The sequence below is a fragment of the Eschrichtius robustus genome, chromosome 3, assembly GCF_028021215.1.
Source record: "Eschrichtius robustus isolate mEscRob2 chromosome 3, mEscRob2.pri, whole genome shotgun sequence".
In the NCBI taxonomy this organism is placed as follows: Eukaryota; Metazoa; Chordata; class Mammalia; order Artiodactyla; family Eschrichtiidae; genus Eschrichtius; species Eschrichtius robustus.
In genome coordinates, this window is record NC_090826.1 from 67,207,123 (window position 1) to 67,430,728 (window position 223,606).

General features: G+C 40.0%; 1 protein-coding gene and 1 pseudogene across 2 annotated transcripts; one reads left to right on the plus strand and one right to left on the minus strand.

The window, feature by feature from the left end:
- The first annotated feature begins 6,686 nt into the window (after positions 1-6,686).
- On the plus strand, positions 6,687-186,871 carry ST6GALNAC5 (ST6 N-acetylgalactosaminide alpha-2,6-sialyltransferase 5). Of its 2 annotated transcripts, XM_068538030.1 has the most exons (5): positions 6,687-6,701; positions 7,495-7,692; positions 167,357-167,766; positions 174,616-174,723; positions 186,640-186,871. In XM_068538030.1, the coding sequence occupies exons 1-5, from the start codon at positions 6,687-6,689 to the stop codon at positions 186,869-186,871; spliced, it is 963 nt and encodes a 320-aa protein (XP_068394131.1). The 2 variants fall into 2 exon arrangements, with proteins under 2 accessions (XP_068394131.1, XP_068394133.1); XM_068538032.1 differs by lacking the exons at positions 167,357-167,766; positions 186,640-186,871 and having other exon boundaries at positions 174,616-174,681.
- LOC137761707 (transcription initiation factor TFIID subunit 9-like) lies at positions 95,769-98,402 on the minus strand (annotated as a pseudogene).
- Positions 186,872-223,606: the final 36,735 nt, after the last annotated feature.

The window sequence follows — 223,606 nt, forward strand, 5'->3', positions numbered from 1 at the left end:
GAACAGTTTTTATGGCTAATTCAGAAGGTTCCTGTGTAGAGATGAGATTCAAAGGGAGTGGTGGATGCCTAGTTGGGAAGGACCTGGGATGCTAAGCAAGGATTTCTAACTTTATCTGGAAAACTGTACAAAAGCCAAGAGACATTTAAAAGACTGACCACACCACGTGCTGACAGGGTGTGGAACAACTGAAGCCTCATTTGTTGCTGGTGGGAATAAAAAATGGTCCAACCACTTTGGAAAACAGTTTAACAATTTCTTTTAAAGTTAACCTGACACCTATCACGTGACCCAACCATTCCACTCCTAGGTATTCATGCAAGAAAAATGAAGCCATGCATCTACCAAAAGACAAGTACGTCCTCAATAACTTTATCCCTCAGAGCCCCAAACTGCAAACAACCCAAACGTTCATCAACAGGAGAATGGATAAAAACAACTGTGTCATTTTCACACAATAGAATAGTACTCAGCAATAAAAAGGAACAAACTCTTAAAACACCCGAGATGGATAAACCTCAAAATAGTGTGCTAAGAGAAAGAAGTCAGACTGAAAGGCATATGCTGTATGTTTTCATCTATATTAAGTTCTAGAACAGGCAAGGCTGATCTATAGTGATAAAAATCAGGACAATCTTTGCTGTTTGCCTATTGGGTGAGAGTTCGTCTGACTGGGAGGGAGCATGAGGATATTCTCTGGGATGATGGAAATGATCTATATCTTGACGGTGGTGGTGGTGAACAGGTGTATAATCTTGTCAAAACTCATCAAACTGTACCCCTAATTTTATGTATATTACTGTCTGTAAAATATATCCTGAAGAAATAAAAGTAGCAAAAAAGTACATCACAAAACAAGGCACTGCCTTGTTTATATTTGTTATATATAAACAAGGTTATATTATCTAAAGATTGGGTGTAAACTGTATTCTTATAAATCAGACCAATTTGGAGTTTAGTAGAAGAACGTGGTTACGGGAACTCCTACAAAGCGTCTATCCATTCATTCTTTAACAAATATTGATTTGTCTTAACTAATATTGATTTAGCCTAATGCTACCACTTGCCAAAGTCTGGGTGGCTTTGGACAAACGACTCTCAGTTCCTCAGTTCATTCATTTGTGAAATGGGGAAAATAATAGTACCTACCTCGTGGGGTTGTTGTAGGGACTAAAGGTGTGAATACATGTAAAACTCTTAGACTATTGCTGGCACATAGTAAGGAGCTGGATAAATGTTAGTGAGTAATATTATTACCCTCACTTATATGCTGGGCTTATGGGTTTATGTAGGATATAAACAGTAAGAGGACATAGTTCCAGTTCTAGAAAATGTATGATCTAGAAGGAAGGATGAAAAATAAATATATAAATGAATATGCTTGATACAATAACAGAACTTGAAAAGTGCTTTGAGGGCATAAATGACTCACTGTCTTGGAATGGAAAATCCATTCAAAATGAAAATAATCAGACATCTAAATCAAATCAAGTTCAGAGAGTCATTCACTGTTTTTTCAGTATTATCATGACTGTAATAATGCCTCCTATTCTTGGCATCTGGAATTTGGAGCTCCCAGGGCTCAGGCCGGTGACTTCTTTTTTTCTGTGTCCTGGCTTATCCCTAGGTGACTTCATCCTTTCATGAACTGTGGTGCTTTGTCCATGTCTCTAAGCCCAGCATTACGCCTGAATTCCAACCGCTTGTGACATTTCATACTGAGCACCTCTAAGTGCAGATTCTCCATTCACAGCCCCTCACACCTGCTTTTCCTACGGCATGCCCCATCTTGGAACTAGCAGCCTCGTTCCCCAAGCCACCCACTCCTAAAGCCTCGCGCTTGCACGCCTCCTCTCTTTTGCTTGTGTTTCATACCCAGTATCAGCACACCCTGAAACCAGTCACTTGTCCTAAAAGCACCACCTCCTCCTTCACCTAGACCACCGCAAGAGCTTCCTAAGTGGTCTCCCCCCTTCTGCTCCCCCAAAAGCTTTTCTCAGCACAGCAGCCGGGTGATCTTTCCAAAACACTAACGATCCAAGGCCTTCCTCTGCTCTAAACCCTCGAGTGGGTTTCCTTCGCACTGTCCTCTTCATGGTCTGTGAGGCACTAGACAACCTGGCCCTGGACTACGTCTCTGCCCTCCGCCCCCCCCACCAGTCTCCCTCTCACCCCCTCCACTCCAGCCACACGACCTCCTTGCTGTCTCTTCAACATGCCAGCCAAGCTCTTACCTCATGGCCTTTGCACATGCTGTTTCCTTTGCCTGAAATGCCCTTCCTCCAGATAGCCTCATGGCTCCCTCCCTCCCTTTATTCAAATCTCTCCTCAAATATCACTATCCTAGCGAAAACAGTGCTACACCCCACCCCAATCTCTAGCTGTTTTACCCTGCTTTTTTCCCTAGTGCCTGCTATTCTATTATATTAGTTTATTGCCCTCGCTTGACTATAAGCCTCATGGGCTTGCTTGTCTTTGTCACATCCTCATGGCCTAGAACAGTGCCTGGCACATAGTAGATGCTCACTTGATATTTGTTGGATGAATGAATGAATATTAGCTCATGCAGAGCTTCATCATTTACAAAGCAGTCACGTCTACAACGTCTTTTTTTTTTTTAAATTAATTTATTTATTTTTGGCTGTGTTGGGTCTTCGTTTCTGTGCGAGGGCTTTCTCCAGTTGTGGCGAGTGAGGGCCACTCTTCATCGTGGTGCGCAGGCCTCTCACTATCGCGGCCCCTCCTATTGTGGAGCACAGGCTCCAGACGCGCAGGCTCAGTAATTGTGGCTCACGGACCCAGTTGCTCGGCGGCACGTGGGATCTTCCCAGACCAGGGCTCGAACCCGTGTCCTCTGCATTGGCAGGCAGATTCTCAACCACTGCGCCACCAGGGAAGCCCTACAACATCTTAATGAGCCCTCTAACAAAGCGGGGGCTAGGCTTTGTTTAGTCATTTTACAGGTCAGTCAAGAGTCTGCTTAATATTTTTCAGTCCTTGGCTCGTCATGCAGCTCTTGGTCACACAGGTCAAACCCTGGTCTTTCACCTTCAAACCCAGTTTATTCATCATAATCGTAAAATATTATTAGTCATGGTTAACAATCTGTCAGTACTCCTCTTGACACTTCACTTGCGGTATCTCACTTAACTTTAACAACAAAGCCTTGAGTTAGGTGCTCACGGTTGCTATTCTACAGGTAAGGAAAATTAAGGCACAGCTAAATAACTTACCTAAGGTCACAGAGCTGGGAAGTGGTAAAGTCAGAATCTGGGTCCTGGCAGCCTGACTCCTCGGACTTGTTCTCAGCCAGCCAGCCCATTAGGCACAGCTTGTGAAGTAAAGAGAGTTAAGGAAACTAAGGAACAAGTATCCACTTTGTTCTAGGGCTTTCTGCCATTGCGAAGCTTTTTGCTCTTGCAGCATTTAGCAGAACCTTTTTTCTTTAAGGTCATGAGGTGGAAATCAGTTGCAACTCAAATGCAGTTTACTTTATGTTGTCTTCCGCTTTTCATACATCTTTAGAATGTTTGCAACATTTGTTTCTGATTTGAGGGGTCATTTAGGAGTCATGGGCAGGGCTCACTAGTTTCCAGCAGTCTGTTTTCTGCCTCCCTCAGAGCTTTGTGGTACCACTGTGGCCCTGCGCGCTGGCAGGCGCTCCCTCCAGCTCCAGGTCCCACCTCCCCACTCCTCCTCGCCCCATGACCTGCCTTGTTTCATAAATCATCGCCTTCAGCCTATCACATAACCTACATTGTGGAACATTCAATTTCTTTTCCTTTCCTTACCTTTCTTTTCTTTTTTTTTTTCAAAAGTAAAAATCTATTTGATTGGATGTGATGGCACCAGAGGCAGAAATATGGAGAAATTTCAAACGGTGAGAAATCCATTTCAGCTACCTGGATTTTGAGAAGCAAATTGTGATTCCCCAACTTATTGAACTGGACAAGTTAGATGAACTAAAAAAGCTTTACTGACTTGTCTACTTGTCTCCAAGTCAATCAAGTGTCTGTGAATGTTGCCTATTTTCTGCTCTTTCTGGCTCTTCAAATTATTAACTTAGAAGTGTGCAAAAAGTTACATAGAGGTAGCTATCCTTATGATATCAAACCCCTCAGGTAATAATAAGCAAGCACTCAGAATTTGAAATACCATTCAAGTATTTTGACGGTTTCCTCATTTTTTGTAATATGAAGATTCATGGCAGTTATTTGGGAATAGTAGGCTGTGAGTTCCTTCAGGGCAGCATGTGATCTATTTATCCAGGTATCCCAATGCCTGCCATGTAGCAGGTGCTCACCAGAGGAGGTGCTTAACATGGTAGGCACTTCAAATATATGTTGAATCTCTAGTACTCAGTCTTTTATTGCCAACTTGAAGACTTGTCTCACACACACACACACACACACACACAGACACACATACCCCCTAGGTTGTGAGCTCTTAGATGAGAAGATCTGTGCCTTATTCCTCTCTGCATTCCCTAATATAAAACCACCCGATAGCAGGTGATCATTAAATGATCACTGAATTAAACAGCACAAGGATTTTAACTTGTCACTTGTTTTACCTGCCCTTCTCCACTCCCCCTTGTTCATTTGGCTCTCAGGCCAGAGTGCCTAAAACCATTGCATCAATCTAATCAAATATTTGAAGGCCAGAGACCTTGACATTATTCAAATCAACTTCAGAATTACATTTTTCAAATTTACCCTGGTCATTTCATAAGTAGATCTAGCTACTCACTAACTGCTATCCCAGGAGGTAAAAAAAAAGCATAAGCTTAATGAATTTGGTCAGACATACTGTGTAACAGATGTCCAACATGCTGCCATGAGTTTAAATCATAAATATGATGGCTCTGTTTGGCATGGCAAAACATATTAGAAGTGTTTTATTGGTCACTGGGCAACTTACTAGATAGAAGGGGAATGATTCTGAAAACTGCAGAAGCTACCACTAGTAGCATCTCAAAAGGAGCCCTGGAGAAACACAGATAACCTGCTTGCAATGATTCATCAAGTTGGTCCTTTGTTTCCCTAATTTGAGTGTCAAGTGCAACCATCCAATAAAGAATTGCCAAGACCCAGTAAGATTCTCTTCTGGCTGCTGCTTTTTCTGCCCTAACTGGTACTATTCATGCCTAAAGCACAAATTGAATAAATAGCTTCAAGGCTGGCAATGTTGGGCAGTGTTTGGATTTTTTTGTTTTTCCTTGAAAGGCTGAATCCCATATGTTTCTCACTTTCCCCCAAATGCATTGCATTGATAGTCATTGTTGCACCCATTAATTTTAACTTTCTTAATACTGGGTATAGAAGGATGCCTCATAAGTTAAAAATAGTTCCTGTTTTATCATCAGTCCAGCAATGGATTAGTGAAGATTAAAAAAGGATTGTAATGCCTTTTTCGGCCTTGAGAAAGCTCTTATTGTGCCTATGGTTCAGTTGGCCTGCTGATCATTTCCATCTTAATGTAATTTTTAACATTACGCTGCTACAGGTGAGGTGTTAAGTAATCCATTAAGACAACTATTTTCGCTGGCTGAGCAATTTCACAAGAAATATGTTTTTAACTAAATTAGACATTTAACAAATGCCATTTGTAATTCAACGCGGGGCAGGAGGAGGGAGAGTATCCTTAAAACAAGCTATGGATGTGAATTTCCCAAGAAAAAACAAATGATTTTTTAAAAATTTTAATTGAAGTTCTGAATGTGAAATTATGTACTGTCAGTGCAGTAGACCAATACAGGAGAGCACCAAAGGCCTTAGGATTCTTACAAAATAAGCAGTAAGCAGTTTTAGCTCTAGCAGCCAGAAATCTTTCATTTAAATTAGGCAGAATCTGCAGGTCCAGTTAATCCTGTGGATATCATGTGCTGAATGTTCTTAACACTTTTATATCATTTAGATGAACACTAGGAACCTCAAGGTTTTGATAGAAAAATAAACTATAATATTTAAAACAAGTAATGAATGAAATAATTTCGATGAAAATGAGGATATAAAGATTGCATGAGAATAACTCGATTTAAAAAGTAAAATTAAGGGGAAGAGAATATCAGAAAGCTTACAATTGGAAAACTGAAACAATAATTTCTTTGAAAAAATTATTTCGTGACAGATTCCTCCACGCTATGAACATAAACGCTAAATGCTATAAATAGAGCTATTGACATTTGGGCTGTTGACTTGTTTTTATCAAAATCACAGAACAGAAATCGTAGTTTGCAAATTTTCAAATGGCTATCATGTTCAGAATCCAATAGGGTTTTCCTTCCCTTTTACTTGATGACTTCATAAAAGATAAATAAGCCGTCGGACCAAGAGGTGGGTATACGGGCACGGTTAACTCTCTCGCCCCAGAAATTCTACTCGGCTGAAAAGATTATTATTTGGGGGCGGGAAGGGGGGAATGCAGAGGGCTTTAGGACCCGGCAGGCGGCAGTTGTGTAGATCGCTGAGAGACTACGAGGGTCCGGTTCAGCTTCAATTCTGTCTCTAATCTCTGCAACAGCGGCTCTTCCTGGGTCCCGCGGCTCTCCTGCTCACTCAGCTGCGGCAGGAGGCCCGGCGAAAATCAGAGCCGCTTCCGCCCCATCACCCACGATGGAAACCCTCCAAGAAAAAGTAGCCCCGGACGCGTGTGCCTGAGGATTCCGCACAAAAGAGGTGCCCAAAATGAAGACCCTGGTGGTGAGTCATTTGTTATAACTCCTCTGGGCAGAGGTGGGACCCCCGGGCGCAGCGTCCCCGGGGCGCACGGGAGAGCTCCAGGGTGCCTGACCCTGCGCTGCGAGGTCGCCCGTTCCAAAGGAACAACTTTCCACCTGCTCCGCGTCCACTCCCGATTCCTCGCTTCAGCCTGGCTCGGAATCCCAGAGCCCGAATGGGAACTCGGGTTGCTGGGCTCCTGGATCTCCGGCGGGAGTTCCGAGCGGCCAGCGGAGAGCTAGAGAAGCCTTGGAGTGGTGGGCGCCTTGCTCGGGGATGGGGGTGCCCTAACGAAACAGCCTGGCAAAAAACTAAGAGGGGCGGGAAGGGGGCACCTTTGCAGACTTTCTTGGTTTCCTTGTCGGATTTCAAACTTGCAAGGATCGCTAAGGTAGAGCCCTACGGGTCCAGAAGGGAGAAGCTAGACATTCCAAAGCCGAGCTGGGGCAGAGGGCCCCCTCCCAAAGTGTGAGCCCACCCCTGCCCTCGCCGCCGGCGCGCTCTTCTTCACGTAGCCGGGCGCCACGCACCACCTGTCCTCTGCCGAGGGATGTGGGAGGCGGCGGCGGCCCAGAGCAGCGACGCGCGGGGAGCATCCCCTGCCGTACGCGGGGAGACGGTGCCTCCTCTGCCGGGCTGCGTGCTGCCAAGGTGGGACCCGGGCTACCCCCGCTGCCCCCGCCCGTCTGACCGTCGCGCCGGAGTCCCCGCCGGGCGCGCTCCTCCCGGGTCGGCGCTCAGCGACTCTCCTGTGCTCTCTCCCGCTCTCCCGCAGCGCCATGGTCTGGCAGTGTGTTTAGCGCTCACCACCATGTGCACCAGCTTGTTGCTCGTGTACAGCAGCCTAGGCGGCCAGAAGGAGCGGCCCGCGCAGCAGCAGCAGGCAGCGGCGACCGGCAGCCCCCCGCCGCACCCCGAGGCCCCCGCGGGACCGCGGCCACTGGACGGATACCTTGGCGTGGCGGACCACAAGGTGACAGCTTGCTCGCCAGCCTTCCCGCCACCCAGCCTGGGGATCCCGCACACCTGAGCTTGCCCCCTTCCCCGGGGTTGGGAGGCGCCGTGAGTAGGTGCCATTCAGAGGCTGGAAGTGCGAGTGGACCCGCTGGGGTGAGACAGGATAGTTCCTACTTGGTGTGAATTTCTATTTGGAGAAGGAAGCAAAGTTTTTCAGGGAATAGGGATGAGATGGGTGCACCCCAAAGCCTAATTTCCTAACAGGAACTGTCCCTGGAATTAGAACCGCCTCATCCCCAGAATTGCAGCTATCGCTGGGTGCAGGGTTCCCGAAGCCTCGGGTTTGGCAGCGAAGTCGCGCCCTAGTGGGAGGAGACCCGGGAATGGCGCGGGTACCAGCCCGAGCTTACCTCCGACAGGGAACCGGAGGCTGAGTAGCAGCCAGTCCGGGGCCGCAGCTCAGGCTCGCAGACTCCTATCTGATCTCTGCTTCGGATGCTCTGGGCTAAATTACTACAGCGCTGGGAAGCGGTGCCCAGGCAAACGCGGAAGGCTTGAGGCACAAACTCAGCTTCCATTGGCTTGAAACTCATCGTTGAGGGCCTATTTTCCTCTGCCTTCCGGGAAGCCGCTGCATGGCTTGGCTAATAATTAATAAGGTGAATTTTTAAGAAATTGAGCCTTCTTTCCCTGGAATAATAAATCTCTCGTTTCAGTGTGTGAAGCCTCTGGGAGAATCCTAATCAAGTTTCCTGGTTCTGAAAAGATATTTTAATGCACTTTAAATGTATTCCCCATCATTTGAAGCTGCTAATATATTTTTATTAAAACACAGTTCCATTCTGTATATGCCCTATAAAGCTAGAGGATTTCTTGAAACCACCCAGCTATTGTGCTTTTTGTATTACTAGGTTGTATGGCTGTGAACCAAAGTAATATTTAGCAGGTGCTCCTTTTGTGTGAAAAGATGGTTCTAACCATGCATGAAAAAGTCAAACTTTTTTTAAGTGGCAATCAAAATACTTCTACTCACTTGTGCAATGGATAATGCTAAGGATTTTGGAGGATACAAAAGAATTTAAGGCAGGACGCAGCCTTTAGGGATCTTTGAATGCCTGTGGGAAAACAAACAACATACGGTGAAATGTGGATGGATGGATAGATGACAGAGAGACAGAGAGATAGACAGTAGATATAAATGTCTAGGAAATACTGGATATAAACAGTTACTACTGTTGGAGTACAGAGATGAGAAAGATCTCTGCCCCGGTAGGATCAAGGAAAGTTTCTTTGAAAAAGTGGAACTTGCACTGGGAAGAATTCAGGGAAGCAGAAAAGAGGGAGAGATTTCATTAGGAAGTGATTTACTGGGGAGAGTGCTGGTGGTAGATCTTAAATCAAAAGTAGATAGGGCCATCAGTTTCACAATTTCTGTTTTCACAAGCTTCTGTTTTCTCTTTAAGTTGTTGATTGATTACATACTTTGTATCTGCATGTGCAAGCAACCCATAAGGGCTGGAGTTCTAGAAAAGTTTGTGCATTGACTTCTGACTGTGGAGGGATGTGGTGTTTATGTGTTTATAATGAATATATTGAACATGGTGGATTTTCATGGCTATTGTTCCGTGGAAATGGCTATCTAGCACTTGTGAAGCTTTGGTTGATAGGGGTGTCAAAAGGTAAATTTGCTGTAAGCTTTGATCTGCCTTTAGGAAGATATTGCTAATACTTTCCTTCCTGTGCTCTCCTGCTGGACAGACACCAGCTAAGAATATTGATAGCCTAAGGCAAAATATGATGCCCTCATGTTCTTCTTCAAAACAGTGTTTATTCACACAAATATGTTGGATTCCATTTTCAATGTATCAGAGCCTTATTTCATTAAAATGAAGAACAGCCCTGTTGGAGAAGGAATGTGGGAACTCTGTATGAGAAATTGAGATAATCTGTAGTGAAGGGTTTTGTAAACTATGAAGTGTTACGCGAATGATACGTATGTGTGGAAGACCTTGGAATTCTTAGCAGAGAATTAAAAATGTGACCAGGAAGGTCTTAGCAGATAATACCAATGAAATTCTTTCATAGAAAACCAACCTCTCACAAAATTCCATACCCAAAGGGTTCAACAAAGTTTACCCTACCTCAAGCAAAGGAACAAATGCAAATATTAAAATCTATGCCTTCTCTTTAGGCATTATTCCAATTGTCCCACTGAAGGAAATGTAAACTTCTGCTCAGAGTGTAGTCACTTTACTGCTACTATCTAACTGGCCGGAAGTTCGGCAGTTTCATTTCCAATGGCTGTCTGAAGGTGCACGTGTAAAATGTTTATGTCTTCTCCCAAAATTGCTGTTTAGGTTTACTTGGGATCTTCCTATAGTCTTGCTTAAGCAGAGGTAGAAATCATTTGTTAGACTGTTACTAGGATGTTTTCTTTCAGTTAACACAGGGGATGATAAATGAAAGCTTTTCTATTCTTCTTATGTTGCCAGATGATACTCTGATTGCTTTTTTGCCCCACTCTGACATCAAGCTTTAGAAAAATTATAGGATATGTTGAAATGATGACCACCAAGCCATATGCTGCTGCATATTGAATCAGAATTCCAACAGACTTTCAATTGGCCATTGATTTACTGAATCTGGAGAGAGTTACAGATACCATTTAGGAAAACGTTCACATCTCCATGGCTAGAGGTCCCAAAGTCTGATAAATATGTAGTGTTTTTGTTCAGTTACATGATGGCATTAACATTATAACTCCAAGATTAAATTCAACAGGTGGTCCTGATCCCCAGCACCTGAATTTCACAAATTACCGCCTGTCTGCAATGATAGTCTTGTCCCATATGCTGCAGACTGAATTACTGTTGAGATTAAATCACTATGTGCTTTTGTTGAAAGACATGCTGCAAGTCAAGCCAGTGATGAGCAATATGTGTTGAAGCTTAAAATATCACTTTCCATGGTCGTATTCCCTACTTCCTCTTTCACAAACGATGCTAGCGGAAATTGTAATTCCAGTATGACTAAGTAAGTGAAGGCTACTTGGAGTTTCTTGTGATAATGAAACCATTTCATTTTCTCTTAGATAGATTTTTTTCTCTTCATTCCCAACCCTTCCCCTGACCTTTTCCCACACATGTTCCACCAGCTCATTTCCATCTTGTTACATGTCTGTCACTGCAGCTACTGTATCTGCATCCTGCCATTTCCTGGTCCCCGATTTTGGAAGGCATTGATTTCTAATCAGATCTTCCAGATCTAAGCAAAGAAGTCAATCTTCATGGCTTGGAGAAACTTCTGCCTTTAGAAGTGCAGCATAATGTATAATCAAACTAAAACACACATGCACACACACACACACACACACACACACACACACACACTCTCACTAAATCAAGCAACCCTCAGAGGAAAGCTCCAAGTCTCCCAGCAGAGTGGAAGGGGGCATGAAGCATATTATGTGTTCAGTCTGGGTTGGGTCCGGGTAGATAAAGTCATTTGCCATCTGGTGGACCCTGTGAAATGAAACTGTGAGCCGATTCCCATTTCCAGTGGACCGGAGCCCTTATCACAGAAGGCCCACTTGTCACCTGGGTTGCCCTCTTCTTAGGTGGCTTATGAAAGAGCAGTGATCATGGGGCCTGAAGCTGAGATGCTATCTCCTCGCTTCGGTAGTAGTTCCCAAGAATGGATTTTACACGTACCGGTGACATGCTTGCCCTTGGTTCTTTCTTTCCTTAAGCACTCAGTTATTCAGACAAAACCAAACTGCTTAGAGGTTATAGTACTATCACTATTAATTGGTAGATGTCCAGTTGGAATGATAAGACAAGTCAATGCAAGAGTTGAAAAGTAATTCAAAACCGGAAAAAAAGGTATATGCCATATAACTTACGTTGAAATTATGGCGTAAGAATTCTTCCTTTAGAGAGGTATATACATTCTCAAATACAAGTTTACACCATTTATTAGACCCTGTTGTATAATATTTGAGGCATCCAATGAATGATAAATAATTTGGATCTCAAAGAAATTTAAAGTGAGCTTATTTTCAGTGCTCAAGTATTACAAAATGTAATCTGCCAATGATGACAAAACTGTGTTATCACAAAGCATCAACCAAATGGGATCATGAAATGAACTGTTTTTTATGGGAGAAGAGTTCCAATAATGTGGGTGTTTCTACTGGAGAAGTTAAACTATTTTAACATTTACTGAATAGTTAACCTTCCTTAATTCTGAAACCAGAAGTATTTCTCCACCTTCCCACAGGAGTAATCCCAAGATACTTCTATGCCAAAGCCCAGATTGTACCTAGCAGATGGTCTGACCTGACTCCCTCTCAAGTTTCAGGCATTCTGGCCTCCCTGCTGATCCTTGGACACTCATTCTGCCTCAGGACCTTTGCACTTGCTGTTTCATCTCCCCAGAAAGCTCTCACTCAAGATCTTTTGCATGGTTGATTCCTTATGGTCATTTAGTCCTCAGATCACATATCATCTTCTTGTGTACCACACTCTTTAAATAGCCCCCTTCTCACGAGTCATTCTCTATCATACCAGCCTGTTTTATTTTCCTTATAATACTTAACAATATCTGAAATAATCTTAAAGTTTACTTGTCTCTTTTCTGCCGTCCCCCCAAGTAGAATCTAAGTGCTCTGATATCAAAGCATCTGATACATCTTGTTGACCAGTTTAAATCCAGGCCCTAATACTTGGCCATTGGTGGGCACACAATAAGTATTTATGGAAGGAAAGAAGAACGCAGGGCGTATTGCGGGTGGGATATCCCTGGAGAAGGACAGAGCTGCCTTTCCTTATGTCAAGTCCTTTCTCTGCAAGACACATCGGTGCAGTCCCAGGCCCAGATATGTCTCATCTTTCCTAAATTTGATTTCCTCCTCCTCCACCTCTTAATAATGATAATAGGAAATGATTTGAAACATAAGAGTCTTTGGGAATAAGATTTGGGAATCTACCATTTTAATAGGCTTCCCTTATGGTTCTTGTGCACGTTAAAGTTTGAGAGTCATCATTTGAAACGTTTTTAATCATCATAGTGTGTAGTTCTGTAGCTAATTTGTTTCTGGGTTTTTGAACTAGTCATAACCCTTAGTAAATATTCATTGAAGGCCTAATAGTTGCAAAATTCCAGGGTATCCTGGAAGAAGAACACAGTCCCTGCCCTCAAAGAACCTTTGATCTAATTGGAAAGAAAAGACAAAGAAGCAAGAAAGGTTAAATAATAAAGCAAGTGCTGAATAATAATATGAAACCAAGAAACAGTACATCAAGGCACGGACACTAAAAAGGAGCAATTTCTGTGATCTTTCTCATCTATAAAGTAAGTTAGATACTGTTGTTACCTTAGAAGCTATAAAACTTTCAAACTAAAATTCTATTATTCATTAGCCCTTTTAAATATATGTGTGTATGTTTCTGTATACATATTACATAAATGACTGTCAGTGAATAATTAGTAAACAACTTAAATATTAAATCAACTTCAAAGTGGATTTTATTTATTTATTATTTATTTATTTATTTTATTTTATTTTTGGAACCATTTTATTTCACTCCTCATATCACCCTTGTGAGAGTAAAAGGTTTTCTGGCTTTCTTTCTCTCATTGGTTGTGAAAAGGAGTTATTAGAAAAAGAGCTATTTCAAGTCAAAGAGCTATTAATGTCAAGCCCAAGCATTCCCACTTAGAGATGTTTTGGAAAAGTCAGATTCAGTGACAAACGTGTGTATAGTCACAGTGGAAAGTTCTGTCTGCAGTTAGACTGACTTTGCCAAGAACAGATTAGGATGATTTGATCTGTTTTCTACTCATTAGCAGGGTGATGTTGTTTGACTGTTTACAGAGGATGTGTCCTAACATAAAATATGTGTCCTAAAGGAAAACCTGTAATTGCTGGGATATTGAGCTTTCTTTCTTTTCTTTTTAAACATCTTTATTGGAGTATAATTGCTTTACAATGTGTGTTAGTTTCTGCTGTATGACAAAGTGAATCAGCTATACATAAACATATATCCCCATATCTCCTCCCTCTTGCGTCTCCCTCCCACCCTCCCTATCCCACTCCTCTAGGTGGTCACAAAGCAATAAGCTGATCTCCCTGTGCTATGCGGCTGCTTCCCACTAGCTATCTGTTTTACATTTGGTAGTTTATATATGTCCATGCCACTCTCTCACTTCATCCCAGCTTCCCCTTACCCCTCGCCATGTCCTCAAGTTCATTCTCTACATCTGTCCTGCCCCTACGTTCTTCAGAACCTTTTTTTTTTTAGATTCCATATATATGTGTTAGCATACAGTATTTGTTTTTCTCTTTCTGACTTACTTCACTCTGTATGACAGTCTCTAGGTCCATCCACCTACCTCACTATAAATAACTCAAGTTCATTTCTTTTTATGGCTGAGTAATATTCCATTGTATATATGTGCCACATCTTCTTTATCCATTCATCTGTCGATGGACACTTAGGTTGCTTCCATGTTCTGGCTATTGTAAATAGAACTGCAGTGAACATTGTGGTACATGACTCTTTTTGAATTATGGTATTACTCGTATGGTAGTTTTATTTTTAGTTTTTTAAGGAACCTCCATACTGTTCTCCATAGTGGCTGTATCAATTTACATTCCCACCAACAGTACAGAGGGTTCCCTTTTCTCCACACCCTCTCCAGCATTTATTGTTTGTAGATTTTTGATGATGGCCATTCTGACTGGTGTGAGGTGATACCTCATTGTAGTTTTGATTTGCATTTCTCTAATGATTAGTGATGTTGAGCATCCTTTCATGTGTTTCTTGGCAATCTGTATATCTTCTTTGGAGAAATGTCTATTTAGGTCTTCTGCCCATTTTTGGATTGGGTTTGTTTGTTTGATATTGAGCTGTATAAGCTGCCTGTATATTTTGGAGATTAATCCTTTGTCAGTTGCTTCATTTGCAAATATTTTCTCCCCTTCTGAGGGTTGTCTTTTCTTCTTGTTTATGGTTTCCTTTGCTGTGCAAAAGCTTTTAAGTTTCGTTAGGTCCCATTTGTTTATTTTTGTTTTTATTTCCATTTCTCTAGGAGGTGGGTCAAAAAGGATCTTGCTGTGCTGTATGTCACAGAGTGTTCTGCCCAGGTTTTCCTCTAAGAGTTTTCCAGTGTCTGGCCTTACATTTAGGTCTTCAATCCGTTTTGAGTTTATTTTTGTGTATGGTGTTAGGGAGTGTTCTGATTTTGTTCTTTTATATGTAGCTGTCCAGTTTTCCCAGCACCACTTATTGAAGAGGCTGTCTTTTCTCCATTGTATATTCTTGCCTCCTTTATCAAAGATAAGGTGACCACATGTGTGTGGGTTTATCTCTGGGCTTTCTATTCTGTTCCATTAATCTATATTTCTGTTTTTGTGCCAGTACCATACTGTCTTGATTACTGTAGCTTTGTAGTCTAGTCTGAAGTCTGGGAACCTGATTCCTCTAGCTCCGTTTTTCTTTCTCAAGATTGCTTTGGCTATGTGCTTGCATACAAATTGTGAAATTTTTTGTTCTAGTTCTGTGAAAAATGCCATTGGTAGTTTGATAGGGATTGCATTGAATCTGTAGATTGCTTTGGGTAGTATAGTCATTTTCACAATGTTGATTCTTCCAATCCAAGAACATGGTATATCTCTCCATCTGTAGGTATCATCTTTAATTTCTTTCATCAGTGTCTTATAATTTTCTGCATACAGGTCTTTTGTCTCCCTAGGTAGGTTTATTCCTAGATATTTTATTCCTTTTGTTGCAATGGTAAGTGGGAGTGTTTCCTTAATTTCTGTTTCAGATTTTTCATCATTCGAGTATACGAATGCAGGAGATTTCTGTGCATTAATTTTATAACCTGCTCCTTTACCAAATTCATTGATTAGCTCTAGTAGTTTTCTGGTAGTATCTTTGGGATTCTCTATGAATAGTATCATGTCATCTGCAAACAGTGGCAGCTTTACTTCTTCTTTTCTGATTTGAATTCCTTTTATTTCTTTGCTGTGTCTGATTGCTGTGGCTAAAACTTCCAAAACTGTGTTGAATAATAGTGGTGAGAGTGGGCAACGTTGTCTTCTTCTGGATCTTAGTGGAAATGGTTTCAGTTTTTCACCATTGAAAACGATGTTGGCTGTGGGTTTGTCATATATGGCCTTTATTATGTTGAGGTAAGTTCCCTCTATGCCTAGTTTCTGGAGAGTTTTTATCATAAATGGGTGTTGAATTTTGTCAAAAGCTTTTTCTGCATCTATTGAGATGATCATATGGTTTTTCTCCTTCAATTTGTTAATATGGTGTATCACATTGATTGATTTGCATTTATTGAAGAATCTTGCATTCCTGGGATAAACCCTACTTGATCATAGTGTATGATCCTTTTAATGTGCTGTTGGATTCTGTTTGCTAGTATTTTGTTGAGGATTTTGGCATCTATATTCATCAGTGATATTGGTCTGTAGTTTTCCCTTTTTTGCATGACATCTTTGTCTGGTTCTGGTATCAGGGTGATGGTGACCTCATAGAATGAGTTTGGGAGTGTTCCTCTCTCTGCTATATTTTGGAAGAGTTTGAGAAGGATAGGTGTTAGCTCTTCTCTAAATGTTTGATAGAATTCGCCTGTGAAGCCATCTGGTCCTGGGCTTTTGTTTGTTGGAAGATTTTTAATCACAGTTTCAATTTCAGTGCTTGTGATTGGTCTGTTTATATTTTCTATTTCTTCTTGGTTCAGTCTTGGGAGGTTGTGCTTTTCTAAGAATTTGTCCATTTCTTCCAGGTTGTCCATTTTATTGGCATATAGTTGCTTGTAGTAATCTCTCATGATCCTTTGTATTTCTGCACTGTCAGTTGTTACTTCTCCTTTTTCATTTCTAATTCTATTGATTTGAATCTTCTTCCTTATTTTCTTGATGAGTCTGGCTAATGGTTTATCAATTTGGTTTATCTTCTCAAAGAACCAGCTTTTAGTTTTATTTATTTCTGATCTGATCTTTATGATTTCTTTCCTTCTCCTGACTTTGGGGTTTTTTTTGTTCTTCCTTCTCTAATTGCTTTAGGTGTAAGGTTAGGTTGTTTATTTGAGATGTTTCTTGTTTCTTGAGGTAGGATTGTATTGCTATAAACTTCCCTCTTAGAATTGCTTTTGCTGCATCCCATAGGTTTTGGGCCGTCGTGTTTTCATTGTCATTTGGTTATAGGTATTTTTAAATTTTCTCTTTAATTTCTTCAGTGATCTGTTGGTTATTTAGTAGTGTATTGCTTAGCCTCCATGTGTTTGTATTTTTTACAGATTTTTTCCTGTAATTGATATCTAGTCTCATAGCGTTGTGGTCAGAAAAGATATTTGATACGATTTCAATTTTCTTAAATTTACCAAGGCTTGATTTGTGACCCAAGATATTATGTATCCTGGAGAATGTTCCATGAGCACTTGAGAAGAAATTGTATTCTGTTGTTTTTGGATGGAATGTCCTTTAATTTTCAATTAAGTCCATCTTGTTTCACGTGTCATTTAAAGCTTGTGTTTCCTTATTTATTTTCATTTTGGATGATCTGTCCATTGGTGAAATTGGGGTGTTAAAGTCCCCTACTATGATTGTGGCCGTTAGCATTTGCCTTATGTATTCAGGTGCTCCTATGTTGGGTACATAAATATTTACAATTGTTATATCTTCTTCTTGGATTGAGCCCTTTATCATTATGTGGTGTCCTTCTTTGTCTCTTGTAGTAGTCTATATTTTAAAGTCTATTTTGTCTGATATGAGAATTGCTACTCCAGCTTTCTTTTGATTTCCATTTGCATGGAATATCTTTTTCCATCCCCTCACTTTCAGTCTGTATGTGTCCCTAGGTCTGAAGTGGGTCTCTTGTAGACAACATATATACGGGACTTGTTTTTGTATCCATTCAGCCAGTCTATGTCTTTTGGTTGTAGCATTTAATCCATTTACATTTAAGGTAGTTATCTATATGTGTGTTCCTATTACCATTTTCTTAATTGTTTTGGGTTTGTTATTGTAGGTCTTTTCCTTCTCTTGCGTTTCATTCCTAGAGAAGTTTCTTTAGGATTTGTTGTAAAGCTGGTTTGGTGGTGCTGAATTCTCTTAGCTTTTGCTTGTCTGTAAAGTTTTAATTTCTCCGTCGAATCTGAATGAGATCCTTGCTGGGTAGAGTAATCTTGGTTGTAGGTTTTTCTCTTTTACCACTTTAAATATGGCCTGCCACTCCCTTCTGGCTTGCAGAGTTTCTGCTGAAAGATCAGCTGTTAACCTTATGGGGATTCCCTTGTATGTTATTTGTTGCTTTTCCCTTGCTGCTTTTAATATTTTTTCTTTGTACTTAATTTTTGATAGTTTGATTAATATGTGTCTTGGTGTGTTTCTGCTTGGGTTTATCCTATATGGGACTCTCTGCACTTCCTGGAGTTGATTGACTACTTCCTTTCCCATATTAGGGAAGTTTTCAACTACAATCTCTTCAAATATTTTCTCAGTCCCTTTCTTTTTCTCTTCTTCTTCTGGGACCCCTATAATTCGAATGTTGGTGCGTTTAATGTTGTCCCAGAGTTCTCTGAGACTGTCCTCAATTCTTTTCATTATTTTTTCTTTATTCTGCTCTGCAGTAGTTATTTCCACTATTTTATCTTCCAGGTCACTTATCCGTTCTTCTGCCTCAGTTATTCTGCTATTGATTCCTCCTAGAGAATTTTTAATTTCATTTATTGTGTTGTTCATCATTGTTTGTTTGCTCTCTAGTTTTTCTAGGTCCTTGTTAAACGTTTCTTGTATTTTCTCCATTCTATTTCCAAGACTTTGGATCATCTTTACTATCTTAATTCTGAACTCTTTTTCAGGTAGACTGCCTATTTCCTCTTCATTTGTTTGGTCTGGTGGGTTTTTACCTTGCTACTTCATCTGCTGTGTATTTCTTTGTCTTCTCATTTTGCTTAACTTACTGTGTTTGGGGTCTCCTTTCTGCAGCCTGCAGGTTCGTAGTTCCCGTTGTTTTTGCTGTCTACCCCCAGTGGGTAAGGTTGGTTCAGTGGGTTATGTAGGCTTCCTGGTGGAGGAGACTGGTGCCTGTGTTCTGGTGGATGAGGTTGGATCTTGTCTTTCTGGTAGGCAGGACCGCATCAAGTGGTGTGTTTTGGTGTGTCTGTGAACTTATTATGATTTTAGGCAGCCTCTCTGCTAATGGGTCGGGTTGTGTTCCTGTCTTGCTAGTTGTTTGGCATAGGGTGTCCAGCACTGTAGCTTGCTGGTTGTTGAGTGGAGCTGGGTCTTAGCGTTGAGATGGAGACCTCTGAGAGGCTTTTGCCATTTGATATTACGTCGGGCCAGGCGGTCTCTGGTGAACGAATGTCCTGAACTCGGCTCTCCCACCTCAGAGGCTCAGGCCTGACACTTGGCTGGAGCACCAAGACTCTGTCAGCCACATGGCTCAGAAGAAAAGGGAAAATAAAAAAGAAAGAAATAATAAAAGTAAAATAAATAAAATAAAATGAAGTTATTAAATTTAAAAATAAAAAATATTAAAAATAAAAATAATTAAAAAGTAATGAAAAGAAAGAAAAGAATGAGAGTGCAACCGAACCAAAAACAAATCCAGCAATGATAAGAAGTGCTAAAAACTATACAAAAAAAAAAAACCAGACAGACAGAACCCTAGGACAAATGGTAAAAGCAAAGCTATACAGACAAAATCACACAAAGAAGCATACACATACACAGTCACAAAAGGAGAAAAACAAAGGAAGAGAGCAACCAAATCAATAAACAAATCTACCAATGATAGTAAGCTCTAAATACTAAACTAAGATAAACATAAAACCAAAAAAAATTAGATGCAGAAAGCAAACCCGAAGTCTACAGTTGCTCCCAAAGTCCACCGCCTCAATTTTGGGATGATTCGTTGTCTATTCAGGAATTCCACAGATGAAGGGTACATCAATTTGATTGTGGAGATTTAATCTGCTGCTCCTGAGGCTGCTTGGGGAGATTTCCCTTTCTCTTCTTTGTTTGCACAGCTCCTGGGGTTCAGCTTTAGATTTGTCCCCGCCTCTGCATGTAGGTCGCCTGAGGGCATCTGCTCCCCACCCAGATAGGACGGGGTTAAAGTAGCAGCTGATTAGGGGGTTCTGGCTCACTCAGGCCACGGGGAGGGAGGGGTACAGAATGTGGGGCGAGCCTGCGGCAGCAGAGGCCAGTGTGTCATTGCAACAGCCTGAGGCACGATGTGTGTTCTCATGGGGAAGTTGTCCCTGGATCACGGGACCCTGGCAGTGGCGGGCTGCACAGGCTCCTGGGAGGGGAGGTGTGGATAGTGACCTGTGCTTGCACACAGGCTTCTTGGTGGCTGCAGCAGCAGCCTTAGCATTTCATGCCCATCTCTGGGGTCCATGCTGATAGCCGCAGCTCGTGCCCATCTCTGGAGCTCGTTTAGGCGGTGCTCTGAATCCCCTCTCCTCATGCACCCCGAAACAATGGTCTCTTGCCTCTTAGGTAGGTTCAGACTTTTTCCTGGACTCCCTCCCGGCTAGCTGTGGCACACTAGCCCCCTTCAGGCTGTGTTCACGCAGGCAACCCCAGTCCTCTCTCTGGGGTCTGACCTCCAAAGCTCGAGCCTCAGCTCCCAGCCCCCGCCCGCCCCGGCGGTTGAGCAGACAAGCCTCTCGGGCTGGTGAGTGCTGGTCGCCACTGATCCTCTATGCAGGAATCTCTCCGCTTTGCCCTCTGCACCCCTGTTGCTGTGCTCTCCTCCGTGGCTCCGAAACTTCCCCCCACTGCCACCCCCCATCTCCGCCAGTGAAGGGGCTTCCTAGTGTGTGGAAGCTTTTCCTCCTTCACAGCTCTCTCCCAGGTGCAGGTCCCATCCCTATTCTTTTGTCTCTGTTTTTTCTTCTTTCTTCTGCCCTACCCAGGTACGTGGGGAGTTTCTTGCCTTTTGGGAAGCCTGAGGTCTTCTGCCAGCATTCAGTAGGTGTTCTGTAGTAGCTGTTCCACATGTAGATGTAGATGTATTTTTGATGTATCTGTGGGGAGGAAGGTGATCTCCACGTCTTATTCCTCTGCCATCTTGAAGCTCTGCTGGCATGAATTAATTTTAAATTCAAAATATTTAATCTCTTTATGATTCTCCTTTGGCATGGCATAGGATCTCCTGGACGCTTGAAGGGAATGAACCCTCTTACCCTGTTCACTTGTGTCTGTAACATATGGTGACTACATTTCAAAACCAAATCTCATAACTCAAGGTATGATGAATTTGAACATAATTGTGTTGGCCACAAGACAGAATATTTGCATTCAGATCCATCCTGGAGACATGACATCTGTTATAGAGGGGACTTTCCATACCTCTGAAGTCAGACAGCAGCTCAGTATAATTCCTGTCCTGCAAATATTGGGATAAAGAGAGATTAAAGATGAGAAAAGACTGAAACATTAAAACCCATCATCAATCAGTAAATCATTCTGGAAACCTTCTATACACCTATTAAATAGCCTTTGATCAGCTGTGAAGGATCTTAGATAATAGAAAGACAAGGAATGATTATTTCTTAAATAATAATATTATTACCCATACCTTGTGATTCAAGAGAAGAATCCCCTTGTGAGTCAGTAGATTTATGATCAAATGATCAATAAAAACTTGGGGGTGGGGGCATTTATGAGATGTACTCAGATTCCTCTTCATGAGCTCTTTTAGTGTTAAACTCTTAGTGTGGGCCTGGGACAAATAAATATTTTCATTGCATGCTCTATTCAATATGGTTTCCCAAATAAAAGCCACAGGCATGAATAGTCTCAGTTTAGACAGTATATCGGCAGGGAAGCCTTTCCGGACTTGTAACCCAGGATAGATCTGAGCTGTGTGCTTTGTCGTCATAGCCAGCATTGCATGATAATACTTATTCTGGTTGATTGTCATTTCTTGTCTAAAACTGTCTGCTTTCTCAGCTTGACTCTTGGAGACTGGGGATTTGTTCTCTTTTTCTGTCATTGAATTCCCAGCCTGGCATACAATGGGTCTTCAATAAATATTTGTTGAATAAATAAGTGTATCTATATAAAGATTTTATATTTCTTCTAAAATAAGACTGTTTCTGACTGCTTGGAGTTACTGACAAGGAATAGCTACACATCATAAATGTCAGTTTCTCCAGCGACAATTTGTAGTTCTGTAACTATTTCATTTCTACTTTCTTGTACTAATCAGAGCTCTTAAAACATACTCAAAATTTTAGAGCTAGAATGAAAACTTCAAAATTATCAAAAGGAATTCACGAGTGGTCATGCGATTTGCCCAAAGTCGCGGGTTAGTGGCAGAGCTAGGGCTAAAATGTGGGTCTCTAATGTGAATATCATTACCATAAGGGAAATTCAGTGCCAGTATATTCTAAGCCGTGACTCAACATTATTTGAACAGAATTTATTAAAATGAAGAGCCTAGGCCTATCCAGTTATTGGAAAGAGATAAATATTTAAACATCTTATTATTCTGAAATGAATTTGAGAATATGCCTCTGGGTAGTTAAAAAGAGCTCCCACCAACCACTGACTTAGCAACGGGTACTCTAAAGGCTGCACAAAATGCATGACACTGATGTAATTGGAACAATTTGCAAATCAGAGTGGATTTTGCCTTTAAAAAGTAAACCAAGCCAAAAGAAGTGTCGTGTTTAATTATTTGCAGAAAATGTCATGACTAGACCACTTATTTATCTGAATTACCTTCTCCATAGTGGGGAAGGAAACACCATTGGGAGACTCAGTTCACCAAGTATCTGGACTGCCATTCTGCAAGTAACCATTGACTCCTCCTAAATTCTGAGATGTGACTCTTACTCTGAGATAGAATTACTTTAGGCAAATAAGAAACCATTTTACCCATGGTAGGGAAAATTAACCTTGATAGTTGTTGTAGCTCAGAATGAAAAGGAAACTTTCTTTATTATATTCTCTTTTAATAGCTAAGGAGGGTCTTTATTGTTCCTGGGAACCTCACAGAGTCTGAGGATACCCTGGCAGACTGAAATGCAGAGTTAAACCATTTTTTAATAAGAAAGCATATTCTGGAAATTAATTGCACATATGGGACCTCTCCACTGACTGAACTGCATTACTGTGTTTCTCATTTACAGATTTGCTTGTGTTCCTTGCATGCCTCCAATGGCTTCCCACTGCCTGGAGGATCAAGTTCAGACTCCATAGGAAGGCTCACAAGGCCCGACAGGGTCTGCATGGCCCACTTCTCCAACCTCACCTCCCACAGCAGCCCGCAGCCCAGGCTGCACACACCCTGGGAACACAGCTTGCTGTTTCACACTTACCTGCTCTTCCTCCCTCTCACATTTTATCCACCAGGTAGGGGACGAATCATCCAGTAAAATCCAGTGCAAGCATCTCCTTCCTAAAGTTTTCCCAGATACGACCTCTATGCAGAGTAAGCCCCGCATTGTCTTATGCCAGCAGTGTATCAGTTAGTCAATCACATATTGGCTGAGTGCCTACTATGTGCTAGACTCAGAGGAGGAAACGAGAGGAAGGACCTAGTTCCTACCCACAGGAAAATCACTGTGGAGGAAGTACATATGACAATGACTGTATCTTTGTAAGTGCTAAAATATTCTCTGTATCCTGTGCAGGCCTCTAATCACAAAGTATTGTGATTATTTGTCTGCATGCTTGTCTCCTTGACTAGGCTGTACCTTCTTGAGACCGGGAACATAACTTATCCATTCTGGTATTTCCAGAACCTAAATCTGTACCTCATACATGTGGAAACGCAACAAATCTTTGTTGAACGTTAGGTGGACAGAATCCTGTTGTAATTATATGTAATAGGAAGAGATTTGAACAAGTCTGGCTAATAGACTTAACATAAGAATGACAGAAATGGTAAGTAGGGGCAGAAGGACTTCACATTTGTGGCAGACACATCTTTAGTTTCTGGTTCCCCTTTAAATGCAGAGCAGCATTTGCTGATCTTTCCAGAGTGGTTGCCCAGGTGTTGAGAGATGGGAATGCCTGTATTTGAGGACAGTATGGTATCCTGGGAGGCAGGGAGGCACGCCCAAGCTTTTTACTTGTTATGAGCACTTTGGAAAGTCATGTAACTTTTAGGCTAGTCTGTAGAAGGGGCAGTTAAGCTAGATTCATTCGTTCTCTCATTTATCAAATAATATTGTGTTCGGGACCCAGAAGGCAATGATGCACAAGGTGGGATCCCTGACTCTATGAAACTTACATCTAGAAGAGAGGTATGTAAACAGACATAAAATTACAGCACAGATTTGGAAAGAAAGATTTACATGTTATGGAGATTAGCTTTCTTTCCTGAAAGCTTTGAGGAAGTCTTTAAAGGGTGAATTAGAGGAGTGACTTCATCAGGTGTGTGTTTCAACAGATCACTGTGGCTTTGGCATGGCACAGGTCAGAGCGGTCCTAGATTACAGGAAGAGGGACCAGTTAGCGGAGTGTGGATGTGATCTGAGTGAGTGAGAGGAAAAGAGACCTAAGGTTTCTGCCTGCCTTAAGTTTCTGTGATCACCCACCCCACTGTGTCGGTGCAGACAGGCTGAGTGCATCTTCTCGAGCAGCAGAAGGTTTGTGGTTCAAGATTGCCTCTCAGTATTTAGTGAAAAGAGTTTGAGGATGATCCCAGATGGCACTCCAACTTTGTCTAATTTTGAACCTCACTGTGCATCTTAATACCGCATACTGACTTGAGTAAAACAATGGTGTGATGGTTAAGGCTGAAGCAAGCTGTTCGTGGAGACTCCCTGATGCACACTGGCAACGAATGACAGGAATTAAACCCTCCACCTGCAGCAGAGCCAGTGGGGTATGGAATAAATGTGATGGAGACACTTTATTAGGTAACAGTTCTACTGGGAGAGAATTTATTCTAGAATAACCTTATCAAGGGAGACTTTGTTGCATAATAAATCTCACCAGGTATAGATCTGTTGGAAGTATGGGGTGGAAGGTGGTTTCCTCTCCTTTCATTCCCATAGTTAGAGAGAGAGCAATTAGTGTTCTTTTAAATCACTTGAGTCTGTTCACAGCTTCTAAGAAAAGTAAAGTTTCTGTTTGCCTTGCACCAGAAGGAAAAATTTGTCAAGGGGGTGTCTGGTTCCTAATTCATTCAAAAGCATTTGGTTGGGAGCAAAAAATATATACATCCGAATGAACTCTGGTTTTATGGGGCTCCTATTTGGAGTTACTTGGCAATGTTGCATCTGCCAGGCTGCCATCAGGGATTTCCAAGTTGTCTCCCATTACCTTAGTAGTATGTGCTTCCATTCTGTAGTGCAAATCATAAAGCTGGATCATTTCATTTTTATTCCACTTGTTGCAAGTTTTGAACAAAGTGGTGGAAGCGATCACATGCTGCTGGTTTTCTGGAACATGGGAAAGGGAGAGGGGATTATAAGAATCTGTGTGTGTTCCCCACTACCAAAGAAAAAGAAGCTTTACCCTGATGCTCTAGCCATCATGAATCCCCTGAATTATGCCCATCACTCTTACTAACAATTGTGTGTGGTTTTTGGCTCCATTTGAAATGTGATGGAGTTTTAATACAGAAGTTCAGAAATAAAAGTCAGAGAAAGCTGTCATGAGAGAACAGGGTATCCGGACTGGATGGGCCTGCACTAGTGAAGTATAAAGATGAAATAACTGGACCCAGAACCAAGAATAAGGACCAGAGTGAAAAAATAAGACCAGTTGCTTCTTCCCTGTTAACCAAGGGGCTCTCTTTCTGTCTGTACAGACATGAAATACTGATTGGGTTCTAGAAAGGCAATAAGGGTGGCTTGTCACGGGCTCTGCAGTGGAGTAACAGTTGTTTGACATTATTACGTTTGAATGTGATTTGTTGTGCTGTGTGACAGCAGAACAGAACATCAATGGACAAGGAATCCATCGAAAGTGAGTTCCTCTGAGTAGGAATCACAGTGTTGTTTGTTTTATTTTTTCTGAAATGAGCACCATCGTGGCCCTCTAAAAAGAACAGGCTCAGGTCCTCAAGGGAGTTATTAATCTCTGCCAAGTGAAGGGTCATTCGTAATGGGTCCACAGAGCATCTTGATGGTGTCTCACCCTTTAGAAGGTCTGAAGGATGGAAAGGAGGCAGACCTGTATCTTCCAGGGTATTCTGCCTGTGAACACCAAAACTCAGTACTGTTTCATGAAAACTATGCCTGTAGACCGTATTTGAGAGCGTGGAATGCCTTCTACCTGAGAAAATCTTCTTCTGCATCATCCCCGCAATAGCATGTTGAAAAAGAAATGAGAGAAGAGACATAGAAGACTAGTTTTGAAAAGCAAACTTTACCCCCACCCAGTTGCATATATTCTCCATTGTCTTCTCAAAATGGCAAATGGTAAAAAAAGAAAATAACAGTTATTCATAAACTTACCACCCAGACATAATTACTGTTGATAATTTAATGTATTTCCTTACAGATTTTTTTCATACATATCAAATGTATGTATCCGTTACACTTTAATGTACTTCTATCCTGCTTTTAATTCATATATGTTAGGTATTTGGGGTCTATATGTATATAGTGTTACCATATCACGTGATTGGTAGTATAGCGGGGGGCATGAGCTATACAGTTAGATCCTAAAGACTTTTTTTTTTTTTTTTTTGGCTGCATTGGGCCTTTGTTGCGGTGCGCAGGCTTCTCATTGCAGTGGCTTCTCTTGTTGCAGAGCACGGGCTCTAGGCACGCAGGCTTCAGTAGTTGTGGCATGTGGGCTCAGAAGTTGTGGCTCGCCAGCTCTAGAACACAGGCTCAGTAGTTGTGATGCACAGGCCCAGTTGCTCCGCAGCATGTGGTATCTTCCTGGACCAGGGCTCAAACCTGTGTCCCCTGCGTTGGCAGGTGGATTCTTAACCACTGCACCACCAGGGAAATCCCCAAATGACATCTTTTTTTAATAGCTTAAAACCCAAATATATTCCAGTTAGAGTTGGGATAATTAGTAAATATGTCTTGATATTGGTACTAAGTTCTCCACTTATTAATCCTGAAGATGTGTACATCCCTTATTAGCATAAACACTTTTTTTTTTTCCTTTGGCGGTGGTGTGCGGTTTGTGGGATCTTAGTTCCCTGACTCCCTGACCAGGGATTCGAACCCGCACCCTCAGCAGTGAAAGTTCGGAGTCCTAATCACTGGACCACCAGGGAATTCCCTAAACACTCTTCTCTTTCCTCGTTGTTTACAACTCTCCAGCACTTTTTAGTGGTGGCGATGCTTCCATCCCTACCTTTCATCCTCTGCCTGTTTGCTTAGTTACAGAAAGTGTTCCAGGATTTTTCAGTTTTAAGAATCAGTCGCAACAGTCCCTTAATCCTTCTGATCACTTTTCTCTAAATTCCCTCCAACCCATCAGTAGCTATTTTGGGAACGTAGCTGGTGGCAAACTCATACGGGCTTCCGGGACTCAGAGATGATCGACATCTTCCTGGTCAGTGGGTGGTCCGTTTCCAGATGTATGCCTCATGTTAGCCTTTATTTTCTGGGCTTCCACTTACGATTTAATTCCCTGTCCATATGTATTACAGATCTAATTGCTTGTCCGTATACAATACAGGTTTACTTTGATATAACTGTCTTTCCTAAAAAGAAATTTTGCAGCACGAATAATTGTATCACCTTCTTAATCAGCAAACTTTTCTGTATTTCTTTTTTATCTTCTAGTTTTCTAAAATATTTCAATTCCTTTATCTTATTTTAACCCAAATTGTTGAATCTGTGACTGTTCTTCTTGACTTTTTTTTTTTGGTACTCAATGATGTCTCTGAGCTACTCTTTTTTTACATTTTTCAAATGTGCGCTAAGTGTTATTTCTCGACTTTGGCAGAATTTCAGAGCTGCTCATTATTCTTCCAGTCCATGGGTAGAAGAATTCTGTCATTAAAGACATCAGGGCCTGCTTCTCCCATGACAGCCAACTGGCAGGGGGTGTATTTTATACATCTTGGTTTGGTGGCTTCCAAGAAAAGGGATGAATCGGAGAACAGGAGATCTTTGCCAATAAGCTCTTGATGAAATCAGTCTTTTGTTTTGGTGCCTGAACTCCCTCCTTTATCCTCTAGATTGAAGCATCACTGAATCCTTCTGATCCACTTTTGTTGCTGTTGTTGTTGTCTACAAGAAACCCACTTTATTTTTTTTTAATTAAAAAAAATTTTTTTTTTCAATTTATTTATTTATGGCTGTGTTGGGTCTTCGTTTCTGTGCGAGGGCTTTCTCCAGTTGCGGCAAGCGGGGGCCACTCTTCATCACGGTGCGCGGACCTCTCACTATCGCGGCCTCTCTTGTTGCGGAGCACAGGCTCCAGACGCGCAGGCTCAGTAGTTGTGGCTCACGGGCCTAGTTGCTCCGAGGCATGTGGGATCTTCCCAGACCAGGGCTTGAACCCGTGTCCCCTGCATTGGCGGGCAGACTCTCAACCGCTGTGCCACCAGGGAAGCCCCCACTTTATTTTTTTAATTGAAGTATAGCTGTTGTACAATATTATATGTTGCAGGTGTACACTATAGTGATTCGCAATTTTTGAAGGTTATACTCAATTTATAGATATTTTAAAATGTTAGCTATATTCTCCATGTTGTACAATATATCCTTGTAGCTTACTTTATACCTAATAGTTTGTATCTCTTACTCCCTACCTCTTTATTGCCCTGTCCCTCCCCCGCTTCCCGCTTCCCACTGGTAACCACTAGTTTGTTCTCTATATCTGTCTGATCCACCCTTATAAATGTTTTTATTGTGGTGATGCATGTGTAACATAAAATTTGACATTTTAACCAGTTTAAGTGTACAATTCAGTGGCATTTTAATTACATTTTAATTAATTCCCTGTGTTGTCAATCATCACCACTATTTCCAAAAATTTTTCATCACCCCAAACAGAGACTCAGTAACCATTAAGTAATAACTCCCTATTCTCCTCTCCCTCCAGCCCCTGGTAATCTCCATTCTACTTTCTTTCTGTCTCTATGAATTTGCTTGTTTTACGCATTTCATAAAGTGGAGTCATTCAGTATTTGTCATTTTATGTCTGACATTTCACTTAGCGTAATCTTTTCATCCATGTTGTAGCATGTATCAGAACTTTGTTCCTTTACACAGCTGACTAATATTCCATTTTATGGATAAGCCATATTTTGTTTATCCACTCATCTTTTGATTGACACTTGGGTTGTTTCCACTTTTGGCCATTGGGAATAATGCAGCAATGAACATTGGTGTTCTTCTTGATTTTTTGAAGTACCTCCTTCCTTTTTCCCTCCTCTCCCATCCCCATGACAGCACCTGAGTCTCTAACTCCTATCACCTCACACCTGGAAGGCCACTCTACCCCTAGCTGTTTCCCACCTCCATGCAAAAAAATAAAAATAAAAGTAAAAAAATAAAGACAAGAAGAAGCCATTAATTGCACTAGTTACATTTGTCTAAAGATCATGTAAACATCTTGAAAAATAGAAAGGGGAAATGTTCCCATAATCCTACCACTTTAGTGTAAGTAACGGTATAAATTTGGTTTATTTCTGACAATCTTCTGCATTGCAGTCTTCATTTTTTAAACTTAAATGTGAACATGTTATGTGTTTTTTCAAAAATTGTGTATGATTTAAAGTCTGTTTTGTTTCCATTTTGCTGATAGCCATTAAGATTTCTTTTGGTTAATGTTTGCCTTTTATATCTTTTTGCCTTTTATATCCATCCTATCACTTTTAGTCTTTTGTATGCTTATGTTTTATATATGGCCAGACCTGTCGCTAATATTTGCAGGGCCTGAGGCAAGAGTACAAATGGAGGCCCACATACATCCTAATTGCTTTAATCAGTAATTATGTTTTCATTTAGGAAAGATTTTCAAGTTTCAGAGATTTCATGTGACCTACCACAGTTACGGACTTGATCAGAATAATTATCTTGTACATTTTATTTTTTGATCAATAATTAAATCTTCATTAAGGGAAAAGGTTGTAATATCATACTTGATAATTTTATGTGGGTAATGCTTGACAAAAGTCAGTCTACTTGCATCATCTCCAATTTCTTATAATGTAAGTAGACTACTTCTTTGAAGATTTTATTTTTTCAGTTTTTTCCCCCTGAGGCTCTTTTTCATATGTTCTATTTTATCTCAATCTAAAATTCTTCTCATTCTACCCCCTTCCCCTTACACACACTGAAGCAGTGACAAGCTCCACCCTAGCAACAGTACAATCCATAAATCTTCATAGCATTTGAACACAGTGGCCTTTTGTTTCAAGGGCAGAGGGCAAGAAATATGGAGAAGCACTTTTTCTGGGGCCTGAGTGGTGTTCGATATGAGTGGTTGTTTACGATTATGGATAATACTGTAACAATGAGAGAGGTGCCCGTGTGGTCTTTGATATAATTGTGCACTGTTTATGATTTTCTGTGCCCTTTAAGCCGTGCTTCTCAAACATAAATGTGTGTATGAATCACCTGAGGATCTTATTAAAATGCAGAATTTTTTTTTTAATTATTTATTTATTTATTTATTTATTTATTTATGGCTGTGTTGGGTCTTCGTTTCTGTGCGAGGGCTTTCTCTAGTTGCGGCGAGCGGGGGCCACTCTTCATCGCGGTGCGTGGGCCTCTCGCTATCGCGGCCTCTCGTTGCGGAGCACAGGCTCCAGACGCGCAGGCTCAGTAGTTGTGGCTCACGGGCCTAGTTGCTCCGCGGCATGTGGGATCTTCCCAGACCAGGGCTCGAACCCGTGTCCCCTGCATTACCAGGCAGATTCCCAACCACTGTGCCACCAGGGAAGCCCTAAAATGCAGAATTTGAATCTTTAGGTCTGAGTCAGGGCCTGAGAATCTGAATTTCTAACAAGCACTCCATGCAGCTACTGGTCCAAGAACCACATTTTGAGTAGCATAGGGCCCAGATCAGAGGTCCTTCTCATCTCATTTTAAGGGTAATACTGTGTCTATCCTGTATGAATAGCATAAAGCAGGAATTAATTTTTAATCTAAATTTATAATCATTGTCTTTTAAGAGTTTAGTTCATTTACATTTATTGTGATTTTTACTATACATTATTGATATATTGAAAGGTTTTTAAAAATCTCATTTAAACATTGGCTTTGTATTTATCTCTTTTTCTATGCTTTTTTTTTTTTCTTCTCTTTTTCCCTCTTCCCTGGGTTGGTGGAGTTTTGTGTGTGGGAGGGAAAGGAGATTGTCATTCTTATTCCATTTTTTAACCTACACTGGCTTGGAAGTTATACTCTTGATTTCTATTCTTTTATTAATGTTATTCTTGAAATTTTAGCATGCATACTTACCAAAGTCATAAGATAATTAATATCTTTATCCTCCTTCCAGAAAATTCAAGGACCTTAGAACACTAACTCTGGTCAACCCAAACAGTAATTTTACATGCTGCTATTGTATTGAAGTATTTTATTTCTCTTTTTTTAAGCCTAACAAATTGGATATTAGCATTATTATTGTCATTATTTCAGATAGTCAATGTTTATTTAGATTTACCTGCATATTACCAATTATTTTACTCATCATTTCTTCTTTCAACTTAGATTTCCATTATCCTTCTTCCTGAAATAAATTTTTTAGAAGTTCTGCTGATGAAGTTCTATTGGTAGTAAACACAGTTTTAGTTTTTCTGAAAATATCTTTGTTCACATTCTGGAAAGAGAATACAATTCAAAATCACTAGTTATTTTCTCTCTCAGTATTTTGAAAGGCTAATTCCTGTGTTTTCTCCCTCTCATTGTTGATATTGAGCTGTTTGCCATCAGGCTAGCTGTCATTACTTTTTAGGTAATCTAAACCATTATCTCTTTAAATATAGTGTCTCTCCTTCACTCTATCTCTTTGTAATGTTTTGTTTATTTGTCTATACTGCATTATGGGTGATTTTTTTCTGATTTTTCAGTTTGTTAGTTTTCTATTCAGCTATGTCTAATCTGTTATTTAACTCATTCACCAAGTGTTTTCTCCCCAAGTATTTCATTTAAATCATCATTTCTAGATTTTTTTTCCCCACATTGTCCTGGTCTTTTTTCATAGTGTCCTCTTACTTACATACATGTTATTTCCACATCTGATAACTCCAATATTTTAAATCTTTGGAAGTCTAAATATGTTTTTTGGTTTTGTGCTGATTTTATTCAAGGAAACATTTATTTATGTGTTTTGTCTGTGCTTGTGTGGATGTGTATATTTATTGTGACTCCATGTTCATCTGGATTATATCTGTGGAAATTCTTAGTGACCTGTGTTGAAAGTGCATTCCTCCAAAGAAAGTTTTCATTTGCTTCTGTCAAGCTCCTGGGGGCCATAACAACTACGAAATGCCACTTTCAAATAAGCCTGACCTTCTGCACGCATGCCAGTGGTGTGAATGTAAACTGCAAATCTATGTGCTTTTTATGAATTCTCAAGGAAGATTGTTTACCCCCTTTACCCAGATTCAAGGACAGAACAGGCAGGTTTTCTTATACTTTCCCTGTGCTGGGTATATTTTCTTTTTCTAGTTCACTCTTTCTTTGAAGGTTATGGAATGACAGAGTTCCCCTTCCTTGCTCAAGCTCAAGGCTCTGCCTCCTGTCCCTCCACGTGGCTGCTGAAATTTAAGGCTCTAAGTGAAAGGATCAGCAGTTACCCTTAGAGCAGCAGCTGTCTTCAGTGCCCACTCCTCAGGCTTGATTTGTACTCTGGCTTCATTGTCAAACTCTGGGCACGTCCTTACTTGCTTGTTAACTTAATAAAAAAGATTTTAAAACATTTTATTCAGCTTTTTCAGGAATTTTATTATCTGAGTGCTTGTATCAGGGGCAAATTTTTAAATATTATTTTTTAAAATAAATATATGGTTATTATGGTTAATTTAGAAATACAGAAAAGTAGAAGAATAAAATAAAAATCTCCAGGGATTTTTTAAACTAGAGATGGCATTACCATTAAAAAATTTTGGAATGTTTTCTTAAGGTCTTTTTTCTATGTACATTATTTTTACATAGATGAGTTGACACCATATGTATCAATTTAAGCATAATTAAAAGATATTCACAAGTGGGAAAGTGGAGGATTATATAGCAAGGTTGGCAGCAAACAATATCAAGTCTTTCCAGTAAAATTCTCTATTATGCAGACTTCTATTTGTAGAAGGTGGAAATATTTTTTGTTTAATCATTCTTTTAGCACAGCGTCCCAACCATATAAAAAAAAATTTTAGAAGTGTTGAAATAGAACAGTATCAATATTTAATTTAGATGGTCATCAAACATGGCAAGAGATTTCACCTAAGGCATAGACTTAAAAATAATAATAAAAGGTCTAGTCCTGTGACTGGGATAAAAATCTTAAGTGGAATAACTGAGGAAGCCCCCAAACCAAAGAACCCATGAGAAAACATAATCCATAATTGGATTTCTAACTTTCAATTTAAAGCAGATAAGGGAAGACTCCCCTGTCATTTTTGCCCCAACTTTCTTCTTATTGTATTGATTTGTCTTTATCTCATTTGGTTGGAATATACATATAAATCACTTTTTCAATTATAATAGGTGAATCGAATTCCTGATTCCTTGCCTAGCTGACATTCTTAGATGCTTTCAATTTGACTGATAAAAGATTCTTGGGTGACAAAATTTTTATTTCTAATCTCTCAGCTAGGTGCATTAGGGGATGCAATAGAACTCTAATTTGGAGCTCCCAATATATTTAGAAAAAAACAGACAATAAAGCAACTATTCAATAAATGTTTCTCAATCTGATTTGATTTTTAATAACAGCTTTATTCATATATAATCCATCCTTTTAAAGTCTGCAATGCATTGGTTTTTAGCATATTTACACGCTTGTGCCATCATCACCATGATCTAATTTTAGAACATTTTCATCACCCCTAAAAGAAACCCCATACTCATTAGCAGTTACTTCTCATTCTCCTCTGTCCCCATTCTCTAGTTAAAACTAATCTACTTTCTATTTCTGTGGGCTACCTATTCTGGACATTTCATATATTTCATATAAATGAAATCATTCAACACTTGGCCCTTTGTGACTGGCTTCTTTTTTTTTTACTTTTTTACTTATTTATTTATTTTATACAGCAGGCTCTTATTAGTTATCCATTTTAGACATACTAGTGTATATATGTCAATCCCAATCTCCCAATTCATCCCACCACCATCACCCCCGCCACTTTCCCCCCTTGGTGTCCATACGTTTGTTCTCTACATCTGTGTCTCAATTTCTGCCCTGCAAACTGGTTCATCTGTACCATTTTTCTAGGTTCCACATATATGCATTAATATACAATATTTGTTTTTCTCTTTCTGACTTACTTCACTCTGTATGAAAGTCTCTAGATCCATCTATGTGACTACAAATGACCCAATTTCGTTCCTTTTTATGGCTGAGTAATATTCCATTGTATATATGTACCACATCTTCTTTATCCATTTGTCTGTCAATGGGCATTTAGGTTGCTTCCATGACCTGGCTATTGTAAATAGTGCTGCAATGAACATTGGGGTGCATGTGTCTTTCTGAATTATGGTTTTCTCTGGGTATATGCCCAGTAGTGGGATTGCTGGGTCATATGGTAATTCTATTTTTAGTGTTTTTTTTGTTTTTTGTTTTTTTATAAGTTTGATGATGAGTTCTTTTATTTATTTATTTATTTATTTTTATGGCTGTGTTGGGTCTTCGTTTCTGTGCAAGGGCTTTCTCTAGTTGTGGCAAGTGGGGGCCACTCTTCATCGTGGTGCATGGGCCTCTCACTATCGTGGCCTCTCTTGTTGTGGAGCACAGGCTCCAGACACGCAGACTCAGTAATTGTGGCTCACGGGCCCAGCTGCTCCGCGGCACGTGGGATCTTCCCAGACCAGGGCTCGAACCCGTGTCTCCTGCATTGGCAGGCAGACTCTCAACCATTGTGCCACCAGGGAAGCCCCTATTTTTAGTTTTTTAAGGAACCTCCATACTGTTCTGCATGGTGGCTGTATCAATTTACATTCCCACCAACAGTGCAAGAGGGTCCCCTTTTCTTCACACCCTCTCCAGCATTTGTTGTTTATAGATTTTCTGATGATGCCCATTCTGACTGGTGTGAGGTGATACCTTATTGTTTTGATTTGCATTTCTCTAATAATTAGTGATGTTGAGCAGCTTTTCATGTGCTTCTTGGCCATCTGTATGTCTTCTTTGGAGAAATGTCTATTTAAGTCTTCTGCCTATTTTTTGGTTGGGTTGTTTGTTTTTTTAATATTGAGCTGCATGAGCTGTTTATATATTTTGGAGATTAATCCTTTGTCTGTTGCTTTGTTTGCAAATATTTTCTCCCATTCTGAGGGTTGTCATTTCGTCTTGTTTGTCATTTCCTTTGCTTTGCAAAAGCTTTGAAGTTTCATTAAGTTCCATTTGTTTATTTTTGTTTTTATTTCCATTACTCTAGGGGGTGGATCAAAAAAGACCTTGCTGTGATGTATGTCAAAGAGTGTTCTTCCTATATTTTCCTCTAAGAGTTTTATAGTGTCCGGTCTTGCATTTAGGTCTGTAATCCATTTTGAGTTTATTTTTATGTATGGTGTTAGGGAGTGTTCTAATTTCATTCTTTTACATGTAGCTGTCCAGTTTTCCCAGCACCACTTATTGAAGAGACTGTCTTTTCTCCATTGTATATCCTTGCCTGCTTTGTCATAGATTAGTTGACCATAGGTGTGTGGGTTTATCTCTGGGCTTTCTATCCTGTTCCATTGATCTATATTTCTGTTTTTGTGCCAGTACCATTCTCATACTGTCTTGATTACTGTAGCTTTGTAGTATAGTCTGAAGTCAGGGAACCTGATTCCTCCAGCTCCGTTTTCTTCCCTCAAGACTGCCTTGGCTATTCGGGGTCTTCTGTGTCTCCATACAAATTTTAAGATTTTTTGTTCTAGTTCTATAAAAAATGTGACTGGCTTCTTTCACTTAGCATAATTTTAAAAATTTCATTCATGTATCAGACCTTCTTTCTTCTTTATTGTTGAATAATATTCCCTTTTATGGATAGACCACATTTTATTTATCCATTCACAAGTTGATTGACAGTTGGGTTTTTCCACCATTTGGCTGTTAAAGATAATGAACATTCAAATACAAGTTTTTTGTGAACACATGTTTCATCTTTCCTGGGTATAAACCTAGGAGTGGAATTGCTGGATCATATGGTAATCCAGGGTTTAACCTTTTAAGGAACTGCCAAATGGTTTTCAAAAGAGGCTGCACCATTTTACCATCCCACCAGCAATGTATGAGGGTTCTAAATTTGTCCACATCCTTGTCAGCACTTGTTATCATCTGTGTTTGTCTATTCTAGCCTTCCTAGTGGGTATGAAGAATTTTTTTTTTCTTTTTGGCCACGCTGCACAGCTTGTGGGATCTTAGTTCCCTGACCAGGGATTGAACCCATGCCCTTGGCAGTGAAAGTGCAGAGTCCTAACCACTGGGCTCCCAGGGAGTTCCCTCACTGTGGTTTTTATTCACATTAGCCTAATGAATCATAGTTTTTAATTTTTATGATGTTAACTTAACCTTTGCTTTCTTCTATCATTTGTGTTTTTGGTGTCATATTTTTAAAAAATCATCACTTATTCCAAAATCATGAAGATTTACTCCTGTTTTCTTCTAAGAATTTTATAGTGTTAGCTCTTATGTTTATTACCCAATTTGAATTAATTGTGTACATTATGTGACATAGGGATCCAACTTCATCTTTGCATCTTACACGTGGACATACAGTTGTCTGAGCACTATTTGTTGCAAAGGATTATTCTTTCCCCATTCAATTGCCAAGGGACCCTTATCAAAAATAAATCATTCATAAATTTAAGGGTTTATTTGTGAATTCTCAATTCTATTCTATCAATTATTTTATATGAATAGTCACTAGCCATACCAGGCATCACATGTTCCTACATGCTTAAGACTGGCAAGGGCGATGATTATCAATAGTCATGGAAAAGAATCATGGTCCGTTATTTCCAAAGATCCTGCAGAGATGCCTGTGCAGCTGAGAGTTTGTTTGGTTTATATAGACTAAGAATAGGTCTGCTTTGTACACTATTAAGTAGTTAAAAGATTGTAAAATTTCTAAAGTCTCTCAGAGCTCACACTTGATTTCATAACTTGTACATGACAGTCTCACATAAAAGTATTCCCATGAGAGTGTTACTAGGGACAGAAAAAAAGACTCTGCCTCTTTTATTGTTGCTATTGTTATTTAGGGCCCCTTTGATTTTTTGTTGTTTCAAAAGATTGCATTTTGCAATAAGCAAAACCATAGATAGATCCCGAATAGAAAGAGCCATGTTTAGGATTTTTGTTTTCTTTAGTCACAGCGATTTTTCCATTTACCTTGAAAGACAGTCACCATTACTTGTAAGCAGTGAAGATAAATAGGGTTTCTTTCTTTCTGGCTGTGTTGGGTCTTCATTGCTGTGCATGGGCCTTCTCTAGTTGCAGTGAGCAGGGGCTACTCTTTGTTGGGGTGCACTGGCTTCTCATTGTGATGGCTTCTCTTGTTGTGGATCATGGGCTTTAGGCACACGGACTTCAGTAGTTGTGGCATGCGGGCTCAGTAGTTGTGGCACACGGGCTTAGTTGCTCCACAGCATGTGGGATCTTCCTGGACCAGGGCTCGAACCCGTGTCCCCTGCATTGGCAGGCAGACTCTTAACAACTGCACCACCATGGAAGTCCTAAATAGGGTTTCTGATACTCATCTTTATGAATAGTCGATATGTGTATGAACAGAGCAAAAGCAGTACCTCAAACTTTTCCTTCAACTCTAGAAACATGTGAATATATTTTAAGTATTCTACCCAAACTAATCTCACTCCTAAATAATGAGATTATTGTTGAATGTCTAAGGTGGAAAAACAGAAGACCTTTAAGCAACACCACATAATCACATATTTTTAAAGAAGGAGGGTCACTTGTAGCTGGCAACAGAGGAACTAAGGAAAAAAAATCAACTTTCTTATATCTGGAGTACTTTTAAGCAACAAACAAATGAACCAACATAAAACACAAATGGTACCCTCAGAACACATAATTAAACCTCTCATTTTAAGTTTTTGCACCTCAATCTGCCCAGTTGTGCAAAGAAAGGGAAGAGGACAATGGAATAGTGGGTGCCTCTAGCTGCTTTCTAGGCTGTTCCTCAAATGAATCAACACTTGTCAGTCATTCATCATAACTTGTTTATTCTCAGCAGCAGTTGCTAGAAAGTCCAGATTCTTTGCTGTAGCCCCAAGCACGTGAGGTTCCTACAGAGCACGATTTTGCTCTAAATATCATTCATGTATTCACTCTTTAATTTACACCTGTAGTCTTGGTAAGCATAGGGAATATCACAATAGAAAATGTAGATCCTGCCCTTAGGGATTGTGGGAGCTTTGGAGACCCAGCGCTCAGAAAATAGCTTTAGTAAAACTTTGTTAATAAGGAAGGAAAGGAGGGAGGGAGGAAGGGATGGATAGACAGAAGGATGGATGGGCAGACTTGGATTCCATCCCTCATAACAGAGAAAGATGGAATCACATGATGGCATATTGAGACATAAAGTGCTGTAAAAGGTGAGAAGAGGTGAGCAAAAGGAAGGCAGAGGCATTAGAAAAGGAGAATTATAACATAATGCTTGAGGGCACTGTCTTTGGAGACAGATCAGATTTCCAATCTTAGATCTGCCATTAATTGACTGTGATTTGGGAAAATTCACTTTATTTTTGAGCCTCAGTTCCCTCTATAATATGTAAGGAGTAGCAGTATCTACCTCACTGGATTATTGGGAGGATTTAATAAGATGATAATAACATAATAAATGTTTTTCCTTTAGTATGATACCCAGCACATAGGAAGCACTCAGGAAATATCAGTCATTAATAGAAGATGCTAATTATACTCAGGTTTTCTTTAACCCTGAAATGTGGCCTTAGCATACAAATGTAAACATTTTCAAATCAGTCATGAGTGGTATAGGCTTTTAGATTTTTTTTTCCTTACCTTTGAAATAAGTTCAAGACAATGCTGTCATGGAAAGCCTCTCTATAAGAAACTGTCATTTTTTGTACCATTTGCCTTTCTAAAATCCGTCAAATCCCCAAAGTTTCCCCCTTGACCTTCTTGGAAGCTGAAACAAAAACTGAATTATCATAAAACTTTTTGAGGTTTGCTTTGAATCTACTTTGGAGCTACATGTATGAGGTCTCTTGGTAACTGACCTTCTGTTAACCTGAAAGGGGCCCGTTACAAGACAGAGTATACACCCCCCGCCTGGCCACCACCCCTGTGGCAGCAGTGTTCTAGATCCTAAGGAGTTTCATGTGCAGGGTTATGACAAAGATCAGCCAAGTGTAGTTAACCATATCAGGTGACATGGCAGTTTGGAGCACAGAAGAGGCAGGGGGGAACTTTAAGCAAGGAATCTTTGCATCCAGCTGTGCCCAATAGACCTTCCGTATGGAATTTATAGGCACCTCATTGTCACTTGTCATTTGGTGATTGAGACCATACTCAAAAGGAAAAAAAATCCTTACCTTTCACAATGTTATCTCAGCAGTGCAACTTCATGAGAAAAATGGTGATGTTCCAATAGGTAATGCAAAGTCTTTAAAATGTTGGAACTAATCAACAAATTCAGTAAAGTTGCAAGATGTGAAATCAGCATACGGAAAGCAGTTGTATTTCTATATACTAACAACAAAATATCTGAAAAAGAAATAAAGAAAACAATCTCATTCAAAATAGTATCCAAAACAATAAAATACTTAAGAATAACTTAACCAAGGAAGTAAAAACCCATACAATGAAAAGCACAAGAGTTTGATGAAGTAAATTGAAGAAGACATAAACAAATGGAAAGATATCCTGTGTTCATGGATCAGAAAAATTAATATTGTTAAAATGTACATATTACCAAAGCCATTTATAGATTCAATGCAATCTTCAATGGCATTTTTTTTGGAATAGAATTCTTTATTTTATTTTTAACATCTTTATTGGAGTATAATTGCTTTACAATGGTGTGTTAGTTTCTGCTTTGTAACAAAGTGAATCAGTTATACGTATACATATGTTCCCATATGTCTTCCCTCTTGTGTCTCCCTCGCTCCCACCCTCCCTATCCCACCCCTCTAGGTGGTCACAAAGCACTGAGCTGATCTCCCTATGCTATGCGGCTGCTTCCCACTAGCTATCTATTTTACATTTGGTAGTATATATATGTCCATGCCACTCTCTCACTTTGCCACAGCTTACCCTTCCCCCTCCCCATATCCTCAAGTCCATTCTCTAGTAGGTCTGTGTCTTTATTCCTGTCTTGCCCCTAGGTTCCTCATGACCTTTTTTTTTTTCCCTTAGATTCCATATATATGTGTTAGCATACAGTATTTGTTTTTCTCTTTCTGACTTACTTCACTCTGTATGACAGACTCTAACTCCATCCACCTCACTACAAATAACTCAATTTCGTTTCTTTTTATGGCTGAGTAATATTCCATTGTATATATGTGCCACATCTTCTTTATCCATTCATCTGTTGATGGACACTTAGGTTGCTTCCATGTCCTGGCTATTGTAAATAGAGCTGCAATGAACATTTTGGTACATGACTCTTTTTGAATGATGGTCTTCTCAGGGTATATGCCCAGTAGTGGGATTGCTGGGTCATATGGTAGTTCTATTTTTAGTTTTTTAAGGAACCTCCATACTGTTCTCCATAGTGGCTGTATCAATTTACATTCCCACCAACAGTGCAAGAGTGTTCCCTTTTCTCCACACCCTCTCCAGCATTTATTGTTTCTAGATTTTTTGATGATGGCCATTCTGACCGGTGTGAGATGATATCTCGTTGTAGTTTTGATTTGCATTTCTCTAATGATTAATGATGTTGAGCATTCTTTCATGTGTTTGTTGGCAATCTGTATATCTTCTTTGGAGAAATGTCTATTTAGGTCTTCTGCCCATGTTTGGATTGGGTTGTTTGTTTTTTTGATATTGAGCTGCATGAGCTGCTTGTAAATCTTGGAGATTAATCCTTTGTCAGTTGCTTCATCTGCAAATATTCTCTCCCATTCTGAGGGTTGTCTTTTGGTCTTGTTTATGGTTTCCTTTGCTGTGCAAAAGCTTTTAAGTTTCACTCCAATGGCATTTTTCACAAAAATAGAAAAACTCTAAAACGTGTATGGAGCTACAAGACCCAGAATAGCCATCATAATCCTGAAAGAACAAAACTGGAAGCATCACACTTCCTGATTTCAAATTTTATTACAAAGCTGTAGTAATCAAAACAGTATGACAGTGGTATAAATATAGATACATAGACCAGTGGACCAGAAGAGAGCCCAGAAATAAACCCCCACATATACAGTCAACTAACACCTGACAAGGGGTCAAAAATACTCAAAGGGGAAAGAATAGTCTCTTTGGGAAAACTGGATAACCCCATGTAGAAAAATGAAATTGGATTCTTAATCTTACACCGCTCACAAAAATGAACTCAAAATGGATTAAAGACTTAAACATAAGGCTTGAAACCATAAAACTCCTAGAAGAAAACATAGGGGGAAAGCTCCTTGATGTTGGTCTTGGCAACAAATTTTTGGATATGACACCAAAAGGACAAACAACAAAATCAAAAATCAACAAGTGGGACCACATCAAACTAAAAAGCTTCTGCACAACAAAAGAAAATCACAAAATGAAAAAGCAACCTACAGAATGGGAGAAATATTTTCAAACCATATTTGATAAAGAATTAATATCCAAAATATATAAATAACTCATACAACTCAACATCAAAAAAAAATCCAATTTAAAAATGGGCAGAGGAACTGAATAGACATTTTTCCAAAGGAGACATCCAAATGGCCAACAGGTACATGAAAAGATGCTCAACATTACTAATAATCAGGGAAATGCAAATGAAAACCAGAATGAGATATCACCTAGCAACTGTTAGAATGGCTATTATCAAAAAAACAAGAAATAACAGTGTTGCCAAGGATGTAGAGAAAAGGGAACCCTTGTGCACTGTTGGTGAGAATGTAAACTGATTCAGCCACTATGCATAACAGGATGGAGGTTCCTCAAAAAGTTAAAAATAGAATTACCAAAAGATTCAGCAATCCCACTTCAGGGTATGTATCCAAAGGAAATGACAACCACATATTGAAAAGAATGTGCACCCCCATGTTCATTTCTGCATTATTCACAATAGCCAAGATCCAGAAACAACTTAAGAGTCCATAAATGGATGAATGGATAAAGAAGTTGTGATATATATATGAATATGAATATTATTCAGCCATAAGAAAGAAGGAAATACCATTTGCAACAACATAGATGGATCTCGAGGGCATTATGCTAAGTAAGATAAACCAGACAGAGAAAGACAAATATTATATGATATCACTTTTATGTGGAATCTGAAAAAGCTGAACTCATAGAAACAGAGAGTAGAATGGTGGTTGCCAGGGCCTATGAGATGGGGTAGTTGAGAAGATGTTGATCAAAGGGCACACACTTGCAGTTAGAAGAGGAATAAGTTCTGGAGCTCTAATGCACAGCGTCATGATTATGTATTGTATCTTTCAAAGTTGCTAAGAGACTAGATCTTAAATGTTCTCAGCACCAAAAGGAAATGTTAATTATTTGGGGTGATAGAGGTGCTGTCAAATATGACAGTGATAATCATAGTGTAATATATAAGTGTATCAAATCAATGTGTTGTGCATCTTAGACTTACACAATTTTATGTTAATTGTATTTCAATATTTTAAAGATTTCCATCATCTAAAAATTTTTTAATAAATAATAAAATAAAATTCTACCAAGTACTTTACAGGTTGTAGATGTGCAATGAAAGTCAGTTGGGGTGGGATAAATATAAAATAAAATTCTACCAAGTACTTTACAGGTGGTAGATGTGCAATGAAAGTCATTTGGGGTGGGATAAATATTGAAATTTGTTTGAGATGCGAAATTATGTGATTATGCTTCGGTGTTTTCACCACAATCATAGGTATACTCAGTATCTTATATTCATTCCTAACTATAATTATTAAAAATTGTAGGTCACAATATTGTAGAAATAGTCATTTCTCAAAGAAACATTTGGTGTTAGTTAGCCCAGAATTAGAACATAGTTTTGCAAGAGAGGATTTTTTTTTTAACATCTTTATTGGAGTATATTTGCTTTACAATGGTGTGTTAGTTTCTACTTTATAACATCGTGAATCAGCTATAGATATACATACATCCCCATATCTCCTCCCTCTTGCGTCTCCCTCCCACCCTCCCTATCCCACCCCTCTAGGTGGTCACAAAGGAGGAGCCAATTATAAATGGGTTTTTCTTTTTTCTAGGATTTTAGTAAATCCCCTGATTCCTGGTCAAAGCGGTTGAACATTCTAACAACGAAGAAAATGAAAGCAAGAAAGTGGTCAGTCTAATTTCAACAGTGAACAAACTGATAAAATTAATTATCATTTCAAATATTTCATTTTTACATTTTGCAAATAGGAATGATTTTTCTTAAATATGTTTCTTATTCCCTCAGTGATTAAAAAAATCACAGTAGATACATTTATTGCTAATGAATATTTTCCATAGTTTAATAACACTGGTTTGCTGAGAATTATCTGAATATATAATTAATTCAGATAATGAATTGGGAACAGACCTACGGATTAATATTTGCTCAGAACATCGGTGTTTTAGGAAATAACATGATGTTTACAGTCAGCACATTATTAGCCTCATTAGATGTCAGTGTAATTCTCAAATATTTTATAAAGCTCCTCAGTAGTCTCGAATGAGAAAATGTTTTCCTTTAGATCATAGAAGTTGAGAAAATGGAATAGTTGCAAGAAGTGTTCATGGTACATTAATTCCAACATCCTCTTCTGATGAAAATAAATGATTGGTATATTTATACACATCAACGACAGGGCCACAAAATACTTCAAGGACATTAAGAACTGTTTATTCATGGGATACATCTTACTTTCTTAGCCCTCAATATCTTTTTGGTAGAATATAAGGTCTTACTCTATATCACAGCATACTGGTCAGCCTTTCAGGACCTTTCCCAATTAGGGTTGAAAGGAGCCTGGGTGCTCCAGCTAATACCTCCCTGTGTCCTCTCTCTGCATCTGCCACGAGGGGGCAGCACTGAGAGCACCACAGCCCAGGGTTGGGTTTTTCTTTTTACAGAAGGGCAGTGTTCTTCATTGTGAGTATGGTTAAAACTTATGTTTCCATGTGGAGCAGTTTGGCCCAGGCTGTGGTGATATATGATCTAATAGTCTAACATGGTATCATTTTAGCGCTTTTATTGCAAGTCATCAAACACTGTATCTGGGAAACATGAGGATAAATTATGGTACATTCAGAAACTGCTGAGAAATAACAAGAAACCAGAGAACAAGACACTTTGGGAATATAAGACCTATTGAATGAGAAATGTTTTGTGCTGGCTATAAATGGATTTGTTATTTTCAGAGAAACTCCATTGCATTGGTCTTCTGAACTGGGTAACATTTTCCTGATCTTTTGCCTAGTATAGCAAATAGAATCTTATGTATTCTTTTAGAGAATTTCCAGAGTGTCTTTATCAATTTGAATTTTGCTTTTTCACTTTATTATAAAGCTGATTTTTAATTCTCCTCATTATGTTCACTAGGTGGCCATATAAAATGGGATAATCTATTTCTAACTGCAAAATGTTACACATGATTATTTTCCAACCTAATTGTACAGTCAACTGAGAAAACAGGATGCATTTTTTCTCCCCTGAATTCCTTTGCAGAGTATCCTTTAGGATCAGAGGATGTTATCTTCTCATCTCCAGAAAATTGTTAGAAAATAATACATTGAGATTAACTAGTTCCCTCTTTGTTATGATTATGTTTCTCTAAGAGATTTTTTTTAAAAAAGACATATGATCTTTTATAAAAGTCCTAAGGACTATACTAAAAACTGTTAGAACTAATAAACAAGTTCAGCAAAGTTGCAGGATACAAGATCAATATGCAAAAATCAATTGTATTTCTATACAATTACAATGAACAGTTGTTACCGAGTCCAAGTTTATACTGCTCACTGCAGGACAGGCCAATAAATCAAGAGATGAGTTGTTGGGGCAAAGAATAGTGACTTTGTTCGGAAAGCCAGCAGACCGAGAAGATGGTGGAAGAGTGTCCCAGAGAACCATGTTCCCTGAGTTAGAATTCAGGCTTCTTTTATACTAAAAGGGGAGAAAGTAAACTCAAACATTTCCTGGTCCTGGTCATCCTCTGGAGGGAATGAGTTAATTTCTTCCTTCTTGTAGTCAATCATGGGTGGGCCTGGTCAGGATGTTTCCTGTGAGCTAAACAAAGGTATTTTAGCTTAATGCTCATTACCTGGGAGGCAGGGTTTCCAGAGATGGGTCAGTATATATAATTTAAGCTTATAGACAACATCCTTTTAGTGATTAACTTGTAAAAAAACCAATAGAATACAAAGGTTAAATAAAAGAAACAGATCCAATATGGAGTCAGATTTGTTCTCTATTACACAATCAGAAAAATGAAATGAAGGAAATAATTCCATTTACAATTGCATTAAAAAGAACTAAATATTTAGGAATAAATTTAACAAAAAATGCAAAACTTTTGCTCTGAAAACTAAAAAACATTGTTGAAAGAAATTAAAGAAAATCTAGATAAATGGAAAACATCCCATGTTCATGGATCATATGTCTTAATATTGTTAAGTTGACAGTACTCTCCAAGTTGTTGTTCAGATTCAGTGCAATATCTACTGGAATCCCAGCTGGCTTCTTGGTACAAATCGATGAGCTGATTTTAAAATTAATATGGGATTGCAGGTGACCCAGAGTAGCCAAAACAATCTTGAAAAACGAGAACAAAGTTGGAGGCTTTCAAATTTCAAAACTTTCCTATTTCAAAACTTATTATAAAGTGAGAGTCATCAAGACAGTGTGTTACTGGCATAAGGATAGCCATATAGGTCAATGGAACAGAACTGAGAGTGCAAAATTAAACCCATGTGTCTATGGTCAACTGATTTTAACAAAGGTGTCAAGATCATTGGATAAAGAATAGTCTTTTCAACAAATAATGTTGAGATGGCTGGATAATTGCATGTAAAAGAATGAAATTGGACCCTTTCCTCATACTTATTGAAAAATTAACTCAAAATGGATCAAAGACCTAAATGTAAGATATATGTAAATGCTAATTTCTTAGAAGAAAACTCTAAGAGATTAGAAGAAAATTTCGGAGTAAATCTGCATGACCTTAGATTTGGCAGTGGATTCTTAGGTATGACACCAAAAACATGAGCAACAAAAAAAATAAATAAATTGGTCTTCATCAAAATTAAAATATTCTATGCTTCAAAGGATACTATCAAGAGAGTAAAAAGACACCACAGAATTGGAGAAAAGATTTACAACTTGTATATCTGATTAGAGACTTGTATCCAGAATATATAAAGAACTACCACAACTCAGTGACAAAAAGACAAATACCCAATTTTTAAATGGGCAAAGGATCTGAAGAGACATGTCTGCAAAAAACATATATAAATAGACCATAAGGACATGAAAAGATTCCCAACATCATATGTCATCAGAGAAATGTAAATCAAAACCACAAGATAACGCCCTAGGATGTATCTCATACACATCTAGGATAGCTGTTTTAAAAAAGACAGATGGGGCTTCCCTGGTGGCGCAGTGGTTGAGAATCTGCCTGCCAATGCAGGGGACACGGGTTCGAGCCCTGGTCTGGGAAGATCCCACATGCCGCGGAGCAACTGGGCACGTGAGCCACAATTACTGAGCCTGCGCGTCTGGAGCCTGTGCTCCGCAACAAGAGAGGCCGCGATGGTGAGAGGCCCGCGCACCGCGATGAAGAGTGGCCCCCACTTGCCACAACTAGAGAAAGCCCTCGCACAGAAACGAAGACCCAACACAGCCATAAATAAATAAGTAAATAAATAATTTAAAAAAGACAGATGATCATAAGTGTTGGCAAGGATGTGAAGAAATTGGAACCCTTATACTCCAGGGGTCCCCAACCCCCAGGTACCAGTACCGGTCCGTGGCCTGTTAGGAACCAGGCTGCACAGCAGGAGGTGAGCAGTGGGCAAGCGAAGCTTCATCTGCTGCTCCCCATCACTCCCCATCGTTTGCATTACCGCCTGAACCGTTCCCCTTCCCCCCCCATCTGTGGAAAAATTGTCTTCCACGAAACTGGTCCCTGGTGCCAAAAACGTTGGGGACCGCTGTCATACACTGCTGACAGGTATGTAAAATGGTGCTACTACTTTGGAAAACAGTCTGGCAATTTCTCAAATGGTTACACATAGAATTACCACATGTCCCAGCAATTGTATTCCTAGGTATATATCAATATAAATGAAAATATTCAGCTACAAAAACATTGATCACAAATGTTTATTTGTGATCAATGTATTGATCAGTATTATTATATGATCAATAGCAGTATTATTTATGACAGACAAAATGTGGAAACAACCTAAATGTCTGTCAACTGATCAATGAATAAACAACTTGTGGCATATCTGTACAATTGAATATTATTCAGCCATTGAATGAAGTACTGATACCTGCTACAATATGGATGAACCCTGAAACCATCATGCTAACTTATAGAAGCCAGTCACAAAAAACCACATATTATGTAATTCTGTTTCTGTGAAATGTCCACATAGGCAAATCCATAGAAACAGAAAGTAGATTCGTGATTTCTTAGAGCTGGGGTGGGGATGGAGGGGTGGGGAATTGGTAGATAGGAGGGTGAGAGCTAAAGGGTATGGGATTTCTTTTTGAGGTGATGAAAATGTTCAAAAAGTGATTGTGGTGATGGTTTCACATACTCTGAATATACAGGCATACCTTGGAGATACTACAGGTTCAGTTCTAGCCTACCTCAATAGAGCAAATATTGAAATAAAAGGAGTCACACAAATTTTTCGGTTTTTCAGTGCATATAAAAGTTATGTTTACACTATACTGTACAATAGCATTGTGTCAAAAAAATGTACATATGTTAATTTAAAAAATACTTTATTGCTAAAAAATTCTAACCATCATCCAAGCCGTCAGTGAGTCATAATCTTTTTGCTGGTGGAGGGTTTGAAATATTGGGAGGATTACCAAAATGTAACACAGAGACACAAAGTGAGCTAATGCTGTTGGAAAATGGTGCCGATAGACTTGCTCCACACAGGTTCGCCACAACCTTCAGTTTGTAAAAAATGCAGTGTCTGTGAAGCACAGTAAAGTGAACCACAATAAAACGAGGTCTGCCTGTACTGATAGCCACTGAAGGGTGCACTTCACGCTGGTGAATTGTATGGTGTGTGAATTATATCTCAATATAATTGCTGTTATAAATGTGAAACAAAACAGGAATGGGATGCTCTCATTGGCTTAGTCCAAAGGCTCCTTGCTTATTCTGGGAGGAGCCCTACCTGAATACATGGGTCCTAAATAGGCAAAGGGTAGTTTTCCTGGAAGAAGGATGAATAAATGCCAGATGGTAAAAAGTGAAGAAGTTTATTACACATGTCATTGACGTCATTAAGAGATCTGGTCTTTACAAAGTGAGGGTTCTATTAGAATCTTTGGTTGGAAGAGGAAAGGGAAGGGATTGCACTTCCCAGTTATTAGGTCTCATGACTGGCACCAACACATTCAGTAAAAGACACGTACAATAATGTTCATGCAATACTATTAATAATAATCCCAATATCCATCAATATTTTTTTAACATCTTTATTGGAGTATAATTGCTTTACAATGTTGTGTTAGTTTCTGCTTTATAACAAAGTGAATCAGTTATACATATACATATGTTCCCATATCTCTTCCCTCTTGCATCTCCCTCCCTCCCACCCTCCCTATCCCACCCCTCTAGGTGGTCACAAAGCACTGAGCTGATCTCCCTGTGCTATGCGGCTGCTTCCAACTAGCTATCTGTTTTACGTTTGGTAGTGTATATATGTCCATGCCACTCTCTCACTTTGTCACATCTTACCCTTCCCCCTCCCCATATCCTCAAGTCCATTCTCTAGTAGGTCTCTGTCTTATTCCCGTCTTGCCACTAGGTTCTTCATGACCACTTTTTTCCCCCTTAGATTCCATATATATGTGTTAGCATACTCTATTTGTTTTTCTCTTTCTGACTTACTTCACTCTGTATGACAGACTCTAACTCCATCCACCTCACTACAAATAACTCAATTTCATTTCTTTTTATGGCTGAGTAATATTCCATTGTATATATGTGCCACATCTTCTTTATCCATTCATCCAATGATGGACATTTAGGTTGCTTCCATGTCCTGGCTATTGTAAATAGAGCTGCAATGAACATTTTGGTACATGACTCTTTTTGAATGATGGTCTTCTCAGGGTATATGCCCAGTAGTGGGATTGCTGGGTCGTATGGTAGTTCTATTTTTAGTTTTTTAAGGAACCTCCATACTGTTCTCCATAGTGGCTGTATCAATTTACATTCCCACCAACAGTGCAAGAGTGTTCCCTTTTCTCCACACCCTCTCCGGCATTTATTGTTTCTAGATTTTTTGATGATGGCCATTCTGACCGATGTGAGATGATATCTCGTTGTAGTTTTGATTTGCATTTCTCTAATGATTAATGATGTTGAGCATTCTTTCATGTGTTTGTTGGCAATCTGTATATCTTCTTTGGAGAAATGTGTAGGTCTTCTGCCCATTTTTGGATTGGGTTGTTTGTTTTTTTGTTATTGAGCTGCATGAGCTGCTTGTAAATCTTGGAGGTTAATCCTTTGTCAGTTGCTTCATTTGCAAATATTTTCTCCCATTCTAAGGGTTGTCTTTTGGTCTTGTTTATGGTTTCCTTTGCTGTGCAAAAGCTTTTAAGTTGCATTAGGTCCCATTTGTTTATTTTTGGTTTTATTTCCATTTCTCTAGGAGCTGGGTCAAAAAGGATCTTGCTGTGATTTATGTCATACAGTGTTCTGCCTATGTTTTCCTCTAAGAGTTTGATAGTGTCTGGCCTTATATTTAGGTCTTTAATCCATTTTGAGTTTATTTTTGTGTATGCTGTTAGGGAGTGTTCTAATTTCATACTTTTACATGTACCTGTGCAGTTTTCCCAGCATCACTTATTGAAGAGGCTGTCTTTTCTCCACTGTATATGCTTGCCTCCATTATCAAAGATAAGGTGACCATATGTGCATGGGTTTATCTCTGGGCTTTCTATCCTCTTCCATTGATCTATGTTTCTGTTTTTGTGCCAGTACCATACTGTCTTGATTACTGTAGCTTTGTAGTATAGTCTGAAGTCAGGGAGCCTGATTCCTCCGGCTCCATTTTTCGTTCTCAAGATTGCTTTTGTTATTCGGGGTCTTTTGTGTTTCCATACAAATTGTGAAATTTTTTGTTCTAGTTCTGTGAAAAATGCCAGTGGTAGTTTGATAGGGATTGCATTGAATCTGTAGATTGCTTTGGGTAGTAGAGTCATTTTCACAATGTTGATTCTTCCAATCCAAGAACATGGTATATCTCTCCATCTATTTGTATCATCTTTAATTTCTTTCATCAGTGTCTTATAATTTTCTGCATACAGGTCTTTTGTCTCCTTAGGTAGGTTTATTCCTAGATATTTTATTCTTTTTGTTGCAATGGTAAATGGGAGTGTTTTCTTAATTTCACTTTCAGATTTTTCATCATTAGTGTATAGGGATGCAAGAGATTTCTGTGCATTAATTTTGTATCCTGCTACTTTACCAAATTCATTGATTAGCTCTAGGAGTTTTCTGGTAGCATCTTTAGGATTCTCTATGTATAGTATCATGTCATCTGCAAACAGTGACAGCTTTACTTCTTCTTTTCCGATTTGGATTCCTTTTATTTCTTTTTCTTCTCTGATTGCTGTGGCTAACACTTCCAAAACTATGTTGAATAATAGCGGTGAGAGTGGGCAACCTTGTCTTGTTCCTGATCTTAGTGGAAATGGTTTCAGTTTTTCACCATTGAGGACGATGTTGGCTGTGGGTTTGTCATATATGGCCTTTATTATGTTGAGGAAAGTTCCCTCTGTGCCTAGTTTCTGCAGGGCTTTTATCATAAATGGGTGTTGAATTTTGTCGAAAGCTTTCTCTGCATCTATTGAGATGATGATATGGTTTTTCTCCTTCAATTTGTTAATATGGTGTATCACGTTGACTGATTTGCATATATTGAAGAATCCTTGCATTCCTGGAATAAACCCCAGTTGATCATGGTGTATGATCCTTTAAATGTGCTGTTGCATTCTGTTTGCTAGTATTTTGTTGAGGATTTTTGCATCTATGTTCATCAGTGATATTGGCCTGTAGTTTTCTTTCTTTGTGACATCTTTGTCTGGTTTTGGTATCAGGGTGATGGCGGCCTCGTAGAATGAGTTGGGGAGTGTTCCTCCCTCTGCAGTATTTTGGAAGAGTTTGAGAAGGATAGGTGTTAGCTCTTCTCTAAATGTTTGATAGAATTCGCCTGTGAAGCCATCTGGTCCTGGGCTTTTGTTTGTTGGAAGATTTTTAATCACAGTTTCAATTTCAGTGCTTGTGATTGGTCTGTTCATATTTTCTATTTTTTCCTGGTTCAGTCTCGGCACGTTGTGCATTTCTAAGAATTTGTCCATTTCTTCCAGGTTGTTCATTTTATTGGCATAGAGTTGCTTGTAGTAATCTCTCATGATCGTTTGTATTTCTGCAGTGTCAGTTGTTATTTCTCCTTTTTCATTTCTAATTCTATTGATTTGAGTCTTCTCCCTTTTTTTCTTGATGAGTCTGGCTAATGGTTTATCAATTTTGTTTATCTTCTCAAAGAACCAGCTTTTAGTTTTATTGATCTTTGCTATTGTTTCATTTCTTTTTCATTTATTTCTGATCTGATCTTTATGATTTCTTTCCTTCTACTAACTTTGGGGTTTTTTTGTTCTTCTTTCTCTAATTGCTTTAGGTGCAAGGTTAGGTTGTTTATTCGAGATGTTTCCTGTTTCTTGAGGTAGGCTTGTATTGCTATAAACTTCCCTCTTAGAACTGCTTTTGCTGCATCCCATAGGTTTTGGGTCGTCATGTCTCCGTTGTCATTTGTTTCTAGGTATTTTTTGATTTCCCCTTTGATTTCTTCAGTGATCACTTCGTTATTAAGTAGTGTATTGTGTAGCCTCCATGTGTTTGTATTTTTTACACATCTTTTCCTGTAATTGATATCTAGTCTCATAGCATTGTGGTCAGAAAAGATACTTGATACGATTTCAATTTTCTTAAATTTACCAAGGCTTGATTTGTGACCCAAGATATGATCTATCCTGGAGAATGTTCCACGAGCACTCGAGAAAAATGTGTATTCTGTTGTTTTTGGGTGGAACGTCCTATAAATATCAATTAAGTCCATCTTGTTTAATATATCATTTAAAGCTTGTGTTTCCTTATTTATTTTCATTTTGGATGATCTGTCTATTGGTGAAAGTGGGGTGTTAAAGTCCCCTACTATGATTGTGTTGCTGTCGATTTCCCCTTTTATGGCTGTTAGTATTTGCCTTACGTATTGAGGTGCTCCTATGTTGGGTGCATAAATATTTACAATTGTTATATCTTCTTCTTGAATCTGTCCCTTGATCATTATATAGTGTCCTTCTCTGTCTCTTGTAATAGTCTTTTTTTTAAAGTCTATTTTGTCTGATATGAGAATTGCTACTCCAGCTTTCTTTTGATTTCCATTTGCACGGAATATCTTTTTCCATCCCCTCACTTTCAGTCTGTATGTGTCCCTAGGTCTGAAGTGGGTCTCTTGTAGACAGCATATATATGAGTCTTGTTTTTGTATCCATTCAGCCAGTCTGTGTCTTTTGGTGGGAGCATTTAGTCCATTTACATTTAAGGTAATTATCAATATGTATGTTCCTATTCCCATTTTCTTAAATGTTTTGGGTTTGTTATTGTAGGTGTTTTCCTTCTCTTGTGTTTCTTGCCTAGAGAAGTTCCTTTAGCATTTGTTGTAAAGCTGGTTTGGTGGTGCTGAACTCTCTCAGCTTTTGCTTGTCTGTAAAGGTTTTAATTTCTCCATCAAATCTGAATGAGATCCTTGCTGGGTAGAGTAATCTTGGTTGTAGGTTTTTCTCCTTCATCACTTTAAATATGTTCTGCCACTCCCTTCTGGTTTGCAGAGTTTCTGCTGAAAGATCCTCTGTTAACCTTATGGGGATTCCCTTGGGTGTTATTTGTTGTTTTTCCCTTGCTGCTTTTAATATGTTTTCTTTATATTTAATTTTTGATAGTTTGATTAATATGTGTCTTTGCATGTTTCTCCTTGGATTTATCCTGTATGGGACTGTCTGTGCTTCCAGGACTTGATTAACTATTTCCTTTCCCATATTACGGAAGTTTTCAACTATAATCTCTTCAAATATTTTCTCAGTCCCTTTCTTTTTCTCTTCTTCTTCTGGGACCCCTATAATTCGAATGTTGGTGCGTTTAATGTTGTCCCAGAGGTCTCTGAGACTGTCCTCAGTTCTTTTCATTCTTTTTTCTTTATTCTGCTCTGCAGTAGTTATTGCCACCATTTTATCTTCCAGGTCACTTATCCGTGTTTCTGCCTCAGTTATTCTGCTATTGCTCCCTTCTAGAGTATTTTTAATTTCATTTATTGTGTTTTTCATCATTGCTTGGTTCCTCTCTAGTTCTTCTAGGTCCTTGTTAAATGTTTCTTGCATTTTGTCTATTCTATTTCCAAGATGTTGGATCATCTTTACTATCATTATTCTGAATTCTTTTTCAGGTAGACTGCCTATTTCCTCTTCATTTGTTAGGTCTGGTGTGTTTTTACCTTGCTCCTTCATCTGCTGTGTGTTTTTCTGTCTTCTCAGTTTGCTTATCTTACTGTGTTTGGGGTCTCCTTTTTGCAGGCTGCAGGTTCGTAGTTCCTGTTGTTTTTGGTGTCTGTCCCCAGTGGCTAAGGTTGGTTCAGTGGGTTGTGTAGGCTTCCTGGTGGAGGGGACTAGTGCCTGTGTTCTAGTGGATGATGCTGGATCTTGTCTTTCTGGTGGGCAGGTCTGCGTCTGGTGGTGTGTTTTGGGGTGTCTGTGGCCTTATTATGATTTTCGGCAGCCTCTCTGCTAATGGCTGGGTTTGTATTCCTGTCTTGGTAGTTGTTTGGCATAGGGTGTCTAGCACTGTAGCTTGCTGGTCATTGGGTGAAGCTGGGTCTTGAAGTTGAGATGGAGATCTCTGGGAGATTTTCATCATTTGGTATTACGTGGAGCTGGGAGGTCTCTTGTGGACCAGTGTCCTGAAGTTGGCTCTCGCACCTCAGAGGCACAGCCCTGATGCCTGGCTGGAGCACCAAGAGCCTTTCATCCACACGGCTCAGAAATTTTCTTCCTATAAATTGTGTCTTTGAGTTTCTTCATAAATCACTGTAGAGCTCTTTAGACTTTCATTTTCAAGGGGCTCGATTTTGGAGGCTGAGAAGTCTCTCTGCAAGCTGGAAGTCCAGGAAAGCCGGTGGTGTGGGTCCAGTCCAAGACCCAAGTCTGAAGGCGTGAAGAAACAGGCTGCAAGCAAGCTCCCAGGGCAAAGAGGCGGGTATTGGTTACCATGACAACAGCGCGCGCCTAGACATTTTCCACTCACACGTCGCTGGGGAAGAGAAAAGCCTAGGCTGCGTGTTGCGTCATCACTACGCGCTCATTAGGCTTCTCCGTTCCGTTTTAGAAGGTCGAGGCCCGGCTACCGTCGCTCTACGGCAGGAATTATCTTCGCTTTTCAACCTTTGTTACAGTGCACCGAGGCTGCAAGACCGTAAGTACTAAGGGAAGAGTGATAGCGAGCGAGCGAGCATTAAAAGAGGTGCCGCAGCACACTCCCCACTTCTGAAACTTCCCTGTGTTTTTCTTGATCCTATCAGCTTCCTCTCCCATCAATATTTGAATTGGGATGTATTTAAAATGGAATACGATATGACAACAAGAATGGATAAACTACAAACGCATACAGTATAAATGAATCTCACAAACAATGTTGAATCAAGAGCGCCATTTAGGAAGATACAAACTATATGATTCCATTTAAATAAAGTTTAGCGATAGGCTAAACAAATCTGTGTTGTAGAAGACAGATTAGTGTTTATCCTTGGGGGAGGGGCTGTGAGTGGGAGCAGAGAAGGGGCTTCTGGGGGGTTGATAATATTCCATTTCTTGATCTTGGTGCTGTTTACATGAGTGTGTTTACTTTGAGAAAATTCATTGAGCTGTCCACTTATTTATGCATCTTTCTGGCTATATGCTAAACTTTGTTAAAAGTGAAGTAAAAAGTAGAGTGTTGTTTATTTTCTGTGGAGTTCGGCAGCAAATCCTGTTTATCTCTCATGTAGTGGTAGAGATTTTCTGCCAAGGCTGGAGTGGAGGGGTCATCACTTAGAGGAATCAGAGTTACAGGGCACTTCCTGAGCATAGAAAGAATAGACCCCTTTCAGCTTGGCCATTTCATTTGTGCTGTCTTGGAACCAGACTGTCTAGCAGTTCTGCCTAAAGTCAGGTGAACAGTGGTGGTGGTCATCTCCTGCCACATTGGTCAGGCTGCTCGGACATCCTCTCTACCTGATTTGCATAGAGACAGAAGGCGTAGACGGGAGCACAAATGGAGTAGGAAACAGTATATTTCTCTATGGTGTGCTTATGTCCAAATCAGAAACCGTGCTCATTCTTTCATTAAGAAATGTAATTGCTAGCTCTCAGGGTACTGTTCTTCAAACTGTGATTGGAGAAAGGGATCTTTCTTTTTGAGTTCTATGAAAAACTAAAAATTCTGTGCTTTGATAATGAATAAAACAATCCTTCCAATTATAAAGACAGAAATTCTGTATTGAAAAGTTATTTTCATAGAATAAAACCTCAGTTTCTTAAGTCAGCCTTTTGCAAATCGGGGTTTACGTATGGATTATCAAGAAAATCTTCCCAATAAATGTACTCGGGCATGTTCTGGCTTGTTTGATGTATACGTGAAGCTTTGGGGGAGGTGAGTGGTACATTCATCTCTTTCATTTGCTGCAGTCTTTCCTTGGAGCAGAGTGAATTTTAGCTGGTGTTAAAATGGAGAGAGGTGACTTCTGTAGTGTTTTTGTAGAACTATCTTATTCTTTTAAGCATACAGAAAGTTAACATGACCTGACTGCTTCAAAGGAAGCAAAATGCTTTTGTCTTAAATGTATTCATCATTTTGGGGGAGGAAAAGCCGTAATGAGTCCTTTCTTTGTCTTTTTCTTAACCGAATTGCAGCAGATGATACTTAAGCTATTATCTAGCAACAAAAAATTCCATGCTAATGTAAAAAAAAATTGCCTGCCCAAATTCCTCTCTACTGGGCAGTAATATAGCCAAGTTAAAAGCCCTTTTGAGATGGAGAATATGACAAGGAAAGTGACACACCCCCTAACCAAAGTGGGCTTTCCAAGAGCTTCCAGAATAAAGCCACTCTCATTATGGTTTCTCACACTGGTTTTTGTTGGCAGCACTTCTCAGGAATCATTTCCTCCATGGGGGAAATAAAGTGGTAGAATCATTCATGACTGTTGCAAAAGGTGAAGTAAGAATTTAAATTGAGAAAAGCAGTTAAAATATTATCTGAACTTTTGAACTTCCTGAACACATAATTATTCTTGAAAATCTGTACAAGATGGGAAAAGAGAATTAATGTCACTTAACGTATTGAATTTTAGAGGAATATTAACATTAAATATAGTACTTCTCCCATAATTTTTTGATTGTTGAGTACAGGAATGACAAGAATTTTATGAAGACACTTCTGATTGATAAGATGCAGTATAAACAGAAAGTTCTCTTAAGTAGTAAGGTGAATGTGTTTAGAACTTGAACTTGTCTCTTTTTGCTTAGAAGTCAGCATGATTAACGCAAGACGTCCGTCTGTATCTCAACCCCAGGTCTTTCTCCTAAGCTGTAAATCTGCATATCCAACTACTTACCGCACACATTCCCTTGAATGCTCCAAAGGTATGCTAATTCAACAGGTTCAAAAGAAAACTCATCATCTCAGCTTTCTCCTGCGCCCCCTAATTGAGCCTTTACTACTGTTTCCTATTTCTACTTTCTATTAATCATTGTTAAACCAGCTTTCAAAATCGTGTGTTTAGGTATCATCCTTGGGTTCTGCCATCTCAAATGCTACACATACCAATCAATCGCCTCTCCTAAGCCTCCTGAAGCCACCACTTTCTGCATCCCCACTCTTGCCCATCTAGAAGAGACCACCATCATTCCTCCACTGGCTTCCTTAGCATTATTCTAACTAGGCTTCCTGGGTCCATCCATCCTTTTGCCTCATTTAATCCATTACCACCAGAGCAATCTTTCTAAAACTCAACTCTCAGGTCATTTCTCTACCCACTTGTTGGGTTTCTATTCTTAGGATAAAACCCTTAACATGGTTTTTAGGATTCAGTTATGATCTTGACCCTGCTTACTACTCTAGCCTCTGTGAGTTCCTATTGTCTCTGAGTATGTCCAGCTATCTTTGGTGGCAGCAAGGGACAGAAAGAGCAACTGAGGCAGCAGGCTGTCAGATTGGCTAATAACACAAGCAAACTCATAAAAGCCACTAAGTCCAAGATGAGGTCTTTCTGAGGGATGATGGTGACAAGACACTTCATTGATTTTCACTAGCTGCAACTACACAGGTGAGAGAAAGCCCTTCGCTGCAATTTCTTACCTCGCCAGGCTCTGGGCAGCCCCTTTCATTTGCCACCCAAGTGCTTCGCCCATGATCTCATTTTTTGTCCTGGACTCAAAGTCTTCCAACTCTCCCCTTCCACTCCACGTGACCCTAGTCTTGGTTGCTGTGTGCTTCATTTACATGAGGTTTTGCTCCTTATTAAGCTTGGGGAGCGGGATCTCATAATTGGGACCATCAAGACAGATATTTGAGCTTAGGCTTTGACTGTTTCACTTAGTGGATTCCAGCTAAGTGGATATCTTTGGTTCACCCTAGTTGTAGTCCCAAGATCATCCTGGTCTTCTCCTTTATACTTTGTTATTATTTTCATATGTCTTATTAGGAAGGAACACTAAAAACATTAATTTAGTGCATTACATTTCTATTATGGCAACACATGAGCTACTACCAGCATGCAAGACCGCCTGCAGAGCCTGTGAAAGGGTTTATTTCCCTCTGCCTGATTAACCTAAAACCCTATTTTAACGCAATAGATTTCTTTTCGTATTACTCACCTCTCACCATTTTCCTTCCCATCCAAGGCTCCAAGCAGACTAAATATCTCTCAGGTTCTGATTTTTGCCATGCTTGCTTTCTTCTCAACACGTTTACACAACAAATTGCCTCGAGACCACTGGGATCATACGCCTCCTCTTTGCTTGGCTACTTCTTAATCTCTGCTTAGACCTCCCTCCCTCCAGAAAGTTTGGGTTAGAGCTTTTTCTGTGTGCCCATAACCCCTTCCCCTTCTCTTCACATCACACTGAACACACTCTGTTGGGTTGTTTTGAACATCTGTAAGCTCCGTCACAGCAGCGTGCTTGTCTTCCTTGTCCATCCTTGCATCCTCAAAGCCTGTGGCAGTACCTGGCCCAGAGGAGCTACTTAATGATCATTTCTTAATGATTGAATGACTAAATCACTCCATTAATCTCTGAATCAGTGAATCAATGAATTTACAATCCTATAGAAGTCTTTGATACTCTAAGAAGTTGAAAGTTTATTTCCTGAAATTACATATTAGTTTCATTTCTTAAAGAATCTGATTTATCACTATTTTCAGTCATCACTACTGTGTTTATTAAAGCCTTGTTACTGTACGGTAAAATGCATGAGACATCTAATAATGCCTTAAGAAACCTGTTTCAGGCCTCTTTGTCAGCACTTTCCATTTTATATGAAATTATTGGTATTTGTGTCTCTTTCACCTGTAAGACATGAAGTGCCTCAAGGGCAGTGACCATGTCAGATTCATCTTTGTATCCTCACAACCTCATATCTATGCAGTGTCAGCAGTCAGTAAATGTGTAAATGCTTAAGGTAGGCCTGAAATCAAATCTAGGCTCAACTACTTTCTGTCTCTGACACTTATCTCTGTACTTAAGCTCTCAAAGCCTCAGTGTCTTCATGTGTAAAGTGAGAATTCAATTGGTGTAAAAGATCACCTTGCAGGGTTGTTGTGAAATATTACATAAAATATACTGTGAATTAGTACCTGGAACATATAGAAATTATGAATAAGCTAGGCTAAAGGATAAATCTAAGCTTCTTTGTGAAGAATTCTGGTGTATCAGAATGCTAATTTTTCAGTCATAGGCTGGCAAGACACAGTTTCAGATCTAGTAAAATCTTTGCAAAAGAAAGCAATGAGGCAACCTTTCCAATTTTTATATTAAGGATATTTGTCTGAAATAGAAAACAAAGTGAGAAATTGAGATGCAAATAAAATACACTACAGGACAATTTATGGAGAGTTCAAATGTATCAGTTGCATAATTTGTCTTATGAATGTACTTTTCAAAAAGGAAAACAAATTGGACAAAGGACTGTAAATCCTTGAAAATGAGATGTACGCTTGGAGACAGCGTGTAGAAAAAAGGACAAGAAAAGCATAGCAGGACTTGCTCTTCCCTAACTAAAATGCCATAGCATTATCTGTAATGTGTTTATGTTTTATCACTTTAGTAATTCTTCTTCTTTTCTTTGAATTAATAAGAAATCACCAAGGAAAAAGGTTCTCTAGTCATAATGTGTTTCGGAAAGTCAAGATGTTAAACATTCACAGTATAGGACTGGGAACCAAGTTTACAAGAGAAAGAACTCTACCCTTAAACCTGAAGCCTCAAATTTCTCAGCATAGCATGCTTCCATTTGCTAAGACTGAGGCGTTTTGCTGGCGTGGTTTTTCCTGTATTGTTTTATTCATCTTATAACTCTTTCTTTGTATTGATTTGTCTGATGATTTTCATATCATATACTGTTATTTTAGATGGAATTTGTAATTTTTTTTCAATTGTTGGCTCTGTAATTATTGTAATTGCATCTTATTATGTAATTTGTGTAAATATATGCAATCATGGAATTAGAACACCCAGGTGGTGATATGCAATGTCACAATTGCAGTGGTTAAAGATGGATAATTTTTTTAGTCTTTGGGGGAAAAAAACCTAAGTAAATATAGTAATTTCAAGGGAGAGCATTTTAGCTGTCTGAATTGATTGCCCAGAGAAGTCAACCAAACATTTTATTTAGTCGTAGATATGAGATTTTGGTTTTGCCTGTACTTATAACAAAGAGATTTGGAGATCTGAGTTTTAAATAACAAATTTGATACCTGGTGAAACACTTATAGAGAAAGTTCCAACATGAACTTTAAAACATAAAACACTGAGGATCAGATGTTTCTAAAGATACCTTTCCTTGTAGGTTGTTATCAATGTGAATTTGAAGACGCATTTATTAACACCGTGAACTGGATGTGTATTATCACCACTGACATCTATATCTATAAAATTAAAGTTGTTTATGTGGATGTAGATAAAAATGCAGGTAGTGGTGATTTATATGCCATTCAGAATCCCTGTGACTAGAAAATCTGTTCCTCTAATTACTCATTAGGTAAAGAGTATAGTTAAATAAGTAGTCAAGGCCAAAAAAAGCATAATTCAAATTCAGCACCCACTGGAATCCTAGATGATGAAAACCAGGCTTTAATAAAGGTACCCCCATTAGCTCTAGGATTCCCTGTGCACCGAGAGACCACAGTCCACTGAGCTACATTCATCTTTAATTAAAGAGCTGCACTTGCTATTAGAAAATGAGAGACGAGCAAGTAAGCACACTACTCACACAGGGAAGACTTGCAGTGGGTATATAGATCTTTGTTAAGATTTTAACATGTTTCTAAAAATTCCTTGGTGGTAATAATAATCATTTGTGTATTTGAGAATTTAGAAAGTGAAGAGAAAACATGTTTTCTACCAAAATAAAACAAGATTGATCTAGTTATATGCATTAAAAAAAATTTCTCTGAAGCATTCACATAGAATATGTCTCCCATGGATTGGCTGCATTCATGGTTTTAGGAGGAAGGTATCTTTTGCCTTTGGGCCAAGAAGAGAAGCCAAATTTTGGTTGAAAACAAAATTTTCTATTTCTGTGTTCTAAGTGTTTTGGAGACACAGGTTGCAGGTGGGAGACTGGGACAGATGACACGTGGAGGAGAGAAGTGAGTCAGCCACCTTGCACAGCTGCTCTGCATTGTCTCTCCCAACCCATCCCTTGTTCAGCATCTTAAGAACAGTTGTGCATTGCCAGAGAGGCTCTCCATCTTGTTTTCTCTTTAGTTCCTTTCAAAAGGAAAAAAAAAAAAAATGCCTAACTCTTTATGCCCTATTCAGATGTCATATGTTGATCTTACAGACCAGAACTAAAACTTCATTACCCAGAAGTTTTCTCTTCCAATTTGATCTTGGTCTAAATTGTATTTTTCAGTGAATGGAAAAAGTAAAGTTTCTTTAAACATCAAGATTTTGGTATTCATTAGAAAATGAATGAAATTATTAAAGGATGGGATTTTGAAGCGCTCTTCAGTGCTCAGTAAAGACAAACCACAAGGCGTGAATAAACTTTACCATATTTCTCTTTCAGTGCTCCAGTTAAAATCTAGCTGGTATGTCATTGGCATTGCAAAAAAATAGGATAATGTTTGTCAGTACAAAATTTGAGGCCTTTTCTCACCTTTTAGGTATTCTTGCTATTAGGATATACCTTAAAGTTACCTTGGCTTTGGCTTCATGGCCCAAACAATGAATTTTCCCTTATGTTTGGTTAAACGAACATGTTAGCACAGTTTCCCTGTAAATTAAGCTTTGTGTGTCAAATGCCACCAAAGAATTTAGTATAGATTTTAACAAAGTAAGTTGACAAATAATTATAATGAACAAACTAAAACATCCTAAGTAGAATTGCTGCTCTTCTTGAGAATTAATTCCTCCTAGATTAATTGTGGAGTCTCCGCAGGAACCCCTTCAGGATGAGTAGAAAGTCAGGTGGGCAAGACTCTGAGCCCTGCTTCCTTCAACTATACAAGTTTTGATTTGGAAAATGGAGTTTTGAATTCATTATTTGACCTTGCCTAGAACCAAGATCTTAGGCATGTGCTTTACTATTGCTCTTTGCACATGTATACATAAAAACAAAGAGGTTTTTATGTCTTCAATTTATAATGAACGTTAATGATACAAATAATCAACACAAAATAAAGCTGAAAAGACTAAAAGAGCATAGAGTAAAATTTGTGATAGACAAAGACTGACTTGCTCCTCACATTGAACATTGCTAAAAATCAAGCTAGGAAAAATTAGGCTAAATATTGACATCAGGGTCAAAATGTCCTATATTTGTTTATGAGTTATTATTGAGCTAGGATCACTAACAAATATATGCAGTTTGATTCAATCATTTGGAAAAATTAAACTGACAACCTACACACACCACGCACACACACACACACATTCCTATTGCCTCCGGTTAATGGAGTTATAAATAATTTGAATCTTTGGTTTCTTATTTTTAAATAGATAATTTTTTATCCAAGTGACATATTAAAAGTAATTTTTTTTTCATTTTCAGCCTTTTTTAATAGATAAGAAAGGGTACATACAACCACCAATCAGTGAACTACTTACAGTCACCTGGTTCCTGAGGACAGTGCCTCATTTTAGTTGAGACCCTTAAATTAATAACGCTTGATGCTTACACTTATAAACTCTCAAAGTAATTTTTTAAAAAGAAATTTAATGAGTTGGATAGAAATTACCTTCCTTCTAGATGATAGAGACATAGGCAAGAGTCAAATTGATTGATGTGCCTGAAATCTTTCCTGGCTTCTAACACAGTTTGAAAGTGAGGAAAAGAAGAAAGCTCAGTAAAACTTTTCTAAATATGGGGGTCATTTTTCCATAGCATCAATGTTGGAGAGGCAAGTCAGAAGAAAGAGGTCCCACAACAAGCACTAGACACTCCTCTTTCCACAGCTTTAGTGTTTGTGAAATTTTGATACTTTGGACCCCACTGAACACTCTCTTTAGCTGGGTAGCAGCCCAGATCACTCTGTTAAGTGGACTGCATCTATTATACACACATACACACACACAGATTTAAAATGAGGTTTACTGACGTGAAGTGATCTCTACAACTGAAGAATCATAAAGATTCTGTTATGCCCGCTTCTTCTTTTCTTCTCCCTTTCTTTCTATTCATACGTTAGGATTCCCAGAATGTCATTAGGATATTGTAAAGTAGCATTAATATCCTACCTTTTCACTTCCTCAGGTAAGCACCTCTCTATTCTTTTTACCAATGCCTTGGTTCTCAGACCGTTGTCTTTCTCTTCAATCGTGTGTGTGTGTGTGTGTGTAGGTTGGCAGTTTAATTTTTTCTTTCTGAGCTGGTTTGTTTGCCTCTGGGTTTACCCCTCCAAATTTATCTTCCATGCACCTGACTGGGTGATCCTTCTGAAGAACAAATGTCACCATGGCACTCCCAATTTAAGCGGCTTCCAAGCTTTCTGGGTGCCCTGAGGATGGAGCGAAAGCTCCTGCAGGGTGTAGACAGGCCCTCCCATCCACCCTGCTCGCGTCTTGGCTCCTGCACTCTCAGCCAGTCATGTATTTTCTAGCACTAAACAGTGTAGTTTTTCACATGCACCAGTTATTCACACTGTCTAATCCCACTCCTAGATTGCCACCCTGCCCAATCTCACAAATCTCTGCCTTCTTCCCTTAGTGAGTTTCTATTCATTATTCAAGGCATGGCTCAGCCATCTTCTTATCTGAAAAGTTTTCTCTAACAGCCTCTCCCTCTACAGGACAAGGTAACTTTCCTTTTTTTTCCAGAAGAAACATACCAGTGGTCACACTGGGTATAGATGAACCAACTGTCTCATCTGCTAGGCTGTGAGGTCTTTGATGTTAGAACCTGTATTAATTCATCTTAACGTCCCCAGTGCTTGACGGTGCTGACTAAACGTGGGGTGCACCAAGCTAAATTCCCAAAGATGAAGCCAAGGGCTCTTAGTTCCTTAAAAAAATAAACTTCTGACCTTTCTTCACTATAATCTTGACAAACTCAGAATACGTTTACCCTAAAATATCTTTGTAATTGAAGCTAGAGTGAGAATAAGAACTGTAGTGTTAAAGAATGAAATTTTTAGCATTCTGCAAGAAATAATAGAAAAGCGCTATAACCACTTTCACTGAGGACTGCTAACAAAAATCAGAGAAAACACCATAAATATGGCATTAAATAAGGTGGAAAGCTATGCTGAAGCTTGAAGATGGAAATATTTGTGGAAAAATAAGGCAGTGAGAAATAACGTCCTGTATCATGTTTTGACATGCTGTATTCATCTTTCTGGTGATGACTGTTTTTCACATGTACATTAGGGGGGGAAAAAAAGGGAAAGTGTATGCATGTCATATCTAGAAAAGGAGAGTCAAGTATCTTAGAATAGTTTCTCTAGTCAGCTCTATATATCTGGCCTTTTGAAGTACGGGTGAATTTTTTAGTCTTGCCTTCTACAAAGAAATAACAAAACTTAGAAATTTTAAAATCTCAACTGCTATAAATTCAGTGACTTTCCATGAATCAATCTTATTTATTCTTTGACATCTTAGAGGAAAACAGCCATAGGACTGATAATCTTTGGTGAATTTGAGACTCATGTGACATAGAAACTGTGAAGAAATTGAAACTAAAAGTACTGATATTTAGACTCTTTTAAAAACTTACCAGATCAGATATAATGACTATAATAGAATAGTGTACTTGTCTCCTTTACCAAAAACTCCAAACTAACACCATTAGTATACCCAATCTGGAACTTTAAATTGTGGTTTACTCTGAGTGCTTCATAGGCCCTCAACCCACGGCTCCCTTCTGATAAGTTTCTTATGTATAGTTACCGAACTTTGTACCCATACTACCTCGCTATGCTGGTCACAGATGATTGGATCAGGGAACAGTGGTCTGCCCAGAGTAAGCCTATGGGCTAATCTTACAAAACAGACGTGGCCAGTCAGGCAATTTGTACTGGAGAGTGATTGGCCAACCAATCCAATACTCTCTTGAAGAGTGTGAATACAGAAACACAGATAATAGAGAGATACCAAAGCCCACAGACACAGAGATAATAGGCAGACAGTAAGCAGAAGCCACAACAAAACAGAAGACATAAGGTCAAAAGAAGAATACAAAGTCAGACTTGGGTAAAGGCAGTAGAAACTATCATTTAGTGAGAGGTTAGTGTCAGGAGAAGTGGAAACCAACAAGCATAATCAGAAGTAAACTGAGACATGGTTAGGATGAAGTAACTAGAATGAGGGAGAGTAGCCAGAATGAGTGGGAAATAAAGTGCTAGAGGCAGAGAATGTAGACTACCTGCTAGAGAAGTTTGATGGTGAAGAGAAGCAAAATTTAGTGGAAATTGTGCTTGAGGGACTTTATTTAGGATGGACTAGAGATGGGAACAAACTTATGGGCTAAGAAGCTTGGAGCTGAAAGAGAAACCACACTTACTGAATGTGGCATGACCCCAGAGAAGAAAACTGAGACAAAACTGGGGAGGGGGTGCTTAGCCTTTGAAAGGAGGGAGGAGCCTTCTCCTGACACAAAAGGAATGAAGAAAAGATGGGGTGGGGACACCAAGAACTAGAAAGAAAATGAGAGAGGCAAAGAGCTCTTCTTTTCCTCTCTTGGAGACGTGCTCTTGGGCATAAAGAAGAGTGAGAAACCAAAAAAGGAAAACAATGAAACAAAAAGAAAATCAACAAAACAAAAAGCTAGTTTTTCAAAAAATCAATAAAATTGATAAACCTCTAGCAAGACTGAAAGAGATATAAAGAGAGAAGACACAAATCACCAATATCAGAAATAAAACAAGGATATCACTACAAATCTGGATCCATTAAAATGACAGTAATGGAATAGTATGAGCAATTGTACATTGATAGATTTGACAACTTAGAAGAAATAGACCAATCCCTTGAAAATTACAAACTACCTCACCTCAACCTGAATAGTCCTAAAACGATTAATGAAATTAGATTTGTAATTTAAAAGTTCCAGAAAAGGAAATCTCCAAGTGTGTAAAACGAATTCACCACTTGAAAATCGATTGAAAGGCTAAAGGAGAAAAACGTCGAATCATATCAACTGATACAGAAAAGCATTTGACAAAATCTTACACCCATTCATAATGAATACTCAGCAAGCTAAGAATAGAGGGTAACTTACTCAACTTATTTAAGAATATCTACAAAAAACATACGGCTAACATCATACTTAACAGCAAAAGATAATGCTGTCCCTCCAGGATGGGGACAGGAAGGAAAGGTTGTGTGGTACCACTCTTGGTAAGCATAGTAATGGAAGTTCCAGCCACCAACATAAGGTAAGAAAAAGAAATTTAAAAAGCGTATGTATTGGAAAGGAAGAAATATAACTATCTCTTTTTGCAGATGACATGATTATCTACATAGGAAGTTCCAAAGAATCTCAAAAAAAAAAAAAAAAAGAAAGAAAGAAACCTATTAGAACTAATGAGTTCAGCATGGTCACAGGATAAATGATCAACATGCAGAAATCCATTGGATTTCTATATACTCACAATGAATATGTGGAAATTGAAATTAAAAACTTGAAATGATTTACAATCACTCCAAAGTAAAGTAATACTTAGTATAGACTTAACAAAGACATGTACAGAAGCCATATGTTGACAACCACAAAATACTGTTGAAAGACATCAAAGAAGGCAAATAAATGGAAAGACATTGTGTTCATGGATTAGAAGATTCAACATACTTGAGACTTTGCAATTCCTGCCAAACCCAAGCCACAGACAAACTTACTCTAAAATTTATATGGAAGGACACAGACCTCATAATAGCTCAGACAATCTTTAAAAAAAAGGAATACAGTGACAGTAATCACTCTACCGTATAGCAAAGCCTACTGTATAGCTACAGTAATCAAGATAGTGTGGTATTGTTGGAGGGATGGGCACATAGATCACTGGAACAAAATAGAGAACCCAGCAACAGACCCATACAAATACGCCCCACTGACTTTCAACAAAGGTGCAAAAGCTATTCGATGAAGAAAGGGTAGCTTTTTCAACAAACAGTGCTGGAGCAATTGGACATTCATAGGCAAAAAAAGTGAACCTTGGCTTAGACCTTATACCTTATAAACCAATAACTCAAAATGCATTATGGATTTAAAGTAAAATATAAAAATATAAAACTTCCAGAAAAGAACATTAGTAGAAAATCTTCAGGATCTGAGGCTAGGCAGGGTTCTTAGTCTTGACACCAAAAGCATGATCCATAAAAGGGAAAATTGGTAAATTGTGCCTCATCACGATTTAAAACTTTTGCTCAACAAAGACCCTGTTAAGAGAAAGAAAAAATAAGATACAATTTAGGAGAAAATATTTGCAAACCACAAATCCAACAAAGGATTAGTATCTAGAATATATAAAGAACTATCAAAATTCAGCAGTAAAAAAAATAAAACTATCCAGTTAGGAAATGGACAAAGATATGAACAAACATTTCACTGAAGAAGATGTATATGGCAAATAAGCACATGAAAAGATGTTCAACATTATTAGTCATCAGTTAAATGCAAATGAAAACCGCAGTGAGATATCACTGCCTACCTACCAGAATAGCTCAATAAAAATTAGTGACAGTACCTAATGCTTTGCCAGTAACTGAATCACTCACACATTGCTGGTAGGGATGTAAAAGGGTACAGCCACTTTGCTATGCTTGACACAGCAAGCAGTTCAGTAGTTTCTCATAAAACTGGTTATATCATCTAGCAATAACAGTCTGGTAATTTATCCCAGAGAAATGAAAACTTATGTTCACACAAAAACCTGTACAAAAATGTTCATAGCAGCTTTATTCATAATAGTCAAAAATTGGAAACAACCAGATGTCCTTCAATTGGTGAATGGATAAACAAATGAGCAAATTGTGGCATATCCATGCCATGGGATACTACTCAGTAATAAAGGGAATAAATGAGTGATACAATAATAGCCTGTATGAATCTGCAGGGAATTATGCTGAGTGAGAAAAGTTGATCTTAAAAAGTAACCTACTGGATGGTTCCATTTATATAATACTCTTGAAATGACAAAATTAAAGAAATAGAGAAGAGATTAGTGGCTTCCAGGAGGTTAGGGAGAAGAATGGGGGTGGGCGGGAAGGGAGATCAATGTGGCTCTAAAAGAGCAGCATGAGGGATCCTCATGGTGATGAAAATGTTTTAAACACTGACAGCATCATCAATACCCTGGCTGTGATACTGCACTTTAGTTTTGCAAGATGTTACAATTTGGAAGATACTGCATGAAAGGCATACAAGATCTCTCTCTATTATTTCATGTAACTACATATGAATCTACAGATATTTCAAAACAGAAAGTTTATTTTAAAAAATTAAACAAGGGACTTCCCTGGTGGTGCAGTGGTTAAGAATCCGCCTGCCAATGCAGGGGACATGGGTTCGAGCCCTGGTCCGGGAAGATCCCACATGCCGTGGAGCTACTAAGCCCGTGCACCACAACTACTGAGCCTGTGCTCTAGAGCCCGACAGCCACAACTACTGAGCCTGCGTGCCACAACTACTGAAGCCTGTGTGCTCTAAGGGCCTGCGTGCTGCAACTACTGAGCCCGTGTGCTGCAACTGCTGAAGCCCATGCAGCTAGAGCCTGTGCTCCACAACAAGAGAGGCCACCGCAATGAGAAGCCCACGCACCGCAATGAAGAGTAGCCCCCGCTCGCTGCAACTAGAGAAGAGCCCACGTGCAGCAACAAAGACCCAATGCAGCCAATAAATAAATAAATAAACGATATTGCCAAATGAAAAAAGAAAGAGCGAGTGCAGGATAGAAGCAGAAATTGGAGACTTGCAGCCATAGGACAGCTCACATAGAAGGCACTTGGTTGTCAACTAGAGATGAATGAAAGGTTTACCGAGTTCCATCATTAGCCCCGCTGAGGTTAGATTTCATGGATTTGAAGCAGAACAATTGACATAATTAAGTGTATTTGGAAAAGCATGATCCCAAGTTATGGCCGCCCCCTGCCACATCTAGGAAATACCATCCAGACATTCACAGAAACTATAATGTATCAGCTCAATACTTCAAAAGTTAATGTGCCATTCCAATGAAAAGAAACTGCATGCTGTACTCCTGGCCTTTTGCAAATGCATCAAATGAATGTCCTATTGAAAGCATGGTCAGATAAACACAGCATGATGGTACTAAAATGAGCATTAAAGCCGGGTAGGGGAAAATCAACACTGCTGTGATACCAAAGAGTGGGAGAGACAGATTTCTGCTGGGTTGTCTTAATTTGTGTGTGTGTATGTGGGCACATGTGTGCACGCAAAAGCACCAGTATATTAGTGTAGATTAGTATTGTATGTGTGTGTAAGTATATAAGTGTGGATGAGTTGAAGCCTGAATTAAAGACTTTTTCTTCCAGATAAAAGAAATATTTGTATCTTCAAAGTCCACGAACCGGTGTCTGTTCAGTGGCATTGCTTTTGCACACCACTAAACCCTTCCACTCCAGTGCCAACTGTGAAAGGTGAAATGCAGAACATTGAAGGGGTGCTCCACTACCTAAGTATCTAGAGATAATGCTTCCCTTTGGGAAGGTTCATTCAAATCACATTTCATGATGGCAGGTCCATCTCATGCATCTTGATATACCAACCACAGTTATTTTGACATAGGAACACACAAATGTTTGTTGCACGGTTGAATGTATCCACGTGTATTATTGAGATCTAACTTTGTGTCTACCAGTTTATTGGACTTTCTGGAGGATACCAGAGTACTTAATATACGTTGCTTCTCATGAAATATTTATAACCAGAATTTTCGCATGTCTTCTTTTCTCTGCAGCGTCAGCTTTACTGGGGGGCTAGTTCAAACATGTTTCTTTAGCTTCCTCACATACTGTCACCTACACACCAAAAGTTCTTCTCTACTCTTCCCCTGAACTGGAGCGTCAGCAGTCCTACTAGCTTAAATCTCTAGGGTTTTAGACCAAGGACAATTTCAACCAAGGGGACCAAGAGGTTCCAAGAGACCTTGAAAAATTAAGAACTATGCAGTCTTTTGAGTCCAAACATTCCTGACCAGTACAGACCCATAAGCAGTAATTAGATTTTTTCACTTTTTTAAAACTAAAAAGAGTAAATAATTCTGGCTGGCCTGGTTTCCTTAAAGATTCCAGCAATCTATTTGAATCTGCCAACTCAAAGCCAAAGACACATTTATCTTTGCTACCAGAGTAACTCATACTTGAAGATCATAGAGGTGAACAGACCAGTGCAGAGTCCATTTTTCTGCCTGCAGTCAGTAGTGTAGTCAAATTAATTCATAATAAGAACAGTCTGTCCTTTCTTTGAAATTTCAAATGACAGAACCTCTCATGGAAATACATTCAGGAGTTTTAAAACCTCCGTCATTAGGGAGTCATCCAAGCCAAATATTTGATAGCGAAAGAAGAAAAACAATAAAGAGTTTGTGTCCTACATGAAACACTCCATCATCAGTTATATGTTTTGAAAACAAATATAGAAAGAAAAACCTAGATTCTAATTTTTTACAGAAGTTACATTAATAAATGTAAGCATTCCTTCCATTCTTTGAAACTGGAGGAGATACAAATTGCCATTTCAAAAACTGCATGTTTTGCTTTAGAGAGATGACATTTTAAAAGATAACTACTGACAAACTGTCTAGAAGAGATAGCTGGGACCTAGACTGACACAGTTTAATCCATAAGCCAGGAACACTGAAACCAGGACTTCAACCCACAAGCAGCTTTTCCAGGCTCCCTGGTTACTGAAATCCGCTGTGTCAGCAGAACTCTGCAGCGCCACGCCCCTCAACTCCAGCTGACACATTTGTGGGAGAACTGAGCAAAAGTGTCTGCCTGATTGGAACAAAGAAATAGGCATCAGCAAGCGATTCCAGGGCTCTTTTCTTTCTTGTTATTTATTTTATTGATTTTCTTGTGAAAATGAAGCAAAGTAATAGTAGAAAACTTAGAAATTATTGAAAGCTCTAAAAGAAAAAAAAATCAAGTTATAATCCTGCTATCAAGTGATATTCATTTTTATCTTTGCATATAGTTTTCTAAAATTAAAATAGTATGCTTATTTAGAAAATTCAAGCATTATAGAAAAAAGTGTAAGTATCCCATCATCCAGAGGCAACCATTGTTAATATATCATCCAGTCATCTCTTTATTCGTACCTACACACACAGTTATCACTGTAATTTATGTAAGGGGTCATTCTCTGTATCATGGCGTGCATCTGGCTTTTTTAATTCAATCAAATTTCAGGGAGATCTTTTCATATCAGGAAATATAGAAAAACATTCTTTTTAATGCATGCAGATAATTCTTTTAAATGAATGGATTGTTGTTTTAGAAATTATGCAGCCAGCCCTTATTTATGAGTATGTAGGTTGTTTCTAGTTTTCTATTCTCTAAAATAATGCTTCAGTGAAGCTCTTTGTACATCTGTTCTTGTACTTAATAGCTCTTTGAGAGAAATTTCTAGAGAAGGAATTACTGGGTCAATTTTGATATGTTTTTCAGGACTACCAAAAAAAAGATTGTGAGGATGTATGCTTTCACTAGTTAATGTGTAAGAAAGGTGGATTCTTCATACTGTCATCAGTATTACCAATATTTTCCCAATTTACTAGAAGAAAATAAAACATTTACACCATTCATTAAGTAAAAATGATAGGTCACTTTTACTAATAGTTTTTCATTAATAGTGCAAACATTTTCCATATATTTATAGACAGTTTAATTTCTTTTGTGAACTACCAATTTTCAAACTAGGATTTTGTCTTTTTAAAATTGCTTTGTAAAAATTTATTTTATGTTATAAATAAATACTTCATGTCTATAGCATATTGCAAATATTTTCCCAATTTGTCATTTGCCTTTTGATTTGTTTAGGGTGTATTAAAATTATGTATAAATGTTAATACTTTCAAATAACAACTAATACATAATTTTATGTCTGGCTTTTGTCTTTTTAACATTATATTGTTTTTACCTTCTCTTATTATTAAAATTTCTAGTAAAATATTTTAATGAATGTTTAAAATACACTTTAGGAATGTACCATTGTTTCTCTGTTTCCTTACTGTCAGTTGTATTTATACTGTTCCAGTTTCTCACCACTATAAATAATGCTGTATTCGAGGGTAGTGAGGTGATAAGCAGATGGAAAAAATAAGGTAGCTGTGATCTTCAAAACTTTAGCAACAGGAGAGACTGAAAGTGAAATGAGACTATTTTTCGTTTTTCACTATTGGGAAAGGGGTCAGGGATTTATTTAGCAAAAGCCCAATCGTGATACCTTCAAAAAAGATGAGATGCATGTTAAGAAAAAATAACCCTGGTGGAAAAATAAATATACAGAGGACAATAGTACATTAAACTTGTGTGATTTAGTAGACATGATTTTAATTGAGCCTTCAAGTTTTTTCTTTGCACTTGTCCCATTTGTTTTAATGGGACATAAAGTTTTTTTTCCTTGACTGTAGAGCCCCTCAGGATCTCCATCGCATTTTGTTACTCTTGGCAACAATAAAATGTATCCATTCTCTTTAGGCTGGTCTAATAGGTGGCATTATTGCGTTATTCAAGCATTTAAATTTGATTGATGAACTTATCCATAAAGGTTGTACATAAATCTGTTAAAGTCATTTATTTGTGATTCCAGTATAATTGTGTATGCCAGTATTAATGCTGCTTTCCCGGAGATTAACCATATGTTGTAGGGCTTAACTGGGGGTTCAGAGTAGAAAGTGATGATCTTTTCAATGTGTGATTATTGGGGAAAAGGAAGCTTGATGGGGGTAATCTGGGAGCAAACACACACTGGGAGGAGCCTCAGGTAGACCTTATGTTACTTTGCTGTTATTCAGCAATTTATATTGTGGGACTTCTAGGACCAATGAAGGTGAAATACAGTCTCATATTTTACTACCAACTCTGTTGTTTCTCTCTATTTTTTCTTTACTAAGACCAGGGAATAGAACATAAAGGTCGACAGCTTTTTCTTAATCTGAATTGTTTTGAATATTGTACTTGTATTTTCATCCTTCATTGGTTTTTTTTTTTTTTTTAATTTATTTATTTATTTATTATTTTTGGCTGTGTCGGGTCTTCGTTTCCGTGCGAGGGCTTTCTCTAGTTGCGGCGAGCGGGGGCCACTCTTCATCGCGGTGTGCGGGCCTCTCACTATCGTGGCCTCTCTTGTTGCGGAGCACAGGCTCCAGACGCACAGGCTCAGTAGTTGTGGCTCACGGGCCCAGTTGCTCCGTGGCACGTGGGATCTTCCCAGACCAGGGCTCGAACCCGTGTCCCCTGCATTGGCAGGCGGATTCTCAACCACTGCACCACCAGGGAAGCCCCGTTCATTGGTTTTTAACGTGATGTGATGTATTATAGCTATATTCGTGATAGTGTGCTGCACCAAAATTATGCTGTGGAAGTGGGACTTTTAATAAAAGGAAATGCTTGTGATTATTTGTGCCGTATCAACTGTCACATCAAGTCCTTAATATACTGTAATTCAGTAGGGGTGTTTTTTTCCAATTTCATAGCAATAAATGCAGCACATTGGTTCCATTGCCATACCTAGGTTTTAGAGTTGTTTTGAACCATTGAGAGTTTTGCTGGTAGTTTGTTTCCATGGAATTTCAACTAAATCAGATGGGTGAGTCTACCACAGCTAGTAAGGGTCAGGTGCATAATTGAATAGCTGTAAGTGAAAAGGTGACTTACTTTGGAAATGTGCTTGTCTACTCTTTTTGTTTTTTTGTTTGTTTTTCAGTTTTCTGTGCTTGTCTAGTCTTGAGTAGGCTCGGAATTTTTCATCTTTGCTCTTCAGGATGTAGCCTCTTGCCATCCCTACTCCCTTGGCTATTGGGGTTCTGTTTCCTGTCCATACCCGCACTGTAATGTTACAGTATCTGTCTCCCTATGTGCATCCTACCAGAATTCGGGCCTATCATCTGTATATTCTCAGGGCTTGGTGCTTATCATGGGCTCTAGCACAAGGTGACATTTGATTAATTCAACTGAGTGAACCCAGTCTTGCCATCTTAACTTACTAAGGGATTAATGCATGCAACTGATGATTAAAATACAAATCCATCTTCCTTCAAACCTTCCTTTCTTCCTTTCAAAAATGTTTGTTGAGTGCTTGCTTCAAACACTGTTTTTGACACAGAGAATATGGTGGTGAAAATGGTGGAAATAACCCCTGCCTTCAGGGAGTTAAAAAATCTAATGAAAGAACTCAGTAGTCTTATTTGTCCAATTCACATGTTTTTAAGTTTCAGATTAGAGAAGCAAATCAAGTATCCTCTCATATTAAACAAAATTGGGGGGCTTTGCCACTGGCGGCATGGTATAGTAGAGAAGTATAGTAAAGAGCTGTGTAATCCAGTACTGTAGCCACTTTGCCACGTGTGGCTGTTAATACTTGGGATGTGCTAGTCTGCATTGAGGTGTACTGTAATTGTAAAATATGCCCCAGATTTTCAAGATCTAGTATGGAAAAAAGAATGTAAAATATCTTATTAATAATTCATATATTGATTATTATGCGTTGAAATAATAGTTTTTATATTTTAAGTTTAATAAAATGTTATTAAAATTAATTTCACCTAGGGACTTCCCTAGCAGTCCAGTGGTTAAGACTCCACACTTCCACTGCAGGGGGCACTGGTTCGATCCCTGGTCGGGTAAGATCCTGCATACCATGTGGTGTGCCCAGGGGGAGAAAAGAATTAATTTCACCTAGTTTTTTAAAAAAATTTTTGTGACTACTATTTAATTTAAAATTACAGATGTCATTTGCATTTGTGGCTTGCATTGTATTGCTATTGAATACTGTGAGTATAGAGAGTAGTACAGCATAGACTAGAGGCAGAAAGCATCACTTCAAATCCTAATCTTGCCCCGTACTGGCTTTGTGGCCTTCAGCAACTTACTTGACCTTTCTTTTGCCTTACTGTATCTTCTTGTAAAATCAAGATAGCAGTAGTACCTAACTCATACTATTATTATGAGGAAAGATGCATAAATCTTTTAGAACAGTGTCTGGCAAACAGATTACACTTTTTAAGTGTTTGTTGAATAAGTAAATAAATGCAGTGGTCACTAGCACTTTCACGCTAGTGGGTAGAATTATCAAAGGGATAATGTCATTTTTAAGTAGCAGTCTTGTGACGAACCTATATTTTTCGAGGGGCAGTAGTAGCAATTATAGACTAACATAGTGAATATTTTTGATGGTTTACTAGTCCAATTCGCTTCTCCCTGCCCTCCTCTTTCCTCAGAGCAGATGGAGGGAAGAGAGTAAAGCTCAAATGAATTAATTACCTTTCTCTCTAGCAGGTTATTTGGGAGAAGCATGCTGAAATAAATGGCAAATTTACAAAGTTTTCTCTTACATTATTGCAGTTCTCTATTACTTTGTGTTGTTTCCTAGAAAGAAATCTAAAATATGAAAGTCCAAGCTTCTAAGTTTGAGAATGGATTCTTGGCAAAACAGATCCATTAAAGAACATTGTTGGCAATCTGTATGTATTTTTAACTAATTAGAGAGAAGACGCTTTGAGGTCAGTCAAAAATTCAGATATTTATGATACCTGTATTTAAAGAAAATATATATTTTTTAATAAATCACATGTATTTTGATAGTTGAATCCTAGTCTATTCTATAGATAGTAGGAATTTCTTTTTGAATCCCTTATTTGTGAATATTTAAGTTGTTTCATTTTTTGCTATCACAACCAGAACAGCAAATATCTTCATATTGCATCTTAAAGCATTTGTGTAATTATTTCCACTGAACAAAATCCTAGAAGTTGAATTCCTTGTTCAAAAAAATGTGCATTTAAAATTTTGATATATGTTGCCAAATTGCCCTTCCAAAATGCTGCAAGTTATTATCTTGAAAACAGAGCTATTACTAATATTTTTTGCCAAACTGCTAGGTGACAAGTGTTAAGTCATGAAGGGTTTTAAAAAATTTTACTTTATTGAAGTAGAGTTGATTTACAATGTGGTGTTAATTTCTGTTATACAGCAAAGTGATCCAGTTATATATATATATACATACATATATACACACACATTCTTATTCATATTCTTTTCCATTATGGTTTATCATAGGATACTGAATATAGTTCTCTGTGCTATACAGTAGGACCTTGTTGTTTATCCCATTTATATATAATAGTTTGCTTCTGCTAATCGCAAACTCTCGGTCCACCCCTCCCCCAACCCCCATAAAAATATATATGGATTGTGGCAAAGAGACTGTTTTTTTTTTTGCATTTTACTTATTGATTTTATAATGCGTTTAACTATTTTTTCTTGTACCTGGCGAAGAGACTCGTTGTTTTTTTTTTTTAACATCTTTATTGGAGTATAATTGCTTTACAATGGTGTTAGTTTCTGCTTTATAACAAAGTGAATCAGTTATACATATACGTATGTTCCCATATCTCTTCCCTCTTGCGTCTCCCTCCCTCCCACCCTTCCTATCCCACCCCTCTAGGTGGTCACAAAGCACCAAGCTAATCTCCCTGTGCTATGCGGCTGCTTCGCACTAGCTATCTATTTTACATTTGGTAGTGTATATATGTCCATGCCACTCTCTCACTTTGTCACAGCTTACCCTTCCCCCTCCCCATATCCTCAAGTCCATTCTCTAGTGGGTCTGTGTCTTTATTCCCGTCTTGCCCCTAGGTTCTTCATGACCTTTTTTTTTTTCTTAGATTCCATATATATGTGTTAGCATACAGTATTTGTTTTTCTCTTTCTGACTTACTTCACTCTGTGTGACAGACTAGGTCCACCCACCTCTGGCAAAGAGACTCTTAAGGTGACAGCACCAGTTTGAGATTAGAAGTGGATCCTACCCCAGTCGAGCTTTTGCTGAGACCACAACCCCAAAACCTTGATTTCAGCCTTGTGAGACCCTAAGCAGAAGACCCAGCAAAGTCATGCCCAGACTCCTGACCCATAGAAACTGAGACAATAAATATGTGTTATTTTAAGCCTCTAATTTGTAGTAATATTGTTATTCAGCAATAGATAACTAATACACTGATACTTTGACTTATCCAAATTTTCACCTCTAAGCTTATTTTGTGGGTAAAGCAAGATATATATGCATTGAAATTATTGGAACTCATTGTTCCTTTTCTCCGTTTTAATTGTTTCTGCCGTCTTAGCAAGCCTGACTGAGGGATTTAGGTGTATGATATTTAATAATAAAATCAGTTATCATGTTTATAGTATTTTATAGCCTTTGAAAGTTTACCTGCAATAGATTTTCAGTTGGTAGATGATGACTCAGTTTCTCACATTTGTTTTGACCCAGTTCTGTGGTTCAGAATGTATCAGACACATATATCTAGGGTTCCAAGGAGAGCTATGGACCAGAGAGAGATTTTTTTCAAATCATTAGCATATTCCAGATGGTAATTGGAGCTACTGAAATGGATTAAATCACTTGATCATCCATAGAAGGTAAAGAAGACTAAGTACAAGGCCCAGGAAAGAAACAGCATTTAAGGGACATAAAGAAAAAGAATCAGCAGCAGGGAAACCAAGTCAGGAAGATCAGCAGAGATTTAGGAGAAAATGATGTCAAGGATGCCAAGAGTTTCAAGATAAAGAGAGTTCCAAAAAAAAGAAAAGTAAAATGAAACCCAAGTTAACTGGATTTAGGAATTAGAAAGTGATTTTTTTACCTTAGTGAGATGGGATGGAAGTTGGATTTTAATGTCACTAAATAACTTAGGAATGAGAAAGTCAAGGTAAATATTCACTTAGGTGATAGCTAAAGGGGAATAAGGAGTCAAGAAAAGCTTTTTCCTTAAATGATGGAAGAGACATTTATGTTTGTTATCCATGAAGAGTTACTAGAAGAGAGGTCGTCGGTATGGGAAAGGAAGAGGATTACTGTTAAAGCGAGGTCCAGGATTTTGTGACAGGGCATGGGTGGGGTGGACAGCATGAAGAATTAGCCATAGGTGGGGGAGAACACCTTTCTCCCAGACTAGAGGAAAAGAAATTAGCCTACATGTGGAAGTAAATACATTCTAGGTGTCGGGGTGAGAAGTCAGGGGATTTACATGAATTTAGTCTTCCCATGTGCTGAGTAAGTGGGGTCCTGTTGAATAGGGGAGGTGGGAAAACGTGTACAATTGCTGATGGAAATTAGAGAGGAAGTTAACTGAACACAAATGAGAGTCTGGCTGAGTACAGCTCAGCTTCTAAGAGGAGGTGAGAATCTCACCAAAGCTGAATCAGTACCATTCTGAAATCTCACTTGGAGTTGAAGGAGACAGGATTTTGGTTTGTCTCCATTAATGTGTGAAATACCTCGCAGCCCAGCTTTTAAGGCTGTTGCCAAGGCCATCCCTCTTGCACACAGATGGACTGTCCTCACACATCTCGACAGACTACGATTTTGTCTGGCCTTTTAACTTGACGGAGTCACACGCATACACACAATGTAGGCCTTCAGGTTGCAAGTAAGGAATTCCATTTGCAGGACATATTCCTTGCATGATGTGGCACATGCCCGCCATCCTCCCTAGAAAGGGCATTACTCCTTGCTTTCTCCTTCCCGCTGGAACTGTTTACAGTGCCCACCTCTTTCCTCTCCTGATTTAGGTAAAACGAGGTCAGAGTCATTCCTCATTTTTCTCTGAGACTGGTTCTTCTGGAAACTGTGCACGCGATACAACTCTTTAGAGGTAACTTGTCTTTTCTTCAGAAGAATCTAAGTCCATAAAACTAGAATTGCTTTCCATTTCATTTCTTAAATATATCTTAAAATTTTGCTCCTAGCAAATGGTCTGTAAAGAAAGCAACCTCCATATCTGCATCATCTATGTACAGCTGGTGCTCTGGCCATGGCTGCCGCCAAAGCCAACATTCAGATCTTCTGAAATTATCATGGCGGTTTATTCTTTCATTTAATATAATGATTAAGTACATGTTATGTGTCTAGTGCTGTTCTAGGCTCCAAATAAGGACCCCAGCTTTCAGGGAGCTGGCATTCTTATGTGCATGTAATGGGGGAGGGGAGGGAAGATGAAGCGAAAATAAACAATTACACAAATACATATTAAAAAAAGAGATATGTCAGATTATAAGTGATAAGTATCAGCAAAATAAAATAGGTATGATGGATAATGACTGGGAAAAGGCTGGCTTTAGGCGTCTAGAATACTATCCAGAATTCAGATGATTAGATTGCAGTCAGACAGCTAAACAGTCTGCGATTACCTTGGCAAGAACACAAATGGCATAAGACCTGCTGTGTCCATATTTTCGGAAAGCTGAATCTAAATCAGGAGAAATAATTCTCTTCTGTGAACTCAGGAGTGGGGAACACATCCCAGGAGTCAGCTGAGGTTAGTACAGCCAGTCCATCCTGCCCTCAGCCGAGAAACGTCCTGAAAACCAGAAGAGAGGAAGCCAGGAAGCCTTACAGACGAGGGAAGTTATTTGCTGGAAAACTCAGTCTCTTGTCAGTAAATAGTCCTCTTAGTGTACTGGCATTCAGGCTCTCTCCTTTCACCACTCCTTTGTCTTACCTTTTTAATCAATTGGTTATATAACACTAATAATAAACATATTACCACCCTCACTTGTCCTGATCTTCACAGGGGTGGCCTCCAACTCCATCTTCTGTTTCTTTTGTTTAGACTTTGGGTTCTGAACTTACTTTAACTACATGCAGATTCTGGAAAATGGAGGTTTCTGGGGTTACGTTTGAACGATCTTTGAGTGACAGGCTCCCTTTGGCCACACAGAATTTCAAGAGTGGGATTTAAAAAACAAAAATGTGGCTTTAGTTCAAACTCCAGCAGCTTTTTTCACCTCAGAAATGGAATCTGGCTGTGGCGAGCCCCAGGGAATGTAAACAGAACCTTACCTGTAATTAACCCAGGGCTTCTCTTGTTCTCAATGCAAATAGAGTTATAATTGTATTTCCTTTAGTGTAATAGAAAGCCTGTGTTTCAGAGGGGAGCTGGCAGTTGAATAGAGGACAAACTGTCTAACTGTGACAGCTCCCTCCTATCTCCTTCTAGAAACCTGAATGATAATAAAACTGGAGTTGCATTTGATGTAAGACATATGGTAATTACTATAATAATATTATCACCCGAGTTCTGCAGTGGTTTTGTCAGTGAGGTGCAATTTCACATATTGTCTGCGATAAAATCCCAGTTTTTTTGGTTATTGATAGCAATGCCTTTCTAAAATGGTATAGGTGTTTTGTGACAGCTGCGAAGTGCCTGCTTCATATCCAGGTAATTGGGTTGAGAATAAGGCCTGCATGCTGAAACCTCAGGATGTAAGAAGTGGTGAAAGCCCAGGGAATACTGTGAATATTTTGGTAGTTATAAACAGACTAAAAGGAAAGCCTTTGCTTGACGGATCCTCTGAAGCAATCCTGAAGAAGAAAAAAAAAGAAAGACAGACAGATGGCCCCCTTTTAGAAAGCCTCTGTGGGGTCTTGAGGCATGACTTCGAAATTTTGAGCTAATCAATTATATTATGAGTCTGTAGGTAATATCTTAAAGCTGTATAGAGTGTTCACAAATCAGACTACAGTTATTTTCATTTCATTCTGCTCTTGGTTGTTTCCTAAGTCAGATTTCACTTTGCCTAATTTCTGATTTACTAGAAATGACTTCTGCATAGTAAGTAAGTGGGCAGGTAATAAACACTTTTATTTATTTGTCACAGGAAAATTGGTTCCACAGTATGTTATCCTGAGCTAGCTATATATACTCAATTTTACAGCTGCTTCCAGGGAACCAAATATTGAAAACATGACAGCATGTTAAAAATGGACTACTCTAAAGCTTTTTTTGGAAATATGTGGAAAATGAGTAATAAATAACAATAGTATGTCTAAGCGATTCCATTGCTGAAATTAATAAAAGGAAACCAATACGAGGTCCAGATAGGGGGAAAAATCAAATTATGGGTTTTTCCCTTTTTAATATCATCTCTCATGCAGAATTCATTTTTTCTAAATCCCACCAAAGACCCGTAAGACAGTGAGCTCTATTCAGGAGTTATTATTTAGTCACAAATGATCAGTAGTGGCGATATGGCATTGCATACTCTTGTTGATATGTATATGTAAAGGTGTAGATTGGTAATTTAATTCTTCTGTGAAGTGCTAAATAACCAGAAGTAATCTGAATAATTTAGGAAGAAAATTGGTGTTGTATAGGTGGTTATTATGATTTAAATTCCTTGGTTAGTTCTTTTTTTTTTTTGAAAAGGAAAAATTGTTCAGATGTTGAAAAATTGAATTGTAAAGTTAGCACAAAAACTAAAGACCTTTGGCCCTAGCATTTAGAGTAAAACATTTGGGATTTGTAAAAAAGATTTATTGTAAGATGGTAATTCAAATCATTTTGATGCAATATAATTCAAGAATTATGATTACTATTATTATTAAATCTCTGAAAAGTCCAGGCACTTTCTTGCCCCTGGGAGTACAGACATGAATAAAATTAAGTCCTACTCTCATGAGCTTACACTTACAAGGTATGGATTTGGTGCCAGACCTTGTATAGAACATTTCAGGTACAATTGATGATAACCCTTGGAGGTATTATACCAATTTCTCAACAAAGTTGAGACTGAGCAGTCATTTGTTAATATGGTGAAGAACCAGGAATAGGTCCAGACTCCCCAAGCACTCTGAACTTTCCTCTAGTGTAATAGGAAGGTTATCTTCTGCAGAGGTAAAAACATTCTTAATTTTTCAAAAAAAAAAAAAGTCAATAAAAACACCTCTAGTTGGGTTGAAAATTTTGCACATATTTGTTTGTTCGTATACAATTTCCTTTTGTATCTTGTTCTTTGACCGTCTTCCAGGGGTCTTACTATTTTTACATTCACTTGAAGCTCATTATGTAATTAAGCTTTTATGCCTTTGTTGTATGTACTATAAATACTGTCCCAGTCTATCACTTTCTTTATTTTGTTGGTACCCAGATTTTTCAAGTAAATATCTGATTGATTGTCTTTTATTTGAAGCAACGGATCTATCTTCAGATTGAAGTAAGAACCAAACTTGGAGTTTATTTGGTTGTTCATACTCTAAAATAGAGTAGGGAAAACATACACACCAAAAACAGTGGCCCGTTTCTTCTTGTGAATGAGCCTTTCCCCTTGGAGAAAAGTTCACCGGCAAGTTTCACTGAAGGATGTTCTTTCTTTGAGACATTATGTGCACATGCTATTGGAGTCTGAGGAAGAAGAAAGCATTTCTTTGGAGTAGGTCCCATTGTGGGACCAATTCTCACTTTAGAGAGTATTATTATAAGGTAATTAAATAGTATTTGTGAGGTTGCCCAAATGGAGTAAATTTGTGAGATTTATTTTCAGTTTTATAATGTCTTACCTTTTGAAATTGCATTAATCGTTGAGCTACTGATAATGAATCTTAGATACTAAAGATCTTTCTAAGGCCCATAGTAGAGGTTACATGGAGATGTAGTAGAAAGAACATTGGACTTTGTACCAGAAGATTGGGTTTTTGCCTACAGGTGGGGACATGGACCGAATGATTCCAAGGCCCTTTTAGGAGTGGGCGATTCTGGGACCATTGGAAAGTCTTCTTCTTTTTTAATAGTGGTTATTTTCCTTTTTAAAAATGACTCCTCTTTTTTCTTCCCCTTCCTAGATTTAGAGAAGTTTAAGAATGCAGTTGTACATGTTGAGTCGCAGATATCTGAGCTGGCTCTTAGTTATATGAGTTGGAAGTCCAAATGAAAAATTGAAACTGAAGATGCACATTTGGAAGCTGTTAGTAGGCAAATATTATTTAAATCCATAGAAACAGGTAACATAAACACAGGATATTAGAAGAATTCAGAATGGGACCCTGAAAAGATTCAATGTAACAGTTCTATAGAAGAGGAACTGGCAAAGGAGACAGGGAATCATGTCTGCGACTTGAAGATGCCATTTGGTCATCCAGTGAGGTACAGAACTGATTATGACATCATGGTCAGTGTCAAGAAATTACACAGATAATAAAGTTTTTTAAAAACAGAACTGTAGTCTAAAATGATACAATAAGGGTATTGGAAGGGCCATGTAATATACCTTACTGATAAAATTCTTGTTTGAATTCCTATGTAATTTAGGATTTAGAAGAAAGAGGCCTCATAGCCAGTTTTAAAGGGGATGGGGGGAGGGACCAGGAAAGTCTTCGTGAGGAGGAAATAATTAATCTGGGCCTCAAAGTATAGTGGGAGGAGCCAAAGTGAAGACATTCCAGGCAGAGGGGAAAAACTAAGCCGAAGCAGGAAAAGGGCACGCATAGGATATGTTCCAAAAGCAGCATAGAACTCGGTGGTTTCCAGCCAGTCCTTATGTAAATGAGTTTGAGGGCTGAAAGTGGACAGGTAAGTAGGGCCCTATTATGAAGAGATTTAAATGCCAGGTGAGAAGCTTATTCATAAACAGTCAGGTAATTGGAAGTTAGTGAGTGAATTTGAAGTAGAGAAATTTGCTCCAGCTAACCATTTCAAATGGAAATTTTAAAATCATAGAAGTAGACAAATAATTTCTGACTTATTTATTAAGCATAATTAACTAATACTTGAACACTTTCAGGCTCAGAGAGCTTCCTTTGGGTAGAAGCAGAAGTATGACTAGAAGAAAAGGGATAAGACTAGAAAAGAAAGTATCCCCTTGTTGACAAAGTCATTCCCATACTCCATCATCAGTTCCCTGGCACCTCCAAGGTACAGGAACTCCTCCAAATTCAGTCCAGTGCTTGTTCTCCCAGGAAGGAGAATAAACATCCTCTGACTTGATACCAGATAGGTCCTCCTTTCTCTTTGTTGATAGAAGGGTTTTAAGACAGAATCCAAAATCAAAATGGTGCAGGGGAAACGTGCAGGGAGTTTGCAGGTTCCTAAGGCACCAGTGCCATGTGTTCCAACCTTCATTCAGCAAATATCTCCCAACCACCATCTAAGTGCCAGATGCTCAGAAAATCAGCCTCATTCACTGTTGACAGCCATCAAATCTAGTTGATTCTCAAGATATTGTCTGACTTTTTTCTTCTCTGATTTAGCTGAACAATAACAATTTATAACTCATTCCCTTCGAAAAGCCCCATGAAGAGCTAAGCCTGGTCCTGACCAGAATGGAAAGTTGAGCTTATTTCATCTTCCATCAGTTCCCCTTACTGTCTATCTCTCAGTCTGTCTGAAACCTCAGTGTGTAAGCTACACTGGTGCAAAGAAGGGATGGAGTCAGAGAAACAGTGGATTTCTTCAGGCAAAAGATGAGGTCTCCAACGAGGGAAGTGACAGCAGAATTAGGTGCAGATGGTCGAATGTAAAAGCTATTTCAAAGTGAGAACTGATTTTTTTCTCTTACAGGTTATTACAAAATATTGAGTATAGTTCCCTGTGCTAAACAATCTGACTCACTTTGCTGTACACCTGAAACTAACACAACATTGTAAATCAACTATACTTCAATTTAAAAAAAAAGAAAAAAACAAACAGAAAAACAAAGTGAGAATTGATAGGACTTTGTGACCCACTGAAGGTGGAAGATGGGAGAGAGTAGAGACTCAAAACTGCGTCTGAAGTCACACTCCAACTTAGAACAGGAAGGAAGCTGGGCCTGTGTGTGTGCCTGTTTGTCGTTGGTGGGGGAGGGGTGTTTAGGAGGCTCATTCTGGGCACATTCCTTGGAGATGCCGCATTGAGATGTTTTGTAGATAATCAAATATCATCTCCCTCTCTAGAGAGTGGCCTGGGCTGGAGAATATAGGTCTGGGGATCAGCAACATAGCAGTGGTTAATAGAAGCCAAAAAAATAATAAAAAAGGATACGATTACTTCAGGAGGGGTTGTAGAGCAGAGGTCCTAAACTAGCCCTGCAGGTGGTTTTTGGTTTTGCTTGTCATTCATTTTTGATTCTTGTTTTTGATGATTTGACAATAAAAGATTTTTCTGAAAGACCGAAGTTTTGTAAAATCGCACACTAAAATAATAGGACTTTATGGGGGAGATAAGGATGAGGCAAATCACTCAAAACCCATGTTTGTAACCAGAACATTAATAAAGATAACAATAATCTTATTAAATTATCAGCACAGTTAAAAACCATGTTAAATTCCTAATAATTTTCTTTTGGTGAGAACATTTAAGTTTTACTTTCTTAGCAAATTTCAATTTTACAATACAGTGTTATTAACGATAGTCACTGTGTTTTACATTAAAGCCTCAAATCTTATTGATCTTATAGCTGAAAGTCTGTACCCTTTTACCAACTTTTGCCTATTTCTCCCCCTAATCCACCCCCTCTCAGCCCATGGCAACCACTTTTCTACTCTCTGTTTCTAAGGGTTTGGCTTTTTTTTTTAAAGATTTCTCATATAAGTGATATTATGCAGTATTTATTTTTCTCTGTCCATCTTGTTTCACATAGCACAGTCCCCTCAAGTTCCATCCACGTTGTTGCAAATGGCAGGAGTTCCTTTTTTCTCATGGCTGAGTAATATTCCATTGTGTATATATACCACATCTTCTTTATCCATTCATTCACTGATGGACACAATTGGCTATTGTGAATAATGCTGGGGTAAACATGGGAATGCAGATATCTCTTTGATATCCTGTTTTTATTTCCTTTGGCTATGTACCCAGAAATAGGATTGCTGGATCATATGGTAGCTTTATTTAATTTTTTAAGGAACTTTCATACTGTTTTCCATAGCGGCTGTACCAGCTTACATTCCCACCAACAGTGTGCAAGTGTTTCCTTTCTCTGCATTCTCACCAACACTTGTTATTTCTTGTCTTTTTGATGATAGTCATTCTGATAGGTGTGAGGTGACAGCATTTGCATTTCCCTGATGATTAGTGATGTTGAGCACTTTTTCATGTGCCTGTTGGCATTTGTAGGTCTTTGGAAAAATGCCTATTCGGTTCCTCTGCCCATTTTTTAATTGAATTGTTTGGTTTTTTTTGCTATTGAGTTGTATGAGTTCCTTATATACTTTGGATATTAACCTCTTATCAGTTACATAATTTGCAAATATTTTCTTTCATTCACAGTTTAAAACCATGTTAAATTCTCAATAAATGTTTTTAAAAAAGAGAATGACTAACAGCTTGATAGAAGGTGGTGTGAGGAAGGGTTGAGGCTGCTGAGTTGAAGAAGAAAGAGCAAATGTACTAATTAAGGCAAACACCCAATAAGTATTTCCAAGCCAGAGTGTATGCAGGCTTAAAGGAAGAACAGGGAATGAATGTACTTTGTGTACTTTGTGCTCAGCAGCTGTTACTCCTTGGTGTCAGATGATGAGAAAAACCAGTAGAAAATGAACACCAACCTGTCCCAGGTACTGATATCAGTCTCATCTTCACCAGGGGGACGCATAAAAGAAACATTCCTTTTCCTCCTCTGTCCTACCCGACCAATAATATATATATATTTTTTTATTAATTAATTAATTTATTTATTTTTGGCTGTGTTGGGTCTTCGTCTCTGTGCCAGGGCTTTCTCTAGTTGTGGCGAGCGGGGACCACTCTTCATCGCGGTGCGTGGACCTCTCACTATCGTGGCCTCTCTTGTCGCGGAGCACAGGCTCCAGACGCGCAGGCTCAGTAATTGTGGCTCACGGGCCCAGTTGCTCCGCGGCATGTGGGATCTTCCCAGACCAGGGCCCGAACCCGTGTCCCCTGCATCGGCAGGCAGATTCTCAACCACTGCGCCACCAGGGAAGCCCCCGACCAATAATATTTATGCTTGTAATTCCTTGCTCTCAGCAAAGGCCCTGAAGAGATCAAAATGACTGTATTCCAATTTGAATGGATTTAGCATGAGGGTATTCAGTATCCATTTAGCCACAGCCTGCACCACTCCCTATTGTCTTTACACCCCCTCCTATCCCAACCATTACACAACGTTTATGTTTCCTGCTTTCTCTCTGTTGGATTTTCATTTGCAGGCCCTTGTGTAGAGAAGGAAAGAATTTAGGGGAAAAGCTCACCTTTGAGGGCAGGCCAGGAACTAAAAAGTGGTCACTAGAGAGGTAGACGGAGCATCGGGAGAAAATGTTAGAGCTGAAACCAGAGGAGGGGAGGATTTCAGAAAAACAGAGTCGCAAGTGTGAGACGCAATGGAGAGGTCCTAAGAGAGCATTGGATTTATGGGGCAGTACAGCACTGGTAACTCTGCCAGGAGCAGTTTGGGCATGGTATGGTGAGGGCAGGGGCAGGCTGCCACACAGGGAAGTGGGGCTGCAGAGAGGGAGGAGCAAACGTGCTCCACTCTTTCAAGAAATTTGATGGGGAAAGAAAGGAGAGAGGAGCAGCTTTTACAGGGAGGCACATTGAGAGAATTCTCTTTGTACGACGAGGAACACTTGAGCATACTATTTTTAGACTGAAGACAAGTAGCTACTGGAGAGGAAAAGGGAAATGATTGAAGATGAGAGAGCGAGAGCACGAGAAAAGACTAAATGGAACAACTCTCCAGGGAGCTTATTTCCATTACATAATTCACTAAACAAATGTGGATTTGTCTTTGTTTCAGTTCTAGCGCCTTCGGACTGGAGGTGTGATTTCTGGTAATACATTTACAGAATCTCCCCTGCCCCTCTTCACGCACACCCCAGTAACTGCTCTGGGTAGAGCCTCTGTAGAGATCCCCGTACTATAGTGCTGAGGACCAGAAAACATCTGTTGGCAGTGCTTTTGTCAAATTGGAATGAAGGGTTGCATCCCTGGAACAGCCAGGAACTGACGCAGGCCATCTCTGCTGTGACCCAGCCCTGAAGGCGGTGAGCGGATCTTCAGGATGAATGAAGCCCCTTTATTACTGATATATCGTCTGTCTCATTATGCTTCACATTTCAAACGTTGTTAATTTTTAATTATTTACATTTAATTATCTGCATCACTTAAGCATCCAAATTCCACAGCTGATGTTCTCAATGAAATATTTACGAAACAATCAATCCGCTTGGATTCCACAGAGCTGAATATTTTCAATTTGCAGCAAACCTCTCCTCCAGGAGGCTGCCTTCTCATACTTGTGTTCTGGATGGACGTGGCTGCACTCTGGGCGCTTGTGGCTTCAGCTGTGGCATCCGCTTTGTCTCAGCGATGCTCTGTCAACTCTAACGGGACGGATGGCCCTGCTCAACATTAGTGTTAGCAGGTTGAGTGCCATGGGGACACTCACGCCATCTCCCTTCTCATTTCTCTTCTGTTAGGGCTGGAAATGCATCAACAGGGAGCCAGTTCTGGTGATAGGAAAGCGCAACAGTCTTATTGGTGGTCAAAAGACAGAGGCAGGATGAAAACTAATCATAGCTCCCACAAGAGATGGTCACTCACACAACTGATCAACCAGCTGGCTTTTCCTTGCAAAATCAGGACCCACTGTCAATGGGAATGTCATTTCCAGAGCAAAGGCCAAAGGAAGCAGGCTTATCCACCCTGGGCTCCCTGACACAAATATCCCACAGCTCCATCATCCTTTGTGCAGGAGGAGGGGGCCCAGGGTCAACAAAATGTGCAGTGGTTTCACTTGGTTTTCCAAGAGTGGAGTTAGAATTATGCTAATCTACCTGTGCTCACAAGTGGGGTCTCCCTGGCAGCCTCTTACAAGATCACTGAGAGGGTTGATTATGTGATGTATCCGGGAGAGTCATCGAGAGTAAGGGATATGCGTTAGACTTTCATTCATTCCACAAGTATTTACTGATCACCTGCTGTGTGCCAGGCACTGGAGAGGCAGAGGCAAACAAGACAGACCTAGTTGCTACTTTCATGGAATTTATATTCCAGTAAATGTAAGTCCTCCGGAATTTGAATCATGACTGCCACCTACTTGCTGAATGACTTTGCATAAGTTAATGAACCTCTCCAGGCCTCAATGTCCTTATCTGAAAATGGGAGTAATCAGAGTACCTCCCTCAAAGAGTCACTGTGATGATTACTTAGTTATGCACGTGCAAATGCGTGTAAAATTCAGGAATCATAAGACTGGCACCCATAGCCAGCTTCACTGAGTTGTTGTAGCTTAGTTATGCATGTATAGTTTCACTAAAACTTGTATTTGAGGCATTTAACAGAATTAACATTTTAATTATGAGTATTAAATTAAAATTGTTATTACGCGGCACAGCTCTAGTTTAAGGAGCAGTTGGAGACAAGATACAGAAGATGTGGCTGTGGTGACCAGACGTTAGAGAGGAAGGACTTCTGAGTTCAGGTAACGTCAGACCCATTAGTATGCAACCTGGCATGAAATAAGTGTTCAATAGATACTAGTTGTTGTCAGTATTGTTACGCTTATTAGGCCCTGAAGTCTTCATAAATAAATAAGACTGACATAATGGAGCACAAGTGTGGTACTTGTACATATCAAATAATAATAAATGTTAGCTCACACAGACACGTGTTAGTGTGCCTTTTTTATGACAGGCTATTTCAAATGTGTATTAAATGGAAGGAACCTTAGAAATGATGTCATCTGGCTCCCTCAGGGTGATGAAACCTGAGATCCTTAGGAGTAAAATAACTTGCCCAAGTCACATAGTGAGTGGTAAACTGGGAACCCAGATCTGGTCTTTTGCCCCAGCTGGAAAAGGTCTGCTGTACATACACTGCCTCTCTTTGAAACACCTCATCTCACATTTGATGAAAATGGTGATAAGTTAGGTCCACACCACATGGCAGCTGCAAACACCTTTCCCTTTCATGCCAAGCTTAGTTACAAGCTTTGGAGTGCACCTATTTTGTCTTCCCTGGCTCCTCACCTTTCTGCCACCTGCCTTTTTGGATTCATAATAAAAATAAAATCCAAACACAAAAATCGTAGACCTGACAATTGTAGCTGGTTTCACTGGATGGCTTAGTTATGCTTGTAGAGATTCACTGAAAACTTTTATTTGGAGCCTCAAAAAATTAGCATTTTTATTGTGAGTATTAACTAAAAATTGTCATTACTGGGCACAGCTTTAGTTAAGTAGCAGTTGTAGGCAAGATACAGAAGCTGTGGCTATGGTGACCAAATGTCAGGATTGTCAACTCGGTAAGCTTGGGTGATGAGTCAGGCATCGGGTAATTTCTTGTATCACACAAGCCTCTTAGGAACTACCTCTGTTCCTTCTTAAATATACAGTGTTGTGCTCAGTGGTTTGCACTGAACATGTAACAGGCAGCAGTCAGGAAAGTCGGTTGGCAGCTCCTTCTAAAATAGACCTGAGTTTATCTTTGTGGCATATAATTTCCCATGCTGAGGAGTTCACATCATCATCAACATAATGACAGGGCCTACAGCAGGCAGTCCTGAAGTACTTCTAAATCCAGGTGCCCCCAACACCACAGCTCTTTCTAGCAGGCTGGGGAGAAGGCTATCTAATTCCATCCATGAACAATCGGATACAAGTAACATGAGAGCTTAACCGGAAGCTTCCCCCCGCCGCCCCGATGTCTCAGTATGTAATTCATGCTTTTAATTCAGTATTGTGACAAGACAATACATCTAGTTCACGGAAACCAGTTCTAAAATATGAAGACATGTCAGCAGCCAAGGTTCGGGTTGTACACGTTTCAAATGGTATGGGATTTCTCTGGAGTACAACAATACATATTGTGTTCTTTAACAAACAAGGGTGTGAGTTTGCACACGTAGGGTGCAGCAGGAAGGTTGTGGCTGCCCGGCAGATCATTTACTTAGTCGTCGTGTGCTGAGGAGCACAAGGGTTTGAGTGTAGACCCGTCAAAAGAGAGGAGGCCTGTGTGTCCCCACTGCTGCTTCTCTTACCCTAAGGCTGCCCAAGGTGATAGTTTTCATCCTGGTAGGATGCAGAAGTGCTTCCCCTGATACACGGTGCCAGAAATCTAGAAGTAAACGTTTCCTGGTTCTGTCTGAGAATGCTGGCAACAATTCCTGTGGAATTGCTTTCATTTTTTAAAAGAGAGAAATAGATGGCTATTGGGTCACTTCCACAGCTAACAGTTTATAGGTCAAGATGATCCGGAGCTAAGAAATGTGATAGTCGTTATGAAAAAGGGAAAGCTTTGTTTAGCAAAGAATTTTTGTTTAATCATAGGCCCAAGGAGGCTGAGTATAAAAAGTATTTAAGGTACCAAGAATAAGTTAGATTGCCCCCTCTCTATCTTCCTTTCTTATCCCCCTAATTATTTATTCTGCACCCCCTACCCACCCCTGAGAGTGTGAGCCACATGGAGGTAGGGATGTTTGTCCATTTGCTCACTGTGTATCCTCAAGGCTTTACACAGAGTCTGACATATGCAGGTATTCAGTATATACTCAATGGCAAGCAAATGAATGAATGAGTGAATTGTAATCTGAAAAACTGTCCTTCCAAACGAATTCACTTGTGGAAATAAACTAGCACATTGCCTGTAAAGCAGCTTCCTTGAATAAGGGCAAGCTTTAAGGTTCACAGGAGATTTTAGCATCAGCCTAATGACACCGATTTTCCCTGGAAACTGTTCTCTGCTTCTCTCTCCCAGTTTGTCTTCCCCAGCATTTTTTTTTTGGATCTGTAGTTATAGCTTTTTCTCCCCAGAATTCACCTGAGGAGAAATTGTCTTTTCCTTACATTTGAATCTTAGCAAATTGAGGAAAACCAACTTAGGCGAACATCTGACCATCTTTGGAAAAAAAGAGGCCAGGAAGCTCACGATAGACGGTGGCACTGCTGCCTTGGGGATGCTGGGCAGCTTGGGCCCGACCCGAGTGGTTCTCCTGGGAAACCAGGATTGACTGGATTCTCTCCTGACTCAGCAGAAGTGCCAGGGCCATGCCAGTCACAGGGTGAAGCAGCTGTGGCGTGGGCCCTACACAGCGAGGGTCTGTAAAACCCTCCTTACTGTCCTGAGCCCCGTCGGGAGTTCTAAGATTCCAGGACTCACCTAAACCTGAGAAAGGGTGTCCAGAGGGCCCGGGGTTAACGCTGAGTTGTTCTTTAGGTACAAGATTGCAGTTTCCAATAAAATGGGTTTGTGATGCCTGAGGTGATTTTGCGGGAGAAAAAAAGGAAGATTAAAAAGGTTGTGTCAAAATAGTGTTTTGATTAGACCAGAAGCATAATTTTAGAAAATGGAAAGTAGTAGAAATGCAGTAGAAAATGTGCTTGGCCCTGCCCTCCCGGGAGGAACGGGAGTGATAAACCATCCCTCGCTATTTCCAATTTTTCAGGTGTCAAATAATTCTACATTTTGTAGACTTAAATTTTCTACATTGTGAAAAAAGAATGAATGTACAACCCCATATATTTAAGCTTCTATTATTGCATTTGCCATCTTTTTTAATTTTTGGAAGATATTTCATTTACCCTTTTCAGGAATATATATGATCCTGTACTTTACTTTCTCGTGAAGGAGGGAGAGTTAAACAATAAGCTTCTTGGTTTAGGAAGAACTAATCAGTAAATTTTCCTCCTGTTCTCCAGGCCTGTGGCAACTATTTCTTTCCTGACAACTGAACTTTGCATCCCAACCTCCATTACTCTTAATAGAAGCCAAGGCATTCTCTCCCCCTTGCTGTGCTATGAGAATCATTTTTCCTCTGAGTGGAGTAATGGCTGTGAAGTCATTTAGGTATTCACAGAAAAAATAGCCTTTTACTGTTGTTTTTTATTCATTCCCGGAATGAGGCTAAGAGAAACCCTGTTCCATTTTACTGTAAATACTATTAATCCAGAGATGACTTCTTAGTACACAGACATGACTGGTTTGAATTTAAATGAGTTGATATTCAGAGTTTTCATCTAGACTCAGATAAAACAAAAACTTATCCAGTGACTGTGGCTGAATTTAGAGTTGCTACTTAGATTGCCTAAACAGTCTTGTATTATATTTTCAGTACACCAGGTATGAAAAAAAGAGAGTAAGAGCTACATTCCACAATTCTGAGGTATATTAGATCCTGAAAGTATATACTTCACCTCCCTTATTGCTGACTTATTCATTCCTGACCTCATTCCCAAAGAAACTCACCCATTTCCTCCACCAGGTCCAGGACCAATATCTTATTTTAAGTAAGAAGTTTTCACTCAAAAATAGGTAGACTTTTGAATTTGACAAAGTAGAGATTAGAGTTATGGTGCTGTTTTAAGAGAAGAATTGGAGAGGTCTGATTCCCAATCTACATAATAATTCAACAGAATTTAAGGCTGTCTTTAGCACTTTGCATTAGCAGCAAGTAATTACCTCCAACTAGAATGAAATGAGGGTCAAGAATGGTCTCAAGCAATCAAGTGGAAGTGTTACTTGCTTTATTGAGCATGCTAATACAAAGCTGCATTTGGAAGAGTTAAAGAAGAAAAATGCCTCCAACCCAAATTGCCTTGTGAGCTTTTTTTGCAAGAGTGGGCCAGAATGGTTTGTGGATGATAAAAAAAGTTTAAGTTGTTTAGTTTTAATACTTTAGATGACTTTACCTAGGAATTTAAGTGATTTGGGATTCATGTTTTTGCATCTAAATTTAATGGTGCATTCTATGTACATAAGGATAAGCAGACATACATTTTTTGGTACATGTAACTTAACTATTTTCAAATAGATGTGCCTATTCCTGAATGGATAGGTTGGCATCCTACCAAATTACAAAATTAAGTAGATATGAATTAGTATATGGAAGTGTTACTGAACCAAACTTGGGTTCGCCCACCCACCGCCCAGCAAAGCCAATCAACTGACACAAAACTGCTGTGAAGGAAAGTACAATGTCTATTTGCAGGGCTCCAAGCGAGGAGAATGGGCAGCTCATGCTCAAAAGACCCAAGTTCCTCTATGGTTTTCAGGGAAGGTTTTTAAAGGCAACATTTGGGGTGAGGGTTGCAGGGTGCATGACTTTCTTTTGATTGGGGTGGTGGTTAGGTGACAAGGTGGAATTTCAGGAATCTCAAATCAACTTTCTGGTTCCAACCAGACTGGGGTCAGCACGTTGTCACCATCCTCCACCTGGTCAGGGGTCTTAATTTCTGCATAACAACTCAAAGATATGCGTCAGATTGTTATGTATATTCCTTCAGGAGGACTCTGTCTTATCACTGAACTGTTGTTCAAGCTATCTTGTTTAATTGCTTTTCCTTTGTTTCTGCATTCCATCACTTCTCTAATTAGTAACTGTTTGAGTCTTCTCTTTGGAACTCAGGGAAGACATAGGAGACTAAAATCTTTTCAACAGACAAGAAAGGGTGGGGGACACAGAGGCTTTTGTACGTGAGAGGGCCTCACAGGGTCCTGCTCAATTTCAATCCCCCCTTTTCTTTAATACTTCTTACTCCTGAGGGGAACAGGGGTGGGACAAGAAAGGGAATTAAGTTTTAGATAGAGAGGTTAATCATACTTGTCAGGGGAACTCGGTTTTAGCAGGGGCCCCAGTTTCAGAAGTACTAGCTGAGTGCAGTTCCTCTTGTGAAATTCTAGGCTTATAAAACGTACTGATCCAAACTCAAACACATTTTTATTTACTCAGTTATCCATGATTCCAGTCTGCATCGGTAACAATTCAAATTCATAACAATAATTTATTTATTAGCAACAGACTAACTTTGAGAATAAAAATGCAACCAGGGCGAGAATTCCTGAATTTGCTTTTTTTTTTCATTAGACATTAACTGAAGTTTAGGATGAATAATATTTTATACATCTAGGTTGATGATAATATAAATAATCCTGGCCTAAAAGCTGTATCCTTTAGCTTTAAAAACATTTTTTCTGGGAGCTTCCCTGGTGGCGCAGTGGTTAAGAATCCGCCTGCCAGTGCAGGGGACATGGGTTCGAGCCCTGGTCCGGGAAGATCCCACATGCCGTGGAGCAGCTAAGCCCGTGGGCCACAACTACTGAGCCTGCGCTCTAGAGCCCGCGAGCCACAACTACTGAGGCCCGTGCACCTAGAGCCTGTGCTCTGCAACAAGAGAGTCCACCGCAATGAGAAACCCGCACACCACAACGAAGAGTAGCCCCCACTTGTCACAACTAGAGAAAGCCTGTGCACAGCAGCCAAAAATAAATAAATAAAATAAATAAATTTATTAAAAAAAAGAAATTTCTTCTCTATCATGTAACAGGAAATAAGTAGAGATTAAGCTCTCTTAAAATAATTAAAGAAGACAATTTAGATGATACAAACTTTATTTAACACTTCATGAAGCAAGCAGTCTCCATTCCCAAGGGTCCAGAGAACTTCAAAATGGACTGGAAGGCAGGACGCTTTTATAGGATAAAGAATGAGGAATAGAGAAGGGAAAATTTAAATGAATAAGGAAAAGGGAATACGTATAGAGCCCCGAGTTGGCTTGGCATGTGGGGATTGGTTGACTGGATATACTGCATTTCTGGTCAAGTGGAACATTTATAGGGACTTGAAAGTTACATGTTTCAGTTTGCTGACATGGCACCCCAGGCAGGAGCAGCTCCATCTTGGACCTAGACATTTATTTCAACAGCTCTTTAAACTAAATTAGTAACTTTATTTATTTATTTTTTCAAGAGGACAATTAGTTTTTATTTCAGATGTTGTAGTAAGAAACTCAATTAGTATCTTCTTTTTTTTTTAATTGAAAAGTATGATAACCATATTTACTCATTAAATACTGTTTTTCTAAAACACAGCTTGGAAACATCCAGCATGCATGTTTAACCTCAGTACAATGGGTTTAAAACCAAGTATGCATGTTACATGCATCAAGGCTAGATTACAAATTATCATGGTCATCATCATCTTCACATTTTATTTTCAGTGCATTTGATGATTCACTGGCAGTGTTTTGTGATGACACCATGTTAGTGGTAATAAGAATGTCTTTGGAACTAATTAATGATGGATTAATTAGAACATTCTGAACTGCTGATGTTGCAGGAATTGATGCTTTCGCAGCTGGGGATTGTGAAGTGGGCCTCTGTACTGTGAACCTTTGCCCTTTGAGGGACACTGGAGTCCCTACTTTAGTTGACACAGACATGGTGTGTGGGGTTGGTGTGCCAAGTGTGGGAGTACTTGGTCTGCTAATAACTGAACCAACACTTTACCGCAGAACTGTTCTTCTTCCCGCAGAAGTAGATCCCTGTTTTAAGGCTTAAATCTATAATTTGGAGCAGTCAAGGAGTATCTACCAGTTGGCAATCTAGAGCCTGAACATGGCTTGATCAACGGCAAAGGGGTTTGATTTCTTTGCTTTGCGATATCTAATAAAAAATCTCTTGGGGGAGGAGAAGTAAATGACTCAGAATCTTTTCTTCCTTCATTACCTTCATTTCTGTCAGCTGCAGACAGGACATGAAGACCCAGAATTAATCTGCACATTAAAATGATTAACCATAAGGCTATGTAATTCAGAAGGAAGGAGTGGGGATGAAAGGCTGAGTAGGAAAAAGAAATGAGACAGGAGATAGGATTGTTTTCTTTGCTGTGCAGAAGCTTTTTAGTTTGATGTAGTCCCACTTGTCTATTTTCGCTTTTGTTGCCAATGCTTTTGATGTCAGATCCATGAAATCACTGCCAAGACCAATGTCATGAAACTTATCCCCTGTTTTCTTAAGGAAAATTAGTAACTTTAAATGAGGGATTGTTAAAGTTAAAAGATCATGATTATTAAGAAGTTACAAAACTATTGAAAGTTTACCAAAGTATTTAATTCACCTTCAAAGTTTATCTTTTATCTTATAAGGGTTTTTTTTTTTTAGTACATATTAAAACAAGAAAGGAACACTTGGGGAAAACTAGGGCCAGAAGAGAAAATTTGGGCTTGTGTATAAATTCCCCTCAAATCCCTGTATCCTGCGCTGACACATTCATATTTCTAAGCAGGATAACAGGAGAGGATTTCTAAAAAACAATGCAAAACGTTGAATCCTGAAGAAGTCTCCTGTCCTGCATTCTGCCCCACCCTGTCATCCTCAGATGAAATGGGCTTGATAAATTAGAAGAAAGGTCAGGATAAGGTAGGCTATGCTTCAGTAATAAATAAACCTCAACGAGTAAATTGTTTAAGACACTGAGGATTTTTTTCTGCACTCAAAGTCCAGAGTGAATCAGGTGACCCTCTCCTATCCTGCAGCCTGCAAGGTTGCTGTGTCAAGAAAAGAGGAAGCTAAAAGTTTCCCCGCATGTCTGTAGGGGCCGGGAAGTGCCCTCGTGACACTTCCTCCACATTTCATTGGTTGTAACTCAGCCACATTATCCCAACTTAAGGGAGTTTGGGCCAGCAAGGGGACATGAAGTGGGACTTAGACGTCTCTGCCTCAGAAGACTTTCTGACTGCTGTAAGCTCCTCCCACCTTAGTGATCAGCTCCCTGATTTCTCTCCTCAGAACCAACATCCACCCAAAGAAAGAGAACTGGCCAGTGAGAACGAGAGAGAGAGAGGGTGAATGGGAGCAATACGTCTCCTACCAAGCCCCAGAGCACAGAATTCCAGAATGGTACCGTATCCCAATGTGAGAGACTCCAGGTCATCCCGCACATCATTTTATTAATGAGTGAAAAAAGAGAGAAAGAAAACTATTCAACTAAGACTATAGACAAGAATATACTTCTCACTCTACTTCCCTTCCTCCCGTGTGACTACTCCCACTAGAGTGAATCTGATAAAGTGTATGTCTGATTTTCTTACTCCAAAACATATCAGGGACCGTAAGCTTCCTTAAGCTCAAATGACTCGTTTTCAACCTCATCTTCATTTGTTAAAGGGCAGCTATTATTATATGAAAAGAGCCTTTTCATATTCTACTGCATATTCTGTGACATTGGGGTCACCAGCATGAGTGACACTTCTGGACTCATCCAACCAACATTCTGAATGTCTTCCAGGTGCTGGCTCTTGTGCCAGGTTGATGCTTGGGCTGTACTCTTCTCTAGGAGCTCACAGTCTAGCAGCTGCCATCTGAGTCCGGGCAGATACATTACAGGAAACATAACTACTGTTTCTTGTAAGCCACGCCCTGAGGTGCGTCGCTGGGTCTGTGCTCAGCCAGAAAAGGAAAAGGGCCCCTGAGGCACCAGTTGCTCACTGCTCCTGAATAATCACATCGAGGATGGGGTGGCATATACATTAAAGACAACAATTTTCACTGTTCTCATGGGAGTTAAAAATTGGAATTAGTTTTTCCCAAAGCCAACTTCAACTCTCTCCAACAGTCAGATTTTATTTGAGACCTGGGGGGCAGGGGAGAAGACAGTGTTCATTGGTGCCTCTTTGGAACTCACTTTTGCCATCAGAGAGGCTCCTGGCCGGCCGCGATGCTGGCCCACGGCAGGTGGGACTGAAGTGGGAGCAGAAGCTGTGAGCCGGGACTCCAGGAGGTGCACTTCCTAGACCCAGCTCTTCCATTAACTCGCTCTGCGACCTTGAAGGAGTCCTTTGGCCCCTCTGACCTTCAGTTTCCTCGTGTGTAAAATCGAATGCTTAGACTAGACAGGCCTCTCCCAGCTGAGACACCCTGTGATTCTGGACTTCTGTGTTCCTGCCTCTGTAATTGAGGTCCCCAGCCCTGTGTCACATGGGGTCTGCAGGGAGGATGCACTGGTGCACTGTCATCAGTGATCAACTTGAGAGGCACACCCCCCCGCAGTGACTTGCCAAGAGAAAAAGTATTAGATACGTCACCTCCAGAACTCCTTGGCATTGATTTTTTTTTTCCCTACAACTTCCAAATGCTCACTGTAGTCACAGAATGAAGAAGGAAACAATCCTTCTCCAGCCAGTAAAGTCGACAAGTGGAATGGCTGGGGATCTCTGCACCCATGCGTACATCACCAAGGCAGCCTTGCCAAAGGGTACTTAGCCCGTCGCTGAGGGTTTAGAGAGAGGCAGTTATTGAAGGCGGTGTGCTGCCTGTCACCGGGAGCCCAGTTCACCCAGGGGGACTTGCCACGTGGTATTGTGGAGGTACAGACCTTCAAAGAGGCTCAGCCTTCTCCTTGCATTCACACACATACTTTGCAGATAAGGGAACTGAAGCCCAGGGAGGTTGACTAGCCCAAGATCATGAACACTGGGCAGAACTGAGATGAAAACTTGCATCTTCTGTCTGACTCCTGACCTACAGGCCTAAGCTCTTACACCACACTGTGCTAGAGAATTCATAGACACACTCACTGAAACTTGAACCTGGTATCAATAATAGTCATATGGTAATGACAGTGCCAGCAATGGTAATTACATATACCACATATTTATGTTATACGTGTATCCTGTGTATTACACACACCCCGTTTATTGAGCAGCTGCCATTAACCAGGCACTGTGCTAGTCATTTTATATATCTTAGCTCTCTTTTTTACAATAACTGTAAGATATAATCTCTTTATTATCATTCCTAACTTACAGGTAAGAAAACTGAGGCTTAAGGAGATGAACTCACTTGTTCATTTGGTGACATATAGCCCACTCATTCCGCTGAACCAATTTTTTAGAAGTCTTAACTATGTACGGGCATTAAACTAGCCACCATGGTGGGATTGAGAAATAAACTAGGGAAGAGCTCTTCCTTAAGGAGATAATAGAAACCTCTGACATAAGCCGCAGATATATGGGACAGCAGTATAAGGGAGAAGATGTCAGAAGAAAGATTTGGCTATATTGAGGAATTCAGAGAAGAGGATGATTTTTTTTCCATACTGAATGGATTAGGAAAGGAAAGGCAAGGTAGCTGAACTGAACCTCGATAGAAGGGTAGGTGCTGGGCACTGGAATCGGGGTGAAAGGCCTTCCAGAATAAACAGAAGCACAGAGCCCGAAAGTAGCTACACATGGAACCAACAGCAAATCGGTTGGGAAGTTTGATCTCTGACCAGTGTATGCCACAGCAAAGAGACACTGAGTGTAAAATATTTAGTACGTAAAGACCCAAGGTGACTAATACCATGAACCACCAGCTGTAAAGAAATCTTGCTTTCAGATTTTGTTATACCAAAAGAAATGGAAAAACCACCAGAAAACTTGTAAATTTGGCGTCTAACCTACAAGCAAAGTGGAACTGACCCAGCCCACAGTGAGAGATTCTTCATGGGAGAAACTAGAGCATCTTCCTGTAAAGTCAAAAGGGTTTACGGTTGTAGGAGGTCGTTGATTCTGAACATACATATCTGAACATACAGGGAGACAAATCAGTCTCCCAGAAACAGAACATCTGCAAATGGTAAAATCCTGATGTGGCACAGGTAATTTACATCACTGCTTTAAAGGGGAGTGGTGATTTGTCTCCACTGAAGTAAGAACAAGGAGGGAGGATTGGACTTAAACTAGCGTCGTGCCAGTAAATGTTTACATACTAGTGCTCTTTTAAAATGTGCATATGTCCATGCTTCAGTTTATTATGAATTTTATTGCTATAAAGGCAGTACACACTTTAGAAATAATAATAAAATACTAATACTACTACTAATAAGATACTAATATACAGTACACTTCGTTGTGAATTCCATATAGCCAACTGGTCCTCACAGAATGCTTTCATTGATTTTTGCAAAATTCTTGTGTCTGTAGACAATCTGTGGTTGCAGTTAATGAATGAGTATACTCCCAACATGAATGTGGTTGATATTTTTGGTTACTTAATTAGAAGAAAGAGAAACAAAAAAGACCAATGTTGGAACTTTTCTCACTCAGGACAAACCTGAATCAAAACGTGAGCAACTTCTTTGCAGAATCAAACAATAGTTTTCAAATATTAGAAAGACTGGTTTTTCAATTTGATACTATTCATGATGTAATGGTTACAGACATAGTACACTTTAAAGCTTAATTTACAATATTAACATTTTCTCCATTACTTTTTTTGCAATCAGCTGTACAATAAACCAAGTTCTGATTTGTAGTGCGTACTTATTTCTGTGATATAAACACTCTCATATGGCTGGTTTCCAGCTACCAATGAGATATCATTGAATGCACAGTAGGGAAGAGAGGCAGAGTAGCAGAACTTGTATGATATTTCCACTGTTATGGACTGAATGTTTGCATCCCCCTAAAATTTGTATGTTGAAGCCCTAACTCCTAGTGTGATTGTATTTGAAGGTGGGGCCTTTGGGAGGTAATTAAATTTAGATGAGGTCATGAGGGTAGGGCTCCCATGATAGGATTAGTGTCCCTATTAGAAGTGGAAGAAACACCACAGCTTGCTTGCTCTCTGCCATGTAAGGACACAGCCTCAGCTAGAAGACTGTCACCTACAGGCCAGGAAAAGAGCCCTTACCAGCAACCAGATCTGCCCAGCACCTTGATCGTGAACTCCCCAGCCTCCAGAACTGTGAGAAATGTCTGTTGTTTAAGCCACTCAGTCTCTGGTGTTTTGTTATGGTAGCCTGAGCTGACTAATAGAACCAGCATAGAGTGAATGTGAATAACTTCAAGGCATAGTTAATATTAAAATGTTGTAAAGCAATTAGAAAGTGATGTCTTAAGTATTTATTTCTTCTGCATTTGTTTCGTTTACTTTTTATTTTGAAGTAATTATAGACACATGGGAATTTGCAAAAATAGTACAGGGTGCCACATACCCCTTACCCAGCTTCCCCCAGTGTTGACATCTTATATAACCTTAATACAATATCACAAACAGGAAATTGAGACTTGTGCAATACTACTAAAGACATTAATCAGCTATCACCATTTTTATATGGATTCATTTGTTGTGTGTGTGTTTGTGTATATGTGTGGTATGTGTGCAGTTTTATCCCATGTATAGATTTGTATAACCACCAGGACATTCAGGATACATAAATGTCCCATCATCACAAAGGAATTCCCTTGCGTTTTCTCTTTAGATTGTCACCACTCCATCCTTGTCTCTCATAGCCCTTAATCTGTTCTCCACGTCTGTTGTGAATATAACAATAAATATCCAGAATGTTTAAAATACAGAACCATACATTACATAAACTTTTGATACTGCCTTTTTTTCACTAAGTGTAATTCCCTGAACTTTGTTTCATGTATCATTCCTTTTGATTGCTAAGCAGTGTTCCATCGTGTGGATGTACCAGTTTGGTTAACCATTCAGCCACTGATGGATACTTGAGTTGTTCCAGTTTTTACTGTTATGGTAGAGCTCCCATAAATATTTGTGTACAGGTTTTTGTGTGAAAGTAATTTTTCCTTTTTCTGGGATGTGACCAAGAGTGTGACTGCTGAGTCATATGATAAAGTACAAGTAACTTTTTCCAAATTATTTTGGAAATTATTTTCTAAAGTGGTTGTATCATTTTACTTTCCTGCCAGTATGTATGAGAGATCAAGCTTCTCTGCATCCTTGCCAGCATTTTGTGTTGTTACTATTTTTCATTTTGGCTATTTTAATAGTTGAATAATGATATTGTGATTTTATTTATTTATTTTTTAACATCTTTAATGGAGTATAATTGCTTTACAATGGTGTGTTAGTTTCTGCTTTACAACAAAGTGAATCAGCTATACATATACATATATCCCCATATCTCCTCCCTCGATATTGTGATTTTAATTTGCATTACTTAATGGCTAATGATGTTAGACATCTTTTCATGTGCTTGTTTGTCACCCGTATCACCTCTTTGGTGAAATGCCTCTTTATATCATCTACCCATTTTCTAATTGGATTTTTTTGTTTCCTTACTGTTGAGTTTTGAGAGTTCTTTATATCATCTAGATATAAGAATTTTGTCAGGTATGTGGTTTGCAAGTTTTTTCTCCCAGTCTGTAACCTATCTTTTCATCCTCTTAAAAGGGTCACAAAAATCTTAAATTTTGATGAAGGCAAATTTATCAGTGCTTTCTTTTATGGATCATGCCTTTAATGTCATGTCTCAGGACTCCTCGTGTAGGTTTAGATCCTAAAGATTATCTCCTATGTTTTCTTATAAAAGTTTTAAAATTTTACATTTTAAATTTAAATCCACAATCCATTTTGAGTTAATATTTTTGTATGGTATGAGGTTTTAAGTCAAAGCTGTTTTTTGCCCATGGATGTCCAATTGTTCCAGCACCATTTATTTAAAAGCTTATTTTTCGCCACTGAAATTTCATTTGTTTTTCATATAATTTATTTTCTTGTAGGTTTAATTTTTAATAATGGCTGTGGCTTGATATCCAACTCACAAACTCCCTGAAAATTTAACCATGGGTTCTGGGAGCCAGTACAGGCTGACTGCAGCATACCATTGATTTAAACTGTGTTGTAAGGTTCTGATTAGAGGAAAAAAGACAGCCATAGAGATGATTAGGGATGGTGAGCATGTGTAAACATTGAAATATATAATGTAAAGCATTAGAAAAGCACCAAGGCCCAGAGGTGGCATTAGTACCATCTTGTAGAAAATTAAAACTCAGATTTGAAATTCACGTTTTATTAGCTTTGGAGAGAGGGAGCAGGAATTGAATGTAATTCGTTAATTTGAAATTGCTTAATTCATAGGTTCCCTTTAAACTAATTGGGTGGCCAAGAAGCTTGGTAGGACAGTCATGGCCTCTGTGGTCAAATGAAGCTGGGTCTGATTCTTGGCACTGACATTTATCAGCTTTGAGGAACACCTCAATGACCTTTAGTTTCCAGTAGTGTTAAAATTGGGAGAAGAATCCAAAGCTGTGTTCATTAATTTAACAAATACTTGATGAGTTCCAGGCTATGTAGAAGGGATTAGGGATACAGCAGCAAGCAAAGTCATCACAATTTTTGCCCTCAAAGATTTATGGTCCAGTGGAAAGGTAGACAATGAACAAAAAAGCACACTAGTGAAAAATAGTGTTACAATTGTGATAAGTGGCATAAAGGAAAAAAAAAAGCAGGCGCTATGATTCAAACAGACAAGCGAAGAACCCAGCACAGTTCCTAGCACACAGAGTGTACTAAGTGGTAGCTATTTTTTTATTACAGCTTTGGGTAATACGAGGGTGGTTCAGACAGAGGTCTGAAGACCTCATCAGAGGGCCTGACTACTCATCACTTACATTGCGTTATAATGCCTGCTTTGCATAGAGAGCTGAATTGGATATACTTTAAGGGCCCTCTTAAGATTCTTAAGTGTCTAAGAATCTGTGACCATCATGTGTGTCAAGCAGGGGTTTGTTTAATTTGTTTACACAGAGACATGGATAAATTCAGCAATCAATATAGTAGTCATTAAGTCAGATGCTTCATATATTTATATTTTTAATAACATTTTTCTACCATACTCCCTAGTCATTGTGCCCTTTTAAAAATGGATTAAATTATGAAAAAGTACTTAGGGATTTACAGTTCTGAAACCTGGGACAATGCAATGACTGCTGAAGTGTTTTATCAATTTTATTTTCAACTATATACACGTCGGGTTTTGTTTGGAAGTAAGTTATTGTTAATCAATGATTTTTGTAATGAAGCCCATAAATCCACATTAAATAAACATCCAAACTTGTTGATGTCCTTTTGCTTTCCTCTTTGAACTTGTGTATTTTCATCATAATAATTCACTAAAATCAACCTGAGTCTTTTTTTTTTAATTTTTACGAGTTTTCCACTGAGTCTCCCCTGACCTACTGATCAACCAGGCCCAGTGTCAGCTGCCTGGGGAGGTCTGGGGCAGGGGCTGCGGGACATCTGAGCACTTCTGCTTCTTAACTGATGTTCTTATTCTTTAAAACAAAACACATAATCTTTCCTCCCCACCACTATCTCTACCACCTCCATTTTTTCAATGGGAAGATGAGTAAGAGGGACATGGCTAGTTCTTTCATTTTTTCTGACTATCAATTTGGCACTACGTTATTGTAAAACATTTGAAAAATTACAAACACTTCAAAGGAGAAAATAAAATTTTATCTGTGGTGGTACCATTTGCAGAATTCTTTTCCCCATACCTTGAAACACTGGGCGTGATCATTCCAAAATTTCAGGGTTGAAGTCTAAGTCACTGCTTCTGCATCCACCATGGTTTGAGACTAACAAGTGAAGCCAGGTACCTAACCCAGGCCCGAGAGTCAAGAAGAATGTCCAGCTCAAACGTGCATAATGCTGGTGGCGGGAACTCTCCTTAGTACTTTGCAGATACATTTCTTACAACAACGCTGCAAAAGTATGATTATTATCCCCAGTTTTCTAAACTCACAGAGGCAGAGTAAGAGACAACCTGAATCCAGACCCAGGAAGACCAGTTCCAAGTCCATAGACTAAATAACCTTCTTAGACTATAGAGAGCCTAGTGACAGGTCTGACCCCTCTCCTCCCCTGGCACATCCCTTTCTATGTGAAGCCACCATCTTCTTTGTTTCTTTGTCCCAATCCAGGTCCAATATTGACTTTGCTCATACTTTGACTTGTTAAGTGATGCTGTCTCTCACTCTTGTGAATAGAGGATCTGTTTTGTCCCTTTACCCTCTTTTTAGAACATTCGCTCCACTCACTTCTCTTGAAGGCCAACTGCATTTCCATGACTCAGCAGTTATTATTCCCAATCATCTCCCCATTTCTCCACATCTGGCAGTTCTACCCAATAACCAAAGTCTCATAAGATACCAAGCATAAATTTGGGAAGGAGGGAGGGAGATGATTAAGCTCACTTTTTAACATGGAGGGCAGGAGGATTTCTGAGGTCACTGAGGGGCAGGGACTCTTTACAACTATGGGGAGATAAATTTGGTTGATTGGTGTATATCCTTGATTTTTTTCTATGCATGCGTTTAAAATTTTTTAAATTTTATTTAATTTTTTCCCAACTTGTGATTTTGAAATATTTCAGACCCACGGGAAAAACCCAAAGTATTTTCACTGGACACTTTTAACCAGTACCTACAGTATTAGTTTCCCAGGACTTCCAGAACAAATCACCACAATTGGGTAACTCATACAACAGACACTTATTCTCTCACAGTTCTGGATACTAGGAGTCTAAAATCACGGTGTCCATAGGCCCTGCTCCTTCTGAAGGCTCCAGGGAAGAATTCCTGACGTCTGGTGATTGCTGGCAGCCTTGGACATTCCTTGGCTTGTATCCCTCGAATCTCTGCCTCGGTCACCACGGCCTTCTCCCCTGTGTGTCTCTATGTCTCCTCTTCTTCTAAGAACCATATTAGGTTTAGGGCCCACCCTTATCCAGTATGACCTCATCTTAATTTAACTAATTACTCTGCAAAGACTCTGTTGTTAAACAAGGTCACATTCTGAGCTTGTGGGTAAACATGCATTTTGGGGGGACTGTTTAACCCAGCACACCTACATTTATTAATTATTAACATTTTGACACCTTTGTTTTATCTTTAACTCCATCCATCCATGTGTGCACACATGCATCTATCCACACACAGATTTTGTTGATCCACTTGAAAGTTAGTACTAGACATGATACCACAACCCTAAATACTTCAGCTAAGAAAAAAAACATCGTTCTACATAATCACAATATAATTACCACAACATAATAAATTTAACATTTGATACCATGATTTATATGAGATACAGACCATATTTAAATTTTCTCATTTATTCCAAAAATATTCTTTCTAGCTGATGGTTTTTTCCAAATCAGGATCGAATAAAGGATCAGACACTGCATTTATTTATTATGTCTTTTTATAGTCTCCTTTTACTAGACAAGTGCCCTCCCCCATTTTTCTCATGTCACTGACATTTTTGAAGAGTCCATGCCAGTTATTTTCGAGAATATCCCATATTCTAGATTGGTCTGATTACTTCTTGATTAGATTCAAGTTAAATATTTTTGGAAAGGATACTACACAGGTGATACCGTATTGTGTCCCCCTAGTACATCACATCAGGAGGCTCAGAATGTCCGTTTGCTCCATTATTCGTGATGCTAAATACAATCTCTTGGCTGAGGTGCTGAGAGCCAGCTCTCCCCCTTGTGATGTGGTGCCCATGATTCCCCGTTCAACCAATTCCTGTTTCACATTGTCTTTTGAAAATTTGCCCATTTCTGTTCTGAGCTTTTGTATTTCTGACTAGAGGTTTTTTTAAAAATATACAAAGTGCTTTTTTATGGACATTTAATTCAGTTGGGGTTTGTGTTACAGCTTTCTTCTACTTTGAAGTTTTTGGGGGGGAAGAATTTTCACCTGCTGAAATATTTTGGTTCTCGATTTCCATGGTCTTACAGTGACTCTGTGGGGATGATATCTGCTATTTTACCTTTGAATAGTCTTGTATTTTCCTGAATCAGCAGCAACAGGTGATTCTGTGCAGACAGTGGTAAGGTTTTGGGGAGGCTCACTTAATTTCTTAGTTCAAGAGCACTGTCTTCTGTTGATACACTTAAGAGCGCTTTTCAAAACTAGATGACGCCTTTTATTGGTGGGGGGCGGTGCCTTCTCGTTCTTCTCTGATGGACCCCTCATCTTGCTTCCTCCTGCTTCATCACCTGGGCTTTAAGGACCCCTCTCATCTCCCCAGAAAGGTGCCTTCCCAAGACTGCCACCTCTGGGCAGCTCCCTCCATTTGTGTGCCCAGTAATGGTGTCCTGATCCAACAGATTACAGACTTCTGTCAGTGTTTATCTTTTCAGAGTGTGACATTTTCCTGCTAAGAATGATTTCACCTGTGCTCTGCCACTGCCAGGCCTGCTGCCTTCTCCTTTTTCCCAAGCATTCTCCAGACAATTCTCAGCTCCAACAAGTCTTCAGTGCTGGCTCTGCAGATTCCAGTTTCCTCTTTTCCTAGCTCTGTGTAAACTGGGATTTGTAGCATCCTCTGTCTTCTAGTTATGCAGTAGACAGGGGTTATGGGTGGTTTTATTTGCTCTCCTTATTGATCTCTGTAGGTTCTGGAGGACACATGTAGAGAGATCCATATTTAGTTAATGTATAGAAACTCAAAGCCTGCATATATTTATTCTTACTTTCTTGGTGTTTTAATGTAAATACAGTGATATATTTTGCTTATTTTAAAGCTACAGTGGTAACATAATTATATCTATTTATATCTATGTATTTCTCTTTTTGTGTGTGTGATTTGCTTTTTAGCTTTAACCCTTGAATTCTTCTGAAGTTCTGCTTGCTTTTGGCTTGCTTATCTAGACCTTCCGTTCTCGCCTGTAGGCACAGTAGAACATAAGGAATCGTGGCCTAGTTTGCTTAGAAATGGACAGATGCTTAGAGAGATGAAGGGTAAACTAGGGCCTTGTCCAAATGTGGTTGATGCTTTTTGAAGCACAAAATGGACAAGGGCAGGGTAGGGCTTGATTGTAAATTCTTACAGATGTTGAGTGGCAGCCTCTTGGTACTTGAAGCTTTCATTTCTGCTGAGCTTTTTGAGGACCAACTGTCCTTCAAAGCTGGCTGCTCATCAGATTCCTCGGAACAGCTTTATGCAATGTCACGTTGTTAGACACTTGTTTATGTCCCAAATTCCTCATGAAGATTTTAACTTCTCATGAGCAACTCCTACCTCCTTCTCTCCCAGGGCTCCCTGCAGGAGTCCTGCTCAAAGTGAGTTCTCAGGGACTATTCCATCACCTTTGAAAGCCTCTATCTTGAAACCTCAAGAGGTGTTACATCAAAAGCAGTTTACTTTTCTTTGGAGACTGATGAGGAAAACAAAGGCACCTGAGCAGAAATGAGAATAGGAGCATTTGTGTGCTCTGCAGCCTCTCTAGGCTGACTCTGTAACATGTTAAGCCCTCTTCATTTTGCTCAAGAAGTGGTGAAAAAATAAAACAAGACCATTAGTACCCCCCTTTAAAATATATATTATACGGGTATGCCCCAAAATAGCCACCCAAGTTGGTGCCTGGGCATTGCCAGTAAAGCCCTTTTGGAGGGACTAGATTATGAATTCAATTAAGAATCTCTGTATTGCACATTCAAAAGGCCTGATGTTATTTTAATTTCTGTGAGTTATTCTGTTTACAATTATTATTCATGGCACAACACATGTCCCTGGGATATAAATAAATAAATAAGGCAGGGGGACATGAAAATTGAATGATGTCACCCTCCCTTGGACAAGCCCTTCAGTGGTTTTCCTTGTCCTGAGGTAAGGAACAAATTTTTTTTTTTAACATCTTTACTGGAGTATAATTGCTTTACATTGTTGTGTTAGTGTCTGCTTTATAACAAAGTGAATCAACTATACATATACATATATCCCCATATCTCCTCCCTCTTGTGTTTCCCTCCCACCCTCCCTATCCCATCCCTCTAGTTTGTCACAAAGCACCAAGCTGATCTCCCTGTGCTGTGCAGCTGCTTCCCACTAGCTATCTGTTTTACATTTGGTAGTGTATATATGTCCATGCCACTCTCTCATTTCGTCCCAGCTTACCCTCCCCGCTCCCCGTGTCCTCAAGTCCATTCTCTAATAAGTCTGCGTCTTTATTCCTGTCCTTCCCCTAGGTTCTTCAGAACCTTTTTTTTTTTTTTTTTTAGATTCCATATATATGTGTTAGCATACACTATTTGTTTTTCTTTTTTTTTAATGTTCAAATGCATATTTAATTTTAAAATAACATTAGCCATTCTTTATAATTGAGGAGAAAACATGGGGTATGATCTCACAATTCACTTTTTTTTTTTTTCTGCTTGCCAATATATTTTTTTTTAACATCTTTATTGGAGTATAATTACTTTACAATGGTGTGTTAGTTTCCGCTTTATAACAAAGTCAATCAGTTATACATATACATATGTTCCCATATCTCTTCCCTCTTGCATCTCCCTCCCTCCCACCCTCCCCATCCCACCCCTCCAGGTGGTCACAAAGCACCGAGCTGATCTCCCTGTGCTATGCGGCTGCTTCCCACTAGCTATCTGTTTTACGTTTGGTAGTGTATATATGCCCATGCCACTCTCTAACTTTGTCCCAGCTTACCCTTCCCCCTCCCCACATCCTCACGTCCATTCTCTAGTAGGTCTGTGTCTTTATTCCCGTCTTGCCACTAGGTTCTTCATGACCTTTTTTTTTTTTCCCCTTAGATTCCATATATATGTGTTAGCATACTGTATTTGTTTTTCTCTTTCTGACTTAATTCACTCTGTAATGACAGACTCTGGGTCCATCCACCTCACTACAAATAACCCAGTTTCGTTTCTTTTTATGGCTGAGAAATACTCCCATTGTATATATGTGCCACATCTTCTTTATCCATTCATCCATCGATGGACACTTAGGTTGCTTCCATGTCCTGGCTATTGTAAATAATGCTGCAATAAACATTGTGGTACATGACTTTTTTTGAATTATGGTTTTCTCAGGGTATATGCCCAGTAGTGGGATTGCTGGGTCGTATGGTAGTTCTATTTTTAGTTTTTTAAGGAACCTTCATACTGTTCTCCATAGCGGCTGTATCAATTTACATTCCCACCAACAGTGCAAGAGGGTTCCCTTTTCTCCATACCCTCTCCAGCATTTGTTGTTTGTAGACCTTTTGATGATGGCCATTCTGACTGGTGTGAGGTGATACCTCATTGTAGTTTTGATTTGCATTTCTCTAATGATTAGTGATGCTGAGCATCCTTTCATGTGTTAGGAACTAATTTTTTATAGGACTTGTGAGCTCCTCTGTTGTCTGGCCTCTGCCTGTCTCTCTGCCAGCATCTGCCGCCCCAACTCCCTCGCTCCCCATGCACCGACCATACTGGCCTCAGTTCAGTTTCTCAAGCATTCCATGCTTCTCGCCACCAGAGGATGTTTGCATATGCTGCTCCCACTCCCTGGTGCTTCCTGCTCCCTGGAATGTACCCATCCTATCCCTTTCCTTAGTCAATACTTGTATATCTGCCAGATCTCAGGTCAAACACCACTTCTTCAGAGAATTCTACTCCCTGGAATGTACCCATCCTATCCCTTTCCTTAGTCAATACTTGTATATCTGCCAGATCTCAGGTCAAACACCACTTCTTCAGAGGATTCTTCTTTGAATGTCCCTGTCACATAGAAACTGGTACTCCTGGGGTATTTCTTGAAGTTGTAATTTTACTTTTTTTGCAGGGTCATTTCCATAACAATGTTCTCCTCCCCCAGACAATCACCTTCATGAATGTAGGAACAGAGTTTGTTTTTGCCAACCATTGAATCCCATGTAGGTAGAACAAAGGGTGGTCCATAGGAATAGCTGAATAAATTTTTTGTTGGCTGCATGAATGAATTGATTAGTGTAAAACAACTGGTGAGGGCTAACTGTCCAAAATGAAACAAATACTGAACAACTGTTTAGTCAGATAGACAGTTAGCTGATTATAAAAGCAATCATTATTTGGTAATCTCAGGAAAGGATGCTGAAACAACTGAACACACACATAGCCTGAGAGACAGATGGAATAACTAAGAGGGAAAGTTGAGGAGGAAGTTTGAAGAAAACATGCTAAAAAATTCAGAGCTACTTGCTGGCTGTGTCTGAAAGCACAGTGTTCATTTCTAGTCAAATCACTGCCGCAAGGAGTTTAAAGACACAGTGAAGAGAAGAGCCTGGGAAGGGCAGCCTGAATGATCCCAGATCAAATGTCAAGCAGCTCACAGAAAGTTTAGAGACATACAGTGGAAAGTCAAGAGTTCTTGAAGGAGATGTAATTATAGATCCAAAGCACAATTGTAGTATGTGATAATGTCACCTGCTTTCATTTTAACAAAGACCTGTTTATACAATGCAGATCCTGGAGTGGAGGTCTGGAAAATTCAAAGCAAATTTATGAAGTACTTTCATCAATAAAAACTAAAGGATCTACAGGCATAGGGTAGAGTACTGAAATTGATATCTGAGGATAAAGCATTGTTGAATCTGTGAATGATTCCTCTCTCGTGCATGCACGCACATACATGCGTATTTTAAGAAAAGTATAAAAAATAAAGAGTGTAACAAAAAGATGGTGTTAATTTGATCTTTTATACCAAAATACTGAATTTTTAATCACCCTCTTTTTTCTTAGTCTGAGAGAAACAGACATATGGCTGTCGTTTTCCACTCATTAGTGTATTCTTTTGACTCCAAAAGTGAAGGGAGACTTTTAAATCCTTACTGTTTACCAAGGGCTTTGAAGGGAATAGCTGAACACTGACTTTTTTTTAGAGTTGTTTATGTTAGACTTCATACCGGTATGGAAATGGAATTGGCTTCTCAAAGCATAGTTCTTGAAGTATATCTCTTACATCTTGTGGAAATTTGTGCATAGGATTGTTGGGACATTTGTGGAAGACCTGGTGAGAATAGAGAAGGGAATTGTTAGGATAACTGGAACAGACAGAGGGAGGGAGTAGGCAGGACTATGATAGTAGAAAGATATTGCCCACTCCCTAGAGCCTGTCTAATTACTTACAACATTAAAAATGTGGCTAACAGTTCAAAGAGCCATACATTTTTTTTTCCAGTTAGAAAATACATCAGATTTAATATGACCAGCCAATGCTTTATTGATAATAAGCTAAAATTACAGAGGGAGTGCTCTGGATAATCAGATTGCTGTGCATTTATGACCATTTCTATTAGAGCAGACACAGTTCTGCCTACAAAACCACCATGGAATTGTGCATAACCAGAGCCTTGAGTTGGTCTGAATGTCTTTGACCTTGAGAAAAGGTAATCAGTAGGACTGAGCAAGATGGGGACTAAGGAACAAATTCAGGACAGGCCTGAATTGAAGAGTGAGGTGTCTTAATTATAGGATGATTATAGGTTTAGATGATCATCGTATAGAGAGTGGGTGGTGGAGGTAATTCAGAAGGTAGGCAGAGGCTACCAGAGGCAGCCAGACTGCTTCTCAAACTCAGGTGAAAACTTGAGTGTGTCCTTACTCACACTATGTCCATTTGCATGTCTACCTCTGTGACAGGCAGAATAAAAGCCCACAACGATGACCTAAATAGGACAAAGATGTCCTAATAGGTCTTAATACATACCCTGATCCCCAGAACCTGTGAATAAGTTACCTACAATTCCTTGCCTTACCATACCTAAAGGGATTTTGCAGGTGTGATTAAGGTTAGGGACCTTGAGACGGGGAGATTATCCTGTATCAGCCAGGTGAACCCAACCTAATCATATGAGTCCTTAAAAGGGGAGAACCTTCCCTAGCTGAAGTCAGAGTCAAAGGGAGATGTGACTACAGAAGAAAAGTGAGAGAGATGCAACACTGCTATTTTTGAAAATGGACAGTGGGGGCTTTGAGCCTAAGAATGTACGTAGTCTCTAGAAGCTGGAAAAGGCAAGGGAATGGATTCTTTGTAGAGCATCCAGGAGGGACCATATACCTGCCGACACTTCGATTTTAGCCCATTGAGACCTGCATCGGGCTCTGTCTGACAGAAGGGAAAATAACAAATGATGTTGTCTTAAGCTCTTATGTTTGTGTTAATTTGTTACAACAGTGATAGAAAACTAATACAATCCCCTAATCCAAGCCACCAACATCACTCAGCTGAGCTACTGCAGTCTCTTCCTAACTGGTTTCCCTACTTCCGATTCTGTCCTTCCACAACCCACGATTATTCAGAGTTGTCCTCTTGAAAAATACCAGATAAGTAGTATTTTCTGGCTCAAAACTGTTCAACAAACCCATTAACCTTAGGCTAAGACCCAGAATCCTTAATGGCCTTTCTCTAACCTCATATCACTGCTTTCCCTCCTGTGGACCCAGAAATACCCCCTCAGAAGTAGCTTTTTCTGACTTTTGTAATAATTGCTTCTTTCCTTTTCTCCATAATTTGATCACCTGTGTATATGTCACTAAATTATATAATTTAGTTTTGTCAGTTTCTTGAACAATATGTAAATGGAATAATACAGTAAGTATTCCTTTGAGTATGACTGTCACTCAACACTATCTTTGAGAATCATATGTTGCATGTAGCTGGAGTTTATTCATTTTCATTCTAATAACTCATCTCTGAATTCTTTTGGATTTGCTGTGTAAACAATCACATCATTTATAAATAAGAAAAATTTTGTTTCCTTCCCAAACTACTTTTATTTCTTGTTCTTTATAGCACTGTTTAGGACTTCCAGTACAATGTTGAATTAAAACGGTAATAGCGACCATTCTTGTCTCATTCTCAATTTCAGGAAGGTTTCAGTAAGTCATTAATAGGTACAAGGTTTGTTAAAAAATTTCTTTCTTTTTTTTTTTTTGTAAATAGCATTTATCAGACTAAAGAAGTTTTCTCCTGTATGTAATTAGTTAAGTGTTTTTGGCATGGCTGAGTGTTGAGCTACTGAGATGATCATATCAACAATTTTTCTTTTTTATACTAAAAATATGGCAAATTACATTAATTAATCTTTAAAATGTTAAATCAAACTAGTATTCCTGAAATAAAGCCCCTTTGATCATGAAGGGTGTGGTGTGTGTCTGTGTGTGTGTGTGTCTGTGTTTTACTATGTTCAGTTTACTAATGTTTAATTCAGGATTTTTACAACTATGGTCATGAGTGAGATTGTCTGGTAATTTTCTCTAGTGCTTTATGTGCTGATTGGATTGATTCATTTGCCTTATTACACACCAGAAACAGACTGCTTTAATTACTGAAGCTTTACAGAATATTTTAATTTCTGAAAAAGCTAGTTCTTCTCCCCCTCTTGTTTTCTTGATGATTCTGATTTATAAACTTGAAAATCAGCTTATCTGGTTACAGGAAAAAAACATGGTGTTTTTACTGGATCTGAATTTAAAATGTAAATTAGGGAATGTTGACATCTTTATGATTTTGAATCTTCCTATCAAAACATGTAGTGTCTCTTTTCATTTGTTGACACCTTCTGTTATATTCTTTATGCCTTTTTTAGAGGATTTTTTCCCCCTAATAGAATCCTGGATATATTCTTGGTAAATTTATTCATAAGTATTTTATTATTTTTGTTGCTGTTGTAAATGGAGTCTTGTATGAAGGCTATTGATTTCTGTTTGTTAGTTTCATAAGCTGATACATTACTGCATTTCTTTATTGGTAGTATTGGGTTTTAGATATAAAATCTTATCATTCCTTCTCCTTTCCAAGTTTTATACCTCTCATTATTTCTCATCATAATTTTATAAGATTGTAAGTCTGGTACATGGTTAAATAATAATGTGAATACTTGGTATCCTTCGCTTGTGAGGATACTTCTAGTGTTTTTCTACTAAGAATGACGCTTTGGGATAGAGGTAGATACATTATCTGATGTTCAGCAACTAACCCATGATTACTGTTTTATCCAAGAATGGATTTAGTTTTTTCAGATATTTTTCTGTATCCGTGGAAATTATCACATTATTCTCTTTTTTGACCCATTAAAGTGATAAATTATATCTATATATTTCCTAATATTTAACCATCTTTGCATTCCCAGGATATATTCCACTTAGTCATAATGATTTTTAATTCTGCAGGGTAAGAATGCTTAGAGCAACATTATAACATTCAAAAACTGGAAATAGTCTACAAGTTCACCAACAGAATAATAGACAAATTAGGGTATTTTATACATGAATGGAAATTAACAGATTACAAACATTTGCACCAAGATGAATAAATCTTACAAACATAGCTTAAATTTTCCCAAAAAGCAAGACACAAAATATATATTTTGTGCATGATTTCATTTATGTAAAGTTAAAAAGTGGGCAAAACTAGAGTATTTAGAGATACATAGGTGATAAATGTAAACAAATAAAAAAATGATTTTCATAAAAGTTAGGATAGTAGTCACTTTTAAAGGGGAGAGTGGGATGATTGGGCAAAGTTACCTGAGGGCCTCCTAGGGTGCTGGTGATGTTTAAATTCTTGACCTGGGTAGTATTTGCATGGGTCTGTGCTTTATAATAATTTATGGATCTTTATATTTAATGCAGTCTTTCCATATGTGTATATTGGACTATGAAAAGGTTTTTATAAATTACTTGCTAATAATTCATTTAGGATTTTTGTGTCACTATTCAGAAGTGAGATGTCTATCGTTTTCTCTTGCTTTTATATTTTTTAAGGTTTGGTATGCTTCTTTCATAAGAGGAACTTGAAGATTTTCCTTTTTGTCTAGACTGTGAAAGTATTAGAATCACTGTACAATTATCTGTTCTTTAAAAGCTTAAATGTAAGACCCTGAAACTGTAAAACTACTAGAAGAAAGCATGGAGAAAACTCTTCTTGATATTCGTCTGGGCAATGATTTTTTTGGATATGACCCCAAAAGCACAAGCAACAAAAGCAAAAATAGGCAAAAGATATTACCTCAAACTGAAAATGCTTCTGCACAGCAAAGGAAACAATCAACAGAGTGAAGAAACAACCTACAGAATGGGAGAAAATATTTGAAAACCACACACCTGATAAGGGGTTAATATTCAAAATATATAAAGAACTCAACTTGATAGCAAGAAAACAAATAACCCAGTTAAAAAATGGGCAAAGAACCTGAATAGACATTCTTTTGGGAAATATAGATATACAAATGGCCAATATGTATATGAAAAGATACTCAATATCATTAATCATCAAAGAAATGCAAATCAAAACCACAGTGAGATGTCACCTGACACCTGTTAGAATAGCTATTATCAAGAAAACAATAGATAACAAGTTTTGGAGGGGATGTGGAGAAAAGGGAATCCTTGTGCACTATTGGTGAGAATGTAAATTGGTGCAGCCCCTATGGAAAAACAGTATGGAGGTTCCTCAAAAAATTAGAAATAGAACTACCATATGATCAAGCAATCCTCCTTCTGTGTGTATATTCAAAGGGAATGAAATCAGTATCTTAAAGAGATGTCTGCACTGTCATGTTCATTGCAGCATTTTTCACAATAGCCAAAATATGGAATCAACCTAAGTGTCCATTGACAAACAAATGGATAAAGAAAATGTCACACCTACACACACACACACACACACACACACACCATGGAATATTACTCAGCCTTAAAAAAAGAAGGAAATTCTGTCATTAGAACAACATAGATGAAACTAAAGGACATTATGCTGAGTGATATAAGCCAGACAGAAAAAGACAAATATTGCATGATCTCACTTACATGTGTAATCTTTAAAAAAAGTCAGACTCATAGAAGCAGAGAGTAGAGTACTGGTTACAAGGGGCCAAGGGATGGGGAAATGGAAAGATGTTTGTCAAAGGGTACAAACGCAGTTGTATACGAAGAAGATTAAGTCTAGATCTTATGTACAGCATGGTGACTATTGTTAATGATACTGTATTGAATACTGGAAATATGCTAAGAGAGTAGATTTTAGGTGCTCTCATGACACATACAAAAAAATGGTAACTGTGAGGAGATGATAGGTTAATTATCTTGATTGTAGTAATCATTTTACTATGTGTATGTGTATCAAATCATGTACACCTTAAATACACACAATTTTTATTTTAAAAGATAAAATATTTTTTAAAAAAAGAAAGAAAGAAAAAGTTATGTGTAGATCTCCATGACTGTGGCTAATATAGAGTTTCTTTTTGGGGTAAGGAAGCTCTTCTAAAACTGATCGTAGTGATGGATGCACAACCTTGTGAATACACTAAAAGCCACTGAGTTGTACATTTTAAATGGGTGAAATGTCTGGTATGTGAATTACATCTCAATATACTGTTAAAAAAACTGTAGTCCCTTCTACTACAGTTTCTCCTTGTAAATATCTCTTTATTTTTACTCTGTCAGTCTTGATACTACTTTTTTGTTGCATATACAGTTTGTAACTTATATTCTGCATTGTGAATTGTATCCTTTAACATTCTTTTTTTCTCACTTAATGCTTTTTGGCCTGGATAAGCAGGAAATATTGTTACTGAGATCACAAATTCTGGATTGGTTAGGTTTAAATTCAGACTTTCACACTTAAAAGCTAAGTGTCTTTGTGTCCCAGTTTCTTCATCCAAAAAAAATGGGCATAATGATAGTAACTATCTCACTGGGTTTGAAGCGGATTACATAAATTAGTATATATAAAGCACTTAAGATAAGTAAGCAGTAAGTGTTTACTACAGGCTTACTGGCATGTAATAAGTGCTATATAAATGTTAGGTTAAAAATTGTCTGCTATTATGCTTCATTATCATGACTCCTGCTTTTTGTTTACATTTGCTGATATACTTCTGTCCTTTTTGGATTTTTTTTTTTACTTTTCTGAATCCCTTTATTTTAATTGTGTCTCTTGTACACTAAATATCACATCTGAAATTCATTTTCATTTGGTAGGTAATTTTGGTCCAGTTGGATATATTTTGTATTAGTTCTATCACTTTATCTTCTATGATGAATTCTTACTATTTTTTAGAAACTGTTCACTATGATCAGTTTTCTTCACTTTGTTTTCTTTGTGAAGCTCTTTTGTGTTCTTGATGGGAAGTTTATGGTTTTTCTCTAGTTATCTTTAATTATAAATTACTCTTAGTCATGTTTATGAGTGTCCATCCTTATTAGTTACAACTGTGAGCAGTTAAACATTTAGTATGTTTCCTCCTCCTCCCTCCTCCCATCTCTCCTCTGCATGTTGATTTCAGTCAGAATTATCTTTCTTAGTATTTGCCTTGATATCCTTAAGAATCTTTAGGTTTTTATTTCTTGATTTATCAAGTTTAAATGAAATCCTTTGACTTCCAGCTCTTGTACAAGACAGGAAACACACTTACTCTTTCTTCCAATTTCTTTCCCTCTTCTCCTCCCAATTTTTCAGTTGTACTACATCTTCCACTCTAACCAACATTTTTTCTAGTTTTAGTGGTATTGTGAAATATATTCACTCTCTTCCAATCTTTTTCCAAACTTCTTGATTGGCTGAGTGTTGTTCTTTATTATTTTCCACAAAAAAGATCAACAAAATAATATTCCTCCAGTTTTTCTTCTTTAAAGTTGTTGTTCGTAGTCTTTATCCTTGAAGAAGAGTTTGCATGTATATACCATCCTTATCTTAAACTTTCTTTCCTTGGGAATCTTGGAAGTATTGCCTCTGGTATTCAGTGTTGCTGTATAAAAATATGAAGTCAGCTTGACTTCTCCTTACAAGAAGTGACTTGATCTTTTCACCTGTCTGCCCAAAAGATTCTTTCCTTATCTTTTAAGCCCAGTAACTTTACTGGAATATGTCTCAATGATCATTCTAGGTCTTTATTTCTTTTGTTGCATTAACTTTCTTATTTTGGTCCTCTATGAATCTGCTGTAGTACCTGTAGATACTTTCTGTAGATTCTTTCTGTAGTATCTGTTCACTCTTGTGCTCCATTTTGCTTTCATTTTTTTATTTTGCTGTTTTTTTCTTGTACACCTTTTCTAAGTTCTGCCAATTGGTAACTTATCTCCTGTTATTCTACTCTATTTTCCCTGAGTTCTTCCATTTCTACATTATTATCTATCTTCTTTCATCCAGTTGATCACTTCATTTTGGGTTTTTTTCCCCTCCAAATTCATGGCAAAACATGTTCACAACTTTCTTCTGCCCTATGATAATATTTTACAGGAGGATGTACTTTGTTCATAAATTTTGCTTCTTTTTGCCTTTTGTCTTAGAGTATTTTTGTATAGATGTGATTGTTTCTTTATTATTCATCACTGAATGATTTTTGTTTTCCTAGACCAGGTATTTATAACAGCTTTCTTGAGAAAGGCCAGTTAGCATTCCTGTCCAGCACAGTTTCAGAATACAAAGGTCTTCTTCTCAGAGCTTACACAAAGCTAGAATGCCTCCTGAAAGTGTGTCTTCTTGGTCTGAATCTTTCCTCTTTTTTACTGAACTTGTTATGGTTCTGTTGGGGTGGAAAGTAACCTTCTGTTTCTGCTCAGCAAATGGTCCAGCTTCTGTTTCTCAGGGTACACGTCTCACTTTCAGGAAGTGAATTTTTGTGGCATTTCCTGAGATCTGTCAAGGCTGGGCTCTTACCACTGACATCTTAAAATCTCTCCTCAGCCTTTCTCCACTTTCTCCTGGGAGAACTCAGTTGCTTTTAGAAAATATTAAAAACGTATTAGAATCTCTCTTGAAGTTTTATTCAAAACTGAGTTTTTGTTTTTACTTTTTCATTCTTCTTGGGTGGTTTCCAGATAGAGGAGGTGTAAGGCTGCGTTACCCAGCCATGCACATAGGCTGGGAGTTTCTACCCCATACCCAACCATCATGAAAAGTATATTCTTTTATTCTTTTGAAGATTCTTTCTTTTGCCACTTTAGTGTCTTTGTACAGTGGCCAAAAATAGTACAAGAACATCTTCTTTGCAACTTCAAGGCATTGCTCAACGTATGACAACCTGATTTATGGAACTTCTCTACCGCAGAATTGATGGTTCTGAACATGAACTCAAACAGCAGTTACCTGAAAATCCAGACACATGAGATTTCGCCCCCCAATCTGTCGGTTCTGTCAGGGTGAAATGTGGACCTTCTCGGCCTTCTGTTGTGAAGCAGCTGAGCAGCCAGTAATGTAAAGATGTAATTACTGTGCAGCACAAAGATAGACAAAATACTGTACAATCACAGAGGAAAAAGCAGCTATGCTAGAGTTCACAAAGGCATCTTGGTGGGGGTGATATCCGAGGTGTTTCTTAAAGTATGAGTAGACTAGCCAGGGGGAGAGAAGGGAGCATGGCACACAGAGAACATTGTAGGGAATTGTGAAAAGTTGAGGAATCCAAGTTCCTGGCTGTTTTCTAAGTGGTTGAGTAGAAGTGCCCCAGAGGAATCATCTTGGTGCTGGCTCCACGGCTCTGTGCAGACTGCTAGTCTTAAAAGAAGACAGCTTATGCCTCCCCAGATTCTCTCCTGCTCCCTCTTCCACCTAATTGTTTCAAATTCAACCCCCCCCGACACACACACACACACACACACACACACACACACACACACACAGTATGCTAGGAACCAGTGGGAAAGTGGATCAACTGACAGTCGACAGATTGTTTTATGAACCAAACTCTTCCAGGCAGCAAACCAGTTAGCACACTCAAACTGGGTGATTTTAGAATTTAATAAAGAGACAATTAATCCCATGAGACTTTGACTCCTCTGTCAGGATTTGGGGAAAGCCAAGAAGGGATCATGCAGTATCTTGGGGTTGGTAAATAGCAGGGAGCCTTTACCGTCTCTAAGCCTGAAGGGACCAAGAGTGGGAGTGATAGAGGATCCCACAGAGGGTAAAGAGAAGGCTTCCTGAAGGAACTGTAGTCTTTAGTAGAGGGATGTAAACCACATAAGGAGGGAAGCAGGGGGAAAAAAATCCCAACCTCTCTCTTTTCACTCTCCCATCTCCTGCAGTGCCTCTCACTGGCCAAATCCAAGTGAAAGCCAGATGGCAAGTGGAGCCCATTGATCAATCCATAAAGATCAGCCTCCCAGAGCAGAGGGGAGGAAAGCAGAGAGTGGATCTGGAGAGGCCGACAAGATAAACAGCACTCTATGTATCCACCAATAGACTAAACAACTTTTGAGAGGGACTTTATTCTGTAGCAAACACATTGCAAAGATTGGTGGCTTGCAAAAAGCAAATACAAGATTATGCTAAAGAAAACATAAATCTGAGGCCATATGTCAATTAAAAGGTGAGTTTTCGGGCTCAACACAGTTATGCATCACTAGGTGTAAATGAACAAATACATAGATTTGAAAGCTAAGGCATAGAATTATTTAAACACATCCACTGAGCATTATCTAAAAATCATCCAGGTTCTATTACCATTTTGTTCTGAACCTCCCTCCCCGCCCAATCACTTCTCATTTAGTTTCCATAAATAGTCCTCCTCTTCCCACCATTATTTTAGTCCCGAGATTTCCTATTTCAGCCTTCTCTGCTAGTTCTACGCTTTCTCCTGGGCAGGTTTTTTCAGTTCTTTGGCATCAGTTTCCACATCTTCCCTAGCGAGACTCGAAACTATTTCTCTGGCTCAGTTCTGTTTCGTGAGCCCCCAGTCCATAGATCTAGCTGCTTACTGGACGTTTTCACCTGGATGCTTTACAGGCATCTTAAATTTACGTGCTGAAAACCTAACTCATTAGCTTAAGCCCTCCTGACACCTCTCCCGACAACACACACTTATGCTTGCACCTGACTTTGCAAACTTATTTAACATTTTACAGCTTCCTTAATTTTTGTTTTCTAACAAAACAGATCAATGCATGGAGGGAATTTTCTATTTTGGCAGAGAAATAAGTAAATATTAAAAACTTTCATCAGTGCTTTCTATAATGAAGAGGAAATCAGCAATTTCCATAGTCTAGGGGGGGAGGTCAGTTTCGCAAAGGCACATCCCAGAGGTAATCCTCGACATCTCCTTTATTTCCCACAGCCAGGTAGTCATAAGTCTATGGTAAAGAAATAGAGCTCATGTCTTCCCTGCTTGGCATTGTACCCCCCATGCCTGATATTGAAATCAGTATTTCTTGAATGAATGAATGGCTCTACGTCTTGCAATTCTACCTTCTAACTCTCTCCACCTCCATCCCTGCTGCTACCACCTTGACAAGGATCCTCATTGTCTTTTTCCTAGAGCCCTCTAAAGGTCTTCCTGCCTCCAAATATTCCCCTCTGCCAATCCTTTCTCTTCACTGCAGCCAATAGCCTTTTTAAAGGTTAATTCTGGTCCCACTACCCTCTATTTTAAATAATGTAATAAAATAAAGACTACCACGAACTCTCCCTTGTTTGCTGGGCCCACAGATGGTTCTTGTGTGTTTGCCCAACAGTGTACCTTACATCTGAATTTGCATGCTTTTAAGGAGGCATGCCCTCTCTACTTACCCGCTGGCCCCTGATCTACCTTCCAATTTGCTGCCTCTTACTTATAGGATAAAGACCCATCTCCTTAGCATGGAAATCAACTTGCCTTTCTAACCTCATCGCCCTCCTTACCCACCTACTCACTTAGAACTTGGATTCCTCAACTTTTCACAATTCCCTACAATGTTCTCTGTGTGCCATGCTCCCTTCTCTCCCCCTGGCTAGTCTACTCATACTTTAAGAAACACCTCGGATATCACCCCCACCAAGATGCCTTTGTGAACTCTAGCATAGCTGCTTTTTCCTCTGTGATTGTACAGTATTTTGTCTATCTTTGTGCTGCACAGTAATTACATCTTTACATTACTGGCTGCTCAGCTGCTTCACAAGCCTCAGAGGCCTGGACTGTATTGTAGTTTTTCTTTGTCATCCTACCCCTCAGTGCAATATTTGGAAAACAGCAACGGCTAAGTCAATGTCTATTAAGTTAATGAATACTTTATTAACCTATATTTATAGAGCATTCTTAGTAACCATTAAACAGTACCATCTCTCATGTCTCAGCATTATGTTTCACTGCAGCTTTCTCTAATAAATTTTGTGAGAAATATGGAATATTGCTGCACTGTTCTCTGGTCATATGGCAGTTTCATTCCTGTTTATATTTTTCTTGTACAAGCACACCCCGGAGATATTGCAGGTTTGGTTCCAGATGACAGAAATAAAACAAATATCGCAATAAAGCAAGTCACATGAATTTTTGGGTTTCCCAGTGAGTATAAAAGTTATATTTACACTATACTGTAGTCTATTAAGTGTGTGCAATAAAAAATTTCCATACCTTAATTTTAAAAATAATTTATTAAAAAAAAATTTATTGCTAAAAATGCTAACCCATTATCTGAGCCTTCAGCAAGCCAGTAGGAACATCAAAGATCACTGATCACAGATCACCATAACAAATACAGTACAAATAAAAAAGTTTGGAATATTATGAGAATTCACAAGGTGCGTAAATGCTATTGGAAAAATGGTGCCAATAGATTTGCTCGGCGCAGTGTTGCCACAAACCTTCAATTTGTTTAAAAAACAAAACAAAACAAAAAAACACCACAATATCTGTGAAGTGCAGTAAAGCAAAATGCAATAAAACAAACTATGCCTGTATTACTAGAAATAATGACGGTAACTGCAGTGGTGAATCCCTGAGATTTCTGTTTAAGGAAATTGTTACTGTTGGAGAAATTGGCAAAGCCTGACTCCCCCAGGCTCGACTCCTTGTATCTAAGCAGTTAATTCTCTACTGTGTTATGTTTAGCTTTCAGCTCTTGAAAATGCTTGTTGTTCACCTCCTTTGTGCACATTTATCCAGCTGTCTCCTCTTTTTTTCATTAAGCTCTCCCCTTAAAGCTTTATTTCTTCTGTTTTCACTTGTGAATTTCTGTCCGCTGGCGCTTGGTGACAGACGCTATTTGAGGAAGCTTTGGTTGAAAACGAGCAAGAGAGGACAAGAAACTTGTTTTTAAATGTTCTCCCTTTCACCTTGTATTGGATGAAATTTCTTTAAGATTCAACAAACTTGTTATAAAATAGCATACGCTGTGAAATATACATACAACCACAATGTCATTGTAAATATATTTTTCTTATCAGAGAAGGCAACAGGCAAATCAACCACTCTGGCAAGGTCATATTTCACAGAGACAGCTGAACTCACCCACTGTTGAATTATGTTATGAAGCCAGTGATTTAGCATTGTCATCTATTTTGATTGACACCAAAAGCCTTCCAGGACAGTAAATGAAAAGACATTAGAAAAAAACCACATACAAAATGGCTTGATAGCTTTAATGAGTTTTAAAATGAGGTAAAATAACTTAATCAAATCAGACAGCTCCATAAAAGAATTAATTTGGTCACTGGCTCTCTTTCCAAAATGACTTTGTTTTACTCAGTAAGGTGAAACTGTCTCTGTGACTAAAATAGTCACAATGAAATTCAGAATGACGTGACCTGGGGTGGGTAATGCATTTCCCAAAGTTTCTCAGGAGCTCCTGTATTGTGGCCTCCTGATGAATGAGATGTACACCTTTTCTTAAGTTTCATTTTAATGAAAGTGAAAAGGAATGTGAAAGAAATATATTAAAAACCATGAGACACACTTAGAACCTCCATTTGGGGTAACTTGTATATTAAATTTTAGAAACCGGAATGACCCTGAGATGCAATTTATGGGCCCCCATGGGAGGGGATTCGGGAGTATTCCCACACTGCCACAGACCACAGCAGCCATTTCTTGCCGTGTCAAGAGAAAAACACCACACAGGACAATCACCAGCCAGAGACAGGAAGTCCTGCTTCAGCTTTTGCTAGACTTTTGGCCCAGACTCCAGCGAGATTATCAGAAAGGTGGTCTTGGCCCCTATAGAAATGTGAGCTGATACCCAGACTAGAGGCATTGAGTCAAAAAGACTCATTTCCTGTCTACACAAGCTTAAACCCCAAACTTTTTAGTGTAGCTCAAAACTGGGGTTAGTTCAGAAGTGAGATCTAAGGAGAAAATTACATATGGTCAGAATTCCCCACCAACTGTAAATCATCCACCATTGATACAGTTCACTGTCTCTTGGGTTGAGCATGAGATTAAGTGGTCAGCTTACATTTTCTATGTTATTTAAAACGTTATAGCTTTAAATACGAAGAGTGCCCTTGAGAGGCAGGGGGAACTGGGACAGAGTGAGGAAAGAGCAGATCCATAGATCCTACCTCAAAATTATATGGGCCACATTCTTATTGACAGTCAAGTTACCGGCACTTTTCGAATGACTGTTTCTTCTTCCCTTCCTCTCCCCCTCCTTTTCTCTGCTTTCTTTTTCTCCTAGAGTTCTAAGAATTTAGTCTCCTAAATTCCTGTATGTAGCGCTTGCCACCATCACTATTTGGTATTTACGTTTGCATTTATTAAATGTTATGTCTGTGTCACCTATGAGCCTGTTGGGTCCAGGAGGGAAGGGACCGTGTCTTTTTTGGTTCACCATTTCATTGTCCACCGGTAGCATAGAGCCCAAGAGGAGCAGAACAAGTACGTCTTCAATGAATGGATAAGTAAAAGAGAGACCACTAGACATCACCACCTTGAAAGTTCTGCTCTTGGTAAATGTGGCTTAATCGTCTTGCAGTGCTATAGGCACCTTTTCATTTACAAAGGGCTTTCACAAACGTGGCCTTATTTTAAAGGTCACAGGCCTGAGGGCCCCACCACATTCACAGAAGAGACTGAGACCTGGAGAGGTTAAGCGACTTGCGCAAAGTTGCACAGCTAACTTGTGGCAGAACCAGGCTTTGAACCCCCAACTTAAAAAAGCCTGAGCCAGGCCAGTTAGGGTTCCCCGTACCAGGTGGCCTCTCCTCCATGTCTGGACACTCCTCCACATCAGGGTGTGTAGACCATGGGCGTGTGGAGCAGCGAGCTCGTCTCACCCCTCACTCAACAGGGTTGTTTCAAGTGCTTGCTCTGCACCAGACGTTGCCAAAGCTTTCAGACAACGAATGTGAATGAGGTGTGGTCCTTGCCCTCAAAGACACTCACAATCTCATGCCAGCACAGTGTTGTGAACACATAAATTCCAGCGTACATTGTTGCAATCCTACTCTGCCCACAGCTACAATAATGCTCAGGTTAAACGGGAAGAAAAGCCAGGCTTGGTGGTTTGCACACACATTAAGGGCTATTGTTTCAGGTTTGAAACCAGATTTTAACCATTCTGCACATGTGTTAAGGATCCTTACTGTAATGCATGTTTGCAGAGCTGAGGCTAGAAGGCTTAAATTTATGGAACAACTGTGGAACTTCTTTCAGCATGGAGAGTTTGGAACAAGGACGGCATTGCCAGGGAGTTGCCCTGGAAAATACAGGCAGCAAGCACATTCTGTCTTTTCCCTTATGCCAATGTTAGTGTCTCCATAAAATTCCAAGTGAGAAAAGAGCCTGCAAAGGTGTGAGGTGGAAATCATATCACAACATTCGAGTAGGTGAGACCAGCAGAGATGACAGGGGAGAAAATGACACTTTAATGCATGAGAGTAATCTTCCAGGATTTGTACCAGGATGTGTTCAATTTTAACAAGAAGGGCTCCCAGAAGGGTCAGTTTCAGCAGTGTCACGTGAGCCCCCGGAGAAGAGATGGCTGATGGGCTGGCACACTCGCAGGTTGAGTGTGCTAGGTAAAGCAGAGCGGGGAGGGGAGGTCCTGTGAAGTGCAAATTACAAAACAGATCTTTTCTTTTTTTTTTGGTTTGTTTCACAATAGATGACTTTGAAACAAAAAGAGATAAATAACCCTGTAAGTGAGTAGAAATTTGGGAAGTAAAACTAAGTGATGAAGGATTGTTTCTCACATGTAGGCGATACACAGTGTTTGTATGGTTTCTTGGAAAAGAAACAAGAACTCCTAGTTTCAAGAAAAAGTGGACTTCTTGGGGAGGAGACAAGTATGAACAATGAAGGAACATGACAAGGTTGTGAGGGTCTAGGGGCAGTAGTTTTGCATGAAACATGGAGCATGGCAGCAACAGATTAGGCTAGCTTGGGCTCAAAAGGACCTAAAAGTCTATAGAAAGCTTCCAACCAAGCAGTGCTATATATATGGAAGACCCTGCCATGTGGATTGAAGCTTTTCTAGGACTTCTATTAGTTGATCCCTCTTAAACAGGATCTAGGCAATTAAATTACCACTCGTTGAATACTGTAGTGGGTATATGTAGAGATTTGAACTTTCTTTCATTTTGTACTAAAGAAATAAAATTAGATTATCTCTAAAAAAGCTTACATTTGAAGCTAACAGTTTGGGGTTGCATCTGGCATAGAGACACTCTCTAAATGACATTTTAAAGGAAAAAATGTTTAGAACAACTACATTGTATAATTGAACAAAGTATATTCTGATTCCAGATTCAATGACAATCTGTAAGGACTATTGACAAGATGATTTATATTCTGTGCTGAGCAGAATTTAATACATTATTCACAGGGAAAGAAGATCCAGTTTCCTTTACATACCATTTGCATATTGGGGTTTTTTTTCTCATTAATAGACCTTAAATCTTTTAAAGTTTAGAGTTTTAAAATTCCCCAGAGATTTTGAGCCATCATTGAGTAATCCATCAAAAATCCAGAGGCATTAAAAGTTCTGTGACTAATATGTGTGAAACGTTTTTGAGGATAAAATTCTTTTTTGTAATTATACACTGCAGAGTATGGAATAATTTCTACCGTGTGAATTACCTACCCAAGGATACTATTTGAAAGTTCTATCTTGCATAAATAACAGTCAGCCTCTTATAGAAGAGAAGCAGTGTTTTCATACCTGGAATGGAAATTATTTTAGAATCATCTACATGCAACATTTTTTTCATTATTACTCAGATCTAGTGACTATGAAAGGGAAGTAAACTCACACAGCTGGCTCTTTCAAGACAGTGATTCAGTTTATTCTTGTTTCAGTATTGTAGGAGAATGAAAAGGTTAGAATTACCTTTTGGATTCAATGTGGTATTTCCCCTTGATACCTAAACAAATGGAAGGCAGGCAGCTTTGCCAGCTTTACTCTAGAATAGTAAGGGATTTCCCTTGTAGTGTGTTTTATCTGAAATCTGGTACTTTTCCATCATGAAGGATTTACAGCCTGAAATCCTTTTTTTAATCCTTCAAACAAAGCCAGCGTCTTGTGACTTTTCCAGATATTGTCCTCGTTTATAAGGAGGAAGACATGTACTTTAATTCTGGTCTAGTGTGTAAGTATGTTCTTTTGAGCCAAAACAGTTTGGGAAATGGGATGGTCTAATACAAACCTGCCCTGCCCTAGAGATGGTGACTTAGTGGCTATGAGGTGGGGTTTAGGAATATGTAGTGTTGGGGTTTTTTCTTTATTATGGTAAAAATTTATGCAACATAAAATTTATCATTTTAACCATTTCTTAGTGTACAATTCAGTGGCATTAAGTATATTCACATTGTTGTGCAACCAGCATGACTGTCGCATACCCAGAACTTTGCCACCATCCCAAGTTAAAACTCTGTACCCATTAAACAAGAATTCCTCTTTCCCCCTTTCCTTCAGCCCCTGGGAATCACTATTCTATTTCCTGTCTCTAATAATTTGACTATTCTAGTTAACTCATGTAAGTGAAATCACGCAATCTTACAATATTTGTGCTTTTGTATATGGATTGTTTCACTTAGCATGTTTTCAAGGCTCATTGATATTGTAGTATATATCAGAATTTCATTCCTTTTTAAGTCTGAATATAGTCCATGGTATGTATATACCACACTTTGTTTATCCATTCATCCATCAATGGATGTTTAAGTTGTTTCTACCTTTTGGCTATTGAGAATAACGCTGCTGTTGACATTGGGCTGCAAATGTCTGTTAAGTCTCTACTCTGAATTTTTTTAGGCATATATTTAGATGTGGAATCACTGGATCTTATGGTAATTCTATGCTTAATTTTTTGAGGAATTGCCATACTGTAGGAATACATAGTTTTTAACCAGTACTCCAGGTGGTTCTATGATCAGGTAATTTGGGAAACACATATTTATCAGTTACACATTGTTGCAAGACAAACTACCCCCAAAATTAATGGCTTAAAACAACATTCATTCATTCAGCTCACAATAATGCGTGGCTTTTCTGGGCTGGGATAGGCTTCTCTGATCTCTGTTGAGCTAGCTCAAGCTTTTGTGGTCACGTGGTAGGTCAGCTGGGTGCCGGCTGGTCCCAGTTGGCCTCAGTCATATGTCTCGCTGTTTTTCAGCTATTGGTTGAGACAATGAAGTGACTGGGCCTAGAATCTGTCATTGCCCAGTGGTCTTGTTCTTATGGAGGCAGGGTTCCAAGAGCAGCCAGAGGACAAGCCCCAATGCACAAGCACCTATGAAGTCTTTGCTTACATTCCATTTGCTTGTCCCATTGCCCAAAGCAAGTCATCTGGCCAAGCCCCGAGTCAACATGGAGGGCACTGCAAAGGATGTGGAGATTGAGAGGCTGAGAGGCAGAAAAGGAGCTGGGACCAGGCTATTATCACCCCACCGCAGCCCAGCTGCTTAATTCAATTTTCCGATGAACTCTGGGTTATCTGAAAACTTTCTCCTGCCATCATGAATCAGTGAGTGAAACGTAATGGTCTCTGAGTTTGCATGTAGGCCTCAGAACTACATGCCCCAGCTGCTCTCAAATGCACTCCAATTGTGTGTTCATTCACTCATTTAATAAATACGTATTGTGCATCTACTTGGGTCTGGAACTCTTCTAGGCCTTAGGGACAAAGCCATCAACAACATAGTCCAAGTCCCTATTGTTTCAGGCATTTCCATTCTACTGTAGGTGGAGAAGTTCTGGGAGTGAGAATAAGTGTGTTTGGATCCCTCACATATATCCAGAAAGTTTTTTTAAAAAAAAGAAAAGCCTGGAGAATAGTCCTCATTGCCTCATTCTCCACTCCTTTGTGCCTTTATGAATGCTCAAATATAGGAAAATAGGTTGGTTAATTAGAAGTTCCAGATATTTGAATGCCAGAAGGCGGATGTAAAGCCCTGCAAGGACGTGAGAATTGGCTTCAAACTTATAACCTTTGATTGCGAGATGGCTTTGTTTCTCACCTCCCGAGTGCTTTCTGCAAGGTTGCGTGGCTAGCACTTCTGGCCTCACAGCTGCCTGAGAGAGGGCAGCTGATTTTTACAGCGCGGAGGGCACTGAAGAGTCACATACAGCTGAATAGTGATGGATGTCTGGGACAGGCATTTTCTTTGCACACTTCTTTCTTTTCTTTTACTTTGTGTGTATTTAGTCCTGTGAGAGTAGGGTGGAATTCTGTATTTTTCGAGTAGCATGACTCTGTTGGAGATGTTGATTTTTATAAAGTGATAGTATCTGTTAGCACCTGGAGATGAGATCAGCTTAATGCCCAGCCAGTGGCTCAGAGGTGCTGGGACACTCAGCACTAAGAACTTTGCCAAAACTGAAACTCACTACAGGCACAAGAGCTTACTTTGAGTAAGCAGCTGAGCTTCGTGTTTCTGTGTAATCAGACATTGCAGTAGGGGACGATGAGGAGATTACACGTGGAAGGGTTCAAAGCCTGCACTTTAGAGTCAGACTGATGCATCATTATTAGTAGTGACCTTGAGCAAGTGACTAACCTCTCTGAGTCTCAACTTATCTATCTATAAAATGGGATAATAATACTATCTATCTCATGAAATTTGGAACTGTTAAGAGAATGCATGTAGAGCTCTTAGCACAGTACCTGTGGTAGGCACTTGATTAAAATATTAGCTAAAGCTTACTTTTGTAATAAACGCTATTATATACAGTTTCATCACCACAAAGAGGTGCCTTTGGCCTGGCTCTCAGGGCCAGAAATTAAACTGCAGGGAAGGTACTCTGTGAACCATCCTAGCACCAGTTCAAGCTGAGACAAAGACATTTATGAAACTAAATTTTGCTGTTTATTCATAGCCTGTCAGGAATCTCTATCTGGGCTGCTACCTAGTACTTAAGCAATTTTTCTATGACTTGGAGTTGCCCCAAATCAGTCTTTCACCGACAACAGCGAAACACAGCACCTGCAGCACTAGGGTTTTTAGAAAGAAATCCCCCCAAATATCTCCTGGGTGGTTTTCCACCAGACTTTCTGGAACAGCCAACTATCAAAATGTAAATTTATTCAATCTGGTGTTTTCCAGTTTGGACTTAGCTGAAAGTAGCAGCTGGACCCAGTGGGAGTTTCGTTGGGAGTTGACTTTGATGGATGGGAACAGGAGTTTTATGAGGTAAAAGGAGAAGGGAGAGAGGATTTGGGATCATGGGTACCAGAACCATGCAACCTGCGTTTTCTGGAACAATCCAATTTCTCCATAAACCTGAGACACTAGGGAGAGGGTTAGATGCTACCTCTAGGTAGCCGGGGGATTGCAAGGCTTTGGTGCTGGGGAGAAGAGGGAGATAAAGAAATCAGGGGTCGGAGAGGGATCCAAAGGGGAAACAAATGAGGGTGAAAGGCAAACTCTTCAGCCGAGTTGAATGACCAACATTAACTGTTATGCTGTGTGGAAAAATACCATCTTCCTGTCCTCCCCCATGTGACAGGAAGCTGATCTGTCTGCCTGGATTTATTTGCCTCTGGGGCCGTATTTCTCTCCTCACTTTTTGTCGAACTTCCTACCTTGTTATAGGTGATCTTTTTCCCCCTCAGGAAATCATAATTCTATCACTGTGAAAACTGAGGTGTTTTCAAGTTTCTTACTTGTCTTAGAGTATTTTCTTAGGACAAACTGCCTATTTCCTCTTTTATGGAAAATACTAAAATATTTTTTTAATAGAGTGACCTTGCTCCCTTCCCATTTGCTGTTCTTTCTAATGTATTGACTGGAGCTAGAAAAATGGAATTGAAGGGCTTATCAGCCTGGTGGCAATAGCCACACTGAGAGCATTAAAAAGTTTGCTCTGGAAGTCCTTGAAGCGGAGCCCTTGGGCATTTTCACCAGTGACCATCCATGAAGAGACAGCACTAAAGACGTGAGAGTCATTGTGTCTCTCTTATCCAGGCACACGCATAGGGCCTGTTGCACAATCAGTGCTCGATAGATATTACTCAGTGATTGGAGGGATGGTCTATGATTAAAATAATAACCTTGCCAGATACAGTTGAAACCACCGGGGTTAACACCTGCAACAAGTGGTCCTCGGGCAGCTCTGCTTTGGACCGTGTCTCCCTCCTCCCTGGAGCACCCTCCCTCAGCCTGAAAGACCGTCCCTGTGAACGTGTGGCCCGCAGTCTCCACCCTAGGAAGCCGGGTGGCTCAGTGTGTGCCAGTCACCTGAACCTGTGGCTCCAGGACACCCAGCTATTCTGGACTGAACACCTAGCCACTCCTCTTCTTAAATATGTCAAAGGTCACGCTCTAATTAGTGTGGAAATGGAAATTCATAGATTATTTCTAAGAGCAACTGCAACTCGGGGGCAAATTGATTCAATTCACTCGTTCTCTTGAAAATGATGTTTGAAAGGAATGTTGAGCTGCCTCTATCTTCCCAAAGAAATCTACGTGTCATTCGGATGTTGAGGACCCTGAAGAGGCAGAAATTTCTTCATCCCCTGACGTTTCAGTTCAGATAAGAGCCTTTGATCATTTTCCTTGAAGCCTGAGGCTACTGCTGTTGGACTCTTTAAAGCACAGACCGAAGGCCCCAGCACTCTCTGGCTGGTAGGCAACTCCCTGCTGGGAATAAGGGCCGACTTTTTTCCAAGGTCGGCCATGACGGGAACAGGAACTTATGACACAACAGTGTAAATCAACTATACTCCAGGATAAAATAAAAATTGGAAAAAGAAAAGAAACTTCTGAGTGGCGCTCAGTAGGACCACAATGATTAGAGCAATGAAGCTTTTACGGTGGGAAACAATGACTCCCTGCGCAGAATTAAGAGACGTGGAAACTTTTTTCTTTTATGTGTCTTGGTCTCTCTGGCCTGTACGAGTTCACCCACACATTCAAACACGAGTAGAGACTTAGGGGCACAAAAGTCTCACCAGTGGAGGCCACACCATGTTAACCCCTGGAGTAACACAGATATGCTGTCAGGGGGACAGAAAAACCATTAGAGATATTCTCTGGGGAGGTAGCCCAGTTATTTTTGTTTTTTAGCAAATACCCCAAGTGTCCCAAAGCATGACAAGGTTTGGGAGTCCCTGTCCCTGAGAGCACTTCCTCATTTGTAGTTTATACAGTTGTATCTCAGACTAGTTGAACTTGTTTTATTTTTATTTCATATACAATCATGTTTATTTTCATTTTGTGTATAAAATAATTTTATTTTTCTATTTTATGTATGTAGTATACAATACAATTATTTTGTATCTAGTATCTTTAGATTGTATTTTTATTGTGTAATATAGTGATGATGATAACATATTAACTGTGTACTTAAAGACTGCTTATTATATACATGATATTGTTCCAAGTGCTTTGTATACATTTTTACCATTAATCCTCATATTTCTTTTTTGAAAAAGGTGGTATTATTATCATCATTTTACAGATGAGAAAAGAGAGGCACAAAGAAACTAAGTGATTTGCCCAAGATCCATAGCCGGCAAGCAGTAGAGCTGGAATCTACCCCAGACCTGGTGGTTCTGGGGCCCAAGACTTTTAACTACCAACTGCCCTGGTCAAAGTGGCCTGAAGCTTTTGGAGATTTGATTGGAGAGAACTGCATCCCGAAGCAGTAGAGAGGTATAAAAGTCAGTGTGAAGGGAATGGATGATGAGTTCTCTGCAGAAGTCATATTTAGGAGTTTTTTGAACCTTAGATAAACTTAGACCATCTATTTGTGGCCCGGAGCATTCTTAGTTGATTAACGTCCAAACTTATAGAAATAGAGACTTTGCAGAACCCCAGCGACCACTTGTCAAGACGGGTCTGGAAGGCACGGGAACTCCAGTACTTGCTCTAGAAATGAGAAAGGAAAAGCATCGGTATGAAGCAGCTCTTGGGCTTCACCCAACCTGGGACTGGGAGAAGGTCTTGCTTCTGAATGGCAGTTATTTAAATTTTTGATGGAAAGCCTTGATAGGTTTTCTGTCTTATGGAAACCCTTCTGTACTGAGAGGAAGGCTAGAAGACAAGTCCTAATTGAATTGAGTAGACCTCCTCTCAGTAGGGGAGCCCTTCTCCATCGTGAGCCAGCAGAAGGGCTTTTGTAATAATATGGCCTAGATGCTTTTAGCTAAAGTTCCAGAATATTATGAGTAAATTAGGAGAGTTTTCTAATACATCTTAGGATTCATTTATTCATTCACAAACATTTATCAAGTGTTTTTGATGAACCAGCTGTACTCTAGGGGAGACAGAAAGGGATAAGGTGGAAAGGGATATAGAAATAAAGAAGAAATAGTCCCTTTCCCTAAGAATCTCACAGGTGAGTGGTGGAGACAGATAAGAAAACCAGCACCAGCTTCCTGAGGTGGTTCCATAGACATTTGAGAGTTGCTTATGGTATCTCTGTGGCAAGGGCACTAAAAACCTCTTTGGGGTAGGAAAGTCAAGTCCAGGAAAGCCCCTTAAAGGAGGCCTTTCATTGTGTCACAGAAGGTTTGCAGTGGTCCAGGCTGCTGTGGAGGGCATCCCAGGTAGAAGGAGCAGTGTGTACACCCGAGAACCTAAGACAAAGGCAGCCCCTCAATTATGCAAGTGCACCGTGAACAACCAGAACTAGCCAGCTGGTCACCCAACTCTTACGTACTCTCAGATGGAGGGCTTGAACCCAGTTCTAGAGTTTCATGAACCCCAAGTCAGGGTCTGTGTCTCAGTAGGAAGTCAGACTCCCTGTTTCTAGGGTCTCCTCTAGGATTGTGTGTCTAATTTTATACTAAAGCACCTGGAAAATGTATGATATCAAAGCCATTCAGATCTACAGATTTAATGTGATCCCTATCAAATTACCCAGGACATTTTTCACAGAACTAGAACAAATAATCCTAAAATTTGTATGGAACCATAAAAGACCCAGAATTGCCAAAGCAATCCTGAGGAAAAAGAACAAAGCTGGAGGCATAGCCCTCCCAGACTTAAGACAATACTAGAAAGCTACAGTAATCAAAACAGCGTGGTGGTAGCACAAAAACAGACTTATGGATCAATGGAGTGGAATAGAGAGCCCAGAAATAAACCTATGCATCTACGGTCAATTAACCTTCTACAAAGGAGACAAGAATATACAATGGAGAAAAGACAGTCTCTTCAGCAAGTGGTGTTGGAAAAACTGGACAGCCACATGTAAATCAATGAAGTTAGAACACACCCTCACACCATACAAAAAATAAGCTCAAAATGGCTTAAAGACTTAAATATAAGACATGACACCGTAAAACTCCTAGAAGAGAACATAGGCAAAACATTCTCTGACATAAATCATACCAATATTTTCTTAGGTCAATCTCCCAAGGCAATAGAAATAAAAGCAAAAATAAACAAATGGGACCTAATCAAACTTATAAGCTTTTGCACAGCAAAGAAAACCATCAACAAAACAAAAAGACAACTTACAGACTGGGAGAAAAATATTTGCAAATGACGTGACCGACAAGGGCTTAATTTCCAAAATATACAAACAGCTCATATAAGTCAATAACAAAAAAAGCAAACAACCTAATTGAAAAATGGGCAGAAGACCTAAATAGATATTTCTCCAAAGGAGACATACAGATTGCCAAAAGGCACATGAAAAGATGCTCAGCATTGTTAATTATTAGAGAAATGGAAATCAAAACCACAGTGAGGTACCACCTCACACTGGTCAGAATGGCCATCATTAAAAAGTCATTAAAAAATTTTTTTAAATAACAAATGCTGGAGAGGGTATGGAGAAAAGGGAACCCTCCTACACTGTTGGTGGGAAAGTAAACTGATGCACCCACTATGGAAAACAACATGGAGTTTCTTCAAAAAACTAAAGATAGAGTTGCCATATGATCCAGCAATCCCACTCCTGGGCATATATCCAGAGAAAACTAATTGGAAAAGATACATGCACCCACAATGTTCATAGCAGCACTATTTACAATAGCCAAGACATGGAAGCAACCTAAATGTTCATCGACAGATGAATGGATTAATGTGATACATACACACACACACATACACACACACAATGGAATACTACTTGGCCATAAAAAATGAAATAATGCCATTTGCAGCAACATGGATGGACCTAGAGATCATTGTACTAAGTGAAGTAAGTCAGATAAAGAAAGACAAATACCATATGATGATATCACTTATATGTGGAATCTAAAATATGACACAAATGAACTTATTTACGAAACAGAAACAGACTCACATACATAGAAAACAAACTTGGTTACCAAAGAGGAAAGGGGATGGGGGAGGGATAAATTAGGAGTTTGGGATTAGCAGATACGAACTACTATATATAGAATAAGTAAACAACAAGGTCCTACCGTATAGCACAGGGAACTATATTCAGTATCCTGTAATAAACCATAATGGAAAAGAATCTGAAAAAGAATATGTATATATACATACATATATATAGGTTCACTTTTCTGTGTACCAGAAACTAACACAATATGGTAAATCAACTATACTTCAATGTTAAAAATTAATATACATATATTAAAATCATTCAGCCTTTTTTGTGAAATTAGAACTGCCAAGGAGGAAAGGGGCTAATATTTCTTGAGCAGTCAGTCACTATGCTCTAGGCAAGAGGCTAAGCACTTTTTGGTTTGGAGGGATTTTCATTGTTGTCTTTTACATAATTGCCTTTACCAGCAACTTTCTCACCAAACTGTACCTGTTTGCCTTGATCAACCACTGAGAAGCATCCTCTGTTAGCCAGAGATGAGTTGTGACTTGTTTTCTCCTAGGTTTCTATTTGTATCTGGATACAGCTCCTTCCTCTGTGAGAAGCCATCCTTAAATCAGTGGCATTTCTCTTAGTGCCTTGCTTCACAGCCCCACTCCCAGCTGCCATTCATCCCTTAGAGACTGTCACGATTATTTACATCCATGTGGTGGCTCACCAGCTTGAGTGAAAGGATAAACAATTAATGTCTCAGCTCGTGGCAGCAGGCTGGCCCTTCCAGAGTGCCCTTAGGACTTGTCTTGAAGAGGGCCGTGCAAAATGACTACTCAAACTGAACTTTTAACTAATTATTTGATCAACAATTTGGCAGGTCAGTCAATGGAAAACGATGTCCAGTCGGCTGAAATTGACCACACTTCCTTTCCCATCAATTGTCAATCCAAATTGTGGATAAAGTCATAAGTAAAGGATCATTGCCCATCATTCTTGGGTCTGGATTTCCCTATCCCTTCTACTTACTTAAGCTCCAGGCTGATCGGTAAAAGCAAGTATTTTGCTCTTACAGAGGGAACCAGTATAAAATGTTTACCACCTTCTGAGATGCAAGGAGAGGGGAGAATATTTCCTATTTCATAACTGAGGCAGCTGCAGCCATATAATCCCCTAACCTTGTCAGGCAGCTCAGATGTGGAGGTTGGATTTGAAATCCCATGATCCATCATGCATTGCTTACTTCCACATCTATTACTGTTCCATCAGCCAGATGACAGGATTCCCCATCAGGGCCTCTGAAGGCGTGGGACCCTTTCACTTCATGCCTCTGGATAGGCACGTGGAACTTCACACATGGGTGATTTACAGGCAATTAGCAGGAGGCAATGGGAGATTTAGTGTAGCTTTTCTGAAAGTTATGAATAAAGGATATAGGGAGGCAGATTTTTTGCCCCCATAAAGGCTTGGAATTATCCCAGCAATGAATTTGGTGCCTTTAACCACTGCCCTCTCCGAAGATGTTGTAAAATGGTGCATGTCCTTAACAAAGTTGGCTGAGAGCTTCTCAAACACACTGCTGGCCCAGGCTGGTGGAGAGAGCAGGACACAGACTCCAATTTACATCCAGGCTTCCTCACTGCACCCCAAAAGCCCCGTGCCCCCAAACCGGCTCACCTCCTTCCTTGCATCCTGCGGGCCTGACGGCTCCTTATAAAGGGAAGGCCTCTGGGACCTGGTTGTCAGCCACGAGGAAGTAACCAGGACGGAACTTTCTGAGAAACGTGTGCATGCGTACAAATTACCGCGTTTTCCTCACAATGATTTGTGAAGTCGAAAGGGTGGAGTTTTTTCATCTATATTTTGCAGCGTAGGAAATCAAGGTTTAGAAACTTGAGTGACCTCCCTAATGTCGTGAGGTCACTTAATGACAAAGCTGGAATTAAACTCCAGAGCTCCAGGGCAAGATACATTTTTCCCTAAACCATATTTCCTCAATCAGTAGATTTCTATTTACCAATTTCCTCATGCATATACACATCCTTTATTCTCTCATTCACTCAAAAAGTATTTATTGAGAACTCACGGTGTGCGTCTGCTTACTGTGTACCCTCAAGGAGCTCACAGTCTAGGGAGAGAGAGACCAGCAAGCGAGCAAAATGGTACAGTGTGGACAGCACTAAAGTGGTTGGATGGAGCATGGGGGCTTAGGGAGTGCAGACGAGGGGTGCCTACTACAGTCTTGCAGTGGTCCAGCAAAGTCTTTCCTGAGGAAATGGCATAAGGCCTCAAGGACAAGCAGGAGTGAGCCAGGTTGAAAAGACTTTTCAGGCACAGGGAACAGCATATGCAAAGCCCCAGAGGCAAGACAGATCTTAACGGGCAGGTGGTCGGAGCTTAGAATACAAGGTGGAAAAGGGGAGAGGTGGACTGGAGAGCCTCCCCGGCCTATTCATGGAGGAGCTTGTAAGCCTATAAATGGCTGTCTCCACAGAGCCAGGCTCCGGATCCCAGCATCCCAGCAGTATCTTCCTCCTCCTCCTCCTCCTCCTCCCCCTCCTGCTCCCCCTCCCCCTCCTGCTCCCCATCTCCTCCTGCTCCCCCTCCCCCCTCCTCCTCCCCCTCCCTCTCCCCTTCTCCTCCCCCTCCCCCTCCCCCTCCTCCTCCTCCTCCTCCTCTTTCTCCTTTTCCTTTTCCAGGAGGAAGGAAGATTGACTTTTGGTCACCATCAAGCACTTCTTAGAGTGGCTGCAGCAGAAGCAATGCTTCTGACTCCAAGTACACAATGGTGATTGCTCGCACAAAGATTTTTTTTCTCAAAAAAAAAAAAAGTGAGGGGGGGTGAGGGTGACTCTGTAGGCTGATTTGATCAAGGTCACTTGCTGCTAGTCTGGGAAGGAGCTGAGATTTGGGGTCAGGCTTCCTGTTCCAGCTGCTTTCATAGTGGTATTTAAACACACTGCCTTTGGCCTCTTTGTATGTCAGTGTTTTTACTCAAAAAACTTGCTGGGATGTGTTTCATACTGGAGAAGATAAAACCATTCTCAAGCCTTTAAACTGTCCTACATCCACAAAAGGGGATGGGATATTGCCCTGAAATTAGGATCTTCAACGACTTAAATACTTCCTTTTTAATTGAGTGAAAGTAATATACTCATAATTGTTTCAAATACATGTGGTAAGCCTTGTGATTAAAACCTCTTATTTCTTTTTTTTTTTTTAATTTTTTTTTTTTTTTTTTGGCCGTGCTCTGCGGCATGTGGGATTTTAGTTCCCCGACCAGGGATCAAACCCATGCCCCCTGCAGTGGAAGTGCGGAGCCCTAACCACTGGACCGCCAGGGAATTTCCAAGACCTATTATTTCTTACGGACATGAATGATTCAAAAGGAAGGAGAATTAGCAATGGCATGAATGGGACATTATGTGCTACAAGTCTGGGTACCAGCATTCAAAAAATAGAGACTGAGCCTTCTTGTAATATTTCAGAGTTGGTGAGCAGGAAGGGAGCGAACTTGGTCCAAGCTGTGTGTTACAGATTCTGTAACCAGGAAAAGGCAAAAAGAAAGTGGAGACCAGTACCTCCCTGCTCCGTCCCCAGCAGTAAACACTGGGGCACCCGCAGTGGGAGCCTTTCTCTAAGTACATGACATCAATGTCTATTTCCTTCAACATCATAATGTCAATGAGGTCAAACAGAGGATATTTCCACAAGATACTAAAATGGCAGAGTCTTATTCTCTGTTAACTGGAGAACAGAGTTGGCAGTTATCCAATCGGTATGGTTTTAGGTGGTGCAGATACAGATGACTCCAGGAACCAGGAAGGAAGCATAAATGTGCAAGACTGGCCTGGTGAGTGCCGAGGACACAAGCTCTACAGGCAGGGCTGCTGCTCAGCTCAGCTCCACATGCCTGGAATCACAGGGAATAGGGACCCAGTGACCCAGATCCTCTAAGTCTTCAAAGGAAGCTAAAATGCTAATTTTTGCATTTTCCTTTTGTATTTTTAAATTAGAAAGCTTCTGATTTGTATCCTTATTTTGTGGGAGGAAGAGCTATAGTTTACTGTATATTATTTCTGGGATTTGGTAAATCTCAATAATTAGGGAAAGAGAGGAGTATAGGGATTTGGTATGAAATATTGAAAACAAGCCTTCTTCAAAATATGGAAGCCATGTTGTTGCAGAGATAGTGTGTAAAGAGAAGTAATGGAGGGAAAGGAAAGAGCACTGGGCATGGGGTAAGAGTTTCTGAGCCTCGGCGTGTCCACAGTCAAGGGCTTAGGTAGCTCCTCCATCTGCAGAACCAACGTTTTGATTCAGATGAGAGCTGGGCTCACTTCTAAGCTTAATCCTCCGCCCCAGTGAGATCCATGCAGCACCTCATCAGGGAGGCCCTGTCTGCACCAAGCAGTTTTTGTTTGATTCTGAATTACAGGGTTTTCTTCTGTGATGTGATAATGGAATAAGAAGAAGAAGATTCTGTCAGGGGTGCAGAGAATATAGAAAGAGGAAGGGAGGAAGGAGAGTTCCAGAAAGAGTCACCCCTTGGAAAAATCTGGTGCAGCCGCATCCTCTTGCCATCAGGACTGATCCCTTTATGGATCATAATTAAACCTCTTACAAACAGTGAAGAATCCTCACAACGGTTAGGAGTTCAGCATGCTCACAGCAGCAGCCATCTACTGAGTGCTCACCACATGCGACGCACCACGGCAGGTACAAACATTCATTTTCTTCACAACAGCCCCAAGCGGGGGGGTCTCTAGGAAACTGTTACTGTGTGCAGATTTGCAGATGGGGAATGGAGGCTGTAGAGGAAAAGCCATGTGTGCAAAACACACAGCGAGGGTGAGACAGACCAACAAGGACTCTGGCTCCAAAACACTTGATCTCAGTCACGCCCAAGAGGCCAAGTTATGTGCCATAGTTTTGGGCTCTCTGGGAGTCAGGCCTTAGTTCCAATCTGGCATTTGTCACTCACTGACCATCCCTGGGAAAGTAATTTAACCTCTTGAAAGCCCCAGTTTTCTGGTCTGTAATTGGGAAGAAGTGAAGAACCTGTCACAAGTTTTGAGGATTAAGTGAGCTCTAGATAAGGCATATCACGTACCTGGAAGCATTCAATAAGGGGCATGATTATGGTTATTAGTCCATTATTATGCTCTACTGTCTTCTTTCTCATCGCACTGCCAGAAGAAAGAGGCTGCAAACCATCCCGTCGAGCAGGAAAGCAAGAAATCACATGACAAATGAACATATTTCCCCAGGGAGCTGGAGACAGGGGGGTGCAAAAGGACTTGGGGGGCATCCATGTAGCCCTTTGGCCTGCTGACTGGGCACTTCAATTCTTTGAAGATGTGAATCCACAGAAACTCCCTTGAGCTTCTGGGAAGGAAAAATGCCATCTCTGCTTAAACCATTCCATTGTAAAGAAATCACATCCTCTGGATGACGGGGCAAGGAGGAAATATACCTGGATCTTCCCCAGTGTAATTTGTTACAGGCAGCAGAAGTATTAGATGTTCCCCACAGCCCAATGGCATGGAACCTTGAAAAACACACGTGAAAGGAGGGGGAGGTCCCCTCCTGCCAGCTGAGTGAGGCAGAAGGGGCAGCGTGCTTCATTGTCACCACGAAGTGCCTCAGAGCACAGGGGCCGTGGGGCAGCAGACAGCCCTCCAGTGCAGTGTGGACCGGCCCAGCCAGGTTTCCTTTTGCTGCTGTGTCCTCATCACACTGTGGCACAGGATACCCAAGCCCCCGGGAGGTCTCACCGAGGCAGCTGCATCTTCACAGATAAGGGCACTAGAGAGCTGAAAGCAGTTCTCACAGTAACTCCAGCAGAAAGTTCCCCACACTGTCCCGAGCACCATCTCCCTTCTCTGCTTCATGGTAATTCTAAAGCCTGGCCTGGAGGAACTTCTGCAGACTTTATAATAGCCCGGCTTAATGGAAAAGTGGCACCTGAGTCCTTCGTTCACAATAATCTGAGTAGCAGAAGGGTTGCTGAGAGTTCCTGCCCAGTTGCAATTACAGTGTTTTGGGAAGTTATTTCCTTTTGCTAGAAAACCCAATTGGAGGTACCCGCAGCCCTGACACATATTTAAAAAAAAAAAAAATGTACTTGTCAAAGGAGCTTTGACCTAACTATTGCCATTTCGTTCATAGTTATGGAAATGGAGGAGTGTCTCATGATTCATTTTCCTCCTGCAAATTACTGTTTTAGACTTTAAACTGGCCTGAAAACTAAATGATCTTGGCATCAGACCATAGACACCAGGCCACGTTGCCAACGCCACAGTTTAGCAGAAAGACCCAGAACATATTCTACATGAAAATCCCTCAGATTGTGTTTATACTGTCAAAACAATGCAAAGAATTGAGCCAAGTATCTGTACTCTTTGACAATGAAGAAAACTTTGATTGTGATAACACCAAGCAAAGGCTTCAGTGATGGCTCTGAACAGTAGACTGGGGATGCTTTTTTTTGACAGAAGTATAGTTGATTTACAATATTGTGTTAGTTTCAGGTGTACAACAAAGTGATTCAGTTATACATTTTTTTCAGATTCTTTTCCCTTGTAGGTTATACAAAATATTGAGTATAGTTCCCTGTGCTGTACAGTAAATCCTGTTGCTTATCTATCGTATATTGATGTATAATAGTTGGTATCCATTAACCCCATACTCCTAATTTAACTCCCTTTCCCCTTTGATGGCCATAAGTTTGTATTCTATGTCTTTGAGTCTGTTTCCGTTTTAGAAACTGTGGAGTCTCCTTATGATCCATGTAATGATGACAGGTGTGCTTTGGAGGGAATTCTCGTGTTTAATTGGTATTTTTAAAGTGCCTAGAATGTGCTTCTAAGAGGTATTTGAGGCTGTGGTGTTGCACTTATGAGGCAGTTCCCACATCTTTTCAACTTCCTTCTGATTACGGTTCTGTTGTTTGGGAGAGAGCGGCCAATGGTGTTTATGCCATGTCTCTTACTAAATGTATTAGTAAAAAAAAAAAACTACCCTAAACTTGGGGTAAAACCACAAGAATCATTTACTACTGTTATCTCTCAGTTCTGAGGGTTGACTAGATCCTGCTAGGCAGATCTCCACCAGGACCTCTCTTATGATTCATATGATTGCAGTCAGATAGAGTCTGGAGCTGGAATCATTTAAAGCTCCCTCACATCTCTGGGGGCTGATGATGGCTTTCGGCTGGGACCTCAGTAGGACCCATTGGTCAGAACACCAACAAATGGTGTTTGTGTTGCCTGGGCTTCCTCACAGCATGGCTACTGGGTCCCAGGGTCAAGCGTCCCAAGACAGAGAGCCAAGCAGAAACCATACCACCATCTCCTAGTGCATTCCGTTCACTGGAGATAAGGCAGTAAGCTCAGCCCATAATTAGGACAAGGGGAATTAGACTGCACCTCTTGATGAGAGGATTGTCAAAGAATTCCAGGACATGAAAAACTTCAAATCACTCTTTTTTTAAAAAAAGCAGTCAAACCAGCCTCCTTTTTAAAAAGCAGTCAAACCTTTCCTTCATCCCTTCCTTATCCACTCACATCTGAGGAATAACAACTTGAATGAGTCTACCAGAATCCAGGAAACCAAACTGGTTGGGGCTGGATCATGTTGCTTTTATCTTTCCCAGGATGAAGTTACCTGTGAAACCACAATGCCTGTTTCTCTTTTAGAAGCCTCTGAAATTAGCAAATGAATCTCAAGTAGGACAGGTAGGACTCTTGAGTGATCATGACATCATTACATTTTGGTGCTGCCAGAGGCAGGCTGCCGGATGTGACTCCAAAGTCGCCTCTCATTGTCCTTAAGCTAAGCAGCAGGCGAGACCCATTGTTTAAGAACCGAATTGTTCACGTGAGCCTTTGTCCTGGATAACAGCTCCTGTTCATCAATATGATACATTGCACTCTGATTTTCCACTTCTGTCTTTCTGTCTGGTTATTCCTTTCTCCTCTCTGATTGCTTTTTCTTCTTGGACCATTACTCTAGTTGATAGTGCCAGGTTATCATTGGACCCCATCTCCCTCTCCAATAAGCCTGTGATTGATACTAATCTTCCTGGTGGGACACATTTTATAGGATGCACAGTGGAAACCACTCTCTAAATCTTAGCTTTATATGTGCTGACAATTTACAAGGTTGCACCTCACACTCATCTCAGGAGGCTTAAGGGGAGATTTGAGAACCGTGTAATCAGACCTCCTAATAAGAACAGAAATGCCTTTCATACACAGACGCTGTCATGCCATTCAGCAGTCTGTGCTACACCCCTGTTTGTCTTTAAAAAATTTTTTTTGCCAGCCAACAAAATGCACATCTAGGTAAATACTATTTGGGACGTGGCCAGCTCCTAGAAGCCCAGCCTGTATCATTTCTCTCTTCTGAGGAGAGTGGTATTTTAATTGCTCTAGTGAAAGCTTTCACTTGCCATCAATTCCATAAAAACAGAAAATTAAGGTGGTAGCAAGTACCTCACTGAAGCAGAAGTCTTGCTTAGTAATATAACCAACTTTCCTAAGAAAACTGAGCTCCCGAGAGACTTACAAACACAGCATGCTTCATCTGACATATGCTTGGGTTGCAATTTTATTTTTCCAGACCTGAGAAAGTATTTTGATTCCTCATGTGAAGTTTGTACCCCTAAAATATGCAGGCCAAGGGAGCCAATTTAATGCAGTATTTGGTTGCAACAGTATTGGATTCCGAGTGTTCTTCAAATTAATGCCCGCATCCAGGACCTAGAGGTACTCATCAGACTCAAGGCTCTCAAGCCACATAGCTGAATTCATGATTTGTTAATTAGATCACTTGAAACTTGAAGAAGGAGGCTTCTGTCTCTTCTATCTCTGTATGGTCACATTGTGGACCAACAAAACTAACAATTATAAAAATTGGGCTTTTTTGATATTTTAACTTATCAGACTCAGTTACATCTATTGGGGAAAATAATATGAAAACTTAGTTCTTTTGAGTAGTTAGAGCTTACTCCCATTTTGTTCTCACATCTGAAAGTGAGACTGTCCTCTGGATTGGCGCTTTTAAAAGAGATGATATCCTAGAACCTTTCTATTTTTCTTCCTTTAACGTCTGTGTTCTCTCTGAATAAATATTTCTGGTCAAACTGGGTGTTATGGGCTAATTGTGCCCAAAAGTTGTATGTTAAAAGTCTTAACCCGCGGTGCCTCAGAATATAACTCTATTTGAAGCTAAGACCTCTAAAGAGGTAATTAAGTAAAAATGAGATTTAGGGTGGTCTCTAATCCAGTATGTCTGGTGTCCTTATAAGAATCAGGGATTAGGACACAGATACACAGAATGAGAGACAACCATGTGAAGACACAGTGAGAATGCGGCCGTCTACAAGCTAAGGAGAGAGGCCTCAGAAGAAACCAACCCTGCCAACATCTTGATCTTGGACTTCCAACCTCAAGAACTGTTGGACAATACATTTCTGTTGTTTAATCCACTCAGTCTGGTATTCTGTTATGGCAGCCTTGGCATTGGGAGTTTTTCCTGCATATAAGCAGAAACTCATTTTTCTGGGTAACTAACTAAAAGTACCTTGCACATTTCTAGGTGCAGCTCTGCACAAGGTTACAGTGTCCTGGTCTCACTTTCACGGTGTCAAAGATAAACAAAGCTGGACACTAGTCAAAGAGATACAGATGGATTCTAATCAGTAATAGACTGATTAAAGGGGGAAATAATAGGGAAAAGAGTCCAGTGTGAACTGAACCCAACTTCGATTTATACAGAGGTGTCTGGGCATTTTAAAGGGAGAATGAGTGTGTAGGGAGGACATTAGCAAGGGCTCAGCAGAGTCAGGGAAGTGAAAAATGACAACAGCGGGAAGGTACTTGATCCATGTGAAACACAGCTGGGTTTCCTAACTGAAACTTATGGAAGTTAGGCTTCCGTCCTCCTCCGGGGGCCCGGTCTTCAGATATGGGCTATCTTCAGGTGGCAGCCTTGGGTTTTCTCAGGCAGACACTTTAAGGGGGGCTACGGTCATCCTAGGGATGCAGCCTTGGGCTGTTAGAAACTATGTCAGTGTTTGTTCAAGTCTTTGTGAGCCAAGGTTGACAAGCCTCGTTGACAAGAAGGCTCAGAGGAGCCTCGCTAGAGTTTGATCAAGAAGAGAATCTTTGTCAAGGGCCACCGGAGTCCGCAGAACCTATGTGCTAACAAATTCCACTTAAGCCCTCACCGCACAGGCCCCCACTGAGGGGCGTGGAAGGTAACCAGAGCTTTGTGCTGACACAGCAGCATCAGTCACGGAGTCCAGGGCCATTCTGAATTGTGGGATGACACAAGTCTGGGAAGAAACTCCATAAAAGCAGACCTGAAATCTGGGGCAGGCTCAGAAATAATGGCGGGGGGGGAGGCAGGAGCCTTCAAAGTTAGAATTTAGGATTGGCTTTTTTTGGTACCCACAGCATTATTATGCTGTGTTTACACAGCGTGGGCAGAGAAGCGAGAGGCCGAGCCTGGGGTCTAGCAGAATCGGGCCAGTGCAGAGACAGCTAGAAGGGCATGAGCTACAAAGCGGGTGAAATGATTTTAAAAGGGGGAGTGATCTGGGTGCCTTAAGCAGGTGTCCTGTGCTAATGCTGGCTACATACAGCTCACACAGGTAAAGGGGTCACCGTCACGGTGACAATTCTGAGAAAGCCCAAGAAACTAGCCACAGTCCAGACCCAGGGGAGTGGAGGAAAGGATGGTGTGGGCTTGGGAGCTTGGGGGCATATCAGAAGCCAGGACCACAACAGGATTCTGACACCTAACACTAGACTGGGTCAGCTCCCGCCAGAAATATTCTCATAACATGCTATGCTTTTACTTCCTAGCATTTATTAGTTTGTGATTATGTATTTGTGAAATTATTCAATTAACATCTGTTTCATCCATTAAACCATATGTTCCATGAAGGCAGAAATCCATGGCTACTTTACTTTCCATTGACTTCCCAGTATCAAACATGCTTCCTGGCAAGAGTTGACACTCAGGAAATACTTGTGGAATGAATGAATGAGTTGATTCACGTTGATACCCCCAAACAATCAGAGCCTCACTTCTAGTACAGAACCTTCTGGGATGCATTGAAGGTCAAGGACAGGAAGCAGTGTCCTCCCAGGGGCGAGAAACTCATGTCCCCGCCAGACCTCAGAGCTCAGATGGCAGGTGTATCACTGTGAATAGGGAGAGCATCTCACCTCTGAAAGGCCAGTGAAGATCTCAATGACTGAGTCTGTTTCTGGGGATTTTGACATTTGGGGCCCAGAAACTCTCTGCAGAGAAGAAAGGAGGCAGTGGACCTACCTGTGGAGACAGGCCAGGATATGATCTTTGTTTATGAAGTCCACAGTCCTTGCAGGCAGGAGGAGGCACCACACAGACAGCTGTCCCAAGCCTTGCCTAGATGGAGCCAACAGAGACCATAACAGTCCGTGGAGCTCCGGGTCCCCGGCTTCCCAGCGCAGGGATTCACAGACGTTTCCTGTCCTCTGACCCCACCAGCTGTGACCTGCCTTTCTATGTCACCTGAATGCTGGCCAGGTCACCTCCCAGGCCCTCTGCCCCTTCTAACTTCCTCTCTCTCCTACCCCTGATCCCCAGCGTTCCCTCTGTGGATTCTGTTTATCTTAGGCGTAAATATCATGGTCATTGAAATGTGCTGAAAAAGTTCCATCTATTCTGAAAACTCTCTCTCTCTCTCTCTGTGTCATACACACACACACACACACACAGACACACACACACGCCCCTGTCCCACTCCAAGGATGCTTAAATGCCTGACATTCCACCACAGTCACTCTGTTGGCTTAAGGAATTGAAGAGATTACAATTAAACCATTCTTATACCTGGACACAATTTACTTGGTGAAAATCAGCTTTCTCTGCGTACCTGGAATAGTTTTGGAAAAGATGGATCATGGACTAGATGGATTTTGATCAGGAAATATGGTTAAGAAAGGTCTGGAACATGGGGTGCTTCTGTAGACACAGTGAGACACTTGGGTGGCTCTACCCATTGGGTCAAATCACCCAGGCCCTCCTCCCCCATCCTGCCCCTCCTCCCACAGGCAGTCTCCTCCTTTCCGACTGCAGAGCCCCGCCTGCCAAGACCACCTGGCTCAGAGGTTCCACTCCCCTCAGCAGATGATAAAGTAGTAAACATGTAAATACAGGCAGGTCAGTTCAGTCTCCTATCACGATGCTCACTCATTTCCTTAGGGAGGCTGGCACTTGTCCAAACTAGTTTCGGGAAAGTATCACCCCCTAAGATTTTCTGTTAAGAGGCAGCATTGCATAATGGGAAGGAAACTGGGCTGGAAGTTTTAGCCCAAGTTCTAGTCCCAGCGTTGACACTGACTCACTCTGTGACCTTGGGCAAGTTCCTTCAACCTCCCGAGGATGCTCTTTCTTTCTTGTAAATGTCATGCTGCCTTTGACTTGTTTGCTGCCACTTTTATGGGGAAAAGAGCCCTGGGAAATATGACTAAGGAGGGACTCCTGGCCCTCCTTAGCGGCGGAAGGGACCTTCGTGCTCAGACCCCGCGAGCACTTTGGATCAGCCTCAGCTACTCTTCAGTTAATTCCCCCCTCCTTCCCGCTAATCCTGCTGTCACCATGTAAGGGCACAGCGTGGCCGATTGCATTTAAAATTGCTCTCTAGAAAGTCCACACGTGCATCCTGGCTGGGCTGCTTTTGTGCGGAGCTGTGACTGATTCATCTCAGAAGCCTAATTCCAGCCTTGGCACTGGCTTGCAGAGGTGTCATTGAGAGGGGTTCAAAGGGCTAAACTTAGTGACTCTCCAGGGCGGGGGAAATAGCCCTGGCTCCATATGCCAAGGAGCCGCTGGCATAATCCCGTGCTCTCCAAAGTCAGCAGAGAAGTGTCAACCACTGCACATTTTTTACCTATTTATCAGTTTACTATGTGTCCCCCCAGTTTGTTTGTAGCCTCCATCATGGCAGAGGTTCTGTCTGGTCAGCTCACTCTTATGTCTTTAGCATGTGGGATTGTACCTGGAAGATAGTAAACTACTAAGAAATGTATTTTGAACTAATGAATGAATGAATGGGAATGTGTTTAGTTCAAGTGTTCTGCTGCCAACATATTCTTGGAGTCTGGCCCTCGCCCCACTGTCCACCCCTAAGGTGATCAAGAGCAAGGCAGGCACAGGTCTCAGGCAGGGATACAGTGTTTAGGGTCATCAGCTACCCAAGAACCCTTTGCTCCAGTGTGAATGTTCCCCCAGCTGATGGAAGGAGCCTGGGAGGAGTGGTGCTGACAAAGGGTCCCTTCACCTCCACTCTAGAGACAGAAAACAATAAGTGTTAATAACAGAGAGGAGAGCAAAAAGGTGCCAGCTTCCACTGCACAGTGCTTATGGGTCCTTTCAAGCTTCTATCATGCAATTAATCCCCAAAAGATATATTCCCTGCCCTCTGGTCACTTACAACAAAAATAAATACTGCTCTTTATACTGAAGATGGATTGAAGTGGGTTCATGTTCCTTTATACTTAGATGCGGGGCTTATGACCCATCTCAGGGGACCTGAAACTGGGGACACGAGTGAAGGTCTACGTCCATTTCCCACTGGCCTCTTCTAATGGCTGGAAGCATGAACTTGAGATGAGTGACCACTTACTGAGCATCCACTGTGGGTCGGACTCTGGGCTAAGCTCTGGGTAAGGCAGCACCCTTACGGCATTTGTAGTCTAGCAAGGGACCCTGGCAAATAAACCACAGTTGTAACCAGAGTTGCAGTAATTGCGGTGGCAGATGGTGGAGGGCTGAACTGGAGTGTTTACAGTAAGAATGGAGAGAAGTGAGCAAAATTGAGAGAAATTGAGGACGAAGGATTGTTTGGTTGAGGTGGAGAAGGAAAGGGAGGGGTTAAGTAGGACTCCCAGGTTTCTGGCATGGGCAGCTGGGTGGGGCTGAGACCTTCACTGAGAGAGAGGAAGAGTGGCAGCTTTGGGGAGACTGAAGATGCATTCAGCGCCAGATGTGTTGAGGTTGATGCTCCTGTGTGCCATCCAAGGAGAAAAATCCATTCAGAGGTGGAACAATTTAGTACAAAATATTATTTAAAGAGTGGGGGAGTTTCACTGTTCTCATATCTTTAAACACCAATAGTGTTCTAGAGAGACATGTCCTCCTGCATTTGAAGACTGATTTACAGTCCTGGCATCTGTCATAAATGAGTCTTACTTTGTTTTTGTTTTTGAATTTTATTTTGGAGTCTAGTTGATTTACAGTGTTGTGTTAGTTTCAGGTGAACAACAAAGTGTTTCAGTTATACATATATATGTATCTATTCTTTTTCAGATTCTTTTCCCATATAGGTTATTACAATAGGTCCTTGTTGATTATCTATTTTATATGTAGTAGTGTGTTTATGTTAATCCCAACCTCCTAATTTATCCTTCCCCCCCAACTTTTCCCCTTTGGTGACCGTAAGTTTGTTTTATACATCTGTGAGTCTGCTTCTGTTTTGTAAATAAGTTCATTTGTATCATTTTTTAGATTCCACACATGAGTGACACCATATGATATTTGTCTCTGTCTAACAGTAAGTCTTTTTTTTTTTTTTTTTTTTTTTGTAAGTCTTATTTTTGAAACAAAAACACCGTGTCAGCCCTGAGTGTGACCGAGAATGAGCCCGGCCAGGCCAGTGGGGAATCTGGTCTGTCAGGCTCTGTATTTACCAGTGCCTTCCTTCACTGACTCCTGCCCTGGCCCCCTGTGCTATCAGCTCTGAAGGATATTTAGTCCTTCCAGCCTCAAATTACTTAACCCTCCTATAGCCTCTGAAGACAAACTCTGGGTAACTCAGACACCTCAGGCATGCCCAGGAATTAGCACAAAAGACAAAAGTGTCCACCTCTGCTCAGCGTGGCCAGAGCAACTTACTAAGTTTCATACCTTCAAAGCTGAAGCAAACTTCCTAGTAAGACAGGTCCCTGTGCTCAAGGGGTGGATACTTTCTCTGGAGGTCAGAAAAATGATCAAAGCTTCTTCAGAACTTGAGGATACTAAAAAAAAGCCTTGTCGTTCTCTGATTAGAATTCAAACTAGAGGAAAACGTCAGAGTCCTCTGAGCAAATCATGGGTGAATGGAAGGACGAAACCCAGTTCCTGCAGCTTTAGAAACTCCTATGTTCATTTATTCAACTAACACATATTAGGCATCTTCTGTATCTAAGTCACCTTGTGGGATGGTGTGGGAACACAAAGATTAAAAAGTTATTCTGCCTCCCAGGGAGGGACACAAGAATGGTTAAAACTGGGGAAGAAATAATTTTCAGTATGAAGTGTGAGATACGCTGAGGGCTCTGAATTCACTGAAGAGCAAACTGCGGCCCCCCTGTGGATTCATGAACCTTCACAGCCCCATGAGGGAGGTTCTGTCCTTACCGTTATTTTATACACGAGGAATCTAAGGCACAGGAAAGTTGAGAAATTTGCCCAAGGTCACTAGTTAGTAAGTGATGGGATTTGAACCCACGCCATCAGAATTAAGGACAACTTTGTTGATCAGATGGCCTTAATGGAGGACTCAAATGGTAGGTTGGCTTTCAGTGACTGGAGTTGGGGGTGGCGGCCACTCTGTGGGCAAAGAGAAGGGCATGGCACATTTGGATAAATGAGTGGTGGTCCAGTTTGGGGGAATTTAGTGTTCTTGAAATGGACCAGTAAAAAATAAGATATGAAGGGTCACTTTGAGAAATGTAGACTTCCCCTCTGTAAGTAACAGGCAGTTCTGGAAAATCTTTGAGCAGGAGTGACATGATCAGAACTGTAATTTAGAAAGAAAACGTGGTTCCCGCCCTCCAGCCACTGGGTAAAATAAGTCGGCAAAAAAGAAATGGATTCCTGGATGCCTGATGCGATAATTACAGTTACACTGCCTGCTTCATAAACAGATCCAAAAACTGCATCATGGCTCAAAAGGACAGTTGTTTTCTTCTCACATAGTCAAAAAAGTGAGCGTAACTAATATCTCTCATCTAAACAATGATTCGTGGACTTGGTCTCTTTCCATTCATGGACTCTGCCATCTTTGACACAGCGCTTCCAAGTTCACGGTGCCATGTACACCAAGGCAGCAGAAGGAGTAAGAGTGGAGAAACCATCTGCTGCTTAATTTCTTCAGTGACCTCTGTTCCGATTCCATTGGGAGGCACGTGCCTCCCCCTAGAAGCATGGGGACGAGAAATGTAGTCCTGACTGGACAGCCACTTCTGTCTATGACTACACTGTGGAGGGAAAGCATGAATGTTGGTGGAAAGTCTCTCACACCTGAGTGAGGAAAGAAGAGCTTATTTACCCTTCAACAACAACTTTTCAAAGTTGTCTAGAGCCTCATTTTGAAGCATGGTTGAGGAATGAGTTTTATGAGCAAATGAAGCTTAAAATAACTTAAGCACAGTGCCTTTTAGTGCAAAATCGTGTTTGTCTAAATTATTTTTGAAGGTTCCAAATTGATTTTATACTTTCCTACCTAAGTGAACAAAGCTTAACTTAATTTAAGCTTTTCTTGATGACTTAGGATCCCCATTATGAATGTCACTTATTATAATGCAGTGTGTTATATACTGATGGCTTTCGAGTGGTATGGAAACGTTTGTTCCTGCACTGAATGCCTCCAGAATTCTAGGCTGTTTTGCTAAATTTCTCTTTAACTTTTCTGATCCCCTAAGAACTCATACAGCCACTGTGTCACCTAGTGTCTCCAATTTCTGTTTTCTAATGCTTTCTGTGTTTTCCTGCCGTTTTTGTTATGTAACTAGTCCTTTGCCTACGTAGGCTTCTTTTAGTCTTCCTTTAGGACCCTTTGATCATCTTTTCTTTGCAATCTTTCCACTCAGCTCTTTGCCTGTCCTGTTGGACAAAGCGTGCACACTCTTGGGAGTGAGTTTGACCTCAGTACCAACACAGGCTGGGCCTTTGAAACTATGACCTTGAGCAATTTAACCTCAAACCTCTGTTTCCTCATAATATAAACCAAGATGGTAATATATTCCTTGCCAGTTTACTTTGGGGTTAACTGATTTAATAATGGTAATACAGAAAGTTTCTCTGTGAAGACTGGTAGCTATCGTTATTGTTCTTTTGGCACTTATGTGACCTGATTTTTACTGGTATCCTCAATAGAAATAAATATAACCCACAAGACTGCAGGGAGTTGGGATCCAGGTACAGATGGAGGAAGAGCCAGAGTATGGGAGACATTTCCGTGGAGTGGATGGCTGAGGCCATGAGTCAAGGTCCTGAAAGTCGTCAGGAGTTATGTATCCACTAATATGCTTGAGCATAGTCTAAAGTAAGATCTAACATAAATAGATGAAGCCAAAAGAGGAGTATGAAGAAAAGACCAGGTAAAAATCTCCCCTATTTCTTTTTATTTATTTATTTATTTATTTATTTATTTATTTCTTTATTTATTTATTTATGGCTACGTTGGGTCTTCATTGCTGAGCGTGGACTTTCTCTAGTTGCAGTGAGCAGGGTCTACTCTTCATTGCGGTGTGCAGGCTTCTCATTGCAGTGGCTTCTCTTGTTACAGAGCATGGGCTCTAGGCGCAGGGGCTTCAGTACTTGTGGCTCGCGGGCTCTAGAGCACAGGCTCAGTAGTTGTGGTGCACAGGCCCAGTTGCTCCGTGGCATGTGGGATCTTCCCGGACCAGGGCTCAAACCCGTGTCCCCTGCATTGGCAGGCGGATTCTTAACCACTGTGCCACCAGGGAAGTTCCTCCCCTATTTCTTATTTTAAAAAAAAGCACCTCCCCAAAAGAAACCTTTCTTAACCCTGAAACTCTCTCACGTTATCAAACCTATCTGCCTTCACCAACCCCCAGGCTTCTTGAAGGAGCAGGGACACCGCTGTCTCTTCTTGCCAGGAATCAGCTTCCTTGTACTTTAGGTCTCCTTTCTGAGTCTGAGGATCACCAGAGGACCGAAGACAGTTGTATACTGGGCAGCCTGCCCAAGAGGTCCCATTACACAGACAGTAGGTGCTTAATAACTATATGGTGAGCAAATGAAATGGGAAAAGAAGAAAATGTGATTTGTCACTAATACAAAGTAAGTCATGCAGCCCAGAGGATGCATCATATTTAGCAAATTAAAGCAGGGGGCCCAGGGTGTACATCATGTATAATGTCCATCAGTGGTCAGCAACAGAGGAGACTGCCTGCATCAGCAATCCTGTTTCTAGCCTTGTGCTTTATTTATTTAACTAATGGCTGCTTTGCTGTTAGCTCACCATGACACTGTTACTGAGCTTGGCAAAGTGAAAAATTACGATTTTGTTTACTCGTGTGTTCCCAGCTGGGGTGCTGAGTTATCCAGGCTGCTGATGGCCATTCTTTCATTCTCAGAGCCCCTAAAGTATGCAGTTCAATAAACAAACCATCAGCCCAAGAACCAGAGTATCAACACCGACGCAATCTGGCTGTTAGCTACCTGGCACTAGTCAATATCCAGAACCCCAAATAATGAGTCATTCTGGAAAATGAGTATTTGCACCAAAGTAAATAATCTATTTTGGATAAGTTTGTTCCTTGGTCTACACTTGGGCTTATCAATGGAAATGAAAACCCAAACAGAAAGCCTGGGAGAGGCCTTGGTTCTGGAATGGTCCCCTCGGCTGCATGAACTAGTTTGGTTACTTGTGCAGTAAATATTTAGTGAGTACCTACTATATATTAGGTCTTGGGGATATTTTGGTGACCTAAACTCAACACAGATATAGACTCAGTTCTTAAGAACCTTGCCATTTTGTGGGGAGGAGAGACACTGAATCACTGATTACAGATATGATGAGAATTATAAAGGAAAAAACAGGATCCTAAGCTAATCTTAGAGTTTAAGGAAGGTTTCAAGGAAGTGGTACTTTGAACGAGTGATGAAGAATTACAAAAGTCATAAATGGGGAGAGGACACAGGGGAGGGAAACTTTGAATGTTGTTATTATTATCTCATAAAATAACTCTGCCAGGTAGGTTATCAGGGTCCAGGGAAAGCACGTGCAAAGGCCCTGAGGCAAAGTCTTATGAATATTGCCACTTGGGGCTACAAGGAGCTACAGAGTCAAAGTCAGTGTGACTAGAGTGTAGAGAGCCACAAGAGAGTGAGGGATACAGTAGGACTTGGCAAGGTATCAGGGCCTGGTAAGCCACTGGAAGGATCTTGTCCTCAAAGCAATGGAGGTCATATAGGGACACTAAGCAAAAGCAGGCCTTAATTAGATGTGCATTTTAGAAAGGCCACTCTGCCTGGTGAGGAGAATAGACAGGAATGGGTGTGGTAGGACTGGCTAAGAGGCATGGCAGTGACTGGGCAAAGATCGTGGGTTGAACCAGGGAGGGGTCAAGGAGAAGCCATGTATGGGTGGATAGAAATGATCAAACTCAACAGAGGTGAAGGAGGTTGAGTTCGCAGGCTCAGGGAGTGACAGGACATGAGGGGAGAGGATGAAGCAGGTTATTCAGGAGGCCTCTTTTTTATCTATAATAATTAAGCCATGATAGTAATAATAGTTATTCCTTGCTTAGTGTCTACTCTGGCTATTTTACAGAAGAGAAAACAGACTTGAGAGTAGGGAAGCACCTACCAATAAATGACTGAACTGAGATTCGAACCCAAGTCTGACTCAAGACACTGTTCCATCTACTTTAATGCTATAAATTTAATTATAGTTTTGTTCAATTAGATTTTTTTTCTCATTTGGTCACCTGAAACCTTGGCTTTTCTCCCTCCATTTAACTAAGTTATTTGTGGAACTCCCGAGTTTTCATAATTATCTTGCCTTTGATCATCAATTATTAGTGTTCTTCGCAGATTCAGGCCATGCTGTATTTACCTTAGGTCACTTTCAAGTGTAGCAGAGGCCAAAGAAGCCAGTTCTGTGGAATCAGGCTTGTCTGGCAGCATTAACTGTCACTTCCTGTAATGAAAATGGAGCTTTTTATTTGTTTTAATGAGCACAGGGGGCCTTTATATCCAATCTCCTCCTAGAGGAAATAATTGTATATGAGTGACCTTTGAAGGAAATCACATCAGGGAGTTATTTGAAAGGCTGTGAGGTGAGTCAGGGTGTAACATCAACCATTGTACCAGCATTTCAGAGAAGAAATGGGCTCTAGAAACAGGCTTGTCTCACTGACAGCCCATCCACACCCCTTCTGGACAGAGAAAAATCATCTACTGCTTGCCGAAAAAGTAAGGTAGTGATGTATTAGGAGATTTCTTTATCTCTTGAGCACTGCCTCTCTCAAGGCTGTTTCAGGATTAAGTTGGATGATGCATGTACTGTGCTTAGAACAGTGCCTTACACATGAGTTGAACATTTTGTCTGTTATTAGTGGTTAATATCTTTGTTATATAATAAGTGAGGGAGGCCACCTCCAATTAGAGCAGTCAGGGAGGGCTTCCTGGAGGAGATGGCTTTTAATCTGACACGTGACAGATGAGAAGGGACCAGGCATGTAAATAACAGGGGAAGCAAAGGCCAGAGACAAAAGAAGGACTGTCTGATCTCTCCCAGAAGCAGAAAGGAGGTCGGTGGTCAGTGGGGCTGGAGAATGAGGCAACAAGTTGAGGTCCATGAGGTAAGCAAGACTCCAGCCAAGTAAAGAGTTTGGATTTTATTTTTCTAAAAAGGTGGGAGTAGGTGCTTTATGCTTTAAAATCTCCCTCTGGCAGCTGTGCAGAGAGTGAACTGTAAGGGTGAAAGCTGCAGGACAGAGCCTTGCTGACTGGGGCGCTGGCGGGAGGCTGGAAGGCAGAGAGTAAAGAACTTGTTGGGAGCAGTGTATTGGTTTCCCAGAGCTGCCAAAACAAATTCCCACAAACTGGGTGTCTTACAACAACAGAAATTTATTCTCTCACAGTTCTGGAGCCCAGAAGTCTGAAATCAAGGTTTTGGCAGGGTCCCGCTCCCTCTCAAAGCTCTAAGAATCCTTCCTCGCATCTTCCAGCTTCTGGTGCTTGCGGGCAATCCTCAGTGTTCTTGGCCAGCAGATGAATCACTGCAGTCTCTGCCTGGTCACCACATAGTGTTCTGCCTGTGTGTCTCTGTGTGTCTCTGATCTCTTCTTATAAGGACACCAGCAATTGGACCCACCCTAATCCAGTATGACCTCATCTTGATTTGCATCTTAAGTACATCCGCAAAAACCCTTTTTTCCAAATAAGGTCACATTCACAGGTACTGGGGTTTAAAACTTCAACATATGTTTTCCGGGGGGACAGAATTCAACCCCCAACAGACAGGAGGGTCCTGACTGGCCACGCCTCTGAGAGGCTGTGCTGAGAGAAGCCCCAGTGGCCCAACTTCTGTGGCAAGGGCAGTCCCCAGACATACACAGGCATCAGCATCTTCCCTGTAGTAGGGGGTTTGGATGCTCTCTAGCTATATTCCTGGTTCCTCCTTCCAAATAAGCAGGCAGGTGGTGCAAAGGCAGGCAGCCCTGCTGAGGGCAGCATGTCAAATAAGGGATGTTCCTTCTTATTCATCTGTCTCCACCATATCACTTCCATTTGTAGGTTCCATCTTAAGTAAGCTATTAATTCATGATTCCTTTTCAGTGAGTGCCCAGTGACTTTGAACAGTCTACGGACATAGGCGAATTTTCTTAGATTTGTGGAGTGAGGAGACCTGGGGTTTTATCCCAGGTGCTGCCCTTAGTGTGTGATCTTGAGCAAATCACATAACCTCATGAGTTCCAGCTTCTTCCTCGATAAAATGAAGGTACTGTCCTGGTCCAGGGGTTCTTAACCTTGAGGATGCATCAGAATCACCTGTGTTGCTAAAGCACAGATTGCTGGTCCTCACCTCAGAGCATCTGATTCAGAAGGTCTAGGGTGGGGCCTGAGAATTTGCATTTCTAGAAAGTTTCTAGACTTTGTTTTTGCTGCTGGTTGAGGAACCATACTCAGAGAACTACTGGGCTACTTAATCTCTGAGATTTCTGCCAGTCGTCTATTCTGTAATTCTCGAAAACTCATTTCAATATAATATGACTAGGTAAATTTTCTAACTTTAATTATCAAAATCTGGCTTTCTTTTCTTTCCCAGCTTTATTGAGGTATAATGGACAAATAATATTGTATATACTTAAAGTATATAATGTGATGATTTGATATACATATACATTGTGAAGTGGTTACCACATCAAATTAATTAACACATCTATCACCTCACATTACCTTTTGCGTGTGTGGGGGGTGTGTATGTGGTGAGAACACTTAAGATTTACTCTCTTAGCAAATTTCAAGTATACAATACTGTATTATTAACTATAGTCACCATGCTGTACATTAGATCCCCAGAACTTATTCATCTTATAAATAAAAGTTTGTACCCTTTGACCAACATCTGCCCATTTACCCCACCTCCCAGCCCCTGGCAACTGCCATTATACTCTTTCTTTCTATGGGTTCAACTTTTTTTTCCAGATTCCAAGTATAAGTGAGATCATCTAGTATTCTGTCTGGCTTAATTTACTTAGCATAATGTCCCCTGGGTTCATCCATGTTGTTGTAAATGGCAGAATTTCCTTCTTTTCATAGCTGAATACTACTCCATTGTATGTGGAATACTATTCTTTATTTGTCATTTTTCTTTATCCATTCATCCATCAATGGACACTTATAGAGTTTCCATATCTTGGCTACTGTGAACAATGTGGCAATGAACATTAAAGTGTAGATATCTCTCCAAAAGACTGATTTTGTCTCCTACATATGTATATTCAGAAGTGGGATTGCTGGATCAAATGGTAGTTCTATTTTTACAAAATCTGGTTTAAATATAAACATATGTCCCAGACAATGCTCACCTGATTTTCCACTTTGGATTTACCTCTCCTGACTTAAAGGTGTTGATTAAAAGGCCCCTCTTTCTCTCTATTCTCCATGCACGTAGACCATGCACCCTCCTCTGGCTTGTAGGTCCTGCACATACAAGACTCCTGCAGAAGTCAACAGAATGTTGACTTAGAGTTCAATAGAATCACCTACCCGTGGTAGAACTTATTTGGGGTAGAGATGGGGTGCAATAGATGGAATTAGAAACCTGAAAACTAATGGCATAAATAAGACCATGAAAAGATGCTCAACATCATTAGTCATTAAGAAAATGCAAATCAAGAACACAATGAAAATTCCAATGGCATTTTACACAGAAATAGAGAGAACAATTCTAAGATTTGTATGGATCCACAAAAGACTTCAAATAACCAAAGCAATCTTGAGAAAGAAGCACAAAGTAAAGTCATCACACTCCTTGATTTCAAACTATATTACAAAGCTATAGTGATCAAATAGTATGGTATTGGCATAAAAAGAGACACACAGATCAATGAAACAGACTAGAGAGCCCAGAAATAAACCCATGCATTTATGGTCAGTTAATTTAGAGCAAAGGAGCTAAGAATATACAGTGGGGAAAGGACAGCCTCCTCAATAAATGGTATTGGGAAAACTCAACAGCCACATGCAAGAGAAAGAAACTGGACAACCCTCTTCACCATACACAAAAATTAACTCAAAATGGATTAAAGATTTGAACATAAAACCTGAAACCATAAAACTCCTAGAAGAAAACAGAGGTGGTAAGCTACTTGTCATAGGTCTTGGTGATGATGTTTTTTGAATCTGACACCAAAAGCAAAAGCAACAAAAGCAAAAATAAACAAGTGGGACTCCATCAAACTAAAAAGCTTCTGCACAGCAAAAGAAACCGTGAACAAGATGAAAAGGCAACCTACTGAATGGGAGAAAATATTGCAAATCATATATCTGATAAGGGGTTAATATCCAGAGTATATAAAGAACTCATACAACTCAATAGCAGAAAACAAACAGACAAACAAACAATCCAGTTTAAAAATGGGCAGAGGTCATTATGCTGTACACCTTAAACTTACACAGTGCTATATGTCAATTATATCTCAGTAAAACTGGAAGAAAAAGTGTGCAGAGGATCTGAATAGACATTTCTCTAGAGAAGACATACAGATGGCCAACAGGTACATGAAAAGGTGCTCAACATCACTGATCATCAGGGAAATGCAAAACGAAACCACAGTGAGGTAACACCTTATACCTGTAAGAATGGCTGTCATCAATAAGACGAGAAATAACAAGTGTTGGTAAGGATGTACATCTTTTCAGGATGACAGGAATGTTCTTAAATTAGATCATGGTGATGGTCACACAACTCTGTAAATATTCTAAAAATCATTGAATTTACATTTAAAATGAGTGAATTTTATGGTATGTAAATTATATATCAATAAAGGTGTCAAAAGACATTTGAAAAATAGAATGCATGTAAAAAAAATAGAATGCAATTCCATTAAAAATTTTAAAAAACTAATGGGATTTCCTGGACTTCTCTTTGAAGGTCACCTAGTGCTGAAGGTGGTTATGACATATGCAGGAGAATTCAAATACTGTGCTTTAGAATATATCAACCTACTCACCCAGACAAAAAAATATCAGGGACTGGTTACTAGTAGAATGGTGACACAAATACAGTAAGCACATTTCTTTCATACTCTTGATGTGCTGGGCACTGTGGTAGGTGCTACATGGTTTATCCTTCAGTCATTCCTTCAAAAATATTTGTTGAACTTTTTCTTTATTCTTGGTACTGTTCTTGGGGCTGAAGACACAGTGTGAACAAGACAAAGCTCCACCTTTCCTGGAGCTTACATTCTAGTAAGGGAGAAAGGCATAAACATGTAAACACACAAGCCATAATTAAGATTATTTTAGGTAGTGATGCTTGAGTTTAAAAATAAGCCTGGATAAGGAATTCTTTGGCAGTCCAGTGGTTAGGACTTGGCACTTTCACTGTAGGGGCCCGTGTTCAATCCCTGGCTGGGGAGCTAACTAAGATCCCGCATGCTGCATGGTGCAACCAAAAAAAAAAATAAAAATAAATAAGCCTGGAAAATGGAGAGAGTGACAGAAGATGGCAAAGGAGGGCAGTGGAAATATTAAGGGATCAGGGAAGGTCTCTCTGGGGAGGTGGTTTGAAGTAACACCTGAAGAATGTGAAGGTGTCATCATGCAAAGATCAGGAGAAGAGCGTCCTGGGTGTGGGAATAATATAAATTATTATATAATATAAATCACATCAGACAACAGGAAATGGAGATATGGCAGTGTAATTAACAGAAAGAAGAAAAAAGTAGAGGCATCACACGCCCTGATTTTAAACTATATTACAAAGCTATAGTAATCAAACAGTATGGTATTGGCATCATCTTGTACAGAACTCTCTGGTAATTACATATTAAAGGTCACCCCAGGAGCTTTGTGGAGACAGGAATATAGAGGAGGGATGGAATGAGGGAAGTAAAGAGTTACGAGTGTGCAGCAGGAGCTAAAGAGAGATGATGGTGGCTTTGATGAAGGGGGTGGCAGCAGGGATGGTGAGAAGAGCTAGGATTTGGGACATCTATAGGAGGAGAGATCCAATAGGACTGGATGCATTGTAGGGGGCGGAGAAAGAGGTGTCAAGAACAATCCTTGAATTTTGTCTTGAGCGGCTGGGTGGAAGGCACACCATTAATTGAAAAGGCAAACGTTCTCTTTGAGACTGACGTTACTATATCCAGATCACAGATGAAGAAACTGGGGCTCAGAGGAACTAAGCCAGTTTGCCCCAAATTATCCACCTAAGGAGTGGAAGAAGCAAGTTCGAAGCCAGTGACTCCAAAGGCCATATTTTAAACACTGCTCAGTACTTCCTCCTACCCAAGGAGTTCCTTCATCCTTAGCCAGCCAGTGGATGGAAATCATGGAAAGTGGTGCTGGTGGAGAGAGGAGGACTTCTTGGCTGATGGGCGGGCTTTCATTGAACAAGAGGGAGAGGAGCAACTTGGAAGAGTAACATTTTTCCAGTGAAGCATGTTAAATAACCAGAGCGGCTTATACCCAGTGTCAGGGTAAAAGGAGATTGACAGGTAATAAAAGCCCAGTAATTACAGGGAAATATCAGATTGGAAAGTGCAGAGATTCTTGAAACCTGTGAAGCCATTTAATCCATCTTATGGTTGCTCCAGACCAACAGTCAGCTCCCAGAGCAAGACTGGTCTCTTGCAAACTAATGGACATTATGTTCTGAGGTGGCTTTCTCTCTGCCAAATAAATCAGAATTTTGTACAGTGAAGCCTGAGATTGCCGTGCTGCAAATGTTTGCAAGGACGTCACTGAGTGTTTTAGGTGTCAAGTTAAATTTGACTTGGCCTGTTCTGTTCTTTTAAGAAAGGCTCAGGAGGCATCAGCTGGGTCACAGGGAGAATGCCTTCTGCACTTGCTCTTCCGGGCTGTGACAGAAATCAAACCTGGATCCCCTGAGCGTGCTTTCTCAAGCAGGAATTGCTCCTGTCCCCGCGGCCCAAAGGAGCAAGTTGTGATGAAAGTTGTCATTCTCCCCTGTTCCCTGATCGTGGAGTTTTTTTCCCAGGAGTCGGGGGTGGAGAGAGAAGTTCATTCACACCTTCTAAAATATTCTAAATATCCCAAATATTCTAAAATATTCTAAGACATTCATGAGCCCCCAGTGAGTTGCAGCCACTGTCCTAGGAAATGGGATGATGACAAATCCTTACATGTTATCAAAAAGCAAAAGTGACAGCAAAAATAAAATGGTAAGCATTGCGTGTGCCCGTGTGTGTGCGTGTGCGTGTGTGTGTGTGTGTGTGTGTGTGCGCGCGCACTCCCTCTAGAAGCCAGCCCGCCTGCCCCCACAGGCTCCTGTGCACCGCACTCCTGGGGCCTGGGCTGCTGCTCTGAGCATCAGTGGCCTGGAGAAGAGGTAACTCCTCCGTGCCTTGTAGATTTTCCTCAGCATTTTTCACTGCACAACAGCTCTAATGACCTTGGCATCAAGCTCTTACTGGGGATTAGTAACCAGCTGGGTTTAATGGCCCTTACTGTGTCCTGGGCCATTTTCCCAGTCAGCCATTAATTGCAAGCAGTGCCCTGGGCTCTGGCCATTGTGGCTCCCTGGGCTGAGTGGCCCTGAGGCAAACGGCCCAGCCTCCTTCTCTGCAGACAGGGCTTCCTCTGTGCTCTCCCCTGCTTCTCTCCGTGGTATTAGTACATAGGGCTGCAGGAGAATTGTTGGTTAGGGCGTCACATCATGTCTTCTTTGTATATGTGGAGGTTTTCTCAGAGGACTGAGAAGCCTGGAGGTTGGCTTTCATTCACTCACTTATCAACCCATCAATCAATTTAGTATTAATTGAGTGCTGTACATAGGTCAGGAAGCCAGAGAGATTACCAAGGTTGGAGTGACCTAACACGGGTGCCCATGTTTCCTACAAAGGGCGGAACCCCTCACCAAATGAGTCTTTAAGGAAAATGTCCCCAAGAATCAGGGAGGCTGAATACTGTGAGAAAGAAGGAGGAGGGAAGGCGTAGGTAGGCAGTGAGTTCACCAGGAGCCACCTCCCCTCTCCTGTCCTCGGTGGAGTTTTATCTCCCTGGCCTGCTGGCAGAGCCCCAAGTTCACCTTCCCATGCTCCGCTGGGTGACTCATCAACCCAGCATCTGAGTGTTTAAGGGAAGAACGTGTTCAGTACTACATCAGGAATCTTAACTCACCAAGGCATGCGTATTTTCACCCATATCATTAAGACACTCAGGGTGATAACGGTACTTCGATGTGGAGGAGCAGGGCTGTCTCAGGGGACTGTAACATCCCAAGAACCTGGGTCCCACAGGTTGTATAGTCCTTCCGCCTCCCAAGATATCCTTAGTCCCTCTGAATGCAGGAAAGAGACTTCGTTTCCGCCTTTGGAAGTGATTCAGCCTTTGGTACATGCTCTTCTCAACTGCAGGAAGTGTAACATTGTTTAGAACAGCTATTGTCACTTTTTTGGCACCACTTACCGAAAGGCACTTAAGGCATAATTCAGACTTAGATCTTTTTTGCATTGTTTGGTGCATCTGTACAACTCAAAGAGAGAATGCTGGTGCCTGAGGTAATCAATACCTCAGAGCTAAGGCAGGTGGGCAGGACTGATGAGGGAGGGCTTTCTGGGGCTGGGTGGACCCCAGCATGTTCTGGTGTCTCCCAGTAAGCACAGAGGGTCCGTATGGCACAGTCAGGAACCTTGGCCTTCCCTGAAAGGGTGTTCATCTGGCCTCACATGGGCATAGTGGGGAGAGAGAGAGGGGAGGGGGGGGAGGAGGGGGGGGAGGGGGAGAGAGGAGGCCTTGGAATCTCCAGAGGTGTTACAAGTTTCACCCGTCAAGCAGCCTATGCTCTGAGAATCACAGCAGAATAATTAATTATGGGGAAAGAAATGCTGGAACCTTTCTTTAGAATTTTTTGCCCAGTAAAAATGAGCACAATGTCTTGAAATTATAAATCAAACTGGAAAATTCAGGATAATAGTTCTAGGTGAATCTGAGGAGAAAAAGCAGGTTCCAATGGCTTTAGGGTCCAGTGGAATGAAATCTTGCAAAGTGACCTTATTAAGCAAACGGACTGAGTTACACTGTACCTCAGGGGTGTATTAAGTGCTTAATAAGTGTCTGTTAAATGAATGAACAAATGAATATCATCTGGCCACAAGTGTCTAGTTGGCGCTCTGTTTTACGGGTGAGAAAGTTAAGTACCCAATTTGTGATAAAGTCTGCTTTAGACCCTGGGTCTCCTGACCCTAATCATCATTTAGTCACATGCTATTTGCAGATGCCCCTGTCATCTTTGTAGGAATGTTTTAACATGAGTAGAGGTTTCCCAGGATACAGAACTTTGGATGCTAAAACCCAAACAACCCCTAACAAACCGGGTTCCTCTTCTACCTCTCAATATTCTCCTTAGTAAAACAGGGGTGATGATATAGTATCTTTCTTATAGGTTTATTTGAAGAATTAATTCAACTATATAAAAAGCTCAGAACAGTGCCTGGCACATAAAGAACATCAGAAATATTAACTAAGTTGACCACTCTTTCCTTTGTGCCCCCAGCCCTGCTGTGCTCTAAACAGCCCCCTTTACTAACAGTGCGGCACAGCCCCGCATTGTGTCACATGTCATTGCACATCTCTGACCTACGGCCCCCCAGTAAAGTATAAACTTTGAGGGGCTCTGTTTTTCCATTCCATTTGCATTCTTGCTGCCCAGCACATGTGTCACCTAAGAGTAACTGGATGTCAAATGAATGATGAGAATTTGCAGTGGTAGAATTGCCATTTCATAAGCCCATGTGACAATTAGCAACCCAGAGCGATCAGTACACACTGATGTGGTGCGTACCTACCATGTGCTCCACTCTGCCTGAAAAGCCCCAGAGCAGCCGTCACTTAATGAATGACACTGTGCCAGGTCCTATGGTAAGGACTGGGTTCAACCCCATGCAATTGCTACTTTCGCAGGTCAAATATTGGCAATTTTGAATGGCTCAACCTACCACTGTGTACATTTTAATTCTATCAAAGTGGAATGGGGCATTAATTATCCTCAGTTAAAAATGAGAAAACTGAAACTTGCAGAGGTTAGTGACTTGCCAAGGTCCCATAGCTAACAGGTAGTGTAGACAAGCCTGGACCATCCTGTGTGGGTGCCCTTGGCCACTCTGCAGTGAGGGAAGGTGACCGCCCTCGGTGCTCTCTGTCTGGTTCGGAAGACAGAGCTATGGCTTAGGAAACTCCAAGAGTAAATACAAGGCTGTATATACCCAGCACTAAATTGGATCCAGTTTTCTGAGACTGTGCGGGGAGCCAGTGCGTCCAGTTCAAAGTTAACAGGGAGGAAGGGCAGAGGCTCTGGGGAAAATCTAACAGTGCAACTGTCCTTCAGAACATTCTTGATTGTCATTTTTTTGTGCACTTGCTGGCCTGGGCCTCCGGCCCTAATTACATTTTCTTCAAGCAGCAACTGAGAGATATTTCTCATTAAACATGAACAGGGAACTGTTTAATTTGTAAGAATGTAGGTGTTCAGAAATTACATCACTGGTTCAGGATGTTGAAATGAGCACTGTCATTGGCGTTGTCCCTGGTGGGCACCACAGGGCCAGGGCTTCCACAGGGCGCGAGTACAGTGGATGAGCTTGAGGCTTTCTTTACATTTTTGAAGATGGACTGACTCAATTTCTCTCCCTCTCCCCTTGAAAGGGGAGAAACTATCCTAATTGTCATTTCAAAATTATGGCTTCTGAGGGGTCACAATTTGCATGTCTTTTCTCATGTGATTCTCAGACGATGTCTATTTAGGATAAATATATTTGTATAGCATCCAAGAACACTGATACATGCTTAACTTCCAATAAGGTGAGTTAAGAGCATTAAAACTAGTGTCACAGCAAATTGTAGTATAGTCTTTTCTTCAACTTGGGGGTAACCTTGGATTCAGAAAGACCTGGGTTTGAAAGCATGACTTCATTACTTGCTAGTTACCCACCTTTGGGCGATTTTTTTAACATCTCTGAGCCTAGGATATCATTATTTGTAAAATGGCAGTAACAGCAAGTTTGCTGGGTTGATATGACGATTTGATATATTAATATCAATAAAGCCCAGCGCCCAGTGGTCAACAGGTCACAGCTGGCTCTCTTTCCCTGTTGTCCAGTACTCCCTGTCACCAGTCTGGAAGAGAATGTAGGGGTGGATGAGGTAATAGCAGAAGGGATGTATTCTGGCATAGGAGGGAGAAGAGCGAAGATAGCAGCCCTCGGAGGCAGGGAAGTGACCTGCTGGTGCCAAGCGAGTGTTGCCGCTGATGGGGGTCCTTCTCCCCGTCCTTGCAGCCCCTGAGAATGCACTGCAGGGACTGCGCCCTGGTGACGAGCTCGGGGCATCTGCTGCGTAGCCTGCGAGGCCCCCGGATTGACCAGACCGAGTGCGTCATCCGCATGAACGACGCCCCTACGCGCGGCTACGGGCACGACGTGGGCAATCGCACCAGCCTGAGGGTCATCGCGCATTCCAGCCTCCAGCGAATCCTCCGCAACCGCCACGAGCTGCTCAACGTCAGCCAGGGCACCGTGTTCATCTTCTGGGGCCCCAGCAGCTACATGCGGCGCGACGGCAAGGGCCAGGTCTACAACAACCTGCAGCTCCTGAGCCAGGTGCTGCCCCGGCTGAAGGCCTTCATGATCACGCGCCACAAGATGCTGCAGTTTGACGAGCTCTTCAAGCGCGAGACCGGCAAAGACAGGTACAGAGGCGCTGGCAGGGGGTGGCCAGGGTCCAGGGGAGGGTGAGGAAATGTCCTTGCTGGCTGATTCAACAAAAGCAAAGCTTTTTTTTTTTTTTATGCTTATGTCAGATAAGCTCATCTCCTTAAGCTTCTTTTTCTTTAATTTAATTTTTAACCATTTTTAAAATTGAAGTATAGATAATTTACAGTGTTGTGTTAGTTTCAGGTGTATAGCAAAGTGATTCAGTTATAGAGATATAATTTTTATATATATTATATATACACATACATATATAATATACATATTCTTTTTCAGATTCTTTTCTACTGTAGGTTATTACAAGATATTTAATATAGTTCCCTGAGCTATACACTAGGTCCTTGTTATTTATCTATTTTATATATACTAGTAGTTAATTCCAAACTCCTAATTTATCTCTTTCCCCCGCTATCCCCTTTGGTAACCATAAGTTTGTTTCCTAAGTCTGTAAGTCTGTTTCTGTTTTATAAATAAGTTCATTCATATTATTTTTTTAGATTCCACATATACGTGATATCATATGGTATTTGTCTTTCTCTGACTTACTTCACTTGATATGATAATCTCTAGGTCCATCCGTGTTGCTGCAAATGGCATTATTTTATTTCTAAAAGCTTTTGCTAAGCGCTTTTTGTTGTGACCACACGGCTCATGCCATCTATAGAGCTCATCGGTAGGGTCCTCCTGGAGACTGGACTGCTGAAGCTGAATTTATAGGGCAAAGTGAAAGGAAGCACTGAGACATTTATATAGATAATTCAGGGCCAAATCCCTACTTTGGAGGATGAGGCAACAACTGCTCCTGCCTTACACTGGTAGTAAGTGCAAGATAATAGGTTTATTGCATTTTATTTTACTTGTGTGAACACTAACCAAAAAGAAGTGTATAGGGTTATTTTTCTCTTTCAAAGGCAAATATTTATTCAGTCAACATATATTTATTGAGTACCTACTACTTCACTGCACCTGGTACTGGGGATATACACAGTCAGAAATAAGGCAGATCTAGACCCTGCCCTCCCAGAATATAGTCTTAACAGGGCCAGCAGATATTCACCAAGTAGCGGCCAGTGTGCTAGGTCATGTGAGGGGAAGAAAACGGTGCTATGACCAGTGGGACAGAGAGACCTGCCGTAGTCTAGGACAAGGCTTACCAAACTGTTGCTTACAGTTCAGTAATGGAACATGAAATGTATGTATTGAGTCACTGCAAGATTTTTTTTAATGTAATGGAAAGAATGGAATAAAACAGACAATATCAGCATTCATCTCCTATAGTAAGTAAGGCAAAGTATTATTTCATGGGATAAAATTTGTTTCGGTTTTATACATAGAAATATACATACACAGGGTCTTCTTTTGAAGTGATAAAATTGCCCTGGAATTAGATAGGGATGATGATAGCACAATTCTGTGAATATATTAAAAAACACTAAATTACACACTTTAGAAAACTAAAATGAAATGAAAACCATGTACAATACATGTGAGCATATATAAAATGTATTTCTGACTATAGGTCAAAATCTTTTGAAAAGCACTGGTCTAGAAGATGAGGGTGTGATGGAAAGACTTTCTCCAAAAGGTGCATTTAAGCTGAGACCTAGGCCAATAAGTATTTATCCAGGTAAAGAAGAACCTGAGAAGGGCAGAGAGAAACATCCTTATGGGTATAAGGGCTCGGAGGTGAGAGGACTTCCAGGGGGTTGGAGAAGAGTCCCTGTGGCTGCAACAGGGGTGCTGGCGGGGAGTAGCCAGAGAGGAAGCAGAGATAAAGGGTGAGGAGCTGGCCAAATCTAGGTGAAGAAAAGGGCAGCTATAGGAATTGAAAGGAGCAGTGTGGTGTAGTCCAAACACACAGCTCTGGGTTAGAATTCTTTGTCCCTCACTAGTTATATGGCCTTGGACAAGATATCTAACATTTCAGTGACCTCACATGTGAAAAGGGCATAGTGACTAGGCCTCGTAGGTCCAGTCTAATAATTAAATTTCCTCATTTCCTTAATTCTAAAACACGTATGTTTATAACTAATACACATTTAATGATGTAATTTACCCCCTCCCTTACAAAAACTGTTCCTGCATCAATTTCTTATCTTAAAACTAAAGAGAAAGGACAAGTAAAGAATGTGAAGTACTAAATCCTTTTGGCTAGCTTAGGCAGCTCATTATGAAGAACAGAGTCTTAAAGAAAGACCAAAGCCCATCATTCCCAAATTCTTTGCAGGGAAGAGCTTTCTTCTTAAATCCTTAAAACCTTGTGACCATTTGAGGGCTGGTCCAGGCAAAAGTGGGCATGGCATCTGATGGAGTGAGGAGAGGAAGACCTGGCCACTGGCACTGTGGCCTCCTTCCCTGGAAGCCCAGGTGACTCCATGGTTAGCCCAGCCAGTAGATCACATGGGGGATCCTGGTCGTCATCACACGCTGTCATGAAATCCAGTCACTTACTGTCCTTTAAAAACCACAAATAAGAGACTGTTGCTCACTTGAATGAGTTATTTAACCAAGAGAGCACTTTATAAGAGAAGGAGAATAAGGGAAGTTATTTACAGTTTCATTTTTTCTGGTTGGAAAATTCAAAATAAGTAGAAAGACTCTCTTCAATAGAAAACACTTCTCTCTTTTGAGTTTAATGGTTGTTTGCTAAATTTAAGTAGTCCTGAAACACTGCTGCAGTGTTAGCTATTTAGGATACTTACACATTGCTCTGGATCTTCTTAAGGGATTAAGTTGAAAACTTGGAGACTAGTCTTTACATCCTTACATCTTTAGGAAACAATCTCACATCAAGACATAACCCACTCACTAAATTCATTAAATTCTGACCAGTGAAAACCTTTTGCTCAATAAGCCTGTGTCCTTAGTGAGCCCAGATGGTAAGAGACAGATAAAATTTCATGGACTGGCTACCAGGCTTCTCATCCATCTACTAGGATCCACGCAGTCGCCACACAGGGAATCACACTGATGGATTTGTAGGATGCCAAAGTACACTGTCCACTTTTAGAATCTTTGTGCCTCTTACCTTTAAGAAACTGTCTTAAAGAAGCTAATATTGTATTGACTCAATATTCTCATGTGTCCATATTCTTAATCTTCAGTCTACTCCAAGCTAAAGAACAAAGTCAGAAACAGCCCCTCAGAACAAAACTATTTCTATAAACTAAAACACAAAATACTTAGGGTCTAACAGTATTGCCTCTGTATGCTTTTCCTGAAACATAACAAAACAGTGGTATGGATTAAAGATACACAAAGTATGGAATATCTAATTTTGCAATCTTATAATCAGGACATTCATTTCAGGCTAATATTTTGAAGAAATGAGATAATTCAATAGATTTTGATTTATGGAAATTTCACCCTACTTAAAAGAGGAGAAAAAAATGGCTCAGGAACAATCTGCAATTAAGAAGCATGACAAATGACATAGATGGCCAAGTGGTATTCTTTGATATTAGAAAGTAACTGTACCTGAAAATAACTTTATAATTGAATAGGGTACATTAGGAAAATATGATTCAGAACCAATATTATAATAATTAGATAAAAGAAGTATAAATGAAATAACTGCAGGAAGAATGTTTCCATAGAGATTATAAATGAGATTCTGGTGGAGCAGAAAGGCCTTTAATTGTAATTTAGTGTGTACTATAGCATTATCAGCTCAGTGTGTTACTTCATCATATAAAAGAATATCTGATAATTTTCCCTAATAAGCACATGACAGCTCTTCATATTCCTTCATTACAGCTGATTAAGTGTGAAAACACTAGATATTCCTTTGTTGGAAAAAGAGTTCGAATCTTTTTAGAAAGACAGCACAAAGCAGTTGCATTTCTATAGCATGTGATCCCAAAAGACTATTATTTCGCAAGTCCGGGGAATTTTAAGTGGCACTTTAAAGAAATGTTCACCTTAGTTTCTTTCGTCCTCCGCTTTTTATTCTCCCCATTTTTACCCATTAAGTCTTTTTCTGTAGAGTCACATCCCCCTATATTTCAGGCTGTGGCTTGTGATTTCTACTACATCACACAAAAGAAAGCCAAAGTTGTAGGGAAGTTTCTGCCCCTGGGAAAAGCCCTCTTAGTGTTTCCTACAACTCGAAAGCATGGGGACATGAGTGTGATTCCTGGATCGGCAATCTGGGGGTATAAGTAAGCTGTCATTCTCCTCCTGGGCGCCACATCATTCCGGTTATTCACTCTCCCAGTTGAAGCCTAGAACAACCTACCATCTCAAGGTCACAGCCTTGGTGAAGACATGGTCTAACTTGAGGCAAGGCACTGCCTTCTCTTCCCCTCCCCCATTCAGTCAGCTCTGCTCTGTCCCACCTCCTTCAGTCCCAAAGGTCTTACAAATTTATAGCCCTGGTGAAAAACAAGGGGGATTGTTAATACCTATGTAGGCTGGAGGCTCCAGAATTTTCTAATTACAGTAAGTCCCCTGCATATGAACAAGTTCCGTTCTGAGAGTGTGTTCATAAGTCCAATTTGTTCGTAAGTCCAACAAAGTTAGCCTAGGTACCCAACTAACACAATCGGCTATATAGTGCTGTACTCTAATAGATTTATAATACTTTTCACACAAATAATACATAAAAAAACAAACACAAAAAATAAAGTTTTTAATCTTACAGTGCCGTACCTTGAAAAGTACAGTAGTACAGTACAACAGCTGGTATACAGGAGCTGGCATCGAGTGAACATGCAAGAAGACTTACTGACTGGAGGAGGGAGAGGAGGTGGGAGATGGTAGAGCTGAAGGATCGTCAGCAATAGGAGACAGAGGGCAAACTGCAATTTCACTCACGCCTGATGTTGATGGCACAAGTTCCATTCCCTTGCTGGATTCAATTCTATCTACCCTCTTGAAAAAAAGATCCAGTGATGTCTGGGTAGTAGCTCTTTTTTCCTCATCATAGATGACATCCTGGGCTTGTAATAAAGATACTGTACTACTGTACTCTATACAGTACTCTACAGTAAAGTACACGAAAGCACAACCACTTGTAGAGGATGCACGCATGTGACTTTGTATGCCAGACACGTGAACTAACTTATGTGATTGGACATGCAAACGCACGTTCACATCTTTGAAAGTTCACAACTTGAAAGTTCGTATGTAAGGGACTTACTGTACTGCCCTGACTACTGATGATGGCTCCTACACAAGAGCCAGTAGCAGTGTTGGAAGGATATCAGTTGTTTTGTGTCCGCTAAAAAGCACTGGGAGTAATGGTTGAATTATTTATTTCATTTGCTCCAACCTAGCAACCAAGAGGGGAGGAAGGGATCTTGATGTATCAACACACCAGACTAGATAACTTTTTATGATGTTCTCTCCTTTAGTCCTCAAAATAGCACAAGAAGATAGAGCTTCCCATGCTTGCTTTCTAAATAAGAAATCAAGGTTCAAAGAACAGCAATAACCTGCCTCAGGTCATTTAGCTGGTGAATAATAGAAACTAGTAAGATACAAATCCATGCTATTTCCATCTTGAGAATTTTTTAAATGTACTTCCTGGGATATTACTGGATCCAGATACAATGGAATGGAAAATAAAAATGAGTAAAGGAATTAAGAACTAGAAAGTTGAAGCCACGGACTCAGGAATGGCTAAATTACCCATTCCTGTTAGGTATGTGACAAAACAAAAGACATCTTAAAATGCCTTTTTTGGTTGTTATTCCTTATGTGAAATGGAAATAATGCAAACTGCTTAACAAAAACTCTTCCTTTTCAAAGAGGGGTGCTATGCAGTGCAAGTAGAAAAGCTTTCCTGCGACTCTTTTATTCACATCACATACGGTGCTATGGCTGGGCAAAGTCAGACAGTCTGACCTTGGGGATAAGGTGTTTGAAACTGGCTAATGAGGCATGCCACAAGCACTGAAAAAAAAAAGTAAATGCAGCAACCCCCGAAGAATTGAAATTAATATCCACAGCAGCATAGCTTGGTGGACCGAGTCATCCTCACAAGTCAAATTAGACCTTGATGTTGTGTCTCCACGATTACCCTTAGACTTGGTGTGTGGTTAGGGCTCAATACAGATGTTTGAATGGGCAAATGAATGAATGTTGGAACCCACCGATTTATTCCTTAAATTCTGTCCATTTTTGGTCTTTTAATAAAAATTTTCACAGGGCTCTTGACTGTTCTGAGGTAAAATAAAGCAAATGCTCAATTAAACGTAAGCATCCCTGTGTCCCTTTTCCTCTGGCCATTAGCCCATTCCCAAATGAATGTACTCCTTCTAAGGAAAGACATTCAGTCAAGATGTTGGTGTTAATTAGTCTAGTTGAAGGCAAGCTTCTACCCTAAGATCATTTGGTCGATCAGTTGATCAATTGATAGATAAAGACAAGTGTGTTTATTCACATTTAATAAGCTCTTCGTTATCCACCCTGCTTGGAGAAAAAAGAATACTTATAGCTAGTCAGGTATTCTAGTTAATAAAGAGTCGACACACGAGGATTGTCATCTTACAAGAAACTGAGTGGTAATAATTCGCACTTAAACATTGAAACATTGATCATCATCTTTGACTATGTAGAAGTCCCTTGAGAATCCACCATGATGGCGCATTGACATCATTTATCATATTATCATGGAATATGGTGGTATTAGTAACAGATTTCTATCTGCTAAAGTTCCAGCTTGTGCAGATAGAGAGAGAGAGAGAGAGAGAGAGAGAGAGTTTACCAAATGGAGAGAGAGTGTGTGTGTGTTTATAGTCAGCCTTGTTCCAGAAAAGATTTAAGATGGAGTGGGTATAATGATTATTTTACCAGCTTGCAGACTTAACTGCTGTTCCTTCCAGGAAGATCTCCAACACTTGGCTCAGCACTGGCTGGTTCACAATGACCATTGCCCTGGAGCTCTGTGACAGGATCCATGTTTATGGCATGGTGCCCCCAGACTTCTGCAGGTAGGATTTATTCTGCAAATGTAATTCATCAGCAGTGTTGTGCAGTGTTTATAAATGTCTGATTCCAACTATCAACCATGAAACATGTCTTCCTGTCTTCTTGAAGCAATTAATTAACATGTCCCAAGTCCTGGTTCTAGAAACAACAAACAGCATTTAATTATGTGATATAAAATATTGAAAGTTTTTGTTTGTACTGCTGGAGAATTAATCCATCTTGTGGGCTTCATTTATCCTCTGAATATTTATCAACCAAAAGTAATGCAGTAATTGGCATAATATTAACAATGAACAAGCATTAAGAAATATTAGTTTTGGGGACTTGCCTGGTGGCACAGTGGTTAAGAATCCACCTGCCAATGCAGGGGACACGGGTTCAATCCCTGGTCTAGGAAGATCCCACATGCCGCGGAGAACTAAGCCTGCGAGCCACAACTACTGAGCTTGAGCTCTAGAGCCTGCAAGCCGCAACTACTGAAGCCCGCGTGCCTAGAGCCCGTGCTCCGCAACAAGAGAAGCCACCGCGATGAGAAGCCCGCACACTGCAATGAAGAGTAGCCCCCGCTCACCACAACTAGAGAAAGCCCGTGCGCAGCAACAAAGACCCAACACAGCCCAAAATAAATAAATTCATTAATTCATTAATTTTAAAAAAAAAGAAATGTTAGTTTTATTCTCATTTGAAAGGAATGTGGTAATTTTTAATGAATTAAAGAGGGCAATTTCTTTGACGGTAAGGCCTGTTTTCCAAAATTAAAATATTCCTCTTAGTCTCTTTCCCTTTCCACATCAGTAGCCTCGGTTTGTGTTTCTAAGACCAAAAGCACAGGCATAATTATTTTGATGTATCGCTTTAAAGGGAACACACATACATCTCTGTTGCTACCTTAAGTTACCTCCTGGCATGTGCCCAGGTAGAGTTCGGTGTGTACTAACAGACACACTGAGAAATATCCAGGGCCTGATTTGTGGAAGGCCGGTTGAAATTCACCTGTAACCTAAAGGAGTGATGCCAATAAAATCAGAAAGTTTCCTAGTTTTCAAGCATGCCTGCTGACCTGCACATGGCCTCAGTCATGATCTTCAAATGGTAAGATCTGGGGTGGGAGGGCATTTTAAACTTGTTCATTAAAATTTACGCTTGCTTATACTTTCATGTGTTTCAAACCTAACAACTTCTCAAAGGCCGTGGGCCTTCAGGCAAAATCTACCATTTGGAGGTTTGATGCAAGAATGCTGAAGCATACTTAATTGTGCCGTTATCACTTTGCCACTTTTCTCCCACCCTTTTTAACCCAAAGACCACACAGCAGCAGTACTAGTTTATATGTGAGAGTCAGGTCACAGGGGAGAAGGAAAGGGGTGGGCAGAGCAGACCTTTGAAATCTGCCTGGACTCATGCATCCCCAGGGAAGACATAATGTAGTAAGGAAGGGGGTGGAGTCTGGACCCAGACGGCACAGGTTCAAAGCCCAGCCCTGCCACTTACTAACCTAGTGCGACCTTGAGTAGGTCGCTCATTCTCTCTGTGTCTCAACTTCCTCGCCATTAGAAGTGGATGTGATGATAATAATAGACTCTGCCTCAGAGGGTTGGAGGTGGATTAAATAAGGGAATACATATAAAGTGCTTGGAACAGCGCCTAGTACATGGCCAGAGTGAGCCTGGATCCTCACCCAGTTCCTCATCACTTAATGCACTGGCCTTGCTTTCCCCTTTGACAACCTCTGTGCAAAAAAAGTAGGTAAGATGGTGTAAAAAAGCAAACTGCCTCCTCAAACCAACAGGCTAACAAAGGCAGTGGCAGTGGCCCCTTTGGGCATGCAAAGAGCCATCAAAGCTGATGGTTAGACGGCAGATATAATTATGTAATATTGCCATTAGGGCACCGGAGAAAAAGGGCATGAATAAATTGAAATGTTAATGACTTAAAGTGTTCAAGGAAATATTGCACTTACTATGGAAAACAAATGAAAGGCAAGTTAACCTGTCATTTCTCTTACTCAGAGTTAGTTCATCACGGCTTGGTGCACTTAGGATGGGAACAATTTATACAATGACACTAGCAAGGAAGTCAAGATACTGTCCGTGCGCCGTATGTTGGGAGCCGCTCTGAATTTCTGTTCCTCAGCCACCATCCCACAGGTTCAACAGTTGTTCTCATAAGACGCTTTCGGCAAGAACTCATCAGAAGGATCCCCACCCCCAGTGTCCTATCAGAGAAAGTGAAGAAGTGTGCTGGGTGTCCTCTGGTGCAGAGGGTTAGGCTGGTGACAGCATCCTCTTCAGTCCTGATGCCTGCTTAGGAAGGATAAGAAGGGAAAGAGAGGAGCAGCCCAGACTGATTCCCAGGTGCCTTTCGTCTTCACGTCTAGGACACATGGGCTGAACCACCAGGCACCCAGTTCCTGCCGGTGACCTTGAATCTTGCTGTCCTCATCTGCAAAATGGGCATAAGAAAATAATGATAAAAGCAAACAGGTCATGGTGAGGAGTAAATGAGATCATGGCTGTAGAACGTTTGACACAGTGCCCAGCACACAGCTAGTGCTCAGGAAAGATTATTAAAAACATTAGTATTACTAATACTTTAATATTATACATAAAATATATAAAATAATTATTAATATTATCCTAAGCCCTTGAGAATTGCCCTGAAAGGTACCAAGAATTTTGGGGGGCGTTCAAAGAACAGGCCACAGCTCTTGCTTCCTGGAGGCTTACGATAAGTCTTACCCACATAGAAATCTAACAAGCACAGCAAAGCCACTTGGAGTCACAATGACTCTTGCAAACAGTATCACCACCAGAAAAGGAAAAAGCAACTTATAAGTTAATCCAGCTACTAGTCTGATCATTCCCCCTTTGTCTTGATCTTGAAAGAAGCTAAGAACTCTAAGGGCAGCAGGGTACGTGTGTCACGAGCTGTAGGACTTAGGGAGATAAGATATCACTGGGGCCAAAAGTGGTAGGGAAGCTTTTGTGAGATGACAGACCTCACGCTGGTTGAGTCCACCAGAACATAAACACCTCGAGGGCAGAGACTTTTTTGTTTGTTGGGATCACTGTTGGAGCCATGGTGCACAGGACAGTAGATCGGTACCGTCCTGGCCTATAGCAGGTGCTCCGTACATACCGAGTGAATGAATGGCCCTGTCCTCTCTCTCGTGCTGTAGTCAAAGGGTGTTTATATGACCGAAAATAAGCCATATTTCTCAAGGTCAGAAGCTGTGTGACCTTGAGAAAGTTATTCAACCTCACTGAGCCTTAGTCACCGTGGGCAGGTTACTTAATGACCGTCTCAGAAGCCGTAGTTTCCATGTCTGCAGATGATGATGACATTAGTACTTAGCTCACGGGGTTATATGATAATTCCATGACATAATAGATGAGGAATGCTTGGCACAGTGCTGGTGTACGTTAAGCATGGATAAATTTACGAGGGGAAAGGGCTCACTCATCTGCAGGTGTGCACCCATGAGCACATCTTAAGGAGCTGTCTGGTGAGCACTAATGAACGGTGCTTGGTTGGCAGGGAGGGCCAAGGACACGAAAGGCTCCCATGAGAATTGGGTCCCACTTTCCCTCCAGCTCCTTGCAGGACACCCCGCGGGCTGCTTACAGCAGACCCCCCCCCCCATTCTGTGGCTTCTTTATGCCCAGTTTCTCACTGGAAGGAAGAGTTAGGCACATGGGGCCAGAGTTCAGCAAACCAAAGGAGAGCCAACTGCTCTTTTTGGGTAAATTAACCTTTCCAGACTTTGAGATACAACTAGGACCCTCAAAAGAAGTCATTTACTAAACAAATCACAGAGACTTTGATTCATTCACCTAACTTGTGTTGGGCACTTAGTGACATAATCAAAGATGAATGAGACAGGGTTCCTGCCTTTGGTCTCCTGCGTGTCACTTGGACACAATTCAGTCATGAGGGACAGAAGGTTCCCAAGGTTCCTGTGGGAGAAAATATTCACGTTCTGCCTGTCAGTAGTCTCTGACCTGCAGGGCTTTATTGAAACATCCAGCTCCGGCGTCCTCCTGACCCGATCCGGTGGAACAAGGGCAAGGAGCTAAGCTGAAAGAACATGGCTGCCTCCTGCCCCACTTCATCGGCAGCAGATGAACTTCTCTCTGTTTTACCTATGGGCTCTCATATCACAAAGGGTCCCATGGCAAATAAGAACATTGACAGCCTTGACGACCTCTGGTCCAAGATACGGTGATGCCGCTTTCCAATCTAAATCACACTCTCACACACTTTTAAGGAGAATAGAGTCATCACCTTCTCCTTGCCAAGGAAACCAAGGCACAGAAGGACCAAACACCGGACTACTTCTGCAGTCATTTCCATCAGCTTAGCGTGGCAGTGACCCAAAGGGAATGTCAGCTGCTATATGCTGGAACATATAGGGAGGTAGAGTAGGACAGGGAGTAGGGGACTAAATTATATCCTGGGAGCAGACAGCTGAGCAATCCATGAGTGCCTGACTTCTAAGACGTGTGGGTGGGTTCACTCCTACAAGCCTGGAGCTGTCATTTTCCATCCAGCTCTCCTGGACGTCTGGCCTTATCATCCCTCCCACCCAAAGGGCCTGACTTACTTCCAGGAATCATTCATTGGCAAGAAGATTTCCAGTAGCCTCTAAACTACTAAGCACATGGACTCCTTAGAGAGACGAATAACCCCACGTTCATATTTAAAACCACAAATGGAAACAGTGAACGTATAAGTGGCCATGGTGGCAGATGAAGGACATGTTATTCGAAACCTGGCAGAATCTAACACTGACTAAAAGTCACGTGACTGGCGTGCAACCATTTCCTCCTTAATCTGGTGCCGCAGTAGCCTCCTGACCGCTCTCTCCAACTCTGGTCTTTCTCTTTCCTCTCCAAACACCACTGTGCTGTTGGATAAACCGCAAGTGTGACTCTATATCACTTAAACCCCTCCATAGGTCCCCACAGCTTTTAGAAGAAAGTTCACACTCCCTAGCTTAGCACACAAGCCCTCAGGACCTGACCTCTGCAGCCACCTTAGTCTCATCTCCTCTACTCACAGACTTGCTTTAGCCATACTGAGGAACTTAAGAAGGAGCTCACCCTGCACACACCTGCCCCTTCGCCCTCATCTCGGATCATCCATCCCCTCCTTCTTGATCTGGCTGATCACTACCGCTTCTTCACCGTAATATTAATGGCTGATATTTTTTCTGCACATACCACATGCTGGTGGTGTGCTGAGTACGAGTACAGGTGCCATTTCATGGAACCTTTATGATCATCCCAGGAGATAAACATTATTATTATCGCCATTTTACATACGAAGCTTTAGGACATGAAACAGCTGGCCAAAGTCGTGGGGCAGGTAAGTGATGGAGCTGGGATTTGAATTCAGGTCTTCAGGGCTCAAGAGCCAAAACTCTTAACCCCTCCCTCCACTGCTTTGGAGGTCCTCCTCCTCCAAGCTTTCCTTGCCTTCCTATCTGAGTCAGACCCCACCTGGGCCCCTACTGGGGCCTCTGCCACCTCCCCCTCTGCCTCAGCTCACTGAGTGACATGTCCATCTCTTTCATCAGCCTGTAATCTCCTCAAGGGAAGGGGTCCTATCTCAAGCCACGTTTGTGTCTCTAGCTCTTGCCATTGTGTCTGGCACATAGTATGTATTCAGTATTGATTAACTCAGTGAATAAATAAAAACCTTCCTTTCCTTGACGGTGTTTAGGAGACTGATTCTATATTTATTCCAAGATCAAAAGTGCCAGGTGAGGGAAGAGTATAATTAGCCAGTGGCAAGTTCCGATTTCAAGGGTCCAAAGAAGTCACTGGTGGCCACCTGTATCATTCCCAGCCAAGGCCAGCACTGGGTCCTCAGGCACGAGGCATCAGTCTCCATCCTGCCTCTATCACTGGACTCCGGGCTCATCGGTGTTCAGAAAGCCAGAGAAAATTAATGTCGTGTCACACCAGAGACAGCCTCAAAATATATTATTATGGGGCCATAGGCCTTTAAATCATGCCGTATCCATATGGGAAGCCAAATCCATTCTCTCTAGATGGACTATAAATTGCAATGAAAAAGCTCTGTTGTCATTGCTTTCCAAACTAAGTGATGGTGAGTATTTTTAAACTCATTTTCCATTGTAAATTATTTGTGATAATAATGGGCCAAGCATTTAAATTCTACCTAACTGTCTTATTTCTGGTCATACTTAACACATTACCAAGTTTACAACTTTCTGTTACCCATCATTTCTTGAGTATTAATTAGCAGAGTAACGACTCAGAGCGATCACTGTCATGGAACTAAATTAATATCTTATCCATAATGTGAAGGACATCTCAAAGGTATCGTGAATATCAGAGAGTTGATTCTGCTAGAGTTATTAGCTAGTGAACATTAATAAAGCTGCCAGCATAACAGGGCAAGTTCCTACTTGGCAACAGTCCACCCTGTAGAGTCAGATGCTTACAGAGGACAGGTATGGAATATAATGCATCCACGTGGTTCACATTTTATGCAGTGAACTTAAAAAACATTGTTGTACTTTTTTTTTTTCATAGATGCTTAACTTTGCCATAATTTCTTCTTCTGTCTTTGCTATAATTTGACCAACTTACTGGTCACTGGGTGTTTTCATTACCTTCCTCTCTCCCATGGGTACAATGCATCTGTTATGGGATGTTATGGCACCACGTGAGGTGCCTGAGTGGTTGGGTGTGGATATGGGGTTCAGGCAACTCACTTGGGCCTTTGACCCATGACGGGTGGACAGCTGCAGGCTCTCGTCATTTTTTGTGCCCCAGAAACACAAGCATTATTTCACTGGCTTCCAAGGTGTGTGGCAGTTTCCTCCCAAAAGAGGCTGTAAAAACAAGAAATGGAGGCAACAGAATAAAGGTGGTTCATGGGGCCTCCCAGGCCTGAAGCAGCTGTGTAGGAAGGCCTGTTAGGGGAACATTTTCTTCTGAATGCTCCATAATGTCCCCAAGGCCCCCAGTGCAAGCCAATTTCAGAACAACCGAGGTACTTGACAGCTACTGATTCAACACTATTCCTCAAACAGTTCCTGACTACCTGCTATATGGTACTGTATACCATGCCAAGAATAACAGTGTGTTTGGAGAGAGTATCTGAGAGCTCTAAAGAGAGGCAAAAGCACCATTCTTTCATCAGGATCTTTTTTAGCCTTCTAGATCGTCCAGCCCAAATTGGGAGGTCAGGGTCAACCTAGATCATACCCAGAAATGGAAATATCCACCCTTACCTGTTAATGATACAAGGTTTCTTTCCAATTGCACAGCTTAGCTTTAGAAGATATAAAATGGCACGTTACCAGCTCCTGCTGCCATAGATAAGATATCAGTGGGCAGAATTGTAACTGAGCATGAGGCCTGTGCTTCGCACCCTGACCCGCTGCACAGTGCCCACCAGGCACGGGGCACCTCTGTAGGTGGGTGCTTGGGAGAATGCAGCAAGGACAGAGTTGCTCTCAACCATGTGGTGCCAACCCAATGGGAACCTGGGGTGCCATTAGTGCAGACAGCCACCTGGTGGCACAGGAATTTTTCCAAGACACAGAGCCTCACTCTTAAGAGTACAGCTTTGGTTCAGATCTGGGCCCTGAAACTTCTTCAATTTCTCTGGGTATGAGTTTTCTCATTTGTAAAACAGAGGTAATAACAGTACCTCTCTCACTGGGGCGACGTGATGATTAAATGTTAGTCTATGTGGAGTACTGAGCACTATGTGAGTCAAGTCTAGAATCTTGGATGGCCCATGAGTGAGGCTGTGTGCTTAAACCAGGCATAGGACTCTCACCCTGGGTGCCCGATTCGCACCCTGGGTGCCGGATACTCACCCATCACATGGCGTAGTGATACTTAACCTTAGACGCCTGATGGAGAATGAAGGAGATAACATAAGCTAAGCACTGAGGCTTAGCAGGTATTTAACTAAATCAGCCTTCTTAAACCTGGCTGCATATTAGACTCTCCTACAGAACTTTATAACATTATTACCTTTTTAAATTGTTTTGTTTCGAAAAAGTTTTAGACTTACAGAAAAAGTTGCAAAGATTGTACAGAGAGTTCCTGTATACCCTTCACCCAGCTTCCCCTAATGTTACCATTTTGGTCCAATTATCAAAATTATCAAAACTAAGAAATTAACACCGGTACAATACTCTTAAATAAATTTCAAACTTTATCCACGTTTCACCATTTTTCCTACTGATGTCATTTTTCTCCTGCAGAACCCAATCCAGGATCCCTTTGCATTTTCTTATCATGTCTCATTAGTCTCCTCCAGTCTGTGACAGTTCCTCAGTCTTTCCTTATCTTTCATGACTCCGACACATTTGAAGAATTCTGGTGATTGTAGGATGTCCATCACTTTGGATTTGTGTGATAGTTTCTAATTATTAGATTGAGGTTATACATTACTGAGACGGCTACCACAGAAGCAGTAGCATTTCATATCAAGAGGTACATGATGTCAAAATGTCTTATTACTGGCGATGTTAACCTTGGTCACTTGGTGAAGGTGGTGTCTGCCAGGTTTACTCATTGTAAAGTTACAATTTTTCCCTCTATCATTAATAAATACATTGGGGGGACTTTGTGCAAATAACCTATTTCTCCTCATGTTCTTCCTCTCTCATATTCCATTCATCTGTGCATCTTGCCTGCAACAATTACTGCATTGTTCTAATGGTGATTTTCTATTCCCTCATTCTTTCTAGATTATTAATTGGAATTATTCTGTATTTCATTTATTTATTTATTCAGTAATTTATTGAAATCATCATGGATACTCATGGATATTTATTCTGTTTTATTTTATGGGACTTATAATCCAATACTGCCATTATTGATTTTGATACTCAAACCTAAGGCACTTTTTAAAATACCTATGCCTGGGACCCTCTCCAAATCAATTAAACCAGACTCTATGGAGGTGGAACATAGGCAGTGGTATTTCTTTAATACCTGTGCACTACATGGTAGTTCTTTCATTCTCCCCACCTGCTTTCTCTATAGAGACAAAGCAATCCTTCTTCACATTATTCTGCAGGATTTGTTCTCCCACTGGCCCCTGGAGGGCTGATGACAGGCTGCTGCTGCTTAGGGAACTGGCTCTGTGATTATCATGCCCGCACAGCCCGCACCCCTGCACCTTCACTCCCTGAGCACCCCCTGACCCCAGACAGCAACCTGAGCTCCAGAATCCTCCTTTTACAATAGTAGCCACCTGATGTGGAAAGTCTGCTGATTTTTACTGCTGTTTTCATTTGGATCAGGTGGAGGGAAAAAAAAACTATGGCAGCCTTTAGAAAGTCAGGCTTGGGAAAAAAGGCTTAAAGAATTATAACCTTGAACTTTCTGAAGGAAGGGCTTTCTGAACGGCACAGTGGATGACACCTGATGGCAGGCTGACAACCTACAGGAGAGTTGTTCCTGCAGTTGCTTCGGCTCTGCCTTCTAAGTCCCATCAAGCCCTTTTCTGCCATTTGGACAAAGTTTTAAAGCATGGAGACAACCCTCAGTTATTTGGACACCTTTGAAACCATAAGAACCAAATATGTAAATTTAATTCTCCCTTTAGGAGATCAGTGTGGAGCCAGATACATTTTCATTCAAGGAGATGGTCTTCCTGAATAAGGAAATTGATCCTATAGCATCCTTTAGCTGGTTTCCAATTTCCCTCTATGCCTAGGTGCCAAATCAATCTCATGATATTTTTAGAAACAGGATTGACTCTTTAGTCAGATTGATGCCAATACTATGTCCAAAACTTAGATGAATCAGATTTAAAACCTGATCCGTACTGGAATGAAAGCTTAACCCCAAGTTTACCAGGGCAACATGAATTTAGCACGATTCCCCAAATTATGCCATATGAATCTGGGGAGACTTGTCTCACAAATTTCTATTTCTCTTTTTTAATTTTTTTTTCTTCATAGTGGTCCATTCCAACTTGAATTTTTCCTACCGTGCACTTTCCATATTGAAAACACCTTCTGTTAAAATTTTAAGGGGTTTCAATTTCTAGGGCAAGTAAATAAGCAAACTCTATAATAACCGGACAGGACGGAATCTGATGTCTCACTATAGAACACAGAGATACTTCTGAGACAGGCATAATAGAGATGCAAACTATTAACTCAGCACAGCATCCAACCCAGGATGAGGAATGTTTAAATGCTGCATGACAAAAGTAAATCTCTCTTCCTGGAAGAACTTTAACCTCAGAGGAGAGGAAGCTCAAAGGTTTATTGTCTTCAGAGCCATGAACTCGACACCCCTCTTGATAAAAGACTTCCGATCCTTGACCCCAGAAAAGTTGCTACTCTAAAAGCCATTTGTGTATTGATCTCCTCTGAAGAAGACGAATAGGTATCTAGCAGGATGAGCATCTCTGGGAAACCAAGTTACTCTACTTAGAGTAGAGCTGAGTGCTGGAGGGGGACCCCAGGGCATCAAGCGCTGTAAGGTGGTTTGCAGGAAGCTGGGACACTTTTTAAGAGAAGCGCTAAGAAGAGACCAAGAAGAGCTTAGTCTTGCAACAAGGCCGCTTGGTGAGTGTAGGTCAAGGTAGGAAGGTTTATCTGCTGGGATATCTTGACTGCTCTTATCATTTAGACTTCAAGACAGAAGAGGTGGGGTGGACTGGCCTAGAATGGAACCCAGTCTGAGACCAGACCTCTTTGGGGGTGAGATATTTTAGTAACCCTACATCAGAGCGCTCACCACCACCACGTTAATCCTGTTCACATTACCTTGAAGAAATGAGCCAGTGTTTCTCCTTTGAGGAGGAGACAGGGATATAGAGACCGAAAAATGTGGAGACTCTCGGGCTACACAGCAGGGGTTGAAGATTTGGACTTTCTCAACGTAGAGACTCTAGGTTTGAGTACCTTGTCCGTCTAAAACAGCAAGAGAAAAATGGTGGCGTCGTGCCTGCTGAGTTTCTCCCGTGCGATCAAACTTGGATCATCCACTTTCCATACCTGGAGGAGGAGTTGTCTTTAGAGGCTTGCCGTTTAGCTGCTAACTCCATATAAATTTCTTTCAACAACAGAACTTCAAAAAATAGTTATTGAGCACCTGCTAAGAACAAGACAAAGGCCTGCTCTCATGAACAGATAATAAGCAAGTAAACAACAACAGCAGTTTCAGAGAATGATTAATGCCACAAGGAAAATAAATGCAAGTGAGATAGAGAGAAGGGGCAGGCATCAGGTAAGCCCTCTCCGAGGAGGATACATTTGAATCGATCCCCAGCAGTGAGAAGGAGTGAGCTGGTGGGAGAGCGTTCCAGCCAGGTGACTTGCCCTCAAGAGCCAAGGCCTCAGGCTAGGGACGAGCTTGGTCGAGATGACCACCAGAGAGGCCAGTAAGGTGGGAGCATAGCAGACAAGGTCAAGTGGGTTAGGAGAAGGCTCTGGAGAGGAGCCAGATCACGGAACACCCTGTAGGCCAGGCTCTTAGTGTAAGTGGAAGCCCCTGGAGGGTTTGGTGTGGGGCGGGGGTGGGGAAGGAGGAGGATGTGTTTTTGTTTTGTAAATATCTTCATAGCTGTTTGTGCTAAACAGACTGCGTGGGGCAAGAGTGGAAATCATAACTATAGCTGGCTCTTAGGACTACGTAGTTTCCAAATCCCAAAAGCCTGAACCTCCTACGGGCTCACGTTTAATCTTGCTGTTTGATAATGATGGTCGCTGAGTTTATTTCACAGCCTCAGATCCTCTTCACGTGCATATTGCTTAAACATCAGCAAAACCGTTTGTTGAATTCATTTAACTTGAAAGTATGGTTTGTGCTTATCAGCTTATTAAAGATAACATCTTACCTAAATCTGTGAAAGGAATTTTTTTTTTTTTTTCTTTAATCAGTTATCTCGTTTTCCTCCTACAGGGATCCCAATCACCCTTCAGTACCTTATCACTATTACGAACCTTTTGGACCTGATGAATGTACGATGTACCTCTCCCACGAGCGAGGACGGAAGGGGAGTCACCACCGCTTTATCACAGAGAAACGAGTCTTTAAGAACTGGGCACGGACATTCAATATTCACTTTTTTCAACCAGACTGGAAACCAGAATCACTTGCTATAAGTCATCCCGAGAATAAACCTGTGTTCTGAGGAATGTGTGTGGCCAGATGGAAATCCCAAGAACCCACTGTATCAGACGTCAGGCCACTGAACTTCCTGAAACACCAGACATGAAAGAGGAACAGAATTAGTCACCGGGGTAGCTTCAGTCCTCAAGAAGTACCATGTACAGGTGCCTCTGAGGCATGACTACACAGCAGTGCAGTTGGTTTGTAAGGGAAAATTCCAGAATGAATACATCCTAATGAGTGTCGTCCCTTTCAAAAGGGGTTACCATAGGGGCCGAACTCTCATTTAAATGACGTTGCCATGGCTAAAAACATTTTGGATCTCTTTAAGTATTGCCTTCGAAACTGAGACATTAGGAACTCAACATTAGTTGTATTCCTTTGTAGAAATACCACGTCAAAAGTCATTTTTCTATCAACTTGTATCCTAACCTGAACCTTTGTCATTTGTTGGACTCTGTATGTGTGATTTGTAAAAAGCAGCCTGAAAGTATGGGCATGATTTCTGAAGAGTACATCTTCACTGACTTTCATAAGCAAATGCCCAATATTTATTTATTGAGAGTTTTTTTAGTGTGTTCTCGGCCAGTATTTTTATAGATTCTGATTATGTGGTAATTTATCCTTCCTAATTCTTTAATCCTGAATGATGGTTGGAAAAGGCCCGGAACTGGGAGGTGAGTTGCCGTGTTCCCAGTGCTCATCGTTAGCATGCGACGGTATTTGGCTTGGAAATGTTGTGTTGCATTTTTTGAACCCTCAGGCTTCAAGAACAGCTATGACATTTTCCAATATGCAGAAATGCTCCAAATGACAACATTGAAAACCAAAAACTGCATCGTTCAAACAAAAAAGATACCAACAAGAGAAACTTAAAGACAGTTTGCTTTAGTAATCATTGATGTAGGTTACTTCACTAAAGCCCTAGTTTCCTCTTCTGCAGAATGATATCACTGTACCAGCGGACCTCTTAAGTTTCATTCCAGATCTGAAATTCTCTCAAAGAGCCTCTTGTTGACCCACATGAGGACTTTGCACTTGGAATGATGGGGCTCCCACAGTAGCAGGAGCCTTATTTTAGGGGGCCTTTTATATCCCCCTACTACCTATCCCCCTCTTGTGGTTAAAAACATACCTCCTCCACGGAACCCATTGGCCAAAATCCATCCCCTGCTTCTCTGGTGTTTCTTGCACCAGAGAGAGAGAGAGAGAGAACTTCCATGCTATTCTGAGGGTCGGGGGGGATCTTTCATGCTATTCCCTGACTACAAGAGCAAGGAACTGCATTTCTGTGAGTTTGTGTGGAGAAGAGAATACAAGGAGATTCCCCATCATACGACTCATTTATCCTATGAACTATTCAGATTCACTTACTGCAAATCTCACATTATATTCACTGCCGTTCCCTCGTCTTCAGAAGTATAAAGGACTTATTTTTATTCCGAGCCAAGATCAGCTAGTGTGAAAGATTTTCATTTACGCAAGTAATATTGTTCAAAAATAGCCTTTAAAAAAATATACCAATGTTTTCTTTACACATGGCTTAGAAGGCATTAATTTCTCTAATGCCAAATTTGAAGGCACCAGCAAATACTATGTATGGAGACTGACATTGTTTTACAGAACATGACCTGGTTTGAGATTAAAGAAGGTTTCTCACATTACCAGCTCTTTTCGCTTTCCTTAATTAGTACTGAGATTCCATTCCTTTGCATTGACTAGTACTATTAATTATACGGAGTACTGTTATTGAGATGCAAACACAGTCCAGATATCTATTTAGCAAAAATAAAGTTGGTATTATTGTCGTGCGGCGTGAGCTGTAAAAAGCCAATACAATGGAAATGTCTGTCCAAAACATACTGGAATGTGTCCTTTAAATTGTCTCAGTTTTTTAAAGAAACAATAGGATTCTATTCCAGCACAATCTCTTCTACAGCATGGACTCTGGACAAACAGTACTTTATGAACTTATAAAAAATCATAAGAATTTTACATAAATGATTCATAGGCCACCTTTCCCATCACTTGAAGAGATTATATTGCTCAGACGTAAGTAGCTCCTTTAACAAGTTTTATTTTTAAGGCATACTGGGACATGCAAAGATGTAGCTATATTACCTAATCTAATAATATCTCAAATGTCTGTATTATCCTCAGGTTTTAGGGGTTTTGTTTTTGTTTTGTTTTTTAAGATCATACGATAGCGCCACCTTTTTTGTAACTTTTCTCTCTCAGATACTCAAAAGAGTGTAAAGCAGAGGAATTCTGAAATTCCTGGCTTCATTGGGAAATATTTTAAATCTACATGTGGCTAGGATATATGAGTATGTGAATTTATATTTTTAAAACTATGGTATAAATATGTAAGAAATTATAACTTAGACAGTGGTTTTATTACAGCATTTAAAGAAAATACCTAGAACTCTGACAGACTGTGCTGCTGGAACTGGCTGTGGGCAACTGAATTCTTCTCTTGCCGATATCATTTCATGACTATCAGTCTTAACACGATGCAACACCATTAAAATCAACTCTGATATAAAAGACTACAATCATGTTTACAGACCTCAGTGATTTCAGTATCCAACTGTGTTTGGAGCCTACATCATACTCATTATGTTACATACCTTTCTCCTCTCTCCCCAGCTGTGTCATCAGCTTCCTCTCAGCTCTTAAGACCCCAGTAACACAAAGCTACGGCTGGCCCATCCACGGCGTCTGTTATTTCAACGCAAGAACATTTGGCAGAGGCCATAGCCATTATGAGCAACGATACAGGAATGCACAGGCAAAATCAATCACTTCAAATGGCCCATAAAAGGAGGAATCTTGCCTGTAATATTCTCCAGTAAATATTCACCCAAGAAAGCATACATTAAAAGAACATTAAGAGGTAAATATTCAGTGTGCTGTGTGGGGACTTCGCTGTGTGATTTCCATTACAGTTAATGGGTATTTGGTAACTAAGTCCCTGTGCTTCACTAACCCTGGTATGTGCTCCTAAGGGCTAGACCTAAAACCAGAGCGATGCAGGAACTTCCAAGGTCCTAAGATTGCAGAGTTAGAGCTTTTCTCCAAAAAATAAATGAAAGCAAAACACAAGGTACTGTACTTAAAAGAGAAATTTCTGTGAGGTCTCTTGGAACCCTTAGGTTCCTACCAGATATGTGTATCAGATTACAAACAGGAGCTCTCAAGACAGATTACCTTTGTTTTCTGAAGTTCTCTCCATTACTAATCTTTTTGAATTACATTAAAATGGAAGGCTATAACCTCATTTTGAAATAAAAACACACCTCAAAAATTAAAATTATTGATTTAGAAGGTAAAGGTATTTAGAAGGAAGGAAAATGTTGAAATTCTATCAGGAATGAGAGTGTTATTTAAATGCATGTGTACCGATTTAATAGGCCCAAATATTTGCCCTTATGTAGGAGTGACCTCATTTCAGAAATATACCCTGTATTCCACTGGCATGATGATTCAGGTTGTTAAACAGACCCACTCTGAAAGAAGGGTCTGTGTTCCCACTCTCTCTCTCTGAAGTGTTAGCAGATGATGTTAGCACCCTTACATCTTTCATTCCTGACCCAATCATTTCTTCTACCCTCACTGCTTCTCTCTTAAACCTCATTCTGTCTTTGCCATCATTCTCTCCTGCTGTCTTTTGTCTACAGTGTACTCTTAAACCAGCAGTCTTTGGGGTCTCTTAAGGTCTTCCTTATAGGTTTTTAAACTAGGGACCTACCTGGGGAACAGATTTGGGATGGGTCCTACCAGCGCAATAGCCACAGTAGGTTGGGAGGACTACAGGACAAGGTTTTTCAGAAGTACCATCCTGGTTTCCCCATGGCCAAGGGAGGAGGGAAGGGGAGGAGTTCCAAAATATGGACTTTCTGTACCAAAACCAGGACAGTCCCAGGAAAGCCAGGACAGTGCGTCACCCTATCAAAAGGCCACTTCAATGAGAACTATAATACTAAGGCCTTCCGGGTAAAAGTGAACCAACCGCCCAGGTTCTAGCACATGCCATAAGACACTTCGGAGTGGGAAGAGGTGAGAGAGTGTCTACAAGGCTTATAAATGAATAGGAGTAACCCCTTTATTCTAGCTCCCTCATCCCCACCTACTCAGGGTATTGAGCCACCATAGAAATGCAAAAAAAGGCTGCAATCCTGTTTGTTTCCACTCAGTGCCCTAATATCATATGCTACCTTGGATTGTCCTTTGTCTTTTTATGTATGTGTCCTGTTAGTCTAATTAGATTGTAAGCTCTTTGAGAGCAGGGACTCTTTCTCCTTTGTCTTTGTAGCCCCATGCCTAGCACAGTGCCTTGCACACAATAGGCACTCAATAAATGTCTGTTGTTGATGATGACCTCTTAATGTTGGCCCACTGGATTGGTAATTGGTACATATCCTTCCATGTAAAAAGTACAAGAGACAGAATAGGTGATGAAATAGTTAAATTTTAAATGGTTTTTTATAGGGTCAGTCCTTAAGCCTATAACATTTTTAATCAACAGAGCTGAGCTAGATTTGGTAGAATAATATTGCTGATTTCATTAGGTTCGCTATGCGGGCTCTTCTGAACACACAAAGTGAAGTTCAGCCAGCTTTGTGTTCTCGCTGTTAGCGAGCTGCTCTTAGCACAAATTAAATTTAATATTGACAAATGCTACACCACACGAAAAAGTGGAAAGGCATTTTGGGCTCTGACTTCTGTGGTTCAACTAGAAAAGGGAGGCTAAAATGAGATGAGTATAGCTTGCCTTAAACTTGACAGCTTACTTAAGCTGCTGAGAATCCAGCTGGTGGTTACTGAGGGTCTATACAAATTAAGCATATATTTATCTTAAAAACAAAATACCTCCCCCACAAAAAACCTTTTGTGTCCATGAAGCTCATGTAAAATGGTTTCATCTCTATCAGAACCTGAGGGGAAAGGCGAACTCTTGAGAAAGGGTATCCTCAGGTGGAGCATCCCAGGCTCCTGAGTCACCACCTGGCCAGCACCTGGTGTCCGAGGACCACCTGGTTGCAGGAGAGGGTAAGATGGCATAAAGACAGGAAGGGTGAGTAGCTGCCGGTGGGGGCCTCTACAGAAACCATAACTATTACCTCTTGAACATGTGGACACTCTGAAGTTCTTTTCCCTTCATTGTCTGCTGTTCCACGTATTTATTTAATTGTGTGATCTTGAGTTCATTCTTTAGGACATGAGAAAAGGGCTACATGAAACTGAGAAGAGTGCTGATTTCTGAGTGGATAGGATTATAGATTTCCCCACATTTTCAGAGCTATTATAATCGCAAAATGTAATTTAATGAAATATTAAGAAAGACATTATGCCAGGATTTCAAACTGAATCCCAACAGGAATGTTAGTAAAAAGCTAGTATTGATATATACCATGTCTAACTACACATAAAAGAATGTCATTGCTCACTACATAAATCATCTTAAGGATTAGCATCTTTAGTTCTTTACCACATGACTAGTCTTTAATTTCAAAACCAGATATAGGGGAGGGATAAGTTAGGAGATTGGAATTGACATATACACACTACTGTATATAAAATAGATAACTAATAAGGACCTACTGTATAGCACAGGCAACTCTTCTTAATATTCTGTAATGATCTATATGGGAAAAGAATCTAAAGAAGCGTGGGTATATGAATATGTATAACAGATTCACTTTGCTGTATAGCAGAAACTAACATAACATTTTTAATCAACTATACTCCAATAAAAATTAAAAAGAATTTTTTAATAGTTAAAATAGTAAAAAAAAAAAATGAAAAAAACACAAATACAGGAAATCCATGACACTGAGTCAAAATGTTTACAATTATATTTTATCTACTGACTAATGAGTGCTTTGCACAATGTCAGTTTCTTTATATTTGTTTATTTTTTTTATTGGCGTATAGTTGCTTTATTTGCAGGGCAGGAATAGAGACGCAGATGCAGGGAATGGACATGTGGACACGGGGGTGTGGGTGGGATGAACTGGGAGATTGGGACTGACATATGTGCACTACCATGTGTCAAACAGATAGCTGGTGGGAACCTGCTGTATAGCGCAGGGAGCTCAGCTCGGTGCTCTGTGGTGACCTAGATGGGTGGGACAGGGCAGGGGGTGGGAGGGAGGTCCCAGAGGGAGGGGATATATGTATATATATAGCTGATTCACTTCATGTACAGCAGAAACTAACACAACATTGTATTCCGCAATAATCCTATGATCCCACTGTGAAGAATAAGTAAGCTGAGACTAGGACAGGTTGCATACCCAGCCCCCAGAGTGATGAAGATGAGAGCAGACACGGCTTGCCATGGACCAAGCACTCTTCTAAGTGCTTTACATTTATAAATGCATTTCATCCCCACCATGACCCCAATAAGCAAATAGGTTCTTTCATTGTTCCCCTTTTACAGATGTGAAAACTGAGACACAGGGAACTTCAGTAACTTTCCCAACTTTCAGTAACTTACTAGGTCATGCAGCTAGTAAGTGGGAAAGTCAGGTTAGACACCACAGGGTAGACAGACCCTCTGGAGTCTCTGCCTTCAGTCATCATGTACTTCCTGGCAGAAACTTAACCGTATAGGTAACAACTTCTATCAGAATATTTATCAGGTTCTATTACATCATATTCATAATATATGTAATATTTGAGAAATACCAAATAATAAGTGACAAATCTATAAATTACGAAGCAAACATAAGGAGAATATTACCACGACCCCTGAAGCTACCTGAGTGTTCCTTCTATCATCTTGGATTTTCGATTTCCCATTCTCTTGCTTTGTAAATAGTTTTATTACATACAGATACATCAACAAATAAAATGGTTTTTGTTTTAAATATTAATAAACATTATAAAACTGTTACAACATTGTGTATAGTCTTCTGAACTTGCTTTTTCCCCCAAGAGTCATCCATTTTCTTTGTGTGTAACTCTAGTTTATTCTCAAGATTGTATAATGCCATTGTGTAAATATACCATAATTTATTTCTATCCATTCTTTAAGTAGACATTTGGGTTTTCAGTTTGTTGCTAATGCTTTTATGAACATTCTGGAAAGTTCTTTTAGTACATGCGTGCAAGAATTTTTATACAGAGTATATATCTAGGAATAACATTGCTGGGCTACAGTTGTTCACATGTGCAGGATATTGCCAGATTGTTTTCTGAAGTGCTTGGACACGTTATACTCCTAACAGTGGTTGCCCACATCCTTGCTAACACTTGACTTGGTATTTTCAGACTGTAAATGTTTGCCCATTTGGTACGTGCAAATTATATCTCATTGTCCTCTTAACTTGTATTTTCTTGATTCCTTATAAGGTTTAGCATTTTTTCTTCTCCATTAGTATTACCTCTCTATGAAATGGCTATTCATCTTCACACCCTTTTCTGCTGGCTTCCCTTACTTTTTTCTTTTAAAAAATTCTTAATATATTCCATATACTGTATTTTTCTTGATTATATGTGTTGCAAATATCTTCTTCCAATTTCTGCCTTGTCTTTTCTTTTTCTCTGTGGTGTCTTTCAGTCTTTCAATGAACAGAAGTTTTTAATTTCAATGTAGTCATGTTTTCTATCTTTTCTTATGTGATTAGAGCGTCTTATACCTTACTTAAAAAATCTTCCACTGTTCCTGGTCAATAAGTATCTTCCTATATCTTATTCTTAAAAATTTCAAAGCTTTTGTCTTTCATGTGGCAGTCAGGGATTTATTTTTGTAGAAAAAATACTTTTTGTTTTATATAAATACTAACCATCCCAGCACTATTTGCTGAAGAATTCATTCTTCTCTAGTGATCTACAGTCAAATTTCCATATATGTGGGGATTTATTTCTATTCTGTTTTCTGTTCCATTCTAACCAGTCTACCCCTGTACTAATACCACACAGTCTTAATTACTATAGCTTTATAATAAGTCTTGATATCTTGTAGGGCAATTTCCCCTTCACTTTATTCTTCTTCCTGAGGGATGTTTGCTTATTCTTTTTTTTAAGTCACTAGTTTTTACTGAGGCATTTTTATTCAATACAGTACACAGATTTTATGTATACAGACTGATGAAATGTTATATATCTGTACACCCATCTAACCACTACCCAGATCACAGGTTAGCACATTTCCAGCACCCCAGAAGGCTCACTCATGCTCTTTTCCAGTCAATCTCCTGGTCAAGGATAATCCCTTTCTGACTTCCATCAATGTAGATTTATTTTGGGTGTTTTAAAGTATTATGTAAATAGAATTACATGGTATGTATTGTACTTCTTGTGTGTCTGGATTCTTTCAGTGAAAATTATGTTTGTAAGATTCATCCCCATTGATGCCTATGGGCAGTAGTTTTGTTTTCATCACTGCATAGTATCACTTTGCACTAGAATTACAAATTCTAATGTTGGTGGTCTTTGGGGTTGTTTCCAGTTTGGGGCTACTACAAATTTAGCTATTATGAAAATTCTTGTATATGTATTTTGATGGACATGGTGCTCATTTCTACTAGGTACACGGCAAAGAATGGATTTGCTCAGTCACAGGATTCACCTGTGCTTGGCCTTAGTCGGTACTTACAGATTTCCAAGATAGTTGCACCAGTTTACACTCCCACCAGCAGTAACTGAGAGCTCCAGTTGCTTCACATACTTACCAGCGCAAGGTATTGTCAGTCCTTAGGAGTGTAACCCTTTTTCTGGCTAGATAGTGGTAAATCATTATGGGTTTAGATTCATATATCCTTTTGTTGTTTAAATTTTAATAAATTTATTATTGGATATAACAGGAAGAGTGAAACTGACAGTCTAGGCAAAAATTCAAGTGTGATTGTTAACTGGATATATATATAACTGGATATATATTTTTTAATTTATTTTTTATTGACGTATAGTTGATTTACAATATTTTGTTAGTTTCTGGTTTACTAACAAACCAGAAATCACAAATGCAAAGTGATTCACTTATATATGTGTGTGTGTGTGTGTGTGTGTGTGTGTGTGTGTATATATGTTCTTTTTCAGATTCTTTTCCATTATAGGTTATTATAAGATGTTGAATATAGTTTCCTGTGCATATATCCTTGATGAATAATGATTTTGAGCACCTTTTTATATGCTTATTGGCCATTTGCATATCCTCTTTTGTGACATGCCTGTTCAAAGCTTTTGCCCATTCTTTTAATTTTTTAAATTTTTATTTATTTATTTATTACACTGAAGTATGATTGACTTACAGTATTATATTAGTTTCAGGTGTACAACATATTGATTCAATATTTTTACAAATTGCACTCCATATAAGGTAATTATAAAATATTAGTTATATTCTCTGTGCCATACAATACATCCTTATAACTTGTTTATTTTATACCTAGTAGTTTATACCTCTTAATCACCTTCACCTATTTTACCCCTCCCCCACTCCTCTCCCACTGGTAACTACTAGTTTGTTCTCTGTATCTGTAAATCTGTTTCTCTTTTGTTATATTAGTTTATTTGTTTTATTTTTTAGGTTCCACATATAAGTGAAAACATACAGTATTTATCTTTCTCCATCTGACTTATTTCACTAAGAATAATACCCTCTAGGTCCATCCATATTGTTGCAAATGGCAGAATTTCATTCTTTTTTATGGCTGAGTAATATTCCATTGTGTATATATATATATATATATATATATATATATATATATATATATATATATATATATATATATATATATATATATATATACCACTATACCACATCTTCTTTATCCATTCATCTGTTGATGGATAATTAGGTTGCTTCCATATTGTGGTTATTATAAATAATGCTACGAAGAACATTGGGGTGTATATATCCTTTCAAATTAGTGCTTTAATTTTCTTCAGATATGTACCCAGAAGTAGAATTGCTGGGTCATATGGTAGTTCTATTTTTAATTTTTTGAGGAAACTCCATACTGTTTTGCATAGTGGCTGTACCAATTTGCATTCCCACCGTTTCTCTTTTCTCCATGTCGTCGCCAACAATTATGTCTTGTCTTTTTGATGATAATCATTCTCATAGGTGTGAGATCATGTCTCGTTGTGGTTTTGATTCGCATTTCCCTGATGATTAGTGATGTTGAGGATCTTTCATGTGCTTGTTGGCCATCTGTATGTCTTCTTTGGAAAAATGCCTATTCAGATCCTCTGGCCATTTTTTAATTAGGATGTTTGGTTTTTTGATATTGGGTTGTATAAATTCTTTATACGTTTTGAATATTGACCTCTTATCAGACATATCATTTGCAAATATCTTCTCCCATTCAGTAGGTTGCTTTTACATTTTGTTAATAGTTTCCTTCACTGTGTAAAAGCTTTTAAGTTTGATTAGGTCCCATTTGTTTATTTTTGCTTTTGTTTGCCCTGCCTGAGAGACAGATCCAAAAAAAATTGCTAAGCCTTATGTCAAAGAGCATACTGCATCCAAATTGGAAAGGAAGAAGTAAAACTGTCACTATTTGCAGATGACATGATACTATACATAGAAACCCCAAAGACTGCACCAAAAACTATTAGAACTAATAAATGAATTCAGTAAAGTTGCAGGATACAAGATTAATATGCAGAAATTTGTTGCATTTCTGTACACTATCAGAAAGAGAAATCAAGAAAACAATACCATTTCCAATCTTAGCAAAAAAAATAAAATACCTAGGAATAAATTTAACCGAGGAAGTGAAAGACCGATACTCTGAAAACTTTAAGACATTGATGAAGGAAATTAAGATGATATAAATAAATGGAAAGTTATCCTGTGCTCATGGACTGGAAGAATTAATGTAGTTAAAATGTCATTACCCAAAGCAATCTACAGATTCAATGCAATCCCTATCAAAATACTCATGACATTTTTCACATGACTAGAACAAATAATCCTAAAATTTGTCTGGAACCACAAAAGACCCCAAATAGCCAAAGCAATCTTGAGAAAAAAAGAACAAAGCAGGAGTTACCATGCTCCCTGACTTCAGACTATATTACAAAGTTACAATAATCATAACATTATGATACTGGCACAAAAAAACAGAGAGCCCAGAAATAAATTCACACACATATGGTCAATTAATCTATGACAAAGGAGGCAAGAATATACAATGGGGAAAAGACAGTCTCTTCAATAATTTGTGCTGGGAAAACTGAATAGCTACATGTAAAAGAGTGAAATTAGAACATTTTCTCACAACATATACAAAAATAAACTCAAAATGCATTAAAGACCTAAATGTAAGACCAGAAACTATAAAATTCCTAGAAGAAAACATAAGCAGTATGCTTTTTGTCCATTCTTTTAGTTGGGTTGTCACGGTTTTTTCTTGTTTATGGGAATTGTTTAGTCTAGATTCAAGTCCTTTGTTATATATATTGCAGTGTGTGGCATGCCTTTTCGTGTCTTAATGGTATATTTTGATGACTAAACGTTTTTAATTTTAATCATTTTAATTCCAATTTATCAGTATTTCATATTGTCCAAGGTCATGAAGGTAACTGCTTATGTTTTCTTCTAGCTTTGTTTTTTCTCTCCTTTCCATATTGTATATATGATCCATCTCAAATTGACTTGGGGATATGATATGAGGTAGGGCTCAAGGTTCTTTTTTTTTCTCTCCTTAAGAAAATACAATTGACACAGCACCATTTACTGTAAATACCACCCTTTCTTCACCGGTGCTTTGGTGGTAAATTAGGTTATCATATATATGCTGGATTGTTTCTTGACTCTGAATTCTGTATCATTTTGTATTCTTGCACCATTGTCATGTTATCTTAATTCTTATAACTTCACAAGTCTTGATATCTAGAAGTGGAAGGTATCTAGCTTACTCATCTTCTTCAATATTCTTTAGCTATTCTTGGCACTTTGTATTTCCACATACAATTTTAGAATCAGAGTATCATTTTCCATATTTAATAAAACCTGCTGGGATTCCTATTGAGATTGCACTGATTCTATGGACAGTTTGGAGAGGAATGATGACATTTTAACAAAATCAAGTCTTCAGTTCTTGAGCACAAAGTTTTCTCTATAGAGGTCATCCACATCTTTTCTTATATCTATTCCTAGATATTTGATGGGTTTGTTTGGTGCTATTACAAATGATTTTGTTTTCAATTTAATTTTCTACTTATTTGTTATTAGTATATAGAATACAACTGCTTTTTGTATATTCATCTTATATCCAGCATTAGAGCTAAATGAACTCAGTGATTTTGAAAGTTTGTTTGTAGATTCTTTGGATTTTCTTCATGTACAATCATAATTTTGTGAATACTGACAGTTTTCTTTCTTTTCCATCTTATATTTTTTATTTTCTTATTATACTGAGTAAGACTTCTGGCCTAGTGTTGATTAGAAGTAGTAAGAGTGGTCATTTTTATTTTCTTCCCAACTTCAGGGAAAATTGTTTAATATTATTTAATATAAACCAAAACTAATGATGCTCACTGCAGGCTTTTGGTAGATATATATACTTTATCAGATGGAGGGGTTCCTTTTTTTTTTTTTTAAACATCTTTATTGGAGTATAATTGCTTTACAATGGTGTGTTAGTTCCTGCTCTATAACAAAGTGAATCAGCTATACATAAACATATATCCCCATATCCCCTCCCTTTTGCGTCTCCCTCCCCCCTCCCTATCCCATCCCTCTAGGTGGACACAAAGCACCGAGCTGATCTCGGGGGTTCCCGTCTATTCCTAGTTTGCTAAGACTTTTTATTTTAGTGTCTTGGATTGAAATAAATGTTTATTCTGCATTTACTAAGATGATCATATAGATTTTCTTCCTTATTCTGTAATTGTGCTAAAGTACATTGATTTTCAAAAGTTCATACCAACTTGAATTACTAGAATACACTTTGTGATGTCATATCCTTCCTGTATTTGAGTGCTAATATTTTGTTGAGAATTTTTACATTAGTGTTCATGAGATAGCTTGACCTGTAATTTTTCTTGTATTAGCTTTGTCAGGTTTTACTATAAAGGTTACACTGGTGTCATTAATGAATTCAGAAGTGTTTGTTCTCCTTCTATTTTCTAGAAAAGTTTGTGTGATATTGGCATTATTTCTTCCATAAGTGTCTGGAAGAATTGAAGCCACTTGGAACTGTGATTTTCTGTGTGAATATACTCAGATTTTTCTGTTTCCTATTGTGTCAATTTTGGTAAATTGTGTTTTTTAGTATATTTGTCCATTTTATCTAAATTGAATAAAGTTTCTCATAAGATGATTATTCTCTTTTTAATTTCTTTAGGATATCTGGTATATCTCTTTTTCTCATTCTAATTTGCCAGGGCTTTCTTGTCTTTATTGTACATTTGCTTAATATAACCTTGAATATTTTACCTTTATTATCTTCTTCCTTCTCCTTTCTTCAGTTGAATTGGCTATGCTTGTTCTGTTTTCTTGAAGTAGGTTAGATTGTTGTTTTTCAACCATTCTTCTTGTTTTGCCTAACATATAAACTTAGAGCTATAAAATTTTCTCTAAATTTTGCTTTAGGAGCATCTCACAAGTTTTAGTATGTTGAATTTTCATTTGCATCCACTTCAAATATTTTCTAATTTCTATTGTGATTTTTTTTTAATGCATGAGTCATTCATATATGTGTTGTATAATTTCCAAATACTTAGGAATTTTCTAGAAATGTTCTAATTATTATTTTCTAATTCAGTTCCACTGTGGTCAAACATCATACACTGCATGATTTCAATTCTTATTTGAAATTTATTGAGGATTGTTTTATGGCCCAGAATATTGTCTATTTTGATCAAAGTTCCATGATCAAAAAAATGTGTATTCTGCTATGGCTGTGTACAGTATTCTTTAAGTCAGTTAAGTCAAGTTCATTACTAGTGTGGTCTAAATCGTTTTTATACTTACTAACGTTTTTCCTCTGCTGTTCTATCAGTTATTAAGAGGGATGTACTGAAATCTGTAACTATCATTGCAAATTTGTCTACTTCTTCTTTTAGACTGTAAATTTTTGCCTTATATATTTTGAAAATGTACATATTAGCTACATATGTATTTAGTATCCTATATCTCCCTGTTGAAGTGATCCTTTTGTCATTATGGAATATCCCTCGCTATCGTTAGTAATAATACCTCACTCCTTAAAGTCCATTTTGCCTGTTAGTAGTATAGCTATATTTGCTTTTATTTTATTAATGTCTGTATGTTTATATTCTTTTCTATCCTTTTTTACATTCTTTTAATTTCAATTTTTTGTCTTTTTATTTAATTCATTTCTCTTAAAAACAGCAATAGTTGATTGTTTAGTCTGTGTAGTCAAACAATGATAGAGAAGTATTTTAAAGTCTTCCAATATAATATTGAATTTCCTCCTATAAGTCTACAAATATTTTGCTTTAGCTGTTTTGAGGTGTATACAACTTTATGATTGTTTAATCTTCCTGGTGAAATTAATGTTTATCATTTGGTATTAACCACTTTTATTCCCAATACAGTATTGCTTTTTCCTTAAAGTCTGTATTTTTCTGCCATTAAAATAGCTACCTCAGTGTTCTTTTGGCTATTATTTTCTAGGAATATCTTTTTTTATTCTGTTATTTTCAGTATTTCATGTCTTTATATTTTAGACATTTCTCATAAACAATAAAACTTTTTCTTTCTCTAATCTGACAATCTCTGTCTTTTATGAGAGAGTTGAGTTCATTTCCAATTTGAGGGGATGAATAATATATTTAGACTTGTTACAATAATCTTACTTTGCAATTTCCATTCATTCTTCTTTTTCTCAGTTTTTCTTTCCTATACTGTCCTTTTGTCTCAACTGACTGTGATTCTTATTATTTGACTTTTCTTTTTCTATCAGTTTGGAAGTTATATATTCTTTCTGTTAATGGTCACTCTTGAAATTTCATCTCATATATATATATATATATTTGTATATTACAACTTTAAAAATTCTATGATAAATCAATATCTGTAGGTTTCCTCTCCTTGCCTGAAAAATCAAGGACCTTAGAATTCTGATTCTCAATGATAAAATTCCTACATACAGTATATTTCCATCTGCACCATTTTCACCACTTCAACACATTATAAGTTATTTTTTATTTTATATATAATATATACAGTTTAAATATATTAAAAATCTAAAATACATACCTGCTTACATTTATACCTGTTTTACTTGTTTCTTTGCTCTATATTTCTTTCTGCATATCAGAAAGTTTCTATGGGTTTCTTTCTCTTATTCTTCTTTTTTTTAATTGGAAATACTTTTTTTTTTTTTAATTAATTTATTTTTGGCTGCTTTGGGTCTTCGTTGCTGTGCGTGGGCTTTCCTTTTAGTTGCGGTGAGCAGGGGCTACTCTTCATTGCCGTGCACGGGCCTCTCATTGTGGTGGCCTCTCTCATCTTGGAGCACCGGCTCTAGAGCGCAGGCTCAGTAGTTGCGGCGCACGGCCCTAGCTGATCTGCAGCATGTGGGATCTTCCTGAACCAGGGCTTGAACCCGTGTCCCCTGCATTAGCAGGCGGAGTCCTAACCACTGCGCCACGAGGGAAGCCCGATTATTTTTTTTTTTAAACTTTATTTAACATCTTTATTGGGAGTATAATTGCTTTACATTGTTGTGTTAGTTTCTGCTGTACACCAAAGTGAATCAGCTATACGTATACATATATCCCCATATCACCACCCTCTTGCGTCTCCTCCCACCCTCCCTTTCCCACCCCTCTAGATGGTCACAAAGCATCAAGCTGATCTCCCTGTGCTATGCGACTGCTTTCCACTAGCTATCTATTTTACATTTGGTAGTGTATATATGTCAATGCTACTCTCTCACTGTCTCAGCTTACCCTTCCCCCTCTCCATGTCCTCAAGTCCATTCTCCACATCTGCGTGTTTATTCCTGTCCTGCCCCTAGGTTCTTCAGAACCACTTTTTTTTTTTTTGATTCCATATATATGTGTTAGCATACGGTATTTGTTTTTCTCTTTCTGACTTACTACACTCTGTATGACAGACTCTAGGTCCATCCACCTCACTACAAATAACTCAATTTCGTTTATTTTTATGGCTGAGTAATATTCCATTGTATATATGTGCCACATCTTCTTTATCCATTCATCTGTTGATGGACACTTAGGTTGCTTCCATGTCCTGGCTATTGTAAATACTGCTGCAATGAGCATTGTGGTACATGACTCTTTTTGAATTATGGTTTTCTCAGGGTATATGCCCAGTAGTGGGATTGCTGGGTCATATGGTAGCTCTATTTTTAGTTTTTTAAGGAACCTCCATACTGTTCTCCATAGTGGCACTATCAATTTACATTCCCACCAACAGTGCAAGAGGGTTCCCTTTTCTCCACACCCTCTCCAGCATTTATTGTTTGTAGATTTTTTGATGATGGCCATTCTGACCGGTGTGAGGTGATGCCTCATTGTAGTTTTGATTTGCATTTCGCTAACCATTAGTGATGTTGAACATCCTTTCGTGTGTTTATTGGCAATCTGTATATCTTCTTTGGAGAAATGTCTATTTAGGTCTTCTAACCATTTTTGGATTGGGTTGTTTGTTTTTTTGATATTGAGCTGCATGGGCTGCTTGTATATTTTGGAGATTAATCCTTTGTCAGTTGCTTCATTTGCAAATATTTTCTCCCATTCTGAGGGTTGTCTTTTCGTCTTGTTTATGGTTTCCTTGCTGTGCAAAAGCTTTTAAGTTTCATTAGGTCCCATTTGTTTATTTTTGTTTTTATTTCCATTTCCCTAGGAGGTGGGTCAAAAGGATCTTGCTGTGATTTATGTCATACAGTGTTCTGCCTATGTTTTCCTCTAAGAGTTTTATAGTGTCTGGCCTTACATTTAGGTCTTTAATCCACTTTGAGTCTATTTTTGTGTATGGTGTTAGGAAGTGTTGTAATTCCATTCTTTTACATGTAGCTGTTCCGTTTTCCCAGCACCACTTATTGAAGAGGCTGTCTTTTCTCCATTGTATATTCTTGTCTCCTTTATCAAAGATAAAGTGACCATATGTGCGTGGGTTTATCTCTGGGCTTTCTATCCTGTTCCATTGATCTATATTTCTGTTTTTGTGCCAGTACCATATTGTCTTTATTACTGTAACTTTGTTTTATAGTCTGAAGTCAGGGAGCCTGATTCCTCCAGCTCCGTTTTTCTTTCTCAAGATTGCTTTGGCTATTCGGGGTCTTTTGTGTTTCCATACAAATTGTGAAATTTCTTGTTCTAGTTCTGTGAAAAATGCCATTGGTAGTTTGATAGGGATTGCATTGAATCTGTAGACTGCTTTGGGTAGCATAGTCATTTTCACAATGTTGATTCTTCCAGTCCAAGAACATGGTATATCTCTCCATCTGTTTGTATCATCTTTAATTGCTTTCATCAGTGTCATATGGTTTTCTGCGTACAGGTCTTTTGTCTCCTTAGGTAGGTTTATTCCCAGGTATTTTATTCTTTTCGTTGCAATGGTAAATGGGAGTGTTTCCTTAATTTCTCTTTCAGATTTTTCATCATTAGTGTATAGGAATGCAAAAGATTTCTGTGCATTAATTTTGTATCCTGCTACTTTACCAAATTCATTGATTAGCTCTAGTAGTTTTCTGGTAGCATCTTTGGGATTCTCTATGTATAGTATCATGCCATCTGCAAACAGTGACAGCTTTACCTCTTCTTTTCTGATTTGGATTCCTTTTATTTCTTTTTCTTCTCTGATTGCTGTGGCTAAAACTTCCAAAACGATGTTGAATAATGGTGGTGAGAGTGGGCAACATTGTCTTGTTCCTGATATTAGAGAAAATGGTTTCAGTTTCTCACCATTGAGAAGGATGTTGGCTGTGGGTTTGTCATATTTGGCCTTTATTATGTGAAGGTAAGTTCCCCCTATGCCTACTTTCTAGAGAGTTTTTATCATAAATGGGTGTTGAATTTTGTCGAAAGCTTTTTCGGCATCTATTGAGATGATCATATGGTTTTTATCCTTCAATTTATTAATATGGTGTATCACATTGATTGATTTGCATATATCGAAGAATCCTTGCCTTCCTGGGATAAACCCCAGTTGATTATGGTGTATGATCCTTTTAATGTGCTGCTAGATTCTGTTTGCTAGTATTTTGTTGAGGATTTTTGCATCTATGTTCATCAGTGTCATTGGCCTTAGTTTTCTTGTTGTGTGACATTCTTGTCTGGTTTTTCTATCAGGGTGATGGTGGCCTCGTAGAATGAGTTTGGGAGTGTTCCTACCTCTGCTATATTTTGGAAGAGTTTGAGAAGGATAGGTGTTAGCTCTTCTCTAAATGTTTGATAGAATTCACCTGTGAAGCCATCTGGCCCTGGGCTTTTGTTTGTTGGAAGATTTTTAATCACAGTCTCAATTTCAGTGCTTGTGATTGGTCTGTTTATATTTTCTATTTCTTCCTGGTTCAGTCTCGGAAGGTTGTGCTTTTCTAAGAATTTGTCCATTTCTTCCAGGTTGTCCATTTTATTGGCATATAGTTGCTTGTAGTAATCTTTCATGATCCTTTGTATTTCTGCAGTGTCAGTTGTTACTTCTTTTTCATTTCTAATTCTGTTGATTTGAGTCTTCTCCCTTTTTTTCTTGATGAGTGTGGCTAAAGGTTTATCAATTTTGTTTATCTTCTCAAAGAACCAGATTTTAGTTTTATTCATCTTTGCTATCATTTTCTTCATTTCTTTTTCATTTATTTCTGATCTGATCTTTATGATTTCTTTCCTTCTGCTAACTTGGGGTTTTGTTTGTTCTTCTTTCTCTAATTTCTTTAGGTGTAAGGTTAGATTGTTTACTTGAGATTTTTGTTTCTTTAGGTAGGCTTGTATAGCTATAAACTGCCCTCTTAGAACTGCTGTTGCTGCATCCCATAGGTTTTGGGTCTTCGTGTTTTCATTGTCATTTGTTTCTAGGTATTTTTTTATTTCCCCTTTGATTTCTTCAGTGATCTCCTGGTTATTTAGTAGTGTATTTTTTAGCGTCCATGTGTTTTTATTTTTTACCTTTTTTTTCCCCTGTAATTGATATCTAGTCTCACAGCGTTGTGGTTGGAAAAGATGCTTGATACGATTTCAATTTTCTTAAGTTTACCAAGGCTTGATTTGTGACCCAAATCCTGGAGAATGTTCCATGAGCACTTGAGAAGAAAGTGTATTCTGTTGTTTTTGGATGGAATGTCCTATAAATATCAGTTAAGTCCATCTAGTTTAATGTGTCATTTCAAGTTTGTGTTTCCTTTTTTATTTTCCTTTTGGATGATCTGTCCATTGGTGAAAGTGGGGTGTTAAAGTCCCCAACTATTATTGTGTTACTGTCAATTGCCTCTTTTATAGCTGTTAGCATTTGCCTTATGTATTGAGGTGCTCCTATGTTGGGTGCATAAATATTTACGATTGTTATATCTTCTTCTTCGATTGATCCCTTGATCATTATGTAGTGTCCTTCTCTGTGTCTTGTGATAGTCTTTATTTTAAAGTCTATTCTGTCTGATATGAGAAGTGCTACTCCAGCTTTCTTTTGATTTCCATTTGCTTGGAATATCTTTTTCCATCCCCTCACTTTCAGTCTGTATGCTTCCCTAGGTCTGAAGTGGGTCTCCTGTAGGCAGCATATATATGGGTCTTGTTTTTCTATTCATTCAGCCAGTCTGTGTCTTTTGGTTGGAGCATTTAATCCATTTAAATTTAAGGTAATTATCAATATGTATGTTCCTATTACCATTTTCTTAATTGCACTGGGTTTGTTTTTGCAGGTCTTTTCCTTCTCTTGTGTTTCCTGCCTAGAGAAGTTCCCTTAGCATTTGTTGTAGAGCTGGTTTGGTGGTGCTGAATTCTCTTAGCTTTTGCTTGTCTGTAAAGGTTTTACTATCTCCGTCATATCTGAATGAGGTGCTTGCTGGGTAGAGTAATCTTGTTTGTAGGTTTTTCCCTTTCATCATTTAAATATGCCCTGCCACTCCCTTCTGGCTTGCAGAGTTTCTGCTGAAAGATCAGCTGTTAACCTTATGGGGATTCCCTTGTATGTTATTTGCTGTTTTTTCCCTTGCTGCTTTTAATATTTTTTTCTTTGTATTTAATCTTTGGTAGTTTGATTAATATGTGTCTTTGTGTGTTTCTCCTTGGATTTATCCTGTATGGGACTCTCTGTGCTTCCTGGACTTGATTGACTATTTCCTTTCCCATATTAGGGAAGTTTTAAGCTGTAATCTCTTCAAATATTTTCTCAGTCCCTTTCTTTTTCTCTTCTTCTTTTGGGACCCGTATAATTCGAATATTGGTGCATTTAATGTTGTCCCAGAGTTCTCTGAGTCTGTCCTCAATTCTTTTCATTCTTTTTTCTTTATTCTGCTCTGTGGTAGTTATTTCCACCATTTTATCTTCCAGGTCACTTATCCGTTCTTCTGCCTCAGTTATTCTGCTATTGATTCCTTCTAGAGAATTTTTAATTTCATTTATTGTGTTGTTCATCATTGTTTGTTTGCTCTTTAGTTCTTCCAGTTCCTTCTTAAATGTTTCTTGTATTTTCTCCATTCTATTTCCAAGATTTTGGATCATCTTTACTATCATTACTCTGAATTCTTTTTCAAGTAGACTGCCTATTTCCTCTTCATTTGTTTGGTCTTGTGGGTTTTTACCTTGCTCCTTCATCTGCTGCACATTTCTCTGTCTTCTCATTTTCCTTAACTTACTGTGTTTGGGGTCTCCTTTTCACAGGCTGCAGGTTGGTAGTTCCTGTTGTTTTTAGTGTCTGCCCCCAGTGGCTAAGGTTGGTTCAGTGGGTTGTGTAGGCTTCATGGTAGAGGGGACTGGTGCCTGTGTTCTAGTGGATGAGGCTGGATCTTGTCTTTCTGGTGGGCAGGACCATGTCCAGTGGTGTGTTTTGGGGTGTCTGTGACCTTATTATAATCTAGGCAGCCTCTCTGCTAATGGGTGGGGTTGTGTTCCTGTCTTGTTAGTTGTTTGGCATGGGGCGTCCAGCACTGGAGCATGCTGGTTGTTGAGTGGAGTTGGGTGTTAGCGTTGAGACAGAGATCTCTGGGAGATATCTCACCAATTGATATTACGTGGGGTCAGGAGGTCTCTTGTGGTCCAATGTCCTGAACTCGCCCTCCCACCTCAGAGGCTCAGGCCTAACACCCGGCCGGAGCACCAAGACCCTGTCAGCCACACGGCTCAGAAGAAAAGGGAGAAAAAAAAAAGAAAGAAAGAAAGAAAAGAAAAGAAAGTTATTAAAATATTTTGTAAAATATTATTAAAATAAAAAAACTAATTAAAAAAAAAGAGAGCAACCAAACCAATAAACAAACCCACCAATGATAACAAGTGCTAAAAACTAAACTAAGATAAACATGTAAATCAGAAACTAGTCCGTCGCATACAGCAAACCCCAAGTCTACAGTTGCTCCCAAAGTCCTCCACTTCAATTTTGGGATGATTTGTTGTCTATTCAGGTATTCCACAGATGCAGGGTACACCAAGTTGATTGGGGAGATTTAATCCACTGCTCCTGAGTCTGCTGGGAGAAATTTCCCTTTCTCTTCTCTGTTTGCACAGCTCCTGGGGTTCAGCTTTGGATTTGGCCCCGCCTCTGCATGTAGGTTGTCCTTTGGCATCTGTTCTTCGCCCAGACATGAGGGGGTTAAAGGAGCAGCTGATTAGGGGGGTGGGGTACGGAATGCGGACCTCTTAGGCAGGTCAAGACTTTTTCCTGGACTCCCTCCCAGCTAGCTGTGGTGCAATAGCCCCCTTCAGGCTGTGTTCACACAGCCAACCCCAGTCCTCTCCCTGGGACCTGACCTCTGAAGCCCGAGCCTCAGCTCGCAGACCCCACCCGCCCTGGTGGGTGAGCAGACAATCCTCTCAGGCTGGTGAGTGCTGGTCGGCACCAATCCTCTGTGCAGGAATCTCTCCGCTTTGCCCTCTGCACCCCTGTTGCTGCGCTCTCCTCCATGGCTCCAAAGCTTCCCCCCTGCCCACCCCCTGTCTCTGCAAGTGAAGGGGCTTCCTAGTGTGTGGAAACTCTTCCTCCTTCACAGCTCCCTCCCAGGGGTGCAGGTCCCATCTCTATTCTTTTGTCTCTGTTTTTTCTTTTTTCTTTTGCCCTTCCCAGGTACGTGGGGAGTTTCTTGCCTTTTGGGAGGTCTGAGGTCTTCTGCCAGTGTTCAGTAGGTGTTCTGTAGGAGTTGCTCCACACGTAGATGTATTTTTGATGCATTTGTGGGGAGGAAGGTGATCTCCATGTCTTACTCTTCTGCCATCTTGAAGGTCCGATCTCTATTACTCTTAAATGGACATACTTTAGAAGTTCCATTGGTGAAGATTTATTTGTAAGGAAATAATATCAGATTTACATGCTTGAAAATGTCTTTATCTCATCCTTGCTTTTCTGGATACACAATTCTAAGTTAAAAGTGATTTTCTCTCACTTCTTTAAAGATACTGTTCAATTGTCTCCTGATTTATATTGCTGTTGAAAAGTCTTCTGTTTTTCACTTTATTCTGTTGTATGGTCTCTGGCTGCTTATTCAGTCTTGTTTATGTTTTTGTGGTTGTGAAGTTTTACTATAATATATCTAGATACAGATTTTTTTTTATTTTGCTAGGTATACAAGTTCCTTCCTACATGTATAGATGATTGACATCTTTTATCAATTCTGGAAAATGATTAGCCATTTTCTCTTCACCTATTGCCTCTCCTGCATTCCCTCTATTCTCCTTTTTTTGGGCTCGGGTTAGATACATAACAGGTCTTCTATTTTATTCTCTGTGCTCTTAATCATTCTTTCACATTTTTCATCTCCTTGTGTTTATGTGCCACATTCTAATTAATTTCTTCATTTCCAGTCCCCGATTTGTTAATGTTCTCTTATCCTGTCTAATCTGTTATTTAATCCAGTCCAACCCAGACCATCTGACCAATTCAGAGCAAATACTTGGGCCCAAACCCATATTTCTGTTCATATACTTTTGGGGGAACATTCCTATGTAGACTCCTTATCAAGCATGAATCTGTATAATCTATACAAAATCACAAAATACCCAAGGAAATATGCCAGCATTAGGGAGATTCAACAGAAATAACAAACAAGACCTTGAATATCTGAATTATCAGAATCAAAATAATTATATATGGAATTTTAAAAATTTTTAATGGATTTTAAAATGGGCAAGTTGTCATAGGACAAACTACAATTTCCAATAGCATCTTCCTATAATCCTGTATGCCAAACCATTTCAACCTCAGGGGAAGAAACAATTAACCTAAATAAAGAACTTAACATTTATCTATGTTAAATTTAATCTTACGGGTGTCAGCCTGTCAAGACAATTTTAATTTTGTCATCTCGTACACATTTAATCTCTTATTGCCTGTGCTAAGTGTAAAATTGATAAGCATATTATTCAGGAGATGGTTTTCCAGCAAGACTTCCCTGTAGGATAAGAGAAAGCTGCTAATATGGATAGAACTGACCCGCCTGGTGTTTATAACTTCAATCCAGCACATATTTCACCACTTTTTTTACAAGCGGAAGCCTTTAACAAACATGTTGCTAAAATAGAAACAGTGTCTGTATCATCCCCCCTGGCAAAACCTAAAAACAAATCAAGTTGGCACCTGGTGACCACTGTATTCCCTCTCTTAAGTTCTTGCTTCAAAGAATTTTCAAAGTTCTTTTCTGTGACTCTTGGCTGATTTACAGCGTAACCCTTCCCTGCAGTGTTCTGCTCTGGTTTTCAGCTTCCTTTTTTCCTTGTGTCACAAACACATCCTCCCCCTCTTGGACCCACATGTCTGCCTCCTTCCTTCCCTGAATTTCAAGAGAGATATGAGGATCTGGCTTGGCATCTTTAATAAGGGATCGAATGTAACAAGATGTTGGGAAAGGTTACCTTGATTTTCTTTATGCCTTACCTTTTCACTATCACTTCTTACCCTTCTTGGAGGTAGTAACATGGCGTGCTTTTGACAGATGCCAAATTGTCTATCCAGCTAAAAGTCCTCCATGAGACAAGAGCTTTCTGTTCTGCATCAAATAAGAGGGCTACAGGGGAAGCAACTCCAGCCGGGCTCACCCGCAGGGTGAGAGAAGTTCGTAGACAGTTCACTGGCAAGGGATGTGCTCCCACAGTGTGCCAGATTGGGACCTCGGTCCTCAGAAGTCTTCAGATTCCTAGTGAGTATTTTCAGCACAGACAGCACTGTCAATAGCAACAGGTACCACTGAGGAGGCAGGACTAAAGGTAAAATCTAAAGGTAAGTAGAGAGAAGTGAGCATGGACAAAAAGGAAGAACTCTACAAGAAGCCTGGAAATAAAACTAGAAACATAGATTGCAGTGAAATTACTGCCGACCTTGAGTTCCAAGCTGAAAGTGTGACTTGGTGATGTTAGCAGTGTATCACTGAAGTTTAAGCATGGAAGTTATGTGAGTAAAGCAATGCTTTATGGGGTTCAAGGAATGTTAAAAATATTTTCTTCTGCTGAGAATTATTTTTTAAAGAAAAACATCAAAATAACTTTTAAGTATCAGTGTTTCAATTTCTACAAGATTACTCCTTGTTTTCAATATAATTGCAAGTGGCTATAATGTAGAGAGAAATGAATCTTGTTTGCCTTATTTTAGTAAAAAGAAACCTGTATTCTTAACACCAGATAGTCTTTCATTTTAGATTAACCATCACCATGTTATGCCAAATGTGTGTGTTGGTGTGTGTGTGTGTGCAGTTTATTCTGTCTATCTATAACTGGCTTCTTCTTCAAGCAAGTGTCAAAACTGTTGGGCTGACATAAAAATGAGTGAAATAATGCCATTTTCAGCAACATAGATTGACCTAGAGATTATCATACTAAGTAAGAGAGAGAAAGACAAATATCATATGATATCACTTATATGTGGAACCAAAAAAAAAGATACAAATGAACTTATTGACAAAACAGAAATAGACCCACAGACATAGAAAACAAACTTATGGGTACCAAAGGAGAAAGGAGGGGGGTGGGATAAATTAGGAGTTTGGGATTAACATATACACACTGCTATATATAAAATAGATAAGGAACAAGGACCTACGGTATAGCACAGGGAACTATACTTAAAATCTTGTAATATCCTATAATGGAAAAGAATCTGAAAAAGAATAGAATCACTTTGCTGTACACATGAAACTAATACAACATTGTAAATCAACTATACTTCAATTAAAAAACAACAACAACAACAACACTGTTGGACTGATTCTGGCAAGTGAAATAAAGAAGTGACGTAGCTGAGGGCAGAAAGGGGAGCTCCAGTTCTCCAACCTGATTCAACTGCAGAAGGACAGTCATTGCAAGCAGACAGCAGGCAGTGGCTGTATGCCCTCATGGAGCAAAAGGCCTGCAAGCCAGGACTGTTCACAAGCCCATCCTCTATTCCCTTCCCAGCTGTGTGCCTCTCTACCACTTTGCTAAAACCTCTGTTTTCTGTAAAACTGGGGCTCCTCTTATTGTATCTATTATACAGTGTTGTAGTAAGAATCAAATAAGAACATATGAAAGGCTCCTGTCCATGATAACTCAGTCCCAGCATGGCAGGGAGGTGCTCTGAAAGTGCTCTAAGAGAAATGGGTACATATTTCTGTAGACACCCATGAGGTCAAAGTTGTTATGGCCTCCTCCACATTAGAACACCTCCCTGCCCGACTGAGTGCTTACCACTCAGTGCTTTTCCTCTCTCCTGCCCATCTTCTCCTGCTGCTAGTCTTTTAAGACTCATATCACATGTTGCCTCTGATGGAGCATTTCTTGATCTCACCATGTGGAGCTGACCTCTTCTCCCACCGTATTCTGCATAGATGTCTCTCCCAGTATTTGTTAAATGTCTCACTTCCCACACTAGACTGGAGCCTCCTCAGCTTCAGGACTAGCTGGAACTCACCTCCGTATCTCCAGCATCTATCACGATGCTTGGGTCCAAGCAGAGGTGCTTGGGAAAGGGAGGGAGAGAGGGTAAGAGAAATGATTTCAGTCAACATGAAGAGGCTTCTGTCCTGCTCATAATCCATGGGTGGTAAAACATGCACATACGTAATGATACAAGACAGTTGGACCCAAGGTTCTATGGGGTAGGGAGGAGAGGAGCTCTAATCAGAAGGTCGCAGGGAGGTCTCTAGAGCCTGTCTGGTGAGTTAGAAATATCTTTGTTCTGTCTTGTTTATTGCAAAGTAGTTTAACCATTTGATGGGATAGACATGTGTATTGAGTTATATAAGCACTGGCTTATTTTTTCCACCAACGGGTAGTTTCTTCCCTTTTGAAAAGTACAGTTTTCAGGAATTATTTGATCTTTATTTGAAGCCAATTAAATATTAAAGGATGTCTCCCTCCTTTGCATAAGTCAACAGAACTGAAAGTTCATTTCAGGTTAGGAGATAAAGGAGCACAGAGCTTTGGCATCAGTTCCTCTGTCTCCATGCTCACTGCTCCCTGTTCGCGCTCATTTAACTCTTGCCTGGACCGCCCTGGCCTTCCAGGTTTGCCTTTCTCCCATCCATTCTGCCAGTGCAAGATAAGTCTCATAAAGTACTCGTCTCGCTCAGAACCTTCTTCTGAATTCTGACTAGCTGCCAGATTTAATCCTCATTCCGTAGCCTGGATTCAGAACCCACTGTCTGCCTTTTGAGCTCTAGTCTCCTCCCTCACAGCTCCTCCACGTGTGTCCTGAAGCTCCAGCTACCTCAGGTGACTTAAGGTGGCTCCAGGCTTCGCCCAGCCTGCTCCTTGCACCTCGAGTGCTGACCCTTCCCCTGGGTCCCCATCTGTTGACAAGCCTTCCCCACCACAACTCTTTTCCCTGTTTCCACACTGCCTTCAAAGGCTCAATGGGGTAAGCACCTGCCTTTGGCAGCCCAGCTTCCATTTCCCTACCTTTCGGGCGAAGGTTCCCTGTATTTTCTATGGAAAGTGAATCTCTCCACCATTAACCATATGATTAGCTCTATACACAGCTCCAGGGGTAGGCCCTGACTGGCTTAAACCTACTGGCATATCCTGTCCCTTAGACACAAGAATTCGTTCAGGGATGGGAACATGACCCTATGCAGGGATACAACTCTTCCCCCCAGCTCATAATGCTTTAGAGTCTGAGACTGATAAGGCCATGTTTGCTACCACAAGAAGAATCACCTTGGGAGTGAAGCCATCACAGGGGAAACAGATATGAGTGATAGACCTTAGAATGTCACTGAGTGCTGGATCAAGCTGAGCCTGAAGACAAATCTCTCCTGGACATTGTTATGTAACTATTGATAAATTCTATTTTCTATTTTAGCATATTTGTGTTGGATTTTTTTGTCCTTTTCAAAAAATTTGTATTCAACCTATGCTCTCAATTCATGATACCTTCTAGAAGCTCTCCTGGAGCTCTCTTCACCTGGCTCCCCATCCCCAACTGTACATAAACAAGACAGAATAAAGACATTTCTAACTTACCAGACAGGCTTCAAGACTGAGGCTATGTCATTAACACAATGTAAAGATTAGATTGGCACCAGGGAGCAGTAAAGTGCATCGTCAGTGCAAGGATGTTTGTAATAATTCTACCACCCTGTGGGGCATTTTCCTTGGCTGGGTTTCTCCACACTCTCATTGAGTCCGCTCAGGAAGCTTGGAGATGCAAATATAGCCATATATTGCTCAGAAGCCATCAACAAAACTATAATACAATAGAATAGGAAATTAATAGGTGCTTTATATGAAGAAAGAGTCAGTATCGTTTTGTAAAACTTTTCTTTCAGTTATATAGATGCACACACATGTATGTGCATCAGATCACAGTGTGAAATCTCTTTCTTAGTGCAGATAGAAGCAAAATATTTTTGAAAACCATTGATCTGGCTCCCAGCTGAGACAATTCTATAATACAGAATACAATAAAATAAAGATAATAGTGTATGACATTAGAGAGGGTACATATTCTGTAAAACTCTTTAGTCACATAAATATAAACACATATATGCATAGTCACCATATGAAATGTATTCTTACTGTGGGTGGTAGCCCAAAAATTTGAAATCCACTGATTTGCTTTCTGAGGCCAGAAATACTACAAAACAGTACAATTGTCTGAGCTGCAGCCAGCAATGTGAAGGGAAGAAAGGAGGGTCCATGATTACCTCAGCGCTGAGAGCTATGTAGGTGGGAAATATATTTGTTGAATGATTGCTTGGCTTCGAGGCAACTGGTGACGGCACGTCCACAGGACAGCTCAGAGAGCCAAACCAACAACAGGGCTGGCCAAGCCAGGGGTGTGTATCTTTCTAACCTGTTTCCATGCCCAACTCTTCAAGGGACTCAGTTAAAAGCCATGTAGACACAGGAGCCAGGAGCCTTGGAGAAAGGCTCAACCTTCTGAACTGCTTGCTACCTTTAGCTTTCAGTCTAAAGGAACCCCAAGGGATGCTCTGCAAAGAACCTGACCTTGGGAATCAAAGTTACAGACAATCTACTGGATTTTGTGTCTGCTTGAGTATCTGCAGAATAACAATAACAAAAGCCAGGTGTCTCTTAAAAGCAGGTAATTTGCTTTTAAAAAAAAGTTTGCTCTTCTCATGTTCTAAATTGTTCATCTCTTGTCTTCTATATTTATTTTGTTTGTTTTGTTCTCGAAATATTTAGCACTTAGAGAATGTTATATTCCTTTGACTAGTTTTAGCTTTATTTTAATCTTTCAAAATAAATTGTTTCAGCTACCTGGCTTACTCTTTATATTCCATTTAATTCTCCCCTCCATTGTTTTCGCTTTAAAACATGTTTCCTTTTTCTACTTTAACTTTATTCACAACTATATCCTTGAAATTCTAAGGTTCTGATTTTAACATCTAAAATTTTAATTCTTTTATTTCATGTTCCCTAGTTAGACTTTGTAATTTCTGAGCTTCTGGTTTTGTGTTTTAACCTGTTTAATGTATAATGTTTATTCCTTTTATTTGGTTTCTCATATTTCAGCCTCAATTTTTCTCCTTCACCTTTGGTTTTATTGGTTTATAAGTGTATTTCCTTATTTGTAATTTTAATTATTCTGTTCCTTGTATAATGTGCATTTATCAGGCTGACAAGCAACAGAAATGCAAAGCTGACTCTTAACCACTGTGCTATTCAGCCTTATTAATCTGTGAGCACTTTCACAACCAAACAAGAATATTTCCTGAGCAGTCTGCCTCTAACATGCTTTATTCTCTTTTGATCCATCTCCTTTCCTGGCAGGGTTACAAGAAATCCTGTTGCCTGAATCTTTTCATTTCCTGTACTCATTACAAGGGGCAAGGAGAAGCTGCCTAGAGCCGGATGAATCCAGAGTTTTTAAAACAAAGTCAACGAGACCCTCGCTGAATGGCTTCCACGTGTCTGATAGGTCTGTGAATCTCCTGGGCCAGATCTGGCTGCCAGACTGTGTCAGAAGGAGTTATTCCTTCCATCTGTTAACCCTCAGTGGAAGTTCAGATTTAGGGGGAGGTGTAAGAAGGGGCTCCAATCCTTCGTCCATCTCTCTGGGAGGGAGAAGGACTTTCCCTTGAACGCGGAGGCATAATCTGAACAATTTGAATGACTGTGGCCAAGAATTTCACCACTTAGTGCCATCTGCTTTCTGTGAGGATGTATATCAGTCAAAGTGCAATCAGAAGACAGGAATCACATAGTAATTTGATCAAGGAATTTGAGCAAGGGGGAATTTGCTAGTGAGAGAGAAAGAGAACTCTAAAGAATAGAGGAATGGCTGGTATCAGGAGCGGCCATCACACCTCGGGTTGAGGCAGAGGACCCAAGGGAGAAGCCACCCCTCCCAGGGCTGAGATCCAGACATTGTTGGAGAGGGTGCAGTAGGGCTCATCGGATGGCGGAGACGTTCACTGAGGTGTTGTCTCAGTGGAACTTGCTGGAAAGCTGCTCTCTGGACTGCTAGGGAAAGCTATCCTCACAGAGGAGCCACACCTTCGAATTTACTGAAAACTCCCCTCAAAGGGTGTGGGGAAAGTTGTCTAGAGGAGGTGCCCCTGCCAGCAGCACCCCATGATGGAGATACCCAAGGAGGTACACTGGGGGAAGGTGCCCTCCATGGGTGCCCCACTGCAAAGCAGCCAGAGGCAGCTTGCCTGGGGCAGCAACTCATGCGGAGGTGCTTTGCTGGCTACCCTCTGCTATGAAGCTGCCCACAGGAAGGTCCTCTGTGCTGCCAACCGCTGGGCACTGCAGGAAACACATGTGCACTGGTGAACGCGCGCGCGCACACACACACACACACACACACACACACACACACACTGCAGCAGACCTATGGGAGGATTACACCAGGAACAGGAAGAGAAGCTCCTTCTTCTTGCCATGCCTCCCCAGCACCCTCTACTGACAAAACTTAGCATCGTGTTCACTATAATGGGGAAATTAATCTTAAAGGGTTCAGCTGAGACAATGAATTGGTAATTGGAACAGTACAGTCCTGTGCCTGTTCAGCTCCTGCATTCACTCTTCCACACATGTGAGCTCTGTACAATGACACAACTCTATATTTCCATCTAACAGGATGTTGCTATTCTCCTTACAAGTGAAGAAATTCTCACCCTTCACCAAAATAAGGAGATGCACAGCCCCAGCTGTTGCTGTGTGCACCGATGGCTACATTAATTACTCCTCAAATTCCATCATGGTCCCACTGATTATTTTCTTACCTAAAGATTATACTGTAAGGTTAAACCTCTCCAACTTGCATACCGTAAAAGTGGGGGAAAAGAGAGAGAAGACAGAGAAATAGCATACACACACAAACATGTAACAGGCAAAGAGAAAATACACAAAACTACTACATTTCAGCAGTTGGCCATGGGCCATAGTTCATACCTATGGCTTCCTACCTTCCCCTACCTATTGCATACTTCCCTTGCTCTCAGCCAGAAGCTGAGTTGGTCAGTTCATTATCTGGTGGAGTGACCCAAACCTTCATTCAGAAGAGTGAGTCCTCAATCATCCTGCCTTTTTATGATTGTTTTGGGTTTCCATTAACCTTTGCTATTGGTCATGGAACTAGTAAGAGGCACCCTAGAAAATCCTCTTGCCACACAGTTGTTCTTGCCTTCAGTGTAGCAGCTACTCAATTTCCCTTTGGTAACTGGGATCAATCACTCCAGCCAGTGGAGTAACTCCTTATTTTTGGCATGTTGGTTCAGTGATATAAAGAGCCCCAAATGGCCAGGTGGCAATCCTCTCTTCAAATTCAATAGAACCACTGTTATATCCCTTAAAGAGAGCATTCTTCTCTTTTCACCTAAGACCACCATACTAGCAAAGCTCAAAGTTGCCAGGACAGGAAGTAAAGATTCTGGAAATGTACTGCTAGGTGTTAATAGTGAGAGGAGTTGCTCACATTTCCACTCTTGTTCCCAGTTCTATGCATTCTGGCTATGGGGGAAATAATGCCATGCAATGGTCTCTGATTTCAAGTCTATAGATAGAGCTCCCTCTTTTCAGAGTGTTGTGTCCTATGGGGTATGTGGTAAGTTTGACTAATTTCATGGGCATAAGCTCACTGCCACACTTAGCTGCTGTGAAATGAGTTCCTTGATCTGACTCAATACTGTGCAGAACGCCATGAGGGTGGATAAGAATTTCTGTGAGTTCACAGATAGTTGATGCTGGCAAAAGCTTTAAGAGCAGGAAATACAAATCCATACTCAGAAGATGCGTCTACTGCAGTGCCAATGAATTTCTGCCCACTCTATGATGGTCAATATAATCAACCTACTACCAGTCAGCCGACTGGCCGCCTCCTGGGGAATGGAGGCATCAACCTGGTTACCGGCTGAGTTTTAATGAAGGTTTCTGCTACTGGTAGATTAGGCTGTCAGCTGAGGCATTAGCCAGATCAGCCTTGGTAAGGAGAAATCCAGCCTGCTGAGCCCCTGCATAGTCTCCATCCCACACCACGACTTTTCTTCATGGGCCCACTGGCAAGCACTGGGATGTCTGGCCAAAGAGGCTCACTGACACCCACAGAGCATGTCATTTCACCCACCTGATTGTTAGGAGCCTCGTGTGTAGTAAATGCTGCGGTGAACATTTACATGGGCCACAGATGTCTTCACTATCTGTGCCCATCTAGAGAAGATTCAGAATATAAAATAAGAAAAAGAAAATAGAAAAGGAAGAGCCGGGCAATGAGGTGATGACGAAATATGGTAAGTTCAGTTTGGGGTACACTAAGTTTGAGATTCCTGTGTTTTCAGGTAGAAGGGGGTGCTTCTGGAACTCAAGAGAGATCCTGGGATATACAATTTTGGCTGCCCAGTGCTGTAGAGGTAATAGCGGAAACCACAGGTGGGGATGAAAAGATTCAGGGACAGTGTTAAATTTGAAGAGTGCGAGGACAGAACTCTGCTGAACATCTGGGGTGCACTGTCAAAGAGAAGCACTTGTTGGAGACTGAAAAGGAGAGGCCAAGTGAAGAAAACCTGGGGAGACAGCAGTACCACAAGGCAGAGGAGAAAATGTTTCTAAAACCGGGAGTAATCAACAATTATTACATATTAAGGAGAGATTTAAAAAAAAAAATACAGGCAGTAAAACTCCATCTGATTTGGCAAATAGATCACTGATATCAGTAAGAAAATAGGTTCAGGCGAGTGGTGGGAGCAGAAGATAGATTCACAGAAAGGTTCACAAATGAATACAAGGCAAGGAAGCCAAGTTAGAGAACGTCGCTCATTCATTCAAAATAATAAGCTACAGAATGAAGTAGAAAAGAGCTCTACATAGCACTTCTATATTAGCATTTAAAGGGGGACATAGAATTTTGAGGAATCTTTCAGATGGAAAGCTTGAACACCTTACAAAATGTAAGGGAAAGCACTTCTATGCAAAGGGAGGTTGCAGGGCAAGAAGAAAGGTGAGTTTATGAGTAAGCAATATCCCAGAAGAAGGATGGGGTCGATAACTCAATCTCTAAGAGCAAAGGGGTTGGGGTAGGAATGGGAGGGGGGGAAAGAGAGGTGAATTTGTAGAGGTAGAGAAGGAACTTGAGCTAGTTCACTTCCCCCATTTTAATTTTCAGATTACAAAGCAAAATCTTCTGACGATAGGAAAGTCTGAGTTGGTGGAACAGGACTGAAGAAAAATTACAATTTTGAAAGAGCAATGATGGGAAAAGGAGAGGGAAAACAAGAGTAATCTAATCTGATTGCTCAAATTTCATTTCCTTCTTGAAGTCTTCTCTGTTCCCCTGAGAATAAATACAATATGAATAATGCATCTCTTTAGCAATTAAAGTTAGAAGTCTCTTTTTAAACCCCCTATTCTAGAGCTCTTACATGGCACTTGTCATTTTCTGCTATACAGTTATTTCATTCTTTCACATGTGTTTCAAGAGTTGATTTGTAATTCTTGAAAAAAGAATTCTGCTTCTTTGTAATCTCTCCTAGCATCTACTAAAGTGGGTAGGTATTAACACAGTGTTTCAGTAACTAACCTTGTACAACAAACCATCCTGAACATACTGAGGTAAAAATAACCATTTTGTCCACATTATTATCTCTCACGGTTCTGGGAGTGAACCAGAACTGGCTGGCTCTCACTTGCGGGTCTCTCCCTCGGTTGCCATCAGGAAACATCTGGAGGCTCTCTCCCCCATGTGTCTGGAAGTTGATGTTGGCTACTGGCTGGGACCTTGCCAGGGCAATAGCCAGAATAAACATACCTGGCTTCTCCAAGTGGCTTGGGTTTCCTCAGGGCACGGTGGCTGGGTTCCAAGAGAAGTATCCTGAGAAAGAGAGCCAGGCAGATGCTGTATCACCTTTTACGGCCTAGCCTTGAAGTCACGCAGTATTATTCCGCCACATTCTATTTATTAGAATTAAGTCACTAAGGCCAGCCTATATTCAGGGAAGGGGAATTTAGACTCACACTCCTGACGACAGTCGTGTCAAAGAAACTGCAGATGCTACATACAGTAAGTGCTAATTAGATGCCCATTTAAGCATTAAACATTTGGAAAAAGCCTCAGAAGGAAAAAAAGAAAATGAGACCGAGAGTGGTCTACAGCCTTAAAAGGTCTAATAGAGTCAAGAATAATGCTAAAGAGTGGATAACCAACAAGGACCTACCGTATAGCACAGGGAAATCTGCTCAACACTATGTAACAACCTAAATGGGAAAAGAATTTGAAAAAGAAGAGATACGTGTATAACTGAATCACTTTGCTGTACACCTGAAACTAACAGAACATTGTTCATCAACTATACTCCAACATAAAATACAAAGTTAAGAAAAAGAATAATGCTAAAGAGTCAGTTGACCCATAAAATATGCCACCCATGGCTGTTTGTTTTACAAGTGGGTATTTGCAACCTTTGACAACCTCCCTTTTAGGAGATAAAATTGAGCTAGTTAGTGGAAGGTGTAGATCAGTGCCCCTCCTACTTTCACGTGCGTGTGAATTACCTGGGGATCTTGCACAACGCAGATTCTGGTTCAGTAGGTCTAGGGTGGGGCCCGACATTCTGCAGTTCTAGCGAGCTCCACGGTGATGCTGCAGCTCCAAAGACCACCCAGTGAACAGCAAGTTAGTAGGAAGTAGTAGCAAGGGTGCCTGCCTGGCTCCTGTGATGTCTCCCTTCTCTGGGAGGGACCCTACTAGACAGGAGTTTGCCACCCGAGGTCCTCATGTGCTTACGGGAGTTTGACTCTCTGGCCAGGTGAACCCTTGATGCCAACAAGGTTAATCAGTTCTTCCCCACGACTTTCAGAACTAGAAATAAAGGAAGAAAGTAACTTTTCTCTCTCTTGTGATGAAGCACAGGATATCAGGCTCTGGAGTCACTAGTCACGTGAGAAAGCCAGTGAGAAAGCCAAAAGGAGACATGCAGAGAAGAATATCCAGGTGCCATGGCAGTCCCTGGTGAGGCTCACACCAGACCCCCCTTCTCGCAAGTTTGTAAGCTATCCTAATATTCTCCAGCAAATTCCTTTTTTGGCCTAAATTTGTTCTAGTTGGCTTTCTGTCATTTGAAACTTTAAAAGTTCTGACTAACATGGTTGGGGGGAGAGGAGGAGGTCTTCTCCTGGAAATGCAGTACCCAATGTGACAGAGGAATAAAGAGAAATTCGGACAGGGTAACTATCCAGACATCTGGCGACTGGGGTGAGGCTAGACTGCCCAATAATCACGCTGTATTTGTTTCCAACAGAGTGGATAAGCCACAGAGAGAAGACAATAAAAACCTAAGGCTGAGGGAAGATGGAGAAAAGCCTCAGCCTATCTAAAATGGAAAAACCGAAAAGAGAGGCAAGAGAACCTGTGGATTGAAACTGTTGGACAGCGTTGAAAGTGAAAAGAAACTGTTACCTCAAAATGACATCTGCTGAAAACCAAAGGGGACAGGACAGCCCAGGAGCACCAAGGCTAATGGTTCTTTAAAGAGTGACCTGAGCGGAGGTTAAAAACAAGAGCTAGGTAGAGCCCTGCCCAGCAAAGAACAAAAGGTTGAACCTCTCCCATGTGCCAGGTATTGTATGATGTGCTTTACATTTATGACCTTATTTAATGACCCCGAAGAAAGTGACCTACATTGCTACCGCCAGCTGTCCCTGAGATTCTAGCACAGTCAGAGCTGGTACTTCCATCATGAGAAGAGGGTCATATCATATGAGCCCGGTAAACTCTGGGTATATGCATCAGGCACATCTGAAAGTCCTCTCAAGTCTCTGAGGCTGCAAGCAGCCCAAGTGAAACAAGAATGACAGTGACCACCTTTCCAAGTGTGGAGTAAACGAATTTTTAATAATGAGTTTCTTGGTCACACCTTCATCTATTATCAATCCCGTTATTCAAGGGTCTACTCAGTTAAATTATAACAAATATTTCATAGCACATTTCCAAAACAGTAAAATTTTGCACTAAAAGGAAAAAGACTGGTTATTACTAAGGTGTATTGTCCATGAACTGAAAGACTTTCATATTGACACATCAGATACATGAGCAGGTAAATGCACTCAGGCAGGAAATGTGACAATGAAGTAATGGGGCTGATTCCATAAAGTGAAATGGAGACTGATCTCATTTTACAGCCATACCTTGTGGTATGTTTATAAAATGTTTCTTTCATAAGTTAAAACAGTATATCTGCTATAGATGAATTTAATTTTGGTAAAATCAATGAAAAAAAGTTCTATGTTAATGCAACATTTATTGTAAACATTCCAGAAACACGTAAGTCACAATTTCAAATTATGATTCCCACAGTAACTGTAACTCTGCTGTACAACATACATAAGGGAAGAAATGTTATCAACATATCCCATAGTAGAAAATACTCAGTAAGCAGAAACAGGCTGAGTTACGCTTGTTGTGGGAATCAACATTTTCAACTAGCTGAGGATACATGAAAATTGAAACCATAAATGCATGCATTATTTTTTGTATTTAATTCCAATTTTTCTTGATCCAATTTAATCAGCTTTGCTTCCAAACTACATTTCCCTTTCATAAACTGTAAATGAATGTCTTTCATAATTTTAAAATCCACATCATTTGGTTTCTTTTTCTCACGCAGGCTGCCTTTGCAGAATGGCATCATTATGCCCTGTCCCTCCCCCAAAAGGTCAGGACATGTCTGCTGGGATCCATTTATCTATATTCCTTGTCTCCCTGAGGGGACAAGGAATATAGGAGACACTGCAG

Coding starts and splice junctions, on each gene's coding strand:
- ST6GALNAC5 (XM_068538030.1), top strand. Junction 7,693..167,356: donor TTGGCGTGGCGGACCACAAG/GTGACAGCTTGC, acceptor CCGTCCTTGCAG/CCCCTGAGAATGCACTGCAG. Junction 167,767..174,615: donor CGCGAGACCGGCAAAGACAG/GTACAGAGGCGC, acceptor TGTTCCTTCCAG/GAAGATCTCCAACACTTGGC.